The following is a 288,358-nucleotide window of genomic DNA, read 5'->3' as shown; positions in this document are numbered from 1 at the left end:
AACTGATATGCAATAACTTCCACAATCAATATGTCACGCAGCACATTGCTGCAAAACTTCACAACTGCTTTTTGAAGTGAAGCTCTCCGTTTTGAAAGTCAGCATTCGAGACTGGGAATGTGATGCCCACATTCATGATTCAAATTTCCTAATCTCACATGCTAACCTCCAAAACGCCACCCATACAACAATATGTTGCACTAATATGCAATAACTTCCACAATCAATATGTCAAGCAGGACAATGACTGCAAAACTTCAACTGATATGGAATAACTTCCACAATCAATATGTCAAGCAGGACAATGACTGCAAAACTTCAACTGATATGGAATAACTTCCACATTCAAAATGTCAAGCAACACAATGCCTGCAAAACTTCAACTGATATGCAATAACTTCCACAATCAATATGTCAAGCAACACAATGACTGCAAAACTTCAACTGATATGCAATAACTTCCACAATCAATGTGCAGCACAATGAATGCAAAACTTCAACTGATATACAATAACTTCCACAATCAATATATCAAACAGGACAATGACTGCAAAACTTCAACTGATATGCAATAACTTCCATAATCAATATGTCAAGCAACACAATGACTGCAAAACATCAACTGATGTGCAATAACTTCCACAATCAATATGTCAAGCAGGACAATGACAGCAAAACTTCAACTGATATGCAATAACTTCCACAATCAATATGTCAAGCAGGACAATGACTGCAAAACTTCAACTGATATGCAATAACTTCCACAATCAATATGTCAAGCAACACAATGACTGCAAAACTTCAACTTTTATGCAATAACTTCCACAATCAATATATCAAGCAGGACAATGACTGCAAAACTTCTACTGATATGAAATATCTTCCATATTCAATATGTCAAGCAACACAATGACTGCAAAACTTCAACTGATATGCAATAACTTCCACAATCAATATATCAAGCAGGACAATGATTGCAAAACTTCGACTGATATGCAATAACTTCCACAAGCAATATCTCAAGCAACAAAATGACTGCAAAACTTCAACTGATATGCAATAACTTCCACAATCAATATGTCAAGCAGGACAATGACTGCAAAACTTCAACTGATATGCAATAACTTCCACAATCACTATGTCAAGCAGGACAATGACTGCAAAACTTCAACTGATATGCAATAACTTCCATAATCAATGTGCAACACAATGAATGCAAAACTTCAACTGATATGCAATAACTTCCACAATCAATATGTCAAGCAGGACAATGACTGCAAAACTTCAACTGATATGCAATAACTTCCATAATCAATGTGCAACACAATGAATGCAAAACTTCAACTGATATGCAATAACTTCCACAATCACTATGTCAAGCAGGACAATGACTGCAAAACTTCAACTGATATGCAATAACTTCCACAATTAATGTGCAACACAATGAATGCAAAACTTCAACTGATATGCAATAACTTCCACATTCAATATGTCAAGCAGGACAATGACTGCAAAACTTCAACTGATATGCAATAACTTCTATATTCAATATGTCAAGCAACACAATGACTGCAAAACATTAACTGATATGCAATAACTTCCACAATCAATATGTCAAGCAGGACAATGACTGCAAAACTTAAACTGATATGCAATAACTTCCACAATCAATATGTCAAGCAACACAATGACTGCAAAACTTCAACTGATATGCAATAACTTCCACAATCAATATATCAAGCAGGACAATGACTGCAAAACTTCGACTGATATGCAATAACTTCCACAATCTATATATCAAGCAGGACAATGACTGCAAAACTTCAACTCATATGCAATAACTTCCACAATCAATATGTCAAGCAACACAATGACTGCAAAACTTCAACTGATATGCAATAACTTCCACAATCTATATATCAAGCAGGACAATGACTGCAAAACTTCAACTCATATGCAATAACTTCCACAATCAATGTGAGGCACAATGACTGCAAAATTTCAACTGATATGAAATAACTTCCATATTCAATATGTCAAGCAACACAATGACTGCAAAACTTCAACTGATATGCAATAACTTCCATATTCAATATGTCAAGCAGGACAATGACTGCAAAACTTCAACTGATATGCAATAACTTCCACAATCAATATATCAAGCAGGACAATGACTGCAAAACTTCTACTCATATGCAATAACTTCCACAATCAATGTGCAGCACAATGACTGCAAAACTTCAACTGATATGAAATATCTTCCATATTCAATATGTCAAGCAACACAATGACTGCAAAAGTTCAACTAATATGCAATAACTTCCACAATCAATATGTCAAGCAGGACAATGACTGCAAAACTTCAACTGATATGCAATAACTTCCACATTCAATATGTCAAGCAACAAAATGACTGCAAAACTTCAACTGATATGCAATAACTTCCACATTCAATATGTCAAGCAACACAATGACTGCAAAACATCGACTGATATGCAATAACTAACACAATCAATATGTCAAGCAACACAATGACTGCAAAACTTCAACTGATATGCAATAACTTCTACAATCAATATGTCAAGCAGGACAATGAATGCAAAACTTCAACTGATATGCAATAACTTCTACAATCAATATGTCAAGCAGGACAATGAATGCAAAACTTCAACTGATATGCAATAATTTCCACAATCAATATGTCAAGCAGGACAATGACTGCAAAACTTCAACTGATATGCAATAACTTCCACATTCAATATGTCAAGCAACACAATGACTGCAAAACTTCAACTGATATGCAATAACTTCCACAATCAATATGTCACGCAGCACATTGCTGCAAAACTTCACAACTGCTTTTTGAAGTGAAGCTCTCCGTTTTGAAAGTCAGCATTCGAGACTGGGAATGTGATGCCCACATTCATGATTCAAATTTCCTAATCTCACATGCTAACCTCCAAAACGCCACCCATACAACAATATGTTGCACTAATATGCAATAACTTCAACAATCAATATGTCAAGACGCACAATGACTGCAAAAGTTCAACTGATATGCAATTACTTCCACAATCAATATGTCAAGCAACACAATGACTGCAAAACTTCAACTGAAATGCAATAACTTCCACGATCAATATGTCACGCAGCACATTGCTGCAAAACTTCACAACTGCTTTTCGAAGTGAAGCTCTCCGTTTTGAAAGTCAGCATTCGAGACTGGGAATGTGATGCCCACATTCATGATTCAAATTTCCTAATCTCACATGCTAACCTCCAAAACGCCACCCATACAACAATATGTTGCACTAATATGCAACAACTTCCACGATCAATATGTCACGCAGCACATTGCTGCAAAACTTCACAACTGCTTTTCGAAGTGAAGCTCTCCGTTTTGAAAGTCAGCATTCGAGACTGGGAATGTGATGCCCACATTCATGATTCAAATTTCCTAATCTCACATGCTAACCTCCAAAACGCCACCCATACAACAATATGTTGCACTAATATGCAACAACTTCCACGATCAATATGTCACGCAGCACATTGCTGCAAAACTTCAACTGATATGCAATAACTTCCACAATCAATGTGCAGCACAATGAATGCAAAACTTCAAATGATATGCAATAATTTCCACAATCAATACGTCAGGCACCACAACGAATGTAAAATGTTCACACTTCATTTTAGGTTTTGGAATTCAGCCGAGTAGTTTGTCAAGGATAAAGTCCTTAAATCTTAACTTTCAAAGTCCTAATGCTAACCTTTTATACCAACATGCCACAATTCAAAACCAAAAGCGTATTGCCACTTAAATGCTGAAAGGTTTCCTGTCGATTACATTACACTGACAGGTAATTACTTCCACAATCTCTAATTGTATTGTACTTCCAACACAAGACTAACTAAGAAGTTGTAATTGTTATTCATAAGAACCATCATGGGAATACACACAATCTTGCTCCTCTAACGCCAAACTCAAGCAAATGCATAAAACTGAATGCTCTTAACACTAGCCAAACACAAACAGCTTGGTTACAGTTCTATCCAAGTTAAAGGATGCATTCACATCAAGTATATCTTAAAATAGTACTCACATTTCCATACGCGCCTTGAAAGAAGAGTTGGTCGCTTTAGTTGTTCCTCCTCTGCATATTGTCCGCCAAGTGATCCCTTCCCAAAGCAATTTCCTGGTGTTTCCTCTTGTCCATTCACTCAGCAGATGCTCCTCTCTTCCTTGAAAATCATCCTGCCGATCTGTCCTGGTCATTTTTTCCTCCTAAATGAAATCCACGTCCTGTCTCGTCCAGCTGCATTTCACTTCTGAAGCTGTGACTGACTGAGTGTCACTAAGGGCAACTTCTCCAAGGTTCTAGAATGGCGGTTGATGCAATAAGACATCAAAGCCGCTACAGAATTCTGTGACCGTCACAATGACACACGCAAACATACGCACACACACACACACACACACACACACACACACATTCATTTCATTGCCAGTAATGCTGATAATAAATTAAACAATCTAGCGACACGAAAACAATTAACATACTAACATCAACATGGACGTACACATACGGTGTCATAAGTACGAACAATAATCGAAAAATAAAATAAATGAACAGGCCAAAAAACATTGTAGTTAAATATTTGGACTACTTATTGACTGAAAATTAAGGTAAATGAAATTGAAAATATAAAACCAAGAGCAAGTATATTTAAGGTAAACAAACAAAGAAGTTTTGAAATCATGAAAAGAAGACTTTATAAATCCCACAGCGGGGAAATTCACAAGTCACAGCAGCACAGAAAGGTGCAGAAACACACAGCAGACAAGCACCGTGTCAATAAGAATTTCAAGTATTTTTTTTAAAAAGAAAAACAATATAAAAATAATAAATACAGATATAAAAAATATGGGGACAAAAATAAATATATCCACGGAAAATATAAAGTATGTACAAATTGTGCAGATTTCTGTGCAGTTAAACAGTCTTATAGCCGTAGGAATGAACGACCTGTGGTAGCGCTCCTTCTTACACCGTGGGTGTAACAGTCTGCTGCTGAAGGAGCTGCTCAGGGCCCCCACGGTCTCGTGCAGGGGGTGAGAGGTGTTGTCCATGATGGATGTCAGCTTGGCTAACATCCTCCTCTCCCCCACCTCCTCAATGGAGTCCAGCGGGAAGTCCAGAACAGAGCTGGCTCGCCTAATCAGTCTATTGAGCCTCCTCCTGTCCCTGTCTGTGCTGACCCCCCCCCCCCCCCCCCAGCAGACCACAGCTTAGAAGATAGCCGAAGCTACCACAGTGTCATAAAAAGTCCGGAGCAGTTTCCTGCACACACCGAAGGACCTCAGCCTCCTCAGCAGGTGGAGGTGGCTTTGACCCTTCTTGTACAGGGCCTGAGTGTGGTCAGACCAGTCCAGTTTATTGTTCAGGAGAACACCCAGGAATTTGTAGTTCTCCACCTCCTCAATGTCCAAATCGAATCTGATGAAAAACAGGTTCAGTTGGTTAGCCCAGTCCCTGTCTCCACTGTCCTGGTGTCTCCCCTCACCTTTTCCATGTCCAGAGATCTTCTTAAGTCCTCTCCAGACATTTCTGGTGTTATTTTGCCCCAGATGTTCAAACATTTGTCTATTAGAAATTAAGGAGGGCAGCGATGCTAGCTGGAAAAGTTATTGTCTCTCAACATATGTAAATATTAAATTCTGCCACCTCATAACACGTTTCCATGTATTTCCTCAGAGAGATGAGGACTCAGTGGCTTATTCTGCACCAACCTTCACCAAGAGGAGAGCTGGCAAAGCAGAGAGAAGGAATGTAAAGCCAGCAGAGGGAGAGACGATCTACTCTGATATCAGGGCTTTTTGATTAATTATCATTCCAAACAATGGATTTGCTGATTTACTAAATAAAAATGTTGTCTGGCACACTGTGAAAAATATACTGCTTCAAATCAATTTCACATCTGATATCAGTAACAATATTTTGATTGGGTAACCTGGAAAATGTTTAATGTTTTGTTTCAATATCATATTTTGTCTGTTTGCAATCTTTGTATGACTTTTTTATCCTGTTTTATCTTGTTATTATTGGCTGTGATTAATATCCTACAGCAACATGAATTGCATTAATATTAATTCTTGGCCTTTTTTTTATAATGCTAACACTCAAAACAGCTTTTTGACAGATTCAACTTGAAAGAGACGGAGGGTTGAGGACGGTTTTCTTTTGTGGCAGTTTTATGGCTGTTAACTTCTCCTATACGTATCAATGCAATGAAACAATCATTAGATAAACTGAGTGACTATGTGCATCCTATAAAAATGATTTCATGATTGTGGTGTAGCCTAAACGTTCAGGTGATATATATGGATCTGTGTAAACTTGATATTGAGTTCTAGTGAACAGCAGAGATTTGACAGTGACTGACGGTGGCTTGGTGACATTATTTGTATGAAGTTGGTTTCTGAGATGCTTTGGGGCTTATTTGGTTTGTGTGTGACTGTTACAGTTTGATGCAGAGAATAACAACAAAGTCAGAGGCAGACAAAGATGAAGGTAGACCTGGACAGAAGAACAGAGAGAGAGGCCAATAGCAGAACAAACTGGATTTATCCTTCAAATACACAATATGTCACTGAAAGCAATTCATATAATGTTATATATATTGTTAAATATCTATTTTCGCCACTATAGTTTTGTGGTTTTATGGCTTCTATTGTTGCTCTGTCGGTCGGTCCAACACTTTGATCTTGACTGACAAACCTCAACAAATGTTGGATGAACTGCAACGACATTTTGTATGGACAGTCAAGGTTTCCAGAGGATGTTTTTTGATCCCACACCTTTTCATGAAGTGCCATCAGCAGGCTGACATTTTTGGTGTTGAGTGGAAACACAAATGGACTGCAGTGAAATTTGGTACACAGTGACTCAAGAAATACATGGCAGAGGCAGCTACGTGGATCAGTGGTCAAGATGCTGAACCTGAACTGCAACATCCGGCCTGGGACCTTTGTTGCATCTCTCTCTCCCTCATTACCTTTCATCTCAGGTTTTCAAGCAGAAATCTATCAACTGTGTGGTTTTTATTCTGAAACCTTTTTTGAAATAACATTATCAAGAAAATGAACTGCATTTTTCTTTTCTCAAGTTTCGCGTTACTTTCTGATATCGTCATCCTATTAAACTAATGGCATAAGTCACTTTTTGAGCAAAATGATTTTTTGGCCTAAATCAGCTCTTTGTGATGCTGGCCACCTCTGGTAAAGTCACCTAAGCCCTTACTTGAAAGGATCATGCTCTTTTTACCCTGTAAGACAATGGCCTATGTCAAGAGTGTGACTTAGGCCATTTTACAATTTTGACTTAGGCCATTTAACAAGCTTTCATGATGGCAGCTGCCTCAAGAAAGAAGAAGATTTATGATGCAGAAGAAGCCCGAAACATGATTCTCGGATCATTTTCTACTGGTAAGTGATAAGGTTTACCATCACATAAGCTAGGCTAATGTTTTGTAGTAATCTAGTCTCAATTTCACAAGTTATAGGTAAATTACAAAGCTAGCAACGTATCCAACATCTAGCTAGCTACCTATTCCTAGCCAGCATACTTCTTTCTGTAATGTAGCCTTAAGGATGGTGGGGCAGGATTGGATAGGATTTGTGAAAAAAAAAATGTGCATTTTACAGAATGATCACACATTTATGACCACACACCTCAAAGGATTGAAATTAAAGAAATATTTTTCCTTTTTGGTAGGAGAAGTACTTGACTTATCTGACACTACCTTAAGAAATGAAAACGACAATGAGAAGAACATTTGTTTAATTTAGCTTGGAGTGATTTAAGTTTTGAGTTTGCTTTATCGAATAAAAGGGCAGTTAAGAGTCCAGTTTTAAAAAGCTGTCACAACAGTATGTTGGAAATGGGAAAGGTTAAATAAAAATCCAGCAAAGAAGAGCTGGAGAAGTGAGGAGAAGGACTGCCTCCTCAGCATTTGATTTATCAGACATTTGTTTAATTTAGTTAAGAGTGATTTAAGTTTTGAGTTTGCACTAGGGAATTAAAGGGCGGTTTAAGCCAGGTTTAAAATGGCCTAAGTCACAAAGGCATGTTCAGAAAATGGCCTAAGTCACTTTATTCTTTTATTTTACATAATTGACAAACAACGTTCATTGTATACCAACAGTCATCTACTGTCAAGACTGTTTTGTGTGAAATTATTAATAAACATCATATGTTCTGTATTTGGTGAAGTTTTTTGTGTTTTCCCAAAAACTAGAAAATATGACTTATGCCATTAGTTTAATAGGGTGACGATATATAAATGAAAAATGAAAGTTAAACTGCTCAAGTTTTTACACACAAAAGACACAAGGCTCAGAACCAGAATCAGAAACAGTTTATTGCCACATAACATACATTACAAGGAATTTGGTGGTCAATGTAAGTTTGTCAGGTTGACTGCAGAGGGGAAGAAACTGTTTTTGTGGCGGGAGGTTTTGGTCCTGATGGACCGCAGCCTCCTGCCAGAGGGGAGGGGGTCGAACAGATGGTGACCGGGGTGGGAGGGGTCGGCAGCGATCTTCCCTGCTCTCCTCAGGGTCCTGGAGGAGTAAAGGTCCTGAAGAGATGGGAGGTTGCAGCCGATCACCCTCTCTGCAGAGCGGATGATACGCTGCAGTCTGCGTCTGTCCTTGGTGGAGGCAGCAGCGTACCAGACGGTGATGGAGGAGGTGAGGATGGACTCTATGATGGCAGTGTAGAAGTGAACCAGCATTGTTTGTGGCAGGTTAAACTTCCTCAGCTGCCTCAGGAAGTACATCCTCTGTTGGGCTTTCTTGATGAGGGAGCTGATGTTCAGCTCCGACCGGAGGTCCTGGTTGATGATGGAGCCCAGGAAACGGAAGGACTCCACAGTGTCCACTGGAGAGTCACACAGGGTGATGGGGGCGGGTGGGGCTGCACTCTTCCTGAAGTCTACAACCATCTCCACTGTCTTTGAAGCGTTAAGCTCCAGGTTGTTGCTGTTGCACCAGGTCACCAGATGGTCAATCTCCCACCTGTAGGCAGACTCATCCTCTCCAGAGATGAGTCCAATGAGGGTGGTGTCGTGCGCAAACTTCAGGAGCTTGACGGACTGGTGACTGGAGGTGCAGCTGTTGGTGTACAGGGAGAAGAGTAGAGGAGAAAGAACACAGCCTTGAGGGGAGCCGGTGCTGATCTTCCGCAAGTCTGAGACGTGTTTCCCCAGCTTCACGTGCTGCTTCCTGTCAGACAGGAAATCTGTGATCCACCTGCAGGTGGGGTCAGGCACGTTCAGCTGGGAGAGCTTGTCCTGAAGAAGAGCCGGGACAATCGTGTTGAAGGCAGAGCTGAAGTCCACAAACAGGATCCTGGGATAGGATCCTGCGGAGTCCAGGTGCTGGGGGATGAAGTGTAGGGCCAAGTTGACGGCATCGTCTACAGACCTGTTGGCTCTGTAGGCGAACTGCAGGGGGTCCAGCAGAGGGTCGGTGATGGATTTGAGGTGGGACAGTACCAGGCGTTCAAATGATTTCATGACCACAGAGGTCAGGGCGACGGGTCTGTAGTCATTTAATCCTGTGGGCCCTGGTTTTTTGGGGACGGGGATGATGGTGGAGGCCTTGAAGCAGGCTGCCACGTGGCATGTCTCCAGCGAGGTGTTAAAGATGTCCGTGAACACCGGAGACAGCTAATCGGCGCAGCGCTTCAGGCAGGATGGGGAGATGGAGTCCGGTCCAGCAGCTTTCCGGGGGTTTTGTCTCTTGAAGAGTCTGTTCACATCTCTTTCAAGGACAGACAGAGGTGTCGATGCTGGAGGAGTGGGGGGCACTGTGGGGGGCAGCTGTGGTGGTAAGAGGTGTGAGAGTTCAGCCCCAGGTGTGATGAGGGGGTTGGGCTGTTGGGCTGGAGCTGGTGGGTGATGGTGTCAGGACTGTCCCATTGTCTTTCAAAGCAACAGTACAAGTTGTTGAGGCTGTTGGCGAGGCGTCAGTCATTAGCAGAGCCCCTGCTATATTGGCAGTGAACTCAAGAGCAACAATATTTTGGATTTTGCTGTCATGTTTACTTGATTAGCATCACCAGTTTTGCTTTTTTTCCCCTGACACAAGTCTGTCCATCTTTTATATTACATGTTTTGCTTTCTTAATAAATCTTGCTAACACTAAATCTTGAAACTCTTGCAGGCACTCTTGAGCGGGTTGTTTTCTTCATCAGGTTCATAGACCTTTTTCCACAACAGACATTTTGACTTGTCATAGCAGGAAAAGACAAACAACATTAAGGATGGGCCATTCTAGCAATGCAGCTATTTATAATGTTACTAGTTGCACATGTTTAACACGTCTAAATGTCTGCTGTGAAAAAAGTCAGCTTTGGTTTCACTATATTTTTGTCGCGTGTGCACAGAGACACAAAGTGGTAAAGAGAGGGAGAGACTAACAGACAGACAGTCAGTGGTTTTGACAGTGACCTGCTGTGTATCTGTCCACCACAACATCACTCAACTGTAGACAGAAGCATGGCAAACAAAAACACATATGTTGTAGACACAAATAATCTCTTTTTGTTAAAAATGTGTTGAGAAAATATACAGTATGAAAAAATATCAGGAGGCAAAAACTCAAATGAATGAACCGCCACCGTCTTTCTGGTCTCACAGCACTTTGTAAAGGCATTCTGCATGTCTGTCCTGAGAACAACAAGCAAAGCCACATGCAACAGCTACACTGACAGAAGCTGCGGTGGGCCGTTTCTCCACCCTTTTACCCACCATCAAGGCTGTTTACTCAGAACAGACCTGACTATGGGCTTCAACAGGATGTGTAGTGAGGGAAGAGCTACATGAGGCTTCAGCAGGCTAATTTTACTTGAACACATTGAAATCATTGTTTTACTTTCTTCTTCACATGCTCATTTAAAGTACAAATAATGTCTCTTCTGTTTTTAAAAATGCAATCATTACAACCGTATGCATTTGCAATCTTAAAATATGAAATCATCATGTTAGTTCATGTTTTGTTTTAATTTTAATGTAAATATTGATTAATTCAGCATTTATTTGGACATGCTGCAAGTCCATCACTGTGCCAAGTGACCTCAGAAAAGCTGTCAAACTTATTTGCAGATAATCAGGTCAATGTAACTTCAGATCACAGTTAAAAAGAACCAGGGTGGGACCAGTGAATGATTAGCACCTCCCCCCTCTGACAGCAACTACCAATGAAAAGCAGCAAACGGCAAGAAACTGGGATGAAACATGGTCATGGGTCGACTGGGTGGGTGTGTGTGTCCAACACCCTGCACCCTTTAACTACTCCTGTAAGTTGTTGTGATGTTGATATTAATCAATAATATAGTGTTATTCCACTTGCCTTTTTTAAAAAGGTAAAAGAGCAGCACAAGTACAGCTTCCTGAGGTTAAAACAGAGAGTGAGAAAGAGAGAAAAGGCCCTTCGTGTCCACACCTTAGTGTCAAGCCCAATCACAACAATGCTGAAGTTTCCATGCTTCATTTGTTTGTCAGCGGTGACTGTGAATGTGTGTTTATATGTGTCTATTTGTGTGTAAAGGTACAAAGCAGGACACAAAGTACATGAAAGTATTTACTGCTTTTGTTTTGTGTGTTATGTGTACACGGGCTGAACACAGCGTTGTGTCAGGGAAGCATTGATTTAAACTGCAACAATCCTGCTGCAACACTTCTAGTATTAAGAACATGTTGTTGTCAAACCAGCGTGTTTTGGGTTGTGGTCAGCAACATGTTGACCCTGATGAAGGCCACAAACCAGAAGGATAGATAGATAGATATAGAAAGATATGTTGTCTATCTATTTTCATTCTCTGTACATCTTTAAGTTGTTGAAGTTAGGCAACAAACTTCCACTCTGTTTTGGTAATGTACATTTGTGGTTTTCTCCCAGGTTGACATGAGTTCCCTCCCTCAGATAAAAATATGCAGGTCAGAAACTCTTCATGGCCTCCATGTGAATGTGTTCCTGTGATACTGTGAGAGAGGCGCTCTGCTGTCGCCTTTCACCAGCCCCCTGAGAAGAAGTGAAGCGAGTGCAGAGGATGGATGGTTTCACAGCCCTCCCCAACTCTGTATGCTGTGCTCTTCCTGCTGATGTGACAGGCAGTCAGAGAGGGCGGGTCATCATCGATGATGTGGCGCATCTGAATTGGCCGGCTCACACAATATTTAAGATGGCTCCTCTGCCCATGAGCATCACTGCAAATGGCTGAATAGACCTTTTTATTATCAATTATTAGTTATTTTATTTGAAATTTTGATTTGGAGACATAACATAGGCTCTTACACTGTATTTAGAGATGTATTACACACGAAACATTTATAATTAAAGGCTATTTCAATACATTCTGTAAAATGTATTGTATTGTATTGTAATATATTATGTAGTGAACAAAAGTGGCTTTATTGTAAAGCTCATGTTTTTGTCATCTGATTTTCATCAAAGGATGGGAGTGATGAAATGAGAGAGCAGATGATGTTTCGATCAAATCTTATTTAACCCCCAACCCTACAAGGGTTAAAGCCGTGCTCTAGCCACAAAGCTACAGGATAACCAGAAATGTCACTATTTTATGTTGAGTGTTACTTTAACAGTAACAATGGCTTGAGTTTCGATTTATACATCCTACTGTCATTAAATGTAAATGATTGAACAGAAATACGTAAAGTAGTCGTGAGTCCAGTCTCTCAAGGAATTACATGTACTTTTTTGCAGTGCATCATGCATCCAGTGCTAATGTTATTGCCAATGCAGGAACTACTGCAATGTGCAATTTAGCATGGTGAAGAGCCTGACCATGACTTTAAAGACCCTGCACACCCACACAGCTGTTGTGAATTACCCTGTCTGAGGTGGAAGTCGGGTGAAGTGATGCTTTGAATTACCTGTCATCAGAAGTTGATATACTACTGAGCATGATGAAGGTGTATGTTGTCCCACTCTAACAGGTGCAACAAAACCAACAGAAGGGTCAAGATATGTCAGTCAAGTGCAGTTTGAACACACACACACAGTTGTGAGAAGAGGTCTAATTAAACAACAGAAATGAAAATGTGGGTGGACTTTAATTTGCCGTTTTAATGACATTTTTCTAACCATAACCAAGTAGTTTAGTTGCCTAACCTTAACCAGGCTGTAAAACAAAATGGCATTGAACATTTGATCACCACTGGTCATGAGGTTTTGTTTGGAAAGACATCGTTTCACTTCTTCTGATTTGATTGTGAGTGTGATTGGATTAATGGAGCAAACAATGATTAGTTAGTCAGTCATGTTGGACAGGAACAATATCCATGGATCAATGAAAAGATAGCACCTGCTATCAGTTACTGAACACCTCTATTTACAGCAAAAAGTAAACCGACTGTACGCTACCTGCGCAGCACCAAACAGCAGACTGACAGAGTTAGCTGCCAGCTAGTGAGCATAGTGGAGCATTTAGCAGCAAGAGAGACGGATATTTCTGTCTGTCAGGAGTTGGTGGAGAACAAAAGCAGAGAGAAAACTTATATGAGTACAGAACTTACATTTGCCAGGTTACCAGAACATCTACTCTATCTATTTAAGGTTTTCTGGAAATCAGGCTACAATGCAAAAATATGGTAATACAGTCAATAAAAACAACAGATTAAAGATCTTCTTCCTGCCCCTGTTGTTCAGGGAAACTCTCTTAATTCATGATCCCCACAAGGTGAAATGACATGTCATTTTGAACAGTGTGAGCATATTGGTGAATATCAGCTGAAAAATCCATCAACATGAAGTGAAAATATAAAGGAAACCAGATTATTTTGGATTACAGTAGTTCACATCAAATCATCTGTTGTGTTTACGCTCAGTGTCAGTTATAGAAACCCAACATGAAACAAAAGCTTGCTGTTGCTGTTGTTTCATGTGTTTAGGTTGGAAAGATAGTTGAGATTATTTCCACTGTGGTGGTACAGTGACATTGGCCAACATAACAAGAGACCAATGAGATTGCTCTGAAATTGTTCCCTCCCACTTCATATGGTTACATTAAGGTGAATCATCTTCTAATACGGTCTAATTTAACTGTTGTCTCAAGTGGATTAACAAGAAAATGCTGATCGTATTTTATTTACTGCTGATGCTCAGAGTTGGGCGTAAGTATATAAAGTTTTTTCAATATATATTTCAAGTACATTGTCATCTTCTTGCATCAACTTAGCACAGTGCATATATGAATCTATCTCTGTTGTTAATCACTGCTTCATTTCATTTTATTTTTTAGGATGCACAGATGATCTGATCTTTAGGACGAAGACTGTTAGTGTTGGAGATGATGTGACTTTGTCGTGTACCCGCCAGACATCTCAGCATTCAGCAAAATTATTTTGGATCAGGCTTGTTTCTGGAAACTTCCCTGAATTCTTGGGAAGAACAGCTGCCTTTGATTATGCCGCCGTTAACAAGACTCCTCGAATTACAGCAAAACAAGAGCCTGGATCATTTGTTCTGCATATTAATAACACAAAGCTAAGCGATACTGGAGTTTATTACTGTATAAAAGTAGACAAGCTCAAAATGACATTTTTGAAAGGAACATTTCTGAGTATTAAAGGTAAATAAAATACCACAACCAGACATTTCACATTCCTTTAAAGATTTCATCATCATGCTTACATCAAACACCATTTATAACAGCAGGTCACACAGTTAAATTTTCCTACATGTATATATAAAGGAAGTACATGTTTCCATAATTTACAGGAAAGTAAGTTTATGTATATGAATATTTTTAACTACTTTTCCTTTCATTAAAGTGAATATCACGTTTATTTTTACATTTGTATTTCCCAGGACCAGAACCTGATATCACTGCCGTCATTCACGTCCCTCCATCTGATCCAGTCCGTCCAGGAGACTCAGTGACTCTGCAGTGTTCAGTCCTCTCTCACTCTGAGAACAAGACATGTCCAGGAGATCACAGTGTGTCCTGGTTCAGAGCCGGATCAGATGGATCTCATCCCAGTGTCATTTTGGCTCACGGAAACAGTGGTGATGAATGTGAGAAGAGTCCTGACGCTCGCTCTCCACAGAAATGTGTCTACAGCTTCTCTAAGAACGTCAGCTCCTCTGATGCTGGGACTTATTACTGCGCTGTGGCCGCATGTGGAGAGATATTATTTGGACATGGAACAAAACTGGACATTGAAGGTAACAGAGAAGCAGAACATGTCCATAAAACTCATTCATTTTGAATCTGGTAGAATCCATTAAGATCATGTATCACCAAACATTTGTTTCTAATGCATTCAAACATCAAAATAATAGTAAACTTTCATTATTTGCTCCTTTTCATATTGTTTCAGGACTCAATATGTGGGACAGTACAGTCCTGATTCTGCTCTGTGCTGCTTTGGCTATAAGCCTGATTGTTATTGCCCTCCTGATTCATACCGTCACAAAAGAAACGTGTGGTTGTTGCAACGGTAACAGAAGTTTCTCATACATCAATCCATCAAACAGTATTTTGCCAATGCTAACTTCACATGATTTACATTACTGCTTTGTGTAAATGAACCTACAGCATCTTTCATATCTTTGTGTTTATGTTATAACACAGCTGCCGTTGCTCTGCAAACAAACACTGCAACAGCCGGTGGTGATCAGCAAAGTCAGCAGGTAAGGTATATAAAGAAGAGATTCAGCTGGAAAAGTTACTGTCTCTCAACATATGTAAATATTAAATTCTGCCACCTCATTACATGTTTCCATGTATTTCCTCAGAGAGATGAGGACTCAGTGGCTTATTCTGCACCAACCTTCACCAAGAGGAGAGCTGGCAAAGCAGAGAGAAGGAATGTAAAGCCAGCAAAGGGAGAGACGATCTACTCTGATATCAGGGCTTTTTGATTAATTATCATTCCAAACAATGGATTTGCTGATTTACTAAATAAAAATGTTGTCTGGCACACTGTGAAAAATATACTGCTTCAAATCAATTTCACATCTGATATCAGTAACAATATTTTGATTGGGTAACCTTAAAAATGTTTAATGTATCGTTTCAGTATCATGTTTAGTCTGTTTGCAATCTTTGTGTGACTTTTTTATCCTGTTTTATCTTGTTATTTTATATAATGGCTTTGATTGATATCCTACAGCAATGTCAATTGCACTAATATTAATTCTTTTTTTTATAATGCTAACACTCAAAACAGCTTTTTGACAGATTCAACTTGAAAGAGACGGAGGGTTGAGGACGGTTTTCTTTCTGTCTCTCTTGTGGCAGTTTTATGGCTGTTAACTTCTCTTATACGTATCAATGCAATGCAACAATCATTAGATAAACTGAGTGCCTATGTGCATCCCTCAATATCAATAAACTTGATATTGAGTCGTAGTGAACAGCAGAGATTTGACAGTGACTGACGGTGGCTTGGTGACATTATTTATATGTAGTTGGTTTCTGAGATGCTTTGGGGCTTATTTGGTTTATGTGTGACTGTTACAGTTTGATGCAGAGAATAACAACAAAGTCAGAGGCAGACAAAGATGAAGGTAGACCTGGACAGAAGAACAGACCCTAACCCAAACCCAGGAAAAGACAAACAACATTAAGGATGGGCCATTCTAGCAATGCAGCTATTAATAATGTTACTAGTTGCACATGTTTAACACGTCTAAATGTCTGCTGTGAAAAAAGTCAGTTTTGGTTTCACTATATTTTTGTCACGTGTGCACAGAGACACAAAGTGGTAAAGAGAGGGAGAGACTAACAGACAGACAGTCAGTGGTTTTGACAGTGACCTGCTGTGTATCTGTCCACCACAACATCACTCAACTGTAGACAGAAGCATGACAAACAAAAACACATATGTTATACACACAAATAACCTGTTTTTGTTAAAAATGTGTTGAGAAAATAGACAGTATGAAAAAATATCAGGAGGCAACAACTCAAATGAATGAACCCCCGCCGTCTTTCTGGTCTCACAGCACTTTGTAAAGGCATTCTGCATGTCTGTCCTGAGAACAACAAGCAAAGCCACATGCAACAGCTACACTGACAGAAGCTGCGGTGGGCCGTTTCTCCGCCCTTTGACCCACCATCAAGGCTGTTTACTCAGAACAGACCTGACTATGGGCTTCAACAGGATGTGTAGTGAGGGAAGAGCTACATGAGGCTTCAGCAGGCTAATTTTAGTTGAACACATTGAAATCATTGTTTTACTTTCTTCTTAACATGCTCATTTAAAGTACAAATAATGTCTCTTGTGTTTTTAAAGATGCAACCATTACAACCGTATGCATTTGCAATCTTAAAATATAAAATCACCATGTTAGTTTTGTTTTAATTTTAATGTAAATATTGATTAATTCAGCATTTATTTGGACAGGCTGCAAGTCCATCACTGTGCCAAGTGACTTTAGCAAAGCTGTTAAACCTATTTGCAGATAATCAGGTCAATGTAACTTCAGATCACAGTTAAAACGAACCAGGGTGGGACCACTGAATGATGAGCACCTCCCCCCTCTGACAGCAACTACCAATGAAAAGCACCAAACGGCAAAAAAGTGGGATGAAAAATGGTCATGACTTGGCGTGACTGGGTGGGTGTGTGTGTGTGTCCAACACCCTGCACCCTTTAACTACTCCTGTAAGTTGTTGTGATGTTGATATTAATCAATAATTTAGTGTTATTCCACTTGTCGTTTTTAAAAAGGTAAAAGAGCAGCACAAGTACAGCTTCCTGAGGTTAAAACACAGAGTGAGAGAGAGAAAAGACCCTTCGTGTCCACACCTTAGTGTGAAGCCCAACCACAACAATGCTGAAGTTTCCATGCTTCATTTGTTTGTCAGCAGTGACTGTAAATGTGTGTTTATATGTGTCTGTTTGTGTGTAAAGGTACAAAGCAGGACACAAAGTACATGAAAGTATTTACTTGTGCACAAATATGTAAAGCCTGGAAGCAAGATCATCACAGACTGTTGGAGAGCTTATCAAAGACTGTCGCAAGATGGTTACATCCATTATCAAGTCAACCATAAGCGACACTTTGTGCATCCACAGACAGGGTCTCACACACAGCACATTGAGAGAGCCTGGCGCACTAATAAGGATGACATCTATAGCTTCAGGGGGAACCAAGCGCCCACTGCTCTGAAAATGAACCTCAGATTCGTCGAGTGGAACCACTGGTTGGCCAAAAAATCACTGTGATGGAATGGTTGGACGCCTTTTTAAAGACATCAGAGCATTATTCAAGATATAAAAGTATTAACATGAATGCTGTTTTCATTTCAAAAACTTTTGTTAAAGTTACTTTTTTTCCTGTTCCTGTTTGTTAAAGTATTGTTCTCTTCAAATATAAGTCTGTCTAAACTTGTTGAGTGGTGTGAAGACATTATGATGAGGCCTCAATAAGCAACGAATGAGACTGTAAATGGGCAATTAGTAACTAGATTCTTAATTATGAAGTTGTATTTGTCGGTAATTAGCAATTTATAGTTGACATTTAGGAAATTTGTTACAAAGTTGGACTGAAGTTAGACAGAAACTAGTTGAAAGTTAAACTGCAAAATCTCGCTTCAATTTAGTGGCCTGCTCAGCAGAAGTTAGACAGAAACTAGTTGGAAGTTTAGCAGTAACAATTCAGTTACACGCCTGCTGCAGAAGTTACATATAAGGTAAGTGGTGACAATTCATCGCCTGCTTCCCTGATGTAATGTTATCACTTAATCACTTTTAAATTACTGATCTGATTTTTGGAAAATATATGGAGATCAGTCTGAGTAAAGGGATTAAAACTTGGATAGAAAATATAAACAGAAAGGTACTTGGCAAGTTATTTCTCGGGGATCATGCATGTAAATGGGTGATGGGTCAGATATGTCAGACTGAACCCTCGGCAACTGAAGTCAAACACCAAGGCTAGACCTTCAACTATTCAGAATCAGAATCAGAATCAGAATCAGAAATACTTTATTGATCCCCGGGGGGAAATTGTACAAGGAGAGTTGTTAACCCCCAGATTCTGTTTTGCCATGGGCCTACACTCAGTGCCTATCACAAGCAGGTATGGACAGCTTAGAGCACGGCTCTCAGTGAATATCAAAACTGGCCTCTACGTTAAAATGTCCATGTAAAAGAATGTAGGCCTAATTCCTATCAATTAACTCAGTAGGACTATGTCAAATAAATTACCAGTGAATTATCAATTGGGAAACAATATAATTATACATTTATTTGGTGGTAACTTACAAGATATTTCAAAGGATCAATTAAGTTCGTATTACTTTATTGGAAATGTATTACAGAACTTACCAACTATTTATTGCTTGCTTATGGGAAATAGCGACAATATAATTAATAAATAATGTTGGGGTAATTTTCGATAAATTATGGGTAAATAAATAATTTCGATAAAAATAAATATGGGTAAATATCGGGGTAATTTGGGTGTAATTCCTAAGAAATTTCAAATATGTTACTTGCTAATTACCACCTACTTACCATGAAGTTTGCGGACCTGTAAAATGAAGCGTTATTGCTAATTTTGTACAGGAATGGCATTACGGTAAGAACGTGGAAGAAAAGATTTGAAAATAAAAGTAAGGCCACTGTGAATGTGATAAGCAATTACACATTCATTCAATAAATCAGTAAGTCAGTCTGTCAATAAATAAATGAAACAAAATCAAAATTAGTCAAACTTAATAATAAAGAATACATTCCCAGAGACCAACAGTTCACCACCTCAGAGTGTCATTGAGAAACTTCCTGTTTCCACAGACCAATTTCACGTCAAAAAAACAGACAATATCAGGACATTCTGGTGTGGCATTGAAAAGTTAAAGCCCTCTAAACTGTTATATATATGCTGTGTTCTGTTTCCACAGAACAATATCCCTTTAAAATGATAGCAAACCACGTCAGAGTGTAACTCAGACAGTATCAGGACATTCTGTGGAGTGGATGATGTGGAATTTCAAAATGAAGATTCAGATTGATATGAAAAGGAAACGTACAGTTTGCACAGACCAATTTCAGTTCATAATGATAGAGAGGCTGAGCACCTGTTAGTCTGGTGCAGTCACAACAATTTGGAGCAGAACACCTTCAAGATAGTGGAGATGACAGTGGGCTTCAGGAGGAACCGCCCAGCACTGCGTTGGTTGTGGAGTCCTTCAGGTTCCTGGGATGTACTATCTCTCATGACCTGAAGTGCGAGACTTGCATCCACTCCGTTGAGAAGAAGGCCCAGAGACTGTTGTTCCTATGCCCCTAGCCCTTATGTCCTACTCTACATGTAGATTTAGGGGACACATCTTTCTGATCTGTGATGTACAGTCTGTTCTTAAATGTCTTAGTTTGGCAGTATAAATGTAAATACCTCAGATATGCAATACTTCTTCTATACTTCTGTATCACTGATGATGAGTGTACATTCAACCTTTCAAGTATGTTACACTGATATGCAATAACTTCCACAATCAACATGTCCAACTGTACATTAAATGCAAAACTTCCATAGAAGTGAAATGATTGGTTTTGGAAGTTGGCATAGTAGACTGGGAATGTAACTTCAACATTCATAATGCAAACCTCCTGAAATAATATGTGAACTTAAAAAAACTATAAGGTTTATACTGCCACTTACGCACTAAGAGGTTTCCTTTCAAGTATGTTACACTGATATACAATGACGTCCATGATCAGTATGTCAAGCAGCACAATTCAATTTTCAATTCAATTTTATTTATACAGCACCAAATCAACTCAAATCAAGTCATCTCATATAGAGCAGGTCCAGACCATACTCTAGAATATTACTACAGAGACCCAACAGTTCCCACCATGAGCAAGCACTATGGCGACTGCGGCAAGGAAAAACTCCCTTTTAACAGGCAGAAACCTTGAACAGAACCGGACTCTAGGTGGGCGGTCATCTGCTTTGACCGGTTGGGTTGGAAAGAGAGACACAGAGAGAAAGAGACAGAGAGACAGACAGACAGAGATGCATAGCAACAACAGTGGTAGAAAAAACTACTAATAATAGAAATATGACTAATAATAGAAATTGCAGCAGTGAGAGTCAAGGAGGCCCAGGGCAAAAGCAGCCAGGCATACCAGGACAACGATCCTCAGTAAACTGTGAGACGAGAAAGCACAAGGAAGCTCTGGGGAAGATACAAAGTTAGTAACATACATTGGTGGGACATGAGGGTGTAAAAATGGAGAAGGAGAGGAGAAAAGAAGAGCTCAGTGCATCATGGGAAATCCCCCAGTAGTCTACTAGTCTAGGCATATAACAACACAACTAGGAGCTGGTCCAAGAAATTATTCGTGGTGAAAGTCAATATACGAGACTGGGAATGTGATGCCCACATTCATGATTCAAATTTCCTAATCTCACATGCTAACCTCCAAAACGCCACCCATATGCACTAATATGAAAAAACTTCCACAATCAATATGTCAAGCAGGACAATGACTGCAAAACTTCAACTGATATGCAATAACTTCCACAATCAATGTGCAGCACAATGAATGCAAAACTTCAACTGATGTGAAATAACTTCCACAATCAATATGTCAAGCAGGACAATGACTGCAAAACATCAACTGATATGCAACAACTTCCACAATCAATATGTCACGCAGCACATTGCTGCAAAACTTCACAACTGCTTTTCGAAGTGAAGCTCTCCGTTTTGAAAGTCAGCATTCGAGACTGGGAATGTGATGCCCACATTCATGATTCAAATTTCCTAATCTCACATGCTAACCTCCAAAACGCCACCCATACAACAATATGTTGCACTAATATGCAACAACTTCCACAATCAATATGTCACGCAGCACATTGCTGCAAAACTTCACAACTGCTTTTCGAAGTGAAGCTCTCCGTTTTGAAAGTCAGCATTCGAGACTGGGAATGTGATGCCCACATTCATGATTCAAATTTCCTAATCTCACATGCTAACCTCCAAAACGCCACCCATACAACAATATGTTGCACTAATATGCAACAACTTCCACGATCAATATGTCACGCAGCACATTGCTGCAAAACTTCACAACTGCTTTTCGAAGTGAAGCTCTCCATTTTGAAAGTCAGCATTCGAGACTGGGAATGTGATGCCCACATTCATGATTCAAATTTCCTAATCTCACATGCTAACCTCCAAAACGCCACCCATACAACAATATGTTGCACTAATATGCAACAACTTCCACGATCAATATGTCACGCAGCACATTGCTGCAAAACTTCACAACTGCTTTTCGAAGTGAAGCTCTCCGTTTTGAAAGTCAGCATTCGAGACTGGGAATGTGATGCCCACATTCATGATTCAAATTTCCTAATCTCACATGCTAACCTCCAAAACGCCACCCATACAACAATATGTTGCACTAATATGCAACAACTTCCACGATCAATATGTCACGCAGCACATTGCTGCAAAACTTCACAACTGCTTTTCGAAGTGAAGCTCTCCGTTTTGAAAGTCAGCATTCGAGACTGGGAATGTGATGCCCACATTCATGATTCAAATTTCCTAATCTCACATGCTAACCTCCAAAACGCCACCCATACAACAATATGTTGCACTAATATGCAACAACTTCCACGATCAATATGTCACGCAGCACATTGCTGCAAAACTTCACAACTGCTTTTCGAAGTGAAGCTCTCCGTTTTGAAAGTCAGCATTCGAGACTGGGAATGTGATGCCCACATTCATGATTCAAATTTCCTAATCTCACATGCTAACCTCCAAAACGCCACCCATACAACAATATGTTGCACTAATATGCAACAACTTCCACGATCAATATGTCACGCAGCACATTGCTGCAAAACTTCACAACTGCTTTTCGAAGTGAAGCTCTCCGTTTTGAAAGTCAGCATTCGAGACTGGGAATGTGATGCCCACATTCATGATTCAAATTTCCTAATCTCACATGCTAACCTCCAAAACGCCACCCATACAACAATATGTTGCACTAATATGCAACAACTTCCACGATCATTATGTCACGCAGCACATTGCTGCAAAACTTCACAACTGCTTTTCGAAGTGAAGCTCTCCGTTTTGAAAGTCAGCATTCGAGACTGGGAATGTGATGCCCACATTCATGATTCAAATTTCCTAATCTCACATGCTAACCTCCAAAACGCCACCCATACAACAATATGTTGCACTAATATGCAACAACTTCCACGATCAATATGTCACGCAGCACATTGCTGCAAAACTTCACAACTGCTTTTCGAAGTGAAGCTCTCCGTTTTGAAAGTCAGCATTCGAGACTGGGAATGTGATGCCCACATTCATGATTCAAATTTCCTAATCTCACATGCTAACCTCCAAAACGCCACCCATACAACAATATGTTGCACTAATATGCAACAACTTCCACGATCAATATGTCACGCAGCACATTGCTGCAAAACTTCACAACTGCTTTTCGAAGTGAAGCTCTCCGTTTTGAAAGTCAGCATTCGAGACTGGGAATGTGATGCCCACATTCATGATTCAAATTTCCTAATCTCACATGCTAACCTCCAAAACGCCACCCATACAACAATATGTTGCACTAATATGCAATAACTTCCACAATCAATATGTCACGCAGGACAATGACTGCAAAACTTCAACTGATATGCAATAACTTCCACAATCAATGTGCAGCACAATGAATGCAAACTTCAACTGATGTGAAATAACTTCCACAATCAATATGTCAAGCAGGACAATGACTGCAAAACATCAACTGATATGCAATAACTTCCACAATCAATATGTCACGCAGCACATTGCTGCAAAACTTCACAACTGCTTTTCGAAGTGAAGCTCTCCGTTTTGAAAGTCAGCATTCGAGACTGGGAATGTGATGCCCACATTCATGATTCAAATTTCCTAATCTCACATGCTAACCTCCAAAACGCCACCCATACAACAATATGTTGCACTAATATGCAACAACTTCCACGATCAATATGTCACGCAGCACATTGCTGCAAAACTTCACAACTGCTTTTCGAAGTGAAGCTCTCCGTTTTGAAAGTCAGCATTCGAGACTGGGAATGTGATGCCCACATTCATGATTCAAATTTCCTAATCTCACATGCTAACCTCCAAAACGCCACCCATACAACAATATGTTGCACTAATATGCAACAACTTCCACGATCAATATGTCACGCAGCACATTGCTGCAAAACTTCACAACTGCTTTTCGAAGTGAAGCTCTCCGTTTTGAAAGTCAGCATTCGAGACTGGGAATGTGATGCCCACATTCATGATTCAAATTTCCTAATCTCACATGCTAACCTCCAAAACGCCACCCATACAACAATATGTTGCACTAATATGCAACAACTTCCACGATCAATATGTCACGCAGCACATTGCTGCAAAACTTCACAACTGCTTTTCGAAGTGAAGCTCTCCGTTTTGAAAGTCAGCATTCGAGACTGGGAATGTGATGCCCACATTCATGATTCAAATTTCCTAATCTCACATGCTAACCTCCAAAACGCCACCCATACAACAATATGTTGCACTAATATGCAACAACTTCCACGATCAATATGTCACGCAGCACATTGCTGCAAAACTTCACAACTGCTTTTCGAAGTGAAGCTCTCCGTTTTGAAAGTCAGCATTCGAGACTGGGAATGTGATGCCCACATTCATGATTCAAATTTCCTAATCTCACATGCTAACCTCCAAAACGCCACCCATACAACAATATGTTGCACTAATATGCAACAACTTCCACGATCAATATGTCACGCAGCACATTGCTGCAAAACTTCACAACTGCTTTTCGAAGTGAAGCTCTCCGTTTTGAAAGTCAGCATTCGAGACTGGGAATGTGATGCCCACATTCATGATTCAAATTTCCTAATCTCACATGCTAACCTCCAAAACGCCACCCATACAACAATATGTTGCACTAATATGCAACAACTTCCACGATCAATATGTCACGCAGCACATTGCTGCAAAACTTCACAACTGCTTTTCGAAGTGAAGCTCTCCGTTTTGAAAGTCAGCATTCGAGACTGGGAATGTGATGCCCACATTCATGATTCAAATTTCCTAATCTCACATGCTAACCTCCAAAACGCCACCCATACAACAATATGTTGCACTAATATGCAACAACTTCCACGATCAATATGTCACGCAGCACATTGCTGCAAAACTTCACAACTGCTTTTCGAAGTGAAGCTCTCCGTTTTGAAAGTCAGCATTCGAGACTGGGAATGTGATGCCCACATTCATGATTCAAATTTCCTAATCTCACATGCTAACCTCCAAAACGCCACCCATACAACAATATGTTGCACTAATATGCAACAACTTCCACGATCAATATGTCACGCAGCACATTGCTGCAAAACTTCACAACTGCTTTTCGAAGTGAAGCTCTCCGTTTTGAAAGTCAGCATTCGAGACTGGGAATGTGATGCCCACATTCATGATTCAAATTTCCTAATCTCACATGCTAACCTCCAAAACGCCACCCATACAACAATATGTTGCACTAATATGCAACAACTTCCACGATCAATATGTCACGCAGCACATTGCTGCAAAACTTCACAACTGCTTTTCGAAGTGAAGCTCTCCGTTTTGAAAGTCAGCATTCGAGACTGGGAATGTGATGCCCACATTCATGATTCAAATTTCCTAATCTCACATGCTAACCTCCAAAACGCCACCCATACAACAATATGTTGCACTAATATGCAACAACTTCCACGATCAATATGTCACGCAGCACATTGCTGCAAAACTTCACAACTGCTTTTCGAAGTGAAGCTCTCCGTTTTGAAAGTCAGCATTCGAGACTGGGAATGTGATGCCCACATTCATGATTCAAATTTCCTAATCTCACATGCTAACCTCCAAAACGCCACCCATACAACAATATGTTGCACTAATATGCAACAACTTCCACGATCAATATGTCACGCAGCACATTGCTGCAAAACTTCACAACTGCTTTTCGAAGTGAAGCTCTCCGTTTTGAAAGTCAGCATTCGAGACTGGGAATGTGATGCCCACATTCATGATTCAAATTTCCTAATCTCACATGCTAACCTCCAAAACGCCACCCATACAACAATATGTTGCACTAATATGCAACAACTTCCACGATCAATATGTCACGCAGCACATTGCTGCAAAACTTCACAACTGCTTTTCGAAGTGAAGCTCTCCGTTTTGAAAGTCAGCATTCGAGACTGGGAATGTGATGCCCACATTCATGATTCAAATTTCCTAATCTCACATGCTAACCTCCAAAACGCCACCCATACAACAATATGTTGCACTAATATGCAACAACTTCCACGATCAATATGTCACGCAGCACATTGCTGCAAAACTTCACAACTGCTTTTCGAAGTGAAGCTCTCCGTTTTGAAAGTCAGCATTCGAGACTGGGAATGTGATGCCCACATTCATGATTCAAATTTCCTAATCTCACATGCTAACCTCCAAAACGCCACCCATACAACAATATGTTGCACTAATATGCAACAACTTCCACGATCAATATGTCACGCAGCACATTGCTGCAAAACTTCACAACTGCTTTTCGAAGTGAAGCTCTCCGTTTTGAAAGTCAGCATTCGAGACTGGGAATGTGATGCCCACATTCATGATTCAAATTTCCTAATCTCACATGCTAACCTCCAAAACGCCACCCATACAACAATATGTTGCACTAATATGCAACAACTTCCACGATCAATATGTCACGCAGCACATTGCTGCAAAACTTCACAACTGCTTTTCGAAGTGAAGCTCTCCGTTTTGAAAGTCAGCATTCGAGACTGGGAATGTGATGCCCACATTCATGATTCAAATTTCCTAATCTCACATGCTAACCTCCAAAACGCCACCCATACAACAATATGTTGCACTAATATGCAACAACTTCCACGATCAATATGTCACGCAGCACATTGCTGCAAAACTTCACAACTGCTTTTCGAAGTGAAGCTCTCCGTTTTGAAAGTCAGCATTCGAGACTGGGAATGTGATGCCCACATTCATGATTCAAATTTCCTAATCTCACATGCTAACCTCCAAAACGCCACCCATACAACAATATGTTGCACTAATATGCAACAACTTCCACGATCAATATGTCACGCAGCACATTGCTGCAAAACTTCACAACTGCTTTTCGAAGTGAAGCTCTCCGTTTTGAAAGTCAGCATTCGAGACTGGGAATGTGATGCCCACATTCATGATTCAAATTTCCTAATCTCACATGCTAACCTCCAAAACGCCACCCATACAACAATATGTTGCACTAATATGCAACAACTTCCACGATCAATATGTCACGCAGCACATTGCTGCAAAACTTCACAACTGCTTTTCGAAGTGAAGCTCTCCGTTTTAAAAGTCAGCATTCGAGACTGGGAATGTGATGCCCACATTCATGATTCAAATTTCCTAATCTCACATGCTAACCTCCAAAACGCCACCCATACAACAATATGTTGCACTAATATGCAACAACTTCCACGATCAATATGTCACGCAGGACAATGACTGCAAAACTTCAACTGATATGCAATAACTTCCACAATCAATGTGCAGCACAATGAATGCAAACTTCAACTGATGTGAAATAACTTCCACAATCAATATGTCAAGCAGGACAATGACTGCAAAACATCAACTGATATGCAATAACTTCCACAATCAATATGTCACGCAGCACATTGCTGCAAAACTTCACAACTGCTTTTCGAAGTGAAGCTCTCCGTTTTGAAAGTCAGCATTCGAGACTGGGAATGTGATGCCCACATTCATGATTCAAATTTCCTAATCTCACATGCTAACCTCCAAAACGCCACCCATACAACAATATGTTGCACTAATATGCAACAACTTCCACGATCAATATGTCACGCAGCACATTGCTGCAAAACTTCACAACTGCTTTTCGAAGTGAAGCTCTCCGTTTTGAAAGTCAGCATTCGAGACTGGGAATGTGATGCCCACATTCATGATTCAAATTTCCTAATCTCACATGCTAACCTCCAAAACGCCACCCATACAACAATATGTTGCACTAATATGCAACAACTTCCACGATCAATATGTCACGCAGCACATTGCTGCAAAACTTCACAACTGCTTTTCGAAGTGAAGCTCTCCGTTTTGAAAGTCAGCATTCGAGACTGGGAATGTGATGCCCACATTCATGATTCAAATTTCCTAATCTCACATGCTAACCTCCAAAACGCCACCCATACAACAATATGTTGCACTAATATGCAACAACTTCCACGATCAATATGTCACGCAGCACATTGCTGCAAAACTTCACAACTGCTTTTCGAAGTGAAGCTCTCCGTTTTGAAAGTCAGCATTCGAGACTGGGAATGTGATGCCCACATTCATGATTCAAATTTCCTAATCTCACATGCTAACCTCCAAAACGCCACCCATACAACAATATGTTGCACTAATATGCAACAACTTCCACGATCAATATGTCACGCAGCACATTGCTGCAAAACTTCACAACTGCTTTTCGAAGTGAAGCTCTCCGTTTTGAAAGTCAGCATTCGAGACTGGGAATGTGATGCCCACATTCATGATTCAAATTTCCTAATCTCACATGCTAACCTCCAAAACGCCACCCATACAACAATATGTTGCACTAATATGCAATAACTTCCACAATCAATATGTCACGCAGGACAATGACTGCAAAACTTCAACTGATATGCAATAACTTCCACAATCAATGTGCAGCACAATGAATGCAAACTTCAACTGATGTGAAATAACTTCCACAATCAATATGTCAAGCAGGACAATGACTGCAAAACATCAACTGATATGCAATAACTTCCACAATCAATATGTCACGCAGCACATTGCTGCAAAACTTCACAACTGCTTTTCGAAGTGAAGCTCTCCGTTTTGAAAGTCAGCATTCGAGACTGGGAATGTGATGCCCACATTCATGATTCAAATTTCCTAATCTCACATGCTAACCTCCAAAACGCCACCCATACAACAATATGTTGCACTAATATGCAACAACTTCCACGATCAATATGTCACGCAGCACATTGCTGCAAAACTTCACAACTGCTTTTCGAAGTGAAGCTCTCCGTTTTGAAAGTCAGCATTCGAGACTGGGAATGTGATGCCCACATTCATGATTCAAATTTCCTAATCTCACATGCTAACCTCCAAAACGCCACCCATACAACAATATGTTGCACTAATATGCAACAACTTCCACGATCAATATGTCACGCAGCACATTGCTGCAAAACTTCACAACTGCTTTTCGAAGTGAAGCTCTCCGTTTTGAAAGTCAGCATTCGAGACTGGGAATGTGATGCCCACATTCATGATTCAAATTTCCTAATCTCACATGCTAACCTCCAAAACGCCACCCATACAACAATATGTTGCACTAATATGCAACAACTTCCACGATCAATATGTCACGCAGCACATTGCTGCAAAACTTCACAACTGCTTTTCGAAGTGAAGCTCTCCGTTTTGAAAGTCAGCATTCGAGACTGGGAATGTGATGCCCACATTCATGATTCAAATTTCCTAATCTCACATGCTAACCTCCAAAACGCCACCCATACAACAATATGTTGCACTAATATGCAACAACTTCCACGATCAATATGTCACGCAGCACATTGCTGCAAAACTTCACAACTGCTTTTCGAAGTGAAGCTCTCCGTTTTGAAAGTCAGCATTCGAGACTGGGAATGTGATGCCCACATTCATGATTCAAATTTCCTAATCTCACATGCTAACCTCCAAAACGCCACCCATACAACAATATGTTGCACTAATATGCAACAACTTCCACGATCAATATGTCACGCAGCACATTGCTGCAAAACTTCACAACTGCTTTTCGAAGTGAAGCTCTCCGTTTTGAAAGTCAGCATTCGAGACTGGGAATGTGATGCCCACATTCATGATTCAAATTTCCTAATCTCACATGCTAACCTCCAAAACGCCACCCATACAACAATATGTTGCACTAATATGCAACAACTTCCACGATCAATATGTCACGCAGCACATTGCTGCAAAACTTCAACTGATATGCAATAACTTCCACAATCAATGTGCAGCACAATGAATGCAAAACTTCAAATGATATGCAATAATTTCCACAATCAATACGTCAGGCACCACAACGAATGTAAAATGTTCACACTTCATTTTAGGTTTTGGAATTCAGCCGAGTAGTTTGTCAAGGATAAAGTCCTTAAATCTTAACTTTCAAAGTCCTAATGCTAACCTTTTATACCAACATGCCACAATTCAAAACCAAAAGCGTATTGCCACTTAAATGCTGAAAGGTTTCCTGTCGATTACATTACACTGACAGGTAATTACTTCCACAATCTCTAATTGTATTGTACTTCCAACACAAGACTAACTAAGAAGTTGTAATTGTTATTCATAAGAACCATCATGGGAATACACACAATCTTGCTCCTCTAACGCCAAACTCAAGCAAATGCATAAAACTGAATGCTCTTAACACTAGCCAAACACAAACAGCTTGGTTACAGTTCTATCCAAGTTAAAGGATGCATTCACATCAAGTATATCTTAAAATAGTACTCACATTTCCATACGCGCCTTGAAAGAAGAGTTGGTCGCTTTAGTTGTTCCTCCTCTGCATATTGTCCGCCAAGTGATCCCTTCCCAAAGCAATTTCCTGGTGTTTCCTCTTGTCCATTCACTCAGCAGATGCTCCTCTCTCCCTTGAAAATCATCCTGCCGATCTGTCCTGGTCATTGTTTCCTCCTAAATGAAATCCACGTCCTGTCTCGTCCAGCTGCATTTCACTTCTGAAGCTGTGACTGACTGAGTGTCACTAAGGGCAACTTCTCCAAGGTTCTAGAATGGCGGTTGATGCAATAAGACATCAAAGCCGCTACAGAATTCTGTGACCGTCACAATGACACACGCAAACATACGCACACACACACACACACACACACATACACACACACACACACACACACACATTCATTTCATTGCCAGTAATGCTGATAATAAATTAAACAATCTAGCGACACGAAAACAATTAACATACTAACATCAACATGGACGTACACATACGGTGTCATAAGTACGAACAATAATCGAAAAATAAAATAAATGAACAGGCCAAAAAACATTGTCGTTAAATATTTGGACTACTTATTGACTGAAAATTAAGGTAAATGAAATAAAAAATAAAAAACCAAGAGCAAGTATATTTAAGGTAAACAAACAAAGAAGTTTTGAAATCATGAAAAGAAGACTTAGACTTAGACTGTATTAATCCCACAGCGGGGAAATTCACAAGTCACAGCAGCAAAGACAGAAAGGTGCAGAAACACACAGCAGACAAGCACCGTGTCAATAAGAATTGCAGTGGTTTTTTTTTTAAAGAAAAACAATATAAAAATAATAAATACAGATATAAAAAATATGGGGGACAAAAATAAATATATCCACGGAAAATATAAAGTATGTACAAATTGTGCAGATTTCTGTGCAGTTAAACAGTCTTATAGCCGTAGGAATGAACGACCTGCGGTAGCGCTCCTTCTTACACCGTGGGTGTAACAGTCTGCTGCTGAAGGAGCTGCTCAGGGCCCCCACAGTCTCGTGCAGGGGGTGAGAGGTGTTGTCCATGATGGATGTCAGCTTGGCTAACATCCTCCTCTCCCCCACCTCCTCAATGGAGTCCAGCGGGCAGTCCAGAACAGAGCTGGCTCGCCTAATCAGTCTATTGAGCCTCCTCCTGTCCCTGTCTGTGCTGCCCCCCCCCCAGCAGACCACAGCTTAGAAGATAGCTGAAGCTACCACAGTGTCATAAAAAGTCCGGAGCAGTTTCCTGCACACACCGAAGGACCTCAGCCTCCTCAGCAGGTGGAGGTGGCTTTGACCCTTCTTGTACAGGGCCTGAGTGTGGTCAGACCAGTCCAGTTTATTGTTCAGGAGAACACCCAGGAATTTGTAGTTCTCCACCTCCTCAATGTCCAAATCGAATCTGATGAAAAACAGGTTCAGTTGGTAAGCCCAGTCCTTGTCTCCACTGTCCTGGTGTCTCCCCTCACCTTTTCCATGTCCAGAGATCTTCTTAAGTCCTCTCCAGACATCCCTGGTGTTATTTTGTCCCAGATGTTCAAACATTTGTCTATTAGAAATTAAGGAGGGCAGCGATGCTAGCTGGAAAAGTTACTGTCTCTCAACATATGTAAATATTAAATTATGCCACCTCATAATATGTTTCCATGTATTTCCTCAGAGAGATGAGGACTCAGTGGCTTATTCTGCACCAACCTTCACCAAGAGGAGAGCTGGCAAAGCAGAGAGAAGGAATGTAAAGCCAGCAGAGGGAGAGACGATCTACTCTGATATCAGGACTTTTTGATCATCATTCCAAACAATGGATTTGCTGATTTACTAAATAAAAATGTTGTCTGGCACACTGTGAAAAATATACTGCTTCAAATCTATTTCACATCTGATATCAGTAACAATATTTTGATTGGGTAACCTTAAAAATGTTTAATGTATCGTTGCAACAGAGAGAGAGGCCAATAGCAGAATAAACTGGATTTATCCTTCAAATACACAATATGTCACTGATAGCAATTTATATAATGTTATATATATATTGTTAAATGTCTATTTTCGCCACAATAGTTTTGTGGCTCTATGGCTTCTATTGTTGCTCTGTCGGTCGGTCCAACACTTTGATCATGACTGACAAACCTCAACAAATGTTGATGACTGCAACGACATTTTGTATGGACAGTCAAGGTTTCCAGAGGATGTTTTTTGATCCCACAACGTTTCATGAAGTGCCATCAGCAGACTGACATTTTTACATTTTTGGTGTTGAGTGAAAACACAAATGGACTGCAGTGAAATTTGGTACACAGTGACTTAAGAAATACATGGCAGAGGCAGCTACATGGATCAGTGGTTAAGATGCTGAACCTGAACTGCAACATCCGGCCTGGGACCTTTGTTGCATCTCTCTCTCCTTCATCTTTTATACCTCTATTGTCTGAAATAACGGCCGGGCCACACATTCTTCCTCTCCCTGTGCGTGACGGCCACCTCACTGAACTGCTGCCAGACAGATCTTTCTTGATTTGATTTTGCCTTTGATAATGGACATCAATAATAGCATGTTTCATTTCATTATAAATTGAATTCTTATTTAGTTTAGACTGAAAAAGCTTGTGCTCAGTTGTAAGTGTAAGTTGTAATTTTTTCATGTCTGTGACATATTCTACAGATATAGACATTGAAACTGCAGTGAAATGTGTGTAATGTTGTGTGTCTGATGTCAATATGACTATCAAAAGATCATTTTCACTGTCTTTTTTGCTGAGAACCGCGCATGTCACGCCGTGCTGCTCACATAGGCTGTGTGCAGCTACACTGACAGAAGCTGCGGTGGGCCGTTTCTCCGCCCTTTGACCAATCATCAAGGCTGTTTGCTCAGAACAGACCTGACTATGGGCTTCAACAGGATGTGTAGTGAGGGAAGAGCTACATGAGGCTTCAGCAGGCTAATTTTAGTTGAACACATTGAAATCATTGTTTTACTTACTTGCACTTGCACTGTAGTGTTCGCCCACTTGCCTTTTCAAAACAGGTAAAACAGCAGTTCAAGCCCAACTTCCTGAGGCTAAAACAGAGAGCGAGAAAGAGAGAAAAGACCCGTTGTGTTCACACCTTAGTTTGAAGCCCAACCACGACAATGCTGAAGTTTCCATGCGTCATTTCTTTGTCAGCGGTGACTGTGAATGTGTGTCTGACTTTGTCTGTCTGTGTGGCAGGTGCAAGCAGTGCTGTGCACACAAAGAAAAAGCAGAACGTATAAAGCAGGACACAAAGTACATGAAAGTATTTACGGCAAGGCTTTTGTTTTAAATTACATTTTACTTTTCCTGTGTCCACCCTTCTGTATATTTAACTGTGTATGTGTATTATGTGTACAGGGGCTGGACACATCATTGTGACAGGGACTCATTAATTCAACCATATGGTCAAACCTCAAGCAACACTTTATTGTCCCAGCAGTGTGTGTTGGCTTGTGGTCAATAACATGTTGTCACCTGATGAAGGCCACAAACCACAATACGTCGGTCTAACAACATAACTTACATATGACGACTTTCAGTTGTCTATCTATTTCAGTCTCTATACATCTTGTAGTATCTGAAGATGTGTCAGACACCCCCCTAATGTTTTTTGATGCCAGAGTTTGTGGTGTACTGGACTCTGCTGTAATGGTTGTCCACTGTGAAAAGCTTCCTTTTTATTAAAAAGTAGTATTAAAAATTATTGTTATTATTGTGCTGCCTCACAACAAGGTCTTGGGTTAAAATCTATTTAATTATCTAATTTTATTTGTGGTTTTCTCCCAGGTTCACATGGATTTCCTCCTTCAGATCAAAACATACAAGTAAGTTGAATCAAAAACTCGAAATTACCCTTAGATTAATGAGTTTCTGTGATAAAGTGGTGCTATGCTCCCCCCTGACTAAGAACTTAGCAGGTAAGGTGGTAGGATGATATAACAGCCCTCCCTTACTCTGTCTGCTGCGCTCTTCCTTCCCTCCAGAGTGGGCGGGTCATCATTAATGATGTGGAACATCTGGATTGGCTGGCTCCCATTACATATTTACTGCACTATGGCTCCTCTTTCTTTATTCCTGTCAGTGCTGATATGGTCTGCCTTCAGTTCAGTAGTACATTAAGTCTGTTGCTAGTCCAAGCTGTTACATTCAGTTCAGTACAAAGCATATACAAGCACCTTATCTAAGGTCAGCTCAGCAACCTATTATTTTTAACAGAGATTCAGATTATGATTGTTTCTGTGGCTTTCCTTGTCTTTTAATAGGTCTTTAATGAGGAAGTAACATACTGTGTATCACGGCTGAGCTGATGATGGTGAGAGGAGCTCCACTGATAAAAGTTCTGATAAACTGACACTGCACTACCCGCGCAACAGCAGACTGACAAAGTTAGCTGCTAGCTGGAGGACATAGTGGAGCATTTAGCAGCTAGAGGGACAGATATTTCTCTGAGGGGTTGGTGGAGAACAAAAGCAGAGCTAAAAGGAGAGTGAGTATAGAACTTACATTTGCCAGGTTACCAGAACACCTATTCCAACTGGAACATCTATTCTGGAAATCAGGCTACAACCCATAAATGTGGTAACATTTGTGAATGAAAACAAACACACTAAAGATGGCCAACACAGAAATGTGCTGTATTGTGTCATGCAGTCTCTTCCTCCTCCCACTTGTGTTGTGTGGAAATTCATGATTCATTCATGGTAATATTATATTTAGGGTGACAGTTTAACCATATTAGTGAACATCAGCGGAAAAGCCCACCCACATATTGTGAAAATATAAAGGAAAATGTTGTGACCAGATTATTTTGGATTACTGTAGTTCACATCAAGATCAACTCATGTCTTGTGTTTCGTTTCAGTTATAGAAACCCACCATGAAACATGAAACAAAAGCTTGCTGTTGCTGTTGTTTCATGTGTTTTGGTTGGAAAGATAGTTGAGATTATTTCCACTGTGGTAGTACAGTGAAACGCAAACATAACGAGAGGCCAATCAGATTGCTCTGAAATAGTTCCCTCCCATTTGATATGGTTACATTAAGGTGGATCATCCTCTAATACGGTTTAATTTAACTGCAGTCTAAGTGGAATAACCAGAAAATGCTGATCATATTTTATATGTTGCTGATGCTCAGAGTGGGGCGTAAGTATATGTAGAAATGTCAGATTTAGTCCAGATATATATTTTAAGTACTTTCTTCCTCTTGCGGTAATTGAGGAGAGAGCATACACGATTCTTTCTCTGTTGTTAATGTAAATTTGTCTTTTCAGGATGTACAGATGATCAGATCATTGAGACAAAGAGTGTTGATGTTGGACATGATGTGAAACTGACATGTCCCCTCGAGTCTACGGGAAGCGTGTTTTGGATCAGGCTTGTTTCTGGAAACTTTCCTCGAGCATTAGGAAAAACATATGGCTTTGAGCGTGTCGAGCCTCACATTGCAACCAAAGAAGAGCCTGGAACATTTGTTCTGCATATCATGAAAGCAAAGCTAAGTGATGCTGCAGTTTACTTCTGTATGAAAATACTTCGACAAAAAGTTATATTTTTGAAAGGGACAGACCTGAGAGTTGAAGGTAAATACAGAAGAAATAGTAATAATTTTCAGATTCTTTAAAAGCTGTGATTGTGATTTCCAATCATAACTTGCATACCTTAATTTCATTACGTGTACATATAAAGTTACTGACTTAACGTGTTTACAAAAAACTGCTGAAAATAAATTTGTGAAGCTTTTAACTTTTTTCTATTTAGATTTCTCAGGACCAGAACCTGATATCACTGCAGTCCCTCCATCTGATCCAGTCCGTCCAGGAGACTCAGTGACTCTGCAGTGTTCAGTCTTCTCTGAGAACAGGACATGTCCAGGAGATCACAGTGTGTTCTGCTTTGGAGACGGATCAAGTTTTAAACATACCCGAGGAATCAGTGTTGAAGAATATGGAAAGAACCCTGAGGGACTCTCAAGAAAGAAATGTGTGTACAACTTCTTCAAGAACATCAGCTCCTCTGATGCTGGGACTTACTACTGTGCTGTCCTTCCTACATGTGGAGAAATATTACTTGGAAACAGATCAAAACTCAACACTGAAGGTAACTGAATCATATTTCTATGTAAAGAGAAAATTAACATATTGTATTAGCATCTTATTTACACTTTTACTGTTAACTTTCATTATTTGCTCCTTTTCATATAGTGTCAGCAGTCAACATGAGAGATTCGCAGAAGGACAATACAATTCTCTGTCTGTTATGTGCTGCTTTGGCTATAAGTCTCATTGTTATAGCCTTTCTCATTTACACAATCAAAAAACTCAAGAAGAATTCTTGTGGTTGTTGCAACGGTAAGTAAAGTCACTCATGCACAGATCTATCAAACAGTATTTGGCAAAACTGGATTCACATCAACGCTGTGGGTTTTATTCTATAACACAGCTGCTGTTGCTCTGCAAACAAAAACAAACAAAACGGCCGCCAGTGGCGATCAGCAAAGTCAGCAGGTAAGGTATATAAAGAAAAGATGTAGCGAGAAAGTTGTCAACATGTTTTTTCTGTCTAATTGTGTTAATGCTGTCACCTGCCATGTCATATATTGTCTCAGAAAGATGAGGACTCATTGGTTTATTCTGCACCAACCTTCACCGGTAAGAAATCTGGCAGATTAGAGAGAAGGGATGCAAAAACAGAGGAGGAAGAGAGTATCTACACTGACGTCAGGACTCTTGGGTTGGATTAACAGTCTGCACACTGGATTTGCTAATTAATCCTGATGTAATTTTTGTCTGCACACTGTGTCGGAAATGTACTGCTTAAGCAGCACTGGTAAGCTTACTATGTTTTGTAAAGAAAAGGAATCATCATTGCATAAAAATAATATAATATAATAGTTAAACTTTTGGCAATAGATCTCTACTGTAGGGATCCAATATCTATAAATGTTGTAAATTGTTATCAAAGTTGTGAACTCTGAGATTTTGAGATTTTCCTTTCTGTCCCTTTTATATCTATAATTTTCAAGTCACCATCTACATATGAGTCGTATTGTGCTAATTGGTGGTTGTGTAGATGTGTTGCTTCCTTCACAATAAATGATACTAAACCAATTAAATATAAAACTTTTAAACTTTATTGCTCTGTTTTCCAATGTGATCCACTGATTGAATGTGTTGTTTAATGAATGAGTGCAACTATTAAAAGTCATAAATCAGTAGACACAAATACCAACATACTCAAATATGTTACATTACTTTCATAGTTTTTTATTCATTTTAATGTGACTAAATAAACATGCTGATATGTTAACACACATACAATCCAGATCCTGCAAATGTAAAAAAATAATAATAATAATAATCCCCACCTGGGCATGACAAATAGATTTAAATAACTGAAACTAGCCCTGAAGTGGGGCCAGAAGGCGGACCGCGAGTTAAGATGAGTTACAACTCTATTTCAATAATATCAGGCTGATGAAACTTCACCAGATGATGGAATTTCCTCTGTGTCAGAGTCCTACTTTTTTTTTTCTGAATCCATCTCAACATGGATGTGTTCACCACTGTTTTAGTTTACACTTGGAGACTTGGACACAAGAAGTACAGATCAGTCAAAAGTCTTTGTTCTAGACTGAGATATCTCAACAACTATTGGTTGGATTGCCATGGAATTTCCTCTAGCTCCACCATGAGATTAAAATTTCAATTTGTCCAACAGTTAAGTTTAAGATACTTGCAACACAGTTCCCATCAGCCTCAGCTGTACTTTTTGTTTAGTGGTAATTGGGAAATGGTAGCATGCCAACATACTAGAGAACATGATACACCAACACATTATATGCTGCTTAACTTCAGCATGTTAGCATTGTCATTGTGAGCATGTTAGCATTCTGATGGTAGCATTTAGCTTCAAGTACCACAGTGCCTAAGTACACCTCACAGAGCCACGAGCATGACTGTAGACTCAGTCTTTTTTTTTGTAATAGCTGTAAATGTTATGTTTCTGTTTTAACAGAACAATATCCACACTGCCAGAAGACGAAAAGAGTATAACCAAATGTAAGTCAAATAAACTGCATGCTGTCCTGTGTGTTTGTTTGTGCTCAGGTGGTCAGAGGTCACTGGTAAATCTGACACATTAAGTGTACCAATGAAAACCTTTCGTAGGAAAATTTGAAACCAGACATAAACTTTGAAAAAATTAACAGCCGACTCCTAGAGTGTCTTTTAGGACAACCAAATGCCATGGTAGCGACTTATCAATCATATGGTGGTCCCGCCCTAAAGCATCCTGCACCCTGCTTTATCGTCTATTTTACTCTGAATGGGACCATAATTTACAAAATGTACATTATGCTGTATTGAGGAAGACTTGAAACTAGCGACCATAAACTCATTAGGAAAATGTTTACTGAAGTAATAAATCAAGTTAGAATTAGGGTCATTTTATCATAGACTTGTTACAGTCTGACTTCTTTTTCCAACCAGTGTTGTTCTAATAGCCAGCAGGTGAGTCCCCTGCTGGCTATTTGCAAGAATGCAGGCTTAAGGCACTTACACAAAGGCCTCACTTTTCAGGTTGGTGCTTGATAGGAACATGTTTGTGAGGGTTTGTGTCACAGTCCAGGCTCAGTGAGCTAGACAAAGCTGGGGACCACAGAGGATTTTAAGTAAATGAACAGTATTTTATTCAGAAATAAGACAAATCACACTTACTGAAGTCTATCAGTCAGCAGTGTTTGCAGCGTTTAATGGATGTGTAGTCTTGTGTAGCCAAATCAAAGAAGAGAAAACAAACCAAAAGTGTAGGCTTTGATGGTGAAACAGAATGAGGAGCTAGCTTAAATAGCCTGGCTTCAGCCAAACACAGTGCGTGACATCAGCACCACTCCAAGTCTAACCTGTAGGTAACCTGTAGGGAAAAATAACACTGAAAGAAAACAAAGTATGGGCTGCGTCCAAAATCACACCCTATTGACTTTATAGAGTTGGTGTGTGTATCCACTATAAAGTGCCCGGAAAAATTTCACAATGGAACAAAAGAAGTAGCATGGACAATTCCACAATGCAATGCTCCTCATTTGTACACATATGAAAATTACCATTGAGCAAACTTACCGCTGTCAATTATGATGCAAAATGATTAGTAAGATGAACAGCACTCCAAAATGAGAGCAGTTGTTGAAGAAGTCCCAAAATACATAAAAACAAAGGTCTCTGACATTATCATTAAACAGATTGAGAGGCTTCACAAAGACCAGAATGAGACAAGTGTGACAGGAAGTGAATGCTCTGTGATAGCCAATAAGATTCATTTGACAGTTGGACATACTCACTGAAATACCAACAAGTTTCCTAACAAGAGACAATCTCAAGATGATCCTGTTATGGGTTACATTACTTGTTCTTCATCGAGGATGTAAGTGCTGTCTAATTCTGTGCAAGTACTCAGAAAGAATAAGAATGTGCATGCCAACTAGACAATCTTTTTGAATGATACATTTTCTACATCATACACTAATAGTTATTTACTCTTTCATATATTGTATGTTTTCCTTTCATTCAGATGCGCTGATTCCAGTGACCACAGTTCAACTTGGTGAACCTGCGACCTTCACGTGCGCACTGCCTAATACTGAGATCGGCCACAGAAAACTCCACTGGTACAAGCAAAGTGTCGGGGATACTCTGAAATTGATTGTGACACTGCCGAAGTCTATGATACCCAAGTATGAACCAGAGTTTTCTGAATCAAGATTGGAGATAAACCGTGATAACAATTTTGGCAACCTGACCATTCTGCGGACAATCCAAGAAGATGAGGGAATGTATCATTGTGCAATAATGGAGTGGACTGCCAATCCTGAATGGAGCGTGACATGTTTGTTACTAAAAGGTAATCATGTGATCTACTTTCACAAAGTTTTGCAACGCTTCAGACACTGCTCTAAAGCTGCACTGTGTTAACGTTTAAGAAGCCTGTTAACATCACAAAACTTAAGGTAAAGTTCATCTATATCTTTCCAAATGTTTGCAATAACTTCAGCCACTTGTTGACTGACCACTAGCTGTGTTGTCTTCATTATTTGAGAAAATAACCCTTCAACCCCTTTTGTGTTAAGTTAAAATCATAAGTGACGTATATTTCTCTGCTTTGTCTTTATTGTAGCTCCATTCAATGTTCCAACAATCTCGTTTTATTCTGAGAACACTTGCACTGGATAAAACAGCTGTACATATTCTAAATTTCAGCAGAGTATCACCAGTACTATTAAAGTCACATTTGAGACATACTTAAATTCTTCTTCGGCTCTCAAAGTGTGCTTAGAAATGCCATCGTTTTAACACAGTTTTGTATTACACAGGAAACACTCAGAGGACATCAAACTATACTGTTGGAGCTAAACTACAAATCGGTATGATTCTCTTTTCAGTACTGGAGGTGATATTCATAACATGTTAATAACATCATTATTGATACTTTTTTTTTTCTTTGTTGTCTAGAGCAAAGAGCAAGTCTTGAATTTATTGCGCTGGTGATAGCAATACTCTGCTTGGTCATTTCTGTGATTGGAAATATTGTTTTCATCTGTAACCGAACTCCAAGAGCTGTTCGTGAACAATTTAAAGGTAAGTGTTGTTGACGGAATCAAAAATATTAATATTACTGTATTTTTACTTGAAAAGTTCATGTAGTGTAGAAAGTGTAACATCACACAGGACGAACCTGAACCTCACATTCTGGGATAAAATAATACATATCAAACATTTGTTGCACAATTTGAGTCTCCATATTCCTGTATGTTCCATGTGTGCCTCATTAAACTTTACCTTTACAGTGAACAATGTCAATAATTAAGGAAAAAAAGATTAAGTACATAATACTCTGTTTTCATTCATTGTTAGGAATAGAAAGCGCCTCTCTACAAGCAAGACATGACAACATGAGCCGACCAGTGCATGATATTGTAAGTGATGATGCCAAATTACATAATTTGTTTTTATTTACTTAACATAATCCCCAGCAGCACCACATGACAACATGAATAAATAACGTGCCTTTCATTTGCTGCACAGACTGAAGGTGGAGATGATCTGAACTATGCAGCGTTGCATCTCACTGGAAGGAAAGCTCCAACAGGAAGGAAGAAGAAGGAGTTAAAGACTGAAGAAAGTGTGTACTCTCAAATTAAATGCTGAATGTGAATGTGGTTTGGTTAATCGGACTGACCTCTGACAGTGTAAATATTGTTGGTTTCCTTCTAACTTGAATGTCAGTGAGGTGTTTCATGATAATAGCCAAATTCATAGCATACAGACAAGATCCATGTTTTACCATTATTTGATTACTTTATGTGTAAAACACACACATTGTGTGATGACTTCTTAGGGCTATTAAAGCCTAGAAGTTTTTTGTTAAATTTCTTTCAAACAATTACATCACTGCTTTTTGATCATATTAGGTCAAAATATTCATTGTCTTTATTTCATTTATCCTCATAAATCTGAGGATGTGGTTTGTAAAGAAAAATTCTGGAAATAAATGGCTATAATTCACTTAATTCTTCAAATTAAGTGAGTAGCTTCCAAAATTTTGTCTTTTTCTTATGTAAATTTCTCTTTCTGTTACCGTACTACTGAACCTATCCTTTAATGCTTCATGGTCCCAGTCATGTTGTGCTCTTTTCTTATTGACTCAACATGAATTACAATTACATTATAATAATTTTTGGAATTATAAATAAAGGTTTGAACAACACATCAGTCGGGTTTAGATATTCTGTTATATTCCAAACACTGACATCTGTAATAAAGACTCTATACCTTAGCTGTGTCCAGAATTCCTACTATGTCTATACTGTTTGTATACATACTAATCGTCATGGTTTACTTTTTAGCAGTTAGTACACAAAAATATAAACTTACTTTACTCTTTCAAACTAACAAGCAATAAAACAATACATGTGATGCAGGATGTGAATCAAACCGCTACTTTGGAAAGCTACCGCCAGTTAAACTTCACAAAGAGACATCAAAATGTAGTAAATCAGTATGTAATATGGATGTGGGACATTGTGATTTGAGATAGATCCATTGACACTAATGGTACAGTCAGACTGAAACTCGCTTCCCATTCATGTCTTTGTGGAACAGGGCGCAACACATTCGCTTCCCGTAGCAAATTGACCTGCCTCCTTCTCCTAGCGCAGAGTTTCATGTGACTGAACTTTGAGATGCGAAATCACGAGGCTCTCCTCTTTGTTTGTGTTCTTGTTTTATAACTGCATGGTGAAATAATACAAGCAGCAGAGAAGGAAGGATACTGTTAGGACATTCACAGAGGTTAATGACAGTAAAGTCTTTAATATAATGCTGTATAAATCACAATGTTGTTAGCCCGCTAGCCATGCTAGGGTTAGGGTTACCCCCATGGTGACACCATGCAGGTTTCAGTCTGACTGCACCATATTACATCCATCTATCCATCTGTTACATCCCTCCAAGGGCCCAGACTACAGTAGCTGAGAAAAGTGTTTACTCACACTTTTGTTTTAAAACTACAGCCCTGATTTAGTATTTCAGTATTTTGCCAAGTAGGATTTAAGTTCTGAGTTTTAAGTTCTGTCCAACCTTTAGACAGGGCCGTGGCAGTGAGGGGAACAGTGAAAGTACCCAGGGCCCCAATTTGTATATTATTAGCATCATAAGTTATTTTTGCTGTTGGTTGAATAAATAATTTGACAGACCTTTTCTTGTATCTAAAACAATATTAGAGCCTATCGGGGGTAATTTAGTTCAGTATTTTGATCAGTTTTAGTTCTGCGCAAACAAACATTTTTGATGCAAATAACCCTTCGGCAGTATAAGAAAACTCTTTTCTCTTTTTGTATATGTTTGAATTGTGCCTTTAAGTTTCTGAAGTTTAATTATGCTACTTCTTTGCAAGGACTGGGTTAGCAATTGTAAACAAATTCACCTTTTGCAAATAAAACATGATTCCCGTGATGTCTAAAATCATCATTTTTCAATGTCATAGTCAGAGTAAGATTGCTTTCCACCGTTGTCTTTTGCCCAGCATATAATAAAGACCTAAACAAAACATGAAGGAAATAATGTTCTATAATGCTGTAAAACCTCATAATGAAGGCTTTAAAGTAAATATTAATTCATTACATTACTTTTTAATCTAAGTTATTTGCATAAACAGCATAAACAAAGCTTCACAGCGAGGCACGGGCCGCCCTTAATTACATCCTCAGGAGCACATTGACCATACACAGTCCAGCTGTATACTAGGTTTCCATCTAGTCTTGTTTTTTTCTCTACATTTCAAATAAAGACAATGAATATTTTGAACTAATTGAAAGCAGAAATGTAATTTTTTGAAAGAAAGAAGCCAATAGCCTCATTAACGTTTTGTATGTGTTATTTTTTAATAAAGCCAGTTAGGGTTAATATTTCTAAGAGAATAACAAAAAGAATGCAAACACATGATGCAAGCATCAATGTAACAGTGTAAAATAATGTACAACATGGAACATAAAGAGCATGTCTGTATGCTATGATTTCAGCTTTCATCATGAAACCACTCACTCTCAACAGAGTTAGAAGGGACAAAACATTTAATTATTTATTAACACTGTCAGAGCTCAGTACTATAAACCAACCACATTCAGCATTTAATTTGAGAGTACACACTTTCTTCAGTCTTTAACTCCTTCTTCTTCCTTCCTGTTGGAGCTTTCCTTCCAGTGAGATGCAACGCCACATAGTTCAGCTCATCTACACCTTCAGTCTGTGCAGCAAATGAAAGGCTGATTATATATTCATGTTGTTATGTGGTAAATAAAAACAAATAATATAATTTGGTATCATCACTTACAATATTATGTACTGGTTGGCTCGCGTTGTCATGTCTTGCTTGTGAAGATGTGCTTTCTATTCCTAACAATGAATGAAAACGAGAATATTATGTAGATAAAACTTAATGAGACACACATGGAACAAACAGGATTCAAATTGTGCAACAAATATTTGCTGATACATTAATTAATTGATAATGTGAAAGATGGCAGACTTTACTGAGGTTCAGGTACACATTGTGTGATGTTACACTTCCCACAACACTTTACTTCTTTCCAAGTAAAAGAATAGAGGCATAAATATTTTTGATTCTGTCAACAACAGTTACCTCTTGCGGCTCTTGGAGTTCGGTTACACATGAAAACAATATTTCCAGTCACAGAAATGACCAAGCAGACTATTGCTATCACCAGCACAATAAATTCAAGACTTGCCGTTGGCTCTAGACAACAAAGAAAAAAAACATATCATTAATGATGTTTTTAACATGTTATGAATATCACCTCCAGTACTGAACACAAAATCATACCGATTTGCAATTTTATTCCATTTCCAAATAATATCTCTCCACACGCAGCCACAGCACAGTGGTAAGTCCTAGCATCAGAGGAGCTGACGTTCTTAGAGAAGCGATAAACACAACTTTTCCGAGAGGCAGATCTGAACCAGAACACACTGTGATCTCTCAAACACATTTTATTCTCAGAGTCAGAGAGGACTGAACACTGGAGAGTCACAGAGTCTCCTGGACGGACTGGATCAGATACTGTCAGCCACTGAACAACAGTATCGTTTGTCCTCTGAGTGTTTCTTATGAAATACGAAACTGTGTTAATAGTGGGATCACCACACATTTTGAAATATTAAAAGATTTAAGAATAGTTCAAACGTACAAACATACAAGGATTTTGCATGATACTCTGCAGAAATAAAAACAAACAAGTGTTCCAGGAGTAAAATGAGATCCTGAGTGAAACATCCACATTGACAAAACAGAGTAACCAAACATAGCATTTCAATTGGATATTTTAAGAGATATTGTACAATGAATTTGAAAATCTGCTCAAAAAATGCCCGGTGACACTAAGTCAAGATATTTTTCTTAACAATTGTTAAATACACATTAACACAGTGTAACTTTAAGTGATTAAGTGGTTAACATTATTAACAACGGATCACATTTACCTTTTAATGACAAATAGGTCCCACTCCAGCTAATCTTAATCCAATCCACGACTGCACAGTGATACATTCCCTCATCTTCTGGAATTATCCTCAAAATGGTCAGATTGCTAATATTTTTATAAACTTTTACATCCATTCTAGAGGTAGAAAACTCTGGCCCATACACTGGGTTTATATGTTCCCGCAATGTCACAATTAATCTCAGATTATCGCCGGCACTCTGCTTGTACCAGTAGAATCTGCCACTCGACGCGCCATCCGACAAAACGCATGTGAAGGTCGCAGCTTCACCAAGTTGAACTGTGGTCACTGGAGTCAGTGTATCTAGATTAGATTAAAATGTACAATATATGAAACAGTAAATAATAATTAGAGTAGTAACGATGTAAAAACATACTGTGTTCACATGAACCACCATACATCGGATACGTTAGAAAATATTTCGTCATTATTATGTATCACTTACATCCCTGATGAAGGAGAAGCAGCGTAACCCATAACATGACCATCTTGACACTGTCTCTTGTTAGGAAACTTGTTGGTTATTTAAGAATTCCTAATTCTGCTCCAGCACTGACAGATACCAACTCTTGCTGTCTTAAAAAAAGAAAACAAAACTAAAAGAGCTCTGTGTCTGCAGCTCTGTAAGGCTGTACTCTACGTGTAGACCACACAGTGAACCACCACCAATGGATTGCCATGAAGTTTGCTACACACATTCGTGCCCCCCTGAAGATGTAATCACTTTGGTCATCCCCTGACTTTTCCTATAGCACCATCATCAGGTAAAAAATGTAATTTGTCCAGTACTTTGGATTATGACCAAATACTTTCAAAATGAATGACATTCCCATCAGCCTCAGCTGTACATTGTGTTTTTTCAGAATCAGAATCAGAATCAGAAACTGTTTATTGCCAAGTAACATACATTACAAGGAATTTGCCGTGCTGACAACAAACGTAAAAATATAAAGGTAAAAGAATAAGATAAGATAGATAACAGTGCAGTGACCAAAATAAAGTGTCCAGATAAAGTGTCCAGAAGGGGGTGCGTGTGTTAATGTAACGCAGGGGGGACAGGGGCGGTGTACGTTAATATAACATATAACTTGTGTTTGTGTTTGGGGGGGGGGAGGTTGACTGCAGAGGGGAAGAAACTGTTTTTGTGGTTTTGGTCCGCAGCCTCCTGCTAGAGGGGAGGGGGTCAAACAGATGGTGACCGGGGTGGGAGGGGTCGGCAGCGATCTTCCCTGCTCTCCTCAGGGTCCTGGAGGAGTACAGGTCCTGAAGAGATGGGAGGTTGCAGCCAATCACCCTCTCTGCAGAACGGATGATATGCTGCAGCCTGCCCCTGTCCTTGGTGGAGGCAGCAGCGTACCAGACGGTGATGGAGGAGGTGAGGATGGACTCTATGATGGCAGTGTAGAAGTGAACCAGCATTGTTTGTGGCAGGTTAAACTTCATCAGCTGCCTCAGGAAGTACATCCTCTGCTGGGCTTTCTTGATGAGGGAGCTGATGTTCAGCTCCCACAGGAGGTCCTGGCTGATGATGGAGCCCAGGAAACAGAAGGACTCCACAGTGTCCACTGGAGAGTCACACAGGGTGATGGGGGCGGGTGGGGCTGCACTCTTCCTGAAGTCTACAACCATCTCCACTGTCTTTGAAGCGTTAAGCTCCAGGTTGTTGTTGTTGCACCAGGTCACCAGATGGTCAATCTCCCACCTGTAGGCAGACTCATCCTCTCCAGAGATGAGTCCGATGAGGGTGGTGTCGTCCGCGAACTTCAGGAGCTTGACGGACTGGTGACTGGAGGTGCAGCTGTTGGTGTACAGAGAGAAGAGTAGAGGAGAAAGAACACAGCCTTGAGGGGAGCCGGTGCTGATCGTCCACGAGTCTGAGACGTGTTTCCCCAGCTTCACGTGCTGCTTCCTGTCAGACAGGAAATCTGTGATCCACCTGCAGGTGGGGTCAGGCACGTTCAGCTGGGAGAGCTTGTCCTGAAGAAGAGCCGGGACGATCGTGTTGAAGGCAGAGCTGAAGTCCACGAACAGGATCCTGGCGTAGGATCCTGCGGAGTCCAGGAGTCCAGGTGGTGGGGGATGAAGTAACCCAAGTTAACAGCGTCGTCTACAGACCTGTTGGCTCTGTAGGCGAACTGCAGGGGGTCCAGCAGAGGGTCAGTGATGGACTTGAGGTGGGACAAAACCAGGCGTTCAAATGATTTCATGACCACAGAGGTCAGGGCGACGGGTCTGTAGTCATTTAATCCTGTGGGCCCTGGTTTTTTGGGGACGGGGATGATGGTGGAGGCCTTGAAGCAGGCTGGCACGTGGCATGTCTCCAGTGAGGTGTTGAAGATGTCCGTGAACACCGGAGACAGCTGATCGGCCCAGCGCTTCAGGCAGGATGGAGAAATGGAGTCTGGTCCAGCAGCTTTCTGGGGGTTTTGTCTCGAGGAGCCTGTTTACATCTCTTCCAAGGACAGACAGAGGTGTCGATGTTGGAGGAGGCGGGGGGGGCTACTGTTGATGTAGAAACAAATACCTCCACCCTTTGTTTTGCCGGAGAGGTGTGCGTCGCGGTCCGCTCGGAGTAGCTGGAATCCGTCCGGCTGCAGCGTCGCGTTGGGAGTGTTTTCCCCCAGCCATGTCTCCATGAAGCACAAAACAGCAGATGAATAAAAGTCCTTGTTTCTCCTCATCAGCAGCTGGAGTTCGTCCATCTTATTTTCCAGTGAGCACACGTTAGAGAGAAATATTCCGGGTAGCGGTGTGCGTTGTCCTCGCTGGCGAAGACGCACAAGCGCACCGGCACGTTTCCCTCTACGTCGACGTAGAGCTGCAAAGGTGAGAGCACCTTTGACCAGAATGTCCCACAAAACAGCTGAGGGTGCAAGAAATTCGGGAAATAAAATCCACTGGAGTTGTTCCCCTGATGTTCACGAGCTCTTCTCTGGTGAAAGAGCTCTGTAAACCAAAACAAAAAACACTGTTTACAGACAAAAGAAGGCAAAACAGTGCGCTCCAACAGACCGAGGCAGCCATCCGCGGCGCCATCTTGTACACAGACATGTTGACATTCAGACCCACGAGTACTGAGTACTGGTTTTTGGCTTATTAACAAATGTTGGCATGCTGACATGCTAAACTAAGATGGTGAACATGGTACAAACATTATACCTGCGATATCAGCATGTTAGCATTGTCATTGTGAGTATGTTAAACTGCTGATGTTAGCTTTTCACTCAGTGTACAGCCTTATAGTGCCGCTAGCATGGCTGTATACTCTTAGTCTTGTTCCAATGTGTGTACCTTTCTGCTTTTATTCTTAATTTGTCTGGTGAGGAGGGTTTTGTGAAACACCTCAGAGAAAGAAAAGTGTGTTCAAAAGCGTAAAGTGAGCAGTCGATATTGGCTACAAAGGATGAAAGAGAGGCAAAACGCTTCACAAAGACCAAGATGAGACCAATGTGACAGGAAATACAGTTTGTATATTCTGTGATAACCAATCACATGCATTTGATGGTGTGACCAATCAGGACCATGTCACCTCCTTCACTCACTGAAAAACCTATGCATTTCCTAACAAGAGACAATGTCAAGATGATCCTGTTATGGGTTACACTGCTTGTTCTTCATCGAGGATGTAAGTGCTATTTTATTTATTTCATTTAAGAATTTGCACGCCAACTGGATAATTTTGCATCATAACTTTTCCACATCATGCAATAATTGTTATTTTATATATTGTATGTCTCCATTTCATCCAGATACACTGGTTCCAGTGACCGTAGTTGAACTTGGTGAACCTGCTACCTTCACATGTGCTCTGCCTGAAGAGTTAAGCAGTAGACAACTCTACTGGTACAAGCAAAGTGCCGGGGATACGATGAAATTAATTTTGTCAATGTGGCAATCTGTGCTACCGAAGTATGAACCAGAGTTTTCTAAATCAAGATTGAAGATAAACAGTGATAACAATTTTTGCAACCTGACCATTCTGCAGACAATCCAAGAAGATGAGGGAATGTATCATTGTGCAATAAGGGAGTGGATCAGTTCTGAATGGAGTGGGACATATTTGTTAGTAAAAGGTAACAGTGTGATCTACTTTTACAAAATGTTAAAATGTCAGTAAGCATGTTAAATCTATATTTGAGATACACTGTACCTCAGTGCTTCTTAACCTTTCAAAATGTGCTTGGAAATCCCATCCTTTTAACACAGTTTTGTATTACACAGGATGGACGTCAAACTACACTGTGGTTCAGTGGCCAACAGTATCTGATCCAGTCCGTCCAGGAGACTCTGTGACTCTCCAGTGTTCAGTCTTCTCTGACTCTGAGAGCAAAATGTGTCCAGGAGATCACAGTGTGTTCTGGCTCAGAGCTGGGTCAGATAAATCTCATCCAGACATCATCTACACTGATGGAAATAGACATGATGAATGTGACAAGAGATCTGCCTCTCAGAAAAGTTGTGTTTATCGCTTCTCTAAGAACGTCAGCTCCTCTGATGCTGGGACTTACCACTGTGCTGTGGCTGCATGTGGAGAGATATTATTTGGAAATGGAACTCAAATAGAAATTGGTATGACTTGGTGTTCAGTAAGGGAAGCGGTTCTCAAAATATGTTGATAACATGATGATTGATGAGTCTCTTTGTTTTCTAGATCAAACAACACATTCAGTATTTATTGCAATTGGGGTATTAACCGTCTGCTTGGTCATTTCTGTTGTTGGAAATGTTGTCCTCATCTGCAACCGAGAAGTACATGAACAATATAAAGGTAAGTGTTGTGAACAAGGAAACGTTTATTTGTATTATTAATTATTATCTGCTGTTACATTAACATATAAGATTGAAGTATATTAAGCCTTTTTATATACAAAATCAGACAAACCTTTACAATGCAGGCTCCAGGGCAAAAGGAGTATCAGGAGTCATGCATATTCTTAATGAGCTGATAAACAATAGCAGCAACATACTTTCTAAAGAAAAAAAGTTTCCCTAGTGCTTCTTAGTCCTTTGTGTACCTCTTTAATCTCAGTCTATATTTTATCTGAATAGTTTAAGAAAATATCAACCCTTAGGATTTTTATTTTATAAATTTACAATTCCTGAAAAGTCAGATTAAGTGCATTTATCTATTATACATTTATTATCATGATGTCATTCATCTTTAGGAAAGGAAAGTGCTATTTCAGAAGCACGACATGACAACTTGTGCCAACCAGTACATGATATTGTAAGTGATAATACCAAATTAATCTTATTGCTATTCATTAAAATACTTTGTAATGGCACTATATATTTATATTACTAAATATATATTTACACATATTTATATATACACAACAGTACAATACTTATATATATATATATATATATATATATATACATACATATACATTGTTAATGTGTATATTTTTTACTTTTATTTTTCACTTAAATATTGTAAATGTGTATATTTTTATTTTCTATTTCTTATTTTTATATTTTGTACATACTTTTAGTTCTAAATTTATGCTACTTTCTACTCTTGAATGGGAGCACCGGCACTGTACAATTAAGTATTTCTGATTCTGATTCTGATTCTTTACTTTCTGCACAGACTGAAGCTGACGACAACATGGACTACGCTGCACTGAGTTTCTCTGAGAAAAAAAACACAAGAGGAAGAAAGAAGAGAGAGTTTGCTGACAACAGTGTGTACTCTCAAGTTAATCGTCACGTTGAACATTTAATCTGAACTTTACAACGACTAGATGATCATAGTTTATGTGCTTTCATTTGTTTTTGCTCACTTGCTATCAAAGCCGTTAATAGATTTTTGTTGCATTTCTTACATATAATTACATCTCAGGTTTTTAATTGTGTTAACCCAAAATGTACTGTTTCATCAAAATGCTGCAATAAAAAATGTAATTAAATGAAATGGCTCAAATGCTTTCCATGTGTGAATGCAAAAAAACAGAAAGAAGAGAAAGAAAAACAGACAAAAGAAGAAATCTGCTAAAATATTCACCTTAATTTATTTAATTAATTAATGTATTTATTGACACTCACTCATCATGGTCAACAGCTATGTTGTCTGTTAAACCTGCATTTGAATTATTCTTTCCTGTTTAAATCAGTCATGTAATGTAATATGAAATGGATGCATGTGTGCAAAGATAAACCTGTGAAAAATATAATCCAAAAGGCTAGCAGTGAAGAGCATTCTAGCCTATTTTAGCTAATTGTTTTAGTTTAGAGCCCACACATTTTCTGTACGGTTCAGTATCACTGCTCTCGTCAACATTAGCTACCTATCATCTGTACAGTAGCAGACAGAAGAAGTTAGCTAAAAGAAGAGTGAACGTTGAACTTACATTTACCACACTAATGCAAATGTTGCTGTGTTTCTGTTGGATGTGTGAAACTGCCAAAATCAAAACAATCAGTTATTGCAGCTTTAATGTGACTTCCATGGTGACTTATCTCCACACAGATGTTTTTCTTCCCTTAAACAATAAAAATGTTACAGGTGTTTGCGTTTTGTTTTGAGCAGACATCTTAATCATGATACTACTTTCAGTTCTGCTATTCTCTCTGATACACCCATTTCTTTAGATTAGTGTGCATAGTCCAGTCGGTCTATAGTCCATAGTCCAGTACCTCAGATAGGTATTGACTGTTTCCTCCCTCCGGTTCTTGCCCCGTATTCCTCCCATTAGTGATGTGTCGTTCGCAAACGAGCTGGCTCTATGAGCCGATTCTTTGTGGTGAACGAGTAGAGCCGACTCCCGTCGGGGAGAGTCGAATCTTCAGCCGCTCCTGCTCAGCTGTGCTGAGAATCCATTCAGGCAGGGGCGGGACTTTATTTTGATGGGCACACCATGCGGCCGATCACATGCGAGGACAGACTAGGATCATACCATTATGTGAAAGAAGGAAGGGGGGCAGACGCTTAAAAGACAGCGAGTGTAGTGGTACATTATGAGCTAGCATAAGCACATTTATTCCAAAGCAAATGACCCCAAAAAATGTTTGTCCAGGTCTTAAACCCCATGTATGTTCTCCCCAGTAGAAAAACCTTGTCCCAAACAATTATTCCATGACTATATAACACGGAGCGTGCATTGTGGCAAGACAGGGTCAAAAAAGCTTCAGCAGTTTGCCTGACAACTGACTGCTGGACATCCAGAACGACATGCTCATACATGTCCGTCACTTGTCACTTTATTGAAAACTTTAAAATGACATCCTGCCTTCTTAAAGTTTGTAAATCTTTGTAAAAACATTTTTGTAACGAAGAAAATGCATAAAAATAAGGCTTTTATGAAAACACTGACTGAAAAATTGCTTACCAACACACAAACCATTCATAATTGCTAAATTAGGCTAAAATAGAAGGCTCCGAGTGATACTAAATGAAGAGCCATTTGGGAGCCATAAGAGCTGGCTCTTCTAAGGGAGCCGAGCCAAAAGAGCCGAATCTTTGAAAAGAGCCGGACCTCCCATCACTACTTCCCATACGAACATGCTCGTGTACTGTTAAGATGTCTTCCTTTGTCCCAGTACAACTTTTGTGGGGTGTGATCTACTATGTCCTTGCAGATTAACTCAATACGCCAACATAAACTTGACCCTCCTGATCCGCTTTTGGCAGGTCAAGCAACTTTAAGCCACACACATTGTAAAACTGAAAACAATTCAGTTGAATTTTATACCAGGTGTCCTTATCAAACAAAATCATGAATAAATATTCACAAAACTGACTAATATCAAAATTTAAAGAACATGGAACATGGATTTTCTCTTTAATGGCAATAAATAGTTTTCTTACATTCATATTTAATTCACATTTTGAGTAATTATTCAAGATCAATCTGACAAGCAATAGTAATAATGATAAAACAAAAATAATAATAATTAAAATAATGATACATATATATATATTCTTGGTTCAATCAGGCAACATCAAGCGCTGTCTCTATCCTAACCTAATCTCTCTGATAATGAAATAACAATAACATTACTACAAAAAGCTCTCATGTCATTCACCTAAATAGCAATCACAGCTGCATGAACATTATTTTATGTGACAATGTACATTTTAGATGTCCATTCTTCACTGATATTCTCTCATGCCAGAGTACGTACAGTCCTGTGGTAACTCCCTGTTATTCGTCCATCTTTGAGCTTTTCTTGAGGGGAAATCTAACGCTACATAGTTCAGTGCCGACGATTCACCGTCCTGCAAATGATAATTCATGATTGTTAGATGTTAGAGCTGTAATACCACAACCAATCAATACTGGATTGTTTTCATATTAAACATTAAAAGCTATGGTGTCCAAATATTGCTGTTTTATATTCCAACCAAATTACGGACACAGAAGCAGGTTTTTACACAGTTAGTCTAGTGTTTTCTTATACTGCCAACTCCTACCACACTCAGCCGCTTGTAAGGAGATTCATCTAGCCGTCAATCCCAATACAGTCTAAGGTTAGCTTCCACTGTTACTGCTGCAGATCTTTTCCCTAACCAAAAGTGTAATGTCAAACTTTAACATGCTTTAGTTGGCTGAACCTAACCACAGACAGGACTCAAAAAAGCCTCCCTCTCCAAAACGTTGCCTCTGACCATAATCCAGTCAGCAATAACATTTGTCGTGACAACATAATTGGGAAACCATTTCATAAGTAATAAAATATATAAAAGTAAATTCTGCATCAGGAGCTGCATCTACATCTGAGGGTTATTTCAGGAGAAAAAATAACAAACTGCAATTTACATTCATTTATAATAAAGATGTGACGGATGGAGACCTCCCAAGAAAAGAGTATAAGACCTGTCAGCAAGTGCACTAAAACGGCATATGTTTACGTTCAAGTGGCAAAGCCCCCCAGCGGCTGTAGTATTTATAACTCTTTTCCATCAGGAGCAAAGGAGGACGTTTGTGATGTTATAGAGCCACAAAGTCTGCAGACAGAAGAGGTCGGGGTGGATGGATGGGCCAACAAAATGTCAGAGTAGACGGACAAGCAAGAACTCTTACTTTTTTTTATGACCAAGATCATTCCATAACCATAACCAGGTTTTTATTATCGTAACCATGACGACGAAGGTCCCCTAACCTTAACCCTTTTAATCCAAACCATGATGGATGTCTTTCTAGTCCTAACCAAGATGTTTAAGTGGCTAGACCTAAGCAAACCTTAACCACAGCTGTGTAAGATCAGAGAACACTGTTGATGTGTATGTCAGAAAATATGTCTCATTCTGGAGGGCCTGGACCAGCGACATATTTTGTTGTTTTATTTGGAGGACTTGTTGGATGGATGTCAAGTGTGATTGGTTCCTTGACCAAAATTGTACACCCCTTCCAGCTCAAAGGTCATTTATTTGAACTCTCTGCACCACCTGTCCGTCTCTCACCAGCAGTTATTTCTTTATGCTCCTTTTCGAGGGATTTCCTGCTTCTCATCCAAAATGAGTGGGAGCTGCCCAGCTTGCTATGTTCTGTGTGTTTTTATCCTGAACATCAGCATTGACTTTGTCATCCATGTTATGCATCCAATGTGGAATAACCATATATTGTGATTAAATTCTAGTCATACATTAGATGATATTTAAATTAAATTTACCACATTACTTGGTTGATTCTCAGCTGATCCGTCATGTTCAGCATGGTTGGAAGCAGTTACTCCTATTAATGAAAGCAAGTCATTAATGGCAATAAAGTTATTTCAAAAGTCACCTGATTTGGTTAATGTATCAAATAATACACACACACACACACACACACACACACACAAGATGAACCTACCTTTGCAATGTTCACAAACTGGCTTTAGATTTCTGGAGATAAGTAGAGCAACAATCACAATCACACATCCGGCCAACAGTGTCCACAGCACAATGACGACTGGGCACAGTTCTTGTCCAGGAATGAGAAAAAAAGAAAAGAGACACAAACTATTAATTTAATGTAACTGCTTTTACATGATTATTAATGACTAACAGTTGTCTACAGCTGTACAGATAGCATGCTAGTCGCTAATTGTGCCTATTTTGACCTTTAAGCATTAAAACTTGTTGCCTTACCCAACAATTAAAAACTGAAAGCGAAACCATGTTTTGAGCAGCAACCAATTGTTCCATAGCAACAGTGACCTATTCTCCAATTGACTAATGTTACTTTTAGCCATGGTCAATGTCAGTCTGTTGGGTCATTGGTTTACCACTTTGGTCCAGACTGAAACATCTCAAACTTTGTATAGACGATGTATCTGGGAACTGTGAAGTGGGTGGCTGTGTCTCAGGAGGTAGAGCTGGTCGTCCATTACTCACAGGGTTGGCAGGGTCAGGTCAAAATCTTAATTTGTCTCAAAACCAATGACATTCCCATCAACCTCGGCTGTACTTTGTGTCAAGTGCTCACAAGCAAATGTTAGTATTCTAACACGCTAAACTAAGATGGTGAACATGGTAAACATTATATCCACTAAACGTTGTCATCTTGAGCTTGTTAGCATGCTGATCTTGGCATTTAGCTCAAAGTATCACTGGTCAAGTACAGCCTCACAGAGCTGCTAGCATGGCTGTAAACTCGTACTGTGTTTCTTAAGGAGACTTAAGAAGGCAAAATTCCTGTGGCAAGTTCTTGTTAACTTTACAGAGGAGCAATATAAAGCATTCTGCCTGGAACCATTAGAAACTGGCATGGGATATATGCACGGGCCAGGACAGGAGGGCTCTGCAGCGGGTATACAGACAAACAATACCCTTTGTCCTCTCCACAATGAACATGCATGTACCCTCATGTTCTTTTTCACCAAACAACTTTTAAAAGGAATGATAAAACATAAAATATAAATAAATTGACGAGATCAAAAATTGAGACCTAATTGATCAAATATTTTCTGGCTGTTAGTGTTGAACACTGTTACGTCTCATTTTAACAACACAACTCCCATGTTAGATGGCCCACTCCCACAAAAAGTTTGTTTAAATTTCAGCCATTTCAAGAAAAACATACCACAGGGGCGAACACAAAACAGCAATACTTGGACAATTAAATGCAACTGCACCACAGGAAATGGAGAGAAAACACACGACAGAGAAAGCCCACAGAAAGAACAAAGAGAGGAAGTGTAGAGGAGGCAGTAAAGGACTGCACTATAGATGCACTACATAGGTGTTGCCATTACAAGTCCATCTCATTTAGCCTGTATATTGTATAAATTTCCCAACCTTTGTGGCTTGTGACCCTTTGAAACACAAGTCAACTCACCACCTCTTATCAAAGGTTACACACAGTATTTCTAACAGCGAGCATGTTAAGCAGGTCTAATTTGAATCCTTGGCCTGAAGAGGTAAAACTATCCAGTATTTTACAAGACAAAAAGCCAAAGATGAATGAAGATAAACATAATTTTATGGAGCAGTAGAATGTTTTTGTTCCAGTTTCCTATTATCAACACTGTACTTTCAAAGCAACAGAATAATAATCAATACAGATTCATTAAGATTTAAATAAGACTTTGAAACGTACTTGTCTCCACTTTGGTTCCTTCACCAAACAGGATCTCTCCACATGTGACCACAGCACAGTAGTAAGTCCCAGCATCAGACAAGTTCTGTATAGTTCTGGACAGACTGTAGACACAGCTCCTCCAGTCCTCATCTTCATCATTGCTGTTACAGCCAGTGTAAATAACACCTGGATGAGATTCTCCTGATCCAGCTCTGAACCAGTACACATTGTGTTCACGTGGACACTGGACTCTCTTTTCTTTGTTCTTGAAGAGAAGCGAACACTGGAGAGTCACTGAGTCGCCCAGTTGGACTGACGCCGTCTCCGGACTTTGTCTCACGTAGACAGATTTCTGCTGATTTCTATGATCTGTGTGGTCCACAAAGGCAGGAATTAACTAATGGTTTGTTTGGGTATTGACACAGACATAGCAAACAAAGACACTGAAATGATCATACTTTACCATTCACAGCCAAAAGTGTGCCATTGATAAATTTCATTTTGTATGCCGATCCTGCTTGACAGAAGTATGTTGCCTGATCTTCTTTGCTTACATTTGTGATGTGAAGAAAATACACCGCATCCCCTTTTGTGACTGCAAATCTTGAGTTGTCAAATTGTCCCGTAAGTGTTATTTTGTCAAAAGTTCCAGCTGCAACTGTTTGGACCATGTATCCAAAATTCAGCTTATACCAGTAAAACAACCCGGATTTAGATCCAGTGAGTGGACATGTCAGAGTCAAATTATTCCCAAGTTCAGCCACAGTCAAAGAGATCTGGGGAGGAACTTCTGCAGTTTGAGCTGAGGAAAAGAGAAAAACAATACCAGAGTTACTAGACAACAGAACACAATTCAAATGCTCTATACAAATATCATATATTATATGGCATAATATAAAACTATATTTTACAGTAGTTCCTAAAGTAGACAGTGCACTCACACAATGTACTTAGAAGAATCAAAGCAGCTAGTCTTCCGATCATCGTGACACAGCACCCTTCTCTTGCACAACTGAAGTCTTCCCACTCAAGTGGAAGATTTTGTCAGAAGGTTTACAAAATGGAAATCATAGTGATTGGCTGAAACATATAAAATGCACTTCCTGCTACATTTTGTAATCTCATGACCCATTTTCAGTTAATCTAAGCGGTTTGTTTGGTGTTTTACACTGACAGACTATAGCTAATTATTCTAAAGTGATGTTCTAACAACATAATCATGACTGAAACACTGAATTATATATGACTATATACAGTAATACATTTATATAATTATAACTCAACTTAATCAAGAACAGAACAGGGATATAACTGGGCAAAAGACAAATAGAGAGATTTGAGAGAGCATACCAGAGATCTCTGCTTATTGATCCTGTGCTATTAGTGCAAAACAATAATTCATTATTCCTACAAAGTCAAAGAGTAATATTTAAGCAAAGGCAGCAGAGGGTTAGATGGAAAATTAAAGGTAGATTATAGTTCAGGATATTTATTCATTATAATAATTATAGTGTTATGTTAAACAGTAATGTGGTGGACATTTGCACGCTGCTCAAGTGTTTTGAGTCAATTTGGACAGTTTTGTGATGGAGCTTGGTTCAGAGTAAAAAAAAGCTCAGAGCTGCCTGGAAGAAATGCATGTTTAATGTTTAGAGGGCTATATAATTTCATATTCCATCAAGGCCTAAAATACAGGTCACATGTCCCAGTTTACAGAGCCTGCAAGAGAAACCAACCCCTTTACATGTGCAGTATACTAACTTGACAGTGTCGGGATTCGTATTTGAAACTAAATTCAAAACCATTTATGAATTAAATATCCAATCAAATAAAGTCAGTAGCGCCAAAAATATGAAAACATAACAAGTCATAAGTTTTGGTGGGCAAATGCTTTTTCCTCAGCACCGCCCGAGCAACCTGAAAAGGCTGTTAACAAACATCTTGTATATTTAAGATGATTTGATTTGGTTCTTTGGTCATTATCTTGACGTGAATTTGATGCAATTTGTCAAAATCCTCTCAATGATAGTTACTAGAATTACTACTGTGCTGGGAACTATGTTACTTGTTAATCTTATTATTTAAGATTTTTAGAACAAATGCTGCAACACATGTTGTCTAAATAGAAATTTGTCCTTGTAGAGCTCAATCACCTTCCCCAGTAAATAAAGTTAAAATGATGTTTCAGTTGAGGCTTCCTTATGAGAGCATGCAACAAACACATAGACCTGTGATACTAGTCCCTCTTCACACCTAAAAGGTAGCCAACATTGTGCTGTGATGATAAAATCTCGCTGTGAACACGTCCGTTGGTTGGCTTTACCACTTCAGAGCAGACATGTCATCTTCTCATCTCAGGATGAAGTAATCTATTTAAATCTATTCTATTCAAAGTCTTTGCTTTGAAAATACAAATTCCACTGATTTATTTTGATTGAACTGATATTTTCCACGTACATGATCATCTATCCTGTAATAATGAATTCAGGAAGAATAACTAACTTTCCTTGATCTACAATGTAGGAAAGCATATGAGAGAGCAAGATCAGTGTGTGTGTTACTCTGATCTGTAATTTCAAATTACACTTATATATATAATCATATACGGCTGTATGAGGCAGAACTTTCGTTATGCCGTCAGCTGAGTGAAACAACAGTGCAGTACAGTTGAAAGATATTTAAATTAATGTAAAATAAATGAACATTATTTCATCACAACAGCACAAAATGCCAAACCTGGCATATTTCATCTTGTTCATCCTTGTGTGAGAAGTACCAATAAAAGGTCATTGGCTAAATAAGCAAATGTGACTGATTCATTCTTACTGAACATTTGAATACTGTATTTATTTTTAGCTGGAAAGGCCTTTCATCTTTTTAGCTTCGCAGCACTCTGGTATTTGCACGTCAGTGTCTACGAAACAACAAGCAAAGCCACATGCAGCAGCTGAGCTGTGAGATGTAGGCTGTGGCTGGCCATTTCTCTGCTTTTCACAGACCACCAAGCATGTTTACTCAGAACGTGCATGACTGTGGACATCAACAGGATATGTAGCAAGAGACATCCACAGGCTAAATTTAACAAAGACAGTTAACCTGATAGTTGTGAGTTCTGCCTTCCTGGATGTGCTCTCGTTTAGTTCAATCAGTGTCTAAGAAATGCATTGCTAACCACTCAAACCCATGGAACCACAATTGTTTTTAAATAGTAGGTTGTAAATCAGTTTATAACCTTGGTTGGTATTTAAAAAAAGTAATTTTAACCAAGTTCAGTATCACAACATTTTTCATGATATGCTTTTTTTTTGAACGAATATTTCATCATTTTGGGAAATATGCTTATTTGTGTTCTTGCTTGAAAGTTTAATGGGAAGATTGTAAAAATGAAGTAACAGCCAGCAGCCAGTCAGCTTCTGAGCCCAAAGATTAGTAATGGGGAAACAGCTGTCCAAAAGTAACTAAATCTGTCTACCAGCACCTCTGAAGCTTCTCAATTAACATGTTATATCTCATTGGTTTAATCAGTACAAAATACGTAGCGTTAAAACAATTCTAAATTTTACGGGTGGGATTATAAATAACTTCCTGGAGTCTCAACTGGTTGTCAAGTAAACCAGAAATATTCCAGCACATTACCCCCATAAAACCACATCATGTCGTTTTTACACTTTTTATACTGATTTAACAAACAAGATATAACGCGTTAATAGATAACTTTAGAGATGCTGGGAGGCCGATTTTATTATCTTTGAACAGAGCCAGTCTTCCTGTTTCCTGTTTCCAGTCATTGTGCTTTGCCAAGCTAACCTGCTGGCGGTCATATTTACAGTAGAGACTTGAGACTGTCATCAATCTTTTTATCTAACTCTCTGCAAGAAAGCAAATAAGCATATTTCTTAAACTGTCAAACTATATGTCTTTAACTTCTTCATATTATCACTGCAGGTTAAATACTAGTAATACCAGTAATAAGTAGTAGTGTAACAACTGTTACATTTAGTGAGATTCATTTCAACATACAAAATTAGTAAGGCTTGCAGGTGTAATGTTTGCAGACAAAAAGAGGAGGGAGGAGTAAAGGTAAACTTACAGGTCAGAGAAAAAGGCATGTGAGCAGAAGATCAGCAGTTTCACTTCCTTGAACCTGTCACAAAGATGCAGACGGGACCTGAGCAGCACTCTCTCTTCTCGAAACACACAGTGTGGTATTATTGCCCAGGTGTATACGTGTGTCTATTCCTGCACGCTGCTGTTGTCCAAAAAATGATAATATAGTTTTATTCCACTTGCCTCGTTCGAAAAGGCTTTATAAAGTGAAACTAAGAGCTAGACAAGAAAAAAAAAATAGCCCCTGTGGATTGACACCTTTCTGACCACACACCCACACTGCTGCTGTATTTTTCCGAGTATCATTGTTTGTTTGTCACTGTGTGTGAAAGCATCAAAGAATTTCATTCCATTTACTACACTATTTTAACTATTTTATTATAGTTATATTAGTCATATAGACAGTAAAACACTGTAGGCATGTGAGTCTGTTATCGGTTCATTCTGTCCTTTTTTTTCTTTTAAACATTACAGAGACATTACAAACATTACAGAGAGACAGGAAGTCGAACACAGAGTGGATGTGATGGAGCAGAAAGTATGAGCCAAACTCACACCAACAACGTCTTAGTATGTGTCATGAATCTTTTCCCTCCGATTCCATTGAACTTGTTTCTTTCCGAACTAACTCATTCATCATCTAGTTTCATTATAAATACCCTGTGTTGTGTTGGTTGTTAGGGTCGGCTGTATCAGTGAATCTGCAGTACCATAATACCACAACTACTAATACAAATAATACTACTATTACTACAAAAAGTATATGAATAATAGTAACGATGATTGCTGTGGATTAAAATTCATAAAAGTGTGGCTGTTATCTTTAGGCCTCACATATTGGAGCTTCTGGTAACAAATACTCTGGTGCCCCCTGGTGAAACAATACACTTTTACGCGGGGTTAGCTGGTCCACCTTAAAGGTCAGTCCACCTTAAGTCTGATTAGGCTCCCATAGGCACCAGGTGTAGCTCCTTATGTTCCCCTACTGTGTATATACAGTCATGGAAAAAATTATTAGACCACCCTTGTTTTCTTCAATTTCTTGTTCATTTTAATGCCTGGTACCACTAAAGGTACATTTGTTTGGACAAATATAATTATAACAACAAAAATAGCTCATAAGACTTTAATTTAAGAGCTGATATCTAGCCATTTTCCATGGTTTTCTTGATAATAACCAAAATCACTTAAGTTCTTGCATCAATAGCTATGGCATTGTACTGCCAAAAACAGTGCTTTTAGGCATTCCATGTTTTCTTTTCTGTCTGTTTTAGTCACATGATACACACAGGAGTTAGTACTTGATTGCATAACCATTGTTTTTGATGACTGCAGCCATGCGTCTTGGCATGCTCTCCACCAGCTTCTGACATTGTTCTGCTGTCACAGCAGCCCATTCCTGTTGCACAAATTCAAACAAATTTGCTTTGTTTTTGGGCTTGTGGTTCTCCATTTTGAGTTTGATGATTTTCCACAGGTTTTCCATTGGATTTAGATCTGGTGATTGAGCAGGCCAAGGCATGGTTTGAATGTTCTGGTTCTCCATCCAGGCTTTAACTGACCTTGCCGTGTGGCAAGGGGCATTGTCTTGTTGGAAAATCCAGTCATTCGAGGCAGGAAAGAGTTTTCCAGCTGATGGAAGAAGACTGTTTTCAAGAGTAGCCCTGTACATGACCTGGTTCATTCGCCCTTCACACAATTGCATTTGCCCTGTTCCACCCATACTGAAACAACCCCAGATCATCACTGATCCACCCCCATGTTTTACTGTAGGGGCAAGACAGTCTGGTTTGTAGGCTTCTCCAGGCTTCCTCCTAACCAGTAAGTTGGCTGGAGTGGGCATCAACTCAAAATTGGATTCATCACTGAAGAGAACCTTAGCCCAATCATCAACAGTCCAATCCTTGTGATCCCTAGCAAAGAGTAAACGGGCCTTCCTCTGCCTTTCGTTGATGCCCTGTGTGACTTCAGACCAGCTTCAAGAAGTCGGTTTCGAACTGTCCTTGCCGAACAAGTCACATTTCTCGACAGTGCCCACTCATTTTTAAGGTCCCTGGAGGTCTGACGACGATTCCTGACACAGGAACGGATGAGTGCACGGTCATCTCGTGGGGTAGAAAGACGTTTCCTGCTAGCAATTTGGTAGTACCATGTTCGGTTTGTTTTTTCTTGGTGTAATGAACGGCTGTCTTGGAGATCTTCAGTTTTTTGGCTACCTGTCTCTCACTCATGCCAATTTCCAGCAGTGCCAAGATGGCTGCCTTTGTGGCTTCACATAATTCTTTTGTTTTAGGCATTATGTGAAAGCTGACAACTTCTGAGTTGTGCTACGGCTTGAATGTAAGCAGGAAACCACTCCAGGCCTTTGCATGTGCAGTGCTGCTTATGACATGAAATGGCCTCTTATATACCCTGGGAATACAATTAAGCTTAAGCATGTCAAATAGGACATAAAGTATTATGTAATCAGCTGCATTTTTTGTCGTGTTCATTGTATTCTTCAGGTAATATACCTTTAGTGGTACCAGGCATTAAAATGAACAAGAAATTGAAGAAAACAAGGGTGGTCTAATAATTTTTTCCATGACTGTATATATCAGGCTGAAACTTACACTCCTCCTCTGAGCTACTTTTATTTTTTTAATGCATTGGTTGGTTGAAATTTGAATGTCTTCCCTTGGTTGTTTGTGACAGATGACAAAGGTATGTAGGAGATGCTGCATTTTGGCCCAGGTGAGAGCTGACCCTCACCCTGGTCAGCAGCTGCTGTACACACAATCTCTGCAGTTTACATATAAACCCACCAGCTCTTTAAAAGTCCATTTTCAATAGTGTTCTGTTTTTATCAATTTTAATCATTTAGTGTTTAGCATACTTTGAAACTTTCAGAAATACTTTATTGATCCCCGAGGGGAAATTATACAGCACCGGTGCTCCCATTCAAGAGTAGAAAGTAATATACATTTAGAAATGAGAGTATGTACAAAAATAAGAAAAAAAAAAATAGAAAATATACACATTTACAATATTTAAGTGAAAAATAAAAGTAAAAATATATATATAATAACAATGTATATGTATGTATGTATATATATATATATATGTATTGTACTGTTGCGTATGAGTATATATGTATTGCACTGACATTTAAAGAATAAATAGTGAGGTAGTATATGAACAGGTGAAGTAGGTCCAGATTTTCAGTCTGCTTCTTGTCTGACACTCAGAGGGAGGAGTTGAACAGTTTGACGGCCACAGGCAGGAATGATTTCCTGTGGCGCTCTGTTGTACATTTGGGTGGAATGAGTCTCCCACTGAAGGTGCTCTTGTGCCTGGCCACCACATTATGGAGAGGATGTGAGACATTGTCCAAGATGACCCATAGCTTGGACAGCATCTTCCTCTCTGACACCACCGTCTTTTTTAATAAACGTAATTGTTTTTACACTTGGAAACCTGGTCTTTGCTATTCCTTCAATGAACAGCAACACATCAAGTCAAAAACATGGTATTCGGGGCTCATTTAACCTTTTTTTTGTTCTTTTAAATATTGTTTGAAAATGCAATGAAGACTTTCGCTCAGTTAAAAAAAACAAGAAAATCCAGGCTAATGTATATTGTCTGCACGAGAAGCTGCAGAATTATTTTTTATAAATTGCAGTGACAAAATGAAACTATCAAAGTAACACTGAACATACTTCCAAGTATGTAAGGTATGGCATGCATGATCCCTGCGTTGGCAGGGAGGTATACGTCTTTAAATTAGACATGGAAAGTGACAATTTTTCTTACATACCTAAACTACTGAATTAATAAATTGACTGTTGTTTAATGGCAATGGGAGTGCTTTAAGGTAGTTCTCAGGTGTGAATGAATAGCCGTGTGTTGCTGAACAAGACGTCATGAGTAACCATAAATCTCACAGAGGAGAATGACGAGTAAATAACGAGGACAAGTTCTCTGTATATTCAGCCATGTGCATGTTGACTCTTTGGTGCTGCTTTTTGCAGAGCCAGCGAAAGTCACAACATGACCTCTTCTAACTTTCTATTATGGACTCTCAGGACACTCGACACGGGGTGTGTCTCACGTTTGATTCTCATTAAAGCAGAATTTGGTTAATATTAACTACAGTTATCAGCTCATAATGTTGAACAGTAGAGCTTTGTTACTATGAAGATAAATTTCTAATCACCACACCCTGTTTGTGAGCCAGTTAGCACCTGCTAGGGCCAATCCCTTTTCTGTAAGGGTTTACAACTCCCTCTGCGCTCTCAGAGAGTGCAGCCACTGCATGAGACAGAGCAGATTGTACATTTTTATCAACAAAATCATGATAAAGTATTGGCACATGGTGTATCTGTGGAGTGTCTTGCACCTCCAGACCCTTAATGTTGCAGCTTTCAATCTGGACACCCAGAATGTGCTGCAGAGAAATGGAGATCCAGGAAGCCTGTTTGGATTTTCTGTTGCCTTCCACCAGCAGCTGAACCCTGTCAGAAAGAACCTGTGAGTTTATTATTTATATATTATTTAAATTCAAGTTTGAGTAAATGAAATCAAATTGTCTGTGTCTTACCACGTGACGTTTTTTCCCCCAGACTGCTGGTAGGAGCACCACGATCAAAACATCAGAACCAAGTGAATGTTACAGGCGTTGTTTACCAGTGTGATCTGGCCACAACATCCGAGCGCTGTCAGCCCATTGAGTTTGATAATGAAGGTTTGTTTGCCTGTTTTGTCTCAGATTGTATGAGTGTAATGAGTTAATGCGACGTTATCAGTGGTGGAAAGTGGACTACAAGTTTGAGCTACATGCACTTTACTAAAGCATATTCATTTTATGCTATTTTACAATCATAATATAAAGGAAACATTGTTCTTTTTACTCAGAGATTAGAGAAAAATCTGAAAAATAAATACATTTTTGTGTGACAGCACACAACTAGCTCCACCTCGCCCACCTACTACAATAAAATGCTGTTTACACATTGATGCATCAGTGTTAACAATCCAACAAGGCCATATATCATATAATATAATATGATCAGTCCAGGGTACTTTTTGTAAAAGTAAAAGATCTGAGTACTTCTAATGAATGTAATTCTACTGACTACTTGTTTATTCTTCTAGAGTTCCTCGACAGTAAAGGCATAAACAACCAGTGGATGGGAGTCAGAGTGACGAGTCAAGGTCCTGGTAAAAATGTAATGGTAAGCCGAACACTCCACATTTAAAGCGTTTTTAAAAGAATCAGTCGAAAGTTATTTCATCATCCTTCCCTTTTAGACTTGTGCTCATCGATACCAGCACTGGAGCCCGAGCCCAAGTCTTAATGTCTCTCGCCTGGTGACGGGTCAGTGTTACCTCTTAGGAGATGACCTGCAGGTCGGGAAGGAAGAGAGGACGTGGAGGAGGGTAGTTTGTGACTTAGAACACCTAACCAGACGTCAAAAGGACCATGAGTGGTTCGCATACTGCCAACAGGGTCATGGAGCATCTTTTGCAAAGGACAACAAATCTCTGTTATTTGGAGCGCCAGGAGCGTACCTGTGGAAAGGTAAAATAAAACTTAGAGCGGCACATCATCATACCTTTGGTCATGACAGAAATGAGCTTCATTTTATATTTTACTCCATCTTTTATTGCATTTTAAGAAAGAAAATTTAAATCTGTTAAGGCTAAAAAAAATCCTAAAACTGCCGGGTACATAGTTTTTAACAAATGTGGCTAAAACAGTAGTAAATAGTAATTTGTCAGGTGTTTTTTGCCTGAAGTCTAAGCAATATTTTATTTAACATAACATTACAATATACTATAAATGCACTTATTTAGTCTACATTATTTCGATCATTTCTTGGTTGTTTTGGCCCACAATCACATGCTAAAGCAAACATTAAAATCCTGCATGTTTCCCAAGATAAAATGTTTATTCTTGTTTCGACATGATGCAGCATTTTAAGTTTTGTTATTCTGTTTTGTTTTCTCATGTGATGCTCTTTAAAGGAATCGTACGAATGGAGCTCTTGGACAACCTGGACGTCTACAGTGAAGGCCCTCGTGAGACCGGGGATATTGACCAATTTAACCCGAAACTCATTCCTCTGCAGAGGAACAGCTTCCTGGGTCAGTTTCTGGTCTGTTCTGAGTCAGTTAGGGTAGTAAGTTTCATGTATCCAATGATTAATGAAATACTAGAAATGGAAATGTGTTTGTCAGTAGTAAGAAATGCTCTTTTAAGTATTTAGAAATACTCTAAAAGTCGATCTTTATTCCTTTTATGAGGCGAAACTTCATTTTCTGTCCTCCAGGATTCTCCATTGACTCTGGTATGGCCCTCACCAGGAAGGGTGAGCTGACCATTGTATCAGGAGCCCCCAGAGGAGGTTACAGTGGCCAGGTGGCATTTCTGAAGGCAGACCCTGTGGCACAGAGAAATTTGTCTGTGGAGTTAGTCCTCTCTGGTCCGGGCCTGGCCTCCTCCTTTGGCTACGATGTGGCCGTGGTGGATCTCAATGGTGACGGGTAGGTTTATTTTAGAACTCAATGTCTAGAAATCTATTCAAATACTTAATTTGCATGACATAAACAGGTGCCATAATTAAGACAATCTTTAAATTGGTCAGTCCGTAATTGTTTCACTTTGGTTCAATATACAATCCAATGATAACAGCTGTCTAGAATGAGAATGTTTCCTCATGATTTATTTGCTTTGTGACCTTTTATCTGATGTAATGGTCTCTAATCCGGATGAATCATTAGTTTTGGTGACCCCATGACCTTCTACATAGCATTACCATATCAATACAATATCCACATCTACTTGGCAGCTTATCATGAAATTTACTGACCAGAGGATTCACCCTTTGGGCACTTTATTTTAGCACTGAACAAAATGTGAATTTTACGTCCCAAACATCTAACAATCAGTTTGCAGGTCATTCCATGACCTGTTCTTCTGTGTGGAGTGTCAAATTTATATTTTTAGCCATACTAGTAAGGCTAAAAAATTATACATGAAACATATAAAACTTATCTCTAATAATTTTGTTCATTCCTCTTTGGTATTGAGGAATAAACATTTCCTCCTTCATGACTTGTGGTCTTAAAAAACATGTGTAACTACCTTATTTGTCATGTTGGCATTGTGAATTGTACACACAGGCACACAATCTACATGACAGAACCTTTAGTACACAATTCATATCACTGCTTAATCATTCTGCCAAAGCAAACATGGCTCCCTGTTTGTGTTATATTCATTATGAGACTGTTGTAAGTGTTGTTCTTGTATTGGGTTCTTCTGGTATGAGCAGGTGGGAGGACCTTGCTGTCGGAGCACCGGAGTTCTTTGTTAAAGATGGTTTTGTTGGAGGAGCAGCCTACATCTATATCAACAACAAAGGCAAAAACTGGGAGGAGATTGTTCCAACACAACTTCTTGGACACAAAGAGTCCATGTTTGGCCTCGCTGTGGAAAACATAGGAGACGTCAATCAAGATGGTTATGGAGGTTGTGTCATTTTAATATCAAATATATCGTGCACTGTCAAAAGTGACGGTTAGAAAATATACTTGTTTTAATTTAAAAAACTCACTTTTTCTAGCAGACATTTTAAAGTGAGATCATGTAACCTTTGCTGAACAGCGGCCTCTGTGGCCACAAGTGGCAATTACAGGATAATGGTAAATACTAACTAACTAATACTAACTTAATGCAATAGTAGCACAAGTGGGCTGTACAGCCAGTATCCATATAAAGTTTGTTAACATCAGCTAGCATTACTCACCATAAGCTACTGGTCATATCAGACCAAGTTAAGGCTGCATTAGCAAAACTGTTAGTTTGTGTAGAGTGTACTGAGTTGAGCAAGTGAGCATTTTATTGTTTATGAATTTTTAAGAGCACGGATCTCTCATTTCTTCTATCAAAAGGTTCATAGTTTCACTTTAAAGCTTTAAAAACCTCACACAAATGTTAAGTATACTTTAGTGTAGTTACTTTATGAATTTGTGACTCAAAACAGACTTTAAGGAAATGTGAGATACACTGGTTTACAAATATCTTTGTCTCCAATTTATGTTGTTTCCCCACTTTGTCAAAATGGTTGACAGATATTGCAGTGGGGGCACCGTACGATGGTTCTGGTCGAGTATACCTTTACTATGGCTCATCAGAAGGCATCAACAAAAAGGCTGCGCAGGTGAGGTTGTGGGGCTCGTTATGAAAAAGTCAATATTCAGACAGCAAAGACAGACCTTGAAATTACATTCTCGTTGTTTTGGCTTCTTCAGGTTCTCTCATCCGGATCCAAAACAGTTACTCTGTTTGGATATTCTCTGTCTGGCAACTTGGACATGGATAACAATCAGTACCCTGATTTGGCTGTGGGATCTCTCTCGGATTCTGTCTTTGTTTACAGGTAATTTTACAGCTACAGAACAAACACTTGGAGATAAAGAGAAATCAGTTTGAATTGTTATCGTTATTCTTTCAGTGCAGCAGATGCCTATTTCAATCAAAATGTTTTATGAAATCTGTAGATATGTTGGTGTTGATTCAAACATAATGAAACTGTTAAACAGGTTAAATGTAGCCCAGAACAGATTTACAGACTTTTTTTTAATTCTTTTTTCTTTGCTTGTTTCTTGTTCAAATGTACTTTGACATCTTTTCCTTGAACTTTTTCCCAATATTTACTTGATTTTTAAGTTTTTTGAATTATTTATGTATCTTTTCTTGTATTAGGCCATCATGGTAGTAGCACTGTGTAGACTCTATCAAGCTATATGAATAAACATTATTGGCATCACTGCAATGCAATGTAATATCCACAAAGTTTCATTGTGTTGTATCAGAGCCAAAATACATTATTTTCACTATTTAACTCGTTTTCATGTTTCTTACAACTGTTACGTCTTATCATAACAAATCTCAAAGCAGTGAATGTATCTGTTGTCTCTGTTTCAGATCAAGGCCAGTGGTTAATGTCGGCAGCTCTCTGAAGGTTACACCAAATGAAATAAACATCACAAAGGAACAATGTGATAAACATACATGGTGAGATGTACAAAAACACAGACACCAACATGAAGCAACTGCAGGCTTATTGGCTTCTGATCCAGCGTGTCTTTTCACAAACTTCTGTTATTAAGTTATTTTGCAGTTCGGGCGTGCGCTACCTACACAGCACATCCAGCATCATTCAACCCTAAACTGAGTAAGTTTCTGTATTGTCAGATATTCTTCAAACTGAATGTAAGGTTTTTCACTCCTTATATTTTGTGGCATTTAATGTCTTTGTAACATATATAATGTATATGCTTTTGAAAGTACATTTATGGATATACCATGAAGTCAAAGCCTACAGCTAGTTGGATTCTTGGTTGACAAAGTGACACAGACTAGACCAGTGACGAAAAAAGATACTTTAGACATACTTGAATTTAGAATTAAAATACCTAAAATAGCATAAACATATAGTTATTAGTTGCACTAATATTAGCAGCCTACTGGCAGTAGATGCTGAAGTAGTGGCAGTAATAGTAGAAGCAGCTTTAATATTAGAAGAGTAGAAGAATAGAAGAGTAGTTTGTAGTAGTTGTGAGCAATCTCAACAGCGGGTACGTGGATCAGTGTAAGTATCAGTGGATGTAATCTTATTCCTTCACAGTGCTCAACTACACTTTTGAGGCTGATGCTGAGAGGAGAAAAGCGGGAAATCCTCCCAGAGTGGATTTTCTAGGTTCATCTCGAGGAAAGCTAGAGCTGCCTGGACAGAAGAGAGAAATCTGTACTGACATCAAACTCCGACTTCTGGTACCGCTTCATTGTGCAATGTTCCTTTTTTAGAGAGACCCATCAAACAACAGACTGCACACATTAAAACAAAATAACACTCTTCTTTTTCCAGCGTGATATCAAGGACAGGCTGCACAGCATCCCTGTCTCTTTCACTGTGTCTCTGTGGAGCTCCAGTCAGACAACGAGGACGAGTGCAGATCTGCCCGACGTTACTCCCGTCCTAAACCTGTTCCAGCAAAAGAGCACTTTCTCAGAGGTATAGTATGAGTGTGTATATATACATGTGTCTTTATCTGTCTGTATACCTCTTTGTCTTTGAATCTGTGAGCATGAAACTGTGTAAAAAATTGTGAGAGCTTCGAAGTTTTAAAAAGTTTGAGAAATGTTAAGAAACTATTTATACTCTGTTTTTCACAGATTATCTTGGTAAACAAGGGATGTGTCAGCGACAACATTTGCCAAAGTAACCTAGAGTTACAGTACAAGTTCTGTTCCAGAAAAACACAGAATAATCAGGATGTTTTCAAATCACTGGCCAGGTAAGGCAAAAAAGGTAAAACCAAACTCAAAAACAAAACTAGGTAACAATCTTGGGTCCATAGACAGAGTAATACATGTGATTAAACTCAGACTCATCTGTGGTTATGTCATGTCTTTAGAGAGGATGGCGTTGCAGTCATCACTCCTTCTGATGAAGGCATAGCTTTGGAGATCACTGTGACTAACAGGGACGGGGACGCCGCACACCAGAGCCACTCAGTCATCATGCTCCCAGATACTCTTCATTACTCTTCTATTGTCTACAGTGCAGCATCAGTAGGTATACAAGTACTCTGTGGTGGAAGAACAATATGTAAAAATGTTTATTAGTGTGACTACTGTGAAATATCAGCCAATAAGGAAAAGGTACTGTGGTGGATGCAGGAGGTTTTTGTCAAGATTACCGAAACACTATGTTTTTATTCCAATACGGACATATTTCTCTACAGGAAACGCAAGTGAGTTGTACAGCCAATGACAAAGGAACAGTAATAGACTGTGAACTGGGAAACCCACTCCGCAGAGATGCAGAAGTGAGTAGCACTGCTCAGTTTCCTCCATGTGTGTATCACCATATGCATCTATTGTATCATGACTTTTTGGTTCCCTTCAGGTAACGTTTTATGTCATACTCACAACGTCCGGCATCTCACTGAGTACAAAAGACGTCAACGTCACCCTGCAACTTGAAACGTAAGTAGGACTGAAAAGAGTGGAAACTGGCACCAGTTATTGATCACTGGACTGTACATGATTATGAATAAACATGTTCTGTTATTCCTGCGATGTAGGACAAGTGTACAGACCATACATCCAGTTGAGGCATTAGCCAAAGTGGTTTTTGTGCTGGAGCTGCAAGTATATGGGTAGGAACTGATTGTTCTTTTTATTGCCTTTTGAATTGTGTTATTTACTATTATTGTTTGTTGTTTTAATTGTCATTTTACCCAGCATTTATTTTTTCATCTATGTTATTTTTAAGTGGAGAATGCCACTTTTTTTTTGTTGCAATAAAATGAACAAAGTGATTTTTAAAAGGCCATTAGGAATAAATTCAGGCTGGAAAATAGTTTTGAATGCTTTGGGAAGATGCATGAAAAAGTCAAAGAAGGTCTATCTTTGTTTGTCAGACTAGCCAGGCCTTCTCAAGTGTCACTTGGTGAAAACTTGAGGGGTGAGAGCGCCATAAAGTCAGTGGATGAAATTGGAACTCCGGTTCAATATGAATTCAGGGTGAGCCATCATTTGTCACTTTCTTACTGTAAAAAGCATTAGATTGCTTTTTTAAACGGGTCAAAGGAAACTGTTCTGTCTTATTTTTCTAATAGATAACAAATTTGGGCAGACCACTGAAATCTTTCGCCAATGCATCACTAAACATCCTCTGGCCAAAGGAGAACTCTGTAGGAAAATGGCTTCTGTACTTGACCCAGATCAGCAGTAAAGGTGTACAGTCTGTACCCTGCTCACCTGAACACGAGGTCAACCCACTGAAACATGCAAAGGTAATAAATACCTGTACCTTTTCTGTTTTATTGTTCAGAATTTGAGCAATGCCTGTAATAAACACCTCTAACCTGATCATGTTTGGTATCAAGGGTTGGCATGACACCTCCAGGAAAAGACGTGAAGCCGAACATGAAGCCCTCTCTACTGATGGATTCCCATTTCTTCCAAAAAGAAGGAAATACAAAACCTTGGTAAGAAAAATGTGTCTGTTACGAGAGTTAGGAGGCTAGAGGAGGTCAGCACCTTCTCCTCTGTGAATCTGTTGGATGTGAAATGTCCCGTGTGAGCCTGTTGTCCTCCCTTTCAGACCTGCTCGGATGGACTGAAGTGTGTGGAGATACGCTGCCCTCTGCTGGGTTTGGACAGTACTGCAGTGATGGTTCTGCATTCTCGCCTCTGGAACACCACTTTTACGGAGGTGTTTAACTTCTGTAAAATGCTTTCCTCTCATATGTTTGGAGCATGTGATGAAAAATGCTTCAGTTTTGATGCTTTAAGATCTTGTTTTCCAATAATTATTAAAACTGTCTTTTAGCTTTGTGGCTCTTTTATTGCCTCTCCAACAAAGTGCACCACCACTCACTCGATTATTTTGCCTCTCCCCATTTAGGATTACAGCTCTTTGAACTACCTAGACGTTGTTGTGGATGCTACTCTCAGTTTAACACACTCTCCAGAGAACATTGGACTTAAACCGGAGAAGCCTGGGACAAAGGTAAAACCATAAGATTTTGTTAAATTGCTTGTTGGCAAACATATGTTGTGTTGGAGAACATATCTACCTTTTTTAATTATTTCAATTGTCAGTGTAATAACAGTAACAGTGGTCTTCTCATGCAGACTGAAATTTGGTAATTCTGAGTTTGTGGATTACTCACCTGTTGATAACCCCCCCCCCCCCCCCCTTATGAAATCATTGTCCACAGGTAAAACTGACAGTGTTCTTTGAGAGAAAGGCTGAATATTTCACCAAAGTTGCCTGGTGGATAATCTTGCTGACGGTCATTGCATTGCTCCTGTTGTTGGCAGTTCTTGGCTTCTTGTTGTGGAAGGTAACAAATAAAATCAATCTATTATGTGTTTGTTTTGTTTTTGAGAACTGATTGCTAAGATGATACTGCTATTCCATGTATCCAGGCACTAAAGATTGTTGTATTTCTTCTCTCATTTCATTGATCCAGATGTCTGTTTTGAATTAGCTGATTGTTCAATTATGATCTCATTTCTGCATCCATGCTAAAGTATGCAATCATAATATTACAAGGCCTTCAATAAAAGTGATACATTAGTCTGAAATTATACAGAACTCAATGCTTTATATTCACAATCTGTTTCTTCTGAGTCAACTGCAAAATAATAACATTGAATTTCACTAATGATACATACAAAACATTGTGAAATACATTGATTGCCTTGTAACATGAAAAGGATAAGAATTGTATACATGTATTGTATATTGAGAATGCATTATGAATTACTTGACTTTACCTTTCACTAACTTTTTTTTGTGCACTGCGTCAATAAATGTAGTCCGTCAATGTTTTGTATTGACTGTGTTGTCTTATGTTTTCTGTCCTTGTCAGCGTGGATGCATCAACTGTCTCGCTCAGACCAAGAAGCCCTCACATGGAGGAGATCCAAACACAGAGACTGCTCACCTTACAGGCTGAAAGGAAAACACAGGGGAGTCTGTGCCTCAGTGGTATGAGACACAAGATGTAAAGGGTTCGATTCTGGTATAAATATCTACTACTAGTGCAGAATTACCTGATGATAGGACAAGTTTTTTTTTCTTTATACTGTAGTGTATTTTAACTCAAATGAACTGAAATACAGATACTGTTTCTTTTTTAGTTGCTGCTTTTGTGAAAAATAAAAGAAAAAGAAACAACAAAGTTTTCTTGAGTTTTTTTTAATGAAGCAGAAAATATCACTCGTTTGATACCAAAAAAAACTGTTACAACAACATGAAAAAAGTTGTGCTATACTTTCACCATAAAGGAATGTGCGAGTAGTGGGAATGGATGGGAGGTTGCACTAAAGAACAATTCACCTGAAATTCAATGGAAATATTGCAGCCACCACATCCTAATCTGACTGCTGATCATCGAAAGCACATACGATTACAATACTGTTGCTTTAGAAATACTGTGAAATACTGTTTTTTCAGTCATAGTTGTGCAAGTTAATACTGTGTTTGTGGTGAAGTCTTGTGCATGGCCCCTATCAACTTTGAAGGGTTTCATTCAAAAATTTAATTTGACTAAAAAATCAATTAGACACCAAACTTTATACCTCTCTTTATAAAGGAGCGCCGCTTTAGAAGATGAAAACATCTTTGTCATAAGTGATTAAAGATAGTAAAGTAAATATTTTTGGCAAAATTTTAAAATGAAACCCTTCTCTTGCTATTTTTTTTTGTATTGTACAGGTACAATAGCCCATCTGACTAGAAGTGTACTTCTGTTACAACCAAGTGAAATTCACAAATCATTCAACAGAAAAATGTCCTTTCACAGCTTCTATACATTCTTTTTATATTCTCCATCTGCATCTCTGTTCTCTTTCAGGATCCCGTCCAAGTCCAATCGACTTCCATCGTCTTTAAGAAATAGTTCAACATTTTGAAAAATATGTTTATTTGCTTTCTGGCTGGTTAGCTTAGCTTACCAAAAAAAACAAACAGCTAGCCTGGTTAACCAGCACCTCTAAAGCTCACTAATTAACACGTATTGTATCTAGTTTGGTTCATTTGTACAAAAACCAAAGTACAAAATCAACAATTTGCAGTTTTATGGAAGTCAGACCAGTAATTTCCTGGAGTCTCCGCCGCTCGCAGCCAAGAAATAGTCCGGCACATAATCCACAATATCGTTTTTACACTTCTTCTTTTTTTTTTTACAGATTGAACTAATTAATACAATATATTAACTAGTGAGCTTTAAAAAGCAGCTGGTGGGCAAATTTTGTTATCTTTGGACAAATCCAGGCTAGCTGTTTACCCCTATTTCCAGTCTTGTTATGCTATGCTAAGCTAACCAGCTGCTGGCTGCAGCTTCACATTTGCCATACAAACATGTGAGTAGTATCAATCTTCTCATCTAACTGTGAATAAGCGCATTTCCCAAAATGTCAAACTAATCCTTTCAGTTCACTCTCCTCCTCCTCTCTGTCCATGGATGACCACTCCGAACAAGTTGTTGTTTTTCCTTCTTGAATATTCTTTGATTTTATCTTTGTCAAAACACATTCAGCGTATGAAAATTAAGAGCCATTGTCTCTCATTTCATGACGGAATTTGTCTTTCCGTCAACATTCAATCCGATTTTACATCACATCACAAGCTCGCTCACCGTTTCATCATCTTTTGTTGCTTTTTAGGAAAAATAAGTAGAAAAGCGAAGTATTAAAAAACATCCCAGCATCTTTTCAACATGACCTCAGAACCTCGAAACCAGAACATTCAACAAACAATATAAAACCATCATACAAACACACACACATTCACACACATTGCTCCTTAACAATCTCTGGTTAAGGCTAAAAACACCAGAAAAAAACTATAGCTGGTCTTCTGGCCCAATAGTATTCATGAATACAACTTGATTTTTCCTTTTTTATACCAGAGAAAGTTAAAGACGAACACCTCTTTTAAAAGATAGAAACTCTCAACCCTTGCCTTAAAAATCATAACAACAACAAGAACAATGAAATGTTATATTACAAATAAATTAAAAACATCAATATATTACATTAATTAACCCCTTGTCATCACAAGTAACCGCAAATTAATTTGAGCTTTTAGGTACATTCAAAATAAGCCCAAGAGTCATACTGTTGACTTTTTTCATCTCCAAGCCAAAACACGGAGGTTCAATTAAGCGAGTAAATTGAATCTTAATACAAATACAATACAAAATGAACCACAACTGGACTGAAACCAAGATCAATGAAATTAATTAACTTAATTTCACGAGAAAGGCAGCAAACAAACGCACTCGGATCAAATTGGCTGCTCACTGAGACTACGTGACAACTGGCTGCCACCATCTCACAGACCACGAGCTCCATCACCCAAACATGCTGCTAATTCATTTGCTGTTGTAGTACGTTTTGTTTCTCTTTCACCCCCAAGATTTAAATGCTCCAGCACCGCACACCATTCAGCATGAACACTCCAACAGGTCAAACATCTCACCAAGGGCACTAAAAAAAATGGCAGTACTTATTAATTAAGTATTCAGTAATCATCAATGCCTGGTAATGCCTCTTTTGTGGCTTGGGCAGTAGGAAAAATATTCACTTTAATTTATCTATTTTGTGCCATAAACAGGTTTTTGATTATTGCTAGCCTGTTTTATCTTTTTTTCTGCTGGTGTAACCAAATGGAATTACTTTTTTTTTCTTCATAATGTGCTTGAGACTCCAGCATGACAGAAAAACTCTACCTCCAGACTGTAGTAACCAGCTATCTCCACATGGGGGCAATAGTGACCATGAAAGGCAAAGACAACAAAGGAACCAGGGAGAAAGAGAGCTGGCTGGTCGCAGATCTGACCCGTCCGTGGCCGTTGTTTCTATTCCACTTGGACCCGTTTCTTTCTCGGACTCGAGGCGGCTTTGCTGGGTTGGCGGCGGGATTACGAGGGGGTTTGTTGTAGGGGGGAGAGTAAGGCCCATAGCCTGGCCAATCATCATTGTACCTTTCACCTTGATCTCCACCCCCTGAGCCACTGCCCTCCTCACCTGGAACAAAGAAAGGGAGATTTCTGTCTGATGAACGGAAATAAAGTGCATACAAATTAAGAGGATAAGTTTTATCGGTGGTGTTAAAAGTCCTACAAATCACACATATAGATAATACATCACTTAATACTCCCACAAATGTATAGACTGACTGTCCATGAAGTCCATGTCCTGTCCGCTCTGAGCGTGTTTCAGTTTGTTGGTCACCACCCTCAGCTCCATGATCAGCTGTCTGGTCCTCACATCTGGCTTGGCAATGTCCACTTCCACCTCGGGGTTGTTGATCTGGCTGACCAGCCCGTCGCCTGTCACATCCGGGAGGTACCTGTGTGTGCACACGCAGAGGCATTCATGTACCAAAACACACACCTGGATGCACACAAGCACAGATCTTTTCAAAGCTTGAAACTTCACAAAGTGTGGAATCAAATGGCAGCAGGGAGGTAAAACTAAATTAATGAGTATCACACAAGTGTACATAGTATATTTCTGCAATGACCATCTTCACTGCATTAATTGGCTATGTTCAGAAACTTGAACTGCATGTTATTCTTTCATAAGCTAACAGCTCAACTCTAGGGATGCCATGTCTTTGGCCCACAATGAAAGGTCTCAACTGTTTTGAGACAAATTTGAGTGAAATCTTTTAGCAGACATTCATGGTCCACAGACAATGAATCCTACTGACTTTTCCTTTAGCGCCACAATGAGGTTGACTGAATGAATGAGCCTGAATGAGCCATCCAGTAGTTGTCTAAACATTCATGTCCCCCTCAGGATGAATTGTAGCAGCCTCAGTTGTACTTTGTGTTCAGTGCGCTAGCAAATGTTAGCATGCTAACACACTAAACTAAGATTATGACAGTGACATCATAGACACAAAATCATCCATTATGCAGACTTGTTGTCCTCTCTGTGTGTGTCTCTCTCACAACACACACACTCACACACAGGACTGCACAGTGTCTCCAGATCACGCCGAGATACATGGTGTCAGGCCGTATCTGTGTACATAAAAGCAAGCAGACCCACGCAGAGAGCATGTGGGTGACTGGTGTTGGCTAAATTAAATAAACTCAGTTCCATCTGTTGCATCCTTCCACCGCTGCACCATCGCTCACTCCCTCTTCCTCTCCACCTCTACCGGACCCCTCCCTCCACACATCCACTCTGATCTCGCTCACCTCCCCCGGGTCTGCCCGTTCCAGCAGCGGTCCTCATTAGTGACGTCGGTAGCCATCTTCTCATCGTTGCAGATGGTGTGTGGGAGGGACACCCAGAAGCCACGCATGGGCCGCAGTCGCTCCTTCAGCTCGGTAACCTGCACGGGGGCGGAAAGAAATTGGTTATGACTCAGACCTGGTTTTAAAGCATCCTTGTTTGGTATGGCTGGCTGGAGGAAGCATATTGAAGCTGCAGTGCTGACGTTGGGCAATGTCAAAAACTGACATGACACTGTTTCTGGGTCAGTTCTCAAACCACGTCTTTCATGCTTTATAAATAAATGTGAATACCTACTATCCTCTTTCTCCCTCCTCTGCTCTTGGTTTCATTTATTTTCCAACACTTCTATTTTGCAAGACCAGAGGAATACTGTCTGGGCTCTGACCGCTGCACTCTGTATTATTAGTTTCTTGTGCCAAGCGTGGACTTATTTTGCTGCTGTTCATCCTCGCTTTGCTTTCTGCTCAGTTGCTGTCTGAATCCTGACGCATGCACAGTACAAACATTGACATTCTTAATTGCAGTTTCAACATAATATATTGAAATCACACTCAACCACAAATCAACATTTTATTTAACATGTATTTATGAATACTTTAAGCTGCACAAATTATTATTTCCATATAAACGATGGGTCAAATTACCATGTGGAATGTGAAAAGAGTCGCCTGGGGTGATGAACCCACAGATAATTATCACCTAACTACAGTTTCCCTCAACTTTATTGAGAGTTTCAGCGTCTTTCAGCTCATTGTTTTGGTTTTCTGGCCCGCAACTGTAATGTTTTGGTTCATTCTCATTGCCCTCACTAGTGTTGTTTTTACCCACTGTACGCTACCTGCCCAACACCAAACGGTTACATGGCGGTTTCAAATGAATGCTAATGTTGCTCTGTGTCTGCTGGATACGTAATAACCAATGTTTGCTAAGAGGTTCGCCTTTATAAGATGATATGTCAATGTTGTGTTTGGAGCTTGCTGTGCTGTTCCTACATGACCAAAACATCCATTAATGCAGGTGCAAACTGTTTTAAATTACCTATATTAATAAATATCAATGGATGAGTAGCTACTACACCAAGGTTACACAGGGTCTGTTTCTTCCTCACCAGTCGGTCCAGGTTAGTGCCTGCAGCAGTGGTGGGTTTCTCCTCAGGGCTGTAGGTGCGGAAGGGCCTCCTGTTGCCCCCTGACTCTTTGGGTGAGCGTTTGGACCGTCCTGGAGCTGGCCTGGGGCTTCCACAACCTTGGAACACCTGAGGTTAACAACAAAGCAATGCAGGTGTAAACAGCTGAGTAACGAGCATTTTCATAATCTTAATAAATCACCATTTTCATGACGTTTTCATTTCCACTGCTATGTGATAATTTAAGGAAATGTTCAACCTTGGATATTCTTGCACAAATAGTCTCTGGTCTCCAGGACATAGCTTGTGATAAAGTGTTGTAAATGTACTTTTTTTAATTGCACTCACTCTTCAAACTGCTTTGTAACCATCTAATTCATTTAGCAATAATTGACCTTTGTTGTTTCTCTCTCTCTCCTTTGTTGTTTCTCTCTCTCTCCTCATTTCCTGTCATCTCTCAACTGTCAAAATCTCTAAGAAAGGTATAAAAATAACCCCCCAAAAAATAGATGGAATTTTAACATTTCTCTGAATGGCCCTTGGCGACACCCCAAGAACGGGTCTACAGAGAAATCGTTGCATCAAAATGTTTTAATCTGGATGTTATATTACGCTCTCTGGGATACCACCCAGAAATGCAAGGGCCTGGGCTGTTTTCTAAACTAACCTCAGTGTTACTGTGGCAAATCAAAGCTGAGGAAGGGATTGAGTGAGGTTTCCAAATCATAACCTAGCAAAGAAAACCAGTGTCCACACAAAAATGTTGCAACTAAACTGGAAACTTGCAATATAAAGTTATTGAAATGGTTCTCCATAACCTCCACAATCACACTCTGTTAGTGAAAGACAGCAAACACATAAAGCTGCCTGTTCCTTAAAGCACTGCTACCACAACCCAGGAGCTTTTCGGTTTCTAACGAGATGTGGGTGTCTCTCTGGTGGATTAGCTGCTGGGACGCATGCCATGTTTTAATCATACTGTCAGGCTGTCGTGCTCTCTAATTCTAATTTCTGTCTTTTTTTACTGCATGCAGTCTCATTAGGAAGATTAAAATTGAACAACAATCAAGATTATAGCTTTGCCTTGTAAAAGTGTTTTTTTTAAGACTGTAGATTATCCATATGCACTCACAAAGGTCCCATAAATACTAGAAGTGCACTGTTTTTTTAGACAGCTAGTCTGCAAAATTCTGGGAAAGAATACAATGTCTATCTTATTTCCCCTTTCATTTCCCCCATCCTCGTGCCCTCTTCCTTGCCTTAGTGGAGATGCTGACACTGTTTTCCTGCATGTGCATGATGGCCTCCGACACTTTTACAGAGATGGAGTCGGCTGCAAGCTCCATGTTGAACGGCCCCTCCAGTTTGTCTGAAACCTGGTAAAGAGCATCTGATAGAGGACAGAGGGAGATACAGAAATAGAGATGGCAGGGTGATAAAGTTGGCTGTGACTACATTCACCCAAGTTCTCATTGTCTGGTATTACACGCAAAGAAAAAACTCTAGACTCTTATAAACATCAAGACAATGGTCCCCTGTATCTAGAATCTCTGACTGGCTCACCAGCTGAAAAGATTTGATTTAAATCTGTGTAGGAGGCGTTCAGGTTACAGGACTGTAAGATCAGGAAGAAAGCCAACATCATATAAAGACAACTGAAAAACAAGGAGAAGAATGGTGGTTGGAGAAAAGGGTACATGAGGGTAAAATGGGTTTGGGTGCATTACACATGAATTGAGTGATGAAAGGTAAGAGTAAGCACTGCACATGAAAAGAAAAAAAAGGAAGGAACATAGGGATGATTTGGATGAAAGGGGAAAGGAAATGTAGGAAGACAGATCAATTGTGAAGGAGCAGAGAAGCATGAATGATTAATGGCGGAGGAATTCATTGGGGGGGGGGGAGTGAAAGTAAATAAGTGACACAGGAGCAATAAAAGGAGTCTACTTTTAGGTATGCTCTATGCTAATAATGATAATAACTCAAAATGCTTTTAAATGTCATTGTCCAAGCATTAATATAATAGAAACTGAAGGTGTTGTGGCTCTTTGAAATACATAATATACCAAATCCAAACAATTATATAAGTGTCATGCACTGGACCCGGCAGCTACGTAAACAACAACAGTAAATTAGGATGTATTGTTCATCCTACCCTCACCCACCAATGAAATTGTTCCATTCCGTGTCCAGGTCGCCCTGATTGGCTAAGCAGCCCTTCATCACGTTAAGGCACAGGGAGTGGCAGGGCCGCAGGGAGGGCATGCCTCGGCACAGGGGGCAGTACCACTGACGCATCAGCCCACGCACACACTCTGAATCTGCAGTCAGCTGAGAGAAGAAACAGCGGGTCGAAGAGTTCAGGCGAGAAGAATAAATACAACGCTAACATTAACTCTAAAGATACATCAGGGAACTCCACATGTTGGCTGTTACGAGAGTCATCCACTGTTGGAGACCTTTGAGAGACAAAGGTAGAGCTGAAATGATTAGTTGATTCATAGATTAGTTGATCAACAGAAAATTAATCTGCAACTGCTTTGATAATTGATAAATCATTTTAGATATTTTTCAAGCAAAAATGCTACAGATTTCCTGTTTCCAGCTTCTCAAACGCGAGGATTTGATGCTTTTCTTTGTCATATATGATGATAAACTGAATATCCTTTGGGTTTGACTATTGGTCAGATTCAACAAGCAATATGTCACCTTGGCCTCTGGGAAATTATAAAGGATATTTGTCACTACTTTCTGGGCATTTTATGGACAAAACAATAAATCTGAAAAATAATCGATAATGAAAATCTTTAGATGCAGCCCTGCATAAATGATCTCATTTCATTGAGTCCAGAATAAAACGTTCACTCTGTGCTGGTTATAGACTTCCGTTTTTGGGGCTGTATAAATGAAGATATATATCATTATAAAGGAAAACTTTAGGCTAGAGAGGGTACAATTCTTTACATAAAAATCTTGCCAACAGCAGACCAGACACCAGTATAAAGGAGCAACTCACCTTAGTTGCTTTGTTAACAATATCCCGACCAGTAGCCAAGCCCTGAGATAGTGCTCGGGCTGCAATGAAAGCCCTTGACACCTGAATTTAAAAAGGAAAGAGAACATGCTAAGATTAGTCAATTGATCATAATCAATCTGCACAACTGGAAATCAAAGCATATGTTAATATGTTTCATCACAAGCCACTTACTTGTACGCGCAGTTTGCGAGGCACATCCCCAAACGGCTGCAGCTGTTCGGCATGTTTGCTGACACACTCCAGGTAGTCCTCACTAAACTGATACTGGGGGTTAACCAGAGAGAAGACTCGCTCCACCAGTCTGGACCAGAAGTCTGAGAGAACCTCTGACAGACTTACACTGCCCCCTGTGGACAAATGAGCAACTGTCGGCATACAGCATCTAAAAATCATGTTTCTGAAGGGGTTTCTGAAAAAAAGAGCATCGTATTAGGGGGCATTTCAGCAGAGTGGATGTATGTTGTTCCAGAGGCCCGAAGTGGGCTTTTAACAATGTTTTTTTGCTCCTTTGATGTCTATATCGTCTGCATTATCAGAATCAGAATCAGAAAATTATTGCCAAGTAACATACATTACAAGGAATTTGCCGTGGTCTGATGGTGCTACTTTTTTTATTTAACATATAACATATAATCTGACAGACAACAAGCATGTAAAAATATAAAGGTAACTATTTTTCCTCATTTATTTCTTCCTTTAAATTTGGGTGCTCGTCAGTCTCTGTGCATTAGTCAACTGGCAGACAGATTCTGAATATGCAACTCTCCAATCTGTAGTCTACTATACGGCCTCAAATTGGCCATACATGCTGTTTGGCAGACAAAGAGAGGTTGACTAAGCAGCAACAGCCTGCAGATAGACTCGCCAGCGAGCGTCATGCCAAAACGGTGCGATGCGGAACAGAAATAGAAACAGTCATCCGCGGGATTCCAATTCTCTCTCTCTATTTTTTGTCCAACTCTTCTTGACATTTCAGTTCTCCTCAAAAGACAATACTGCCTCTTTTCTGCTGTCCAGAGCAGCTGTAGATTTACCACAGCAGGGATGTGGACTGATAAAACTACACTAAACTAGTGCCAGTGCAACAAGAAATCATCATAGCTCTTAACCAGGCTACTTTACCATTTTTACCAACTTTAACCAGACTACTTCTCTGCATTTATTCATTCCTCGTGGTGGTGATGGAGGCACGTGTAGACTACAAAAGTAAGGTTGCTTGCCTGAATAATTTGGTTGTGTTAGGTTAATTAATTAATTTGGCTTAAAATGTGGTTGTCAGCATTTAATTTGAACAGAATGCAATAAAACATGGATGGGGTTTATTTTATCACGTCAATTCAGATCAGATTTTTTAGGCATTTTGCATTATTTGGTAGTTCAGAGTAGAGATAGAGAGGAAACATCAAGGCTATGATCATGGCTATTACATGGTATGCATCTTAGACCACTAAACCACCAGGACGCCCCTGATTTAACTGTTTTATGTGGCAAATTCAACCCGACTGGTATCACTTTGCAAAGACCATTAGACCACCTGAATACACAAGACTGAGGTGAGGTGGATAAAGTGCTTAAACTAACCAGAGTAATATCTGCGCAGCTCCACAAACAGCTCCTGGAAGACGTGTGCATTCTGGGTGAAGAGCCGGCCGTAGGTCTTGGTAAACATCTGGTTCATGGACTTCTCTGACAAGTCTATAAGCTCTCTGAAGAACTCTGCACAGAGACAGGAAACGATATTAGATATTAATCTGTCAAACACCTTCTTTTGCTCTGATATCTCAGCCAGGTTCCTACATACGTAGGTGCTCGGTCACCCCCTCCCCTCCACGATTAACAGCTCATTGGACAGTTATATCAGATCCTGCACACTGGTAAATGAGTGTAACAACATGTACTGTTTAGGACTCATATGCAGTCTCCCACTCCTTCAGCGTCTTTAAATGATTCATCACGTACATTATATAAAAGGGATGAGGAGGGGGAAAAAAGGTGATAGCAGTCCACAGCAGGTAGGAGGAGAACGTGTAAATTCAGCACTATGCTGTGGTTGCTACAAACCTGCAGCCATACATACAGATTTTGAGACAGCGTGGGCTGAATTCTCTGAAATACAGTCACTAAAGCTGTCTAGGAAGATTTCCCATACTGTTGTTTAAAGGGGCACTCCACCGATTTTTACACATGAAGGTCAGTTTACTGGCCATGTTTAGTCCTACTCAGCCTGTGAAAACTCTTTTATAATGTCGTCTGTGGCTCTGGGGGGGTGCTCAAAAGTCTGAGATGATAACATTGATGAAGTCATAGTGATGTCATCAGGGTTGCCTCAGCCAGGCTTGCGACTAGAAATTTTTAACAGAAGTTCTGCTTACAAAGGAGGTATGGAGTTTAAAAAATGTGGACATTTAGAAGGCAGAAAGGGTCCAATTAAAGATGCTATCAAGCTGCATTATGGGAAATGTAGGATCCATTGTTTCTGGAGCTTAAGCCATACCAGGGACTAAAAGTCAGGCTATATCTTCCTCTGCTGCTTCAATTGTGACCATTATCATTTTATTATTTTTATAATCTGTCTCTTGTGAGTCCCCTAACTTTAAAGTTGCTGAGGTACCTCTTTAATTTCAGCAGTTCTTGTGTGTTGATTAAACCATGCTAGGATCTCTGCAGTATGTACGCATTGCTGTGCTTTTAGCTTCCAAAGTCAAATTTTATGGCTCAGATATCTGACTATGTGAGAGGAACTGTGCAGGCGGAGATTCTAAATAAGTTTATAATCAGCTGTCACTCATCGCCTCTAACTCTGTAGATAGGGAGGGTGAGATGAGGAGAAGATGAGTGCAATCTTTTTCCTTCAAGTGCACCCACTGTGGCTACAAGAAGAGGGATTTTTAACCAATTTCAAACCAGATTATGTCCCCAAACATGATTAATAAATGTACAAGCCTCTGAGTCAGCCTCTCACCATCAAACCTGCGGTGTCTCTGGGTAAAAGTAGTCAAAAGGAACTGGCTGTTCTCTTCGACGGCTTTGAGGAAGTCCCTCTCGCTCTGGAGGGCCAGCGTCTCCTCCATCTGACTGGAGCAGCAGGTGTAGTCCTGAGGACAGAGCCGCAGGTGCTCACCTGGAAGACCAGAGGTAAAACCAGGCCAGAAAAGACAGAAAGGTCATCATCGATCACATGTTTATGTATAATGTGAAAGTATATGCTTTTGCTTTGCTTTAAAGTTATTATCAACACCTCAACAAAAACCAGAGCCTATTCTCGATAACATCAGTAGGTCTATTATCAGGTCAAAGCAGATGTTTTTGGTGAGAGAGTCAATTTCTCCACTCATCAGTCTGTTCAGTTACTATGGGGAAATCTTATCAAAGATAAGGGTGTGATAGAAAATTGTAATTTCCCTGCATGAATTATTCAGCTTCAATCTGTCTTTCTTTGTCAGCTCAGGTTGGGTCTTTGATATGTCAGAGGTAATGATATGCAAACGACAACCAGGGGAGAAGGAGAAAAAAAACAGCACTCTGAATGTGGAAAAGGTTTGAATTCTTTGTTTCTATAATTTTACATCCAACATGAATATTACTGCTGTTAATACAGTGGAAAGTCCCATTCCCAACTCCACCCTTGCTGATGTTCCCCTCTGCCTCTTTTGTTCTCTCTGTGTGTCTCACTATTAGCCCTCTCTCATCCCTCTATTTCCATTTCTAAACTGCCTCTCTTCATCCTTCGCTCTCCCTGCCATCTGCTCCCCTGGCCCACGGGACAGTGAGCCAAGAAGACTCAGGCAGTGATAGCCCAACACACACACACACAAAATCAATCAATATTGCAGTTCTCTCAGTGACTCACACACACAGAGCTGAATTGCCACAAAGTAAATCCTCACACACAAGATATCTGCATGGTCTGCAATTTTGCAAACATACATTTTACTCATACATTTTTTTTAGTGGATGCTCCAGGTCTGTCTGTATGGGGTTAACACACACACACACACACACACACACACACACACACACACACACACACACAGTCATTCTCTCACTGATTTACATGCAAAGCTGAACCTCTGAGAAGTAGGCTACATTTTCCAGACACTCAAGTGCTCCATCATTTGCTCCCAACACTTTGTCAGACATTCACATTTAAACAAATTTCCACCTAAAATCTCCTGCCCTCTCTCCTCCTCTCCTCTGTCCCACTCCCTCACCAAAACAAATTATCCAACTGTTTGTTATCCATATGATATCTTTTCATTCAGCAGATAAGATTATCACCAGTGAACAGAGCCTATGGGTATATGCAGGGATTTAACAGTGGGCCAGTAGGCAAAGACTAATTAGGGGCGAGGTTCTTTGTTGCACCGGTGTTGGCAATTTGCTCATCCCCTTAATCATCCTATTTAAACAGCACAGGGGGAGGAGGGGGCGGGTGTAATTTGTTTTAAACCACCCGGCGTTATTTCTCTTGAGGAAAACTCACCAATGATATTCGTACATTGTATCTCTGGTGTTTATTAGTGAGTTTTAGACATCACTTTCCTGCCGAGACCTGTAGTGTGTTTGTTATTGAAAGGTATTTTTGATATTCCTAATGTTACCTTAATGATTAGTGGTGTGTCTGCGGTGGTGATCAGAGGGTTTATAGTGACCTTAATGTAGTGGGTTTTTTTTTTTTTTTTTAATCCCTGTAGAGACAAACTAGAGCATGCTGACGCACCCACATGTCTGCTGCGACATGTAAATTTAATTTTAAACTTGAATTAAGCACACTTCTTAACAGATGACGGTGGGACTGTACTGCATAAGTCCCAAAACTGTATGATTGTGTAGTTTATCGCCACCGCAAGCAAGATGCAGAGTCTTACCGGAGATTTGAGTCAGCGGTGCGGTGCCTGTGCTGTACCCCTTCTCCGCGTACACCTGCCGGGTGTCGGCGCAGCTCCTCCCCGCAGCAGCCACGGGGCTCCGGGTCCCCGACAGTGCACAGACCGTGCAGAGCAGCACCAGCAGCGGGTACCTGGGGAAAGATAGCCGGGTATCCATCCTCTCAGAAAAAGACAGCAGGGGAGAGGGCTTGTTGATATAAAACCAGACGGGTGCAGCACTTTTTTTTTTTTTTTTATATATGAATGAATGGCCGGTTTAGATGCACGCAAAAGTAAAAAGAGTAACAGTATCCCAAATCGTCAGTCGTTTAAAACAGTCATAGTTTTCTCCGATATGAATAGATGCATCCGGGGTGGTTTTTATATCACGCATATGTTTCCATCGACCGTGTCCACTTAATTTGTCCTTCCTGGGAGATCCACTGTTGTACGTAGATGTTAAGGCTGTGTGAATGGGGCACTCCCGTCCCTCATCCTCATCCGAAAGCCAAACTGTGTCAAGCGTACATGAGTTGGCAGAAGAACACCGGAAATTTTACTTTTTTCAAAATAAAAGCAAGTTATTTCTATAGCTTTCTTTATTCGAACAAGGCAAGTCAAAGAGCTTTGTATTAGCCAGGAAAAGATGTTGAGACAAGATACAACACACTTATAAACAGGTTTTGTAAACATGAAAACTAAGTAACAAGAAAATTAAAAATTACAGTGCTGTATGATATTAATTAGTCGTCACAAATAATTTAATTTAATAAAAGGCTGCGGCAAACAAAGTTTTAAGCCTCTTTCATTTTTTATGTATTGTTCATTTCATTGTTTTTTATATTGGAGGATCAACCATGAAAAGATAACAAAATCATGTTCAGATAGTTTTGCATTTTAGTAGCCTAGAACAGATTTCATGTCTGTCATGGAGCTCGGTTGGATAACCTGTGTCGACCTATTAACACCAAACGCAAGCATGGGTTTTTCCTGGATTATTGCCTCGGTGTGAAAGGTATATGTATTATTTTTAAGTAAGACATTGACATATTTCCATTCAAGTTTCAGAAGATTGGTCTCTGTTTAAACGTGTTTTAAGCAAAAACTGGCAGGCTATTTGGAGCCATATGAGAATGTTTTAGTAATTAAGTCATTCTAGCAAGTACAGTATATGGTCTGTATAGAAAGGGTTTCTGATACTGTTGAGCAAAATATACAACTTGTTTGATCTTGCAGTTTGCATTATTTTTGTGTAATAATGCATGCTATTTTATTTTGAAGGTTTGGACCAGAAGTTGTGTGTTTCACGCTGGCTGGTTTGACTCTGGTCATAGCCTATCAAACACAGAACAATGGACCGTGCAGAGGCGCAGCAACAGGGGAGAGAAGGGTGAGGAGCCTGCGGTGGCGGGGCGGGGAGCAGCTGAGCCAACCACCTCAGGGTCCTAAAAACTGGACAGACGGACTGAAAGATTATACACTGAAACACAACAATATATGACAGTAAATATAGAAAATTATCCAAGAAATAGCCATAATGAGGGTAAAGCAAATTAACTGCAGATATTTTACAGGTGTATTGTCATATTCATATATTCAGCAATAGTTAAATTCATAATTTGACCTCATTCCCTCATTTTTCTGCCTACCCAAACTAGAACCACTTAACGACCAAGTATTGACCAATGGTCATTAAGTGACCTTCTGGAAGGACCAATCATCTTCTGATCTGAGCAGGCGCTGGCCAATCTGCAGCCAGAAACACTTTGGATACTTTGCGCGCCCTTGAATCTTACGGGTCATGAAGATAAAGAAAAAATCGCGATATGCCAAGATAGGAACATACAGATCAGTAATAATATTATCAGGTGGTAAAGTGATGTAATTTGTTTGCCAATGATGATTGATGATTATTGATTAATTTTCACTGTAGTAGGTAGCTAACTACTATGTTTTCTATATTCTCGGTACAGTCTGCTAATGGGTCTTGCCCCATTATCAAACCATGAGATTTCCTAAGCAAAGATTTCGTCCCTTTTGTTTAATATTTCAAAATGGTCTGTTGGTCAGAGTTGTAGGTTATTGTTGGTCGACACCGTTTAAAAAGTTAGAATCATGGTTTCAAGTCCGATAATGGACGTTTGAAATCAAGCGAGGTTGTGCTAGTAGCTAGCTAGCTAAAGCTAGGGTTTATCTAAAGAGCTAGCTAGGTTTGGTCTGTAAGTTAGCTAATTATGTCTCTTCCCCCACACAGTCTGTCTCTCCGCTGAAGAAGTGTGAGCAAAGACCAGCTATCCTGCAGTTCAAAATCATCTTACAATCTGTGGTGACTCTTGTTTCGAGAAAATGGCGAGTGAAGACTCAGTTTTGGACAGGTAAAGTTAGCAAAGATAAGCCTAACGTTAGCTAATCTTTTAAGTGGCCATCTGAATGTGTTTTATATTTATTTATTTTAACTTAAAAGACTGAAACGTTAGAGTTGTTGATCTCTACTAGTTGAATGAAGCCTGGCTTTTGTCAGGCGTTCATATTTTACACAATTTAACTGAAGATGAACAATGTGTTATGTTAAAATTCTCTAAAGAGATGACACCATGTTCTGTTTAACAGCAACAGTATACATCCACGTATCTCAGTCCAAAATAAATCTATATTAAATCCATGTGGCTCATTGAGATTGTCCATAATGACTCATATTTTGCACTGTTTATTTGCATTGCATTAGCAGTATGTGAGAATGTATAACAGCTAAAACTAACCAGCAAAATGTCAAGAAGGAGTGCTAAAGCAACATCCAATGTACAGTCAAAACTCTATGAAAAAGAGAGTTGAAGCGACAAGGCCAAATACAAATAGATACAATAATGATGATATGAGGGACACTGGGAGCTCCTCCCTAACTGATACAACTGTTTGTCACAACAACAAAATATAACTTGAGGGGTAGGAATTAGTACCTTGTGTGCTCAAATGAACATTTTTATCACTATACCTGCATCGCTCAGTGGTTTTGTTAGCCTTATTGATAATTGTTTGTTGATGCTTGGATTTGTTTTGATTCTGTTTTCTTAATTGTCTATTAGTCTTGAAGAGTTGGACATCACCGATTCTGGCAGTGACTATGAGGCCACGATGAAAGCCACAAAGCGGAGAAAACAGGCAGTGCCTGGACCCCTGGTAAACGATCTTTATCTCTCTCAAAATAGTTCACTCTCGTTTAGATACTATTCATTTAGATTATTCACGAAAGAGTAGATCAGGACTATGATCTTGTCTAAGCTGGCATTTCTTATGGTATTGAATCAAGTTGCATCATTGTCGATCATTTCTCAGTTCTTATAAATGATCAAAAAGGCTTAACTATAATAACTGCAACAGTGTGGTAAGCCTACGCCTTATCTTGCAATGGCTATCACTAATTCATTTGACAACATCAATTCATTTTAAATCCACTGCTGAGCTGCCCTCCCATCTCTCTTTCATCTCAAGCCACCCAAGAGACATAGGCGTAAAGCTGCTTTGAAGGTGACGTCCAGCCCCAATAGTAGCCCCATCCCCACTGCTCCAGACCCCTCCCTGCAGCAGCATTCCCAGGGGACATCCAAGCAGGCCTCTCTTAGACCTGTGACTAGAGTGAATGAAGGGAACCAGGGCATCAGTGCAGAGGATATCTATGATGCTGTCCGCTCTGGAAAGAGCGCCATGGTGGTGAGCAAACCCTCAGATGAAGAGGATAGGGGGAAGGGGGTGTAAACACATGAAGGGAGGGAGGTGCTGAAGGAGGCATGTGTAATGAGAAGAGAAACAAGCCTGTAAGAGCCGACAATGAGAGATTATCATCTGCTGTCAGTGGCTGACTGATGTGACCCTACAGAATTGCCTTTGATACGCAGAGAGGATTTTCACAGAGTTGTGTAGTCAATGATTGACAGCATGCGTCCATCCCAACAATTGTTGTGCTGTGCCCAGTCTCTTCTGGTTAAAGACTAGAAAGGAAGGACCACATAACAATAGAAAGACAAAAAAGTGTAGTGGGCAGTAATAAAAAGAGTCTGTCGCTACAGTATAGAGCAGCAACACAATGCAGATAGTGATTCTGGGTGAAGGCCCACTTTCATACAGCACATTCAGCAAATCTGGCAAACTGCAGTTCACGAAATTTGACTTTACTCGCGAAGGTTTCTTAGCCCTAGGCTAAATTTTACTCCATGCTTCTACTACATTTCCAATTTATTACACTTCACATGCATTACACTATTATTATCAACACAACAGATGTTCTAAAGTAGTATTTTTTTTATGTGTTGCCACGGTTGCCAAAAATGATTATGCAAAGGAGATGGTGAATAAAACTGGAATTTAAAATGGGCAGAAAATATAAGCAGAGGAGAAAGTTGGGGCATACAGACCCTCATATGTTACTGAGAAAAACATGGCCAATGGTAGGAAGACGGGTTAAAGCTGAAATCCATAATTTCATTGAAATTGTATTTTGTTGTCATATCCATCTGCCCTTTGATCTGAGCCCCGCATTCTCATTGGCTGCTATCTCCCTGTCAATCTTAAGACGGTGGTGGATGAGTGGCTGGATAGCTACAAGCGAAGCCGCGAGGCGGGGCTGCTGGTGCTCATCAACTTCATTGTTCAGTCCTGCGGATGCAAAGGTCAGAGGTCAAGAGGGAGCCCGTGAGATTAGGGGTGGGGATCAAAGTTCAAGAGATTATCTTTCCAATTTCAGCTCAGGCAATGATCAGCAGTCGACTATTGATCTCCAAGTATGGTAACGATGCAATGTGTAGGTGCTGTGTTCATCCTCTGTCTATTGACAACACATCGATATTTTGTGAGAGTGGAATAAAAAGGAAAAGAAATCATACCATGTGATTTTAATTTAAGAACCAAAATTATTATTACACTTATGTATGTCCAGGTGTTTTTTCCACTTTAATTCCTAATGTGGAACATTGCATTTATGTTTCATTCTTTTGTCCAGGTGTGGTGAGCAGAGAGATGTTTGACAGCAAGCAGAATGCTGAGATCATCAGCACACTAACCAAAGAGTTCAATGAGGTGAGAAAAGGACAACCCTAGTTTTAGGTTTGTTTAAATAAATCCTAAAAAAAGATTATTCTTACAGATCTGCATGTTTGAATCTAGTTTGTAGTCTTTGAAATCCCTTCTCACTTCTAATAATTCTGGAATTTGCAAAGAAAGTCAAACAACCTCCATTTCCCAGGAGATTATGATCCAAAAGAAGGAGTACAGCGTAATGAACACACTAATTTAAATCTAATGCTGATAAATGGACACATTAATGAGTTAATCACTTTGTTTTGCTGCTGATGTAATTGTCATTAGCAAAGCGAACCACAGGCTTCTGTATCTGTACTTCGCACAGTGTAAGATGTTTCTTCCATTTCTTTTGTTTCCTTTGGTCCTCCAGGATTCAGTGAACTACCCTCTGTGCACTCCAGGCCCCCAGCTGAAGCGTTTCAAAGCAGGCCTGTGCGAGTTTGCTCGGGTTCTGGTGAGCTCCTGTCGGAATAGCCTAATTTATGACGAGCACCTCTTCCCCTCCCTGCTGGCCCTGCTCACCGGCCTGTCTGACTCGCAGGTCCGAGCCTTCAGACACACCAGTACCCTGCTTGGTAAGCTCATTCTACAATACAGGTGCATAAAATAGAAAGGTAAACACGCGCTGAAAGCTGATTTCATAAGTGAGCTTTGATTATAGTATTGAGGCTACACATTTTGATTGGTCGCAATCAGTTTTGTCATTCCTTTAGTTTTTGATAGGGGTTAAAACCTGCTCTTCATGCCTGTGATACCAGAGGTTTTTCTCCTGCTTTTCTGGGAGGCAGAACAAACTGCTCCATTCAGCTGACATCTGTTTTAGTTGCTGGAGAGGTTCTTTTGTTTTTCAGAATACTCCTCCTGTATAGCTTGCTTTTGTTGTTTCTCATTGTTTTCTTTTGAAACCTCTGCTCATCCATGTGATTTATTCCCTCCATTCAACAAGACCACAAAATACAATGCAACAGCTTATCCATAATGTGGTCAGGTTGGTAAGTACTGTACATTATTGGCAAGGATTTACTTTTTATACTATAGGTAATTCAGGGACACGAGTCTTCAGTCAAGATGGTGCAGTTAATGTAACTATTGGACACATGTTGTTGAGGATTTCTATGGGACACCGTATATAACCTACTGTGTAAATGTGTAAACATTCTTCTGCATTAAAATTGTAAAATCAGATTTAAAAACATGTTTAGTGAAAAGGGGTGAAAGTGGCAGACTGGGGGCGGCTTTATCCAAAGGGCGAGAGATGATGTTTTTTCTTGTTTTTATAGGGATTAATTTAGAAACATCACCAGTCTTTCCCCCTCCGATCGACCCCTGGTTATACGTATCTGTCAGTGCTGTTTAGTCTTGTCAGTCTGCTTGTTTTTTCTCTATTAGCTATGAAGTTGATGACTGGGCTGGTGGAAGTAGCTGTGATAGTGTCTGTTCAGCTGCAGACCACCCAGCGGCGATACGACATGGAGAACAGCAAGAGGGCGCATGACAGAGCCTCTGACAGACTGGAGGAGCTGCAGGCCTCCATCAGTGAGGTGACACTTACACACAGAAACACTGGCATGAGTGCAGACACACACACACACACACACACACACACACACACACACAGCCACTTCCACCTACATTGGCTTTGTAAGAAACATCTTTTTCTTTTCTTTTCTTGGGAAAGGACACAATAGACAATGACAAGGGCCAGTGTTTTCTAAGTTCTCAGAGAGCTCAAACTGAAACATACATGTTTAAGGCATTTTTTTGCATGTAAGTATGTCCGACACCCTACATTTTCCTTGCTTTTGTGGAACATAGGTTGTTTATTTGCTGGTGGGTCTTTTTTTTTTTTTTACCACCTGAATAGATTTTCCAATATATAAGTCAAAACATGATGTTTTACTTGCCAGCCTGGGTGAGTAGAGAAGAGAAGGCGCAGCCAGAATACATAATGTGCTTGCTATAATTTCTCATTACAGAAATTCTGAAATATAAAGACAGGTGCCTTTTTATATTAGGGACAACTGGTAGTGTACGTGCTAAATTATATTATTAAGACTGGTAAAGTAACCGGTAATATAACAATAGTATCTCGCCTTCCCTCACTGATAGACATGGATTGTTAGATTGATATAGACTGATGTAGATATGGTGAAATTTAATCTTTGGTCACTATAAAATCTTGAAGATGTTGAATGTTTGGAACATTTTGTGAGAATTGGTTGCCCCCACTAAACCACAGACTGTATATAAAAGGGGTTTAACAAATGTACAGGAGTCTTGAGTAACTGGGCCACTGATCTGTTCACAGTCTTGGTTGTGTATGTTTATATGCAAGTGTTTCATATGTACAGTGCATCCGGAAAGTATTCACAGCGCTTCACTTTTTCCACATTTTGTTATGTTGCAGCCTTATACCAAAATGGATTAAATTCATTTTTTTCCTCAAAATTCTACACACACAACACCCCATAATGACAACGTGAAAAAAGTTTTGAGATTTTTGCAAATTTATTAAAAATAAAAAACCTGAGAAATCACATGTACATAAGTATTCACAGCCTTTGCTCAATACTTTGTTGATGCACCTTTGGCAGCAATTACAGCCTCAAGTCTTTTTGAATATGATGCCACAAGCTTGGCACACCTATCTTTGGGCAGTTTCACCCATTCCTCTTTGCAGCACCTCTCAAGCTCCATCAGGTTGGATGGGAAGCGTCGGTGCACAGCCATTTTCAGATCTCTCCAGAGATGTTCAGTCGGATTCAAGTCTGGGCTCTGGCTGGGCCACTCAAGGACATTCACAGAGTTGTCCTGAAGCCACTCCTTTGATATCTTGGCTGTGTGCTTAGGGTCGTTGTCCTGCTGAAAGATAAACCGTTGCCCCAGTCTGAGGTCAAGAGCGCTCTGGAGCAGGTTTTCATCCGGGATGTCTCTGTACTTTGCTGCATTCATCTTTCCCTCTATCCTGACTAGTCTCCCAGTTCCTGCCGCTGAAAAACATCCCCACAGCATGATGCTGCCACCACCATGCTTCACTGTAGGGATGGTATTGGCCTGGTGATGAGCGGTGCCTGGTTTCCTCCAAACGTGACGCCTGGCATTCACACCAAAGAGTTCAATCTTTGTCTCATCAGACCAGAGAATTTTGTTTCTCATGGTCTGAGAGTCCTTCAGGTGCCTTTTGGCAAACTCCAGGCGGGCTGCTATGTGCCTTTTACTAAGGAGTGGCTTCCGTCTGGCCACTCTACCATACAGGCCTGATTGGTGGATTGCTGCAGAGATGGTTGTCCTTCTGGAAGGTTCTCCTCTCTCCACAGAGGAACTCTGGAGCTCTGACAGAGTGACCATCGGGTTCTTGGTCACCTCCCTGACTAAGGCCCTTCTCCCCCGATTACTCAGTTTAGATGGCCGGCCAGCTCTAGGAAGAGTCCTGGTGGTTCCGAACTTCTTCCACTTACGGATGATGGAGGCCACTGTGCTCATTGGGACCTTCAAAGCAGCAGAATTTTTTCTGTAACCTTCCCCAGATTTGTGCCTCGAGACAATCCTGTCTCGGAGGTCTACAGATAATTCCTTTGACTTCATGCTTGGCTTGTGCTCTGACATGCACTGTCAACTGTGGGACCTTATATAGACAGGTGTGTGCCTTTCCAAATCATGTCCAATCAACTGAATTTACCACAGGTGGACTCCAATTAAGCTGCAGAAACATCTCAAGGATGATCAGTGGAAACAGGATGCACCTGAGCTCAATTTTGAGCTTCATGGCAAAGGCTGTGAATACTTATGTACATGTGATTTCTTAGTTTTTTATTTTTAATAAATTTGCAAAAATTTCGAAAAAACTTTTTTCACATTGTCATTATGGGGTGTTGTGTGTAGAATTTTGAGGAAAAAAATTAATTTAATCCATTTTGGAATAAGGGTGTAACATAACAAAATGTGGAAAAAGTGAAGCGCCGTGAATACTTTCCGGATGCACTGTATGTGTTGTAGCTGCGGGAGAACAGAGCGGAGATATCCTCCATGATGAACGGCACGTTCCGTGGTGTGTTTGTGCACCGTTACCGGGACCGGCTGCCTGAGATCCGGGCGGCTTGTATTGAGGAGTTGGGCGTGTGGCTGAAAACGGACCCTGAAGACTTCCTGAACGATGGATGTCTTAAATACCTGGGATGGACCCTGCATGACAAGGTAAACACATATATACAGGACTAGATGGAGTAAAGTGGCATGAAGTGTTACTATAATGCCATTCGCGGTTCCACTCTCCGCTGGCAGCACCATGTATCAAAGAGGTAGCAGCTGTCTGTCTGCAGCCGTCCGCAATGACAATGACAAGGACTGAAGTTTGTGGAAGTGGGCTTTCCAAATTGAGCAGCTTTTTTATTTTATATTCAACATTATTATAGGCTTTGACAGCCTCTCACACCAGACACATTCACACACTCACACAAAGAGAAATGTCCAGTATGAACAGACTTGGGCATCAGTCTGTATGCAGGTTATAGAGGGTGTGTTACTATACTTTCTCCTCTTTTCCCTCAGCAAAGTCCAGTGCGTCTGCAGTGTGTGCGTGCCCTGCAGGGTCTGTACCAGGAGAATGAATTCATTGGCCGCCTGGAGCTTTTCACCAGCAGATTTAAAGTGAGGAATCCCTCTGGATTGGACTCACACTTCATTTAATGCCTCTATTCTCCCTCCTTTTCCCCTCCTGTCTGTCTTTTGGTCTGTCTGCCTCAGCATCTCTCTTTAATCTATTGTCTCAGCTTATTGTATTGTTTCCATTTTGTTGCCTGTCTATCACTCCTCCCAGTAATTTCCTCCCCCTCCCCTTATTTCTTTGCCTTTTTTAGTTTTTTTTTTTCACCATTCCTGTTTGTTGTTATAGTCTCTTCCTTTGTCTGGGCGTGTGTCTGGGTGCATTAATTGCTGCCAATTACTGATGGTTAATAAGCTCTTCTCAAACACATAAAAACCCTCCTAAGCCACATGTGCTGCAGCAGATAAAAGGTTTTCATGCCATGGCTTAGCGCCTAATCAGTGGGTTTGTGTGTGTGCATGTATGTCTGTGGGTTTGGGTTCATTTATGCATGTCTGTGCGTGTCACTTTCATGCCTGTTCATCTGCTGGCATTATTTTTCATTTGTCGGTGTGTGTGTGTGTGTGTCACTGCATATCTGAGTGTGTGTGTGTGTGTTTAGGAGAGGATGCTCAGCATGGTGCTGGACAAGGACTCAGACGTGGCAGTGGAAGTGGTCAATCTGTTGCTGCTGATCCAACAGTGAGGGGTTTCTCTGTCTCTGGTGGTTTCTCAGTGCCACTATCTGCAACACAGAGTACAGGAATTTCTTTTATTGTAGTCAAAACATACGAAATATACATTTTACTGATTTTACTGAGTGCCTTTTCCTCTTTTTTCTGCATAGATCATTTTGAGCTGTATTTACAGAAAGGTTTGATTCAAATGCAGTTTAGAGCATCGGTAATAATGCTATGTAATTATTTTATTCATTTATTCTTTGGTCTTTGCACCATATTGCTTGTTATGGGTGTTTCATTTAAAGGTCAGATAAATTTGTGCCAAATCGCTCATTCAAAAACATTTTTCATCTGAAAAAGTGATGCACACACAGCCAAACAAAAACAAATATATCTTGGTTGCCCACAAGTAATTCCAAGTCCAGTTTCTCAACAATAGAAGTGTAATGGTTACTCATTACTGTGATAACACTCTTTGTCATTAATGCTGATGATTCACAGCATGAGTCGTGATCTCTCACTTTGGCCAACATCTCGCACCACTGACTCACGTCTTGTGTAAATGAGATGTTTTCAGGATTAATTAACAAGACAGATGACTATGTGGTAATGTTAGAAGAATTCAGTCAAATATCAATACAAATCACTTGACATGACAAAATACATATACATGCTTGATGACAAAGGGCTGTTTCACCTTGTGATTTTTCAGTAAGTAACTATATTGTCTATTGATATGTGTGCACATATGCAGGACGACAGAGGAAGGCCTGAGAGAAGAGGAGTGTGGCCACATTTATCCTCTGGTTTACGCTTCACACAGAGGCCTGGCGTCGGCAGCCGGCAGCTTTCTCCACAACAAGTACATTTTCCTCCTTACTTTCCGCACGCTGTCAGGCTAAGTGTTGTCGTAACGTTAAGGTGCAACTCATTATATGTGCCGTATTCGACAAACATGTTTCAATTTCTGTTTGTTGTATGATTTCTTCATCAAAGACATTCCACCTAAAAAGAAAACATTTAAACCTTTTTCATGAACTTGAGAAGATTTTAGTTAAATTTGTTGACAGCTTTTCTAATTCACACCAAAGCTTGGATGAATAACTGTTTTCACTTTGTGGTTAATATAATGCGGAAATTGTTTTTATGTGTGCATGTCAGGCTGAAAAGTGTGATTGGCAGTGAAAACCAGGAGAATGATAAAAGTGACAAAGCAGCCTTCTTTCAAATCTTCATCTCCTTCTACATCCAGAGTGAGGTAGTGTCTCTTTCCGTCCCCGTCTCCCCTTTATTCCTATCTTTCTCTCTCCATCTGACAACTTCATGAAAATGTATATGTATAATTTTCTTCTTTTATAATTTTCTTCACCGGCAGTGGGATTTGAAGAAGTACTGACTAATAGAGCTGAAATATTTGGTTTCAAAGTAAATTTCTTATTAATTTTGCTCATAGAGAATTTGATTATTTGCCATTCTGTTTTCATGATGAAAGGTAGACAAATATATATATATACTGTTCAAATCCTGTTTTATTTTGATTTCCCCATGAAGCATTGTAGCATACTATCCACAAGACAAAACAACATTGTGCACATCCTGGTTATGTTGTTTATTATTCATTTTGGCAGAGCTCCAAAAAGCACTAAGAACAATATTGCATTTTTCAGTATTCATGGTTAAGTTGGGTCTCACAGCAGACAAGTCCGAGTCTCAATTCTAACTCTACAGCTCTGGGTTGATACATATCACATCTTAAATTGCTGGAACTCTCTGATAGAGAACATGATTTGTAAGTTTTGTGCCAAAGACTTTTAGTTTCAACAGCTAGTTCAGAAAGACACTGGTGCTTGACAGCTGTGCAGTAAAGTGAAGTTGTAAAGTTAATTTAAATCAATTCATTCACTCTCTTGACAGTTCCATGAGCATGGGGCGTACCTGGTGGACAGTCTGTGGGGTGTGGCAGGATCCGAGCTGAGAGACTGGGAGACTATGACTACATTGCTGCTGCAGGAGGCTGGTGAGGAACAAGATGAGGCTTTGTACACACCACACGTGTGTACAAAGCCTCATCTTTTAGCTGAGTCGGCGCATAGAGTTCAGCTGAACACCAATACACCAAAATCATTTATATTACTCTCATGTTGCTCCCTTGCTGCCTTGTGTAGTCTCAACCTTCACCCACTCAGTTCTGCACCTGTCTGTACCTCTGTGTTGCTAGGTCTGATGTATGAGGAGGAGGGGGCTCTCATAGAGCTGATGATGTGTGCTATCAGACAGGCAGCACAGGCAACCCCACCTGTTGGGAGAACTCAGGGCAAGAAGGTGGTGACACACACAGACAAATACATGATGTTCCTCTGTAGTTTATGATTTATGGAACAGTGGAGCTTGGGGGCGAGAGACATGTCATTCTTTTTTTTTACTTCAAATGTATCTATCAAAAAGTCATAGTTTTAAAGTTGCAATATGCAACTTTGTGACACTAAATAGGAATAAATGAGATACACCACATTAGTGTGAAATGTGTGCAAATATTAGTATTCCTTTTTTCATTGTAGTCCTCACACTTGTTTTTGGTTACATCAGTCTCAGGCTTCATCCCATTTCAAGATAGACAGCTTATTACAATGAGCGACAAGTGCTTTATGTTGGTAATTTACTCACCTGTGGTCACTTTGAACATAGAGGAAACACACACACTCATGATATCTGAATGCTTTTTGTCCTCGCATGTGCTCGTCTGTGTGGTTGAACTGCTGTCCTGTGACTGTTCACTGAACATACGTGTGGGATTAGATCCTGAGCATGAAGGACAAGAAGATCCAGGAACAAGACAGGAGGCGTATCACCACACACTTCATCCCCTTACTGCCACAGCTGCTGGCCAAGGTACACAGCCAAGGTTCATAACACTGATATTACAAACATTATTAAAGTTAATGCATTGTACACAAAGGGTTAAAACTGTTGGCAAGGCATCATAAATATCGCCACCTTAAATTATACACTAAAGAGTCATACAGTATTACTTTCGATAGATATTGCTACCTCATATTACATTGAGAATGAAGGTAAACTTACTATGCCAACAGTATTTGTTATTTTCATTTCACGTGTTTTTCTCCTCCCCTCACTGACCTGCAGTACTCAGCAGATGCAGTGAAGGTGACCCTCCTTCTCAAAGCTCCTCTCTACTTTGACCTGGAGATGTACAACAGCGCTCCGCGGCTGGAGAAGGTAGGAGTGGAGGAAATGTGAAAGACCAGCTTCATTAATTACTCTGAATACATCATTTAAATCTCTTCAGACATTTACATAGTGTTCCTTCTAAATCATTACCTCCTGTACCCACTTTAACATGCTCCTATTCTAAAATATATTCCTGAGATGTCCTTATTCCTTTCTAAATTATAAAAGTCTCTCAGGTCAAAAAGAACAAAGGTGAACAATGACTAACCGGCTGGTCAGGGACTTGAGGTAATGAGCTCACCTGTGGCAGATATCCTCAGCCAGCAGACGCTGAACCAGTGGTGATGGGGAAGGCGCATAATGGGCAACCAGCAGAGGTGTAAATAAGATCAAGTAGGGAGGCACTTAAATCTGTCGTAAAGGGAAATTTATCACAACAAGAGACACAATATAAGTGACCTAGTGGTGTTCAAGTGGTCAGTTTGTACGCATTCCAACAGTGAAAATACATCACACATTCAATTTCAATTTAACACAAAACATGTATACCCTCATATCCCACTGACTTCACCTGCACCAAAATATGAGGAGCCCGGACTCTGTGTGGAGCATTTAATTACATTTCTAATTCAAATTATCCCCTTCTTCAAAAGTTGACATTGACACAGTCATCTTAATGAATGCTGGTGGCCCCGCTCACTCAAGTCAGTGTGCCTGAGTGAACAAACCAATAAACCTGTTCTACTTCCATCACAAAATCTGTTCCCCCCTTCGATCTTTCCTCCATCTCTCTTTGTCAGCATCTGGACCTGCTGCTGTCTCAGACATGTGGTATTGTAGAGAAGCACACAGAAGACACTGTGTTGGAGGCTTGTGCCCACCTGGCCAGCGCCCTTTGCTCCGACCGGTACACCTTCTCCTCCCGCGCACACCTGGCATTCAGCCAGCTGGTGGACGGCCTGACCGAGTGCTTCAGCACCTACTTGAGTGACCTGCTGCAGGTGAGTGTCGGTGAAGCTTGCCTACAGGGAAATATGGCATGTTATAAAAGGCATGCACATACTATTCCTCCACCCCATTAATATCGTTGAGGGTAGGCTAAATAACAGAAACACCTGTATAATGCAATGAAGTTGAACAGCAGCCCCCAAACAGGTAGGATTTATTGCAGGACTGTTGTTTTAGACTGCATTAGTTTTAGCTAGGTGTACCTAATAAACCAGCAACTATTATAACACAAATAGGTGTCTCCAGTGCACCATATTATTGATTTCAGTTGTAATCCGTAAGTAATAAGTTAAACTTAACTGTAGTACTGTAGTAAATAGATACATGCAGACCTACTATATATAATTTAACTGTGAAAACACAGGATTGTGCTCCAGATCACCAAAAGAAGACTATAACAAAGTTAAGAAGTGACAAAGACTTGGAAACAAATTATAAGTCAGAACTGTCAGGGTGTTTAACATAAGCACTTTTTAAAAAATTAATTAGTAGTTTTTAGCTGACATGTTTTTGTAGCAAAACAAACAAAATCAGTGACCATCTGTTCTCTCAAGAGTGTGAGTATGTTCGTGTTTGTGTACCCAGGCTACTGCAGATGACGATGACGTATACAGTGCAGCCACTGCCTTGAAAAGGATTGCGGCCTTGAGCAGGTAAGTGTGCGTTCTCATGTGAAACAGGGCAGAAGTACAGTTTCTTAAACAGAAGGTGTGTGTCTGTGTTTTCCAGTGCCAAGGACCCGACAGGTTGGAAGCTGTTCGACTCCTGTCTCAAGCTTCTAAAGAGCAGGATGGAGTCCAGAGAGCTCGACAAGGAGGTCTGTGATAAAGTCTCACATTGTGATATTTGACTGTTGTGTTGTGATAATAGAAGCCATAATTTAAGGTGGTTCAAACCCCTGGAAAATGTGAGTAGATTTATTTTTTGATGACAAACAAGGATGGGGGCTTGAATATCGCAGCATGTGAATTCAAGATTCTAAGACACCACAGTAAGCTTCATGGAGCTGAAAGGTTTATTGCAATATCATGTAAATTGTATTAATTGCCTTTCAAAAGAGGCATCATTTGACTGTGTCTGTTAATTGTAAAGTACATAAAATTTTAGTTAAATTATGTGTTTGCCGAATTGTAGATATGGATCTACTTGGAAAAATTCAGTGGAAGAGATTTTTTTATGTATTTTTCTTTCCTTTTTATATCCTTTCAGCTCATGGCCTCGGCTCTGAAGTGTGCAGCCTTTCACCTGATGTGGGCTAAAGTGAATGCAGTCAACTCCACACCAGCTGAGGTGTTCGTCTGACATTATAAAACAGCTATGTTCTTTTCTCCAACACTGCATTCGTCCTTTATTGGATGTTTAGAAATAGTTTGACCTTCTCTCAGTCTTTCACACACTAACTTGGCTCCTGCCTACCTGCACACGATAACATGACCTGCGTGATAAATACTTTCTTGATGGCTATCACATCACAGCCAACCCACGGTGGCCATGTTGGTGGCCTTCCTGTGTATTTCTGGAGCTCTTTTCGTCTGTGTTGTTCAACAATTCACCAGCTGCGCAGACAGCAGGCAATTAACACAACAATCTGTTATTGTACATCCAAGCCCTCAATGACACTCAGACATTTATTTCCCTCTGGTTCACACTTTTTCTTACTGCTTCTCTTAATGCTTTTGTTCTTCCGTTTCATTCTGTCTTCACTCTCATTTTCACTTTTTCTGCTGTTTTTCTCTGTTTCACACACACTGCGCATGTCATTATTACTCATTCAGCCATTTGTGTGTTTACCTAAACCAGAGTTCCAGAGAACACACATACAGATCCCTTCCTTGTGTCAAGTTATTTTCATCTCTTGCCTATTTGTATTAATAGCAGCAATCTGGCAGGTTCCTCCTGCATGCGTACTCACGCACAGACACACATTGAAACATCCACATGTAGGCTTTGCTACTGTCTATTTTGGCAACATGATGGCATAGTTAACAGGAAGAGAGCACTTTGATAGCAGTTTTACATCCCTTGAAAAGTGTCCACCATCAAGAATCCCTACAGGAGGTGGTGCAGGTCTTTAATTCCAGACTTTGACCATCTTGTTTGATGAGCAAATGTACAATTTTTATCAAACATTACGTGGATAAATGTAGGGATCATATTTGATGGGACCTGCCTTTGTTTCTTTCAAGTCTTGAATCCCAGTTGTTTGATAAATAACTTAAATTTGGAGGCTGAATTATAGTTATAATGTCCACATGATGACAATAACCTGCCTTGCACCTCATTCCTGTCCTACACACAAATATATGACATGTAATATATCAATACACATCAAAGATCGTATCTGAGATCTCCCTACCTCTGCTTCTTGTCCGTCCATCACCATCTGTTCCAGGCGGAACTGAAGCGTCTGAAGAAAGATGTGCGTTTGTTCTGCAGAGTGTCTCAGACCTGTTTGTCTCTGAACCAGGCTGAGATCAGAGATCAGGTAAGAACTTAGTTATAGTTCATATGTGAACTAACATTGTGGCCACATCATTTTGAACACTAAGGCTTTAGGTTAGAGTGGCTTAAGTTCAAAGGTTATTTTTCCTTTTATACACTTATAGTATATAGTAGGTGGAAGCTCGTGTCCTTGAGACTAGTTGCCCCCCTGTTACCCTATGACACCAAAAATACTTCTCAGACAAACTGACCAAGCTACAGGCAAGCTGATAACATTTTTATCAGCTTTTACAGCATTTGTAAAAGGTAACATATCTGAAATTTTTACATAGAAACATGGTAAATTCTAATAAAGTCTGTGTCCGTCCATCCACAGGCATTTGAGCTGCTCTGTGACTTGCTGCTCTTGTACAGTGTGAGTGCAGCTCGCTTTGAACCCGCCCTCCAAACGTTGGTCCACCTGCCGTCTGATTCCCTGCGTTCGGAGATGGCTGCTTTCCTCCTGGACTACGTCTTCTCTGACACTGAAGCCACTGAGCTCAACGGTATTTTGACACCAAATGAAAAACTAACATCTACTCTTAAAATAAATGTTTGCCTAAACTGTGGTACTTTCCAGAAGCACTTTCAGTCTTTGTTGACAAAGAGACAATGCTGTGGCAGACCTCTCCATCTTTTAAACCTCTGGATGATGATGCTCAGAAAAGGATTTTGTTTTCCTTGTGGATGTGTAGTGTTTTGGAAACAAACTGCTCAATTTTGACACTGCCAAAGCTCTCCCAGAGGAGCCTCCCATCATTTATGCCTGCAGACATGGTTTTTGATGTCTTGTTTTGAGAATCTGCTGCTATAACAAATCTATTTTTTTCTGTATTTCACAATGTGCTGCCAATTCCCAAGCCAGATACCCGTCTTTCATCACACGTGCTGTTGTTTGTTTGTGTCTTATCAATACCTCAAAGTTTGCTCATCTTTCACATTACTGTCCTGTCTCATGCTCTCCCTTCCCATTCCTCCACCCATGGCTCTCCTCTCTAGCTGAGGGTGAGGAGGAGATGAAGATAACTGTTCTCCAGAGGAAGCGCAACCAGCTGGCTGGCTACTGTAAGCTGGTCATCTACGGGGTGCTGGACCTCACCGCCGCCACCGACGTCTTCAAGCACTACAGCAAGGTCAAGATGGAGATGAGGGCTTTAAGGGATAGTTAAGTTTTATTAGCCGAGCATATTACATATACTTTATAAACACACATGGCTGTGTGTCACAATTGTGTGCACACGTGAGTGAGTTTATAAATTGTTAAATTAATAGTTAAGTTAGACATTCTTTGGAGAAATAATTTGGGTTAGGAATACAGGAAACGGGTCTACACAAAATTAATTGAGATGTGTAAGAGAGTGGAGGAGGGTGAGAAAATCTGTTTTAGAAGCAGCGAGGTGTAAAGAGTGAGTCAGAGGAAGAGTGGTAAAGGAAGTACAGATGACCAGAATGGAGTGGATTATTTTTACATTTTTAGATATTTAGACAGTCGTTAATTAAACAGCCTAATGATCATAACTGAAGTTTTGTTTTTTTTTCTTTTCCGGTTTTCTCCAGTACTTTAAAGACTTTGGTGACATCATCAAAGAGACTGTGAGCAAGAGCAAGCTTATCAGTCCCGTACAGAGCGCCAGGACTGTCTGTCTGAGTCTGCAGCAGGTCTGCACTTACATGTCTATTAGTTCTTTTTATTGTGTAGTGTGAGAGCAATGAACTTTTGATTAATACATGAAATACCGTTGAAAACTGCAATCTATGATGATGATGATGATAATCCTGCATCCTACTAAAATAGTATTACTAAATGTTGTTTTCTTGTCTTAAACACGTCTTTTGATAGTCAACATGTGGTATCTGTTAGTGTTTTTTAGTTTTATCAGCTCTCATCATTTTATGTTTATTCAGACATCATCGCTGCGATGGTCTGATGCTGTTTACAAATAAGATAAAATCTTTGCACTGAAAAACAACAGCTACCTAGAACTGACAGATGTTTATCAACGTGTGGCTGTATCTGAAAATATGTTTGGGATATGCCAGGATGAGTGTTACATACTAATATGTATAGAAGTAATATTAAGTTTTGCGGTATTGCTACATGCTGAAAACATCGAAAGATAAGCAGATCATATAATTTCATTGTGACAGTGTGTTATCTGCCCCAGATACATGTGCATCCTCAATTGTTTGTAAGTGGGAATCTATCTATTTACTATATGACTAACATTTGGATTGTGCCTGACAGATGGCCAATCACAGAAAATTATATAAAACGTATAAATCCATGAAATGTGTATATAAATGTTCTCCACTTGTTCAGTCAAGTCAGTGTTTCACGTGGCCAATCTCTCCTCGCCAAGCCAATTAAAACCAGCTCTTGAATTGTTTTTGAAGCGTTAGCCAACCAGCAAACAAGTGGAACAGCGTGTCCTCATCTATAGAAGGAGTTTGAATGGCATCCCTTTAGCATAACGTGTTTATGTAAAGTCATGTCTGTGTGTGTTCAGCTGTTCTCAGAGATGCTTACGGAGGACCACAGCAGGCAGGATCTCGGTGAGATTAGAGACTTAGCCAAGAGGCTTGCTATGAGCTTTGGCATCGATCTTCATCGTGTCCGCAAACCGCTGGTGGCCCTGCACACGTAAATAACACACCTGTCTCTGACAAACACATACACACCTGCCCTGTCAGGTTATCACTCAACTTATTCCATTTTGGTTTGACTATTTTACTTTCTTCTTTCTCTTTTCTTTCTTTTTTTGAGGGCAGTTTTCTGGCTCTAGGGGGCAGCCATAGCTCAGTGAATGTAAAAGACACGGACACTTTTCCTCTTACATGATAATCAACTCATTAGTACTAAATTGTCACACTTGAAGTGTGTAAATTAAACATAGTGCTTTTTACACTGTAGTTGTTCATTCGGTTTATAGATTTGGATTGCTATTGTGTGTATGTGTTGGTTGTGCGTGTGTGTGTGTTGTGTTTGTCGTGCACTTAGGGACGGTATACGTTTCGCGTTTCGGGACCCACAGGAGGGAGAAGAGCAGTACCCCAATATGGCCTTCTTGGAGATCCTCAGCGAGTTCAGTTTCAAGCTGCTGCAACCAGACCGCACCCAGCTGTGAGAAACTAAAATTTACAAGCTCAACCACACAAGCATTTTTTCACTGCATCTTACTACCTTAATACTCACTTGATATAAGCATTATATGCCATTTTATGAAAATAACAATGGTCATACCATCTCACTTACCTGAATCCAGTGCCAGTGTTTCAGAGGATTTCATGTTACATTTCAGTTCATTTGCTGGCATCATCACCTGGATAAAAAAGCTAAACATTTTTTCCCCTCAAAGAGGAAAGGTAGATTTTCTTGTCCAATGGCCACAAACTAATGGTAAAAGTAACTTTTAAGGACAAGCAATAGATTGAATCTGATGGTGGTGTGAAAAGTGGAATCACTGCCCTCCTTGTCCAAACTGTGGGCTTGAGCCTTTTAAATTAAGATTTGTGGGTATTAATAAGCTTTCCTGAGAAAAACAATTCTGAAACAAAAACTTAATTCCATGTACTTCTTCCTGAAATGTCACTTTGGTTTTTGTATTAATCCTTGTATGAATTTGATTCATCATATTTTACAGAAAATCTTAACAATGGTTTCTTTGTCCTCATCCCTCTGTCACTCTGTCTTCCTCTCCCAGGGCTGCGTTTCTGAAATCAGAGTGTCCCAGTGCTGCCCTCTCCTGGCCATCAGTCAGACTGTATCAGCGTTCCTTGGAGGTCCGCTCCTCTTCAAAACCCAGAGAGCAGGAGGAGGGAGGCGATGCTGTCTCCTCAAATGACACCCCTGTAGCGAAACGCAAGAGGACCGCTGCCCAGGGTGAGATGGACATGTGTATGGGTACGCAGCACATGTTAACAGTAAAAGCTGCTACATGAATGATTTGGGAACTATGTGGGACAATTCTGTCTTTGATTCCCTTCCTGAACGCGATGTCTTCAAATTGTCTGTTATGTCTGACCAACAGTACAAATTTGAAGATGTTCAATTTATAATGACATAAAACTGAGAAAAACTACAAATAGTCACATTTTATGGAACCAGAGAATATTTAGTATTTTTGCTTGAATGACTTAAATGATTCATCCCTTATAAAAATTGTAGTCAGTTTTCTGTTGGCTTACTAACTAAATGGCTCTTGGTGTTAATATCTGTGTGAAGCCATTGGACTGTGCAGGACGTTGTGACTATATCTTCTCTATAGTATGTAAAACACCTAACATTCACAAAGTGTCATAGTTAATAACCTTACATAGTTGACCTCTATCTCCTCCAGGTTCAGGGTCCAGCACAGTCAGAGGGTCCTGGTTGGACAGCAACAGTATCCACAGCAGCCTGCACACCCCAGCCCTCACCTCCACTGCCCAGAGACAGCCAGCCAAGCAGCTGGCCTTGAGGAAACCCAGAGCCACAGAGTCTGATATCGGCAGCGGCTTAACGGAGCCTGAGTCTGAGGATGAGTTCTCCTCAGGGTAAGATTAGCTTGCAGTATCTACACTCTCTATTATAGAGGTTCAGAGATTACTGCCAGGTCCCAGCCAAATGTTGGAAATTGCCACGGGTCAATTACTTTCTGTCTATCAGCCAGAAGTCAGAAACTCTCTGTTCTGTTCTAAATGAACACTTTGTGCAGTGTTACTGGTGTTACAACCAGCCACTGTGGTCAGTAGAGGAAGAAGCTTATTCCTCTGGGCACATGTTGCAGCTGCAGAAACATTTGTGACTTGACAGTTAATTTTCCTCATGTGTTGACTCAATAGATGCATTAGGTAGGTAGATATGTAGATGGAAAGAAGCATGGAAGATTCACCAGGTGCTTTGACCATCTTACCAGTCAGCCAGAATTTGTAATAGCCTGAGAAGAAGACTTCGTGGCTGCCAAAATGTACCTGCTGCTGTTCACCAGGTCCCAGATGCGAAAGGTGAAGCCCACCAAACGCCGCCAGCTTTCCTCCAGCCAGACTGGCCCCACTTCGGATCGGCAAGACCTGAACTCCCACCTCACCTTGTAAGACTGATCTTAGATACAAACTGTTTCACTGTTTTTATAATATTTAGAAAATTTGTCTGATTTCGGGATAGCTATTATCAGGTAGGAATAATTGCATTAGAATTAAACAATTTTACCTACTTTATGTATATAAAGCAACCTGGTACATTAAACATTCAATATTATTCCAGCATATTTACACTCTGCACTACTATTGTATTCTTGTTTACAATTTACAGAAACAGTCTGACTTGTATACAGGCATTGTATGTTGTTATTCATATTTGCATTGTTTATATAAATATACTTTTTCTAGATATTGTCACCTACTTGTTTGTACATAATAGCTAAATGTTTAATTTAGTTCAGCTTTGTCCTTGTTTTTTAGCTGTATTTCTATTTCTGTGTAAATGCATTGAGAACAACAAAAAAACACATTCCTTGTATGTGTGTGTGTAAGTATGTATGTATGTATGTATGTGTACACATACTCGGCCAATAATTCTTCTGATGAACTGTGTTTTCTCTCCAGGCTGTCTCTGATTGAGGACGACAACGAAGAAAGAGAAGAGATTGAGGATTATGAAAGTGACTCTGAACGGGATTCTACATATACACTGGTAAAAGACACCTTGGCCCATGTTGGTCATTTACAACAAATGACTCATTTGCATCAGATATACTGTACTTGAATCAGCTTGAAAGTTTGGCTATGATAAACAGATAACACTCAAGTCTATATAATCAGTCTGAGTAGCACCTTTATAATACAGTGCTGTGCCACTATTTGAACTGAGGTACAAATGAATTAATGCCTGTGAAAGTACATTATACTCTTTTCATTTTACAGACTCATTAATGGTACATTATGGCAGCAATTGTAGTACCAATAGAGTGTAATAAATAGAGTATAAATAAAGAGAGACATGACGTTGGGACAGTGCCTCTAGTGGTATATTAATGCACTTTGTATGGGTTTTCTGTTCTTGACATACATCTTTTTCTTTTACAAAAGAAGTAAATAAAGATTAAGGGCTGCATTCCTGGAAAGCTCAAACTTTTTTCATCCTGTTTTTGCTCTGCAGCCCTCCACGCGTCACACCTCAGCCAGTGTCCTTGATGAGCTCTTTGAGTGAGGGCACAGAGACCTGGACCGCCTTGGGAATAACAGTTCTTTTTGATTAGTACATCTCTTCAACACTGCTGCGTTTTGAGTGTACTAAGTATTAGGGCCATCTGTTCTTCTAATTGACCCGTTACTGAGTTCACCTATCAGATATTTCAGTCATTAATCTTGTTGGAGGGGAAGAGAAAGGCAAAACAATGACTATGAAGTCCGGGGACAAAAGTTGTTGCCATTCATGTTAGGAATGTTTATGTTTTGAATATGTATCAAATGTCCAAAAGAAATGTTGTGTTGCAGTTTGGTTACGTCCCTGTAGGCTGGCAGCAAGTCTCTCCTCCTGTGTTCCATGTTTTGAATTTGGTTTCATAATTGCAATGTTGTTGACGCCGCCTTTTTTTGAACACTTGTTAATTTAATGTTTATTAAAAGATGCTTAAGTGAGCAAAGTAACCCTGAAAGAGTCTTTTTAGTAGGATCAAAAGAAAAGGTGTTTGTGAGTGAGCAGATAAATAAACACTGACTCAACGCAATTTAGAGAACGCACATACTGTATGATTTATTAGTAAATGAATAAGAGCAGAACTTTATTTCACTTCATTTTTTTTAAGGACACACTGAGAACAATATGCCAGGGGGTTAGTAAATTGCAGAGTAGAGGACATTGAAAACATGCTTTAAAAATTAAAATACTTATATTATTGCAAGGATATTCAAGGACTGCTCACATTCATTATGGAATAAAGGCTTTTTGTTGGTGAATTTGCATATATGAAACTTATCTAAGATAAGTATAATGCTTGTTTTTCTGTTATCATTCAACAACTCAAATAGTTCAACAGTTTATCATAAAGTAAAGCTGAATCAGCCATTGCATTTTCAATAATGAACTTGGAAATACTGTATCTTGCCAAAGTCCAGAATAGTAACATGCCTAAAGAGATGAGGCACAGTTTAAATCAGTGCAGTGCAGAGGAGCAAACTAATCATTCGTGATTGTTTTCCATAAACAAATTTGTGTTTAAAGGACGCCTGCTTTATCTTATTTGTAATCAGGGATTTGTGAGGAAACTACCGACATGTCATTATAATGAGTCTATTGTATATGCTGTGTTATAGGGGAGGAAACCTTCAACTCCTGAGAGTTTTAATAGGTTTGTTTTGGCCACGATTTAGTGTTTATATCACTTGTACTGGAGCCTGAAGTGTTCCAGTTCACTCTGCGGTCACTCAGTTGTATGAAATCCAATCATCGCATTTCGCGCCATTCCTTACCAGAAGGGCGGAAGTTTGCGTAGTCACGTGACTTGCACTCGCCCGCAACTTTCGCGCCACCACGAAAGCCCGCCTCTCCCTACTGAAAGAAGCGATACGATTGGCTGCTGCAGACGTCAGACTCGCGCCACTTCTTGCACCGCGACTGGGGAGAACCGCAAGTTGCAAGTGAATGAATACTGGTCTCCGTAGTGAAGTGACCAAAGCGTGAATTTAAACGGCATTTTGGTTAGTTGTTACCTTTTAGGATTTTGGAATCAAGTTATCTCACTTGAGGGTCAACGTCTGCGGCCATGGCTCCTAAGGATTATGCGGCAGAGAAAGGTAATGGGTTAACTTTCACAATAACGGCATGGCAGCAACAGGTTGGCCTAAATGACCAAACGTCTAACTAAATGCGTTCTCAAAAAATAATGTTTGGAAACGTAAGTTACTGAATGTATATCATGTAGTACATTGGGTTAAAGTCAGCTAATCTAAACAATCTTAATTCATTGTGTTTGTGCAGCCGAAAACAGTGTTGTTCAATCACTCATCTGATAACATTAACGTTACCTCCTCGTTTTTCCCTCTACATTAACTCACTTTCCTTAGACCACAACCCTGGATTGCATGCATGTTAGTGTGAATGTGTATTGTAACGTCATAGTTAAAAAACACGGGACACGGGGGACCAATGTACACATTTAAAGTTACACAAACTTGTCGAACTTGTTAGTAACTAGTTCAGCCTTCTCTGCGAGCTTGTGACTACACGGTGACCCGGATGGATCCGCTTAAACAAAGGAGCAGGCGCCACTATGCAAGCACATGTCCAACAATAGCTTACACTTAGTAAGTTAATAATGGCCGGGCGAAATGTCTTAACAACAATATATAACTGTTATAAAGTTGACATCACATCACAGTTGGTTATTTAATGTGTAACATTACCATTTTAACTCCGAAAACGCGACCTCGCAGTAAAGCAGTTTAAAGTTGTAAAGTTAGGCACCCTTCTGGATGTTCAACACACCTTTTAAAGTTACTCATAACCTGATAGAGACGATTTTGGATAACTCAGACCGACATGATGGATATAACGCAAGCTAACTTTGTTGTTCTTAAATAATGACCATCTTGTTAACGTTACGTGATTCCCATATTTCTAAAAATGAAACGGCGCAACAATGCAAACAAACAAATAACATCAATAAGTTAAACAATGGCATTCAGCACCCTTTTAACTCATCAAGATCCACACGGCCAATGTTAAACACTTGTTTTGGCTGTCTTAACGTTAAGCGTCCTGAAACCAAGATAAGTCGTTCACTAACTGCTGCTAGCTGCCCCAACCTACGTCATGTTAGCATGCTAGCCAGTTAGCAAGCTCTCTTTAAGGTTAGCTGACTGTCAGTTACACAAGTTAACGTGATATTTTGAACGGTTTGAATAATATACCAGTTGGAAAGTCTTTTAGTGGCCTTGTGCCTTGCCAAAAGGCTGGTTTAAGTCGGGGGTTTGACTACATGATGTTTTGGACACAACCCCTATTTTGATGTTATACAAATAAACAAGCTGGTCGTCGAAAATTAGCTGTACGTTATAACGCAGATCCCCCAACGCAAATGGCTAATATCCAAAACTAATAGCATGGGTACGTTAGGGTTAGTGAACTCGAGCTCGACCATGCTTTAGCTTTCAATTTGTTACTTAACTATTATGGCTTTGTAACAATTTTATTTTTATTTATTTATTTTGCCTTTCCCTTAAAACCGAAACTTTGCATTGGCCTGAAGCCATCTTCCAATCTGTTAATTCAATCGCTGCATCACACTAACTGTTTAGTTAGAAGTTTGACTTGGAGTCTATTAACCGTTAACGTTAATCATTAAGTCGACGACCTCTTGACGTTTAGTGCAGTAGTGTTAGCCAATATTGAAGGGGCTGTCTTTACTCAACACAACTCAGCTAACCTAAGCTAGCGTTAGAAGATGGCTGGCCATGGTTTGAAAACAACAGCCAGGACTATTTTCGAGGGCGGAGGGGTCGCGGAGGGATATCCGAGTGACGAGGCACAAAAGCCATGTGCTGCTTTGTTTACAATAACATCCTCGAACACAGAAATAATAAACCAGAGCTGCAGATTTTCTGCTACGGCGCCAAAGTAAGTGGATTATTTTAATTATCGTGCTAGGAGTAGTTTCGTTTATTGTAACGTGGAATTGAATATTGTTAGTAGTTGTGGCTCTTTCGAGAAGTGAGGAATATTTTCTCAAAAAAAAAATGGACACTGAACTGAGCGCGCCTGTTGTTGTATTTACACTCTCACCCCTGAGCGATCTGCTGCGTAACGTTAGTTATTTCTCTCTCGAAAACTATGCTAGTAGGTGCACTCGATCGGAATTTGGTTCGTGTAGTACATCAGTGGCAGTTTGTGCTCTACTGTAGGCAATAGTGACTCATCGAGATTACAGGATGCCATGTTACTCAACAAAGGGGGTCGTCGCAGGACAACAAATTAGCTCCCAGTCTCTAGGCCCACTGGTGGCTGTTAATCAACATTTTCAACAGCTTGTAAACTTAGATAGCATCTGTATTATTTAAACAAATGAAAAGGTAACAACAATGATTTTTTTTTTGTGTATTTAGATAACAATCCACCTAGTGTCTGCTGGATGTGGCCTGTGTTTTTCTGCTGTGAAATCATGTTAAAGGTGTTTGTGTTTATTTTGCAGACAAATGCAAAAGGTTCCTGCAGGAGTTTTACACAGAGGATGATAATGGGAAGAAGGTGTTCAAATATGGAGCTCAACTTGTAAGTATAGTAAACAAATGGCTATTTTGGCCTTGATGGCCTTGAGGATTGTTGTTGACTGAGAGATATTGACATTCTCACTCAAAACTGAATAAAGAGGATGGAAAAATAAGTACTGATGAGTGATAGAATATTGAATTTAAAACCGATCAACCAGTTATCTTTTGTCCTAATAATAATTTTAGCCACTCTTTGTCTTCTTGGACTGTAATTTCAGTTAGTTCCTTACCTTGTTTTACAAGTAAATCAATTTTATGTGACAATTTGGGGCACCCCTGTGGCTTAAGGGTTAAGAAGCTACATTTGAACTATCATACCAGGGTTGCGTGAACCACAATGTCCGTGGTTCAATAAAGTCTGGCTGGAGACATTTACTGGACTTCCTCATTCATTTCCTGTCATCCTTTCACTACACTATCTAAGAACTGCATACAATGCCCAAAAAATCAATTATGAAAGTAACAACTTGAACTTTGCTCCTTTTACACAACTGGTATGTTTTTCAGATTTGTTAAATCTATCACAGCGGTAAAGCTAAGCTAAATATTGCCTCAATGGTCTTAGAATAATTGCTTAATTCAAGATAGAGAATGCCATCACTGTTTGTAAAATGCGTAGGCCTGTTTCTGTTTTACCACCTTTTTATAAACGTGTATATGGCTGCACTGTCACAGCTTCCTACATTTTTTTTTTTTAAAAGTGTAGAGGTGTCATTGTTGTTATTGAGCAGAGTCTGTGCAGACAAGGTCGTGTAATTAAGTGGCTTGCCTAATGACTTGTCTGCGTGTACAGGTGGCGCTGGCCCACAGGGAGCAGGTGTCTGTCTTTGTGGAACTGGACGATGTGGCTGAAGAATACCCCGAGCTGGTTGAGAGCATCTGTGAGAATGCAAAGCGCTACACCGGCCTTGTGGCTGACGCTGTCCACGAGTTGCTGCCAGAGTATAAAGAAAGAGATGTATGTATATTTGCACAGATGATTCTGTTTTTAAACGGTTAAAGCATTTTCAGTAGTATAACTACTGTATTAAATTGACAGTACAATAATAAGTCCATATCACAGTATCTTTAACAATGAGCTTAGCGCTTTCCCTTTCAGTTTTCCAATTTTTGTGGGTCTACCAAAAACTGCAATTGAGTTTCCAGCACTAATGCATTCGCTACATACCTGTTTGTTAAAATAAAAATGCTTTTGTTATATCCAGATTGTGGCCAGGGATTCTTTGGACGTGTACATTGAGCACAGGCTGATGATGGAACAGAGGGGTCGCGACCCTGCAGACACTCGGGACCCTCGTAACCAATACCCACCTGAACTCATGAGGAGATTGTAAGTTGAAATCAGATTCAGGGTTAAAGTTTTATTCATCTATTTTAGTTGTTTGATAAAGCCATTTGGGGAGCTTAATCTTTTTTTTTCTGTGTTGGTTGTACTAGAGTAAAATTTGCATTAGAGTACTTTTTTCATGAACTTATCGTCCATCCACAGTGAGCTGTACTTCAAGTCTCCCAGCACTACTAAACCCAAAGTTGTGCGTGATGTACGAGCAGACAGCATCGGGCATCTGGTGACGGTTCGAGGCATAGTGACGCGTGCCACCGAGGTCAAACCAATGATGGCTGTCGCTACATACACGTGTGACCAGTGTGGTGCTGAGACCTATCAGCCAGTAAGATTGGTTTTAGTCCTGTAACCATTTACATCCTCTGACAGCGCAGTCATTTATCAGGTATCCCTCAAAGTCTCTTTGTCCTTCAGATCCAGTCTCCCTCCTTCATGCCCCTCATCATGTGTCCCAGCCAAGAGTGTGTCACCAACAAATCTGGAGGTCGACTCTACTTGCAGACCAGAGGCTCCAAATTTGTGAAGTTTCAGGAGCTGCGTATACAGGAACATGTAAGGAACTAAATACAATAAAATGCTCACTTACGGTTGCCTTACATTGTATTCTGATTTTAGCACGTTTCTATTTTCTTATGAGTTTCTTCTGTTGTCTCTCAGAGCGACCAGGTGCCAGTCGGTAATATTCCAAGGAGCATGACTGTGTATGCCCGCGGAGAAAACACTCGTCTTGCTCAGCCAGGAGACCATGTAGCCATCACTGGAGTCTTCCTCCCTCTTCTGCGCTCAGGCTTCAAGCAGGCTGTTCAGGTATGTGGCTTAATTCACGATGTGTCTGTTTTAATCCACATAGCGCACAACCCTGAGCTCAAACCTATCTGAAGAAATCTTAATCTATAGCAGGAAGGTTTTTCTTCAGTGTTGGTGTGTAAGATGTGTTGACAATTTTGTTGCTGTTTTTTCTGTACATAAACTGTCCAAAATATATATCTCTATTCTATCCTGATTTGGTTTTGGTCATTTCAGGGTCTTCTGTCAGAAACGTACATGGAGGCCCATAGCATCACACTCATGAACAAGACGGAGGACGATGAGCTCGGCAACGAGGAACTGACTGATGAGGAGCTGCGCAGCATCACAGGTGCCAGTCTGTGTGTGTGTCATGGACGTACTTCCAATAAGATATATTAACTGAAAACCTGACTATACTGATAAATTTCATTCTTTTGGCAACTGGCAAAAGTGATTTGTATTATCTGTTTACAGATGAAGGATTTTATGAGAAACTAGCCGGCTCAATAGCACCAGAGATCTACGGACATGAAGATGTAAAAAAGGCTCTGCTCCTGCTGCTGGTTGGAGGAGTGCAACAGGCGCCCAAAGGCATGAAAATCAGAGGTGAGCCCCATAGTCCCTAATCGATTGTCTACTGTTTAGAAAGAGATTGTGTTCGTCTGAGTGAAATAAAAGTAGTAAACCATAACCCAACAATACAAAAAGACGTAATGCTGTTGATTGCATCCCTTGGAATATACCTTGTTTAAAGTTGCTGTTAATCATATGGCCAAATTCTCATAATATAAGTGGAGACATGGATAATTACAGTAAGTAGATTTTAAAATATTTGCCAAAAGCACATCACCTTAAATGTCTGAATTCTTAAATGTTATGTTGAGGTTTGGATGACCACATTACTCATTTTATGCATATCACCAATCCTTGTCTCCTGTCAATATATGCGGAGCATTTCTCAAAGACAAAGCAATTGCCTTAATGAAATCTTGTAATAATTGCAACACTCATCTTGTTTTGCCTCTTTCCCCTTAAGGAAACATAAATATCTGCCTGATGGGAGACCCAGGAGTCGCCAAGTCCCAGCTGCTGTCCTACATTGACCGTCTGGCTCCTCGAAGTGAGTACAGGCCCGTTTGTTGGAGTAAAAGTCCTGTATCTGGTTTAATATTTTATCCAGTCAGGCATTTTCTTTCCATTAGGGCTGACATGGTAAAATATTAACCTTTTGATATGATGGTCTGACTAGAGAAGAGGAAAGGCTGTTTTTTTTGTGTCTTTTTATATATATAGATAGATAGATAGATAGATAGATGCAATGCTATAGTTCCTACTTTGACAGCCTTTGTCTTTAGTTTGAAGAAACAAAATATTTAAAATAATAAAACTATTAGGCATTGTATGCAATTTTTAAAAACAAAATGTATGCCTCTGCCGTTCCACCCAGGTCTCATTTGATCACTTTCTCCCCTCTCTGGTCTTCAGGCCAGTACACAACAGGTCGCGGTTCGTCTGGTGTCGGTCTTACTGCGGCCGTAATGCGTGACCCCCTAACCGGAGAAATGACCCTGGAAGGTGGAGCTTTGGTGCTGGCTGACCAGGGCATCTGCTGCATTGATGAGTTTGACAAGATGGCTGACGCCGACCGCACAGCCATCCACGAGGTGATGGAACAGCAGACCATCTCTATCGCTAAGGTAAAGAGAATCACACTTGTTAATAACTGGTAGCTTAATTAGGCTACTTTCTTGAGCTATTAGAATCTAATGCCCATCACATCTCCACTAATGTTTTCCACTCATCTCCAGGCCGGCATCATGACCTCCCTCAATGCCCGTTGCTCTATTCTAGCAGCAGCCAACCCCGCTTATGGCCGCTACAATCCCCGGAAGAGCATTGAGCAGAACATTCAGCTGCCAGCTGCTCTGCTCTCCCGTTTCGACCTGCTCTGGCTGATCCAGGACAAGCCGGACGCTGACGCTGACCTGCGTCTGGCCCAGCACATCACATATGTCCACCAGCACTGCCGCCAGCCACCCACTCACTTCACCCCCATCGACATGAAGCTGATGAGGTGAGGAAAAATAGTTACAAATGTACTGCTACATGAATGCAGATAATTATACTACACAATATTGTGTTAACAAAAATATGAAATGTGAATCCCTTCAGGCGTTACATCGCTCTGTGTAAGAAGCGGCAGCCTGTGGTGCCCGAGTCGCTGGCTGATTACATCACTGCTGCTTATGTAGAGATGAGGAAAGAGGCCAGAGTCAGCAAAGACACCACCTTCACCTCTGCCCGTACCCTCCTCTCCGTCCTCCGCCTGTCCACTGCCCTGGTGAGAACTACGCCTCTAGTGAACTGTGGGTGGCTGGAAACTTTAACAGGCCGGTTGCAATAATTGAAACCACCGCAGCACTACTATTAATTATTTTGTCCGAAATAAGAAAATCTTGATTGAACTGATTTGGCTTCTCTTATCTAACCTGTTAAAATATGCATATGATTTTATTGCTTAGATTTAAGTACTTATTGAACATGAAATTTGAATATTTTACTTTGTAAACCTACTAAGTACTGTTACATTTGAAATTTGCCAAAATATTGATTATGTAGTTATTGGAGTTGAAGCATGATGATCATCCTTGTGTCTTCATCAACTGCCCAGTGTGCGATAAAGTGCTTACAGTGCAGGTAGTGATGATAACCTGGCCTACTGCAGTGTGAGCACTTCTTTCTCACGCTGGACAAAAGATCTCCAGTCTGCCGAATTCATACAGTCATCATTCTTCATCATGACTCAGCAATAGCAAATCAGATGGACTAATGTACTGTATTTTGTTATTAAAAAGCCATTAATGCAAGAAAATTAACATTTCTTGAATTGAGTGTTTAATGGTCTGGTGTCATCTCAGCTTCTGGCTGTCAAAAGTGCTGTTTGTGCAGGTAGCAGTCATCCACCTACTGCAAAACCAGCACTTCAGGCAGACAGAAGGCAGTGTGCTGCACACAGATGTCCACAAGGGGGCAGACGACCACATCCCTGTGTGAAAGAAACCACTTGAGTTGAAGTGCTGAAGATGATCAATAATGTATTTATTTGCACCACTCGGCATTTGCTCAGATGCTACACATGGTATATCTTTAACCACGTGAGTGAGCTGTCTGGTCCCGGCCAGCTTTGCAGGGTGGGCAGTCAGCCTCTGTGCGTTAGGAGCAGCTGTGCAAACCCATGCAAAACTGACCATGGCCAGAATCGTCATCAATATGTGCTGCATAAAAAGTTGATCTTCAGAGTATTCAGGTTCTACTTTAGCATTTCTGGTGTTTTAATTTCAACCTGTGAGAGATTAGCTGGTGTTGAGAGGCGGAGACTTGGGCAATTGCCGGCCATCCCAGAGGGCATTGCACTTGTCTCGGTCTGACAGTGCCGGCACAACGCAGCCTTCGCAATCAAGACAGATCTGATGCTAAACAAAATTTTCACCGTGATGCACATCTACTTAAAACATTTCCATCACAATCTCCACTGTTTCCTTTCGTTGCTTTTCTACAGGCTCGTCTGCGCATGATGGAGACTGTGGAGAAGGAAGACGTCAACGAGGCAATGAGACTGATGGAGATGTCAAAGGATTCACTACAAGCTGACAAGTCCAGCACCACAAGGTTAGCGTTAACACTGGAACCTCAGACTTGTCTTTTAATAAAAGCATTTGTTCAGCCGAACATAACAGGAGTGACCGGATGTCATCGGACCTTTTTCTTTTTTTTTTTTATGAGTTTCTCGTCTGGCCGTAAGACGAGCTGCATAACCTGGAGGAAGCTGTAAAACGTCTCTGGGTTTTTATGGCGCTCTGTTCACACGGTAGCATGTTCAGAGGCAGGCGTCAAGACTAGTGACGTGTTCACACCTCTCACATATACTGTTCTCTAGTCACTGCCAAGACTTTTTTTTTTTTTAACAGTGGGATCAATAACATGTTTCTACATTTAAACAGCATCCGATAGAGAAATAAGTAATTTTAACATCTGTAGCAAATAAAATCTTGTGTCCCTTTTTTCCATTAAAGGAGTAGTTAAACAAATTACTGAAGGTTAGATATGATTGATATCACACTCATGTCTTCATGTTGAGATTGAAGTAGGGGGCAGGAGATAGTTAGCTTAGCATAAAGACTGAAATCTGGGAAATGGCTCGCCAAGAAACTGAATAAGTATTTCCTAAAGTGTCAAACTATTACACACTTTCTACAGGTTCCATTTTAAGCTTTTAATTAACCTTCAATTCAATCAATGCAACAAAAGGAAAACAAGGTGTTTTAAAAGTCTCACCAACCCCTAATTCCTTCTGTTCAGGACTCAGCGTCCGGCCGACGCCATCTTCTCTCTGGTGCGTGAGCTTGCCACAGAGGGCGTGGCGGGCCGCGGTGGAGCCGGTGGGGTGGTTCGCATGTCTGAAGCGGAGCAGCGCTGCATCACTCGTGGTTTCACCCCCGCCCAGTTCCAAGAGGCCTTGGAGGAGTACGAGGAGCTGAATGTGTGGCAGCTTAACCAGGCCCGCAGCCGCATCACCTTCGTCTGAAGAACCTGGGACGCATCTTCAGGCACGCTGTGTTTCAGCCACCTGCGATGAAAACTCTTTATTGTGGGCTTTCTACAGACTTCTGTTGGGGCTTCATTTTTCCTCCTCCAGCATTTTGTAACAGAAGTCAAGCAGAACCTGGACATTTTTTAAGCATGACTATTTTGCAAGAATTCCTGCTGTTGGAGATCCATAGCTTTTTATATTCCTGTTCACCAGTAAATCGCTTGTAAATATGTATGTCAAAACATGTGTAGCATCTGCAGTTTAGAGCTTAAAGCTTCCAGTTTCTTTGACACGAAGCATTTCTGTACATTTTATATGCTGTAATGCAAATCGGGCAAGATAAATTAATGTTGAGCCTTGTATTGTGACAAATAGTTATAATAAATTGATGGTTCAATACTTTGCTTTATGTGGTTCCTTTGGACTCCAGTGTGCACATGAAACGGGATAAAAAAAGTTAAGTGTGCCACAATCATCCCTGAACACCTGGTTTGTTGCTGGAGTCGCCTTGTTTACGTAATTGCTGCTTTCAGTAACATGTCTTGCTCGTAAAACATGCTAACGTACACGGCTGCTGTGCTATTATTTTCATTATCGTTGGGTCTATAAAATGTCTACCATTTCCTACAAGCTCAAGGCTATGTCTTCAAATATTAATAGTGGTTGTAGTTGATGGCTGCAATGATTTTTCTTTTTTTCTTTTTTTTTTTGGTTATTAATTTATCTGGATGTTATTTTTCCTGATTAAACTATTAATAATTTAGTCTAAAAGTCTTGCCTGTTTCCAGTTTTCAGAGCACAGGTTTTTGGCTTCACATATCTTGTATTGTCCTGCCAACAGTTTAAAACCCAAAGACATTTAGTTTATCATAAGACAAAGAAACGCTTCGCAATTAAGGTGCAGGAACTTATTTGTTGTGCTTAATAAATAACTAATTGATCAGTACATGATTCATTTTCTGACTATCAACTGATGAAGGTGATCAACCAGCCAACTAAAATTGGTTTACTGTAATTATGCTTGTTGCATATTAAGGCCATAGATCGTGTATAATATGCATTAAGTCCATGTACCATCGCTTGAACACTACCTGTTGTTTGTCATGGGTGAAACAGTTTAAAGGTTGGATGAGAGCTCAGGAACTCAAACACATGCATTAAGCTTATGACATGTATGAAGTGTAGTATGTTAGTATGACAGCATCCTTTAAGAATGCAGCCTCAGTCTGATTTGAAGTACTTTGAATGTGATCATGAACATGCCAAGACAAAACAGAAGCCTGTTTGTTGCTCAGCGAGTTGATAATCAGCTTTCCAGTCACTCAACTGTTGGAAAAGCAGATGTTCTGTGGGTAAAAAATAGTGTTTTAGAAATCTCTTACAACTCATAAATGTACATTTAAGGCCGTCCACGTTGTCATCTATGATCTCTAACTGCTTTTGGCTGAGGTATTGTGTTAGTAGGCAGCATTTTCCCCACAGTTGCAGTTGTCCCAGCAGGTGATGCTTTCCTTCCAGACTTAATGGGGATTTTCCATTTGAAGTCTGTTCTCTTTATGGCTTTGCTGCTAAAAGTGCAGGGGGCTTTTTATTCTTAATTGGCGCCAAAGGCCCCTTATTAAATGGTATTAAAAGAGAGGTGGAGACGAGATTTTGGTCTCAGAGTTGGTGGAGTCCTATTGGACAGGAGATAATGTTTCAGGGGGTTTGACACACAGATCTGTATTTAACCCACTCGGCCCTGTGAGTTTGAAGAAGAGAGCCTCCTGAGCCAGGTGAGTCAAACATTGTCGTATGATTTTGGTCATTAGGTGTTGGCACTTTTGGTTAATTTAATTAAAAACTGCATTTAATTCAGTAAAATGTTACTTGTAACACCTGTAGCTGCTTTGTGTTATACTTCATACGGAGAGTGAACTTTTTTGCTATTCTATTATACATTTTCAAGTTTCTTCAGTAAGAAAATCTAATATGAAAAGAAACAAGAAGTTATCCACAAACCCTTTAAAATGAGTTTTTCTTTGTGAGTAGTGTAGTATAAATATTGTGAAAATGTTTTGAACATTACAAGTTAGATTAGATTTTGTGAGAAGTGTCTTTTTTTCCCCCGAAATGATACAAATCTATTTTTTGCCATAAAATGCTTCCACTCTGGGCTACAGGGGTTCAACATGATTTCCTCATTATGGTCGGCGGGGGCACTCTGCTGTCTGATGCTGGTCCCAGGTGAGTTATGATTCCTTATTGTACAACTGCTTAAACAAAAATGTGGCAAAAACATGGTAATCAACGTCCATGAAATGATTTGTCTCCTCTTTCAGGCCTGCTGGAGGCCAAGTCTTTGTTGAACGCCATCAAGCAGGAAGGTAACTGCAGATCTTCAGCATAAACTTCAATAACTGTTGAGTTAAGGGACTGAGCTTCATCTCTTCTCTTAACAGAGATGGTCCCCGTCAGTGATTTGAATATTGACTCAGTGAAAGCAAACAGCTTTCTGACTCACTCCAGACCAAAGCGTAATGTGGACCCCAGGTGGTACAGAGGAAACCCAGACTTCCAGGCTTACTACCGCTACTACAGCAGCATCGGACACACTGAGGGGGTAAGACACTATATTATAAATCTATATAACCTATAAATGTGTGATCCTTTGTGAATGGATACATGTACACATTCTTATTGTGGGAGACTCCAATGAGAATCAAATGCCTTAATCTCAGAATAATGATGAAAGCAGAAATGTACCCTGAAACAGAGTTCACACTGTGTTAATCGAGTGATTCTGGACAGTAAAGTCTACAGACAGATGACTGGGTGCCTAAATTGTTTCTTGAAATATTACAATCACAGGGAATTTATTTGATTTGTGCTTCCTGCAGTGAAGCAAAAATTCCTGTAAATAAACAAATTGATTATATATATTATTCACTGTCTGTGGCACCCCCTCCAAACTCTTTTGTCTTGATGACCCCATCACTTCACTTTCAACTTTCTGCTGTATAATCCTTAAATCATATTGTGTGTTGTTGGCGTTCAGGGCAAATTCAAAAATGGAAATTAAGCTGTAAAATATAGGTACAATATGTATATTCCAGATATATAGAAATCATCGTCATTAAAGGCCTCTATGAATTGAAAATCTGTTATGTTTTAGCAGATTGGTGTGTTTTGTTTTTCAGCTCTATGAGATCGACAAGCTGCGGATGCTCTACCAGCAGATGAGGTTCCTGGAGCACACCTATGGCCCTGACGCTTCCTATTTCCAGAGCAAACTGGGAGTGCCGATGATCATGTGTGACCCAGCTACAGACAAGAAGTGCAAAGTCGCTCCTCCGCCTCCACCTCCAATGAAAGGGGTCCCAAAGCCCACAGTGCTCCCAACAACCCCTCCTCCTCTTCCTGCTGCTCCATCCATTTCCCAGGCGGACGTTCTCTACCTGTGCAACAGCAAGGACCCCCTCTGTAAGCCCCACATCGTCTACCTGCCCACCGGCTCCGTGCCTGTGCTCTGTGACCCCCGCTACCACCCCCACTGCACCCCCCAGAAAGCCCCTCCAGCTCCAGTTGCAGTGCCCCAACCTCCTCCTCCTCCACCAAAGAAGTCCGCCCCACCTCCACCTCCACCAATCCTCGTCAAGAAGTCTCCCCCAGCCCCCATCCGCACCTTCAAGGGCATGGAGTACGACTGTGACCCCTACTGGGACCCTGACTGCCTGATTGACCACCCACCCAGGCCCATGAAGGGGAAGATCGTGGTCCCCCCGCCGCCTCCCCCTCCTGTGGAGGAGGAAGTGAAAGAGAAACCGGTGGAGGTGCCAGCTCCCCCTGCTCCCATCGAGAAGAAAGTGCCACTCTACCCTTACTACTACCCAAAGCCCTACGACCCCAGGGATGATCTGTACGACCCGGCCCGCTTCCAGTACCCAGTGCCTGCTGCTGCTGCCGATGAGCCTGCAGAGTCAGGCCACAGTCAGTAAAACATCCAGGATGTGTTGGAGGAAAGGTGTTTTTACTTTCAATGAAACAGACTTTGATTGAAAACACCCAAGCTGAACATATTTTGAGGGATTTTAACATCTTGCGAACGTACTAGAACCTGTACAACCTGTACTAAAATTGCAGTACTTGTTTAAACCTTATTAAACTGACAACTGTTAGTGTATTTACCATCACTGTCCGCAGGTAAAAAAGCAGTTCTCAGTCAACACAAGCATGTAATGCAAATTATTTTTGAGTAACGAGATAATAAAATGTCACAAAACAGTTCCTGAGTTGTATTCTGCTTCAAATATACTGATATGGATATCTGATAAAGAAAAGGAAAGAAAGAGTTTGCTGCTCCAGCACCACATGGCAGGTAAAAGCAGACTAGTAAAGTAGAGGTGCCAACTCGCAGGCTGGGGGTCATTATGTCTACTTCCGCTGTGCATTTCATACCCATTAAAATGCTGACTCCTGTTAGACCTCGGACTCTGGCCCCCCTTTTCCTGCAGCGTATACCTGCCTGTTCAAACCTCCAAAGGCGAACAGCAGGAACACAACTTCAAAAGACGAGCTAACTGCAAACACTCCTGACAATAAACCTGCAGCTCCACAAAGCTGACTTTCATAGGCTCATTTCAGAGCGCATTTTTATGAGCTGTGTGTTGTATATAGTTACTATAAGGTCTACCCTACTATAATCATTTAAAGAAGAAGAGAAGAAGTCCCATGAAAAAAAATCAGCAGATCATTTATTACATACAGAAACATGAAACAATAAAACACGGGGTAAAACAATATAATGTTCATGTACAGTGGATTCATTTCTGTGCATACCCAAGAAAGAGTTAAGCGATTTTGTACATATCTCCTACTGATGGTGAAATTAAGTGCTTTTAGATACACTTGTGGCTGAAAATGGTAAACTGGTTTGAAAAGCTACTGTTGGTTTAAGAATTTGTTTTAGCTGACCAAAATACAAACGAACCAAAAAAAACAGAGAAAAAGAAACTGCAGTGCTTGTTTGTCTTCGGCTCAAAAGAAGAGTCCTCTCATCCTCCGGCCGATGCCCTGTCTGTCGTACAGGACGTTGAACTTGTTGATGAACTGGTTCATACTGTTGCAGGTCTTAGTGATGGTGCCTAAGTAGGCCATGAGGCCCACGTCATTACATTGCTGCGGGGGGGAAAGACACAGTTATAGAAAGCAGTCGCTTGGCAGAGAGACTGTCTGAGCTTTGCTAAAAAACTGTGATCATAACAGTCTAATCTTTCATTTTTATACATTTCTATCTGAAGTATATATAACATATATAATTAAAGAATTCACAGTGAAAACAATCTGCATTGTTCAATCTAGTTTCCTGCTAAGTTAAACATTGTATTATATAGAATATTCTATATTCTTCTTATTGTCAATAAATCCTATGAAAAATACCCAAACCAACAATGAATAAATCCTACTAACAAATATTGTATGTGTATCAAAGCCTGATATATTTCAGTCATCTGTGCCGTAGCGAAGGTGACTTGTTCCTTGTCCATTAAAATAGACGTTGCAAGGACCATCTTTATCCTCAACTGTACTGTCACCCCTGTTATCTCCTCCTGTCTGTCTGTTGTTATGATTTTGTTAAATATTGGTATATTAAAAAAACAAATAATCAGAGTCTTTAGAGAAAAAGAAACACAGATTTGTCATCCATTTTCAGTAGGAATGAATGGGCTTGGAGCCGAGAACCACAGACAGGCTGGTGAATTTAGAGATGTACTAATGATTTGTTGGTTTTAGCCTTTTCATGGGATTTCTTGACCTTTAACTGACATTATGATGAAAACATGCGTTAGGGGTATATAATATTTTTTTGTACGTGAAGGTACGCAAGTAAGTTTGCTTACATCATAGAAGTCAGTTTTGAATTTTGTGGTGCTGAGGACTGGCAGTCTGTGGCACAGGGCGTTCGCTTCTCGAAGGATCTCGTGGTTAAATGGCACCTCTCCTGCAGTACAGGAAGACCGACAGGAAAGAGAAAAAAAACAGTTAAAGCACTGTATACCAAATAGTGAGATAAGATGATGCTGTCAGGACAGCATCAAACAGGGGCTTGTAATTATGGAGGTGTGTTCGAGGGGCCTCCATTAATGGTGTAAAAGTGAGTGACGGAAACATCTTGTTCAAGAACAGCTGTTTTCCAGACTTATTTTCACATTCTTTGCTCTCACGGCCTCATTAAAAATATGCCCTGTCGTCGTCTCACCTGTTTCCACGGCTTTGACGTACTCTAGAATGATCTTCACCCGGCTGTGGAGCATCTTTATCGCACTGTGCTGGGCTATAAGGTGTTCAGCAACTAACAGAGAAGACAGAGAGAATATTGGAGTTGAAACCTTTTCAGACAGAATTCATTTTTAATGACGGTGTCTAATAATAGTCAGGTCACAGGACAGCCGCTTCCTCCACATTTCTAGAGTTCATTCACAATCTGGAGAAAGAGAATTCAGCCTGCCTGCTGTTTTGCACTTTTTTAAAGAACAAATGAAAGACATTTTAGTTTAGTTTAGCATTTGACCCCCCCATTGTTTTGAGTATGTATGCTGTTTGTATCAATTTATTTTTCACAGTTTTATTGCTCTGTAAGGAATTGAACTGCTTTTATAAAGAGACATCTCTACAAATAATATTGACTTTAATATGTGGCAGCAATCACAACACATCTGTAATTCTAATGACTAACGTACGAGAGACAGAAGAGCCTGTGATCTGCTTCAAAATTATGAAATTGAAAAGAAGCCTTCCTTCCACTTGTAACACATCAACATCACAAACTTTTGTATTTTTTCTCTAATATCTTTACACTATAAAGAACTGATCTCAGTATATGGCAGAAATGTAAAGACTTCATATAACCAAAGTTAAGAGCTTGGACTAATGTACTGCTGCTCTACCAAGTCTGTCTTTTTTAATCTTTCATTTTGAATGCAGAGCCTCTTCATATTCTACTCACAAATATACAGTACAAAGTAGTCAGTGTCAGTAGTCATTTCTACTGTGAGAAACTCCATCAGTATCTTAGCTAGTACAAGCTGGAAAAGCCATTTAATTTGGGCTTATCATAAGTTTGAGATAAGAGCTGAGATAACAGCTTTTATGGGTTAAACAATGCTTATAAAAGCAATCTTAAAAACAATACATGAGTGCAAATGGTTTACAGCTAACAGGTCACTGGTGTGCATGTAAACTCACTCACTGTGTTTAACCGTCAAAAGGTAAGGACATTAACGACGGCCTCTCTTACCTGTTGAGTTTTCTCCAGTGCCGGTGGCTGTCATTCGCGCCACGTGGTCAACACCGATTCTCTCTGCTTCCTCTGTGGCCAGAGTGTACGTCAGCTCAGCAAACAACATGGTAGCCTAGATTAAATTAAAAAAAAACTTAAACATCTCTCTATGGGAAACTATTTCACTGCTGCAGGACAGGATATGTAGATAATATGAAATATAAAGAGTACCTCGCCACTGATGATGTCAATCACGGATTCATAAACACTAACAGGAAGCTGAAGGAGAAAACGACACGTTGTTTAAAGCAGCTGTATCCAAATACACAACTGTGGAAATTCAAAGTGTCTTAAAGTGAAAATGCAGAGAAACTCACATCGGTGTGTTTGGTCATTGGGTTGAGCTTGAGGAAGAGAGGGCTCTCAATAATCTCACATACCTGGCAGAGAAGAGGGACATAACAGTAAGAAAATGTACCGTACACGATCTGAAAAACTATCAGACTTTAAGATTATGTTTTATTACCAACAACAAAATGAAAGTCTAAATCATCTGCTTGAAATATAATGATGGCACTACATGTAGTTTTTTTTTTTTTTTTTAGGTAAAAGTTGTAGGTCAGGAATCTGACTAATCAAGGTCAATGCTGCAGCAGGACAGCCTTGCTTTGAGTTTTAAAGTAGCTGTGCACAGTTACCACTTGCCACCAACTTAGTGAGTGACAATCTGATCATATTGCACCTTTAACTTGTGCCTACCTGTTTGTGAATATGGATATCTGATTGGTCAGGGGGGCCGCCTGTGGTGTACCAGCCCAAGAACTCCATGTCTTTGAAGACCTGTTTGACTGAGAGACAAAAGAAAATCTTACAGGAAAACTACAGCAAGCACCTGACTTTTTCCATTAACCACCTTTGACTAACGAGTAATCATTTATCAATAACTGCACATAAAGTTGCTGATGAAACAATCTGACAAAGGTTTGTTTCTCAAATACTGACTTAGACACTTATCATCACACGTTTTATTAATTTCAGCATGTCACCTCTGGATCGTTATACAATAAACAATAAACTTGTGTATGCATCTAGAAGTTTCACATTCATTTCTATTATTCCCATTATTACATACAAAAAATGTGGAAAAGCTTATCTGTGAAAATGTATTTTAGGAATTGATCTTTTAATTAAGTCACTTCCTGAAACACACGCAGAAGGCAAGTAACTTTTCCTCTGTATTCTTACACCAACACATACAAACCACTTACATTGTTCTTCCTTGGTGTAGTAGTACTCCTTGTCAATATGCACACGGTCGTCTATGGTGTGAGACAGCAACTCAAAGGAGTTCATCACCTCGATGTTTCTCCCTTCCTGCTTCCCAATCAAAGCTCCAATCACTGAGCAGTAGAAAAAAAACACATATAATAATCTGTTTCATTACATTCAGTTACAGAACAACTGAACATGAGACACATTGTACATTACGTTACCGGTTACATGCCGTTTTTCTTGTATAGCGCTGTCATACATACCCTGCATTGGTCGTCCCTCTTGTGAGCGGATGCGTATCCAGTGGTCGGAGATGTTGAGGATAACCAGAGGGTGTAAGGCCACAGAAACACTCCCGGTGACCCCTGAGGCCATAACACTGGGGCTGGCTACAGTCACACAGAGACACAAACAACAGGGACTTTAACACTACAGCAACTACAATAGTGCTGAAACATGTAGTTGATTCATTCATCAGATGCTTTACATAAAAATGTATCAGTTTTATATCATTGTAAATAGAATAACTTTGGGTTTTGGACTATAAGTCTAACAAAACAAGCAATTTGAGTACATCACCTTGGGTTCTGGGAACTTGTAAAGCACATTTTTCACTATTTTCTGATACTTTATAGATGACTAATCAGTCAATCAAGAAATATAATCAGATTCATCAATAATAAAACAATGTAGGTAACTGTCACAAATTACAACCACAAACATTTGCCAATATGACAACAACAGTAGAGCCTCAAAAATCCAGCATCAGTTGGGGTCAATTTACAACCACAAGCATGTGATAATACGCAAAGCAGAGCAGTCAGTGATGTGTTCAAAGCCAATAACTTATTATTACTTATAATACTAATACTTATTAATAAAACACGATATTTTCCCTTAATTAGTATTCTGTTGCTATATTTGACAGTTATTCAATGCCATACGGCTGGAATAATGTATCCTTAACACAATTATCAGCGTAATCCTAGATTAAAATAGCAGTTTAAACTCTAAATACTGAACGGTACAGATAGGCCGGTATATGGGTTCATCTCACGGACAGCAGACGTCCACGATCAGCCCTGATTTGAGACTGGGTTGTTGTTACAGGTAGTCATTTGGGTTTTTCTCAAACCCGCCTGAGTTGATAGACTTCGGTTTACATTCCTAACGCAAACTCCAGAAAGAGAGCGGAGGAGAATACTGACTCAAAGACCCACAGTGATGAATTTGTTGACAGCTTTACAGCAGAGCCGTGTACGTAAACCCGCTTATGTCAGCAAGCTCGCTACTTACCACCTGTAACACCACAAATCCATCACTTACGGCCACTCACAACACGAATGTATAACACATGCGACAATCTTCATACAGGTTCATGTTGATATCAGGCAGAAAATTACAAGATAAGTGAGAAATACTCGCCTGCCCCATCCACTTCCATTCCTCCACCATTGCTGGTCGCCATCTTGTCCGGTAAACCGCGCAGGCGCACTGGACTGTTAACCTAACGAACGTTAGGTGGCAATATCGCTTCATCAGCAACGCTTCATCTACCGCATATTTGCTGTCCTAAATCTTCCAAGTGTTTACAGAAAGCAAGTCTGCTTTTAACCGAAACACTCTATGCTGTGCACAAATAAGCATATTTGAGTTAATCGGCAAATATCGGCTAGGTCCTACAGTCAATGGGCAGCTGTTTCCTGGGGATTGCTGATGTGAGCGCAACCTCTGTGCGTCGGGATACTAGTCCGTGTCGAAGGTTTAAAGAGTTTTGTTTACAAAATGGATGAATTTAAAGCCTGTAACCTGGACTACTTTCCCGAAAACATTTTAATTGACGTGTTGTCGTACTTGAGCGTACGAGAGCTCGTCAGAGCTGGAAGGTAAGGGAAATCTAACTTTGCTGACAGTATTTGACCAGTTATTTGTCTTGCGAAACAAAAGTCAGTGCCAGGTTTGCCTTTGTTGTGACTCATGTCACATGATTAAGTTATTTGTTGTATTTTACGGTGTTTTTTTAGAGTGTGTAAGAGATGGAAACGCCTTGTTAAAGACCAGAGACTGTGGAGATTTGTCGATCTGACTGCATGGAAAGGGGTAAGAATGTTACTGGCAATGTGGCTTGAAGTTACCCTTTTTCTTTTAATTTGCCTTTTCATACAGACTTACGTTAGTGTTTCGTCACATGTCTACAATAATGATGATCATATGTACCAAAAATACTTGTTCCAAAAGCAATAACGTTACTACTTTCTTTGGCGATAAAGAAGAAAGGTTGAGAGTCATGAGCGCTGACTCTACTCAGCTCTGTCTTTGAAAACCCCAAACCAAGTCAGGTATATTGGTGTACGTTAAACAGGAACTCACGGTTAAACGCTGAGAATTTGAAAATGATCATAGAGTGAACAATACAAGAGTCCTTACAAAAACGTGCAGTACTGAACACATTACTCCAATACTCGGCACTTCCAGTGTGTCATAGAATACAAGTACTGATACACATAGACTGTCTTTTACCAGGTGAACCCTCTTGGCCTCTCAGGTCATCTGGTACCAGTCTACTGACTGTTCCTGGAGTGCAGACTAAACATGGAGAAGCAGCATTTAGTTACTACCCTTCACAGAGCCGGAACAACCGTCCAGAAGAAACAAGACTTGCCCTGAGTTTGACCACCTAGAAAATTCAGATGAAAAACGTTTATGTTCTCCACCACCTTTGACTGAACCTTTAGCACTCATCATTATCCACCTTGCAATTTGTTTTTTACCCATCTACTATGTAATTCTCTAAATTCATATTTTGAATATTTAAAATGGTTTGTAACATTTTGATTTGTATGGTTTTTAATTCATTATGTGAAGCACTTTGAATTGCCTTTGTGTATGAAACTTATCTTTCCTTAAGCCTGTGCAGTTATTGACAGAAACCACCTCTCTTTTGCCTCCCACCCCCCCACCCCCCCAACACACACGTCATGGACTGTCTATTGTGTGTTAGGTGACATCCCGCATACTTTGGCTCCTGCTGCGTCAGTATCTGGGTTGCGGACTAAGGTGTCTACGGTTGCGTGGTTTGCTGCTTTCTGCTCGAGGGGGCACCTTCCTCTCTGAGTCTTGGCTCAAAGCTTTGTCCACAAAGTGTCCTCGCCTGAGCAAGCTCTATCTTCTGCATGCAGACCTGAGAAGCCTGCCCAGTTGCCAGCTCCTACCTCCTTCTTTGCAGATGCTGGAGCTACGTGGTTGTGAGCTGCCTCGCGAATTTTTCAACCAGACTCCCACTTCACCTGCTGGTTCCCAAGAAAGAGGAGAAGCCTCATCCAGTGTTGGTGCTCAACAGCAAAGAAGGGATCAGAAAGGAAAAGGGCTTGGCTCTCCAACAGGGATTGGTATTGAGAGGTTAGTCCTCAACAACGTGCCCTCTTTCACAGACCAGCATCTGCAGAGTCTGACATCATGGGAGAGGCTCAGTCGATTGGAGCTGCGCGACAGCTTTCGTGTGACGGCTAACGGGCTCAGGAGCTGTGCTACCAAGGACGGCCTCTGTGGTGTGGAAGGGCTTTCCAGGCTCAAGTTTTTGGAAATAGGCATCACTGGGCGGCAAGGCTACCAGTTACAGATGGCCTCTCTCGGGCTGGGGGCAGGATGGCTCGGACTGGAGGAGCTGAGTCTGGGTGGTAAGGAGGTGGGGCCAGGCTTGCTCTGTGCCAGCCGTCTGAAGGACCTGAAGTGTCTGTGCCTGTGGGCCTGCACGCTCAGTGAGATGCAGATAGTGCGGAGCTGCAGGATGCTCCGTGGTCTCCGCCGGCTGGAGTTTTTGGATGTGATCTTCCAGCCTCGACAGTGTCCACCAGTGGTGGAGGGGGAGGGTGGTGGCGGAGAAGAGCAGGACAGTGAGGAAGCTGCAGGAGGCGATAACAGCAACGATGAGAACAAGACATTAGATCTGAACGATCCCATTCCAAGTTTGCGTCGCTCACTGGCTGTCCTGTTGCCATCCTGCATACTAGTTTTCACCAACTGCTCTGTTCAGATCAATGCAGACTAAATGAGGTCTCCAGTACTGCTGGATACAAGTGATAAAATTCTCTTTCATGCAGGCATTTTATCATTTTATGTAGCGTTGTGGATATAATGAATTCGTTTTTTTATTATTGTGTCATGCATATAACTAGGCTAGGCTGGTTTAAAACCATTTTTCTTCAAACTTGAATAAAAACTTACTTTTAGTGGAGCTATATATTGTGATATAGTAAAAGTATCAATTGAGAAAGTCTTCATGGATAAAATAACCAAACAGCAATATCTCTTGGCTAATCCAGAAAATACCTGACATATTAAGGTACATCATCACATTGATGAAAAAATCACGTCGCCACAAAGCAGTCTTCCTCGTTGATTTGCAACATTGCCTCTGTGACCCAGACATATTAAAGTTAAAGCTACAACATTATAAGTGGTTTGGAAAAATCTTTGACGGTAGACAAATCTATATCGTCTCATGCTTTAGGCAGGTCTCCCCTCCAAATTCCTTGCTCACATGGGGAAAAAAATACAAGGGTGGCACATGCGGACAATTCTATTTTTATTTGGCATAATCTTTTTAACTCGGTCACAATATAAAACAAAATATGGAACTGCCACTGCTAGACCATAAAGACAAGTAGGTGTCAGCTACAATGGCAGAGGACTGAAGCTTAATACTGCTGACAATGATCCACCTGTTTCCTGTTTCTTCACTCATTTTCAACAATGTGTACATTCAGACAATACATCTGTTACAAGCAGGTGTATTTTTTTTTTTTGGTGTAACAGAAGAAGAGCACAACATATTTAAATGAAACTTCATCAAGTCCCAAATGCCTGTTACTTTCCCAGTTTTTTCGTATATGGTTTTTAGAAATTAAATAAGAAATGGTAATTATAGATGTATGTTTATTGTATTAATGTGGGAAAACATGGAAGTCATTGGTGTTGACATGAATTGTATTGCATTTAAAGCAACCATTTAAAGGTTAGAATTATAAATAAGAAATTGTTTTGAATAAATCTATTTTGAACAAATAAATCCTGAAGTGTCATTTGTCTTTGTATTCTGTTAGTTAATTGCATCATTCTCTAAACAGCATCATTCTCTAAACAACATCATTAAAGATCTTTGTTTTGACTGATAAACCAACTTCTCATGAAATCTAGTGGTTGATCCACAAGCCTGCATGAACTTGAAAAAAACAACATGCAGCATGTGCTGCTTCTAAATGGGGAAATATATATTTCACTATGTTAAGCTGCCATGAAGCTTAATCGTATTCATGTCTATGATCTGCATCAAGAGGAAGTAGTGGGCACTGAAACAATTAGTCGGTTAATCAAATAGTTGATTAGGAGAAAATTAATCACTGCCAAATTGGATAGTTAATTAACTGTTTCAGTCATTTTTCAAGGACAAACACCATGCTTTCTCTTATTCTAGCTTCTCTAAGGTGATAATTTCCTGCATTTCTTCATTTTACATAATTGTAAATGGAATATCTTTGGATATTGGACAGTTTATTGGACAAAACAAGCGATTTGAAGGGTTAGGGTTAAGTCACCTTGGGCTCTGAAAAATTGTTAGGGTCATTTTTTCATTTTTTCATTTTTTTCATTTTTTTCTGACATTTAATTTAGACAATTGATTAATCGTGAGCAAAACTGGCAGACATTTCATAATGATAATGATTAAAAGTTACTTTCAACACTAGATGTTGTCTAATTACCAATTAAAACATCACCTCTTACTGAGAAACACCATTTTTGAGACTACAGCATTCGGGAAGAGGTGTCAATTGAACATACAGTCAACAGGAACAAGAGACAAAGGGGGTCATGATGGAGGAGCTCATATTTAAGTGAGACTTAAGAACCTGCCTTATGTTCTATAAGGCTATAAAGATAGTTGATGACATCACGGGCATAAACACATTTATTCAGTTTTATTATGTAAACTTACATGACAATATGATTTTAATAATTTGGCCAGGTTTATAAAGAAAACAACAGTAACGTACCAAGAACACAGTAAATTAGAATAGATAGGAAGTGGGGGCGGGTCGACGTCTGACAAGCGTCGGTGTACACCAATCACACTCCTTGTCTTGCAACAATACAGGCCAATGGGAGCCTTCGGTGTGTAGCATACCGACCAATCGGCTTCGTGAAGGGCAGCTTTTTGAAAACGTTGGCGGCTGAAGGAGTTCAAAATATTACGACTGGGCTTTCTTCGCTAAAACGTTCATACTACAATTCGTCACTACGATGCAGGTACGTTTTATTTTTTTAATGTTCGATAGCGAAATAAGACTGAGCCACAGATGAGTACAACGGATGATTAACAGACGCGCAAATTGTATTGTTTAAGTTGACACAGATTTTAGCTAACTAACTAGCTAACGTTAGCGTTGGGTTTGCTGCCTTCTTCAGCTAACTTAGCATAACGACGTTATTTTGTGTTAAAATAATAACACACTGTATACAACGTACATACACAGCAAATTATATTTAAATGTTATTTGAACTAAATTAACCCGTAGAGTAATAGGTACTCCCTGCATTACACCCAACATGAGGCAAAGGTGCCTACGTTAAGCTGCCCAAACAGTGGCCTACTGAGCCTTTATCATTTTTAAATGGAGCATAAGTTAAGCTAAACTTACTTACTGAACCCACAGGAAGCACTGGCAGCTAATTAGATAATACAAGTTTGTAACTGAAAACATGACAATCCTTTGGCATTAAAGTATAGTTTATTTAAATAAGTGGTCTTTTGTTACCTCCATTACAAGGTAGTAAGTTAAAACCATTACAACGACACATTTTTAACGTTACAGACCACCAATGTTCCCTCTAATTTTTCATGTGTCAGAGCAAACACACAAACTCGGTGAGCAGTCCCTTGGACCACTGTGAGCAACATCAGACGTGTGCACTGTGGTCACGCCAGCATCGCATCCATCCAAGTTACATGGTTTATAAAAAGAATCAAATTACAGCATTTACATTTCTGTTATAATACTTTTAATTAAGTGCTTTATCCCACTTACAATGAAAATGATAAAAATCTTGTTCATGACTTGTGTAGTATGTTAACGCTATTGGAAGTATAAATATTTAATTTTAGCTATGGCAAAACATGCCCACCAAACCAAGCCAACTGTAAACTCCAGTTTTGAAAATACACTTAACATTTTTATTATAAAGCTTAGACTTGTATTATAAGTATGAGCCAGTGTGTGAAGCTCCTGCTGTGCACTGGGTGAGATTGTTCTACTGTGATCTGAGAGACAGTCCTGCAACTCTGTCTACAAAACACAGCATATAATGACACAATTATTTGCATTTCTACTAGTCATACACTAGGGCCAGTATTTAATGATCAATATCCATGAATGAAAATTGTAAATAAATGACATTAGATTAACACAAATCTGATTGAGGACATAGATTTCCCCTTATTTTTCTTGTGTGGCCTTCTCACTTCTCAAATGGTTTCACACTTTGTCCCAGTTTTAAACCCCTGCCTGCTTCTTTCACAATGGGTGAGAAAGTCCTTCTTCTGGGGTCAGGGTGGGGCTCCTGCTCTGGAAGAATTGAGACATGTTCACCTTTTAGTGACAAACATTTTTTCACATTAAAACTTTCACATTTTGCACAATGACATGTGTGCTGTAGCACAAGCATGTGATACTGTAAAATTTCATTAACTCTGTAAAATATATAATTAAAAAGTTTTTATTAGCATTTCTACTACTCATGTTAATAGCATTTAATGATTATTAGCCATTATAGATGAAAATTCTTAATACATGACACTAGAATAAGTACAAAAGACTGAGAAAAAAAATTCACCTTCATTTTCCCGTCTGTCCTTGTCACATCTCCAATGGTTGTACACGTTGTCCAGGTTGATGGCCTCGCCTGCTTGCAGCTTTGACTTTATGCGCATCAGCTGGTCCAAATGGTCTTTGGCGCTCTCCCCCAGCAATGTACCGATCCCCATTCCCATATTACATCTTCTTACAATTCTTTCAAATGGCTTTTGTGCTGAATGTGTCGCTTGAGGTAGTCCAGCTTCCATTCTGTCCACATTTTTCCCTCCGAAAACTCGCTTGCTATTTTGGCTTCGCAACATGTTTTGCAGAGCAGTCCTTTCTCGCTCGAAAAAGAAAAAATCTCCCCCAGTTTCACAGTTTTTTCTTCTGTTTGGACATATTCCGACAGCCATTCCATCTTAAAAGAACCACATTTCTTTTTTACTTTGGCATGGTGAGGGGATGTGCCGCTGCCCGTTCGTTTTGCCATTATTAGAAAGGGTCGACATAAGCAGAACTTAGCATCATTAGCGTGTCTTCCGTCCACATCGGCTACACCGCTTTGCTAGCTAAAACACCGGTGGCTGCACATGAGAACGCCTGTCAATGACGTTGATTAGCTGCGACTGCTGCGTAAATACCTACAGTATGTGAATCGCATCATTCGCTGGAGCAGCCAGTCAACGGCCACTCACTGACTCACATTGAAAAATAGCACAGAATGAATTGTTATATTTTTATTTTATTTTCAGTTCAGTTTGGAGTTTTATTTTGTGCGCAGTGTAGATTTTCTGTGCGCGGAGACCGTGTCAGCAGTGCGCAATTGCGCAGGCGCGCAGCTTAGAGGGAACAGTGCAGACCACCCCATGTGTTTCGTTAATACCATACATAGCAGATATTTTCTCAATAGGGTGCAAAAGATGTACAGTCTAATGCAATCCAGTACAACAGTGTAGATCTAAATAAAAAATACACAGATGCTAAAATGTACTGTAAGTTAATGTGAGCTGTGTATTTATTTATTTATTTATTTATTCATTTATTTACAGAATAAGGAAAACTATGAGCCCAGGGGTTTCCAGCGACCGGTAAGATTTGTAAAAACGTGTAGATTTGCCCACTGCAAGATTACCAGTTATTGTACTACCACAGACAAATTATACTATCAGAATGTCAGTATTGGCTGATATGGGCATGAAAATATTGGAAACTAGTATTTGCTAAAACTAAATAATCTCAATGCATTCCTAATTTTACATGTTTGCTTCTGAATATCAGTTCACAACCCCTAACATGGTGGCAGGCCCACAGCGTGTTCAGGTGAAGCCACGACCAGAGATGGATAGACATGCCATCACAGGTACCATTACCCTCCTCACATACAGACAACATTCAGACACCAGGATATGTACGTATTTTGATTGTATCATCATTTTTAGGCCCTGGGAGAGAGTGTGTTGGCTCATCCTCCAGTTCAGCCTCAAAGTAAGTGTTTTCTCTTGTACTTGAGTTGTGTCTTTGCTGTTTCATTTTTTTTGTAATGCTTTCAAACATCGCATGATGGCCCTTAGCATTTGAATGGTTAATGAGAATATCCATCTTTGTGTTTTCCATCAGGAAAATCTCCATTGATGACTTTGACATCGGTCGACCGCTAGGGAAGGGCAAATTTGGTAATGTCTATCTTGCGAGGGTGAAGAAGCTGCAATCCATTGTGGCGCTGAAGGTGTTGTTCAAGTCACAGATGGAAAAGGAGGGCGTGGAGCATCAACTCAGGAGGGAGATTGAGATTCAGGCACATCTCAAGTGAGTATCCTGAAAAACATTTTCATAATCTCAACAATATATTGGCCTTCCTCAAACTGACTGGAAAGTAAGGTGTACTTGATGGGCTTTATTCTGGGCAAAATGTCCCTCAGTACCACTTTGCTACCATCTACTGACGAATACAGGAACACTTTTCAAACGCTCACAAGAATTAACTATAGCTACAGTAGTACACTTTATCTTTGGTGTCATATAGTGATTATCTAAAGAACACTATCTGCACTAAAACTTTAGAAGATTTAAGTTTTTATTCTTCCTAGAAACTTTATATTATTGTTATTGGATAAAACACACTGCATGTTTTTGGCGGAACGAGTAATGTTATAAATGTTTACTACACGTTATTGCAATACTAAAACAACCCTGTAAAATCCTGATGGCAGTGCACAAGTTCAGTAACCTGAGATGCAGCTGGTGTCATTTGTGATTACTTCTCAGTTTTTTAGAGAAACTAATTTAAGTGGTCATGTTTTCATTGGAGTTTTAATTAATTAATTAATTAATTTCAGTATTGATTAGTGATCTAGTAAAGGCTAATCTAGATTTAATGGTGATGCATTTTCCACAAACATTTTCTGTGTGTTTGCATTTTCTCCTCAGGCACCCCAACATCTTGCGCTTCTATAATTACTTCCATGACCGAAAGAGGGTGTTCTTGGTTCTCGAGTATGCCCCACGTGGTGAAATGTACAAGGAGCTACAGAGATGTGGACGATTTGATGACCAGCGCACTGCCACAGTAAGAGTTGCTTTTGAAAGGCAGAACTTTTCATTTGTTCTGTTATTGTTTTGGTCAGTGAACGTAGTTTTTAAATCCTCACTGTATCCTGTGTTTGAAGGGCATTTTGACCACTGGACTTGATTACATCTACAATCTCATTTTAAGTTGTCTTGAATAGTTAGCATTATTTAAGTGTAAAAATCCTATTGTGATGCAAACCACTTTACATTTCCAGTACATGGAGGAGATATCCGATGCACTGATGTACTGCCATGAGAAGAAAGTGATTCATCGTGACATCAAGCCAGAGAATCTGCTTCTCGGCTACCGTGGAGAACTGAAAATTGCAGATTTTGGTTGGTCTGTCCATGCACCTTCTCTAAGGTGAGGAACCACAGTGCCATTGAGGTTCCATAATGTCAACACACCATTGTGTTCGGTCATAAACTGTTTGATGCTGCTGTATCATGTCTCACGAATCTGCTTGTTGCTGCTTCTCTGCTTTCCCTGCTCACCTCTGTGTTTAACACCTAACCAGACGTCGTACAATGTGCGGGACACTGGACTACCTCCCTCCAGAGATGATTGAGGGCCACACCCACAGTGAGAAGGTGGACCTGTGGTGCATCGGGGTCCTCTGCTATGAATGCTTGGTCGGCAACCCACCTTTTGAAACTGCCAGCCATTCAGAAACATACAAAAGAATTATGAAGGTTGGTCTCAGGTGTCTAATATACCCAATTAGACAAATGTGATTATGTTATGTAAGCTTTCCAAAGGAAAGTTTGGGGAAAAATATCAGGCAGAGCCCACTTTCATTCTGCAGTACATGAGGAACCTTTTGGATTCCTTAAATTGTACTTGAATTGGTTTTCACAGACTTTGTTGTAGTGATGTTGACGTGATCTCAGTTACTTAAAGTATAATGTTATAACATTAGAAAAGATGGCCAGAACTACGAAGTAAAACCCAAGTTGCAATGAACTGGAATTTTCCTTTAAATTAGCCATGTGCAAAATAACAGTAATTGATCAATGTTGAGCTGCTCCTGGTGGTCCACATCTGTTAAGTTGAGTCATAGTCTTGGCTATGATTAACTAATAATTAATTCTTTAAAACCATATTTTTGCTACCAAGCTGTCTGGAGAATTCAAACAAGAGCAAACATTTGGTCTTCATGATATTTTTTATTTTACAGGTTTTTATTTTTCACTGATTTCAGGAAACTTTTGTGAAAAAGAAGTGTTATAATTTGTGAACCCTAAAGCATACCAAACCAATTAATGAATAAATCCAAAGGTGTTAAAAAAACAAAACGTCAGGATTGTGCTTCCCTAGTGAATAAGTGTCATAGTTTGCACTAGTCATTGTTCAGATTTAATGAATAAATGCTATGTTTATGTTTACAGGTGGATTTGAAGTTCCCAAAAAACATCTCGGATGGTGCACGGGACCTGATCTCGAAGCTGCTCCGCCACAACCCCATCGATCGTCTCTCACTACAGAGTGTCATTGACAACCCATGGGTGCGCGCCAACTCCCGCCGAGTCCTACCCCCCATCTGCCCCGCCAAGAAATCCTGAGTCCACCTGGTGCTTACTTCCCCACTGAGGGGTGTTTTTATCTGTCCTTCACAACAGACTCTGGGCCAGCATGTTTTGGTTTCACTGCCATGGGCTTTAAACTGCCATTATTCTGGCACATTTTATGATGGGTATAAATGCATACCCACTATTTTATATTGTACAGTGTGATGTCACTATCTATGTCTAGTATGTTGTCTAGAGGTGTTTTTATTGTCATTTCTTTTCTGAAACTTTTAAAAATGAACACAGCTCTATTTTGGATTTCTGTGTCTGATGGTGTTGACACCAAAGTACTACTGTTAGACTGCATCAAGCTGAGTATGTTATCAAATTAAGATGAGGTGTTTGAGGGTTGGGGTGGAAAGCATGTTTTATTTTCCCTCATGCTATACTTTAAATTTCTAATAAATATTATAAAAGGATTTGTGGACATCTAATGAATGATTTACTGTGTAACAGTATCATAACATAAGGTTAGGACCTAATGACCATCATATACACTCAGTTTGCCAGCTTATTAAGTACACCCAGCTAAAACTATTGCAGTCTAATGCAACAATAAATCCTACCTTTTCTAAAGGTTATATTGTTCACTCTTTGATGGAACTGTTTTAGAAAGGTGTTGATTGATCATTGTGGTCATTTTGGAGGCTGTAGTTTGTGATTAATCATAGAGAGGCGTTTTTAATATTTTATCCACCCTGTCAATGAGGGTAAACAAAATAATTACGTTTAACCAAAAGCTGACCATTATTACCTTCATAGGATTTAGGAAGTAGGATTTATTGCAGGGCTGCGGCATTATTTATTTTTTTTATACCGTAAAATGTAATAAAACGGTGAACGTTGACTGAAGAATGAAAAATGTTCTAAAAGGTACTTGACTCCCTCACGCTCTCATGGTAGCGTGGCCGAGCGGTCTAAGGCGCTGGATTAAGGCTCCAGTCTCTTCGGGGGCGTGGGTTCGAATCCCACCGCTGCCAGTAGTTTTTTTTTTTTTTTACTCCAGATCATTGGTCGTCTACCGCTTAAAGTTTGTGTCAGCTAAATTCTGACAGGTTAAACGAGACGCTAACATCCTGTAACTGAAAGCACACGGCAGTTCAAAATCTGGTAACTTTACGTTAACCGTTAGAATAGATAGAAAATAATTACGCCGAATAGCTTGATATCATGTCATGGAAGTGAGGATGTTTCTTGTTGCATTCAAGCCGCTAGAGGTCGCTAAATGAACATACTGTTACACTGAGTTTTCCTTTAATATCAACGAGGGTGGACCATGATGTTGAATCAACAGCTCTCTTCGGTTTTCACAAAAACTAACTATTAAAAACCTTTTTAGCCAGATACTGTTTCTGATTTTAAATCTTATTTTGCCTTTGCCTTGCATTAGGTATCGTTTTGTGACAACGTTAACGTTATGTTGTTTGTTTCTTTGTATAACTAAACCTAGCACAACATGTTGTTTTTGTCGACAGTTGGTCTTCATGATTGCCTCGCATACATTAACATAGCTTAGCTGTTTTAGCCATTTATCCCGACCTACCTAGCGGATGTTTCGAAACTTTTACTTTGGCGCCGAAGACCTCTCTTTCAAAGCTCTTCCGGTTCAGTGGACTAGTTTTCTTTCACAGGATAAACTGTCCTTCCGGGTCAAACCTGCTTCGAACTTCATAAACCATAACAGAAGCCCGGTGCGCTAAAGTCGGATATTACCCGATGTACTGTCAGTATTAACCATTTTAATTAACCGAATCTAAGCTAACGCTAACTACATTCAAAGATGGCAGGTTTACCGCCCGGAGACCCACAGCTGGTCTCAATGATCGTCAGTCATTTAAAAACTCAGGGTCTCTTCGACCAGTTCAGGAGGGACTGCCTTGCAGACGTTGATACAAAGGTAACGGTTGAAAACATCTTCATAACTTGAAATGTTGAATGTTTAGTGAGTTTCGGTATGTCGTACCATTAAGTACCATTAAGAGTTATGGGTGAGTCTATTTTAGGGAACATTGAAAGCAGGTGTCTGTGTTGGACTACCAAAGCTACGTCCCACTGTAAACACATCCCATAACGTTAACTCAGTCGCTCATTATCACCGTGGGGCCAGAAAATTAACGTTAGCTATCTTCTGTTGTAGGAGAAAGGTTACTGAAGATTTAGTTAGCTTAGAGTCAATTTTTCCTAAATTCGAGGAAGCCATTGATTTTCATTCGTTTCCATTTATTTTTGTACAGCATACAATTCAATTTAGCGACTTGGTAAGGACGGACAGGTGATGTTAATCCATCACGTTGAACAATTAATCACTTTTAGGGCCTTTTTTGGTTGGCATACTTGTATTATATAGAATGATAATTGCAAAACCAGCCAAAAACCTTGTCTTCTGACCTTATTAAAACCCCAAATGTTGAAGAGTATTGAAGTGGTAACCCTGCCCTTTCCTACAAACTGGGTTTGTACACTAGATGAAGGTGACAAAATCCAGAAATTACCATAAAGCATTGTTATTACACCAAATAAGGAAATAATCATGTTTTACATGTTAAATGGGCTACACATGAATGCTCATGTACTCCTTTGGTTTGCCAAAAAGTCAAGAAATGTAATCTTCTATTGTGTTACTTATGTTTGAGGTCAGTTAAACTCCAGAGACATGAACTCCCTGTAGACCTCTCTTATGAACAAACTGATATAAACCCCCAATAAAAGAAATTCGTAATGGCCAATCAACTGTGGTCATTTCATTGTTTTCTCTCTTACAGCCAGCTTACTTGAACCTGAAACAAAGAGTGGACAACTTTGTCTCCAATCACCTTTCTAACCACACATGGAGCCCTCATTTGAACAAGAACCAGCTGAGAAACAACATCAGACAACTCGTGCTGCAGTAAGTGACAATGGAACAATATCTCTCTTTTCCATTTCTCTTTTGATCAGCATCAGACAGTATTCTGTACTTTTTCAAGCTAAAAAAACCTTGCTGTGTTTGTTTTCTTTGGGATGTTTTATAACTAATTTTATGTGCAAGAAACCCAGAGTTAAATCACACTGTTCCTCTTAGATCTGGGATGCTGGAGCAAGGAGTGGACAGGATTGTGGCCCAGGTGGTGGATCCCAAAATCAACCATATCTTCAGGCCGCAGGTGGAGAGGGTGGTCCGTGAATTTCTGTCACCTGGCAGCTGCTCCGAGGAGCCACCGGCCCCACTGCCTTCAGCAGAGATCAAACCAGACAGCAGCATTCCTGAGCAAGGTACATAGCATTTCATCCCTTTATCAAACATGACTGCCATGTTTGGTGTTGTGATGTTTGTGAAAATGATTTTGACCACTGAAGGAGAAGAATTCTTTTCTCTCTTCGGTCCCTTCATATGGAGGTTACACACTGTTGAAATGAGATTTCGAACCTATCAGTAAGCATTTAGTAAAAGCATACAAGAACAACACAGATAAAGCCAAACAAGCAATAATCAAGTGAAAAACAAGAGTCATAAAAACATCATATAGTCAAACTTCCAAGAGGAATGAGATAATTAAGTTTGAGGGCTGTTTGCAGTTAATTCAGTTCAACAAAAGTTAAGTATCTGAAACTACTTCTGCCTGGCTGAAGTAACCTAGCGCAAGATGCTAAAAGCTCATGAGCAAAGCTGCATTGTAGCTGACCTTGCACCATGTGTTTCATTTGAAGGAGGTGCAAACTGAAGTGTCTTTCATTTTTACAGCCTTGTTGTCCACTCCAGCTACCACGTCAGCCAGTGACGCCATGTCCATCCTGGACACCATAACCTCTCTCAACCAGGAGGCCAGCGTCAGGGCCAGTTCAAGCACAGATAAAGGACGTAAGGGCCAAGCTTCAGACGAGCTCATGCAGCTGGTGGAGGAGGACGAGCAGGACATGAGTGTTGTTTACGAAGGAGACAGCCACCATGACGGGAAGGCACTGGAGGAGGCCGAGGAGCTGGCATCAGAGGTCCAGGCGCTAGAAGTGAAGACAGAGGACACTCAGGAACAGGTGGATCTGTCAAAAGAGGGGTTAATAGAGGAGGTGAAGATGGAGGAGGAGGAGTCAGGAGCTCAGGAGCAGACAGAGGAGGAGAAAGATAAAGCTGCTGGAAAAACAAGTGGAAAACCCATAGAGGAGAAGCAGGATGATGATCTGCTGAAATCTACAAGTCAGGCCAAGCAGAAAGCCAGAGAGAGGATAAAGGAAGGTGAGCCGGTGTACCTCTGCATGTGTTTTCACTTTTAGAGCGTGCACAAAACACCTGACTGGCTGATTTTGTAGAATACATAAAGAAAATGAATGTCTTGTTGCATAACTAAAAATGATTAATGCCATGGATTGTGACCGTATGCAGGATTTGTATGCAGAAAATATTGGTATACCTAATGTCGTACATATTCAGGTTACTGTACTTCAGTCACATTACAGTTAAAGGTGGATTTGTCAACGGTGATATCAAATTACAATATTTGCTTTTGTGCATATTTGATCCACTGTTTCTGTAATCTTAACAGTTTATCTTGGTTATTACCACAGAATAGGTGTGTAAGACACATGTTTGAAAACCACAGTGCTGACTTTTAAGTGGTAATTTTAAATAGAGTAAAAAGAAAAATTGTCTTTGCCCTGCAGAGTACTTTTTGGAGGACTCCGACCTGGACGGCCTGAGCGACATCACGGTGAGCTCTGTCCACACCAGCGACCTGTCATCATTCGAGGGAGAAAGTGAAGACGAGGAGCTGCTGTCTGATTCTTCTGAAGAGGGGGAGCTTCCACCAGATGGTGTCCACTTTTTATTCCTGCCTGAGTTTTCAAACAAATGTTGAATAGTTTACTGTGTCACAAAGTGATGAATATGGTCTCTACCGCCACGGATATTTCATTTTAAACTCTACTCTGTGTTGGATTGTAATGTTTTCCCGTGTGTGTTTTTTCTGTCACCAGATCAAGATGAGATGGCAGAAAAGAAACAAGCGAGTGGAGACACGGGAGAAGAAGATCGTAAACCTCGCCGCAAGGCCTACGTTCACAAGCCCTTCCTCTACTCCCGTTACTATAGCGACTCGGATGATGAAGTCACTGTGGAGGAACGTCGGAGATCTGCGGTGAGTTGTGGTAATGTTAACATTAAAAGGTACAGCAAGAGCATCTTTGCTTTAATTCTACTTCTAGCTAAATCAAAGGCTTTACTTGGCAAATGAGTTGATCACAAACTTTAAAACCACTGATTTTTATGGTCCGTTGTTTTAATTATTGGTTTCTGTCTCGCTGTCTCTCTCTGATCTCTTTTTTCATAGGCAAAGGACAAAGAGGAAAGGCTGCACAATAGACAACAGAACAGAGAGCGAATGGAAGAGAAGCGTAAACAAAAAGCAGCGCAGGCTGAAGAACAAGGTATTTCTGTCTAAATATTATATATTATAAATATAATATATAACTGCGTACTACATAAGAGTGTGGACATGTAACATGATTTTTTTGCAGCGTACAAATCTATAAATGATAGTGTGTGATTTCCTGGTTGTTTAGTCACGCTGCATGTTCTCATTGTTCCTATCTTAACAATCTAACTTCCTCAAATTAGCTTTGTGTGCTCACAACTGCCCCTTTTATTTACCGACTTTATTTCCTACGCAGATTATAAAAAAACAAAGAGCGGAGACTCTGCTGGGCTGGAGGGCCCCAGAGCCAAAGAGGCTCGCAAAGAAAGGAAAGTTCTGGAGAAAAAAATGGCTCTCAACAGGAAGAGGAAGCTAGACTCGAGGTATGTCTTAAAAATCTCAGAGGCATGTTCATATAGCAGCTACTGAACACACTCAAATGTTTAGATATGTTTGCGATGTTCACTAAATGCATTCATCAATTTCACCCTTCAGGAAAGAGGGAAATGTTTTGAGTAAAAAGAAAGGAGATGCAGAAGGATCCAAGAAAGCGGTATGTGAAAGGCATCATAAATAAAACAGATTTCATCAACAGATAACAGGTTTGTCCTTGGATTGATGAGTTGTAAGAAGCATTTTTGTGTTTTGTTGTTTCAAAATTAGGAAGTGAAATCCACAGCCTCAAAGACTCCACAACCGAAACTGATAAGAAATCTGTCAGAATCTGCATCATCTGATGAGAGGCACAGAAGGATGAGCGGCAGCGTCTCAGAAGATTCCATTGAAGCCAAAAAGCTTTCTGACAAAGGCCGGACTCACTCCTTCATCCTGGAGTTAGAGCAGGGTTCCCAAGAGGCTCTCAAACAACGTTCAGTTGGGAAGTTTGATAGGTTGTCCCGTAAGGAACTTCACTCTAAAGAACGCAAAGAGAAAGAACGCAGCTTGTCAGATGAACGCGCCAAGCTGAAACAAAAGCAGGAGAAGAAATCAGAGCATCAGGCAGATGAATCTCAGCAGAAGGAAGCTGCTGCTGTTAAAGTGTCCTCTGAAGAGAAAGCTGAGAAGAAGCCCAAGATTAAAAGTGAGAAGAAGATGGCAGGAACCACAAGAGAAGGAAAGTCGTCCGTGTCAGAAGGTGTGGCAGATGAGGGTCCTAAAGATGCTACTGTCAAGAAGGCGAAAGCTCCATCTATGGAGACTGTCAAAGCAGAGAAGGACAAGGAGAAAGAGAAGGACAAAATTAGGGAAAAGGAGAAAGATTCAGATAAGAGCAAAGAAAAGGAAAAGGCCAAAGGAGAGAAAACGTTAGCTAAAAGTGATTTCAAGCAGCTGCTCCGTCCTGATTCTGCCGGCTCCTCTGAGGATCGGTCTGACATGGAGCCCGGGTCCGAGGGCAGCAAGAAGAAAGATAAACACTCCAAGGAAGTCCTGAAAAGGTCAAGGAGCCACACTGAGGACAGGCCAGGAGACAAACCCAAATCTAAAACAGATAGTAAAGACAGCGAGAAGGAAAAGACTAAAGCAGATCAGGACAGCCAGAAATCAAACAAGTCCAGCTCTGAAACTGACAAAGATCCCAAAAGGCTCAAGACAGCAGAAAAAGGGAGAATCGTGGAAAAATCTAAATCAAAATCCAAAGAGGAAACAAAGACTCTATTGTTATCAAAGACTGATAGTAAAGTTCAGAGTACAGGAGGTGCACCTGTCAGCAAACCTGAGACAACAAAAGAGAAGAAAAAAGAGGGAAATGCAAAGGAACAGCGGAAAGTCTCAGACGAATCTCTCCACGAGAAATCAGAAATTAAGAGTGCAAAGAAAAAACTGGAGAAGAAGGATAAAGTCCCAGAAAAGACAGATGACAGCCAAGAAGAGAAGAAAGCACCCAGAGAAGACAAATTGGAAATGTCTGATAAATCTTCAAAGTCTTCAGTTTCCTCACTGAGTCTCGACGCAGAGGAGCTGCCGAAGAAGTGCTCTCTTCTCCAAGACATGAGCACAGATTCTGATCCCGTCACCACCACCGTCACCACCTCCTTCTCAGACGACACCTGCGATGCTTTAAGCGACATCACCCCTGAGCCCCCCGAGAGCGAAACAGAGTCGCGGCTAAGTGAGATGCCAGCCGTGCCGGCCGAGGCCGACGCTCTGCTGACTCTCATGGACGTTTGCACCTCAGCAGAGGCGAGACTTCCGACTGAGAGCAGTCAAGAGGAGGCGACTCTTCAGGACGCCGATATGAAGATGAAAGAAGCAGCTCTGACTCTGCTCTCCATGGACCCTGACAGTACAGTGTCCTCCACCTTAATTTGCCAAGATACCAGGGAAGAGCCAGAGATGAATCAGACTGCCCCACCACAGCATCCTCCAGCTGCTGAGGAAACAGCTGCTGAAACTGAGTTCACAGCCACTGAGTCGTCACCTGCTGCATCTCAACAAACTGTTGAGCTTGTTGATGAAAAGCCAAACACTGCAGGTAAATGAAACACAATGATGCAGAACAATGTATTATTGGCTACCTAAACATGTCAGAATGTTTCCCTAAATATAAACATGTATCTCTCTTATAGATGTGTCTAAAAATTCAGAGAAAGAAATGGATGTGACAAGGGATGAAATGTCAGTGTCGGTTGCTCCACAGGTAAAAAACACGTCACATTAGTAAATTAAATTGCCTTTGTCCTGTTTGTCCTGTTTACACATAAAGACATCCCGCCTTTTGCTTTTCTGTAGCCTTTTGGACACTTTTCACTACTCCATGCAAGCTTCTGTTGGATCAAAAATATACTTCAAGTGGGAAAACTTCTTAGTAGTAGTAGCATTTTCTAAGGCGTTCTGCTGTGGAAAATCATTCTTCTGTCTTCTACACAGGAGGATGACACTACATCAAGTGAATGTCAGGCTCCTTCAAATGAGGATGAAGCCAAAGGTGTAGAAATTGCTCCTGAAACACAGCCAGATGAAAAAATGGCAGCAGCAGCAGCAGCAGCAGCAGCAGCAGCAGCAGCAGCTGGCATAGACGGTAAAGTTTCTTATCTCTTCCTTTTAGTTTACGTCCAAATCTTGCATCTTGCAACTATTATTTCTCGTGATTTCCAATATGAAGTTTGTGGTTTGATGAAAGACTTTTTTTTTTTATTGACCAGGCATTGTCTCATGGTGCTCATTTACCTTTTTTTTTTTTTTTTTTTACTTTCTACAATATTTCAGCTGCTGATGCTGTTGTGTTTGAAACAGAAGAGGTCAGAGAAACCACAGAGGGAAGCACAGTTGTTTCTGATACCACTGAACAAACCTCAGAAACTTCCAGTAAACAAGGTGAGTGGTTGAACATTCTGGTTGAAAAGAACAAGATGGTTTTCTTTGGCTGGCTATTAACTTTAGCATCTTGTCGTTACTTTAGAGCAAACTGAGCCAGATGTTGCCGACACAAAGGCAAGCCCCAAGGTGAAGTACCAATCATGGTTTACACATTTTAATTGTTCTTGAAATGCTCATTTGAAACTAAAATTCAAAGTCATCTCTCTTAAACAGCAGGCAGAAGAAGTGGTAGCTGAAGACAAGCAGGCCAAGATGGACATATATAGTAAGTCTTCATATATGGTGGATATTTTAAGTGAGTTCATCAAAAGCTGTAAAATAGGCATAATTTTTTACCCTACTGCTTTTCACCACTAGGTGAAGCTGAGAGTAAGACAGTGGAGGAAGAAACTGCTGCAACAGAGAAAAGTGATCCACAAACTGTAAGTGTTCAGCCTCCGTCATGCTCACTTTCACTGTTAAGACATAAACAACCTGTAACATTTGCACCCTGTGTTATTTAATGTTTTTATCTGATCTATATCTCCTGCCTGCTGACTGTACATGCATTCTACTCCTTGTGTTGATCTAAATTATGTTCAGATGGAATACAACGTCCCAGAGACGACTGAGAAGATCAGTGCGAGTGAACCTGAGAGTCCGTCCAAACTGGTCAAACAAATCAGTGAGTCATGGGACTTTTTAAAATATATATATATATATATTGTCATATTATGATTTTCCTCAGTTGTTGCTTCTATATTGTTAGAGTTCTTTTCTTGAATAGCTTACTGCACCTTTAGGAAGCTGAAACTGGGACTGAATATTGATTTTCATGTTATTTTTTTCTCTTATTCCTGCACTATAGACATCTTTCCTTTCACAGTTAATCCTATTTGTTTATTTTTTAGGTAATGTCTCCAGCACAGACAGCCAGGAAGATGAGAAGGGATCAGACCTGTTAGAAAAGGTAATGCCAAATAGAGAAATTCAGCTCTTACATATAAAAATAAATATAGATGACGATATGGTAAGCTACCCTCTGTGCTAACACTTTTTCTTTGTCACGTAGGAAGAGAAGACGGAGGGAAGAGGAAGTCGTAAACGAAAGCTGTCCATTCACAGAGTTGCAGCAGTGAAAGAATCTGGTACAGTAGCTGAGGTTTTCTTTCCACACCAAATTTTAAGATTATAAGAATTTTATTTGTCCAAGTTTGGGACATTTAGATTTAAAACATTTAAAATTGTCATTAAATTTAACACATATGGTTCTATTTATTAATTTTATGAAATGATGTGTTCACCTATGTTCTTGTAACTGATCAGGTGATGAGAAGGATGAAAAGGAAAGTAAAGAGCAACCGTCTGCTGAGGTAAATACAGCCTTTTCGATTTCTCTCTCACAGAATAACCATGTAATTGCAAAATTGGTGCTTTGTGTGATCATGTTTTGGCTTTTGGAACCTTTTAAAATACATAAACAACAGCGGGGAAGCGACAATTCTTATCTGTGTATTCCTCATGATTGATTTGCTCATGGACTGTTTTATCTTCAGACAGATGAGGAGAAGATTGTGGAAGTGAAAACACCACGCAGGGGTCGATCATCCAAAACCACAGAGGAGGAAACTAAAGAACCTGAGAAACTGGGGGAGACTCCGAGCCGCGGGGGCAGACGTTCAGGAGCTGCAGCCAAAGAAGCCGCTGCTGGTAAGATTGTCGCTTTAAACCTTCCAATTCTGAAAGGTTTTTGATTTGCAGAGGTATATATTGTGGAGATGGATGATTGTTTAGGCCTGAAACACATGTTGTGTGCTCTATTTTTCAGCTATTTTGAAGTGTTCATGTCATCCTAGTTGTAATAATGGCCTGATATCAGTCATAGTATGTTGTGCACCAGCCAAAATATTCCAATTAAGTCAAGATATTAAGATCTGACAAATGGAATTGACAAATTGTTTTCAAAATAGAAATAGTTGTGCAGCTTTGTATGAACGTTTGAGGCTGCAATTAATTCCTCCAATATTTGACTGATTATTACAGAAGTTATTCCTCAGTTTCATAATGTTGATGCAAATATTCTATTATAATAAAGTCTATAAAAATTCAGTTTTATTTTACTTTATAATGTTCACGTTGTGCCAGTTAGACAGAGTAGTTTGAGTGTTGCATAGTATGGAATAAGAGAAGAGTCTTGACTGCTGCTATTATTTATTTTTAACCTCAGATACTCAGAAGAAGGATGAGAATAAAGACGAGGAGAGCACCGATAAAACTTCATCAAGAACACCAGCTGAGAGAGAAGAGGTACGTTCACATTATCAGGTTTATTATCATTATGTGACCTTGTGAGTTAGCTGGTTAACATCAGTCACATGATTATTGAACCCCGTCAGCAGACAATTAATAATATTTTGTAGAGGACATTAGCATTGAGTGCATTTCACTGTACCCTATCTTTAATAATGTTTTTTTAACAATCTGTAGATAACTGAAGAGGAAAGTGGATCAAAGAAACCTGGAGGACGAGGAAGTCAAGTCAGTCTGCCGTCTCCTGTCCCAGAAGACTCTGAAGCTGCAGGAAGCGGCGACTCCAAAGAGACCACTGACACGCGTACGTTTGTTTTTAACTCAAGTCATATGTTTGCACTTTCCTTCTTGTTTTTTGGTCTCATCTTTAAATGACTGAAAGAACAGTGCAAGTATTCCAGTGCCTTTGTTTTTATGTATACAAGCACACTTTAAATGGCAAATAACATACTAGAACTGTAATGAGAAGTGTGGCTACATGTCTGCCAGAGCATTACCAACTCAGAGAATAAGTGAGCCAAACCTCAACAGCTAATTTGTGCATTTCATAGCGTGATGTTGTGAGTTAAACACATTTTATTTTGCTGTCATCACTGTTAACAAGCTGTAAAATAGTATGAATGAGTAATTTGGCAGTGATAGCTGACATGAGGGGAGGCTGGCATCTTTGCTACGAGTTAAACTTTACACTACACTTTCCGGCTGGTCCTTGCATGTAAAAGAGATGATGGGATACATTTTTTTATCAGTTTTGACCCATCATCATATTTCCATTCCAGGTAAACCGGCAGTGAAGAGGAAGAGGTCAGAGGAAATGGAGGAATCTGTGGAGGTGAGATTTCTACAATTCCTCCATCTGAATCTGTATTCACTTCTCTGTTGATGTGTCTTAATGTGTATTCAAATTATAATTCTACAGGAAACCCCGGCTAAAGAGGTAAAGAAGGACAACAGTCAACAAGAACAAAGTGAGCAACAACCTGAAAAAGACAGTGGTGAGAAATTACATTTTTATATTTATATAACTGCAATTATAGCAGAGGTTCTTGCATATTGTATGTAAAACACACAGCCTATTGCCTGGATATCTGCTGTAGAGACAAAACATCATTAGGAGTAAAATTATTGGATAAATTAATTATCAATAATAAATTGATCTTTTTCCAGGTTGTTCCCCGTCAGTGAGACATGCAGAGGGTCAAGAGGAGGTCAAAGACGAACTCTGCAGCGAGACGAAACCAGACGATGTATGTTGGCATTAAAATTAAGAAACAACAGTTGTTCTGTATGTTGTAAACACTGTTTGTGCATCCATCACTTTTGCCATTGCTGTCTCTATTGTCTGTGTAGAGACTTAAAACACGTTTAACCTCAGTCTTAAACTCTTAAACTCTAAACTCAGATTTAGAGACTTATATATTTGTTGTTATTTCTCCAGGTTGAGGAGGAGGAACCCCAAGACGACCAAGAGACGACTCCAAAGAGACCCGGTCGGAGGGGAAGGCCATCGAGGGCAGCAGCAGCCACAGAGGATGCAGGTAAGGACATTTAAAGCTTGATCTAAATCAAACCAGAAACGTTCTGGTACAAAGCGTCTAACTTCAGCAAAGTTCACTGACAAATTAGTGCAAAATGGATGAAACTTTGTATTGATTGTTGACCCAAGATGACATTTTTATTTTCAAGCTTTAAACTGCTGTTTGGATAGTATGTAGGTAAGGTTTAAGATAAGACCTTTTCCCATCTCACTGATTAAGATTTGGCCATTTGACTGGATAAGTAATTTTTTTAATGTTTTTAAAATACTTTTTTCGTGGGGTTTTTACATCAAATAATAATAATAATTAAAAATATATAGCTCCAGTGAAGTCTTAGGGATCCATAGAGTTTAAATATCAAACCCATGACGACCTTTTATCATCTATCCTACAGATAAAAAGGACAAAAAGGCAGAAGAAAGTGAGCAGAATGATGAAGAGGAGGAGGAGGATGGTGAGAAAGACGAGGAAGAAAAAGGAACTGCCACCAGAGCGACCACGCGGTCAGCATCTCGCCTGGAGGCTGAGCGGTAACGTTACCTAATAGTAATATATAAGGGTCATCACTCCAGTAACGGGACTGTACACAATTATGGAGCCACAATTCAAATTTATTATTTGTTAACAGGATTTACGGTAAAAAAAACCTGCAGTAAAAACAAGTAATTAAAATGTAATGAAACCAATTAAATCTGAAAAACAAACCACCAGAACACCTGCAGATAAAACCAGACAACAGCTCAGTCATCAGTGCAGTCGCTGTAAAATCATCTGCAGTCAGTGGTGATGAATGAGCCTCTGATTGTTTTAGTGCTGAATGTTTGCACTCTGAAGCACCCAGCAGGCATCATCACTGTCACATCCTATTAAATTAAAGCACGGGAAGATTTAGTACTAAAGCAACAACTGTTGTTTCACATTTGTTTTTATTGCTCCTCAGAAACAAGCCAAGTAAACCATCCACCCGGGCAAGTCGACAGAACGGTAAAGAGGAGACCGCAGCTGGCACACGGTGAGTTTGTCTCATTGAGGTTCAGCAGCAGAACGAACAAAACTGACCTCTCTGTGAAAGAGAACATTTTACCAAAGGTTTTCCCGGAATTTCAAAATGTTTTCGAGTTCCCAAAATAAAAAATAACAAATAATTTTGCACGGCCTAAGCTGTTTTTAAAGGAATGTATATTACACATCTGGAGTTGCACTACAGGTACAGGATCACTGTACAATACATGCGAAAACTTGAGAGTAATGTGATAATGTAATGTTTGTCTTTATTTTGAGAGTATTTTAGGTGAGAGACATTGAGTACACAGAGTATCCACAGGTCCATAATAGTCAAATGGATTTAAATGATGATGATGATGATGATGATGATGATGATGATCAAAATTTGCTACATTTAATTAAGTAGTCTCACTTTTTCCATCATGCTGTCCACTCTGGGTTAACTACTACAATATCAGTCTATCCAAGTTAAAACATGTCACACAACTCTTCTCCAGCACATCCTGTTTAATTGCCCTCACCAAACGTTTTCGACTATCTTGCCTTCTTCAAGGTGGTGAGTTTTTTTCTTGTGTAAACTTTATATACTCTGTACATGAAAAGATCGTCATTATCTTTATTTTCTTAAATACTTTTTAAATTCTTAAATGCAGTATTTATTCTCAGGGGAAACAGAAATGTACAAGTGAAATAATCATAAATACATTACACATTACAAACTAATACTTATAATATTTTTTAGCAAATACAATTCTTTACAAAAATACAACTTTTATCTGAACCCATCACTGAGTTTGAAAAATGAATATTTAACCTTTTAACTATTTTTCAAAATAGAGCAGCTTTTTAAATCTCCCCCTCTTCAACAAACATGCCTTATCAAGTCCTGTATGTTTAAGGGAAGCGACTAGATGATTACTTTACGTTTCTACAGTATGCAAATGTTTTTTTTTTTTAAACATGTGTTTGGATTGTCTCTCTTAACACTTTTCTGTGGTTTAATTTGTATCTTTTAATTTTGCCCATTTGTTTCCAAGCAGATTTGTTTTTGAACTCAAATTACATTCAAGTTAATATTACAAAAGTCTTAAATGGGTCTTTTAGAAATCTGTCTCACGCACACTTTTCTCTACTCAAAGGGAGTGTGATAAAGGAGCGCTGGTTATTGCAACACTTCTCATGAGTAACTCTTGAATTAACATTGTATATAATTACAGCACCTAAACATGACACTTAAGACAAACGGACTGACACTTGCTCCTTGTTTCCCTCCTGCAGCGGGACGAGGGGCCAGGCAGCGGCGGCGAAGGGGGGCCGCAAGCGGGAGGCCAGCCCCCCTGCGGTGCGAACGCGGGGAGGACAGAAATCAGAGGAGCCCCCTTCCAAGAGAGCCAAGCGCTAAAACCTCTGACAGCAGTGGACTGGTTTGCCCCAGCAGTGTTTTCTCTTCACTCCAAATCCAAGTCAGTTTTGTTGTCGGGGGTCAAAGAGCCTCTGCAGTCAGTTAGCACGTAAAGCTGTTTCTGCTTCATTGACTGTAGATATTAAAAAGCTCTGGATAGTATTATACAGTCTCCTCTGATAGTGGAGTGTAAACCTGAGGATCTGTGTAGGAATCCCCTAGAATACCTTCTACTGCACTACGCCCATATGGTTTGCATCAGACTTCATCATTCCTCCGTTTATTCAGTAATGCCCAGTGAACCAGAGTGTTTCAGGCCAATCAAAGGCCTAATGTGCAGCCGAGCCGCGCTTTGAGATAAAGAGGCTGAATTGAAATTAGCTGTCAGTCAGCTCCACAGACGTCACTGTTACACATTCACACATGTACATAGAAATCACTGTGAAGCGTCCAGCCTTCATTGTGAAGTTTATCTTTTAATATTCATTCTGTGAATGAAAGGAGATGTTTTTCTCCCACTTTTTAAGTTTTTCTTTTTATACTTAATATCCAGAAGGTAAGGGAAGTTTTTTTTTTTGTATTTCTCGTTTGAAATAACAACAGTATTACTCACAGACGGGAAAAACATGACAGTACATGAACAGCTTCTCTATAAACTGAATCCTCTTCATCACAACACCCGCTGCAGACAAAGAACTTACTTACTGAATGGAGGTAATGTAGTTATTTGTATTGTTTAAGAGTTAACTGTATATCAATACAATGCTGTTGCATATCTTGCCTACCTGTCAATGTAAAGACATTTGTTTCATAAATGTAAAAACAATGAATATTGCTTCCTTGTTGTCATCGTTTCAAAGCAAGTATAAATCACTTCAGGTTCTTACTTTCTGTTTTTTAACAAGGCACTCGCAGCACTTGAAGCAAATGAAAGCACTGCAAATTAGTCTATTATTATTTTTAAGTTAGGTCTGACTTTATCATTTTTAGACAGTTTTTGACTAGTGTTAAAAGAGATATACACATTTTTATCTCCAGAATATACTTGAATGGCAGTTTTCATAGATTTTCACTTTTCCAAAAAAACAGCTTTACAACTTCTGAAGAAAACCTAAACTGTGCTGCTTCAGTTTTTTCAATGGAAGAATCTGAAATCTTTGTTTATGAAAAGATGAAATAGTGCACAGAGCAGAATATACAGATTTTTATTAATTGACCCCTATTATGTCTCAAACGTTATCTCCTCTGTGCTTCCTAAATGGATGTGCTGTCTGTAATGTGTAAATAGCCAAAGACATTAACCAATCACCTGGGAGCAGAGAAGAGGAGAGGACATTCCTGCCTGCTAATGGGGGATAAAACTGACAAACTCAGAATGAAATATTCCACCATCATTAACACGTTAGGGGGCTTTAATCGCTGCACCTGAACTTACGGGATCCAAAAAGCGTGGAGGCAGGTTACGGAAAGCCTGAGTCCTCTGGTTAAAGTTTTCCAACCATTCCTGTGGATTGCTAAATTTGATTCCTTAAAGGTGCACCTCTCCCAGGTATTTCCTGGTGCTGCTATCCAAGCCTTAAAATATTAGCCCAGCAGCTCTCATTTAAAGGTTTGGATCAGTTTTCATTTAGCCACCAGGTCTGGCAGACAAACAGCGCTCCTTTCACTCACTGATGCCATTGGAGCGACTTGAGACGTCATTTTATTATAGTCGTTTGCATTGTAGTGCAAAATGATTTTTGAATTTGCCAAGCAGGTTTCTACTGCCGAGTATCAGCAGTTTGAGGCACAATAGGCTGATTTATTGCCTAACCCTATGTATGAGATGGAGGACTGCTTAGCTGCTGAACTGGTTTCAGCTCAGCAGGGACCTCACAGAGATGATAATCTAAATCTATTGGGTTAACTGCTGCTGCACTAATCTGGGCAGATGCTGACCTGCTTTTAGGTGCTTTGAATCTTCTGTTCCTGGAAGTATTTTTCCACATACAGTACGATATAATCACAAACAAGTCACAATTTTCCTCCGACGGATTCTATAATGTAACAGATGCTCAGTTTCTGACTTTGAGATTGCACGTGCAGCGAGGTGAAGGCCAGCGTGAGTTTAAATGCAAGTCCAAACACATCGTACAACTCCGGCACACCAAGCTTTAGTCACCAAACGTTTCAGGGTGGTGTCAGAGGTTGTTTCTAGTTTACTTATATACAGTCCAGTCATCAGTCATGTTACTTATAGATCCATAAACCATCATGTTTTTATAATAGTGTTTACAAAATACGATATTTACTCAGAGTGGATATAAAAATCTGCAAGAGAGAAATATAAATGACCATAAATACAAAACATACCAATACTACTAGAGCTGAAGCGATTAGTCATTAGTGGATATACAGAAAATGAATCGGAAACTATTTTGAGAATCGATTATTCGTTTCAGTACATTTTTAAGCAAAAATACCAAAAAAAAAGTTTTTTCACTGTATCCAAAAGCTATTTTGAAAAGAAGATAGTTTTTATTATTAGCATCAAAATATACTCAAAGTACCAAAAGTACAAGTGCAGAAGGAATCATATATTTTATATTATTGGATTATAACTATGGATGTGTTTATGTGTACATCAGTTTCATAACTAACTACTTTACATACTGCTGGGTAACTTCATAATTTATGAGTAGATTATATTTTGTATTAATAATAATAGTAATAATAAATCTGCAAAGTAACTAAAGCTGTAAAATATATGTCAGATAAACTACATTTGTATCTATGTAGATAAATATTTGATGCAAAATGTAGAAGAGTGGAAGCAGAAAGTAGCATAAAATGGAATTACCTCAAAACGTACAGTACTTAATAAGTAAGTTAAGTAATTAAGTAAATATACTTTCCACCACTGATGGACTGTACATAAAGAAACTGGAAACATGTACTGGAGAAGAGTCGTTACAACAAATAAACTACACTGAACACTTATTAGGTAATCTTGCATTTACAGCCTTAAAGTCCACTTTGGGTGTTGCAGGTTATTTGGACACCGGCCTCACTTCAGCACTGGCATGTAAATGTGCAAAAAAGGATATAAGACACCAACAGCATAAGCTGCCTGAAACCTCCTCACATCTCTTTACTCTGCCTCTTAAGGCGGTCTGCTGGTGGGTATCAGTGCAGTTTATCCAGAAGAGAGCTTGTGGAAAGATGGTGGTTTCGCACAGCTGTCAATTGGAATAGAGGTAACTGTTGGTTTTGAGCGGAGGGGATCCTCGCAGGCTGCGGGGATAAGGGGGCTCACTCACTGCTGCTGCCTCTTTGCACTGGGAGTGGTCTTTCCTCTACTGGGGATTTGGCCAGGCCGACTAGCACTGAACATAATGCTCCCTCATTCAGCCACTCCTCTCACAAGACATAAAAGTTAACAGGTGTTTAACGTCAGAAGTATTTCATACGAGAGTCGTAGAAATAGCCAGCGACAGGCAGCAGGGAGGGGTGGTGGCTTACAGTCTTAAAGGTTTGGGTTTTTTTTCATTCTTTTGCGGTATTGAAATAGTTCTGCAGTTGAGTTGAGATTTGGATCGACTTCTGGCATCTGAGGCTGCAACAAATACACACCAGAGTGCTGGAACATTTCTAATATGTGTTTATTCAATGACATTTTGCCGTCAAATTGAGCGGTTGCAGTATGTCAGCATTGTGTGAAGTTAAAAAGGCATCATATGTTTGCTCTCTTGTAATACAGAATCTTTTAACGTTGATTCTTATCTTAATGCAAAGCTCATAATTTGTAGGCTGTTGCAATGTTTGAGATGTGAACCTCAATTTACTTTTTTAAATTACAATAATCTATTGCTGGTAGCGGTTTACTTCCAAAATGCAACTCTTAAAAAGAAATAAGAAAAAGAAAGAAGAAATGGGTTATAACAATTACAAAGTTGTGGTTATTCTTCTGCTCTATTTTCAAACTGAGTAATCTAAAACCCTGAAAGTCTCAAGTATTCCTCTACAACATTCAATACTTATCAATACTCATTTAAAGCAATAAAAAATACCAAATATTCACTGACTCTTATTTGAGTAAGTCAAGCAATATGAAGACGTCACCTTGGGTTGTCGAAAATTATAATCTGCTTTTTTCACTATTTTCTGACATTAAACGAAAAAAGAAGCGATTACAAGAAAATAATGGGCAGATGAATTGACAGTAGTTGGTGTGGTTTGACAGATTTGACAAACAACATAACCATTGTCACCACTTTGATTCAAATGTTGCTAAAAACCCAAAACCACAAAGAACCAAAACTGTGGAACTTTGGAAGAAAATTGTGTGTTTATGTACCCCAGGACCCAATTAGGTTTTTTTTAAAGAATAAGTCTGGGGATATTCTATATTCGTCTTATTATCAATGAATACCATGAAAAGACCAAAACCAACAACTAACTGTCAAGTATTGTCTGTGTAGTCAAAGCCTGACACATCTTAGTCCTGCGTGTCGTCGACCTCCATTGTTGTCAAACACTGTTTAAAACACATCAATGAGCCAAACTGTTGCACCAACATGTTGCTTCATTACCACCAACACACACACACACACACACTGTAGAGTGTTTAGAGTCGACTGTCCCGCTGCCGTGAATGTTCATGATGCACAAAATGTGTATTAATCCACTTCTGAAATTAGTCCCTTAACAAATGCGCTATTTTGATAAAAACTACAGTGTTTTTAAAGTTTTATGTTTTCAGCGAATGGGCTAAATGATTAGTCGATTTAATTGATTAGTTAGTGGACACCAACAATGTTGATAATGGCCAAACAATTTGCTGGTTCCGGCTTCTCACATGTGAGGACTTTCTGCTTTTTCTCTGTTTTATATCATCAAAACTGAACTGTCTTTGTGTTTTGGACTGTTAAATGATTCGTCAATTCATCCAAAACATAATCCATAGATTAACAGAACTTCCGCACTCTGAACTGTAAACACCTGAGAGGTAAATCTGTCATCTGCAAACATTGAAAAAGCAGCGTTTGTCTTCGTGAAGCTGCAGCTGCAGCCTGACGCCCACTTCAACCGTCTGAAAAGAAAAGGGCCCAGAATATCTCAAGAATTTCTAAATGGTCCTTGAAGTTTTCATAACTACATCAACTCGGTACGGTCAAAAGTGGTGTTTTACATGTGACATGAAACCAGTGAAAGGGGTCCGCTGCTTTGAAGGACGTCTTTATTTAGGCGTGAGCGGAGGAGAAAAGAGGCGGCCACAGAGCCCTGAGCAGGCAGCGAAAGGCCCTTCAGACCTGAGAAGCCTTTCATGATGTGCTTGAGCTGCATGCATTATCTGTTGCGTGCCAGAGGCGGATGGGAGCTCGTTTGTCAGCACAGCAGAGCCGAAAATAAACTATAAATCACGTCTGCACTATCTACACACATTAATTGGAGTGTAACAGTGGGTTACCCCCCCACCCCCACACCACCCCACTTCTGCTCCTGTGTCTGCAGTAATGCAGCCATTGCTGAGATGTTTTGAATAGCTTCCAGGAGACGGAGGAACTTCTCTCTGCTCGTCTCTTGGTTCCATTTACTGTATTAAGTGTTCTGTCCCAAGGGCTCCTCCATTTAGTGCTCCATTGCATGCAAGGATAATTTTTCTTTGGGAAAGAGGGTTCGATCGTAACTTAGGCGACTAAAAGCATACTTAAAGATGGCAGTAACCCCCCCTTCCCTTCCCTCTCCTTCCACTTTCCAATGTTGAGGTTGATTAAGGGTGCTATCATGGTGGATCTGATATTTGGTGAGAAATCTAGAGGGCATTTGGGGAGCGTTTACTGCAAATGACTCTTGGCAGTGCCCTCTCATGTATTACTCCATCTGAATACAATTTGGCTATTCGCACATAAGACGGGGAGGGGGATTGTGTGTGTGTGTGGGGGGGGGGGTATGGCGTGCTGTGAGCCTCCTTCTTCATACCAGCACGGAAGAAAAAAAATTCATGACCTGTCATAAACACCCTGGAGAGGAGGGGAAACAGAGACGTTGCCACGGCGACTGGCATGTTGCTGCATCAAGCGAGATTTCTGTTTAAAACACGAGATTAAAGTAACAAGAAGAGACAGGCAGAAAAAAGAGTTGGGGGGCTGGTGCGTGGAAAGCAAATGTAATGGTCTAATATGCCATTAAAGTTCATTTCTTTACTGGAAAGGTGGTGGGAGTTTCACCCCGGTGTTAAATTGGAGGAGAGCAGACAAAGAGTCTGGAGGTATTAAGGAATCGTGTCATTGAAGATAGAAAAAGACGACAAAATATAGCCTACCTTTTCCCGGCATGGCTATTATGTAGTGATCATCTCATCTTTCCATATCAGCTTTTAACATGAGGGCAGGTTCTCGCCCTCACCAGCAGAGGGAGCCATACCGTCCAGAAACAGCACACCCGCTTTATGTCGACTATAAACAGACAAAAAGGGTTTATATAAACAGCAAAGTGACCTCATGTTGATTTTTCATTTTTATCATCAGTGCCGAAACAAGTCATAGATTAGTCCTCAACAATTTCCATAAATATTTGATAATTTATGTCATTTATCGAGCAAAGATACCACAAAATTCAGTGATTCCATGATTACATTTGCTGCTTTTCTCTGTTTGTATCTTTGTATTGTAAATCGTAAAAAATATTTGCTGGTCAGACAAAGACATCTGAAGGCACCACCGAAGGCTTTAAGGTCATGTAATGCGAATTCTATTTTGTGACATTTTTATCGACTAAATGACAATAACAAAAATAATCGAAAGATTAATCAATAGTGAAAATAATCATTAGTTGCAGCCCTATACCTTATGACTCTTTCCAATAATATATATGCTGTATATTATTTAACATTTTGCCAAAAGTTATTTGACATTAACAAACATCACAAGAGTAGAAATATGGGTTTTGCTGCAATAAAACAACAATTTTCTACCTTTAAAAGTACCATTATTAAGTCTCCTCCTCCTATATATAATGACATCATTTATAATAATAGAAATGCACTATATCCAGAATGATACAGCTCATGTTATATTACTCCAGCTCGAAATCTCCTACAGTGATGGAATGTAACTAAATCAAGTTCTGTATTTAAGTACAGTTTTGAGATATTTGCTCTTGACTTGAGTATTTCTATTTTATGCTACAAAAAAACGAGACAAAATTATAGATTAAACTACTAACAGTATATTATGAAGTAGTTCAAATGAAAGTACCTTTGACATGTTAATAGCTCTGCAACAATGACCCAGTAATATAATAATACACTGACGGGGGCCATTCGGCATAATAAGTATGATTTAAGTATATTTTGTTGCTAATACTTCTGTACTTTCACTTGTAATAGAGTATTTTTATTGGTCTCTGGTCCTCTCTCCCTTCAATGTACCTTCCATTCATTGATGCTCGTCTCTTGCAGAATTAAATGAGAAATATTGGGTGCAGGCGATTCTTAATTTACTTTATTTAGAGTTGTTACATATCAGTTGTTATATAGCAACGATATTTATTTGTTGTTTCCTCATAAACTTTGGAGTTTTTTCAGATACATGCAATTAGATTCAGTTTCACAACAATATTTAAATAAAGCATATGAATAAATAAATGTTCAGTCGTCTAGATGATAAATTGAACTGTACTCTAAGCGTGAGGCGGTGTATCTATTTTAAATGCCCCTGCAGTTGTCTGAATGAAAACCAAGCGGCCGTCGGTGCTGCTGTTTACATTTCCTGCCACTTACAGCTACTTACTGCTTATTACTCTTCCTCGCAGTGTGGTTACCAAAACACAGAGTAACCCGTGGAGCTCTGCTTGACATCACATTGATAGGCACACACTGACTCACTTTGTTGGAGAACTGGCAGACAGTTTTATTTATTTTCCATTTTTCCCAGGCTAAAGCCCTGTGTGCGGGTCAGTTAGGCTGCTTTTAGGACAAAAGACAACAGTATGCATGAAGGACACAGAGAAAAAACTTGTAGTTCTACAATACCAGGGAAAAAAACAACAATGTGATGTACCACTTGTGTATTGGCCTTGGGTGGAATGAGCAGTTTCTAAAAGAACAAGGGCAGGGTGTGTGAAAATATCCAGACGTGTCAGTGGTTTGTGCTTTTCCCTTTTCCAGTTGTGTTTTCATTGCTTGTGGTGATACAGACTTTCATCCCCAAGGTCACATCCAGCACCGAGACAATGCCGCATAATTACATTTTCACAGAGCAGGAGGATGCAGTTAAACCAAGTCAGAGCGTTAAAGTCATTTACAGAAGCGATTTTAAAAGAAGCATCTGTCTCTGCAGCAGTAAATCATTCAAATAATGTCCTAATATCTAACAGTGCCGTTATTAATGGTGCTGTAGCTTATAGTGTATTACACAGAGTGAAGCTGAGAGTGTTTTCTGAGCTGACCCCAAGATGTCAAAGAGTCAAGATGGAGAGGTATTTTCAGTGGCCACTAGATGGTATAATGTATGCACGCAACGGGTTTGCACAAGGTGACACTGAACTTAGATGAATGTTAAGACTTTAGATTTTATTTTCTTTATTTTATTCTCATGATGTTCATGGTATCTAACAAAGATCTCTAATGATTTATAGACCACGTGTTTTTTTAAGCCTAAAATATTACAAATTAAGTGACATGAGAGAAATTATTTATCATTTGTTTTTTTTTGTTTTTTTTTCAGTATTTCAAGCACGCAATGACTCAGTCCACGCCACATGAATTAGACCTCTGGGAGCTTTGAATGATGACGAAGCTTCAGAGATTTCAAATAAAATATTTCCAGAGTGACTGAAGCTGAAAGCCAGTGAGTGTCTTGTCTCTCAGGTGCTGCGCGCTCAGCCCGGCTGTTTACTCACAGACGGGTCACGTGCAGAAAACACGCCAAAACCCCCAAAAGACTCGTGCAAATTAAAATGAGCAAAACAGCAAAAGGAAAATCAGTTTCACTGTTTTCAGCAGCTGATCTGCGGTCAGCGTCATCATTCATCCTCTGCACTGACGGCGTTTGAGCTTTTCTTCACTTTTCGATTTTAATCATTTTTTTCTGATCATCTGTAACGTGTTTAGTTTAAAAATCAAGTAGCGAACAGTTTAACAGCAATACGATTATTATTATTATTATTATTAGGCCAATTATTATTACACTTATATGACGAGTCTAATTAATCAGGCCTACTTAATGCCTCGTTTTATTAAACAATACATTTTTCTCGATGCAGCACTGAAGTCATCAGGACACGTTGATTCATATTATTTATTATAGCCTGATCAATTTTATTTCATTCTTGTTTCATACATGAAATAATTAAGAGTCTGAAGATTTCAGGGTTATTAATTAAGGCTGCTTAAATTAATGAAGACTGATGACCCAGATGGAGCAATGCCACAGAAACACCTAATTATAAGGAATAAAAAAATAAAGCTTATTAGCCTGCAGGTTATAATATTAATATATGGATGCCTCCACACCCTTTTAAAATCTATTAAATAATAGCTGCGTTATGTCAACTTAATACAATATCCCACCTCGCGCGGTTATCTGAGAAAACTCTAATGGTTTCTGTTATTTACCAAAATATAATCTTAAGAAACATTTGAGTTTTTATTGGTTGGTAAACGCTGTGAGAGCTACGACGTGAAAACCGACAGAGGTCACGATCCGGATCTGCAGCGACAGATGTTTGTCCACTGAAGCCCTGAGACAGAGCTGCTTCACTTCATTATTAATAGACATGCTAATACTTAATAATAATGCTCATTTAGAGCTAAACGGAGGAGCGACATCAGCTTAAAGAAAACAAACATGCTTTCCTTTTACGCACTGAGAATGAAGTCTCGCATACAGATCGACTTTTGTAACGAGTCAAATATTCTGCTCATAAAACGAGATTGGTTCAGTTGTTGTTTCCTGTGTTACTTATTTTATTTCTTCCAGAAATAGACGTCAGTGTTTATGGCACGTTGCACAAGCTGACTGGTACTGAAACGGATATAAAAGTATCCTGTAACCTATTATCACATATTTAGTTTAATGAAACACTGTTTACAGTGATGTGTGTATATATAAAGACTCTACAGAGTCAACAGTACGTCAAGTTACGTGTTTTTAACTCACATGTATGAATACAAGAATGTGGTTTGCGCACAAGCTGAGGCCTACCTGGTCATGGCGATTCATGATGCCAACAAGTGGCAGAAATGAGCACCTCGAGGACTTTAAAGGTTTAATAAAACGCAGACAGTGAATCGGTAACAACCGGACACAAGTTGGTCGGTGCCCGAAATGTTTTAAAGATAAAACCCGTCACATTACGCGTTACGCACCGGACTCCAAACAGACCTGTTTCGGAGGATGAAGGGTTAAATTAAAAAAAAGATGACAAATCCTACGAATTTATTGTCCAGATGCTGCATTCAGGTGATGCAGGGAAAGTGGGAGACAAACCTTTCCCGTTTATTTTCATCTGGTGTTGCTGCTAAACTCTGCTTTCTCGTGATCTCAGACTTTTACGCACCGGACTTCGCTTTTTCTGGCTGCATGATCAGCACAGAAACTTCTGACTTTAGCTAAATGAATCCTAAACCATTCATCAAATGAGAAATGTTGTTATCAGAAGCCATACAGAAAAACAGCTTGCTCTCCTGTTTTGGAGGAAGTTTCAGTTGAACCAAATGTGTGTGGTTGTAACCTGCATGTCAGTTTAGCCTCTTGTGAAAAGCGGCGACCAAACTTGTCTTGAACTTTTTTCCCACCCGGTTGAAAGCAGCATGACGTCGTTTACAGTGGCCAATCGTGAAACGGCTTTCCTCCTCTTCGGGCCAATAGGAGGCGACGAGGAGTGCCTGTCAGTCACAGGTGAGGGTGGATGGTAAAAAAATTGGGTGAAAAGGGCCGGAGTCTGGAGTGAGCCCGGGCTGATGGCAGAGCTATGCGGAGGAGAAGCATCGTGCCTGCGGATGTAGCAGAAACTTTCCACGGCTTCTCCCGCGGGGATGCGACCAGGAACCAACACGGGAGGGAAGAAAGTTAAGCGACAGCAGTGCTCCACGGAGGGAGTAGCCTAAAATGTGGATGAACTGACATTTGCTGCACTAATTACCCAACTTGAAGAAGCAAACTTCGCTTTCTTTTAAAAAAATGGCCGTTCGTGGCAACTCGCTGATGCCTTTCTCAATCCAAGCCATACTGAACAAAAAGGACGACAGCCGACACTTGCCAGATTTGGACATGTGCTTCTCCAAGACGGCGTGCTGGAAAATATTTGGAGAGATGAACGGCGGGTCTCGGGGAGACGGCGGGGAGGCTTGTGAGCCGACGGACCAGAAAAGCTACGACTCGGACTCGGGACTCAGCGATGACAACGACAGCAAGACTCCGGCCGTGTGCAAGTCGGAGAAGGACGGAGACCCTGCGTCTGATGTGCAGGAGGAGACGGACCACGAGTCTGCGGCTGCGGAAAACACAAAGAGTGACAGTGAGCCCAACAATGCTACGGGTGAGTAGGACAGAAAGACTGAAATGTACACAAATCAAATTAACGTGTGGCTCTTTGATTTTAATAAAACCACGACGACTCAGTGACACTTCAGGCTTTAAAACAGACGAGTCTTACTTAAAGAGCCTCGAACCCTTTTAATACTGCACTTTAATAGTGCTGGTACAGTTTTACAGAATTAAAACCAGCGCTCTGGTTGTGTTATTGTAGGATATCAGGCCTATCTCTCCGCATCCTGCTAACTTTTACGCACGAATTGTCCTAGTTTTACGCACGATTATTAGTGGATACTCTGACTCATAGTCACACTTTGTCACTATAGCACTAATTATTATGGATTTATTGGAGCCCTCGGGGCTTTGAGTTAAGTTATTCAACTTTGGACAAACTTTATAAACTACCAGAAACAGGCGGTTAATTGAAGTCTATTTTAAGGAGATAAACTCCATCTGGTACTAAATAAACATTCGCACACAAGCTGCGATGTTAAGGTCTGAATGAAAAAAGACATTTTCCACTTTAATTTGAAAACTACAGCATCCGGCGACCTTAGATAAATTCATGGCAGTTCATTTCTAACAACTTGCTGAAGCAGAAACAGAAACACTTTCTGTATATAAGTGTGCACACTTGTTTTAATCTGTCACGTCCAAATGCAGTCTCACCTGTAATCAGCATACGTGATTCCGGCTGTGTTAACATAACAAACTAATACAGGAATTCACTTGCATGTTGCATCTGCGTGTCTCCCTCTCCCAGACTCCAGCACCCTGGACGAGAAGAGTCCGGACCAGCCCAAACAGCGGAAAAAGCGCTCCAGGGCCGCCTTCTCTCATGCGCAGGTCTTCGAGCTGGAGCGCCGCTTCAACCACCAGCGGTACCTGTCCGGGCCGGAGCGGGCGGACCTGGCGGCCTCCTTGAAGCTCACAGAGACTCAGGTCAAGATCTGGTTCCAGAACCGCCGGTACAAGACGAAACGCCGCCAGATGGCCGCCGACCTGATGGCGTCGACCCCGGCTGCCAAGAAGGTGGCGGTGAAAGTTTTAGTGCGGGACGACCAGAGACAGTACAGCCCGGGAGAGATCCTGCGGCCCCCGCTGCTCTCCCTGCAGCCGTCCTACTATTACCCCTACGCCTACTGCCTCCCTGCATGGACACTCTCTGCATGTGCGGGGAATCAGTGAGAACTCGGTGACTGTATTTATTCATTTTTGTTTTATTATTTTGCTCCCAGGAAATCAAACTAACTAGGCCTGTATATATCCTCTGACAAGAGGAGAGGAGGAGAGACCTGAGGGGACTGTTCATCTGCTCAGCGTCTCTGATTGAGCTGCCTCATCGTGTTGTGCAGGCCAGACCAGGGCTTCCCACACCTTTTCATGTTTTTTTTCACGTCCTCAAACACTTAAAAACGACTCCATCTTTCATTCAGTGAGAGTGTGTCCTGAGGAACCCCGTTAAAGAAGACATTTCTCCTGATTTAGGCTGTGCAGTCATAACTGTCTGAACTGTAGGTGAGCGGGGAGACTGGACCTCATATACAATGTCAGTATGTTAACTTCTGAGGAGTGACACAATAATAACATTAAAGTATTCCTCTCTTTGCTCGGGAGCCCCTCAAGGACCTCTGAAGCCCCCTGGACCCCACTTTGGGAACTGGAGGCTTGAATAGACTGAAAATGTCACCTTATGTTGGTTTATATTTTACATGCGCCTTCCTACCTCTGCAGTGATTGGAAATAGGCATATTCCATTGACTTTTCACTTTTCAACTGTCTCTGTTACAGGTGTGTTTTTTTTTTTTTGCTGTGTTTGTAAAGGTAAGATATTTCAGCACTTTTGAGCATATACGTTACATTATTTCAATGTAAAGATGCATTATAGTGAGTGTCAGACTTGTGTCATTGGCCTGAAAGTGATCGTGTGGCAGGAAGCAGGCTAAAACACACCAACTTCTAATTGAAATGTACATGTGTTATGTGTGTTAAATGACTGTTTAGACCGAAAAACATTAAAACATATCAGGCATTATGATCATTTGGATGCAAACTTATTTAAAGGTTTTTATATTAAGTATAATTTTGGGACAGAGACATTTTTATATTAGAGTGACAATAACAGAGCAGATTGTTACTAATAATTATAAGAATTAACAACAACTTTACCATTTATGGACGCACAGGTTTACAAATTAACTTTAATTTCATAGTCAGTCACTGACTGGCTTGGAAAAAACATGAAAATACACATTCACTATTACTTACTTACTTACAATTATAACACTGCTACAACCTGGATTTCTACAAGCCTTGCTTTCTACATAATACAAACATGATGTTTTGCGCTCTTCTTTTCTGACCAAAAGGCTTCTCAAACTTTAAATAAATTCAAAGACTGTAATGGCTTATAAATACATTAATTGTCATTATTCCATTAGCAGAGTGGTTTAGGACAGCTTTTTGTCTTTTGCAAACCCAAGCAAATATGCAATAAATAGAAACGTGTTTATCCATCCATTAGTTTTCTATACCAACTTCTTCCTGCATATTATTTTTTTTAATCAAAACTGCCTTCATCTTTTTCTTCATAAAGACCCAAACTTCCTCATGATGTTCCTGCTGCACACTCAGACCTATAGATGTCATCTGGGCCCACTATGACTTTCTTCCCAAACCCACCTGTCAAACAATGATGAATAGCTCTGTGATTCCCGGACAGGGCAAACTGACAGCTACCTTTAGGGCTGCATGTCAACACAAGGAGAGGAGTATTCCGGGGTTAAGGAGGCCCATGTCACTGCGCCTAAATTTAAGTCAAAGAAGGAAAAAAGTGTTCTCATTTGGGTTGTTGGAAGATAGCAAACAGTATTTTTTCCAAACGGGAACACTTTAGGTCTGATACTGGAATTGAAATATTACAGGAGTAGTATTAGCAGTTATTCTGTCTCCAGTAAGAGCCTGGATGTTAAGTCGGGGTCAGTAGGGAGCTGCCGAACTTCAGCCATCCATCTCTGGTCTTATAAAATACCTACATCCCTTGCAGACACTTGCACAGTCTGTGGGATGCTGTATATCAGGAATAAAAAAAAAGGCATTATGTGTAGTTGAGACTGACAACTGAGACTCACAGATGAAAAAAAAGAGGACACGATTGTTACAGCACAGGTGTCGCTTCTACAAGCTGGACAATGATCCAAAGTAACAGAAATGGACACATGAGGGAATATCTGTATTTTAGCACTGTGAAGTGACTCTGCGCTTTTACGCGCCTGTACGCACCAACAGCCGGGTATATGTAGGGTTTTGGTTGAGCAGTGCACCATCTTCTTTAACCCTATAAGGTAAAAACAAAACGGCGCCTACATGTCCTAAAATCTGATCTCCTTGATGCAGGTATACACGCCACCCGAGGCCACCTCCAGCGGCAATGATGCTCCTCATTGGCTGCTGTGAGGCTTTAAGGACACAGAGGGATACCGAAGAGTGGACCTTCCCACATAACTCCCTTTCATACCTGCATGTGGAGATATCTGATATAGAGGGACATATTGCGGCTGTTTTTCCTTTCAACTTGCGATCGTTGAAATGCAAACACCCCCATCGGTGCACATGAACCCCATTCCAGCGTCTCCCCGTTATTTTTGTTTTTATAATTTACATTTAATGGGTTGGAAATATGCTTATTGTATTTCTTAATTAGGCTGTGACTGTAAACCACATGTTGGCTGAGTTTTTCACAGTGTAAAACCCTATTACATCTACAACTAGTTACGCACGTTAAAGAAGTTTACGCACAAGTAACCGATAGTTGTCCATATTACTGAGCAGAAAGTAACCCTTTCTAGATTATTTTTACGCAGTCTTTTCTGTACTTGGAGCAAAGCGTGGACTTTGGGAATTTTGATTTCGAAAAAAGAAACTCTGGATTTGCAGTAGCTGGAATTATAATTTTACCAACAGAAATTTCATATTCATGTGAGTTATTTGATTTCAGTCAAATTTCAGTCTGTTGAAATTACACGCCACGAGCTCTTCTTTTCTGGCCTAAACTGATCTAAACATGAACAGCCAATGCTTCCTGCCGGGGTCCTTTTAACATAACTGGTTGTATTTGCGTCGTTTTGTGGCGGAGCGACAGCAGAGAGACGAAGACCTTGAGAAAGTTGATGGAATTGAAAATGTCTCAGTAGTTAACGGTTTACCACCAAATTACACTGCAAAAAATGTCAATTTAAATCGAAATCCTACTTCCTCAAATAAGCAGAACACAGTTGGTTTCAATTGTCTAACTATTTCTGATTTAACCTTTGTTTCTATTTTTTTTTTTTTTTTAACTGAAGTGTGACTTTCAAGATTCACACTTGAGAACACACGAGGCTGGAAATTCACGAAACAAGTTCAACTGTAAACAAGTGACACGATCAGCCGCAAAGTCTTTTTATTTGTTAGTCTATAACCAATTAAATACACGTTTTTTTTTATTATTTCAGATGATATAAGATAATAAACCTTTATAATCTATACAGGCCTAAGTAGCAACGTTTCATCCACCTGCTTGTATGCAATAAAGTAACGAATCAAACAAGATTTTTACGTTAAAAATAGAAATAGACACATAAGTAAAATGTGTATAAATTCGTGCCCACAGGTCGGTTTTCATGTATTTGAACAATATTGTGAATATATATATACATTTTACATTGTCTGTTGAATAGTGCTTAACAAATAAGCTTTTATGGTATTTATTTAAGTGCTATTCATCAATATTTTAAGGACAAACGCTATGTTGACTGAAAAAAATCTGTTTCAATGGCATTGTCTCAAATATTCTAATTTACAGTGAACATGATCACAATCAACTGTAGACTTTCCATTAATCGCCCCGAATCACAAATTGATGACGAATTGAAGGATTTTTGTATTTTGTCAGTTTCGGTGCATTTTCGTGGAACAATGGATCCTGATATATAATACAGTTAATTATGAGGGTAAAAGGTGCGACACTTCCTTCCTTCCGTCCTTGTGAATTCATTAATGTGCGTTTGGTCCTATAGCTTTCAAACTCGTCGCTCCTGAAGGGATCAAATAGTAGCTACACTCTCCATTTAGGCGACAAGGTTACTCTAACAAGCAGCTGCAGAATAAACCAGCGAAATGAAAAAGAAAGTAATTGACAGACTTTTTCTTGGCCTTTATCGTTTCTGCCCTCAACCTTTTAGAAACAATTAGCCTTAATTTTCCCTCCAAAGCTTTCTGTCCGGATGGGAAGCTGTCAGTCACACACCCTCATGAGCAGTCTGCAGTATACTGACCTGACACCTGCTTCAAAGTGGCCCAGGTGCAAATTCCTCTTCGTCCCTCATGTTGCAGCGACATCCTTCCCCTGCAGAGAAAAGCAAGTGTGAAAGACGAGGACCGAGATTCAACCTTTTACCTGTAAAAGAAATTAAAAAAACATATAAGATGAACACGGAAATTAGAGACGTATTTTTAAACACTATCACCAAACACAGTCCCATGACACAGTGGACACAAGATAACGTTTTATATGTTTTGTCAGTAAATATATCTTGTTTGATATTGTGTTTATAATTTCCTCAACACACAGCAAGATATTCTTCTTGGGAATACCTTGAGTTCAGTTCCACAGGTTGTAGATAATAATTTTTAATCGTAAAATTATTGCACAAAATCCTTTTTGTGTCTTAATCCTGGTCTTTGACAGATACAAAGACTGTAAGTATAGAGTTCAAGGTCGCTGACACAGATTTATCCTTGTAATTCCTATGAATTATTATTTGTTTTGGTGTATATTTTAAATACTTTTTGTATGTTTAATCTTCTGGACTTCAAACTGAAAAATACTCAAAAACATGCACAAAGATTTAAAACATTTTGACGAAGGTTTGGCAACAGAAACAAAACTAATTCTTGAATCATGATTCTACATTTTGCCCAGTGGGACTACACTTTGTTTATGTTTATATGAAGCATTGAGTCTTGAAATCATTTACAAATACACTAGAGAGAAATGCCACACATTTTCTTAAAATGTTCTATTTTGTCACTTTATCCAAGGCTGAAGTTAAAATTGCCAATAATAGTCATACTTCATTTGGTAAATACATCAGTGTGTCATAGTCACATTACACAGCTGGTAAGATATTCCTCTAAACTGTGGCAAACTGGGAGACAGTGAATTTAGCAGTGGAAAAGTTAAATAGGTCTGTCTATCTATGAACAGGATGCCCCAAGAATAACATCAACCTTTGAAAAGTTGATTAGCACTGCAGAGCCTTTGACATTTTAAGGGCAAAAACTTAAAGCCACCTTTAAACTCTTAAAGGTGTTTGTTGGCCCTCTTTAGCCTTTTCACTGTTCAACAGATGAGATCTGTGTTTTCATTCAGGTGGACCTCTGCTAAATCATAATCAGAACAATTTTGATACAGTTTGACATGACCTATAGTGCCTGTTTGTGTGTGTGTGTGTGTGTGTGTGTGTGTGTGTGTGGGGGGGGGGGGGTTCCAGACAACAGCCATAATTGGATACACTTATATGGACAATAAGCTATTATACAGAGTAATATTGATATATTATTAATATATTTAGTAAATAGATTTATGTCTACAAGTCTACAAGAATTTTAATGTTGTGTGTGGTCGAGGTGGAGCCTTTAATTACTTGATATACTGTTTGGTAGTTTATTGTGTAGCAATGCATCATATTCAATAAGCTGATCATATGTTTTGTGTGTAAACTCTGAGTCCTGCAAAGTAACTCGTAACTACAACTGTCAAAGTGGATTGAGTCAAAAGTACAATATTTCAGGTAATCTTAAACTTATTTATTTGTGTTTTCAACATTTTTGTACTATCACTTTGACCCTTGTTACCATGGCAACGGCAACGCGTCACACACAGGACGCAACCACAACGCCGGTGATTGGGTTTCCGTTTCTGATCGTTTCCCGTGAAGGCAAAGGGCTTCATGGCGATAATGAAAATATTTGTAAACTGAAATGCCAAGTCGTGGCCTCCGGCTTGTTTTTCGGTGGATGTTAACCCCCGTTTTGACCGAAAACCAGTGTGCGTCGAGTTGGCAGTGTGTGAGTGGATCATGCCGAGCAGAGCAGCGGCGTTAGTAGAGTCAAAATGGCGTCTGTTTGCCCAGTCCACAGTCGTTTAATCCATCTGTGATTAGCTTGACATCTACATTCAGCAGCCTGTGACTATTTTCTAGTGTTTCGGTTTTCCACAGATACAGTCGGAACACATTTTAGCGTCATGTCGGACTCGGAGGAGGACAGCCAGGACAGGCAGCTTAAAATTGTAGTGATTGGAGACGGTGCGTGTGGGAAGGTGAGACCATCACAGACACACATATGAACTTAGACGTGCTCAACGTTACCGACAAAGATAGATTTCCAGGTCTAAATGTTCCACACCGACAGTGTCTTATTGTCTGTTACAGGTTAGTCAGTATCCTGCTGTTTACGTTGCTCATCCTGACGCTGCACCGTCTTCACAGTCACCATGGCGACCGACGCTAATGTAGCTAAGTTGGCTATTAGCTAACACCACCCATAGCTAACAATAACAACAAGACAACATAACGGGATATAAATAATGTCATAGTTGACATTTAGGATTATAACTATAGTCTAGACACTCTTACCTTCTACGTTCTTGCTTTGTTTAGTGTTTTACATGTTTAAAGGAAAAAAACATACTAAAATAGAGCTCATATACGTTGTCTCGAAAGTGCAAAAGAAAATTAAATGAAAAAAACGAGTCAGTCACTAATTCAGTGCCAGTGGACAAAAATACTACTAGATGATAATGAATAGATAGACAGATATCCAGCTTTGGGACTGACTTTACTGTAAAAGGGACTGGCCATAGCACACTATAGCATGCATTATATAGTAAATGTCCCCTTTTAGGACGCCAGGTTTATCAAAGTCAGCAGTTCAGCATAATTGAATTGTGATGCTTACCTAGCACATAAACACTGTATTGTTATTTGTTTATTTTTTAACTGAATATCCGCACTTCATTCATTGTTCCTCAGCAAGTTACTCCAACTTAAAACGTTACTCATTAGCATTGGAGACCGTATATGGAATAGTATTAGTACTAATAGTATATCCCTTGTGCTAGTACTAATGGCACAAGGGATAGGCAGGGACAGGTGGACACAATTTTCTTTTTATAATTACCATATTTAAAAAAAAAAAAAAAGAGGAGTAATGATAGAACTTTTTGTTAAAATGGTCAGTTACTGATGATTTCAGTCACCAGTCATACATAAAACCTATGTTTGTACAGATAGATGTAAAGAATTGTTTGAAGGGCTAACTATGTTAAAGTTAAAGTTACCTTATATAATTCAGCAGGTTGGTTTGGTTATTTCAGATGTAATCTACATGAGGAGACGCTCAGACTCAAGAAACTAGATTGTGAGGAAAAAGTCCATACGGTGGATGGAGGTTGATAAGATTTCATCTGGGATGTTGTGGCTCACTTGATGTCAGTATAGTTTGCAGTGAGAGACATGGAGGGGTAGAGATGCTTGAAGTGGGCAGCAAACTGTATTCTTTTTATTATCTAACCTTACCTTTACTGTAGTTACGTAGCCATATTGTTTATATAAGATTAAGGAATGTAACAAAACTAGTTAACAACTAGATTAGAAAATCTTTGGCATCCAGTGTTACTACTAACAACAGGTTGCCCATCCACACTGATCTCGGCTTGAGGATGACGGTGTTCATCCCAGTCAGAGCTTGAGATGGTTGAATTATTGATAGAGGAGAGTACTGTATGAGAAAATACTGAAAAATCTAAACCTAAATACAAGATAATGGACATGGAGGAATAACGTTTCTAACATCGCAAGGTGGACTGAAAATAGCAACTTACAGTAACTCAGTATTAATCACACATTGTAATGACTGCATGGAAAAGTAAAGATAAATGTTAGGATTAGTAGACAAACAAACAGCGGTGCAAGAACTGCTCTCTGTTTCTGTAGTGTGAACTGTAAAAGTCACAACTTTAAAAACATTTTCTTGGAAATCTATTGGCTTGTTTTACAAAGTTGATGGACATCTGTAGTTTTTATTCTGTCTTAAAGATACTATAGCATTATGGATTTGAATCTGGCACAAATCTGTTGTTCTAAACCTATTAAGTCTACCCAGCCCTTAATCCACACTCCATGTGCCTTTGAATGTAGTTGCAGGCTATGTGTCTGTGGTGCTGTGTTTTATAGTAACTGAGCCTATAGGCTTACACTCTGAACACATTATATGTTATTGTTTTGTTATGCTTTCATCTGCCATTCTAATTTTGGCAACTCACCAAGTTAATTATTGGTGTGGAGCCTTTGTAAGCTTAGGGCTAAGGCTTATCATAATGTATAATATAATGTATATATATATAATTATAAGGTAGTCATACCTGTTGACCATTGTATAGCCTGTTTCTATGTTTTATGAGACGTATGTGCGCAAATTAAACAGACAATAAGTAACACACGAGTAACACCTTTCAGATAACATCAACTTAAATTGTCCCTTTTATAATAGTTTGTTTAAAGAAAATGTTTCTCATAATTGTTTTGAATAGGAAGTATATCTAGATGATCATTTTTTACAGTTCTTACATTTGTCATACACTTTAGGGCTGCAGCTATAGCTCAGTGAACTTGGGGTAAAACACTGCACTGTACAGTATTATACAGTGTATGACAGTTGCTTATCCTGGCTGTTGCAGCTGGTGGTTGTTTTCCGTCAGTGTACCTCTCTTCTCCTGGCCAAGGACCCCCATATGCATTTGGCACCAGAGTGAGGCCCCATTTAAGAAAATTATGTCTGGACAGCCCCTGTGAGAAATATTTATGTTTTCTCATTTGATAGAATAAAATAACAATGGGAAGTCATGAGAGTCATGTGTGAAGACTTTGTTTGATGAATCTCTGAACTGTGAACAAATATACCTCTTGTCAGTGCATTATCTCTCTCGCTAAATCTACACAAGCTTTAGGACTTCTGTTAGTCTGGGTTTCCTTTCAAAACTACTGGACCGAATAATTCAGTGTGTTAATTAAAGTAATTTCAAAGATATAGATTAGAAGGCCTCACTTACATCCGTAACAGGAGGATTTTTTCTTGTCACACCAAACAGTTATTTGCAGCAAAGCACAGAGGTTGTCATGACAATTCAGCTGTGTTTCCTCTTCACTGCATCTCGAATCCCCGAATGAATGAGAGTAAATGTAAGGCAGGGACGTCAAGTGCTTTTCAGCTACACATCCCCTTTCGTAACTAATCTCTCCTTCCTCTGGGAGAAAGAAAATGAATGTAGCAGTAATGGTGAGACCCAATGAGAAAAATGAATGTTCTCATTCTGGAAAGTAGACATTTTCTTTTGGGGGAGGAGGGGCAGAGAACACACACAACTCAGTTCCCAGTAGATACGCTACATTAATAACCCTCCTCACACTGCTGCCAGGTGTCAGCTCGTCACTGTCTGAATGACTTACCTGCTTGTCTGTTTTGGGCAGAAAACAGGAGCCCTGCCCCCCATTTTGAGCAGGCACCACTGACTGACATCTTGAATGCCGTTTCCCCCCTTATTAATGTCAATTTGCTCAGCAAATTGCAATCGGATCAGTTTTTCTTGGACAGCTTTTTCGGCGGTATTTTTGCTTGTGGTTGGTTGTCCATTCAGAAATATAGGGAGATGTGGGAAGGCTTGTCCACCTGAGCAAGATGTTTTTAAAATATGGAGTCTCACATTTAGCCAGGCTCTTAAGGTGCTGGGCCTAACTTGCACACAGGTCTATTTTTCAACCTGAGTTAAAAGCCACTCAGTTTTTGTGAATATATGCTATATCTTACCCATATGGGAAAAAATTAGCTTTAGGTACAGGTCCTGTATACTGCATCCCAGCAATGGTACTTACAGTCAAACTCTTCAACAGAACACCAACATTTATATCTGTCTTAGCTGTTTAAGGAGAATTAAGAGCCACTTTTGATACAATGCTGCAAGAATGCACTGCATCTCTCATATGAGTTGCATCACATGGACAAAGTCAGCTTGCCATATTTTTTTCCCTCTCTCCCAGTTTCTTGTTTCAGTAGAACTTCCCCCATTTCCCGGCATTGGTATCATTGGTGACCCTGTGCTGTTCTCTGTTGGAGTGTCAGGATTACGCCAGCTTTTACATTCGCTGGTTAGTTCCAATTGTACGTTGGAAAAAAAGGACTACGTTGAGGGAGGAGAGCCAAGCTACTGGAATGCCAAGACAAATGGCCGACTAGGCCAACGTGAGCATGTGGAATAAATTTTTGCTGTCCGAGCTTGTTATTCCTGTGTTGTCAGTGATTGTTTGGGCTACTTAAATGGCCGATTTTCTCCTTGTTGCGTAAGTCACCTCTAGTAATCTTTCAGTCACTCTTGAGCCTGTGACATGCTCCACAGGCTGAGATTAAAAAAGTCTGTAGGTTAGTGAACTTTTAAAAGAAATAGGTGGATACAAGTTTATTCTGCACCTCCAAGGAAATGCTAATCAAGAAAGCCATTGGCAGAGGTCAGGATTACACATTCATTGGGTTTAATTAAAATATCTTTTCAAATCCAAGCTGGAATAAACATAAAGGTTTGACATCCGCAATGACAAATCAGTACCTAGAGAAAGCCAAATAGACGCTTGTTTACTTGAAGAACATTTGAGTAAACCACGATGAGGGTTTTCCTAATTATATTACATTGTGTCTTCCCTCAAGCCATTTTAAAGAAATCCAGTCTTATTTGAAACATTATTTGGCTAAACCTAAAGCTTTTGAGCATGAATGGAGGTAGATAAGGGCAGAGGCTCAAGTGAAAGCTTAGTGGATTGAAAGAAAGAATTTAGTTTGAAATCCTCTAAACCTCAGTGATTGTCAAGTACCACATTAAAATGCATTTGCTGCCACATGAACACTCAGGGAATCCCATTGCTTCACTTCTCTGTTGTGTTTATGTAAGCACACTGCTCTAAAGATAGCTAATAGACATTCAGCACTTTATGTTTTTCCCTATCCTCATCCATCAAAATGAATTAAACTTGGCATGTCAAGCCTGTGCTATGGATTCCCATGGATTTCAGGAGAGCCCCTAACATGCTATTTTTTTCCCTCCTCAAACACAACAGTGACAGTGATGGAGGTTTTATAATTTGTGGCAATTATTAGGTCTACAGTCTCTAGACATGACACATACTCTGACACCTGTTTTTGTAATTCACGTTGATTTTCACTGTCAGAACCGCGGCCGAGTGGTGAGACAGCAGAGGTGGAGGCAGACAATTACATCAGCGTACCTTTCAGTCAATCACAAAGTTTTTGAAGGTGCTTATAATGGATTCGTAATAATGAAATGAATGTCCGCATACTTCACGGTTGCATCGCCTAAGAATTATGGCTGCACGCTATAGTGGAAAAGAATCACAAGTGCTGTGATATGATAAATTATACCTTTGTATTTTTTAGAAGTATTAGAAAATGAAATATTGTAAAAAGCTTACTTTGGCATTTGGTCAGTGTGAATGAAATCAAAGTTTTTTTCTACATCTCACCACCAAAATATCACCTTTTCAGGAAGTTCTTTAATATACTGTATATTTTCTCTGGAAGGAGTTTTGCAGTATCTTGCATTTTGCCCTGAGCCACGCTGTGATTTTGACTTGGTTTTTATGTTATGCATATATATATGTGAATATTGTTTATTAGGCAGATGACATGCATAGAATCAAGGTTTCAGCTTTATCCTCAAGGCGTTTTCTTTTTAAAACACTTTAATGCTTTAAATGACATATTGTTAGTCCTGTTGATTGCTGCAGAGGTGTTCTGGCACTCATTCTTTGTGTCTCTCCCTTTGTCTCTCTGTTTCAGACATCACTCACCACCAGGTTTGCGCAGGAGGCCTTCGGGAAACAGTACAAACAAACCATCGGCCTGGATTTCTTTCTGAAGAGAATAAGCCTTCCAGGTGAGACACCTTCATAATCTTTTGGGAGTGCTCGCTTGTTCGGAGACTCAGCTCAGACTCTCATGTTGCACAAGCACACAGTGGCAGACTGCAGACCTGTTAATTTAATAAAATACTAAGGCTTTACTGAGTGGTTGTTTCTAATACTGTAGTACCGACCTTAAGGTTTTGGATGTTTTGTGTGTATTTAACATTGTCAGTCTTAAAAAGATCCAGAATATTAATTGAAAGTCCAACAAAGAGGCCCGTTGTTCCACCATCACTTTCTGCCATATTTTTATTTCTCATATTTTCTTGTCCTACCATTTCCAGGCAGAGTATGTTCTTCAGGTTAACTCAGGAGCTGAATGTGTCTTTTCTGGTAGCTCCTCATTGTAGAGTGTCTGCCACTTCTCAGGCTTATTCACTCTGAAGGCTCTTCTCTCCAGAGCAAACAGCACACTTTTTCTTTTTTTGCCTCCACAAGGCCAATGGACAGCTTATGTCCAAACGGGCGAGCCTTGCTCATAATTCTGTGGGCACAGTACAGAGTAAATACATTAACATTTTATATCCATATCGCTGATCCCCAAGTTCAACTGATCTTTGTCCTGCACCACATAAAACATTCATGTTCTTGTTTGTTTATGTTGAACCCGCAGAAATAAAGCCACACTCTGTGTCCCCCTTAGATCTGTAAAATAAATGTTTATTGACTAATGCTATATTTAGACGAAAGCACTCCATTTTTACTTCCTACCATGTGAAATGGGGATTTTCAGCATTTTAAATGACAAACTCTGCCAAGACCTAAGCTCCAGAAATCTGCAAAGTGCCTCCATTCTTTCATTACTAATAAAACAGCATTAAGCGAGGGCAAATTAAGTGCTAAAAGTAAAAGTTATGCTGATTTGTGAGTTGGCCGAAGGATTCTATTTTGATTTTGTGTCAGTTTCAGCTTATGAGACTTAGGAGAACTAAACCCCCAAAAATGTTGTGGTGGAGTCGGGATGAAAAGAGCCAACCATAAGCACAGGCTGGGCTCAACTCCTTAATGCGAACTCGAACAAATGCTGTTAATCGTCGACTTCTCTTTCCAGTAAGCTTCTTTCCTGAAACAATCAATGATCTCTGGAGTGTAAAACTGTTACCTTTGTTTAAATATAGTGTTCATACTGTACGTCTGTATCACGGGGACAGCAACAACACTGGCTTCAACACCGGAGTTGTTAAATGACCCATTTTCTGGGGAATTGGGTGTTGATGAGCTGATGAAGAGGAGGGTGGCTCTGCGAGCTGGGTGGTCCCAAACGTCGTTAGGACCCCCACCCTGCCTTGTATTGGAGAGGTTGTGTGGCTGTCCGGGTCTCTGTGGGGCTGTAAGCGTCTTTTGCAGCAGGGGGGAGAGTAGCCTATAGCCAGCGTTGGCCCCTCTCACCATGAAGGCCCAGCTTGTCAAACTTAATGTACATTTTCCAACGCAGGGAGAGGTGAGGCGAGGCCGACTGGCACACAACAGCCTCCTCTGTGTGTGCTTTTTATAACAATACCTCTTCCAGATGTCTCTGCCAAACCAATGAGGTACAGGCGGTGAAGGGGATTGACTAGAGGTGAAACTCTTGCTTGATAAATTCTGTCAAACTCTAACTTTGGAAAGCTGCTTTGTCTGCGTCCTCTTCATGTCACACTAAGAAGATAATTATCTTATCAAATTGCCTTTTTTTCCTGACCTCGTTATCAGTTTTAAGGTCTGTCGGGTTCACAATCGCAGTTTCTACTTCTTGCAAAGCCTAAGCAGAAAAATGTCAGCTCTGTTGAGTCAGCGTGAATCTTTGAAACATAAATAAATCTAGTGTCCAAGCATGGTGGATGGGTGGGGATGGCTCTTTATAACACCAAGCAACCGCTATTCATTGCACTCCTCAATGTAGCTTTACATTGACACTGTATAGTCTAGATGTAGTGACTGTGAACCTCAGCGTTTCCTTCCCTTGCTTTAAAAAGGGGACTTATGAAGGGGTTGAGTCGTCCAGCCGTGTCCACAGTGTACGCTCTGCTCCCCATCGCCGCTCCAGCCCAGCGCAGGGCCCTCATCACACCAACATAAACTCCTCGCTGTCTGGTCCTCCCTCCTCCTTTCTTTTTGACTTTTTTTTCAACCACCCCTTTCATTTTCCAGAGGAAGAAAATATTCATTTGGATTTGGTTTTTGTGCCCTTCTTTCTCTCTCTCTCCCTCTCATTCACTCCTTCTTTCTCTTTCCACAGGCATACGGACAAGAGTCTTCTTTTCCTCTTATTTTGTGTTTAATTATTGCTATTTTCCTTAACAGCACATAATTCACCTCACTTTCCTAACTTGGCAGGATATGGCACAATGCAAACAGCTCTTCACAGGCTAATAAGAAGTCTTTTTTTTACTGCCAGGGTATTGAGAATGTTTAAATTAGAGGGTAAGCGTACCTATTCCTCCCCCTCAATCTCTGGGCTGGATATTCTTGGATGTGAGGTGTGGGTGACCTGCCAGGCAAGAGCGCTTAGCATGAAAGATTAATCACTGATTTATTGTTTCCATTATGTACATCAACAACATTCACTTTTATTATAGAAATCGCTCACCCAAAATGCAGGTTCCAGTTACAGCTGACTCGTTATTTCCTGAGAATTACGAGCTTTGTTAAAACAAACAAGTTAATGATTAAAAAGGATAAAAACATCCGATATGGAAACCCACAAATTGCAGCATTATCACTCTTTTGCTCTATTTAATTGATTAGCAGACAAAAGCATTTTTAAGAAAAGAAAATGGGAATCTAAACTCTGAAACATCTATGGCCCCTTTTATAAAGCTGATTTGTACACATTTAAATGTCAGCCCTTTTTGATATTGGAGGTATTTCTGTCTCTTTTCTCCGCTGCAGGCAATTTGAACGTGACCCTGCAGGTGTGGGACATTGGAGGCCAAACGTTAGGAGGGAAGATGCTGGATAAATATGTATACGGAGCTCATGTAAGGTCACACACAAAGACACACCAAATCCTGTGCTGCCACTTTCTTCTGCCTAACAATCTTATTGTAGCATTTGTGATTTGTGCTGCAGCTTCCTCTTCTGCTCTCTTTTATTCCTCCAACATGAAGCAAAAATACTTTGACTCCAGTAGACTCAGGAGGGATAGTCAATGTGTAAATGTACAAACCAACTGCGGTAGATATTTGTGAAATGGCAATTGAAAGCACAGGAAGAGTTAGTTAGTTTCCAATTCCTGTATTGGTGACTCTGCTCAGGCTTATTATTACAGCCTTGGTAGCTTCATTCAGAGCCTGCCACTCCTTCCTTTTGGAGCCAAATCATAATAAACTGTCATTTGGATTCACAGTGAGCGTAATAGAGCTTTAAAAATCAGCGTGTCTTTTGACATTTTGATGTTTTGTGTCAGACTGAACAAATGTTGATAATACTGCACACTGTAGGTCGATACTGTGAGCAATACAAATATTTAAGAAACTATATTCTTAAACATGTAAATGTGTCCTAGTTTGATTGAACTTAGGAGTGGAGGGAAAAATAGGCCACTAATTGATCTATTTACTCTCATTTAATGCTTGTCCTGTGGAAAACTCAACAATGTGTTCATTAAAATGACAGAAGTCTCTGCAAACACCGTACTTTGTGTCTGTGTGCACTAGTTTGTACATCTGCCAGCAACATCAGCGTCCACAGGTAGCCGTGTTACTACAGATGAGTGCTATATGTCACCTCCAGAGTGTCTCTTGTTTGAAGAGGCCTACTTAAAGACAATGGTTTGTCTAATCCGAGATCCAGACTGTAGCGAAAGATCGACAATTTGTCACCGCTATACGCAACACACTTTTGTCATGTTTGTCTATAGACGCTAAACAAACATTAGTTGGAGATTCTTTTCTGTTCCTTGAATGTACCTGGCTTTAAAAATATATATATATTTGCATTTTCTGTGCCCTAATAGTGTGAACTGTCTGCAGCACTTCCTTTACTGTCTCTCTCCTTCACAAGCAAAATGTCGTACATCATAGCCACATAACGACACTTTGCTTAGGGAGTTTCTCGTCAGCGCTGTATGCAACTTTCACACCTATTGTTCAGCACTGCACGTCCTGTAATCAATCATGGCTGTTCGGAGAGACTCGCAGTAATTGTCAGAGGCCTAAGCTTTCGTCACTGACTTTGCGTGTTGTGACAGTGCGTGTCTGCCGAACAAAAAGCAACAGACACCCCTTCAGTCGTGTTGTATCCTGCAGTAACAGTAGAGACATTTACCTTGGCTCACGTTAATTTCCAGCAAAAGTTTAAGTAGTGATAGCGGATAGTTGAGCTATGTGATTATTTGTCAGCTCTCGTATCTGCGTTTACTCTTTGATTAATTCATGCGTTCATGTAAGCAGCAGCCCCTTCTGTTTGCTCAAACATGGCTCTGGTGTTGTTGCATACGGTGGTGAGGAAAATGTTTTTAGGCAGACAGCTTTCAGTCATTGGCTCAGATAGTAGGTAACCAAACCTCACCTCTATTCTGCACTGTCCTTACAAAACTGGGAACTGTTTAATGTACAAACCCCAACTTTAAGTTTAAAACAGATCCATGTGAATTCACACAGTCTTACTTAGATCATAATAGTAGTGAACCTACCTCAGATTGTGTGGTAGTGAGTGTGTCCCCTTCGGTGTGAGTCTGTCCCCTACTCTAAGAAGAGGAGCAGTGCCACCTACTGTTCCCTTGCTCCCTCAGTATTACTCGTGTTAATATGAATGAATATGAGGTGAATGAATATGAAATGAAGCTGTGTACTCACATCCTGTATCTCCAAGCGAGGGGTTGTAGAGGTGAGCTGCTCAAATCAAAGTCTGAGGACCGTGTCAACATTGTTCCTGTATGTTTTTCCAACACAGGGGCTTCTCCTGGTTTACGATATCACCAACTACCAGAGCTTTGAGAATCTGGAGGATTGGTTCAGCATGGTGAAGAAGGCCAATGAGGAATCTGATATCCAGCCTGTTGTCTCCCTGGTTGGGAACAAAAGTGAGAATTACACACACATAAATGCACAAACACACATTAACTCCTTGTTTTTCAGCAGGGAGAAAACATAGCTGTGTAGTCTATCAAGTTTGGAAATTGCTTTATTTTCATTTCTATTAAGTAGCTGCAAATTAAATTAGGTTATCTTAGATTTATTGGACTGAGTTTTTCTCTATTCATTTCACCCCAACGCATTTTTCATTTAGCGTGTCTGTGTTTGTGCGTGGAGGAGTGAGTGTTTGATGGTAGCAGACGTGTTTGTTAGAGCACCAGATAACTGATCGGCGCGATAAGCCAGTTGATAAGAGAGTGAGGTTTTGGAGCGATGGGAATGCTGATGTTTGTGAACTCTGGGGAGTGACTGACGATGATTTAAGATCCCCGGGCCAATGGACCTAGGGCACCGCTTATCTGTGCCCCCCCACCCTCCCTCCCAGTCAGTACCCGTCTGCCCCCCCCCATCCCCAGCCAGAGCCTGCGCTCCTGTCCTAAGTCATTGGTTAAGGAGAGGAACTCGACGTTAACCAGACGGCTCTCCTCCTATCAGCCTGCACCCATCCACCTATCTCCAAAAATAAAGAGTAATAATGATGACTCTTTTTAAACATCCCCTTGACAGATGTGGAGTCATGGCTGCCGCCGTGTTATTGTAAAGTGGGGCGTCAGTGTGTGTGTGTGTAATGGTGACTGTCCACCTTCCCGGGTGATGATGAACGGTCAACAGAGTGGTGCCTGCTCACAGGAAGCTCTCGCTAATGTTACTCAACGTGGGACCACAGGTCATGGTTTAATTCGCCTGTCTGGAGCAGATTCTCTTGTCTTCGCATCCGTTGCATCTCCTAATGCCCCGGCTTTAACGGTGGGCGCCTCTGTATTTAGGCTAGGTTTTGGGTTGTGTGGGTGAGTGTGTGTACTGTAATATTTAAGTAGTGTTCATCCCGCTGTCAGGCTCCTCACCCCCACTCTCGCACAGTCATTCTCCCCCTAATGGCTCTATTGCTGAGAATGGCCCATGTGTGTTTTTTTTGCTCCAACAGGCTGAAAAAAAGAAAAAGAAAATCCCACACAGATTGCCCCGCTAGGAGCAATCAATTACCATGTGAGACTTTATGAATCCCTGAACCTTCCCATGGACTCCTCTTTTTTCGGGGAGCTTGAAGAGAGTTAGTCTAGCTATCTAGCTGGAAATATGCACACCTACATTTTTGTTTTACTTTTTTTTGCTGAAGAGCTTCTAACCTTTTATTGTATTGTAGCATATTTGTTTTTTTCTACAACTTACATATACTTAGCACATACCAACAACATATGAATACACAGCATTCTTTTGGGAGAGGAGTTTAGATTTATTTTAAATGGTTCCCATGATGTCTGACTGAGTGAGGCAACATGTTTGTGACAACCGAAATAGAAGTACAGACATAACAAGGAGCTTATAAAAACACTACAGATGTATGTCTCTGCGAGGGCTTGTCTTAGGGGAGATTGTGGTGTTTCACCACTCTTTTTTTTAATGTTTCCACTTAGATAAACCTAAGGTGAACGCTGGCTGTAGATGTCATGTGCATAGTAGCTGTAGTTGCTGGTTAGAGCAGAAAGAGTTATACATATGCAGCTTTTTTTTTTTTACATCTACTAAAAGACCTGTTACAGTATTATAAAAGTGTTGTTTTTAACATAGAGTCAACATGGAGGCTACAATCAAATGCGACTCTGTTTGGCTTACTAACAGTACCTGTGCTACCACATACATTGAGCTTAAACTTCCTGAATTACCCTGAATTACCCCGTGCCTGCCTTCTAGTTTAATTTGAACACTGTCTTCTTTACCCAGTGTACGGTAATTGAGCCTATGGACCAGACTGGTTCATTAATGATGCTGTCCCCTCCTCTCCTTACCCTGGCCTGACTACCCTCCTGTGCCATGTCACTGCTGGGGAACAACCTTTCCTTTCTTCGGCTTAGCATGGCCGGCTGGGGTTAAGTGTGCTTGTTAAGCACCAGTATGCTGCACCCCCATGCCCTCTACATGCTGCCCAGAGCCTTGTGTTAAATAATGGCACTACTTGTAACAATTCAGAGAGGAAGCCAATGAAATGTTTTATTGAGGGCACACATATGCACACACAATTATTTATGCAACTGCATGTACACGCACACGCAGACACTCACAGAGAAACGTGCGCTGAGGTGAAGCGACACACTTGTGGAGTTTCTGGGAACACATGGGTAATGGAAGAATGCTAAGCTCTTGGTCTGTCTAAACATACTATAACTGTTTATTACAGCGCAGCCCAGTGTAACACCGTATGGTACACAGGAACCTCTCAAGAGAAATGTTGGCTTGTTGCGCAGTCATCTCCTCCACCACTCAAGTGTTTCATTTTTAGTAGACTAATAAGTGCTGTGTGTTTTGAAAGAGCTCCACACGATAAATTCTGTTGCTCTTTGCTTAACAACAGCTGCATTTGGCCTGTTTCTGTTTGTCAGAGACTGTCTGAAAGTCACTGATATAGAAAATATGGCACACTGTTAGTAGCCCTAATCCATATTTTGCATGTTTTTGTGTCATATTATCATTGAATGGGACCATCACCATTTTAAAATGGCTTATGTTACTGTTCAAAATTAGAACACATATTTCTTTGCAGACATTAAGCTTGTGTCGTTTATCAAACCAATTTGTTTTTATTAAGTGGGGATCGCAGGACCCCTGCTCGCTCCCCACCCATCACCCTTCCCATTGCTAGCGCTCTCTCCCTCAGGAACTCCAGAGCATCCATCATGGGCTTGTACAGCCCTTATTTGGGTGACTTAAATGGGTTCAGTTCTCTTAACCCCTCCTCATCACTCATGGCTTTTTGCTCAGAGGTTCTAACACTGTTCACTGCCGATCCACTCAGGCCTGCCATGGGAAACGTTCCCTTCTGTAGGGAGATAAGGTCCCCGCATGAAGAGAATTTGTACACTCAATTACGTCTTACCTGTCTTTCTCTTCTGCTCTGTTTCCCTTTCCCCTTTCTTTCTTCTCTAAGTCCCTATCTTGCACCATCTCTCAAACACACTTGCACATTCATTTTCATCCCTGTGCAAACATTAACTCTTTCAATCACACACTTAGACCTACTCTTAACGCTTATCTCTCACATGTGTAGACTAACACTTCTGCTGTAGCTGCTTTTACTTACAGTAATGTCTTTTCATTGGCTCCATGTCTCTGTTGTGTTAAACAACATGCATATGTTTGCTTTCTGCACGCTACGGCAGATCTCACCGCATACCGTTACCCGTCGCACTTCTCTCTCCCCAGTTTTCCATCCAGCCATGTGAAAGTTAAAGGGAAACATGGATCTCCCCTAACTCTTGATTCTCGTGAAGCATGACCTTGCCACCAACATTGTTGGTCTTGAGTTGTTTGGCGTCTTGGCAAGGCCTCAGGTGCAGTTGAAGCCTTCCCCCTCCCCAGCTCTCTCACCCCCGTCACCTCCCTGCCCCTGTAAAGCTGCCACAGTTCCTGTCTGTTCAGTGCAGGCCTGCACATTTCTTAATAGAGAGATGCTCAGAAGTCCAGGAGCGCAGAGGAGCTCAATGCGCTTCTGTTTTTGGTTTAGCTCAAAAATGTTTTTCCTGGCTCAACCCACTCGTACTTAGGTCCTCTTACAACAAACTAAAAGGTCCTAATTGCCCCCAAGGGAAAGGTTTAGCCACAATAGACATGTGGTGGGACAAAAGCCCAGTACTCTTACCCGGCACCCTCACCCCTCCCCAGATAGAGGGGATGAACACGTCAGCAGTGTCTGTTTTGCACTGTGGGTAGTGCGACCACAGGTTCGACACTGTAAAACATTATATATACAGTATATAGACGTAGTAAGGCACGGTGTATGGTTGGGTAAAGATCTGGAATGTTTACAGTTTACAGAAAATCCAGTGTTTCCTGTTTCTCTTCCCTTTTTATTAAAGGTAAAGGGTCAGAGCAGACGTGTGTATCAAATTGTCTCAGTAACCGCACTGACTGTAGGCTGCTGTCTTTCTGTAAGTCTGGAAAAGATGGGAAATAGAGAGTCAGGTTACAACGAGGATACAGAGGGATGATTAAAGAATTAAAGCTGTATTACACAGCGGCTGATAAGTCAGTGTAGAATAACAGCGGCAGATGCTGAGACGTGTGTCCAGCAGTGATGAAGAAATACTTTCTAGGGTTTGTTTAAGCCTACTCAGGTGGCTGATAGGTGGTCGTTCCCACACAGAGCACTGCAGCCAGTGCCAATCAGCTCTGATACTAAATGAACTCAATGCTAAGATTTAATTGTAATAACTGCTGCGAGACCCAGCTCTCGTCCCTACACTCATCTCTCTTGACTCTCATGCCTGTCGAAACATGGAAAGTCCTCATTCATTTTAGCCATCCATAAAGCAAATATTGTTGCACATGCAGTAGATGATCAGTCTTCGCATACCTTCTTGTGTGGCAAGTCATGGGCCATTTGAGTTGCACAGCACAGCTTAGCCACCTGACCTGAGTGCAGCCTGGAACCCTCATCACGCTCAGGCTGTACTTTATTTCTCCGTTGCTCCACAACATTGATATGGAGGAATTCCTGGAAGGGGCCTTGCTGACACAGCGTTGGGTAAATAACCGATTGATCTGGATCCACAGGCATATATTATAAATGTATGTGAAATATCAACATACATTTTCCCCTCCGTTTTTGCTAAATCTACTTTTTAGTGGTGTGAGATATTACATCACTGTCTTTGCACCCTGCTCCTGCTTCAGGTTTGAAGTTGGTCGATATTTGCTCAGGCAGTCGTGAGCAGAACACACTTTTCCGTGTAACAGTTCACTGCTGTGGCCCGTCCAACGCATCACTGCTCATAGGAAGACTTTATAATTATGAATAGACTTATAGTGATGCTATGCGTACAATTACGAAGGCTCCCCTGTGCTCTGTATAATTATTATAGCTCATAGTTAGCCTGCCGGCTCACAGAGGCATGTGTTACTGCTTGCCCATAAAAGACCACTTAGTTTAACAGCGACAGGAGAGCTTGGAGGACATGGCCAGTGAAACCCTGGGTAGCGTCTTGTGCGGTCAGCTCAGAACTGGGCCTTTTGTTCACTTTTCACGAGTCCTGGGAGCCTGTTAACCCAGCCTGCAAGGCCCTCGGCCCCATGTTTTACTGTAGCAGTGACAGCTCGGCACTCCAGCTCTCTCCCTGCCTGTAGAGCTACTGCTGGACACTCTCTGTTTTACATTCCCTGACCGGGGAGGAAGACCACATTGTTTTACTAGCCGCTGTGGAGTATCTGATTATGTTTGAAAGTGTGAATGCGCGTGTGTGTATATGAGCATGTGTGTCTGCACGTGTGTGTGTCTGCACATCGTTTCATGAAGAACGATCAAATGACAAGATGAGCTGTGATCAATGAGCTGTCGACAGAACACTTCTGACCTAGTGGAAAGCGAGTCCCCTGACGGTCCCGGCCCGTTTCAGGCCACCGGGGCAGGGGCGCCGCAGCACAAAGAGCGCTCTGTCTCTGTCAGGATCCCCCTGAGGACTCCTGCACGGGCCCCGCTCACCTCGACAACACCAGGCTACTAACAGCACTTCATCTGTCTGTACTCACTCAGAAAAGCCATGATAATATTATTTACTTGTATTCAAACTTTAATATGCAGAATATTTCTAATTATTCCAGCACAAGTTAAATTCTCATAGATCCAGTTATACAATGTCCAATGTCATCAATAGCAGTATAGAATTGGCTGCAGACTGCCAGAATATTTTGCAGCTGTACTGTTGCACGAATTATGATTTCCTCAATTGTAAGTCTGTTAAAGCGAAAGTTAATATTAAAATCATTTTCAGTTTCAGGTACGTTTGCATTCAATTTAGATGTTCCAGTCCTCCAAAAATAAACATTGCCTCGTGTAAACAATACCTACACTGTTAAGGTCTAATGAAATGTGCCGTTTGCATAGTTACTTGACTTCTGAATGACTGCATAGTGTCTGAAGAGTAAAGAAAATACAACTTTTTCTCTGACACTTCTGTATGATACTGTATTTCTGAAAAAAACAATTAAACTGGGAACTAGCCAGTACTTTTTTGAAGGAGAAAAGTAGTTGTTCACATTTACATTGTGTTATCCATATTTTAATATAGGTAGAGACTTATCACATCGTTCATATTTCAAAACGTGCCGTTTTTATGAGCTCTCTCCATGTCATGTAAACCAGTTGGACCCAATCATTTAAATGCGTCACATAAACTCCACTAGTCATTTCGTTTTACTAGGCACTTGTGCTGTGAAAGCTAAATCAATGTCTAATTCAATCAGGCATCACACAGAATAATTCTTTATACTTTTATGGACTTTTTAAGCTAGTAAAGGTTTCCCTGTATCTTGTACTGGAAAATTTAAGGGTAAATAAAATGTCACTTGCAATTAATCTTTTCCTGTTCGCTATCAGGCTTTGAGGGAAAATTATTCTGCTGCTTTTCAGACTCTTGCAGTTTAATATTAACTTAAAGTGTTTTTTAAGTGTATTTTTTTGTCCATCTTCCAGGATGAACTCTAAGCTAAGTTTGCAGAGATGTGACAGATGTTTGCTCAGAATGGATTCAGAGATAAAAATATACCAATGACTCTGTCAGTGTATGGACAGAGATGGTTCGCCAAGTCTGGAATAAAAAGCACAATTATGAGCGAAATCTCAACACGCTATGATAAATAAAGTCCAACATGTGAGGACATTGTCCTGATGCAGTCATGTAAAAGGCCGCTGTGAGTAGAAGCACTTTTTCTGCTTCAGAACTGAGAACACTGTTCATTTGACTTTTAAAGCAGAGTGTAGCAGCAGAGAAAGTTCTGTTTTTAAACTTAGTGGTTCCTGGTGAACAATGTGCTCAGACAGTTGTAAGTCATTCCATTAGGAGTTGGATTTGGTTTTGATAATCCTTTCCCTCACTATATAGTCTGAATTGGTTCACGGTCGTCATTGAGGGGAAACTGAGGCAAACCCTCTTAACAGGGTCTTAAAGGCGTAGTGTGAGGTAATGTTGGAAGTGATAGGCTCTCCCCTGGGGTTGATTAGGCTCAACCCTGTAACTTTCACTTAATGTGATATGACCCCTCAGAGCCCCAAAGTCTCTGACAACACACACACACGTCCCACCATTACTACCACATACAGACACACACACACACACACACACACACACACACACACACACACACACACACACACACACAGTTCACACATTCCACCCTCAGCCCTCAAACTCCCCACTGCACCAACTGCTGTTTAGTTTAAAACGAGGCTGCCGGCAATTAACTGTGTTATGTCAAGCTTATTCTCTGGCTGTTGCTCGCTGGATAAACTGTTCCAATTGGTCCCCAGCAGCCGACCCGGTAGAACAGTAAGTAGGTGTCTCTGTTATCACAGCATGGTTTTAAAAAGCCCACTGAGGATCACACAGCGCAGTGTAGGATTTCGGGCTGGTTAGCCAACGTAGAGCTGTTGTTTCGTCTGTGTCTTTGTATGTATTGGTGATCTCTAAAGGAAAAATCCATCCTCGAATTTGTACATTATCCACATTTGGCCTGTTACTGTATCAGTGAGAATAACAATAACATAATGTGTCTGGAAATGCAAAAGGTACATTGCCAGTTTTTGGTCCTGGTGTGAATTTTCCCCTTTAAAGCGAGAGTATGTAACTTTTTAAAGAAGAAATAACACAAATCTTGAAATTAAATCTTGTTTTCATCAATAAAAGTAGCTTATGGTGGCCAATGTAAGCTAATGTTAACAAACCTTAGGTAGACACTGCCCTATAATGGACATTTCTGATGTCTGCTGATTTTATTAATTTCTTCTACTTGTGCCACTGTTTCACTATGTTTTAGCATTAGCATTATCCAGTAATTGTCACTTGTGGCCACAGTTGCAGTTGTTTAGCCGAAGTTATGAAACAGGCCTGTTACATTACTTTTTCCATTTTTAAGAGGAAGAATGTTATTTCTTCCTTCAAAGGTTACAAAGAGTACGTTTACATGCACAAGTCTTACCCTGGTTTTGATTTTACTTGGGATATGACTTTCACATGGAAAATGAGAAAACTGGTATCCGGGTTTCTGATCATGTTTGTGCAGGGGTGTCTTGATTCCTCAACATCTCAGCCACTGATGTCTCTATCAACAGAGAATGTTCAGAAACTTGGATAAGGTGTTGACTTGCCACAGTATCCCAGTTTCTATCGGAGTACTCCAGCTGGCATAACCAGGTTTCTCAAAACCAGGATAAGGACATATCCAGGTTTCTGAAGCCAGGATATGATGTTTGTGCAACTGGGATACTTTCCATTATTTAATTTCAGTCATTGGCAGTTGGTGCACTATCTGCTTTACAGGGAAGGTAAGGGTATTGGTTTAAAAGCATGCTCTAGGCAGATCCATCCAACCAAAATCCAACCTCCTTACTAATTTCAAGTTTTTTAGTGACATAAAAAACCTCTCCAAGTCTGTCTGGCTTCAGGATAATCAGGTCTGCCAGTGAGAGGATTCTTTCCATGAAGGAACTTAGCTGACATCCCCACAGACACTAACTTGTGGAGAAGAACATCCATATTTTCTTCTCATTTGGTTGTGGTCCCATTTATGTAATAGGTCACCGCAATAACAAACCAGTTATTTACGGTAAAAGCCTAATTTATCCGCCAGATATTAATCTCTAACTGTTGTCTTGTAATTCACTGCAATGACAGGCAGACCTTTTAAACAAACACTGATGGTGACCAGAGCGAGGGAGGGCCATCGCTCTTGACGAGTGATGATCCCCTCCACTATCTCCATGCGCTCGGAGGCCTAAACAGTTTATTTCGTGTTTGCAGTCACTTCCTAGGGGTTGTTAAGCTGATGTACAGTTTGACAGAAATGGAGGGAAACCAGATCATCGGAGGAAGATTGTTTTGACCTGATAAGTAGAAATGGGTACATTAGGGAGAAAAATGGAGCAAAACACTAAAACTGTGGGATTAGTCTTGTGTTCAGTTTACACAGACAGATGCCACATGCTGCAAAGTTCTTTTATGTGAGAATGTGGGCCCACCTACAGTATTATGTTGTGACTAAAAGGAGCTGCGCACTTGTTCACAAACCATGAACTGCACCAAAAACATGCAGTCTTTTTATGCATATTGGTGTAGGTATCCATTATAATATATGTTGATTCTAACCATGAGGTCCATTTAGCAGATGTTCTGGGGCTTTCATTCCTATCATATGATCTTAACCTTTTCCCAGTTGTCATGGAATTGTAGAAGTTATTTTTAGCACTTTAATCTTAAAATGTTCAGAAGAAAATGGAAATTTTAACATCCATAATTCCATGACAACTGGACAAAACCTAATGTGCAAACCAACCTTCCCAGGGGCTGCAGATGGAAAGCAGCTAGTAACTAAAACTGCAGCTGCTAAACATCAACTGACACTTCAATTCATAGTTCAACTGCTGTCACTGCTCACTTAACAACCAACCAGGGTTTACAGCGCATACACTAATACACAACTATCTCTGAAACTATCTCCCTCAACTTTAACTGAAATATCAAATGCGTGCATGCGCCGACCGTGCATGCAGCCTGTTACAATCTAATCCTTGGGGACCAATAAAGTATTTCTGATTCTGATTGTTTCATCGTTTACAGTTTGACATTTCAACTGCTTTTATTTCTTGCACTTTAACTGCCAACTCAACTGCTTTCAGTGCTTACTCTTCAACTGTTAGATAGTCTACATTCAGGACTTTTAAACTGAAAAGCTGCTATGCAGTGTTTAAACTTGAAACAAAACTTTCAAATGCCTTCAGCGATTACACTTCAACAGACACCTCATACTCCGTCAGTGCTTCAACTTCAACTGACACTTCAACTGCTTTAAGTGTCGACTTACCATCCATACTTAACATCTCGTATGCAAACAATTAACATTAATACTATGAACTTGTTTAGAGGGTTTGCACCTGCATTTTTCAGCGTAAGCGAGCACACTTCAGGAATTTTGCCTCTTCTAGTTTTGTTGCTGTTTTCTGGATTTGTCTCTGTGGCTTACTTCTAAACTTCCCCTCCCCTTGATGCTCATACCCACCACAGGCAGGATTCAGAAACCTCACTCACTTGTACATCTTTTTTACTTACAGTAACGTGCCTTCCTCAGCTCCTGAGCCACTATGTTAACGTTGGCTAATCTGACTGTGACACATGATTGATAACCTTTCCCAAGTGTGCAGGATCCAAAGGATTAGCAGTGTTTACTTCTAGTAGCATGCTGGGTACCTCCGCTGTTAATGACTGGAATTAATAACCTGCTGACGCCTATGAGACAGCTATGTTTATGCACGGGCAGAAACATGACAGTCTGCCCTGGACATTGAGTAGTTGTGAAAGTGTCTGCCCTTGCCCAGAAAGGTTTGTGTTTATATGTCACTTATGATGATGGTAATATTCGTTTTAGTCTAAAATGATTCTTTCCAAATGTATTTTTTTTGTGGCTGTGGATTGGCCTTTAACATTTTTGGGTCATATGACTTAGTGAGATATTAATAATACAGGATTAGTGCACTGTTTACATTTCTTCCTCGTAATGTATCTGTCTCTCTCTCTTTCTCTGCTTCTAGCTTTATCCCCCACCCTCCCTCACACACACACACACACACACACTAAGGGGCATGAGAACGGGGTAAATCCTTGACAACTTCAATGAAACCTCACACAATGAATAAAACTCGGGGGGAAGAGAGAAATGCAACACCGTACAGTAGCCTGACCTCCTCCAGCTACCATAGACATGTATGCACCAGATACCGGGCGTGGCCGTCTTTCCGCACAAAGCCAGAAATAAAGAGCGAAGCTATTGCTTTCAGCAGCAAGACCCCCAGGTGACCTTCCTCATCGACCCCAGCATGACCCCATAGTGAGGAAGGAGAGAAGCAAAGCGCCCGGTATCACTGCACTGGAGTCAAATGCACATCACAATAGCTAAAAAGGAAGGTGCTGTCATTGTGTGCTCACAGTAAATCAGCATGAAGGTGACAGTCCCAGTTCTTGGGCTTGTGTGCCCACCTTAAAGGGCGGCACACTCATAAGTCAAACTGTTTTCTCCATCTACACTCTCACTGTGAGTGTAGCCTGAAGACTTCGGTCATCCACGTATTGTTTCTTAAGCATTTCTCCACAGCTGGGCTGGTTTGTCTGTTTCGGGTCAAATAGAGGTTCATGGCTTCAGGGTTCAACTGTACTAGGTTTACACTGAGGAATGTGTCGCATCAAGCTTTAATACCAGCTGGGAATGGAAGCTCGGGGCTACTGAATTTATCATGTCCACAATCAAACCCCCTGAAATGACTCCCTCCATGAATTAGAAAATGCAACAATCAGTAGACTCTGCAGCTGGGTTTGAAAGCAACATAACAATTGAATTATGCTTTGTTTTCACATGCCTTTATGTGCACTACGCTTGTACACTAGGCAGATCCCCTTCCATCTTAATTCAAGTGTAAACAGTTATCCTTTTCTGTTTATGTTCAGATACGTGACAGTTAACCCCGCGAGAGTGCAGTATAACCACCGTATAAATCTATCTACCTATCTTTCGTAAGTTTTCTCACATGCCATGCTGTGTTTCGTCCACAGTCGACCTGGAGCACATGAGGACAGTGAAGGCTGACAAGCACCAGCGTTTCTGCCAAGAGAACGGCCTCATCAGTCAGTTTGTGTCGGCCAAGACGGGGGACTCGGTTAGTACCAGCTGATTCAATAAGTCACAATTAAAATGTGGAGGACAGAGGGACTTTGATAAGACTAACCATGTCCTGTTTTTCTTGTTATCTCTTTCTCCAGGTGTACCTTTGTTTCCAGAGAGTGGCTGCCGAGATTCTTGGTGTAAAGCTTAACAAAGCAGAAATAGAGCAGTCCCAGGTGAGCCATAATGGCATCAAGGTCTTTCTCTCAAATTTCACCTCTTAAGCCACATTTAAATGGCTTATTTGCTCCTAACTAGGATAGAAAATGTACACTTTTTATCTCTGCTTTGCATTTAACCAGTCACTGTTGAGAGATCTCACTGCTCTTAAATGTATAATTGAATGGTAAAAGAGTGAAAGTAGCTGGTGATTTTTCCGGGTTCCTCTCTCCAGGCATTAAGTGTAATGTTATGCCGGAACTTAAGGGAGGTCACCGTGAGTGTGTTAGGTCAAAGGAGGTCACCACACACTGTAAAGGACCTTTTGTTGTGTAAACATGGGTTTGTTACGTCTGCCTCCTGTGATGGTCTACCTGCCACTGACACTGCCCATCTGTAAATAGACCCACATTGACCACATTAACGCGTGAAGTCAGAGGTTAAAGGTAGGCAGTTGTAGGGGTGAGGAGGTTAGGATTGGCTGTCTGATTTATTTGGTTTATCTCCCACTGTTTTGGGTCCAAACAGGATCTCAGCTTGGCAGCCAGACTAAGGTGCCCAATGGTGGCAGCTGTAGGATTTACAAGGTCACCTCCCCCAGAGGCATTAATCCTGGGTCTGATATGACCGGTTGGAGCCACACTGGCTGGGTAGTGGTTGATGATCCTGGGGGCCACAGAGAGGTCAGGACCCTCAGAGAAGGGAGAGTATGTAAGGGAAGGACTGGCCAAATTCTCAAGCCCGTCTCCCATCACCAACACTGCTGCTGACTAACTGAAAACGACCATCGACTAATGGAGCTGTCCATCCACTTTCTTCTTCCTCCTCCCCTCCCTTGATAGCTCTGTCAATAAAGCAAAGTGCTTTAATCCAGGCTAATCAAGCAGGGTGAGTGGATGGATCCACTTTGCTCCTCATGGAAAAAGGCTAAGACTAGTTGACAGAAACACACCAGACTTGACAGTGTGATGCAGTTTCATAAGTAAATACTATTGTTACAGTAAAGTGACCTCATTATGGTGGCCATAGCTCATAGAGACATATGACTTCAAGACTGTACAGGACTGTACAATACAGAATCTCATTTCACGGCTGTGTGAGAGTGATTGCTTTCTTTTCCTCATCAATATATTTGTGTCAACAGTAGTTCAAACTTTAAATCAAGAAAAGTTAAATTCTGAGGATATGCCACGTTCTGAACACATTCAATACATACTGACTGTCTACTGGTTTGGTCTATCATTTCCATTATTGATTAATCAGATAATTTTTTTCTCAATCAATTGAGAGAGTCAAGTCGGAGTCCAAGTGATATCTTGTTTGTGTTAAAAATCCAAAGATATTCAGTTTAAAATGATATAAAACAGGAAAACATTTGGGAAGCTGGAACTTTGACATTAAAATAGTTGCAGACCAAAATTCAGTTCAATTCAATTGTTTCATTTCCAGTTTGCTCTACAGATCTACAGCTCTATGTTGTCAATTGTCCATCTAGAAAGAAAGACACTGTATACAAATTCTTAAAAAGACAATATATTATAATGTTGGAGATGTGAAGGAATGACACACTGAGTTTGTGTCATGGATATAGAGATGAGGCTTTGAGCAGGTCATGGCTCTGGGTCTAGCCGTGGGGCCAGCGAAGCCTCATTATCAGCTGTCAGCTCTAGAGAGCTGAACATGAGGGTCATAACCCCTGACAGTATTATATCTGCCTGGCAGCCCTCTCCGTCATGGTCCTCTGTCTGTTGGATCAGATAGCAGGCCGCGGATCACTCAGTGACTCCGACACCAGGCTTCGGCAGCTTGTTAATCAGACAGCCAACCAGGGCCTGCTATTCAGCCATGTGGTCTGTTCCTCTGTGGTTATGCTGCAAGAGTCCAGCAGCCTGTTGCACCGCTAAGATCAAATGTAGGCTAATCTGAACTTGAATTCACGGTTAAGTCCAAGCATATGTGTTCCTAAAATTTAACAGCTGCCCCGGTAGACTGTAGGGAAAAGTCAAAACGTACAAAGTATAGCTTCAAAATGCTCTAAAAGGTGTAAAAGATTTCCATAAAATAGCTAGAGACTTTGCACATTAGTCAGAAATATGGGATAAAGTGTCTAAAAGACCCAGAAGAACAAATACTGCTTGGTTTATATTGCTACATCAGGCATAACTTCACTTTTATTTAATATTTGGCTTTATCAATGATTATTTATTCATGGTTATTAGTAGTAAAACTATCTACTATCACATGGACAATTTACAGTATTACCAAAACAATTATTTCATTAATGGTAGTAGTAGATTAATAGAAAGTGTATCTAATAATCGTTTAAAAGATGTACCAAGCATTGTCTGGCTTCTGCTTGTCAAAAGTGATTTTTTTATTTTTTATTTGTATGATAAACGTATTATCTTTTAACCTTTTAACCATCACAACAGGCTACTGGAAATTGTGATGGGCATATTTTCTGAATTTCGTCATTTTATCGACTAAACGATGAATAATAAAGAGATTAAACGATAATGAAAATAATTGTTAGTTACAGCTTCAATTCACAGTGTTTGAAGTGTATTCCTTTGTTTCTCGAGTTCGACGGGAGATTTTTGGGTCATAGTTAAAATAATTAAAGTCAGTAATTCTGGTTTAAAGTTGGATTTTCCACAACATGCACTGTTGGGTTGGTTGTGATATCTATCTGTACACATTGATGTCATGCTTCACTTGTTTTTGTCTGTTTCTTACATTTCTCATTTCTGTCACTCTGTGACGCCTTCCTCATCCTTTCCTACTCATTGTCCTCACCCTACTTGTCTCTGGTCTCCATTCTTCTCACTCTTCATCCTCTCATCATCCTCTCCCACGCCTCGGTCCTTGTCCTTTTGCTTTCCTCAATCTCTCTCCGCTGCTCCGCCGTGTTGAACCTGCTCAGAGGATTGTGAAGGCTGAGCTGGTGGACTACCCGCAGGACGAAGGCCCAATTAGACAAGAGAACAACCAGCAAAGCAAAATATGTTCTGTTCAGTAGCTGGAAGTATGTCTCCACAGTTACACAGATATAATAACAGTTGCTTTGTAGTTGTAGTGAATATCGCAGTCATGGTAGATGTACCTGGTGCCTGTGGTAGAAAATGTAGAGAAACCCATCCGGCGAATAGAGTCAAGTTGTTGCGTTGTGTTATCATAGAGTTGACAGTATTTTGCTAAAGTCTTAGGAATCTAAGCTATGTGTGTTTCGCTGAGTTGGCTGAGAGTGATGTAGTGAGAAAAACCTTCATGATGGCAACAGACATGACTCCAGTTTGACCTCCAACTGCCTCCTGACCGGTTTGGGGGCGGGGGTGGCCAAAAATACTGACCAGTGTCTGAAATCATTGCATGCATTTTGAGCCATGTACAAAAAAATGTTAGAGGAATGGTTGTGGGAGATATGTTTATTGCTGTCTTGCCACAACCATATGAGAAGAAGGATCTCACTCTCATGTGTGTACATGACATATGAAGCTACAGCCAGCCGCCGGTTAGCTTAGCTTAGCATAAAGACTTCCTGGAGTCTCCGCTAGTTGTCTGGCAAGTTCATCCACCTGGCCAAGAAATAGTCTGGCTCATAACCCCCTGTAAGACTGCAACTTAACAAACAAGGTATAACATGTCAATCAGTAAACTTTAGAAGTGCTGGTAGGCGTTACCGTGGGAGAGAGCCATGCTAGCTCTTTCCCCCTGCTTCCAGTCTTTATGCCAAACTAAGCTAATCAGCTGCTGCTTGTAGCTTCATACTTACCATAAATACATGAGAGTGACATCGATCTTCTCATCTAACGCTCGGCAAGAAAGTAAAGAAGTGTCTTTCCAAAGACGTCTATTCCTGAACTATTGATTTAATAAAGTACATAGGCTTTATTTCACTGTAATGAACAGTTAATCTCATTTATAGTATAGATTCTCGCTCTCTAGAAGTCTTTGTGAAGTTGTAAAATATGGGGGACTTCATTTTTTCTGTGGCTGGGTGGATGTACTTTGACATTTAACCTTGAGATCATTTACATCTTTGTTTGTATTGTTGTGGCAGCTTTTTAACTCCATGTGTGTTTATCTGTTTATCTTTCCACCTTTCCAGCGTGTGGTGAAGGCAGACATTGTGAACTACAGTCAGGACACCGTGGCCAGGACAGTCAACCCCCCTCGCAGCTCCATGTGTGTGGTGCAGTGACCCCTCTCCAACACACACACACACACACACAAAAACACACACACACACACACACACACACACACACACACACTTAAAGATGTAAAATGGTCTTCAGTCAGTATTCCTCAGTATTCAGGATCTTTGGGGTGACTGGATGAAATGTGTTCGGAGTGTGTTCTCTGTATTCCTGTGTGTCAGTTGTACGAGTGAGATGAAGAACAGACCGCGTGGTTTTGAGGCCTTGGCCTGTAGTTTGGATATTTAGCAGGAATGATTTCTTGGGTGGTTCACCAAAAAGGAAATGGGACCCTCCGTTTTTTTAAGTTTACACGCAGCTATCATTTTATTTCTATGACTCATCTTAGATAAATATAAAAAAAGAGTCTTTGAGCGATTTCTATGTTAGTATGAAGCTGGCTGTTTAAAGGAGAAAGGCAACTACTGTAATCAGTCACTCTGGTAATTGAAAATATTTTTATATATAAGTACATTTTCCTCTGCTTAGGGACATTTGTTTCAGTGATTAGATATAAAGCAGTGTATTTCTAAACACCATCATAACCAGAAATCCGCCTCCGTCCTTACGACTGCAAAGTAGATACGGTTTATGGGACATAAGCAGCGAGTGTAAAACCAAATGCTCTCTCATAGGATTATTTGTGGTGTTCTTTTATGTCTGTGGTGCTCCTCAGTTGAACAGGAGGGAAATAGGTGTTAAAATGCTGTAGTGGACTGAAATGAATCTCTGTTTTCAATTTGCCAATTAGGGGCTTGCACTAGCAGTGCTGTGACGTGAACTGTGTTATTTTACATAGAGATATTTCAATTTTACAATCTTAAATCAACATTTACATTTTATATTCTTCATTCTTCAGATTATATCCACATAATGTACACTTCTTAAATAGTATCTCTGTTCTCCAGATGTTTCTTGTAGACTCTACGTTGCATTTTGATAATTTAGCTTTACATTTCCACAGGATGTGACATTCCCGGGTTCATCCTGTTAGAGGACAATTCAGATGCTGTGTTGATAAAGTGTTGATTATGACTCAGGAAGTACCCGAGTGTGACATTTTAGTAGAGGTCTCTACATAGCCTTATTCAACTGTCCGTTATAGAACAGAAGTTTGCATTGAAGAATGGCAATGAGGCATGAAATGCTTCATAGGATCTTCATTTTAACCACATTTTAATAGCCTGTTTGACAGAATGTGTATTGTTAGAGACAGCTATAATCATAATGTATGTTTAACATTAAGTCAGAATAGTTTCTACATGATAGTATACGTTGTTATTATGGGATTTGTTGGAGGTGTCCACCCACTGAAATATCCGCCATATGTGTAAAGTATGTGTTTGTACAATAAAAGCAACCTCAGCTCCATTTCTAAGCTCCTTTCCTTTAACTAGAAATCATGTGAACGCATCCTGTAAATTCTGATTATGTAAACAAAATGTACGCTTTAAAAAAAAAAAATTAAGAATGTACAGTTCAATGTGAATGTTTCGTGTTTCTAAATAAAAATGCTACATGGAAAACAAGAAGTGATTTGTGCAGTGCATCTGTGAATACATTGTTTGTGATTGTTTATGAATTATCTGCAGGTCTTCAAATTAGTTTCCTCAAAAAAGGTCTTAAATTTAATATAAATAAATTTTTTTGTCTGCTGTAGGCAGTAACGTTAGTTATAAAAAAATGTTTTTGTATCCAATTGCAGGCTGGCGAGGGACGTTATCCAACTATAAACTAAGTGGAAGGAGTTTCAGACAGCACCATCAGACCTGTAGCAAACTCTGCAGTGGTTAATCCATCTATCCATTGTGTGGCTCTTATACATGTCCAGGTCGCATCAGGGAATTATTGTTCTATACTGTAGGGAAGTACTGACTGAAGAAGGTGATGTAATAATAAATCATTCTAGGCTGGTTTTCCATCAGACTTTGGCTGGTATTAACTAATTAATTCTGTGTGGTATTAAAATGTGCTTTGATGAATCCTTCAGAAACCTGAATTATAGTTTTACTAAAATACGATCTCTATGAACGAGTGCCGACTTTCTCATTACTCAAACAGGAACAGGCCCCGGAGGTGCTCACGTGAGCGGCAGAGGATGGGAACTGGACTATAGCTGATGAGGGCATTACAGATTAAGGATCCATGTGTTGAAATTTAAGCATAAGGACTGAAACTTGACCACCACCAGAGATCCCCCTCTATACAGACCAACCTAAGTCTCTGGTAGCTAATGAGCCACCTGGTCTTTGTTCAGTAAATCTTCACTGAAACAGCCCCTAAATCCACTCTGGACAGATGATACAAACGGCTTTATAAATGGTTGTAAGCTGTATTAATTAATCACTTAAATAGTCCAGCCTTTTGTGGCTGTCACACAACTGTAAGAGGGTTCTGGTTTTGGGTTTAGCCTTTTTTTTTTTTTTTGCTGAGTCAATGTCACTGAAACCGCCGGCGTATTTAGAAGGATTAAGTGCATTTGAAACCACAGAGACAAAGGAAACAAAGACTGTATCTTTTACGGGAATATCTTGCATTTTATCTTCTTCTAGGCGTTGTTAAATGTCACCGTCTGCCTGTTGTGGAGCTACTACAAACAACACTGAAGCTTAATGGAGAGTGAGGCAGCTGGGGTCATTCCAGCACACGTGCATTGTTGCGCTTCAGTGGACGTCTTAGGAATTGTCTCTGCTGAATTTTTGTCAAGAGCTGTCACAAACGCTGACAGGCGAGACTTGCCCTTGGCTTTGCGACTGTTTAGACAGGTGTTTTTGCAAAGAAAACAACTGCAGCGCGTTTCCAGCTTAGACGCTCACAACACTAACGTTCCTCCAAAGACGGAAGGAAAGAATATCACAGTGCGGATAAAGCCTGGGAAGGGTGAGGCTTTTGACAGATTGGCAAAAGTCAAGGGTGATTTGCGTCAAAATGAATTTGTCTACCTGTTTCCTCGGCAGCTTCGTGTGAATCATTTTGTGTGTTAGTCGGTTTCGGTGTTTGCTCACTCTCCATTTGGGTACACATACCAGCGAGGATGCAGAGGTAAACAGACAAACTGTACGATGTATTTGTTCATATTTAGTCAACCACAGTGACACATTAAATTTGCTCACTACTTTGTAGTCTCGGAATAAGTTTTGGTCCACCGTGAAACCAAAACACTTCTTCCTTCTGAAGGTCTTTGCCTCTTCTCTGAGCGTTCAGCCTGTATTTACTTAAATTCAGTGGGCACAAGCCCTGCTTTTTTGTATTTCTCTTTCCTCTTCTTCCCCGTCTGTGTTTCTCATTGCTGAAACTCTGTGATGACAGTCTCAAAAAACCACACACGACAAGCTGGTAAGAGGGCCATAGTTGTGGGTTGTGCTTTTTTTTTGTGTGTGGGCAGAACGGGGCCAACACCCTCATGATTACCCACTCACCCTCTTCCGTTTTCCACCTGTGCAGAGTGCCAGACCCACAGCGTTGAGGGAGTAGGCAGGACTGAGTCAACCCCTCTGATGAGCTCCAGTCCCCCTGGTCCCCACACTGGCTCCTATTCTCTGTTACAGCGCTTTGGGCCAGCCAGCAGCAAGAGGAGTGACAGGCGAGGCAATGCAAGGCAGGGCCTGAGCTGGGCCAGATCTGGCATCCAGTTATTCAGAGCCCTGAGGTGAGCCAGCAGTGCTTAGTTCCCAGGGTACTTCAGAGGATTGCTGTCCCCTGTTGTCTGTGGGTGTCCCTAAGTGTGTGTGTGTGTGTGTGTTGGTATAGACTGCGATCCGAGAACTCTGCTCGTCTCATTTGCAGCTTGTGTAGACAGACGGGACTGTCCTGGTAGGTGCCGTGTGTCTGCTCCAGCTGAAAGGCACATGATTTATTTTAGGGGCAAAGGATGTGGGCATTCAGAGGGGTCATATTTATAGTCCGCTGGTCTGGTGAGAAGACCTGCCAGTAAAAGCACAGATTCTGAAAAAGAGGCACGGGGACAGAAAACTGAAAGTCTTTCTCTCTTTAGAGGCCATGGATGAATGCTATTTTCAGTGGGCTGTAATGAATAGCACTTCAAACTGAATAGCTCTTGTATCAGATTTTAGATGCAGAGCGGAGGGGAGCAATGAGAGAGCAATAACAAAGCAAGAGCCTCTTTACAGGGCACGCGCTTTTCTTTTAATCTAACAGAAAACCACAAAAATCAGGTGGTGTTGAGGTTAGAAATTACTTACATTAAAAAAATCTTGCAATACCAGAGTGATTACCCTTGATCCCCAGTTAAAGGAACAGGCCACTGAAAATCTTTTGATTATCAAGTACTCACTGCTTTTAGGTTTGGAAGGTGCCTCTGAAGAGTTTGCAGCCTGCTAAATTCAGCGACAATCAATGTTACTTTTGACCCAAAGTCAAGGCAAAAATAAAAATAAGTCAAAACATTAAACACTGAAACGTCCATAGAAACATATTCTCAGTCTGTTTCAGAAATTCAGAAAATTAATCTGCAATTATTTGATAATCGATTCATTTTAATGTTTGTGTGAGGATTTTCTGCTTTTCTTTGTCATGCATGCTAGTAAACGGAATATCTTTGTGTTTTGAACTGATGGTCGGATAAAACAAAGAATGTGAAGATGCCAACTTTCCAATGTTCACTTATTTTCTGATATTTTACTGACTTTTATATTAATTTACATTAAGCTTCTGCGGATTTTCTAATTGTAACTGCTGCAACTTTACTACATCTGCCGTCCTCTGTGAAGGAGCAAGCTGCAAACTTTTGAGGGCTCCTTTCAAGCCTGCAGCTGTCGAGTATTTGATACTCAAATGACAGATTTGTGGTGGGGTATTGTATGTGTCACAATTGTTATGACCCTCCCTCTTTGCCTGCAGCGTTTCATCTACTTTAACCTACTGTACCAACAATAACAATTGCTAATGAGTTAACGACAGCACTTACATTTTGTGTCTTAAACAGAGAAACAGGAAAGATTACTGGAAAGATAATCTTAATGTTTTCTAATCTGTGATACAAGATTATTTTCAAATTTTGTGGCTTGTGTCTTTGAGATTATGTGTCCTGTGAAATGTGAGAGATATAACCCAATCTGAGCTCAGGCTTCCTGAGATACCGCGTCATGCTACGTCGTGTACACGTCATAATGAACGGTCGATTCACTCCTGAGAAGCAGATGATGAATGAACTTGGCCTTTTCAGAGCTGATAATTGACACCTCTTCTGACTTGCAGGCCTGTATGGATCATGTGTTTGATAAAGGATCTGCTCTGTCAGAAGAAGACACAATGATCTCATCATGTAAAAATGACAGTAACGATCCAACGCTTACCCTCCTCTCCAGCACCTGAAGTCAGCCTGTGCCATCCTCCAACAAAGAGACGGTTACTGGGTGGGACCAGAGTTGGGTGTCACTGCTTACAGCATCTGTTGGAAGATAAATTCACATAAAAGAGTTGATAACACAGTGAAAATATAAGCAGTGAGGCAGATTACAAGGTCATTACTCAACCCTGCTCCTCTCCGTCTCTTTTGCTTTGTGATTCCTCCCTCATTGTTCCCCAAAATGCTTTGGATACAAAACCTGATACGAGAGCCATTCAGTTTTTTAAGTGCTATTCATTACAGCCCACTGAAAATAGCATTTATCCAAAGATGACACTTTGAGGCTTTTCAAAAGACTACTTAAGAGATGCTACAGCGCTTTGAGACACTGAAAAGTGTGAATATGGATGTAGATGTTCCACTGTGGCATTTCTTGAGGTGGGAAAGTATGGCTCTGGGATTAAGTAAGTGCCTCTGTGGAGAAAAAATGGTCATAGCCAAAATGAATTGAGCATTATTGCTAATTACAGGGGGCATATCCCTTCTGGATTTGTGGAAGTATGTTAATTCCATGTTGATCTGCACCTCAAATTATGTGCCATTTAACGTGCGACAGACTGGAACTTTCACTCCATATTTGACTGGAAAATTCATTCAGTGAGGAGCCTCAAAAATGAGTCAGGCCTCAGTGGCCTCTGGAGAAACAATAGTGTGTGAAGATGGCATGTTACACAGTACTAGTCCGTGTTTATTGACATCCATGAGTGACTGCTTCAGGTGTTCGTTTCTCTCCAGGGACGGCTGCTCAAAAAGAAAAAAAATCTGTTGAAATGTGTTGAAAATATGTGGCCTCTCTATTCTCTCTCTGTCAGAAGAACAAAAGGCACAGGAATATGAATTGTTCCACCAGGTGTCTTTGGAAATGGTGTGCTTCATGATGTGTGCAGAGGGTACATGTCATCAGTGAACCACCACAATGTCAACTGTTCAGGAATCAAGAAAAACGGCTTTTATTTTTAGCTTGACGGCAATGCAATTCACGTATTATCCAAAAGGGATTAGAAAGTGATTCAACGGGCCGAGAAGAAAAAAGAACAATAAATGAAACGCTGCATTTATCTGAAGTGAACCTGAAAATCACCAAAAGTTGAAGGTGATGAGATTTTTACTCAATATTTGATGGATGAAGCAAATATTTTTAGGAACAAAAAAAAACTCTTTTTGACAGTTAGTAAGGCCAAGAGATGAGGCAGATTACACGCTGGACGAGACCCATCAGCTTGTGGACCATACATCCATAACCCATGATCCATAAGGTGTCAGGGATCAACTTCACTGTCCCACTTGACAACGAATGTTTACATAATGTAATCATGGTTTTATGAATGACGACTAACCTGGAACGATTCATCGTCGCTCAACAGTGAAGGTGGATTTCTATGTGCTCCTTTGGATCAGTGTCACTGAAACATGTCGGAGAAGTTGTCAAATAGTAAATAGTCTGACATCTTTTTGATGGGACGTTGTGAGGCGTCCCAGATGCTGCGTCGGTTGACTTCCATTGTCACGCTGAATGGGATAAAAATGGGATGAAGCGAGCAATTGTGGCACCCAACGCTCATTTTTGTCCCCAACGCCCCACGTCTGTTGGACGTGGACATTATCGTGCTGATATCTAGTAGTCTGATCTCAGCATAAGACAGCATTAAGAAATTCAAGGGGCTACATTGGTGGCTGTGGTGTTGCCTCAGACAATGAATCACGATATAGGAAGTCCAGTTTGTTTGTTAGATTTGTGAGTTTGAAGGCTTATCAGCTGCCAAAACACTGCATGGTGGTTTATAATACTCTGAGACAGCGACCATTTTATCTTTTGTTTTTTATCAGTGGAAATACGGTGTTAATGTTACAAAGTCAACTATCAGGACTGTGTGTTGGGTGTATTTGATTGACCAACCCGAGTCTTGTGCGTAGGCACCCCCACTACCTCAATGTAGTGGTCCCATTCACATGAATGAGGGGCTGCGTTTTTCCACGCAGGGCTAATGTCAGTCTGCATCTCTTCAGAGCTGCATCCCTGCAGCTGGTAGGAATTCCATATCTTGCTGAAGGGCACCTCTGCAGGGTGGATTTTGGCTGTCAAGGGGAATTGAGCCCAGGCCCTCTGGCTGAAGGGCCGTGACACCAATCACAACACCACCCTGCTGGTCCAGCCAACAACAATATATAGTCAAATGTGGGACTGGCACGATACAGAACAGCACCGAAATGTTTAAATCAAGGGATTTTTTTTGAAGTGTTTGAAAGAAATGTGCTGAGACAGTGCTTGGGTCATTTCTTGGTGGTAACAGACAATGTTCTCTCACTGGACTGCCAGTAACAAAAACTGTATGCTGGAAAAAGTAGCTGCCTCATATTGAGAAGCACGAAAGCTTTGATATAATGCGAGGTGACGTTAGAATTCCTTTCTCTGTCCAACACAATGCGGGCAGTGTGGAAAACCTGGATGGTGTGATTTTTTTCAGAGTATCCATCACAGCGTCACAAACCCTGCAGGTCTCACTTATAGTACACAGCACTGTTAATCAAAACCAGCCCGTTCTAGGGGCTCAAAGGTCATCAGCCAAGGAGAGGAAATTATTGATGGAAATAAAGGTGCTGGACTGCTCCGAAACATGCTCGATGTGGAGTTTCTAGACAGGCTGTGTTATGAACAAGGCAGAGTTGTTCACATCTGATTTAAGGGCTGCTTTTGTCATGACTTACGCCAAAGATGGGCTCATGCTTTTATTGGCTGTTTAGTCTGTTTCCATTTCTTGACCTGCATTGAAAGTCCACTAAAAGTTAATAAGTCTTTAATGTTTTCTTACTTTGAAAATTGCCTATGGACAGAGTGGAGCCTGTGATTTACTGACTTCAACCGCTTGAGCTGCACATCAAGAACATTTTTTTTTCTGTCCCGTATTATAACATATGAAATCACTTACAAGTAGCTACTAATTCACAGCGGTCTGTCAAACCGTTTTAATCGAGACATGCAGTCATTACAGAATGTGATGACATTGCGTGTGTGCGAGGTATGGCAGGCCGCCATAATTTGGAAAGAGAAGTGCCGCAGAGAAAAGTGTCACAAAAGAAGAAAGGGACCCATGAGGGTCAAGTTCCCGTGTGCAGGCTGTTGTGTGAAGTGTCTGGTGATTGCCAGGCTGTTCTGAGGACGCTGCTGGACAGGGAGGTGAGAGGCAGGTTAATTACTATACTGAGAGGGAAGGGTGAGGTGCTTTACATAGCCCTTTGTGGCCCGCGGTCTTGGGTTTCCAGCACAGAGAGGTTTGAGCAAAGGGTGCTGGTGAAGATGGCACTGCACGGGCCAAGTCCGTCCTAAAGTCGGCACATCGATCACTGATGACAGGAGCTGTGAGTCCCGTGTGAAAGACATTCCCAGTCATACTCTTACACCATGTGTGTGCAAACCTAGAGGCTCAGAACGGGACAGTGCAGGTAGCCTCATAGTCAGACTGAAGGATCGGTTAACTTGACGTTCGTCATCTCAATCGAAGAAACGTGATTAATTTAAGAGTTGTTATTTCCGTAAAACAACTTGTATAACTGTGTCAGTTTCATCCACGCTTGTTGACATTTTTGTGGCAATTTTTCTGGCTCGGGCACAAGAAGATACCGCCTACAAAGATGTGATTGGCGCAGGTGTCTTTCAAACTAGGGAAACGTCCATCAGTGAGCAGCTATTTCACTATTATCACTTAAATACAATTTGAGATGTGATTCAAAGGTCTTGAGGTCAGGCTACAATGCAAAGGGAGTCTTTGCAAACAGTAAAGGATCCTTGACTGGTGTCCATATGGTCTGTGTTATAGTTGTGGAACAAGTGGTTCAGTATACATGGCTTGTTTTCAAATGTGAATCATATATCCACATAATTTTAATGATCTGAATTTATTTTTTACAGGACCAGACAAAAAGTCTTGTGCTGTTTAGTTGCCTGAAATGTTTGGAACATGGCCAGCTTGTTAAATAGTAAATCTATTATAAGTTGTGAGAGAACTGTTGTTGTATGTGAAATGTTGCTTGGATCTAATGTTTTTATTAAGTTATAAGTCATTAAGTAACTATACTCAACTTCAACACTACTACGATCTGACCTTAAAGGCAGGATTAGTAATATACTAACTAACTAACAAGGTTGAAGCTTTAAGATCAAAATCAGTCGTTAATCAGCTTAGAAATTATATAATCATGATATAAAATTCGAAATAAAATGCTGTTAACTTGCTATAATTGATTTGTTGGGGCCATTTGGGGGAAACACTGAACTCAACATTGACATATTATCGCCTTTTAAGTGAATTTGACTTGTTAGCAAACAGTTGCTTATTGGAACATCCAGCATTTAGCATTAGCATTTATTTGGAGTAAATAACAGGGATATTAAATATGAGGTTCTGTGTTAGATAATATATAAGTAACTGTATATATTGTTTTTATTGTTTATTCTAATTTTAAATATTTGTGTATACCTTCTGTGTGTGTAGCGTGAAGGGGGATTTCATGACATTGTGCAGCCCTCTGTTGAACCTTGAGCCGTGTAAGTCCAATATTCACTTCACTATAACTCCTGAAGGAAATATCTGGCTCTTCAGCTGCTAAATGCTCCACTATGTTAACCAGTTGGTCACTGACTTTGTCTGTCTGCTGTTTGGTGCTGAGCAGGTTGTGTGTTGAGCTTTTTCGTTGAAAACGGCTGCTATGAGAGCGGTGACAGTGACCCGAAACAGTAAAGTTGTGGCTCTAAAAGCAAATCAATGAGCTGAAACTCACTATAAGCTCGCCCTGTAGTCCTGTGATCCATTGCCAACATAAAAATATTGATTATAGCAGCTTTAATGTAACCTTTCAAGAATAGATTACAGTAAATATTCCATTAATATGTTGTAGTTTTTGAATTCTACACAGCAGAGGACAAAGACCTTGTGGAGCTCGTCTTTAACCGTCTGTATGGCCACATGACTACCGCGGTAGGTGATCACAGTTGATAGGAGCTTGTCTGTTTGTGAATGTGACTTCACAAGCTTTCGTCTACTCTGACTAAGAGCACCTGCCCATTCTGCACTAAGGACCCATGGCGACACTCCTTCCCTTTCAATTTTTCAGTTTTTGCTCCACTTGCACAAATTGTCATTTTCCTCACCAGCTCTGTGTCTCACTCACTTGCGTGCACACATGGAAATATCATTAATACAATCCAAATGGTTTCTTTTGGATGTTTACTTTATTCCTTATTTTTGCCCCAGGCCTCATGAATCCCTTCATTATTTTTCCAGTGGACGGCCAAAGGGAGGAAACACTTGATTTACAGTCCCAGAAAGCAGCTCCAGCCTGTCTCTACAGGTAGATTAACAAAAGCATAAATGCTGATATTTACTTTTTACTATTGGAGTTCCATTAAAGGTTTGTATGTCTTGAGACCACTATGTTATGTCCCGGTTTATTTTCTTGCCCCTGAACACTGCAGCGTTTTTTGGAGTTCATTAAGTAAATGAACAGGTGTTTCCACCCTTAAGTCTTCATACACAGCTAATGAGCCAACTTAAGTGTGTTTAAATTATTAGGCAATTAGGGACAGGAAATGTAGAAAACGCTGAACACAGGAAGACATTAGGAGTGTGTACATGCACGGCTAACTCGTACAATGTGGAGGTTTCATGTGAGATTCAGGAGAAAGTCAGCAAGCTGTTTTGTGTGTGTTTTCAATACTAAATGCATCATTAGTGATTATACACTTGTGAAAAATGGCAAAGTTGAAAATGATGTTTGTTCTGCTCAAAATTGACCACAGCCTCACTCATGTTAATTAACGTCTTTATTAATGTAGAGCTAATGAATAAAAATAAGCTCTCTGGGAGGGTTTTGGTAATTTGTGGGGCAAAAGTTGAGGAAAAATAAATACATTTGTGGGGAAACTTAATTTTAGTTTTGTCTTTAGGTTAAATACTGCTATTTGTCAATGGAGTTTGGAGCCACAGAGGATTATTGTTGCAGTGATTTAAAACTTGTTATGGATAGGCTGCTGTGTCAAATGTAACTTGTTATGTCGAATTATTCTACTAGTAATATTAGATATGAGGGTCTGTGTTAGAAACCAGTTTGAGAGTAACATCCTTTTAGTACCTAAACTATATATAAATAAACACGACATAAAGTAAATAATCACATGAAGAAATAAAAATAACCATGAACCTTTGAAATAAGCCAATACCTTTTTAACAGTGTAGCTCTAGGAAGAGCAATGTGTGTGACTGAAATATGAATGGATTAGTGTTAAATGTTATAGAAACATTCATTGTCCCTTTAGGATGAATCCAAATGACTTGACCACTGTTTTTTCATCAGGTCAAAAATGTAATTTGTCCAGTACTTTGGTTGATGACCTACAACCTGGAAAACAAATGACTAATGACATTCAGCTGTAATTTATGTTTAGTGCTGATTAACAAATGTTAGCATGCTAACATGCTAAACTAAGATGGTGAGCATGGTAAACATCATACCTGCTGAACATCAGCATGTTAGCATTGTCATTGTGAGTATATTAGCATGCTAACGTGGTAACGTGACCGCTTTGCTTAAGTACAGTCTTTTAAAAAAAGATATTTTTAAATAAAAACAGCTGGAATTAAATAACAATGACCTGCATTTCATCTGCTGTTCTATCTATTTATTTAATATTAAACACTTTGGGTTTCCGTATGTTTCTATCTCTGCCTACCTTTGTTTTATGGTTACATTTTGACAAAATAACATTAAAGCTTTTCTCTCACACAACTAATACCTGAAGCTCTAATGAAACCTTGTGCAGCCTAAAATTTTACCCCAAAAATGTCCCGCTTTCAGTTCAGCCTGTAACACGAGACATTTTCCGTGAAGTACTTAATTAAGCTGATTTAGTTCAAAGAAACACAAACAAAACGTGTGACGTGCACGCTGACAGCGGAGCGCTGGTTGGCACTTCATCAGCTTGCTGTGTCTCAATAATTCACCGCGACCACAGTTGCCGTATGAAAAAGAGAAACTGTGTAGCGCTCTGGGAGGAAAAACCTGATCTGTCTCCTAACAAGGGGGAAGTGTGAATATGACAAAGCCTTCCCATCTGACACCAAACCCAACAAACAGCCATCTGTCATCATTATAAGTGGCGCCTGATGTGCTACACTTAAGAGACACCTTGAATCTTTTATGCTCCACCACCAATTAAGTTGGGCCAATTATCTTCTGAATTATTGAGTCACATTTAGAAACCCAATCACTTATTCATAAACGGACCAGTTTCATGGTCAAAGGTGGCTCTGATAAAGAATCCGCAGAGTACCATCCAAAGTGTCCTCACTGTGTTACTAATTCATACATTTTGATGAGCTAATCTTGTCTTCGTGTCAGCTCACTGCCAACGTCTTCCCCCTTCAACGACGCCAACTCTTTGGTTATTCATATTCCTGGCCTAGGACAATAGGAACCTCTTCAAACTCCATAACAGATAATCCTCTCCCTGCAAAAGTCACCTGTCTCAGGTGTATCGAGGGAGAATGTCAGCTGAAACATTATCGCCACGATGGACCCTGCGAAAAATATTTTCTTCCTTTTTGTTTGTTTGACAGGACTTAACACCACTTACAGGCTTTCTGACAGGTCCAGGAGTTATATTTTCCACCATTATGTTCAGGGGTGTGGAAATTAAATCAGGCAACAGGGGATTTGATGACACGTAATATTCATTTTAACAGGAGTCATTAATATCTGTGGTATCCTGTGACTAATCCCAAAACTGGCACAAAGAAGCGGGGCGGACGGGAGCTGTAAGAGGAGGTTTCTGTGTCCATCTCATCGTCTGCCTTCCTTCACCACAACAAACTCACAAGAGAGCCGTCTGAAAGAAATTAATCCCCACTGGGAGGAATGTGAATGAAACAAGTTCACTATGTTCTGCAGCAAATTTCATTTTCATAGGTTTAGAGATGTAAAAGAAACCTCTTTTGTTTGCTCTGGCAGATGAGCACTGATTTACCGTCACTGTAAACTCTGTATTGGTCATTGCTGTTCATGAATTTCCACCATGATGGTGAAACTGTTTCTCAGCATCTTTACTACAACTACTGCTCCTTGACATGTCTTGTCTTCATCTAATCGTCATTTATACAACTTTCTTTAAATATCACACCGTGTAAAAAACATAAAATCATGAGCAAAATTAAAAAGAAAAAAAGGAAGAGGTGTCAAAAACAATAATTTACAGCCATTCATTACATTACAGCTGAACAAACAAATAATAAAAATATCAGCGCAATGGTGCAAAGTAAAAAATACCAGAGTAGAATAATGTCTTATTTTATGTACATTACGAGCATTTAATGCCTCTATTAGAGATCACACAGTTGAGAACTGACAGGAAATGAAGGGAAAGACAGATGCTCACATTTCTCCAGCTGGAATCGAACCATCGTTGATCAGCATCTTAAACCCCTCGGCCACCAGGACGCAGCCCCATTATTTAGCTTCTCATTTCTTTCTCTTGTGTTTCAGTTATTTGAAATCTACTACCGAAAAAGAAGGTGCTACATGAGCAATTCAATCACAGAATTAAAGCAATAATTATATATCTATACGTGAAACTGTGGTCATTTATTTCCTGTAGCAGTAGGCTGGATATTGTTCAGTGGGATTTATGACTTTACATTATTTTTGCTGAATCTTGCTCTACTTTTTTTAATCTACTATTTTGCAGGTAGAGCAATATCTGGAAAACCTTATGCTGTGTGAAACATGCACAAAACGTTTCTTTCTCGCATGCTGTATTTACAGTTGCAGCAGCATCCACCAACTCCACCAAACACCGCAGAGTTTTACTGCCTGCACCGCCAGCCGATCCAACACCAGCCAACCCACCAGCTGTGAAAAGTGTTACCCGTCCAGGTCTGGCTGTGCTGCTGCTGCCGATGACTGACAGCAGGTTTAATATTTGATGAGGGACTTGGGATGAACCAAAGGCTGGTTTCTCGGAGTGTGTGATGCAGGGAACACCCAAACCTCCGCTATTGTTACCCCTCCCTCCTCCGTCCTCCCCTGCTTTTCATAGAGCGGAGGATAGGGTTCTGCTCTCCCACTCTGAGAGTTTCAACGAAGAGAGAAACACAATGAAGTCAGAGTAACAAAGGTTGCTGTGCCCTTCTCATCACTATCATGTGAGCTCCTCCATAACGGGACTGCAGAGTGATGGACAGTTTAAATGGAGGAGAGGGCTCGGCTACGTTTTCTGCAGATCCTCATAAAGCTGCAATTTACATTAATCTAATGCACACACACCTTACACTTACTTAGATCATATTTTTATCTCTGTGTGCTAATAATCAAACATCAACACTGACAGAAAGCAGGCTGCATGTGGACAAAATGTGCAGACTGGTGGGTGAAATGATGCACCTCAAATCAATTAAATTGAGACACATCAAGGTCTTATAAGTTGACATAATGTCACATCAATATATGAAAACATTTTGGGAAAAACACACACTTACTGTATTTGTGTGAGTTGTGTACATGAGGACCAATAATATTACTGACGTTTTTCTGTTGTTTTCCCCCCAAATTGAATGGCATGACTTTCAGGTGTCCAAAGTTGAGGTAAAAAACAAAGTTCTGGGGGAGTAAACCTGCGGTTTGGTCCAGCAGTTTACAGTCTACATGTACTAAACTGTTGGCTACTTGACAGACTGTAGTCCTACCAAATATGTTGTTTTTCATGAATGTCTCAACTTGATATTTTAATACACGCATCGTGTTTTTACTTTAAGGTCGATGTAACTTCCTGGTGAAATAACAGACTTGAGACAGACTTTAGATTTGAGTTGATCTGTAGCTTAATTTTTCTGTGTTCATTTGTTTTATGACATGTTTCCTGTCTTCAACTAGAACTCAGCTAATTCCAGATTTGTTCCACCAACTTCACAGTGTTGTCTCAACCCCCTTTAACCACCACCCACCTCGGGGACCCCCGACCTCTGACACGGTGCTAACAACACCACCATCACTCTCTGCTGCTGCAGGTATAACTCACAGCTCAATGTAACAAGCTCACGCTCTTCTTTAAAGGGTGTTGAAAGGCAATTTGGCAAAAGGTGGAAATTGACAAACTGAGAGGCAAGTTTAGGGTTAGGGTTAGGGTGAATAAGTTACAAGATTTCATCATGAACTTGAAGATACATCTGAGGAAATCTGTCTTTCAGCTACATTTTTGGAGTGATTTGAGTTTCTAGAAAGTAATAATTAAACAATCCGTTCACTAGGTAGAATGTAAAGAACTGGATCTTTGCTTTTGCTGTAAGATATGACGTAAGTATAAAATTGAATTCATTACCAACAGTTGAGTTGATCCCTCATGAATGAGCCAGAGTTAAAATTTTCTGGATTTCATAGATAAATTGGGGCTTTGAACAGAAATAATAATTAAAACCCACAGCTGAGATTCACAATTCAGAATTCAGAATGGCATATGATACAAAATCAGGCAATTTTGCAGAATAAAATATCTATAATGCTTGTATTCCGCTTTGTTTTTCATTATTTTATGATTTAAGAACATGAAAAGTTGTACATAGTATTTCTAAAGTTTTGATGGTTTATTTCAGTGTTCTTCCTGAGACATGAAGCATTTTGTGAAGGAGTGACGTTATAGAAGAGAGTGATGATAAAGTCTTTCTCTGAGGTAAAGCTGAGCTAATGCGTAGTGATGGTGATGTACCTGAGCTCAAAGGCTGAGATGAAATATACAGTATCGTATATCCTGCAGGTGTCTCTCCGTGGCTCGGCGGGAATCCGTGGGATTTACTGCTGGATTTAGAGGTGCACTCTCTTCATACCACCTCTGGCAGCGAGCCTGAAGGAATCAACTCCAGCTTTTTTTTTTTTTTTTTTTTTTTAAATGACTGTCAGGACGTCCATGAGGGAATTTTGGCAGGTTGGAAAGAAACATTGAAACCGATCCTCCTCTTTTTGCCTTTTTCTGCTCAGCTCTTAATCCATAAACCATCCCTGAACAGGCCCATCTGGCATCTGGTGGCCTCCTCACCGACTCTGTCAACTGACAGGACGGCAGCGAACAGACTCGGGGCTTTTCTTTTCTTTTCTTTTCTTTGTGCCTGTGATTTCACTCTGCTTGTTTCATTTCCTCACCTCCGTATTCTCTGTTTCACTGTCATTCAAGCACAGCGGCTAAATAATGAGTTTATTCATCAACGGTTAATGATGATTCCAATATCTGCTCAACTTGAGCTGCAGTGATTAGTCGATCGTATCAAACCTTTTTTTTTAATAGTAATTGTTTTAATAATTATTGTTCTGGGAAAAATGCCAAACGTTCACTGCTTCCAGCTTCTAAAATGTGAGGATTTGATGATTTTCTTTGTCATATATGAAAGTAAACTGAATATCTTTGGGTTTTGGACTGTTGGAAGAAACAAACAAGACATTTGAATACATCTCCATGGGCTCTGAGAAATCACGACAGACACAAAGTAAACCTGCTCTGTGTCTTTGTGTCTGTCGTGAATTAATTGAAAAACTGAGAGAATGATCAGCAAAATAATTGATAATGAAAATAATTGTTTGTTGCAGCCCTAAATTCATGCAAAAATCCTAAACTTTCTGCATGTTCTCAATCTCAAAAATCAATGCAGTGGTTATGTTTTGAATGAACTTTATTACCATTGTCAACCACAACTAGAGCCTTAAGAAATGGTCTAAAATGGGCAAAATCTAGATTTAAATCAATTCAATTTAAATTTGATTTTGCAGTACTTCACACATACATTTCAGTCCGCACCAAAGACTTATTGAGGTTCAATATCCAGCCGTATTCACGACAGGTGTGACCGACACGCTACGAGTCAACGGACATTTCACAATAACAGAGTTTCGTGTGTGTTCTGTCATAAAACACCACCGAAGGGATTTTTCCATGATTAAAAAACACACAGCAGCTTGAAATTACATAAAATATGGGACCAATCCACATTTTCTTCTTCAATCTTGATACAGTGATGAATGGCTTTCTAAATTTACATTACATTACAAAACTGGAGATTATGAAGAAGGTGAGAACTGCAAGTATCATCCTAAATATGACATAACCCTGACATAACTATCATATGAATTTTACCAGACAGACGTCAGGTATTTGCCAAGAATGCAGATTCTTCGTTGCAGGCACATTGTCATAATCAAAATCTTTAACAATAAAAAGGAAAACCATTAACAGCCAACTCTGGGGTGAAAGGTGAATCTATGACAGCTGCATGCATGTGATGACCATCAGTGTTCGTGAGCTCCCCACGCACACACAGCAGCTCACGGCACGTCTTCAGGTGCCACTTATTTTCCTCATGAGGTTTTATTTTTCCCCTCCTTCTCCCAGGAAACACGCTACAGTCCCGCTGCTTTCTCCTCAGCGCCCTCGCAAAGCCACAACACAAACAGCGGCGGCCATATCGGGCCCCAGCTGCCGACATGTCTGCTCAGCAGCGTATTTATTTAAACCTGCCGCTGGCCCTGGCGGTCCTGCGCGGGCCTCGCCGGGGGCCTCCCCGGCTTGTTTGAGAATCCATTCACACCTGCGCATTAAATTACTGACACTAATGTTACTAGTAATGCTTGGACTGGCTCCCATTTTTGAACCCATAAACCTGCAGGAGAAATATTGGACATGTTGCTGAGAAAAAAAGGCGACAGATTCAGACATGATACAGGGGGTGTTTTGTTAGATAAGCACGAGCCCGTCTGTCCTGTGTTTTTATACTCGAGCTTCACAAATGTTTGTGTCTGGCTGCGTTTTTGTCGCTTTGGTGTGACTGAATAATATCACATGATGTCATACATGCATGGTTGTTGGCAGTTGGGTTAATATGTATATTTTCATTGTCGGCGGGCGAGGATGACGTGAATATGAGGCGTTTGGATTGGGCTCTTTAAAGCCCAGCGCTCTGACAGTAAAACAGAAGACACTGTCGCCTCAGGGTGGGGGTGGGTGACACATTGTTTGACTGTTACCTGGTTGCTAAGGGCTCAATGTGGCTTTTGAACTTGAGAGGTGTGGAGGCATGAACACCTGCGTGGCCCCCCCTCTCAGAAAACGCCTGGATACCTTTCACCTTGTCTCAGTCTGCGGCACTCAGCGAGGGGCCGAGAAGAAAAGAGCTGTGCAGCGGAGAAAGGAAAGTATCCGAGAGACGTCGCCCGGGTTGTCAGTCTGGGGTCAGGGGTCAAAGGTCGGCACGGAGGGGGTATGTCAGGTGTTAAGTGGAGCAGACAAGCCAATGTAGGCTTGTTAAATGCTTACCTGGCGACCTGCTAACCTGCGGCCAGGTGGGAACACAAAGCACCGGGCTTTAGTACAAGATTATCCAAACAGGATGGAGATCAGAGGAGGCAGGCCTGATATGGTGAAAGATGTTATTAAGAAATAATATCTTTAAACTGGAGCTGAAACAATTAGGCCATTGATACTATTTTGATTTTGATAATAACATTTAAGTCTTTATAAGCATAAGATGCCAAAAATTTGCAGGTTCCAGCTTCTGCTTTTTCTTGTCTTGTATGATAGAAAACTGGTTTTCTTAAAGGAAACTGTACTTTACTCGAGTATTTCCATTTTCTGCTATTCTCTACTTCTATTCCACTACATTTCAAAGGTAAGTATTCTACTTTTTTTTACTTTGCTTCATTTATCTGACAGCTACAATTACTTTTAACTTTTCAGACAGTTAAAAGTTTACGTACATAACAGGCTTATAAAATACGATGCATTATCAGAGATTATGCTGTGTCACGTTTAAGATGAAGAGTTGTTAGCAATTTCACCAAAGAATGACTCCTCTTTTAAACTTCTCAGATGGTTTCATTTGAACTCTCCAATATTAAAAATAAAACTCAAAAATATAAATACAAATCTGTGATTCCTGCCTCATTAATCATCTCACGACCCTTCAGATTTAGCTTGTGACCCTGTGGAGGGACCTGACCCCCTAGGTTGGGAACCACTAGCTAACCATATATAAAATATTTAAAATCAGCTCAACATTGAGCAGCTACAACATTTAAATGCTGCTTGTGCACTGATGCATATAAACAGTCTAATAATGTCAAATATAATCATATATCGACCACTTTTCTGCCGAAAAAATACTTTTACTGTTTATACTTTAACATTTTGCAATAATACTTACTTACATTTAGCAGTCAAATCATCTTAAATAGCACTTTTTGAAGGATTAAAGCAGCTAATAATCATGATATTTATTAATTCTTCTGATTATTTTTACAAAAACAACCTTTTGGGGATGTATGTAAAGTAGTTTTCAGGTTTGTGATGCTAAAAGTCTCAAAACTCCTGACAGAAACAGTCTTCTTATTCTAAATCCAAGTTCACAAAACTGTAAAATAAAAAGTAAACTGGGTGTCCTTGTGGACTAGAGGGTGAGGACGCTAACCTTATAATTGCAATGTCCCTGGACCAAATTAAAATTTCTTTCTTTCTGATTTTCTGTCTCTAAACTGAAAAAAAATAGAGAAAAAATACTTGTAAAATGTATAAAATAAAACAAACGTGTGTAAAATGTTTGCAGCAAAGTTTGTCAGTCACATGGGACAGGTCACTCTCCAGTGTCCGTGTACACGCTGTACTGTGAGCAGTTTAAATCACAAAGGAATCACATTTAAAGGTTAAACGTGGCGTCTCTGCACGTCAATGACATGCGATCATCTGAGCAAACAGTCTGGGTTAAATTTAATTAGAATGCAGATTACCACAGCGTGATACTGGCCACACACAACACACACAACGTCCCACACTGGGACGTTCATAACCGAGAATCTGGCCGCGGTCGATGAAAAGGCTTATTTGCTTTAGTGCTGTGTGTGTCTCTGTAAGCCGAAGGACAAGGCGAGACAACGTTAATGATGATCTGTGACAGACGGTGAGGAGGGTGGAGGGTGGGGGGGGTCCTCTTCAGTGAGGTGAGCATTATGTGGGGTTGGCATTCAGCCGTCTATTATTTATTGATGCCTATTCATGATGTCTATTGTCCAGCGGGGACAGCACGGAAACATGAAGTGAGAAGGTAACACTTCAGGCTGCGTGAAACTACAAAGAGAAAATGTCAACCTGCCTTCAAAACTTGACAGAGAAGCTGTCGTGTTTGCTAGAAATCAAAACATCAATATTCCAAATGAATCCACATAAAGTAGATCTAAAAATATGGATTCAGCTTGAATACACAGAGCAAGGAATCGACTCAGCAAACCAGTTGGTTCAGTCTCTTCACCACTTATTAAAAACACGTTTCACCGCCGGCTCAAATAATATGTGCAAACACTTTCATATGCTTTATTATTTTAAGTTCTTCGGGTACCTGACGGGAAGGTTTTCAACAACGCGGTGTCAATGTGCACCTGGAGATAATCCCACAAAGGGACATTTAATATTCAATAGAAATGCTTTTCCTTTTCTTCCAGAGCTACATCCAATTATGTATGAAAACACTTTAATATGGTTTGTTTTTAGGGACCAAGTACAAGGAGAGGACATAGTATTATAAACAACTGTGCAGCAAATTGCAATATAACGCAGTAACTCTATAATAAACACCATCTGTGTGAATGTTTTCACTGTCAGGATAATAAATATAGCTGGTTGTTTTGTTCTAATTATTATTTGTTGTTGTTTGTTTGGTGCACTCCTTGTCTCAATTGTGTTAATATTAGGCCTGTATGCTGTAATTTGAACCAGTTGTTGATATTATTGGCGGATGGTTGTTGCATTAGGATCAACTGCTTTGTTTTTTATCTCTTTTAAATGTATTTATTGTTTTTTTTTTGGTTTGTTTGGGCAATTGTTTAATGTGTGGCCCCCGAGGAGATTAGCAGGTGCTCCAGCATAAGCTATATGGGATTCAATAAAGTGAACAAATATAAAAATGATGTTGATATAATCTCTATGGTCATTTTTGGGGTCATAGTTGGAGAGGGTTTCTATTTATGTGTTAGAGGACATTAGAAGTTTCACAGATTTTAAGTCGTGTTAACTGAGACAGTTGCAGCTTGTGATCTCCCTACCTGCATAAAACACACAAAAGTAAATGTACAGTTACATAAAAGTAAAGTAAAACAAAAAAAAAAAATACAAGAGAGACTGAGAACGTATTGGACAAAAGATGAGCAACAAATAAATAAAATACAGCAATAGCTTGATTAATTAAAGTAGAATCAGGATTCATGAGCACCTAATTTACTCTCCTGCAGGACGGTCGGGTTGGTATCTATCATCATGTCTCCTCATATATTTGTCATATTATAAAATAATCAGGATACAAACACTAAACAGCTGTTTTCTCATTCATCTGATTAGAAATGTCGTCTCTTCAGAGGGCCGCAGGTGATCTGCAGGTCATCTGGTTCAGTTTTGATCCCGTTCCCCTAAATGTTACCAACCGTCTGATCCATACTCAGGGGGGTTTCACTAAGTGAGCGGCTATTGTTCGCGTGATTGTGGCCCCCGCTCTTTAAGTTCTTCAAACCAGGAAATGTTTAAACGGGGCTAATTAGCCGTTATTCCCTGCAGTGCGCGGCTCTGGCAGTTCTTCTCTGTGGCTGATCTGACAGGAGTCGTGCCCTCTGGGGTCCTGCGGATCAATTATGGGGCCTTTCACAGTTTGCCGTTTTGGAAACATTAGACAAGCTCAATCCCAGGTTTTGCCCTTCACTGCTTTTGTGCATGACTTCGGCTTTGAAATCAGGCCGTGCCGTCTTTAGGAAGGTATTACACTTCGGCAGAAATGACGTTTCCTGAGAACACAAAGGATGATGGGAAAAAGAGGCGCAGGTGAGTTTTAAACTGCAGGCCTGTACAGAGACCGTTACAGCTCGTTTTGGTTCACTTAGAGATGACACCAACTACCGAGACTCAATGCAAACATGACCATACGCACAAGCACACACACACACACACACACACACACACACACACACACACACACACACACACACACACGCACGCACACACACAATTCCCCACAGACAGTGCTATACTCCCTCTGCTGCCTCTCCTCTGTAAACACAGCTCCCCCTGCCTGTTTTTCACCTCATTGTACACCCAGCAGTCTTAAATCAATCCACTGTTTTAAAGTGAAAATTAAAGCACTAATTAATGTTTAATTTTAAATGTCAACATTTTAATAAACGAGTGGGAATTTGGGCCAATAACTGATGTTACCGTGGACATTTTGGGCATCTAAAGGATACTAAATTCAAAATATATCCCCATTACTCTCTATATAAAAGTCAATACATTTATCTTTCAGCAACTAGGAACCTCATTCTTTGATCAAATTATATGAACCTGAGATATCGCAATACTGAAAAAATACATTTAAATATTCTAAAACAAACATCAAATCCTTTTAGGTATTAGTGAATATATATATAATTATTATTATTTTAATTTTATTTATTTTTTCTTCTTTGGATCATCCTGCTGGCTTAGGGGTTTAATATATGTGGCTTTTAGCTATCTAAAAGTACTAAGCTGTATTAGTACTATAATTTGTGATAGAGTATATAACATGAACCGCTGCTACACACTGTATCACAGCATTTGTAGCCTAAGCTAGTTTGTCCTGAGATGGAAAACTCCACAATAATATACAAACAAAAAGCAGCACAAGACACAACCAATAAAATAAAAGTCGGATCATTCATGACGACATGACTGGTCGCTCTTTAAAAGCTGTTTAGTAGCACTAGTTCAGTAGTTTGATGTAGCAGCACCTGGATCAGCTCCAACGTTGAACAGGTTTATGTATCTCTAATTTATAGCTCTCTGAAGAGGGCATTCTACATCATGAGTACTTTTAAAGAATATTTTGCTGATGACATTTTGGTACTTACTTTTACTTAACAGGATTTTTACTTGTAATGAAGTAACAATTGAAGTTTTGAGAGCAATTGAGAACAATTTAAAATCCTTATTAATGAGACATTTGGTCTGAGCAGATAAATGCACCCTTTTAAAGAACTTAAGTGTCTTTGAATTATAACTCTGGACTGTTATTTAAAAAAAAAAAAAAGTTAACTGGAACGATCAATTAGCTCCTTATTGTACTGCAGGGCCCTCTTGATGCATCATTCCCTGTCGCTTTCTCCACTTAATTCCTGTCATCTCTTTACTACCGACTCTGTAATAAAGCTATAAAATGTATTCATATATTTAAAGTTTTCAGTTTTGAAGTAAAAACTGAGATACCAACCTGCTTGAGAGTGAAATAAAACCAGCCCTGGTATGAATAATCTGGTTATTTTTTGCATGAAAAAAGACATTGTGCTGGGACTTTTTCCAATTTTAATTTGTCCTTGTGAAAAAAAAGTGCGCCTCAAATTATCTAAAATGTAAGATAAACAAGAGTCAGACATGTGTCACCTTTTCACCAATTATCATTAATAAGGGCCGTATTTTGAGGGAGAGGCTCGAACAAAAACACTCCGCGCTGCTCCTCAGTGATGAAATTAAGTTGTCATTGGAGCGTCTGCCTAAATCCTGCACGCTTACGGGAAAAATAAAGACCATTCTGAGTTCAGAGTGCCATGTAACATTCAATTACAATTTAACAGACGGGTCTCTATTAGTCGGTGTCCATTTCAGGGTTGGAGGCTCGAGGTCACGACCCGCTCCTCTGTGAGTCTCAGGCAGGTGCTTATGTTAGACTCGATTTTAAAACAGTACGACCAAACAGAAAGATTAAGTCCAATACAAAACACACCTGGCCGACACAATCTCCACATCATCCTTTACTGGAGTTTGTCCGTCTCACACATACACACACACACACACACTGGAGTGGAAATTCAAGCTGACAGTCAACATCTCAAATAAATATATTTCTCCGTCTTTTTGTTTTAAGATATTAAAGTAATTTCTATAATTGTTTGAAACAAGTCCACTTTTCCTAATTCCCATCTGTGTCCTTGACAACGGGGTCACAGCCGAGTCCTCTCCTGGCAGCTGCACCAGATGTTGAAGAAGGAAAAGAGAGGCGAAAGAAAGAAAGAGAGTTGGGGAAAAAAAGAATAGAGAGGGGACTTCTGTCAATGTCACATAGAGTTATTTCGGCCTTTTGAGCCGGCTTTACTCGTCCACTGCCCTCAAAATGACAAACTGATACCCTCAGGCAATAAAAGTCAGCAGTGGAGGCCGAGTGAAGGGCTGGAAAAATCCCTACCTGTCAAAGAAGTGTTTGAACTCCTAATTGTGCAGAGCCCTTGGCAAATCAGGGGGCGTGAGGGAGGAGAAGAATACAACAACTATCCTCGCTGGCTTCGCAGGAACACGAGTCAAGACAAATAACAGTGATGAAGAGGCTGATGGAAGACGGACAGAGGGAGTTGTTTGGTCTAGTTTGTCCTTCATTGACACTAAACAATATAAGATTTAGATCGACTACAATACATGACAGTCCCACACTTAACGGGCTTCAACATAAGCTTTGGTGTGAACAGCTGCATTTGCAAAGTCAACTGTCACTTTTAAGATGTTTATGATTTAAGGGAACAACCTTCTCTACAGGCTTTCATATGCAAACTGAAATCTAGACACTGCTACTCACTGACTGTTACGTGTGTTCGACTGTTTCATTGTTTGTTTTTAAGGTTTTCATGGGAAGCAGAGTGGATTATCCAGCTGAGATAAAGTGAACTGAGAGCACCATGAAGTGGCTGCTCTATTCTGCACATCATTTCTGCAATTGTTCAATCAATGTGCATCTTCACCATCAGGAAAGAGCAAATGTACAAATGAGAGTTATACGTGACACTTTATCATTTATCATTCATGAACTGTAAATAAGTGGCCTAATGCATTTCAAAAAGATAAACTTTTTTTTGAGGCAACGTGATGTGATCTCCTGTGTGACGCTACACTGATTTTTTATTACTGCAGCAACGACAGCGGAAATATTCTCCTCTGCAACGTATTCAAGGTGCTCAATGTTGAATCAATCAATTATATTTGCAATACATTCAGCTAAATAATACAGTAACTGTCACATGATGCAGTTTTGAATAATTAGCTGTAGATTATTTTGGTTGTGGAAAAGTCTGTCGAGGAAATTTGTGAAAATAATTCAGCAAATTTATTTTGTTTGTGGTGAATCAATACATGACAGGAAAATGTAGCCACCTAATAATAATAGATGCTACTTTATGACTTTAAGAAAAACATTGATTTAAAAATAGCCGTAGTGGAATATCCTTTTGTTTTAGGAGGCTAATTCTCCATTTTGTTATTAGCTTGTCCGTCCTAACTGCACTGGATACACGAGGTCTTCGTGAAGCAGGCACCTTCAGAGGCAGCACTTGGGGACTTTACAAGAAAAGGGGATGATAATGGTGTAAGTAGGTGTCAGAAAATATTCCATAAATAAACAGTGTGTGGCTAACTGGAAACATTCTGCACACACACACACTCGTTAAAATAAGGCTCTTAAAACAACACAGGGGCTGTTTGAGTCGGCCCACAGGAGAAGCTAACCAGAGTAGCTCGCCCTCTCTCTCCTGTGACAAAGCACTTGAAAGGTAACATTATAGGGGCGAGCTCGCAGAGATAGAGCAGACTACACGGTAAGACGTTTTTCAACCACTCTCTCTGTCAGCGTCCTCTCGCGCGGTTGCCGCTCGGCGCTACAAGACTTAAATCTGGTTCTTATCTCGCAGAAAGTCAAATGTAACCAAACAAGTGCAGGAAAAAAAATAAGAGTGGGCACCGGTCTGCACGTGTTCGGTCCCAATAGAAGCATGAAAAATAAGCAGGCGGTGGACTGACGACATCCTGAGCTCCACTGGGGATCCCTGAAAAGGTCTAACCACTCCTGCCGGGGCGTCGGTGTCAAACTTAGGAAGAGGAGCTTTGAGAAATCACTTTGCTTTCTTTTACTTGGTCTGAATTCAACCAGGTCAACCTTTATGAAAAGAAACTTGCTGTGCAGCCCATTCACACTGTCGACATTTCTAATGCATTTAGTTGAATTACTTTGCATGCTGTTCGTAACTCAGATGTATACATTTATTTTTGTAGTTTTTATAGAATGAATACGACAATGAAGTAGGACTGCAACTAATAATTGTTTTCAGTATCGATTCATCTGCAGATTATTTCGATCAATTATTTGTTTTGTCTATAAAATGAAGGAATTGAATTGGCCCAAGGTAATGTCTTGTTTTGTCCAACCAACACTCTAAAACCCAAAGATAGTTGTTTAATATCAATCTAATCACATAGGATAGGAAGAAAAGTACAATAAAGTTTGTAAAATCAAACTATGTTCTTGTGGAGACCTTTATTATTATCCTCTGCTGTACTTTACAGAACCTAAATGTACACATAAATCTGGTGTTATTCTGTATTTTACTAATTGTCAACAAATCCAATAAAAAAGTGAGCCTCACTGTTGCACTTGGTGTCATGTTCCTTCATTGCCATGAACACACAGACTGTAGTTTATTTTGAGTTGATACCACACACACACCGTCCTGCTGATGTAACTAAACTAGAGCATCAAATGTGTATTAATCCGCAGCTGAAAATAGTCCCTAACAAATGCACTATTTACTCCTGTTTGAGTAATGATTGCTAAAAACTGCAGTGCCCAGCTGTTCAAGGAAATGATTTAGCTTTTTAAAAAATGATATGATACAATATTTATGAGATGTTTTTAAAGATCTACATCTTCAGTAGGAACAAATGTGATCGGGGCTGACTGCCACAGACAGGTAGGGAAGAGACGGACAAATGCATTGCTGGCTTTTGTGTTTTCATGGGATTTGTTGACAAAATAACGTCTTGTCCTTTATATATTTTATAAAGTAAAATATATACATACATTTTAATCTTTTCTTCGTGTGAAGGAAAACAAAAACGAGTCCTGAGATTTCAAACTGCACCAATTGTGAGCAGACAAAGAAGTGACAAGAACCAAAACAACTGGCACAGACTTGAAAAGCACACCTGTAATAAACAGTATTAATCCACTTTATTTTCCCGATTAATCGATTAGGTCAGAAATGCCCATCACAATTCACTAAAGCCTCGGGTGACGTCTTCAAATTGCTTGGTTTGTCTGACCAACTGTCCAAAACATAAAGACACTGAACACATGAGACAAAGAAAATCAGCACATCCTACAGACGACTGAGAAACTGGTACTCGACAATTATCTGTATTTGGGCTTGAAACATTAACCGATGATCAAAACAGTTGCCGATTAATTTTTTGATGATTGACTGATTGTTTCAGCTCTAAATGTATCTATGTACAAGATGTGTCAAAATAAAATATGCAGGAATTCAGATGGGCTTCGATTTTCCACTCTCTGTCTCTCTCTCTCTCTCAAACGCACACACACACACACACACACACACACACACACACACACACTCACACACCAACAGGCGTCACCCCTGCGACTTGTCATACTCCATTACAGATGCAATCAGCCAACGTCTCCTCCTCAGCAGCTGGCAAAAGTCTCCTCCATTCATCACTGCATCTCCTCTACTTGTGGACCTTTCCCTATTATTAGTGTTAATACAAGGCCAGAGGACATGGAGGGAAACAGGCCTGGCAGCGCTTAAAAAGCCCAAATGTCAGACTATGACATGCTGCCAGCTGCCGGCGGCTTTGATATGCCGGGGCTGGATGATGCTTATTTGATCATTTCATTAGAAAATTTGGTCTAGGTGTCAAAGAGGTTCCCTATGTCTGTGCTGCAGCTATTAGGCTCAATTATAGCTGCCAGAAAGAGGGAGAACTGAGCTGGCTCTGTGCGCCGCCTTCAGAGTGGCCTTAAAGAGCCACTGAGAGAGTCACAGAAATTGCTATTCATAACACTTAATGGCTTATGAATTAAGTTTTCCCTCTAATTATTCATAATCATACATACTCAACAACAACAAAAAAGGCAATCACATGTTCGGCTTCGGGAAGTTCAGCAGTTAAGCCTCTTTTTACTTACAAATAATACAAATAATAGTTAGATTAGATAAATCTAAGGAGTCGCGAGATGATTAACAGGTAGGACTGGATAATAAAACGTTTAATGTCTACACTGTGAAGTTATTATAATGTGCACAAAAAGGTTACTTGTAAGGTAGAAGACAGCTGGCTACATTAGCAGGCCTGTAAACTGTGACGTGAACGGTTACACTACACGTGACTACCTCGAAGTGAATTAATCGTCTCGTCATCTACGAGAGAGACAGACTGAAACAAGATGCTGCACCCTGATCTGAGCTCTCGGTTTGTGTTTGTGGACGAGGCGACAGATGAAGCCACGAGAGTCGACTGAACAGTGTGGAGAGACTAATTTCTTCGGTTCGTCTCCACCTGCTGGACGTTAGCTTGCCAGGTGTCTGCAGACATCAGGCTGTTCTGGTCAACACAGACACAAACAGCAGGAGCAGATGAATTAGTGAACAGACTTAAACAAACTGATTATTAAATTGGACGCTCGTGATCTATTCAGTTGCAGCATCAGTGCTGACAGTCCCTAGCTGTGTGGGATATTATTGCAGGTTATTGCAGGTATTTTATCATGAAAATAAATAAATACATATTTTATTTTTCGTCATATCTCCGAGGGCTATTGATGGGATAGAAAAGCAGAAAAAAATAAATAGATAAATATAAAATAATATTAATCTGAGAAGACAAAATCACTCTTTGGTTGAGTTGGTGATGATGAAGGTCACAGTTAGACACTGCTTTGTTTTAAGGGGTCACAGGTCGAACAGGCTGGGAAGCACTGGATTAGTTGATTAAACAATAAACAACATCACCAGGCAACAAATTTCAAAAGCATTTAATCATTTTTTGTCATTTTCTCGAGCAAAAATGCCAAAAACATTTGCTGGTTTCGGCTTCTCAAATGTTATGATGCTTTTCTTAACTTAAGACTGCTGCTACAGTACTTGAAGCTATTTGAATAAATAACTTTGGGCTCTGGGGAATAATAATTTTTCATAATTTTGTAATACGAGCCGGACAAAATGATTATTTGACAAAATAATTGGCAAACTGATCAATAATGACAATAGCTGCAGCCCTATTTATGATTAATTACAAGTAAACATAAACAATACACAATGATATATTGCATCTATTATAAAGAAATGTTGAATAATGTCTCCGCTGAGTTTACACTACTTACTATCTGTGCACGCCTGAGGGATAACAGTCAGAACCATATTAACATTTCATATGTCGATTTTTAAAATTGCCTATATGACGTGTGTGCACATACATGCAGCTCTTTTTCATTTTTTTGGAACCACTTACAGATTATATGTAATAGACGTGCCGGGAAATGTGCCGCTGAAGGAATGTCGACCACATGTTCAAAAATAAATAGACCTGTGAGAATTGAAACAAGCACTCATAAGGTTAATCAAACCTAATTTCTTCATGGTTTCTCTGCTTTGGTCCGCCAGCATTTTCCCTGTCATTTTATTATTTCTAGATTTCTTTCTGGGCAACAGTAATCCAGGCATAACTAGACCCTGCCACACTAAATTAGCTGCAAACAGACGTAGAACAGAGTGAGAGTGTGCGTTTCCCACCTTTTGCATAACACTTTGGAAAAAAGGCTGCATACCAGCAACGCGTGGGGAAATTAACTAATTAGAAAATGGAGGGGCCGGCCTCGAATTACACAAAATACTTTTCTCCTCATGCTGTGTTTCTGTGGTCGCTGTGGCGGCAGGGAGAAGCCCCTCTTCATCCGGAGCAACTCTCAACCTCTGAATTGATTAACTGGCTGGTCAGAACAAAAGAAATGAAAGGTTAAGAGAGGAGGAAGAAGAAGAAGTGAGGTCTGAGCCTTTTCTTCTTCTTCACTCGGGGTGGCGTCTCTGGCATGGCGCAGGCCCAGACTGAAGGAGTGTTAAACCTCTCAGGCTGCGGGGAGAAGAAATGACAGGACTCCCTCAAGCTCCCCTCTGTTCTTCTAATGGACTCCTCCGCTTAGAAACATCATAAGTTCATATTCCCCACATGAGACTTTTTTTTTTTTTTTGCCTTTCCCCCATTTAGCGGTGTTGCCTTTCAGATTCCTCAATGGCTCCATCTCTTTTACCCAAAGAATCAGAGTCCTATCAGTGAAATCAAAGGCGATTACACAGCTCACTAGTCATTTAGGATCTCTGTGGCTGTGGTGAGTATGTAATGCAGGCCGCAGCCCCAAAGTCTCTGTTTATTCAGTGAAAGTGCTCTGTAATTTATTTAAAATAATCTATTTTAACAAATAAAGAGGTCATTGAGTGAGTGCATTGCTGCAGGCGCACATTTAAATACCTCTTTAAGAGTCTGACTGGCTGACAGGCTGCCGAGCTGGCTGGACCCAGAGGACGCAGAGGCAGGCCTCCTGCTCTGAACAAAGTGATTCACCAAAATCTGAAGAGCAACATCACATGGTTAGTGAGGGACTACTTGCCCTCTGTTGATCTCTGAGTACTGATCAGCACCTTTTTTTGTAATGCCCCCCCCCCCCCCCCCCGTCCTTCTTATTAAGATGTTTGATTCTGATCCAGAGGGCTTGTTTGAAGAGGGGGTGGGCTCTGGCCCTCGTGGATGTTTTGGAGGGGTGGGGGGGCTGGAGTAAATATGACGGATGGGATTACAAGGAAACCCTCTCTGCGATTTCGAAGGGCTTGAAATAGAGCTGGTTTTTCCTGCATACCAGTACATCTCCCCACTTGCTCTCTGTGGTGGCTCAAGCAGCTCAGGTGCACTGTATCTCCGTTATGTCTGCCTGTCTGATGGGATCTGACTGCACCACAGAGCTGGACGCATCAAAGGAAGTCAAAGAGAGGAGGCCAGTCCAACTGTAAGAGGCCCAGTTATATAAATGGAGCCAAAGTACTTTGCTTTATTTGGACTTGTTTGGGCTTATTTGTTTGTACACCACACAGCTTCATACTTGGCGAGATGCAGAGCACAGTTTTTCCTCCCACTTTAAATACCTACGGTATGCAACTTGTTGATGCTGGGTTATAAAACAACTTATTTCCATCATTAAATCTTATACATTATGGTTTTCTGCTATTTTAGCCAACAATAGCTTCATCAAAGACTACATTAAAGTTTTTCCACGCCATATTTTGGCAAGGCTGACCTGGACTGTGAATGCAGCACACTGGCGGACTTACCCACCTATGAATCACATACATTCAGTAGACGTGTGAGGTTCAAGGGCTAACAAAGTGGCTAATTTTTGAGCATATATATACGCTGGGGGGTGGGTGGGTGGAGGGGGTGTATGAAGAAGACTGACATTTCACCAAACTTCTCTACAAAAACATCAGCGGACCATGACTGGCATCTGGTGCAATAAGTGGTCGGTGTGTAGCGAGCCTCTTCTGTTCTGGCCAAAGAAAACCCGGTTTAGTGTAACCGCCGTTTCCTCGAGGAGCCCGGCGTCGAGAGGAGAAGCAGGAGAAAGGGTTTGGGAGGTTTGCAAGATGTTGGCATTCCAGTATGTAGCTTTATCCTCACGTACCACGTCTTTTTGTCTGAGAAAAGATGGAGGTACTAGACTTTGTTTTCTTGCGATTCCTTCCGTTGTCAGTCATTTTCTGCTATCTGCGAGTTCATCCTCTCCTGATCCCGACAGATAAGGTCTGTGTTACCTTCTGAACAGTGAATAGCTCCGTCTGTGTTGGCTGACATTGTGGTTTGGGTCAGCGAGCGAGGGTTAGGCTGATGGATTACTTTACTAATGATTTTGGCCCGCGAGTGAGCTTGTTTTAAAAGGCAGACATTCGGCGAGTCAGTTTGAGTTTCATACGATGTTATGGATTGGTGGAGTTGTGTGCAGAGCTCTTCGTCAACGGCCAAAATCGACGCTTGATTATTTAATGTTCTTGTTTTACAAACCGGGCTTAATCTGCAGAGCAAAGAAACAAGAAATTAAATTGGCACGGCTAATTTAAAAAACTTTGAGTAGGTTAGATTTTTTTTCACAAACAAAACCTGCAGGCGCTTTCACCGTAACATAATATACTGATTCACATTTGAGATGTTTGCATGTACTGTACCACCAGCGGAAGATGTCCTCCGCGATCGAGCCCACCCAGACTGCAGTGTTGTGAGGGAGCGTGCCCCTTACCTCCCATTGGGGGCAACAAGGTCCTGTGTCCACATTTCAAGCAGGGCTGTCACTCACAGTAGGGGAGAAAGGGTTCTGTCTTGGGGTCAACACTTATGTTCTCCAGCTAAGAAAGCAAGGCTGGCTCTCAGAGGACAGGCAGCAGTTCAACACAGCAGGCTTTGTGCTGCATCTATACAGGCGAGAGCGGAGGAGCTCAGAGATGAGCAGAGGGGAAACTGACAGTGAAGAGAGTGAAAAGGACTCTGTGACTTTGAAGTAAAACCATAATAAGGTGAATTATCGGCACAATGTGTGGATACATTTGGGCAAAAATACCAGCAGATGTCTATTTCATTCCCAATTCTTCTTTTATTCTACATGGACATGACAATGTTTTGACAACAAACGATCCTCCTGAGGAAAGGGTGAAGGGTTCAGTGTGCTCAAACAAACCAATTAATTGTTGAGAGAAAAATCTTGAGAGAGTATAAGTTTTTATACCCGTTCTGAATGGCCACACTCACAAACCCTGTTGTCATAAAGACACATCTGGACAGTCTGATTATGTCGATGTCCTGTAACAATTTCATCCAAATGATGTGATTGCAAGCTAAAATAATGAATTTGGGTTTTCTGAAAAGGTATTCTTTATAAAGGGTTTATAAGCTGTAACTAATAGTTTTATTAATGGTTAATAAAAGAGAAACAGAAATAAGCCATTTTTATAACTACTGTGTTGCCAGGTTGTGAAACATTCCTTTGGCTGGTATACATCCTCCTCCAATATGACTTGCTTTTTCCTTAGAAGACAGTTTTGAACACTTTCCTACCGGAAAGGATTCCACTTTTTTTTTTTTACAACTCCAAGCTTGATGGATCATAGTCATAAAACACTTAAACCTGCATTCATTGATTTTTCTGGCCACTTGGGGGCAGCGCAGCAAGCTGTAAACACAACATGGCTAACGTATTAGCAAACAGTTGCCAGAAGGAGGAACATTAGTGTTCATTTAAAGTCTAATGTTAACTCTCCTTTTAAGCTCTGTTTTGGCCTCCACCAACTCCTGGGGAGAATATCTGTCTTTTTCAAGCTAAATGCTCCACTATGCTGACCAGCTAGTTGCTAACTTTGTCTGTCTGCCGTTTGGTGCTGGGCAGGTAGCTTACGATGGCCTTTTAGAGCTCTCATTAAAAACAGCAGTCTTGTGTGGAAATGACGTTGTGAGAGGGAACTAAAACAGTAAAGTTGCGGACCGTTAAACCAAAACAGTGAGCTGAAAGATGCTAATATGCTCCATAAAGCGGAGGAACTGCAGAGTCAGGTGGTAATATTTTGTGGATTCGTTCCTACGAGCAACATCTTTAACATTACGCTTACTAATTGTGTCCATTTTTAATATAAGAATATTGATATGAGCAGCTTTAATTAATGACTTGCTAACATTTAAAGCTGCAGACCAGATGTGGTGGTTCTAACAAATGGCTTATCAATGATTTGTAATGCATTAAAAATGGTTTATTAACCATTAACAAAGCCATTAATTACAACCTTCCTTTAAGTATGCCTTATTATTAAAGAGTGTTACCTGTCTTGGATAATTTCAGGCAGGTTGCAGCTTTTATCTGCACTTGCACTGATGATGTCATATCTGTGTGACTGAGTGTCTGGTGCTGATTTGTCCATCTTTGAAGCTGTAATTGAGTTAGCCAGGATTAGCATGTATAACAGTCCTTCTATGAGCCTCAAGGAGATAAAAGAAGAGGGGAAGAGTGAGAGACGGAGGGTGGCGGATCGACACATGTCTGGGCCGGTGTCACCTCTTAATGTAATTTGGCACATGGTGCTGTGTGCTTCTTCTGGTGTAGAGTTTCTTTTAAGTGGCTAATGTCTGCGGTGGGTGAGCACCCACGGGGGACAAGAGAGGTCAGTGTTTTGGGAGGAACGTGTGGAGAAGGCGTGGGGGATCTTCCTGTCATTCACCGCTCATTCCTCTGAGCCGTGTGACCTTTGACCCCCCCATGCAGACAAGCCAACAACCTCAACCTCACCGACTGAGCACAGCGGCAGGCTGTGGAAGAAAATGCTCATCTTTAAACGACGCGTTGGATGTTATCTGCCAGTGGAGTGACACAGTTTAACTTTTCAAGATGTTGTATGATCAGATTTATGTTTCATATCACTGAAGATGAAGACATTTCAACTTAGGAGAAGGAAGAATGTAAAATTGAGATATTTTAATGATGTTTATTTGGATGACTGACATGATTTAATTAATGGAAAGTCCATATTTTATAGTTTAAAATGTCCTTATGTTTGTGTCGATGGGGAATAACATAACTGTGCACATTGCCTATAGTGTTAGTAATTGTTTGGCTTAGCAGAGCGATACGCCGTAAGACAGTGAAGTAATGTCTTCAACAGTCATTAAAGTGGACCAAGTTGTCCCGAAGAAGCTGTCCCCTTATCCAACACCTGAAAGTAGTTGTAATGCAGTAACTGCACTAAGAGAGAATAATATCAAAAATACAATACAAGTTGATCTGTTACGCTGGACATCATTTGATCTCTGTGTGTCTCTCTTTTCTGGAGGTGAAGAATCCACGTCACCCAGACAGACGGATCACATTAGTCATCCGAGGTACACAGGAAAGGTTAAGATAATGTCCAAAGTGGAAAAAATTGAGTCGCTAACGTCAGACATATCCCAAGCTGGACGGCCAACTATTGGTCACCTGGGGCGTCCAATGGCTGCCACTGAAACTTTCTGTCTCATTTATTCCTCCTCTTTCTCTCTTCTCATAAGTACAGTTGTAGTGGGAACCTTCAATCAGCTTCCTGATGACACAACCTCTCCATTTTAATGCTCCTCATCCTCTGTCCAATGTGCCACCACACGCACGCACGCACGCACGCACGCACGCACGCACGCACACACACACACACACACACACACACACACACACACACACACACACACACACACACACACACACACACACACACACACACACACACACACACACACACACGCACACACACGTGCACACACACTTAAATGCACTTTGCCCAACTGGCAGACATCTGTTGATAATCACTGCCCAGTCTCAGCAGAGAACTTGTGATATTTAATATTTCCTCACCACTTGAACAAATAAGCTCTAATAACTGCAAGGTACTTGACCACAGGAGTAGAGGAGATGTGCAGCATGAAAGGAACTGTGTGCACTTTGGTTGAATCTGCGTTGTTAAACTTTCCATAGTATTTCACCCTCGGCGTATATCTTGAAAAAAAAAAAAATCTACTTGAAAACCCACCACCCGCCAACCCCCATACACCCCCAAAACCACAAAGACTTAAACAGTGAACAAACATTATAAATCACTGCTTAAAAGAAGGTAGAAATAGTTATAAATACTCACACATACTGTACACATACACACACGTGCACTCGCATACACACACACACACACACACACTTAAAGCTGATGCGCTGCAGAGGTGTTGCAGAGCTGCAGAGCATCGAGAGACATTCACAAAACACTCATTAACTTCCTTTACAAAGCCGCCTTTGTGACCTGCCAGACCCTTGGCTACTCTCCCCTGCTCTCTCTCTCTAACACACACACACACACACACACACACACACACACACACACACACACAGCTTTGTGCACACACGGATAGTTTCTAGCCCAATGAGAAAGTACATAAACACTAAATGGGATTAAAGTTTAAAGTGTTACAGCTACCTGGATATTTTTTCAGGTAGGCTCCCGTGGAATATGAAGGGCTCCATGCAGCCTTTTAAGAAAAGAAATAAACTACTTTTGCAGCAAATACACCAACTGGTGTTTGACCTCTGTCCAAGCCCACCACATAGAAGTCTGAAAAGACATATTATTTTTAGGCCATTTCTTTAATATTTAATTGGTTTCTGTGGAGACAGTCGATGGCAAATAACAAGGACTTGGATTCACACCTCAGCCCTCAGAGAAAGCCGTGTCCCCTGAATCAACTGAACATGTTAGTTTTTATTTCCTCCTAAATTACATATTACACTAATCTAATACAAATTGTGCTCTCAGTGCAAGATTCCCTTTGCAGTGGATGACAAAGAAAATAATATCCCAGTCAAGGTTGAATGTAAAATTGAGTAATAAAAAGAAAAAGAACAATTAGCACCCTGAGGTGCTCCAGTGTCTCAAAATGTGGTCAAAGTGAAATATATTATATTAAAGTCAATGTGAGAGTCATAGTATGAAATGCCTCTCTGCCTCCTCAGATGTTTCCGCCAAGTTTCAACACTCCATGGTGGTTACATCAGTTCCTGTAGGCAGAGAACAAGGCGGCTCATTTACGAATAGTTTTGGTTTGTAACAACTTGGGTCTTATTTTTTGTACTTTTGGCCATTATTTCAATGGTTGACCAGAACATTGTACTGACCAAAGTACTTACTGAGATCTGGGAAGGCAGCAACATTGTTACACTGACGTCAAACAAGGCAAGAAGCACAAACAGTCAGACAGGTTGTAAACAAGCCACCTGGAGACGATCGAAACCGCTGAATTAGGAAGTCTATAAACTCCTGATGGATCAGTTTGGGTGATAGTTTTACTGTTATTATTATTTTCTCTTTCAGGTAAGGTGGTTAACCTTGCAGTTCATCTAACATCTTGTATGCTTTATTGCTGCAGTTCCAGTGATGTATATTCCTGCAGCCGGTTTCACGCTGATTGACAGTTGGCAGGTAATGGACGTAAACAACGCACGATTTAAAATATTCCAAAAACTAACTTTGCAAATGTTTTACGTAGAATGAAATGCATTCAACATGTTTGTTAGAGCTCAAGGACACACACAATGTGTTTTAGTTTGTTTACAAGAAAACTCCACCTTTAATTTACAGGTTGTTTGTACTTTTTTAAGCAAAAATGCCAAAAATTCTGTGAATATTTGCTGCTTATTTAAAGTCTTCTACTATAGTAAATTTAATATGGTTGGGTTTGGGATTGTTGGTCAGACAGCTTTAAGAAATCTGACACTTTATACACAAAACAAAGATTCGACTCATCAAGAAATCAATAATGAAGATAATCGTTAGTTGCAGAGCCTAGTACAGTATTATTATAGCCAGGAATGAAGGTGAAAACTATGAAAACAAGATCAAAGTTGAAATAAACCACAATAAAATCATAATTTAAAGATGGAATTGTTTGGTTTAACAACATTTTAATCAGCACATTTTCCAGCAGCAGCAGCAGCAGCAGCGTGACAAAGCTGCTTTTCCACAGTAATGAATTTACCACAAGGCACTTCTTCCTGCCTGCCCTCAGATCAAAGTGAGCAACCTGCTCAGGTTACATGGGCCAGGAGGAGCAGCCGAGTCCTGGTTCACTTCCAGCAGATGAGTGGAGAGGTTTGGGGAAGAGGTCAGCCACACACCGGGGGATTCCCTGACAGCAGCTTTGCCAAAGACCACCAAGGTGATCGGTAGATGAAATGACAGGCCGCATTCTTATCCTCGCTCCCCGAGGGCACAGAGACCGAGAGGGTGCAGGGTGGAGGAGGATATAGGTGGCATGTTTCCCTTTGAATTTGTTCTGTTTGTCTGTGTGAAGGTGTGGGGAGACATCTTCATGCACTCCGCCATTTACATTCAATACGCTCACTGTACTGAAATGAGCTGAAGAGAGGTTGGCGTCGGAGCGCTAAATATTCTATAAAGGCATACTTGTTCTGTCCAGCACATACTTGTTAAGTACGACTTGAGGAAAAGTGCCGCGGAGTCAAGAGCGCAAAGAAGTAGGGAAACAACCTCCATGATGGATGATAGAGAAATAAGTATCTGGGCTGGGGGGGAAACTTCTAATTATGAGGAGGGAGGCACATGCTCATTCATCCCGAGGGGGGCTCTCAGAGCCTCGGCCTCATGAATTGAATAGTGTGGTGAGGAGTTTAGGGATGGACCAGAAGTGGCACCTTTGCCAACCACAGCGCACAAGCCACCTCGACTCCTTTTACCGCATGCAATTGCTCCCCTCCACGTGCCACGAACCATCACATAATCAAGCCCTTCTGACTGCCTCACACCAAAAAAGACACGAATCTGAATACAGCCCCCCCTCTCATTTATTGCCGTATAAAAAGACTTTTGGTCAGTTTTTGCATCTCTAAAACGAGCACGCTGGTTTTCCCTCCACATAGTGCTCCATTCATCATAGGCTGGTGTAGGGAGACCTACTGCTCTTACATTTCCTGTAATTGGAGTGGCGGAGGTCCAAAGGTTGGCATTAATATTAAAAGAAAGTAGCAAAAATGAATTATTTCCTGACAGTTTCTCGCCTTGGCCAACTGGTATTTGTGTAATCAGTTATGTTCCAGCATGGGGGTGTCTGCATATGTCTTTGTTTGGTTACAAACCAATTTGTCACCTTTTATACTCCTGACTTCCTCTTAGGTCAAGAGGCCCCTGTGGCGCCCTAAATGCTCTCCACAAGCTTATGAGGCTTGGTGGTGAATCTGGTGCCTGTGAGGCATAACTCTCCCTGTCAAAACAGAGAGGGAAACCATGATTCTTCGCCGTGGAGTCCCACGCTGCTCAACTCTAATAAGCCTACAGGCATGAGGTCATCTTTTACGTTCACTTGTTAGCGTTTATTGAACTGCGTTGTTGGTTTGAATAACTTCACATAAATGGTAAAGAATGTGATATTTCAAAGATCAGATTAGCTTTAAGTTTGTGTGCACGTTCAGTTTACAGTTTACGTGATCTGTAAGTGCTAAATCCTGAGGAGAAAGTTATCTCATTATCACCACAGGGCAACTTTGTTTTGCAAGAATTTGATGTTGAACTTAAAAATGAAAACTTGGAAATGCTCCTTCCCTGCTCGACCGCTTTCTCAAAGTGGGCTGTTGTCCAGCAGCTACATGTAGTCACTTCACGGTTTGTGTTACAGTACATATTGACATGTGAAGCTAATGCTTTGAAATATCGGCCAGTCATATATTTTGACAAGACAAATGTGAACCTCAGTGAGTGTTTCTGTTTTTGGGTGAAATGAAAACACGATCTGATGGTCATTTACAGTAATGTTTTCTTCCAATGTGCATTGCTGAGTGTACACACTGCAGACGTGAAAATGAACTTGAAAAAAAGACGGAAAAGGGAGCTTTTGATAGAAAGAAATGCACCCAGCTGTGAGCTGGACCCGACACATGTGATGTATAAATAAACGTGTATCTCACGCCAGGTTTTCAACAAACCACCGGCTAAATGGAAGATTTTATTTCAAATTAGAATTTCATCGTAGATCTTGAGATATCAGACTTAATGATAACAAGAAGTGATGGGTCTTAAAATACTGTGGGTTTGATTTGATGTAGGAGTTGAATTGATTTGCTATGAACAGGCTGCTGCTTTATTAAGTGACCTGCACCTGCTGAGTGGGAGTCAACTGGTCACGATAAATATTTCATTAAATTATATGTCAAATTATATATCAGTTATTTCTATAATGTCAAGAATGAAATGTACATTTTAATGAGCATCCTGTTTTGATTTGAGACTTTAAGGAGTTCGGTTTTTGCTTCTTCTGTAGTAATACACTGCTGATTAATGTATCTGCAGCAGCTGAAATCATTTAAATAATTGAAGTTGTTTATATTTCTCTTACACTCTAATTATGCACTTATGCATTTACATATTTGCACAAAAAGTTCAGCAGGCAAGATAAAAGTCACATTCAGGCCTTTTTTATTGGCAAATTGGAATAAATACCTTAACTCTTGACCATCACACGCATTAAGATGTTTTCTTTTTCTGCGCAGTCAATCATGTGCTTTGACATACAAAAATAGACCGGGGACACTTAGCAAAGAAAACCTCATTTATAACACGCTTCAGTGCATATATTACACATATTTAAGAAACACTCGTGCATGTTGTGGGACTGTTTCAAGAGGCACTTGAGGCAATGTTTGCTTTAATTAATGAAATGGAAATGGCTATTAAAATTAACACTTCAATTATCTTTGGAAACAGAGCCGGCCTCATGTGGGTGAAGTTCAACCGCTTGAAAAAAAGGAGAAAAAAAGAAAAAGAAGAAGTGGACAGCCGAGTGAAGAAATACTCCTCCGACATGAAAGGGCGTTAAGAGCATTACCCTTCGTGGTGGGGTGCGTCAAGAGACCTTTTCTCGTTTACTTTTAGCCGGCCGCTTTTTAAGAGTGATAGAACGCAGGTTTCCTCTTCCATTCATACACTGTGAGTCTTGGATGCTGCGTACAACATGAAATATTTGTGTGGGAACATCATCATGGTTCGAAATATATTGGCAATGGCAATGGGGCATAAGGGCTTCCCTATTTGTGCCACAAGATGAGAGGGTGTTTCTTTCGCTGGCGCCAGAGGCCCTGTGAACCATGAGCTGATTAAAATGTGCGACCTCGTGTTCGTGCTGACAGTGGCCATGTTTGAATAACGCTCTCAGTGTCGGAGACAATGAGAGCTGGTTGGATTAAGCGAGAGGAAAGGATGAGACGTTCGTGTGGAGAGAGTGGGAGAGATGTCAATTTACTTACTGTATGTCAAAGACCTCGTCGCTGGTTTGGTGAATGTTAAATGGAACTGTTTATAAAAAGACTCTGGCACGCTGTGAGGAAACTTTAAAGGGTCAGTTCAATCAAATTACAAAAAAACACATTTTCTCATTTTGGGTTTTTTTTCCCCCGGTCTCTGAGACTTCAGCCGCTACTCTGATACAATGGAGAACATAATGTCACGTTTTCACAGTTTTCAGTGGGACTACAACAATCCATACAGATTCTGATACGTCAACTCAGGGTTTCTACCGATACCAGCCCTATTTATCCGATACCAGTGCTCTCCTTTCCCACATTTAAAATCTGTGAGCGTCACAGCGTGGAAGTCATTGTAATTATATTTATTTAGCATGAAGCCAGGGATTGTTGTCAGCAGCCTGCCATCACTTAGCGAATGTAACTGATAGACTGATCTTTATAATGACGATTGATGAAGAATCTGTGTTTAATGTGGATCATTCATGTCGGGCCAAACGCTTGATCCGCCTAACAAGCTCAGAGTCGTCCCAGAGACTCATCTGGTGGATCAAAATGGTGCATCCCCACTTTCACTGGTAGAAATCTCTTTTGAATCTTTGAATGTTTGAAGTTCACTCAATAAAAACTGCTCAGTCTGTAAACCAAACTTTAAAGTTGCCAAACAACAGCACAATGTTGATGAAGAAGAAGAATATATTTATAGAAATGTATTTCTCTGATGTGAATCCCTTCAAATGTTACTCGTTGAACAGAAACACTGCTGCGTTTCTTTCTATCGTATCACATGGTCTTAGTCTCTTAGTTTGTCCATTCGTCGTTCAAATTTTCTTTTTTCTCTTATAGAGCACTTACAGGACTTTTTGGTTTGAGTTTCAAAGCTCAATCAACAGTTGACAAAATAATGTCACCACAAGATCCATTTAGCAGCAGTTCTGTGTTCTGTTCTGCTTGTAATTGAGCAAATAGTGACTGTCCTCTCTTAGTAACAAACATGGAAGCAGAGTGACGTTAATTTGCAGCCACAAAAAAAAGTGAAGGACAAGGTTGGGGTGGATGATTGGGCGTACAAAGCGTGTGACTACGACACTGGAGACTGTGGTTCCACCAACAGTCAACATTGGTTTCTTTTAACCATGAGGGTGATCTTTTTCCTGACCTTAACCAAGTAGATTTTATTGCCTAAACTTAACCAAACCTTGACCGTAGGAGAGGCAGATCAGAAAACTCTCATGAGTCATTCTGGAAGGGACTGAATAACTGTTTTGTTGTTGTAGAGTGAAATATTTGAGGGTAAATCTTCAAAAATACGTCACATTCATATCTTCTGTGTCCAGCGGAACATGATTTTAATCAAGACAAATGTAGGACACGATTCGAATATTTTAAAACATTCTGACATTGTGCAGAGTTGCATAAATCCCAATAAATCCTGATGACTCATTACACATGACAATAAATATCATGTCCTAAAGCCCTGCCGACAACCGCAGTCGTCTTCAGTCTGAAGGCGGCGTATGATATTTATTAACCGGCATCATGTTTTCCATATGCAGCGTTCAACTCTGATTCCACATCAAGAGAGCCTGTTTTTAGCGTGAGACGTCATTATAGTAACAACGTAGTCATCGTGATTTAAATCCGAGGAGCGGTCACGGTAGTTATAACAAAGCAGAACTGACAAAACATTCCAATTGTTCTTTAAAAGGGCTGATTATCTCCTACATTAACCCTCCGTGTAACACTGAAACGTTTATGATGTCGAGCATGCTGAAAAAAAAGAAAAGGCATTCCTCTTTTGGGTGTACATCGGAGTGGGAATTCAGCTTTTCCCCACTCCATTCTGCGGTTATTTATCACCCCTGACGGCCGGGCCCTGGCCCACAGGAAGTGAAGCGTAAGTGCAACAGGAAGAGGAGAAGGTGGACGGTCTGATCCCCAGCATGTAAATCAAGCTTTTTTTTATGAGGCCCGGCCACCCTGGAAGATGAAGTGCTCTTGTTGTGAGAGAAAACAGTGGAGCGGTACACATGTCATAACATTGACACCTAGGAGGGGGTCGGCTGGGATCCATCCTCAGGCCACGGCTCCCATGTGTCCTCTTGGCCTGAAACACCACCGACCCCCCAACCTCTGAAAACCCCTAAAAGTCTCTCGCTGTCTCCTGCCTCTCTCACTCCAGATCTGCCTCAATCGGTTACTTACGACATCTTTAAGAGCAGAGCCCGGCTTCTGTCCACCAAAACACTTTCTCAAACAATAAACAGAGGGCCTAGGTGGTCCTGTCAGAGCTGCTGTCTTTATAGAATAACCAGCTACCACAAGAATCTCCTCCTCTGCTCTCCGTGGACGTCCTGCACACTCGTACATGCACTCACACCGTGTACTTGATTGTCAAAACCTCCTTAGATTGTTTGGCCACAAATGTCACAGTGCAAATGACTGCTAATTGGATTTAGTCCACACATTTGAGGACGACACATTTACAAAATGTTACCCAGTATTAATTGTTAGGCACATTGCCAGAGGTCAGCCTCCGTCTCCTGTAAATGATGTTAACATAATGTGTTTTACCAGTTATGTCACGAGCAGGGCTGGATTAACCCGCTAGCCGGCCCTGGAGCAAAAAAAGTGAACGGTGGGCTCCTATTGAGCGCAATGTAAGCATAAAATCAACTGAAATATTAAAACTACATTATGACACAGGGCTCATCTTCTAGACACCACCTCAAGATTAGGTACGAATGCATGAATTACCATGAAGTTTCTATTAATCAATGAACTAATTGCCACACAGTGAACCGCAGGACTTTGGGGCTCCTGAGGGTCTGAAGTCGCTTTGCCCGGTTGGTAATCCATCCCTGGTTATGAGGGAAACAGTGTAGATTATGTTAGGTGGGAACTTTTTTTCCAGGCAAGGAAGTGCTACGTTCTTGTAGAGCACAAAAGGTTTTTGGATGGTGGGCGTTCTACTTTGGCTACATTTAGGGAAAGATCAGGGTTTCAGTTAAATGTTAATAAAGTAAACTTGTCATGCAAGTCACTGTAAACTTTTAAATTATTAAACCAAGACCACGATCATAAAAATGTTGAATCATTAGCTACTACAAGCAGATGTTGTAGGGAAAACAAATGAACATTTTACTCATACATTCATTATCATTTCGCGACTTGTGAGATTTGTTAATTAACATTTCCTCATTACGTTGGTAAAAAACATAATCTGAGTGGCATTACGTCTCCTTCATAATGTATTAGCTGTTGCAAATTAGTTGCATAAAAACATCATTTGTAGGGGACAGGGTTTCAGTTTGGAAAGGCGCTGAAAGGTTATTTTTATTTTTGGTATTTTGTGTGTGAAGATTGTTTTTGTCCCCCTCACAGAAATCCACTCAGCTCCATACTGGTGTGCTGAATGACCCAATGGTCACGTCAATAACATGCGTGTGTGTTGTGGGAACACCTCTGTGTTTGTGTGGAAACAGTTTGTCACATTTCATTAGTTCACGTCGACCACTTTGCAAGGTGCTTACCCAGATTACATCTACTCTCAGTGTGGCTCTGTTGGTAAATATTACAGACCTACTTCCATTAACCGACCTTTTGACTATGGATTACTCAGCATCATGCGATTGGACATCTTTGTTTTCATCGCCATTTGCTACGGAGCTGGTGACATTTAGTGCTGTTGTGGCTGATCTAATTGCAAGAGCACCAGAAGTATTTTGCAGGAAGCTCTGTGTTTACCTCGTGTGTGTGACAGGAGCCGAGGAGATGGCTGGTATAATGGGGTTTATTTACGTTCACACTCACTTACACTGCCCAGTGTCTGGCACTCTAACTAGGGGGACACATTCCTGCTGACAGACGTCATCGGTGCCGCTACACATAGAAACTGTGTTCACGAGCCGTGGGGTCAGTCAGAGGGATTATTCAAATTGAAGGACCAGGTCTTGTGAGACTGCGGTGCAACAGTTCAGATATGGCCGTCACAAAATGAACATCCTCGCTTCGAAGCTGTTTGCCTACTTTATATGCAGGAGCAAGCGCAGTGTGTCACTTTACATCAGGTTATATTAAAACTTCAGGATCAAAGCAGCCGCACATTCAGACTGAAAACACATCATTGACAGTCACATTTGTGATAGTTTTATATAATAATAAATAATAATTTATATAAGTATTTCTGATTCTGATAATAATTGACCGTACTGCATTTTATTATTGATTAATATGCCAATTCTTTTCTCGATGAATTGACCAATTGTTTTACTTTATCTGTAAAATGTCAACAGTTTCCCAGATCCCAAAGTGGTGTCTTCTAATTGCTTGGTTTGCCAACTATCCAACCAACAAAAACATTCAGTTTATTTTCATAAAAGACTAATTCTTATCACTAAGCTGGAACCGGAAAAAACGATGATCAAAATTAATTTTATTCTAATTGATTGAAATTGATTAATCGTTTCAGCTTTAGTCGTTCTGTTGAATAAAATTGAGAAAACACATTAAAAGTCAGAATCTGTAGAAGCTGTTAGAAGTATAAGATATACTATTACAACTAAGCTACAACAGGATAAAAACAGTAACGTAAATGTGAAGACAAAAAGGGCTGAGCAGCAAAACTGTTACACATCACAACCATTCTGTTAAATTCAAATTTCAAGTTCGATGACAATGTTGAAATGAGCAAAACTAATATTTCAAAGTAAAATTAAAAACTAATTAGTGAAATCAAATGACTGATTGCCATGTTATTTGTATTTATTTGTATGTCCAAATGAATATGCGTCGTTTTAAGAACATTCAAAGACGTCACAGTAGTTTGAAATAGACCTGCACAGACGAACAGTATTTGAATTTGAAGCGACAGTATATTTGGAGTCACTGTATATTTATGCTGGACTGTTTAGCTTGGCATCTCCCTGCTGATAATTTATGACACATCTGGTGTCAATCTGCCATCACCTTCCTCATAAAAGGTCCCCAAATCATGAATATATTCTTTAGATGGCAAGAAATGCTCGTTATGAGCCGGGGCTTGATTTGTGGAGTCTATCTTTTTCACAGTTGACTGGATATTTGGGTACGAATCAATGTGTCTCAGAGCGAGTAAGTGAATTTATATACTTGGGAGTGTCTCCACGGCCAGCGCTGTGGCCAAGTGTGGGACACATGCAGCACCACAACGGAAACCAGGGGAACGGCATTAATTGAGGAGGAGGGGGGAAAAAAAGGAAAAACATCACATGTGAACTTCTTCTCCTGCAGTAATTCAGCATCATGAAATTCTATACTTCCCCTTTCCATGCAAAAATATGCCGAAGCAAGTGCTGACCAACTCAGAGGCCACAAAACAGAAAATGAAATACTCATTCTGCTGCGTTTTTGATCAACTTCAATGCACATTATCTCTGTCTGTGTTGTCAAAAAAGGTTTTAATCTATACTCAACATGTATGATGTTATTTTAGTTTCTTTAGCTCTCTGTTTGTTTTCCTTTTGGGGGCACTTCAAGTCTCAACACCTGAAAAATGACCATTACAGCAGGAGAGATAATGGTGAATCATGCAGAAAGGGCAGTTTTCGCAGTACTGTGGCAGACATGGTTAGTGTCACCACACTTCAAGGAAAAAGACCAAATTTACAGGATTTTTCTTCACTGCTTTAAAACCTTTTCTTTTATTCACAGTCGCAAACACATTTAGACAAATTTGGACAACCACTCCTCTACGTGTAACACAATAACAAAGAAAAAGAGTGATCGAGTCAAGTGTTTTCCTTCTCATATCTTGCCGTGTTGCTCTGGCGTGGTCTGAGCTGGACATTATAACAACTTGTAGAAAGGTTTCAGTCAGAATATGCTCCGTGGAAGCGAACGAGAGAGGAGGCTGGAAGGAGGGCCGGTCAGTGAATGTTTCATTATATCTAATGTTGCCTTCCCTGAAGCGCTCTCCAAAGTAAGCGAGCTGCGTGAGCCGGGGCTCGAAACGCTCAACCCCCTTGTGACCACTTGGAGCAAAGCAACTCTCCACTTTCTTATTTTCGCCCTCAAACGAGAGCCTCTGCATGGATTATGTGTTTGAACACAGTGGTGCTTTTTATTTAACTCGATTTTCGCTCGCATGTCTGAAAGCGTAGGGTTTCGCTCCCTGAGAAGGGGGCTTGACATGATGAGAACTGGGGCAATATTTTTAGGACGATAAACAGGCAAAGTGTAACAAATATTTTCATAAGGGACACTGCCATCTCAAACATATTTAAAGTGAATGTTTTGGAGATGACCTGATAAGATTTTTCAAGGTCGTTTTCATGGAAGTAGTCACTCAAACTGCTATTAGAAACTTATCTGCCCATGAAATTAAGCAACATCTCAATAAATGTTGTTAAAACAGAACTAGAATTCACATGGATGTGGAAAAAAACCATTGTTGACTATTAAATACATGCAGCTACAGCTTAGAAGTGAATTAATCTTCCACTATAAATGTGTATAGACATAAACAGTTGTGTTTTGTACAAGTCAGAGTGCCACTGCTTACTGATCCTCCCTCCAAAAATCAAGACTGATCTTAATTGCCTCTATCATTTCACTAAATGGTTAATGACAGTGATTTAATACACACAGAGCTGTTTGAGTGTGTGCACCCTCTCACAGCTGTGTGTGTATGTGTGTGTGTGTGTGTCTAAGTCGTGGTGCTCAGCCGGCTGCTGGGTCTTTGCTTTGATTTCCCTGCTCCGGCATGTGCGAGGGCTTAGCGGGCCGAGCTCCCAAACATCTGTTGAGTATTAGGGGCAATAACAGCTGGGCGGACCTCAAACATGGTCACCCACTTCACCTCACCGTGTCTCTGAGGATAACCCCAGCTGCCTCACACTCCAGATGACAAGTGCCCGTTCACCGGCCCGCTGAGTTCGGGAACCTGCCGACGAGCCAAGCACCCTCGCTTCCAAACAATCCATCAGAAAGAATCTCCTCCTTCTGTTTCTTTCTCTCTCCGACTTTCTCCTGCTGTGCATGGGAACAAAGTGGGTGGTATACAGTGATTTCACCGCGATAACATCCCAGCGTGTTTGATTTCCCATAATGTGTCAGCTTGTTGTTGAAATAAATTTTGGCTCCACGGCGGTTGTCCGTCAACCGCTCTCCCGTGGCTTTTCTCCTTTGAAAGATTGAGAAAAAGAAAGAGGTTCGGCCGTACAGGCAGATGTTGAGGTCACGCTTTTACACATTTCCTAGAAATATTCCTTCTAACTCCAGTAGCGCTTGTTTCACTATTTCAACATATTGCTCAAACGAGAGTATGTCACAAATAATAACACATTCTTCCTCTTACACATGAAAAGTTTGATTCATTAGCAATAAAAGGCACCCTCGCTCACTTCAATACACTCAGTGGTTTTGCTGCTGCAGCCTCACTTGGCTATGGTATGACCATTAGCTTAAGGTGGCTAATGTTAGCAAACTTTAGACACTGCAGAAAACTTTGCTGTCTTTATGACTTTTCTTCATTTGTGCTACTGATTTATGTGGATTTTGGGTAAATTTGGGGCAATTATTATCACCACAGACTGAAAACTTTAAATTCATTAGCAATATAACGCAGGATGACTACCACTCCACCCAGCTAAATCTTTGCTAACGTGCTGGAAGCATTAATGAGATAGAAGATTTCATACGTGGTCTGTATGCTCTGATGAAGGTCTGATCGAACGAAAGCTCAAAATAAAGCAAAACACGGCATAGATCTTTGGCACTTTGTTTTAGCATTTCCCATTGTCGCTTGTTAGCTTTACATAGTTAGCTTTAAGGCTGCACAGGCAACTACGAGGAAGATACACATGTCATCACTTTCCTTCTAAAGGAAACCGTTAGCTTGCTAATATATTAGCCGTTTAGAGTGAGGAGTTAAAGATATATACGACATATCTGACTTAATCAAAGTGTCGCTTTATAATGAAATAAATTGAGAACATTTCCCAAAGAAACCTTCAAATTACTAAACTTTATGCCAATAAGCCTCATTCTGAACTAAATAAATACTATTATCTCTGAAACACACATATTTCTGTGTTTGCATATGTGAAGTCATACCTACATTTAAAAAAGATTGACAGTTAAGTTGAAGTTTAAGTTAAAACTGTATTTTGGAAGCTATGTTACGTCTTGTGATGCTACAGCAACTTAATGTTTACACAATATCGATACTGATGTTTTCTAGCTACCAATTTTACTGAAACCTTTACTAGCTAAGTCATTCCAGTAAATCACTAGTTTGAAACTAGCTAGTAGTTACTGATAACTTGGGAGTGAATTAAACACAAAATTAGTCACGGATTCAAGAGTAGCTGTTGCAACTCAACTCCGACCTGCAGGTATTCAAGTTCAAACCAGTTACATCTCACCACTTTGCAAGAAGCAGCTTTAAAACTGATAATAATAACTAAATCAATAACTACATTCATGTATAACTACAGTCAGTTGCTGGCGTACTGCTACTCTTGGTCCAACATTTTAAGACGTACCCTCGCTGCATTCTGGGTGTCGTTATGGAGTCACATTTTATGACCTTGTGATTAGTGTTTTTATGGCGGTAGGGAGGTCTGCAGATGGTCTGTGTAAACTTGTCACACTGAGGGGCTCTTGTCAGGCGGAGAAGGAGAGAAGGAGAGCTCTGTTAAACCTACAGGAGTATAAACAGAGATGGAGTGCCCTCTCCTGGAGGCTTTTACATTTTACACCGTTGAGGATAACCAGCGCAGTGGCTGATGAGCTTGTTCGGGAGGGATTTTAATGAGAGTGAGCGTTACTGAAGTGCGTCAGGGTTAAAGATGTGGACAAAACATACATTTGTGACAAACACTTCTTTTCTGTAGTTAACATGAATATTAGGGCATAACTCGCTGTAGTTTGGCAGAAATGTAAATGTGCCACAGCCTCTAATGACTTACCTGTAATGGAATCCAGCCATGCAGATAGTTTTAGTTTTATTATCTAGTTATAGTTAGAGATATTGATTCTGAGATTTTCAATAAAATTTCAAAAGAGAAACATCTATTTCCAGAAGTAACAGAGTCCCTGTTACTTTGGATAATTCACAGAACTATTTCTTTAAGGCTGCAACTAATGGTTGTCTTCATTAGATTTTAAATGGCCAATTATTTTCTCAGTCAATTATTTGGTTACAAAAATAAAACTACAAACTGTCAGAAAAAAATCCCATCACAATTCACCAAAGCCCAAGTTGACATATTAGAAATCTCTGTTGTTTTACCAACAGTTCAAAACCCAAATGTATTCAGTTCACTCTATAGAAGAAAACAAGAAAATATTTATATTTGCGAAGCTATAACCAGTGAATTTTTGGCATTTCATGCATAAAAAAAAATAAAAAACTGACTAGCTGACTATGAAAATTGTTAATTCATTGACTACTCATTTAAACATAAAACTTACAATGAAAACTGTGGTATTTTGGGTGAACTGACCCTTTAAGATTAACTACTGACATGTAACCACTTTCTTTTGGATAGATAGAAATGGATAATTTAGCTTTTCCAGTAACTACATAAGTCATTGAAGCTGTGATTATGTCAGGTGAATCCTTTAATTAAAATCCGTCAGTGAGTAAAAAAACACAAGACTCCTGTGAAGTGTGTGTTCTCAGACCTGAAGACTAGTTTTAAACAATGCTGCTGCCCCTGGTATGACAGAGGTCCTGTCGTCTTGGAAACACTGATGACCCCTCACATCCTGCACAGCACGTGTTGAGCGTTTTTCACATTATGTGCTAAGCGTTTTACGCATTCTTCAACTTTCAGGCTCTAGTTTCACCCATTTGGTCTCCGTGTCACACGTGTACCGAGGCACCGCAGTGAGAAGGTGGTGAAGAGGAACAAAGGAGACGCTTTAGAGGTGAAGTCAGAAACGAGCACCAGAGTGTCTGCTTTACAATCACTGTTTGAACTGTCAATTGCTTTTTAAGGAATATTAATACACACTAATTTATGACCTCATATCTGTGTGGAAGTCTTGAATGTGATTCGAGTGCAGTTCTCTGTTTGTTGTGTTTATTTGACTGTTACTGTTTTTAAATTTAACTGAAATCTGGAGACAAGATGCATAATTATTTGTCCATCCTCTCTTCTCACCTCGTCTCGTCTCAGTCCTGTTGATCTGCGATGCAGACAAGTTCTCGCCACAATCCCTGCGTCTCTTAAACTTTCTGTTGTTTTTAAGGCATCTGTCCCCACTAGATAGAGAATATGATTTCTGCAAATGGGTTTTAAGTGGCAACACACAGGTGAGCAGAGAAGAGTCACGAAGACATTATATTCCCACAGAATGTATTTTACTTTCTACTTTACTTTATATTTTATAATTTAAGAACTACATTATTTATATGTATTTTTCAAGCTTGGTTTCTTTTGTGCTCTCACAGGCAAAAATACAAGAACATTTCTCTTCTGATTATCAAAGACATTTTTAGGTTATTGCCACTGTCAATGAAAACCTTGTTTTATTTTGGTTAACAAATACTGTTCCATTAAAGTCAACCCGTAAAGGAACACTTATATCTGAAAAACATAAAGTCACTGGTATTCAATGGAAATGATTATACAGGTTAATTGCAAATGCTTTTCCTATCGATGACTATTACTACCGTTCGCTGCATTCATAAATGTAATTTATTTCTACTCTGTTCTGTGACAATCAGACATGTCTTGTTTTTACGACTGCTGCTCTGCTTCATTTTAGAAACACAGTGGTTGTATGAGTTCATAAAACTATTAAAGCAGCGATTTGTTGAATCAGATTTCATTTCACAAATCATTACTCTCTGGCTCCCGCTGTTTCATTTGCAGCCTGAGCAAAACATGTCGATGAAGATGTAATGAAGTTTGAGAAACGGACGGGACATGTAAAATGGAAAATATGTAACAAGTACCATGAAACTGCTCCGCTGCGAGCTATATTGGGAGTGAAATACATTTCTGGATGGGGGTTTTTCTAAATGACGCACGCAGACGTGGAGGATTAATGGAACTTCAAACGTGTTTTTCTTTGTAATGCATCATTATGAAGCAGTGAATCTGTCAGCGAGGGGAATCTGTGCGCTTTGGTCACCCGGCTGGTCCCGCAATTATAACAGAAGCACTTCGAGCTCTTTTACTGCGGGTGGAGGGACATATGGAGAAAAGATTGACCAAATAAAACTCAAGCAACAGGTGTTTCACTGCAGTTTTTACAGCATGTTTACGTTTTTTGGTTGATGAAAATTTTGGTTACCATGTCGAAAATAATAATTATATAGATTTGTTTTAGCTTCGTTTTTTATGCCGTACTTTAATTGCTAACCATGAGATTTAGAAAATAATATGATCAATCAGTTCTGCAATAGCAAGCACTTTAAAGGAACAATTCAACATTTTGGGAAATCTGCTTATTCGCTTTTTGCTGAGAGTTAGATAAGGAGATCGACATCACTCTCGTGTCTGTATGACGCTATAACCACCAGCCAGTTAGCTTAAATGGTAAATGGTAAATGATCTCACTTATATAGCGCCTTTCAACCTTCACGGTTCCCAAAGCGCTTTACAGCTAAGTCTCATTCACCCATTCACTCACACATTCACACACCAATGGTGACCGAGCTGCCATGCAAGGTGCTGGTCTCCATCGGGAGCAACTTAGGGTTCAGTGTCTTGCTCAAGGACACTTCGACATGACGGGGGCAGCCGGGGATCGAACCCCCAACCCGCTCTAACCAGCTTTACCTCCCGTGCGACAGTGCTAACCACTGCGCCACCATGCCGCTTAGCATAAAGACCGGAAACAGGGGGAACCAGCTAGCCTGGCTCTGTCCAAGGGCAACAAAATCCATCTCCATGGCTCCTCTAAAGCTCACTTATTAACATGTTGTATCTCGTTTCTTGCGGTTTTACAGATGTTATTTGTTGGACTATTTCTTGACTGGGACCAGTAACTTCCTAGAGTCTGCAAACGTTTTTACACTTCAGTATTTGCACAGATTAACAAACAAGATATAATATGTTATTTAGTGAGCTTTAGAGGTGCTTGTGGGTGGATTTTGTGACTTTTGGACAGAGCCAGGCTGACTGTTTCCACTTCACTGTAAAAATGAAGAAGCTAGTTGTGTCAATCAGTTTAATAAGTTTGTTTAATCAGATTTCTATGTTCAAATGACTAGTCCTGTCAACAAATAAGTTTCTGTTATGATAACTTGAAAGTTTTAGAGTAGACAAACTACAAAAACTTAAGTCAAGCAATAAATGTTTAATTATATTGTCAAGAGTTGTTAGACATGATTTCCAGTTGTATTTACTTTTCACTAGTAAAGCTGTTACAGGTTTGATTCGCCCGTGCAACACAGTATTTCATCACAGCCACATTGAAACATGAATCAATGAAACAAGTGTGTTTCAAAGCCGTTTCCAGTCTTTATGTTAAACTAAGCTAACTGGCTGTAGCTTCATATTTAATGTACAGATATGAGAATAGAATTGATTTTCTCTTGGCAAGAAAGGCAATCACCGTATTTCCCAAAAATGTCAAACTTTTACATTAAGTTGTAGGAATAATTATAGTAGTTTGCGTGCTGAGGATGATTTCTGCCTGACAGGAAAACAAAGATCCAGGTTTCTGCACAACCACAGTGCACACCATAATGTCTCTGTATTTAGAGAAAGTCAGATTATTCAGAAATCCGTCCGTGTGCTTCTGTTTTCTGTTCGTTTATTGAGCCACTGTGGGATTTTCCTGAACTCACCAGCACTCCACTTTGCCCATTTTGGCCACATCTGAGGCCGGCTCCCTCCGTTACCCACTAAGTGCTTAAAAGAAACCTGCTCTGCTTGTCCAGCAGCTTTCAGACTGCCAATCACAGCAGCAGCTCTCAATGTGCCCAAACTAATTAATGACAGGATTAATCTCTCAGAGGAGCGCCATTAAGGGCTTTGTTTCAAATGTCGCTGTCATGCCACATCCTGCATATTCACCCCCCCCTCCCCCCTTTTTTAACGATCACTCTCTGTGGTAACCATCCTGTAAGAAAGACATCTTTAATTTGTTTGGATTCAGCTGAAAGGGAGGGATATTACATCTATATTTAACTCCGCGGTGCCTCCATTTGGACAAGTCGGCGGAGGCTAGCTTATTTTTTCAGGTGCTTGTACTTTGGAGAACGGTGAGCCACAACCTTGGAGATTTCCACTCCAGAGCACACTGACTTCTGGGAAGGCAGTGTGTGTCTGCAGGGTTTTGGCGATGGATGGTGGATAATGATGCAACAATTAATCATGACATGGTCCATTAATGCTGCAGGGCAGAAGGGAGCGTAGGACATGGAAGATGGCAGTATTCATAGAAACATGGACACATAAGGACTCCTAATTTACAGTGGCCCATTAACACCTGTGAGGTCATCAAGTGGGAAGTTAATCATGCTGTGGATCTACTTCCTGTTCCTGCAGGCACCCTGTCATTCACTCTTACTTTCTCTAATTAATATTCATTTATTACGCACACTTTTTTTGCTTCTACTCCAAAACCGGCTGTTGCACCAATTAAAACCTGTGATCTCTCAGGATGCCACAGGACGGTCTCGGTAAACACTGAATGAAATGAAATTATATGAAGATTCTTCACAATTCTTCTGCATACCACATACGCTTTATGAAGATAATGACACTATATGAACATGTACAGACCACATATGAAGGGCTCGTTTGCAAAAACAGATATCTCAGTTTTTAATTATTTTCCTAAATCGTATTTCTTTTGTGCACTCCAGGGAATATCAATCAAACTGGTGTCGCTTTATTCATTTTAAGAATGGCTTTTTAATCTTTTTTTTCAAATGTACTCTACACACTGGCATTACCACACTTGAAAATAAACATGCAAGCTCAGAAGACAAACAAATAAACAAGACTAGAAGTCAAAAGCTCTAGTAGTGGCTCCAAAAGTGTGCTATTCATAGAGATTCCAGTAGTTTGTCTGTAATGTAACATTTTGTTCTGGTATGATTAACCATGGTCATGGTCATGAGTCAAGTCAAACCCTTTGGACATCTACAGCATCCATCACGCCTTCATCACCAGATTTAGCAAAGAAGTTAGTGACTAAAATGTTATGACCAAAATATACTGTGAAAATAAGATCTAGGTTGCTGAAAAAATGCTAAATGCTCCACTATGTTGACCAGCTAGTCTCTAACTGTGTCTGTCTGCTGTTTGGTGCTCAGCAGGTCCGGTGTACAGTCAGGTGTACAGTGGGTTTTTAGAGCAACAACACTATGAGAGTAAACCAGCAGCTAAATGAGCTGAAACTCACTATAAACTTCTGTAAAGCCGAGGGGGGCTTCACATTCAGGTGATAATTCTCTGTCGGTTCATCACTACGAGCGACCTCTTTCACATTGTCATTTGATGCATAGTTTTGATAAAAATATCGATTATAGTCGCTTTAAAGGTCAGAGAAGCAGGTTTGTGACCAGAAGTTAGTCAGTTAACTTTTTATTATAATAAACAATAGTAATCATTAATAGACTAATCAGTAAATCAATCAACAAATCAACAATAGATTGCAGCCATACTTTTATTATTTCCTCACAATACATCCTTCCAAACAAACAGAGGTGCCACCCGACCCTCAACTACTTTAACTTCAACTTTACTTTGGAAACATCTCCACACCCATAAGAGCTGCAAGAGAAAAGCCAGAGTAGTTTTCATGCTACTTTTTTGGTTGGCAGGGAGGAAAGGAAGAAAGGAAAGGAAAGGGAGGAAGGAAGGAAGGAGAGAAGGGAGGAAGGAAAGGAAAGGACAGAGGTAGGGAGGGAAGGAAATGAGGGAGAAATGGAGGGAAAGGAAAGATGGAAAGACAGTGATGTGACAGATAGTGAATGGAGCAGACAGACAGACAGACAGACAGACAGACAGACAGACAGACAGACAGAAAGGTGAAACAGTGATTCAGGCACAGAAAGAGAGAGCGAGAGCCGCGGTGTGGCAGCATGTTTGTACAGCTGAACACAAGCTGAAGAAGCCCAGGCCTCTCTCACACTCCATTAGGCCCTAAGCTCCACGGAGTGCTGCACTCAACACATAAACAGCCTCCTGGAAAAGCTCCGGGATGTATGGGAGAGGCAGGGGGACGCCAGGCTGGACAGAGAGAAACAACAACTGCCTTTTCACATCAGAACAATGCCTCCAAATTACAGACAGAGACCGCAGAGACAGGAGCTGGAGACAGAGAGGCCTGGCAAGAGACCAGAGGCTTCATTTGCAAAGTTTCTTGAGCTTAGACTTCACACTTACAGTGTGAACAGAGCCAAAGACGAAGATTAGATAGAAAGGTTTAGTTAAAGTCGATGTTCCTCTAATTTTCTCTAATTATATCTAAATCATAGCCTTAACTCAAGACTTCCCTGTATTTCGTGTTTTCCTTTTCATGTGACTGGTTGATAAAACTCATGTAAATTTCTAAATGTCACGTTTCCAAGAAAAAGACGTTGACATTTTCCATTAAACAATGAAGTTAAACAATATTTCTGAGGCCCTGCTCCTCTGCTCTGTGACGGAGAAAGAGCTGCATGTTGCAGGTATATGCATGTGTGCATCCACATATTTACGTGCAATCCACTTTGCCTTCTTGTGAATGACGGCTTTCAATCATTAGATCTTGTCACAACATTTACACAACAATTATAATCTTGATTCCCAAGTTTGATCACCTGCTGATGTGTCTACAGATTGTACAGATGACTTGTTTAGTGTTCATACTTTACTATTTAATTTAAACCAAACAAATGAAGAGGAAGACAGTTTGTTGGTAAAGTCAGTAATTCATTTTTAGTACTTAAACCTGCAATAATCTATATTAACAATGCTAATATATAATAATAATGCTATTATTTCAAGTCTCTTTGGGACATTTTACGCATTTATTTGATAGTTCACAGTGAAAAGATGATAGAGGATAAAGAGAGGAATGACGTACAACACGAACCATCGGCCCGGCCACCAGCTCGCCGCTTAGTACTTAACTTTTAACAGTTTTTGTAGAACAAAAACCATTTGTGTGTGTGATAATACATAATGGATTCTCTGTCATGTTCAAACACACACATAAACACAGTTAAGACATGCATACATCCTCCTGTTGCGCGCACACACACACACACACACACACACACACACACACACACACACACACACACACACACACACACACACACACACACACCATAGGGCTCCTGTCAAAGTGGCAGGCCATATAAACAATGTGAGTTGATGTAAACAAGCAGCGTGTTGCACAAGATGTAGATGACCCTCCGTGCAGTCGGGCCTTTGGCCATTCTCGGAGCTGTGAAGTTTCAAAATCAAGTCCAACATGGAAACAAATTCCAGGTTTTCAACATTACATCCATGACTTTTCTTTTACGCCTGAAGAATGATTATGTTTACTGTTTGTTTTAAATGGCTGAACACATGAACAAAACAATAACAAAGCTTGGATATAAGAAGAGGACAAAGTCAACTTGGTATGGTAGCTTTTTTTCCTCAGACAGGGTTTCTGTTTGGCTGCAAGACAACAACCTGAAGACTTTTCAAATCAATTTATGCTTTCAACAAAATTGTTCACCAGTGGAGAAGATCGGAGGGTTCACCAGATGATTACAGGGATAAGAAAGAGAAAATATATTTCTGTTACACAAAATCATGTACATACACATAGGTTGGGTGAAGGGTCACCCTTTTTAAAGAAAAATAAGTTTCAACACTTTGCAAGTTGATATTCAAAAGTACAGAAATTAATAGAAGCCAATGGCTGCCTGGAATGTAGAAGAAACACATTCAAAAATCTAAAAGACTGGAATTCTTTGGAAAACGGTCAGCAATAATATAAATTTATGTGATTTCTAGTAAATGACCTAAAACATGCAAAAACCCAGATGATCCCTTTTACTGTACGTGTAATATTTCATGATCAGGTGCATTAATTCTTGGCCTGGTTGTTCTCGACCTACAGGAGCCGTGTTACAACTCAACCAACCAAACGGCCTGCACCTCCGCCCTCCTCGCTGACACCCAGATGAGCTCCCCTGCTTCAGGGTCAAGTGCTGCGAGGGAGCAGATAAGTTTGGGCCGGTGCCGGGAAAGACTAAACACTCGCCGAGGGGAATGTCATTGTTTTGGAGATCTTCAGGAGGGTTTTTATGTACTCAGCTGCTCTCTGGCTGCTGCGCAGCATCAGTGCTGGATCCCAGTTCCACGTCGTTTACTGCTTTTCTGCACGATCAGGTCTACGCCACACACGCCGAAACTGAAACTTTTTATTTTTTCTGGGACTTGGATGGATGGATGTCAGTCAGTCTTACTCTGTTGCACTTACAGTAGACTCTCATGGCCTTTTTCTTTGTTATTATTCTAGCTGTATTCCTGTGTTACCCTTATGAGTAGTTTGACAACTTTGGTTATTTCTGTTTTCAGAAATTGACAAAGACATTCAAAGTAGAACAGAAAAAGTTAATTGTTCATACACAATGGACATTTGACCTCAACAAGAAAAACGACATAAACTAAAAAGAAAAGTCATGTTGAAATGATAATCAGTAGACAGAAAATTAACATGCAGCTATGTTAACAATAGATTATTCGCTTTGTCACTCCAGTCCACCACTTTGGTCCAGACTGAAATATTTTATGACTACATGAAATTTTGTACAGACATCTTTGGTCTCCACAGGACGAGTCCTAATTACTTTGGTCAGAGAATCACCAAAGTAATTTGCCAAGAAATGTTGTTCATATGTTCACGCCCTCTTCAGGATGAATTGTAACAACTTTGTGTTCAATGCTAATTAGCAAATGTTAGCATCTTAACAGGCTAAACTAATATAATGAACATGGTAGACGTTATACCTGTTAAACATTAGCATGTTATGTCACTGTGGCTGTAGACTCTTTTCACTGGTTTTAGCCTTAAACATTAATAATGGAGAGTAATTGTTAGTGGCAGAACAAACTGGACTGAAAATATGGTGGTACAGAATAGAAAATGGTGATACATTCTAGTTAGTGCAAGTGCTTGAAATAAAGAGCTCCTTTCCTTGGTGCCTCAAATGCTGTTAGTCTTTTTTTCATATGACCAACGCGTATCAAGGTACCATCTTCTTTTTCCTACAAGCAGTGCAGGAGCCTTCAGAGGAACAGGGCGACAATGGTCAGTTGTTAAAAACCATAAACAGACCAAGTGCTTCTTTCACCACACTGGGTATCATATTTTAAGGCATTCCATTAGGAACTGGCACCCTCTCAATCTTTACTCCCATGTCACTTCTGCTAAAAAACACAGATCTATCACTGGATGGAGGCGTTCTGGATACGGGACCCGTATTAACACGCCCAAAAAATTGGCTGATTTGTTATGGGTGTACGTGCAAGCGAAGGCAGTTGTATTTTGCAGTTTGAGTCAAACAACACCTCCTTCAGACTTTTCTCATATTGTGGCTGGTTTGATGAATGTTGACCCTTTGGCACGGCAAATACATATATGTTCTAAATGCGTGCTTAGCATGCAAGGTATGTGTACAGGAGCTCCTCCATTTGTAGTTTAAAGGCACCTGAAACACACCTGCAGACGTTTTAGCCAATAAATCTGAAATCCAACAGAGTCAAAGAGATGTTTCTACTTCAGAGAGTCCTAGAGTTTCACTCATTCAGGCAAGAGAAAGGTGTCCTGATTGAAGCTATATGATGAAGATGTCATTGACCCAACAGCTGACCCCACACCCGCTCCTCAGGACGCCTCCACAACTCAAGTCCGGCACTTCCAACGCCAGAGCCAGACATGTGATGTGCCGCAGCGCTGTGACGAGGAGGGCGTCGCTCAAGTGTGACGGCCAAAGAGATGACTGTTTTCCAGCGGCGTTGGTGGAGTTTTTTAGACGCTTGCAGTGAGGACCACACAGAAGAAATGGCTCCTCTCCACCCGGCTGACTGATGATTAAGCGAGACGTAGTGTATTTTCTTATGGCTCCATAAAGACACAAGCTGGGAGAGCCGTAAAAGACGGTGCAGAAAGACAATCGTCTGGAAATAAATAAAGCAGAGTGGGAAAAGAGGGGCTAACATGGGCGAACACTTTGCTTCTCACCAATAAAATCCAAAAACTGGCCACTGTCTGCATTTTTCTTTGTGCGCTTATTTGTTCAAACGTCTAAGCATGTTTGCCATCCTTTGTTAGCTGGAACTGAGTGTGTTTCTTTTAAGTAACGAATTTAGAAACTGAACCACAAATCACTGAATTTACCCCCCCCCCCTCCCAGCCCCAGTGCTTGTGACTGAAATAAATGCATAAAAAGGTAAAATAAGGAAAAAATAAAGGATAATGTTTAAAGGATTATGAACTTTCCTTTACATATTCCAGCGATGATTAAGTGTTGTGAGATATAATGCGCCCCTATGAGCCAGCTCCTTCCAGTTCTTCTTCAGATTAATGGGCCGTGTTGGGAAAAGTGTGCAGCGAGGCATAGAGCATAAATAAGGTCTTTAAGTAGGCAGCTATGGCGGCTGTGGGCTCAGTGGACGCCTCGGTCTACTCACAGACAAAGACCGAGCTGTGATTTACTGGTCCTCATCATACAGATAAAAGGGAGACGCGAAGAATGTGGTCCGTGACTGCATGTGATCTTCCAAAGTTACATAAACCCAGAGCGGTGTCAATGGAAAAGTTTCACCTCAAAGTCACTTGAGCACTTGGGAGAACTTTTGATGCTTGCCCAGACAGTGTTTTCTTTTTGTTTTCTGAAGCTAACAACTAGAAACAAGGTCATGAATCCTGTAAAGTGGCTTCTTTGTTGGTTGGATGATGTAGACTGTCTGGGTCAGAGCTTGGCCTCAGATGTAACCCAATCTTAACTCGTATTTTTACTTTCAATTTCAGTGCAGCTGTGCAACTTAAGCCAGCTGTAACATAAAAACAAGATCGTCACACAACTCTCCCCTATACAACTTATATAAACTCTGCAACACCAGCTTATGATCTTACAGTGCCAGTCGCTAAGGTAGAAGTGATTTCTTGATAATATTATTATTTACTATTTTTGGTTCTTTTGGGGCTTGGAAACAGAAGGATATAAAGGTCTTTCTAAAATGAATAGCTGGCCTTAAAATAACCTTTTTTTGTAAATTGACCTCTGATGCATCCACATCTCCTAGAAATTATATTTATACACTACCAATTTGGAATGGCATATATGTTTTGAAGGAAACGTACTGCTGCCTGGATTATGTTTTTGTTTTTTAATCAACATAATGAGGAAACGTATCTGGCAAATCACAAAATGTTGGCACTGAATGTATTAGTAAAATGTTGAAGTCGTTTTCTAACTTATTGTGTTGTTTTCTGTCTTGGTATTGTAAAGTATTATTGTCAAAGAACTAACAGCAACTACAATTACTACTATAAATGTATAAAGCAAAGGCCAAAATACATTTCTGATGCCACATTATGAACCGTTCAGACAGATCGTCTGGGACAGGTTTGCTACTCTTCCAGGGTCAAAACTAAATTATTAAACTATTTCAGGATTCAGTATTTATGCACCAAATACCTGGAACAAACTCACAGAAAACCTGAGGCCTGCTCCAACTCTTAACTTTAGCTCATTTTCATCTTGTTCTACTCCTTTTAAATACCTTTTTCATGTCTTTTCATATCACCTTGTGTTTCTTTTATATCTTGTTTTAATGCCTTTTTGTCTTATGTAAAACACTTTGAATTGGCTTGTGGTTGAAAGGAGCTGTACAAATAAACATGGCTTGCCACATTATGATTATGGATGTTGAACAGTGTCTAAAGTACACATTAACAGCATGTGGACCCCAAGAGATATTGTTATTAAAACACTCATGAGCTAATAAGTGTTACATCATGACCTGGAAAGTTAACGAAATGCAAGTTTACTGTCTAAGTGAATGTGTGAAGCCTGAGGAAATGTTTCTGTGCCAACACCAGCTGCAACATTACAAAACTCCTCTGGAAAATACATTTATTCTGCAGCTTTGTTGATGACTGTAGCAAGTCCTGTCCACACGAGATACACAAGTGTTTCAGATTCCTCTGTGGATTCCTTGAGAAGTTAATTTAGCATTAAGAGCAGGTCTCATTTTAAGTAACCCTGAAACAGTGAGAGCAGATGTTTACAGCCTCAGCAGCTGGGTGCTGCAGAGATGTTAAGGGGCGGAGGGCTGACTATATTGTAACATACCACAGTGGACAGGAGTCAGCGCACTTGATCCATAAATTTAAGGGCTGAACGGTGAATACCACCCACTGAATACCACACACAGCTGTCCTGCTGCTGCTGCTGGGGAAGGCTGACGCACCAACATGCCTTCACCAGCAGAGTGATAACAGATGGAGATACGGGGGTCGGAGCTCCTAATCCAGAGGTGTTATGTGCTGGTGTTGAACTTGTGTAACCCTTCACACAGAAGAAGAGGGGAGATGTTAAGTGGTCTTATCCCCCCTTCCTATGGTAAATACATTACAGCCCAGATAGGAAGGCCTCAGCTGGTTTCTCAGCACGTACATTATGATCAGTGCAGGGCTGTGATGGCACTTAAACAGCCAGTCCTTCCATCACTTCGAGTATAAGATTACTTAAAATGTTTGTCTCTCTATTTACGTTTTATATTTCAAGGAATAGTTCAAGATCTCGGGATGTTTGCTTATTTGCTTTCTTCCCGAGAGTTAGATTAGAAGATTAACACCATTTTCACGTCTGCATGGTAAATAGGAAACTACCACCAGCAGCCGGTTAGCTTAGCGTAGCACAAAGAAGGAAGTCACTGCTTCAAGAAAATAATCAACTGTAAAATCACAACATGTCTATTTTACAGTTTGTTTTTTGTATGAATTAAACAAACAAGATATAACGTGTTCATTACTGAGCTTTAGAGGTGTTGGTAGGCAGCTTTTGTTACCTTCGGACGGAACCTGGTTAGCTGCTAAGCTGCTAAGCTGCTAGCTCCCCCCATTTTCAGTCTTTGTGGTAAGCTAAGCTAACTGGCAGTTGCTTCATGAGAGTGGTATCAATCTTCTCATCTAACTCTCGGCAAGAAAGCAAATTTGTCAAAATGTCAAACTATTCCTTTAAACAACTGGAGACTACTTCTACGCTTTTACTGAAGTAGACCTTTAAATAAAGTACCAAAAGCTCCTCCAGAGTGATATCATATAACAGGGTATATCTGCTCCTATTTAAGTAAAACATTGCTGTAATTCTTGGCAGTAAAAACACTGCAAATGAACCTGCTCTCCTACTCTGATTCCTTTTTTGAGCCATGTCAAAGAATCAGTCATCAGCACCACAGAAGAAGAGATCTGCCAACTGAAGGAGGTCTTGATTTAGTAATCAACTGAAATAACAGTGGAGAGGCAAACAGATCATTGTGTTGATGGATCACTTTGGCGAGTGCCATGATAAATGAATACGGTGGTGAATGTTGTTAAACGTCACTGTGATCGGTCGCAGATCGGCTCTGCTGTTATGAATGACCTCACTTTTTCGAGGGACAAATATTATGTTTTCAAAGTGGAATTCTTACAGTGCAGCAGAGGAGAGTCTCTCCTGACAGTATTTTCTTTAGAAAAGTCTTTGTTAGCAGAGCAAGTTGAGGCGAATGCGGACTGATTTTATGTTGACAAAACTCTGAAACAGTTCTTTGTAGATATGGAGAGACTGTACTGAATGGTTTGAATGCTGATGTTCAGTTGAAAGCAGACATGGTGAAGGCCTTGACATTTGGCGAAATAAGATACAGAAGATGAAGAAGCTCAAGATCTGCTGAAGGAAACAGCCTTAAAATATTCATATTGCCGCACCATCTCCCTTTGTTTTGTACCATCTTATCACAGTTACATATTATTTCTTTATATGTTTACTTGACAGAAACAGTTCACAGCTTCTCAGGTGTATCAGAGTTAGCTATAAGCTAATTTACATCTGCATTATCTTATCCTTATAATAAAAATGTATGTTTTACATCTATTCTACAGCTGCTCTCTGATGAAGAATCTAAATAACGTCTGTAAAGTTGTATAAAATAAACACTGAAAGGACATTAGGTAAGAATCAAAGTACTCATTTTGCACAATGGCCCCATTCAGGGTGTTATATTATCATATAGGCTAATAGGAATATTATTAGCATTAATGTCTAAGCAGCATTTTAATGCTGTAGCTGGTTGAGGTGGATATACTTCATAGTATGCTGTACTTGTTATACCATATACTGTTAGGTAATAACAGTATCATATTTTATAAGTATTTTGTATGTAAAACATGAATTGGCAGAGTAGCTAGTAACCATAGCGCGTACATAAAGGGAATAAAAGTGCAATATTTCTCTCTGAAAAAAGGTATAAAGTTCGGTGAAATGAAAATGTTCAAGTAAAGTACAAGTACCTCAGATCTGTACTTAAGAACAGTACTAATGAACGTACTTTATACTACTGCATTTGGAGCAGAGGTGTCCTCTCTTCGTCCCCTGTAATCACTGTGATGTTTTTTTATTATCTGTTCACTCTTCTGTATTCAGTCAGTGAGGATTGTTGCCAATAGTCCACATTACAGAGGGTACTTTGGTAAATATGGTCATTAAATTATCTTTTATGTCATATGTGAGAAGCACAAGATGCATACTGTATGAAAAAAGCACATTAGCCAGAAAAACACAGAAGTGAAGCTTGTCTCATTCAGCAGACATTTATATTATGCAGTCATACGGAGCAGAAACTCTTCCAACTGCTTTCAAGTGTCTTTATGTATTTTTATGTGGGGGCCTCTTTGGAAGCCTTACTTTCCCATTTCACGTGGATAATGTAATTTTAGAAAATGACATAATAATAGCAACATTAACTGAACAGAAATGAGTGGGTTAATGGCCGGTAACTTTTATTACTTTAAAAGGAAAATTAAGAAAATTGCACAAGTTGGTATTTCCTTAATGGCTCATTCCCTAATTAGGTTTTTTATAATTGCATAGAGTTCAGCACTGTGGCCTCCCTGCTGTTCACATCTAAAACTAAATCCCATCACTGGTTGTTCTAACTTGTAATTGCCTTGTAATTCAGTTCTCTGGATTCAAAGAGACACTATAGAGTTATATAAACTGTAAAAGAAGAATATTTTGCTGTGAGGGATTCATTCTAAGAGGATACTGCAATGCAAGACTCTATGAGGTTCAAGGCACATACAGTATGTTATAAAAGACTCAGAGGGAGATTGTACTATAATCTTGTGGGCACAATATGCAGTGAGCCACAAGAGGGGGCCAAAATACAGTTTAGCTCTTGTTCTCACATGAAACACAGAAATGCCCTTCATCAATAGTTATGTTTTATTCAGTTGGAATATTTAGTTATTTAGAAATGGTTTTACATGTTCAGTACTAAGTAGGAAGCTGCTCAAGTACTAGCTTAATTGTTGGGGATTCACCTGATTTAACAGTGTGTTTTGTGCTCATAGTGTTGGCCATGTATGTCATTTTCTACTTAACCTTCATAGAAAAAGATAAGATAAGATAAGATAAGATAAAATAGTGAGAAGATTTATTGATGCCCAGTGGGGAAATTCTGTTGTTGCAGCAGCACAAGGACAGAAATAAGTACAGTTAAATAGAGAAAAGTAAAAAATAAGTAATCAGAAGTATAAAAATAAAAAATAGTAACTATACAAACGGAGCAATTAAACTCAAAATTACAAGGCAAGCTGTAAAGTATAGTCCATGTAAGAGTAGTGTGATGCCGTCTACTATAACAGCACACAACAGAATAACCTATACTATGTTTAATTAACTTAGTGTTTGTCTGTATTAATAAAGATATATAATATAGTATATAATGTAATAACACAGTATAACATATTGTATAGTATACAAAAGAAATACCATAAAGAACAAAGACATGAGTATGACTGCATTAGTTTGACGATTCAATATACAATATCAGTTAGACTGCCTACAGTAAACTGGGAGGAGGGTTTTTATCCGACGGTAGAGGGAGACATCAGCTGACAGCAGGTTCAGTCAGTCCAGAGCAGAAGATCAAGAGAACAGCAAAACTGAGAAGCTGATTATTCTGCATTCAATGGTCTTTGAAATTAAAATATAATCACAATAATATATATATCATATATCAGTAATATATATCATAATATAAGATTTTCAAACTCAAGCCTTCAGCATACCACTTGTAATGGTTTTCTTCAATGTGAAACTAATGTGTATTATGCACATTGAACAAAGGTCTCTCTTGACGCACTACTTGTTTCAATTAAAAATGACCAGCTAACTAACTTCTGAAAGATTAATGACAACTCATGACAACAATGTCTCCACCTACTGCTGCTACAAACAGTACAACAATTATTGTGCTGTACTTCCAGCACTACATTATTACTGCCATTAAGACAATTAAGGGTGTATTTTGAGCTACAACTGAACAGCAACTACTACTACTGTACATCTACAACTACAACAACTAATACTAGTAGTGTGCTAGTACAACTACTGCTGTTACTACAACTAAAAATATTTCTATTAACACCACAGTGCATTGTTAGAAATAACACTGATATCCCTTCAACTACTTGCAATACTATCACTGCAACATTAGCACCATTTAACTGCTGCTACCGCTAACACTTTAGGTTGGATGATTAAAAAAAATCTTGGGGTGTTTTTTTTTAGGGAGGGAGCCTTTTTGTGACAGATTTTAAGTTATGCTTGTGTTTCACCACTGCAACTGTATCTTTGGTGATTTACATGTGGCACAATAAATAACACAACTAGCTAATTAGCAATACTGCTATCGCTACTACTATTACTACAAATATCACAGCTGTTATGGCGCTACAAATACTGCTATACCATCATTCATTAGCACAGTACTCCTACCACCAACACTGCCAGTACATCTACTACTACTGTCACTACTACAGTTATTGATTCTACTTTAAATTACGAAGTAAAAGGTTCAATTTATTCATCCATAAAATCATGTAAATTCCTAAACTAATCAATCAGTGCTGATTGTAGATAATCAGATGTAAATAAAACTATGGATAAAAAACTAAACTATAATCCATCCACAATAAAACTTAAATCTGGAGTCTGGACAGCAATAATGATTTAAATAATACAATATGCTTTTTTTTTTTTAAATTTAAGAACCGGCTGTTTCAGATAATCAGAGAATAGAGATAAGAGAGGAAGAGTATTTTAATAGAAGATTAAATATGAATCATGAAATGTGTTGCACGTCATCTCCGCCATCTCTCTGCACAGTACCATTACACTATCTAATCACGCAGAAACACCAGAACAATAATCTAAAAACCTACAATTGCTGCGAGGAATGATATCAAAGTGCACAGAAACACTTGCCTTGTACACACAGACAGAAGTCCCCGTTTTGCATACAAATAGATCTGATCTAGACACGAGCGCTCAGATAAATCAGTGATCTGCAGATTAAGACAAAGAGTTTCAGAACTAAACCCAAATGAGACCGTTTCAAAGCTTCCATATCACAGGACGCCTCGGGCAAAGAGTTGCCTGCAGTGGAGGGAGACGCTGAGGAAAGTGCAACAAAGATTTATACAAAAATATAACAGATTACATCTTTATCTTTGTTTTCATCATTGCCCAAGGCGGTTAACACTTTAACGCCTCCTGTCCAGCGTTTATAAACACTTTTACATTTTACATTATAAATAATACACTATAATTTAGTTGTAGCACACATGTATTTTTAAAAGGAATAGTCTGACATTTTGGAAAATATGGTTATTCATTTTCTTCCCAAGAGTTAGATGAGAAGATCTTTACCACTCTCATATGTTAAATATGAAGGTACAGGCAGGAGGCGGTTAGCTTAGCACAAAGACTGAAAACCAGGGGAAACAGTTAGCCTGGTTCTGTCCAAAGGCAACAAAATGTGCCCATAGCACACCACTGTATCTCGTTTCTTTGATGTGTAAAAACAGCAATTCACTGATTTACATGGGGGTTATGCGCTTGACTATTTCTTGGCTGGGATCAGTTCCCAGGCAAACAGCGGATACACAAAACCCCTGTAAAATGGCAAATTGTCATTTTCACTTGTTTTAAACAAACAAGATATAATGTGTTAATTAGTAAACTTAAGACAGAGTCAAGCTTGCCGTTTCCGGTATTTATGCTAAACTAAGCTAACCAGCTGCTGGTGGTGGTTTCATATTTAGTATACAGAAACAAGAGTAGTATCAGTGTTCTAATATAAATGTCACACTAGTATTTATTAATGTATTTGTCAACAATTATACTGTTTATAACTTCTCCTATGAAACATCCTTAAATGGTGTATGAACAGATAATGAACGATTGACAACACAATATAAAATAGCTGTAATCATAAACACTGATATATGATTACACACATGAGCAACAAATCCTTTTAATACATTACAGTAGCATAGTAAATATATAGTATTATTAACGGTTTATAAACATGTACAAATCATTCACAGGTGGGTTTAAACTATTTATAAATGTGTTGAAAACTCACAGAGACATGTTGAGCTTGAAGGCTCGATCTTGACATTGGAAATAGTTTGACCTCTGAAATTTGATCGGAAATTGTGATGATTACTTTTTTCACTATTATTTAACATTTCATAGACCAAACGGTTAATCGATTAATTGATAAAAGATTCGGCTGATTAATAGATAATGAAATCATTAGTTGCAGCCCTAAATGCTCGGCTTACAGTTGCATTAGAGCGTGCTATAAATAATTGAATAATTATTTGTATAAAGCTTACAGGTGCGGAACAGGACGGGGAAAAGTATTACCCTGACGGCTAATCGCACGTGACTTCTCCCAATCGTCAAGGTCTGAATGGCTGAGGAGTGACTCACCTCAGTGTATCACAGTGTGAAGAGATGTTAGACATGAGGGGAGAGGCACATTGGACCGCAGTGTCTTTGATATTAAAATCCTGTTCTTTGGAAACCGGCAAAACCCTCTTAACATGACAGTAATAATATCTGACTGTTATCCTGAAATGAAAAACTGCTTTCAGTTGCTTTCGAGAGACTGCTGTAAAAGAAACACACCGACTCTCTGAGTACCCATTGACGTACAGCTGCCAAGTCTATGTCCTTTGAAATGAAAAGACTGTAATTATTGTCCATTTTAAAAGCAGCCTGGAAACACTATCTTCATTCATTTTAAATGTTAGGCGCACAATGATTTTTCTGACCTCAACACTGGCTCGTGTGCCAAAAAAGGCTTGTAAGCTGTGTGCAAAAGCACCATTTTAGCTCATTTGATCATTTAAATTTTACAGCCTCATCTTCTATACATCAGATATTTGTTGAAATATGCAGCACAGCGTCAGATTTTAGACAGGGTGTTAATGTAACCAATGTAATAATTACTGTATTTGCTGCTAAAAGATCAACACAGGTACTTGTCATTGTTTTGTGGAATCAGCTTAGATGCTTGTGGTTGATTTTGGTTGTTGGTTGCCAATTTCATCAATAAAAAAACACATTTCTCTGCTTTTTTCCACAGCTTTACTAGTACCCAGCTCTGTACTACCTGCAGTGGCTGGACTCAATAAAAAATATACAGAGCTTATCAGCACGTTCCTCCAGCTGCCTTCCAGTAAATACACTCTGTAAGATACACTCGTGTGTATTAACGCGCACTTTCAAGATATTTGTCAGCCCAACAAGCTATTCAGTTCTTTACCCCGGTGATAGTATTTTTCTTCCCTCTGAGCCTCCATTGTTGTGATATGCAGCAAACAGATAAGTGAAACTTATTTGCATCAACACACATGATATTTTGATAGAGGGCCATTTTTCTTTTGTCTTCCCACTCCAGGAGGATTACGTTTCAAGGAATTTTCATGAAACACCATTTAAGCGGGGCTGATAAGGCCTCCTTTGGACAGAGATAAGAGCCTATCCACACACATTATTGATCTTCCTCTGACCTGTTTGTGGAAGAAAAGCTGGAAGGGGTACAGCACTTGTCAGACAGAGAGCTGTACCCAAGAGAAAAGAGGTGGAGATAGAGCTGCAAAGAATATATGAAAATGAAGGAGAGACAATAGAAGGATTTTTATTTGTATCAAATTATTAATTTCCCGTGAACCACTTTGTGATGTGTGTGTCGACAAGATGCTTTGTTTGATGCTTTAAGTGTGAGTTACGTTTTTCTTTTCTCTGTCATTGTGAATACGAATGACATGACTGAAAGTGTAGAGCTACCACTATCCATTATTTTCATTATTTACTAATCAGCAGATTATTTTATTGTAATTATTATAATTTTTGTTCATAAAATATCAGAAAATAGTGAAAAAAGGCCAGTTACAAATTCAAATAGCCCAAGGTGACTTACTTAAATCGCTCGTTTCACTCAACAAACCTAAAGATATTTAGTTTACGATCAGTTTACGACAAACAAAAGCATCAAATCTTCACATTTGAGAAGCAGTGGAACCAGTGATCAATTAATCGACTAATTATTGCAGCTCTACTCTGGTAAGAGGATGGTTAATTCATTTATTTATACATATTCACTCATTCAATTAATTCAAATCACTTAACAGTATTTTCAACGTGATGCCTACAATCCAGGTTTAAGAAGTGAGAAAGTGCACCTAGCACCCTGCAATCTCTTATTATGTTAATGTGGTTATTTTCAGTGCCATCTGTACATAATACTTAATTATACATCACATTTTTTGATCAGTCTGTGTCTCCACCAAAACATCTTTGGTTTGATCCTCGTAGCTAGCAGTGTGTCTCCACCAGAAAGCTTTTCTCCTTAAGCAACACACTCAGTCCTGCTTTCATTCTATAAATCAAAAAAGAAATATAATAATCCAACATCTGCAGGACAAGTTAAGCTAAATTGCCTGTGTCCCGAGCCCATCCTAAGCGTGCCTCAAGCTCGATGCACAAAACAATGAAATTGGCCCGTGGCGATTGCTGAAGCTGAGAAAAAAGCCTTGTCGTGTCGTGGCATGCCAACAGTGCACCCTTGCTGCGTGCTAGATGGCAGACGCACACTGGGGGCCGATGCACATGACCTTCTGCTATCAGAGCAGACACGCTCATTTATCACCCGCAACCTTGAATCATTGTTTTACTCAGCTTGAGCCTTTATGCTTCTGCTCACGCAAAAAATAGAATAAGTCCATTTTGGTTTGAGGCAAGAGCAGAGGCGGGCAGCAGGACCTCTGTTACTGAAACTCTCTCCATCCCATGGCCACAAAATGTGCTTTTTTTTTCCTTCTCCTGCATCCTTTTTTTAACGAGGCTCTCTCTATCTGGAACCAGGAACCATTACACCTAGCAGGCTCCTCTTTGCATTGTTTTGAGGAGATTGGATTATTTATGATGCAGCAGGGTTACAGCTCATAAACCTAATGAGGATTCTTGGGTTGTGTGTGTGTGTGAATGTTTGACTGTCTGCCTGTGAGCTGCATCCCAGAGAAAAGACTTGGAAGGCCCTTTAGAGGTACGAGCTGGCAGATCACCCACTGTTTTACAGATCTGCTATGGAGTGGCAGAGCAGAGAGGAACAAAACAGAGCTGGTAGTGAGGACAGGCCAGTGACGTTCTGTATGAAGCAGATGGAGACAAGGCTTTGTGTGTAGCTTGTAAAAAGTCCTTAATGTGCAGGAAGGGAGCTCTATCCTTGTCAAAGTGCACATAAGCAAAACACTAGTTGTGTGTCCCCATTCCATACTACATACAAAACAGTGTTTATGTATGTGTATACCATCAATTAGTGGCCTTTATTAACTGCAAAAAGAACCAGGCCTTCATTTGAAGCAAGTAAAAGACCTATGTCTAATTGCCCCCAGCGGAATACTTTATGATGTAATCGAGTAATAAGAAAGACTTTCCTCTCATCTGCTCTCGTTCTAATCTGCGATTAATGGAAACTCAAACCTTCCTTCATGTTTGCTAGTTGTCTTGATACATTTGCATGTAAATTCCACCTGCACTCATTCAATCAGTACAACAACTGTCACAGAATCCAGAGTCTCTTCAGCTGTAGCTGAAACTGCCTTTTAGCATCACTGAAAACAAAATGATCCAGGCTAGAATGGTGATCAATAATAACATGGCTCTACATAACATCAACTGTGTTTCTGTCCCGTTTTAATTCACGGCCTGTGAGCAGTCTGACAAGCAGAATGAAGCAAAGTTTAACAGCTCAATGATTAATAGTGTCGCCTGTGAAGAGGTATTACAGTGTCAGCCGAGCGGACGTAAAATGATTGCGTTGCCTTACCCGGTCTTTCAGAGTGACTGACAAACAGCCCATTTCAGCCAATCACACCCACTTCCTGTAAAACGCTCCAATTTGCGCACATGATTCACTCAACCCATCAGTGCAGGAAAATGCAGAAATTATATTCAAGGCTGCAGTTGGGCATGTAAAATGAAAAGGTTTAGTGCCTGGTGGGACAGCAGAGGTAGCAGAGGGGGTGGAGAGAGAGAGAGAGAGAGAGAGAGCGAGCGAGGTGATGGATAGTCCAACTTCCTGCAGCAGAAAGGTTTGATTAATGGCCGTCCACTCGGCAAAACACACCAGCTGTGAGGGGAGATAAGTACCAATACAAAGAGCAAATTACTGTCTGTACTGTAATAATTAACCTCAGAGACCAGAACACACAGGAAGTACAGGTTTCCTTTGAAACAGCCTCACTTCCTCTATCTCACAATAAACCGTCCCCAGGAACAACAACAACAACAACAACAATAAAAGTATCTTCTTTAGCGTTGAAGCCTTGTTTTAGCTCCAGGATTTAAGGCTTTTTTATGGCTGGGTGAGCTGTTCCCAAAGATGTATGGGCAAATTACTGGCTGGAGTTATTTGAAAAGAGGGAGTCCATTGAGGAAATGACTGTCAACACACTGCTGCCAAGCTCATCCCCCGGTGCAGAATGGGCATCCAAACAGTCTTCAGTGAGATATATGGAGTGGAATAATTGCTTGTCGCACGGCAGGCAGGAATGGAAACAAATAAACTAACTTTTTAGGTTTTGGACTCGTAGTTGTGGTTGGCTTAAGTGTTTGAAAGAGTTTCGATCCAGCTGGAAGGAGCACCAGAGCGAGATGTTTGCGAGAGGGGGAGGGTGAGAACTGGCTTCAAAATGTTTCCCTGTGTGGGGTGACGTTTCAACTAAAATATTTGGATCAGCCCGTAGACAACACGAGCAAGCTTGAGCAGAAAAGCGGAAAGCATTCCACCTGCCTGAACCACTCACAGAGAACGCACATAATTACTCTTCATGCCTCCAGATCCTGGTGGTTTTAAACCTATAAGCCCCCTGAGTCTCGCCACACTAAAGTTAGTCTTTGATAACGGCTAATGACTGCAGCGGTGAATTCTTCAACCATAATATTATTTGAACCCGCGCTGATTAGAAACATGTGCCTGAGCGTTTGAGTGTCAGAACGATTTATGGGTCTCTCACTGATGACCTTTCCACTCACTGTATACACCCGTGTGTCTTACATCACTCCGGTGGACTCCCCGCTGAGAGCTCGCCTTTACACAACAAACTCAGAAGCTCAGTTATTTCCAGCACGGCTTGCTTGCTCAGTTGTTGTGGGGTGGAGGTGAGTTAAGAAGAATTTGTTGTATGTTAATTGGGGTTAAATGGATGTATTGCTCTGTAAAACGTGTAATTAAACGGCAATAAACTTTCCTTGAGGAAAGCAGAACTTCTATGGAGAGCAAAACATGGAAATTCCTTCCATTAAATCCACGTGTGATAGTAAGTATCCTGTACTGTTTATCAATCCCTTCCTTGTATATACAGTGCAATAGTGTGTACAAAGGACATACTGAATCATGGACTGCACAATCATTTCAATAAAGGTAAATAATGTACATTCATCTCCTCTCAAGGTCTTATTAGACAGAGAGGAAATACCACAGCAGGCTGGATGATAAGAATGAAGTGCTGCAATCTGCTTTATCAAATGCTCTCTGTTCAAATCATTACTGCACATTTATATTTAGTACGGAGAGAATGTTTAGATCAGATTTCATCATATCAGAGGCCGACTGAAAAACTATTATAACTATATATTAAACGAGTTGTGACAAACACAGGACAAATGACATTTCAATGACAGTCCTTACAAAGATGGCAGTAACAGTTAAAGCTGTCCTGTAGGGTTTTTAATCACTAGGAGTGCTACGGAGTAATGCAATGTTTTTACGAGTGTTTGTATCGTGCATGCATATGAGAATATGGGCGACGCCACACAGTTGGTGGTAACGCTCACAAACATGTGCCAACAATTTAAGGTGTTTGTTAGACCTCAAGGATTCACACAATGTGTTTTGGTGAATAACACTGAATGTAAACATATTTTGTGAACTCCTCTTGTGATTTTGGGAGTTTTTCGTCATTTGTTGGATTTGCTGCTGTTCTCTTGTTTCTATAATTACACGTTGAATAACGTTTTGTGCTGCTGGTTGGACAAAATAAGCAACTTGAAGATGTTACCTCTGCAATTGATAATTCATAATGAGAGTAATCAAAAATGTTTGCAGCCCTGATGTATTATAATTTCTATTTGCAGATCTGGCAACATGCTGATAATCACTGGCCCACAGTATCGGCTCCAGACAGTATCTGTAATAAAAAGTAGTAAAACAAATCATCATGTTGCGTCTGACATTTTAAGTGTAAATTTTGCCATTTTAAGTCAGTCCTGTTATATTAATAATTTACAGTATGCAAGACACTTTAAACAATAACAAACTGGAGAAAAAACAATAATTAAAGCAACAGATGTTTGATTAGATTTTCCTACAGGAACATACTGTAGCTTTGGTGATTTAAAAAACAACAAAAACAACCCAGTTCATCAAAAATACTTTCATATGGTAACAACATGGCTCCACCGAAGGCATATTTCTGATATGAGATTGTTCAGAGTGGTCAGTAGAGAGGAAGAAAAACGATGATTGCGGTCTTTGTATTTGAGGCTATCTGGCACTAACATATGCCAGCTGAACCGCCGGGAGATACGGACGTAAAACAGAACCGTGTGCATATTGTGAAGTCGGACGTTTGAAGTGGCAAAGAGCTCTCGCACTCACTCTTAAAGCCTGACCTTTACTGCAGCCCACCAACTGCTCCGTGCACACTCGCTTCTTTCTGCGTTTATAGATAATCACCTCACACATAAGTGTCCGGCCCTCCACACACGGCTTCTTTTGGATCGCACCGGTGGCACACACATGTGATAAATGATAGGCCTCATTTCACTTTAAGAGACTGGGGGGGGGTGTGAAGACTATTTTTCCCCCTTATTCTTGTGTTTACTGTGGTTTCACTTGCCTCAGATTAGGCGGTGGGTGTTATTGTGGGATCAGGGAGAGGTAGGCCGCCCTGCCTCTTCATGCTGGTTTCCTTACAGTCCTGTCTTATTAATGAGAGCCTCTAAACTTCTGCCTTAGCAGGAGGGGAATAGAGGAGTTTGGCAATGCCCCAACAACTCTCAGGAAAAAAGACATGAGGCAAATGGAGATAGAGGAAAGGCATTAAAGCTAAAAATAGTGTCGCGTTTTTCTCCCAAAGTGAGGCAAAACTGGGTTTCAGCTCTGCATGGAGCGCGGTGACAATGCAAAAATACTGACATATATAAAAAAGAAACATAGTTGTTATTTAACCACGTTCGCAGCTGAACACTGAGCTGTATGTTGATGTGAGGAGTTATTTCGGAGGGGCTGGAAGAAGTCGGAGCCTATAACAGCACAGCAGAGGCTCGGCGCAGAGATGTCCCTTTGTTTGTTTAAAGGGCAGGAGAATCGATGGCCCCGTTTTTTGAGGCATGGCTCTGACCTCTCGCAGTGGCACCTGTATCAATCACGGGCCGGCTTCGTTCTCTGCCTCGCTGCTCGTCACATTTGTCTCTCGTGCTCGCGACCGTGGACGGAGGCTGTCCATCTACTCTCAAATGTCAGTCTGCACTTCATGCCGGCTGTCAGCTGACACCGAGTAATACATAAACAGCTTTAAAATGTGATGAGAGCAACTCTTGAGGAGAAATCTATTGAAGGAAAGAAATTGATTTTGGAGAAAGATTTAAGTGTTTGCTGTGGGGTTGTAAGGCCAGCGCAGGAAAAATGAGAAGCCAAGCCTCTCATTGCTGAATAAATATGAAGTAATTTAACAATATTCTGACAGCTGGACAGCTCTTTGTGCTGAAATTCAAAGAATCTCAAAAAGGTAAATTTATTCAGATGTGGTATTGTTTGGTGTTGTTTCTGTTATCTTGGGAAATGCAGGCTGAAATTCATTGACTATACAGAATGAAAATCCAATTTCCACAAGAATGCGCTTGTTTTCATTGATCTGCCTTCTCAGGTAGGAACACCTGCATATTATCCAGCTGATGTGACTGTCTGACAGATGTTTCTATAAATGTTCCAGTCAACTAAACTTGATTATACTCCAAAGATTTCGATGTTTTTTTGACACATTAATTCAACTCATTCAGAAGTCACCCGAAAGCCAATTAAAGTAGCTGCATGCTACACTGACAATGTCTTTTGTATATTTTGAATTACAACAGAACAAAGAACATCAAACTGATTTCACTTACCATCTTGCATGTCATTCTACATTTTAATGCGGCTGAACAGAAGGCAAGTTCCTCTTGGATGAGACAAGAGATGCAGACAAACCTACTGTACATGTAAATGAACACATCAGAGAGTGAAAGTTCCCCCAAACTTTCTCATCGCGCTTTCAGACCGCAGACGATTTAAAAGGCTGTTGAATATGTATCACCATATGTAGGCGCCCGTTTCACACCCCCTCAAGAAAACAAAGTCAGACCAGACAAAAATGTCCAAGGGGGGCATTTGGATGGAACCGCATGCTAACTCGCCGTGATAACAACCAGCTCTCTGTTTTGATGGATTGGACCACAGTTAATCTGTATGTATGGCCGATCCTTATGAGGCCACATTGTAATCACCCAGCCAGTTCTCAGCGATCCAGGACTCCTGTCTGGGGCTGAAAGAGAGGGATGATTCCCATTATGGAGTAATTAGTCTTGTTGTCACCGCCGGACCTTGACAGTGAATCCACTTGCCGGGGCTGTAAAGGGATTTGGGTGTTTGCTACTGCTGAATCATAATCCGTACCGCCTTTACTCGCCAAGGACGACGCCCTCAAACTTAACTTGGTGAACAGCAGCAGACGTCATGGCTGTCAGCTGTGACAAGCACTGTGGGCCAAAGTTTCTGCTGTAGTGTCATTCTATTTTCTCTCTAGTGGTAACTTTCTTGGCATACCAGTTCTACAATATTCCAGTGCGAGAAGTGTTGGCTGATCAAAACTTAAAGTTTGCAGCAGGTTGATAGAGCTGGCAATTTAAAAACAGCTTTAATTTAGCTTGTCTTGTTATTATATTGTTGACAGGATGCATCTGCTTTCATATATTACTGCTAGGAACTGAATGTGCTCTCCTGTATGGTCCATCAGTTATGATGGTCTCAATATGTTTGACTGAATCTTCATTATGCCTGGCAGAGGCGCAGTCATCACTTCAGCAGGGACAGGGACACAACTAGTCTAAGACAGTTTTGTTCCTCCGCCGTTTAAAGATATTAAAGACACAGTGAGATTAATAAAAAAAAATAGTTCCCTTTCCCTGCTTTAATGGGTCTGCCATTTCTTAGTCTATATGTAAAAAAAGCATTTACTAGTATTTATATGTCTACAATCTATTTCCTGTTCCTGTATATTCCTGCACTCGGCGTGTACATACATTTATCCAGTTAAAAGTTATAACTAGATAACCTCTCGCATTATATAAAAACACTGTTGACCTCTAGTTCGTAGCTAGCTACTCCATAAGGTTGTCGTTGTTGCGATCTATTTTTTCTTTGCTCCCACTTTCTCTGCCTCCCGATCTAACACCGACCACTCCTCTACTACAGCTCCATAGTATTATATGAATAGTGTAATAAGTTGCCCCTCCTGTAAACTAGAGTTCTACAAGTTCTATAAGCTAGAAAAGCCTATAAAACTTAAACCTGCAATAACTAATATTTTTGGCCACTTGGGGGCAGCAGAAACAAGCTGTGAACACAACATTGACGTATCACCTTTTAAGTTCATTTGGCAACTTGTTAGCAAACAGTTGCCAATTTACACATCCAGCAGTTACGGAGCAACATTATAATTTGGTTGAATAGGTGATTCATTCACTCTGTAGCTGCTAAATGCGCCACTATGTTCACCAGATAGTCGCTGTCTGCTGGTTGGTGCTGAGCAGGAAGTGTACAGTACACAGCAGCCTGCTGCGGCAAAAAAAACGGCGTGATGAGAGCGGTGAGGGCGAACTAAAACTGTAAATTTGAGGCCCGACAGCTAAACAATGAGCCGAGACTCACAGTAATACTCGATAAAGCTGAGAGGAACTGCAGGTGATAATTCTCTGTAGGTTCATCACTGTTAGCGACCCCTTTCACATTCCCATTTGATGCATTAAGATAATCCTTTATTAATCCCTCAGCGGGGAAATTTTGTTATTATTAAAATACCCTAACCCTAACCCTAACCCAATTATAGCCACTTTCATTTGCTCATTCAGTATATCTCAGTTATCTGCTTCAAATCAGAAAAACTGGGAGTAACATATTATTTCGTATCAGATTCATGTGAGATACACATGAGAGGCAGATGGGACTGAAAGGCTGTGGTCAAAGATATTAATCATATCATATATACTACAAAAATCTTACGAAGGTGACTGTAGCTCTTGAGATCATATTTTCTCTTATAACAAGCTTTAAAAAGGCTGAAGCTCATCCTTCAATCTCCAGGGATCAAATCAGTCTGAGACCTTTGTCTTTTTCTCCCAACCTCTCCAGTCTCTTTGTTCTGTCTGTCAAGTGACGGGCAAATGCCAAAAACTGACTTCTTTGTTTCACTACTGTAGATGTATAATTCATATGAAACTTTTACTTTTCTTTTCGCGATTGGCAAAGTCCTATAAGAAACCTCAAAATGACATCTTGATTAAATGGCGTGGCTACTTTAAAATGTTAAAATCTCTAAATCATCCCAAATGTTTTTGCCTTTATTTCAAGTTTTAACTTGTTGCAGTTATTTCTGCAGTGTCAGTATAACATCTGACGGCGATTTAGCCTCTGAGGACAGCAGCCAGTGTTGCGGGGCTTCTGGTGTAGCCAGGCTAAGACTTTGAATGCAAATACATTTAATAAAGCTAATACAAAGCTAATCTAGGGTTCCAAGATTGATAAAAAAGCAAAATCATCGCCAGATAATAGCTGCTGGATTCCAAGATTGCATTTTGGCCAATGCGCTCTGCCTCTTTCGCTCTCCGCACGGACTGTTTACCTTTGCTTGCTCAAACGTGATTGATCGATACTACTTGGACTACAAACAGACTACAATAGGAAACCAGAACGCTTCCGATACTAAAATACTGTCCCTTCCCAACAGATTCTGCATTCATATGCAGATATCTGTATCTCTGAAGTTGCAGAATATCAGAGACTCGGGTCAATTATCCTCACAGCTCTTATTGAAAACTGCAGCTCTCGCCTGTAAATGGCTGTAATTGCCACAATTAAGGTGGAGAGTTATATTTGAGATTATGCCTCTCTGAGGATGAAGTCAATTTCCCTACAGGGTCGTCAGAGTGCGGATAAGGATTTTTGCAGTGGGAATACTTTACAGCTAATGTACTGTAGGTTCTAGTTTCACCTCTGTAATTCTCGTATTGATTTCAACTTAATTATTCCTCTCCTATGAGACAAAATCCATCTGGTGCTTAATGAGAGCGCTTCATGTGCAAATGGGTTCGTTCTTACTCAGACATCCATGTGAGTAATGATGTCGCCTTAAAACTGTGAATGTCTATAGACAGGTTTCCAACAATGTGATCATGGGGTAGAAAACAAACCAGAATTAGAGAGAGTTTAGGCAAAAATCAACACGAGAAGTTGTTTTAGTGATAAAAAACTGCCCAAAGCGCAAAGAGAATTCATGGAAAATGTTAAATACCCCAGGAAGGAAACCTCCTCGTTAGCTCAGAGTGCTTAATTAGCTATTAGCGTCAAGCAATCTGGTCAGAATCCAGGATTTTAATAAGGTGTTGGATAGTTCTGCACAGAAACTGGTGATGGAGTGACCCTGGTTTTAAGGTAAGACAGCTATTACTGCTAATGAATACTTCAAAAGTTTGTCATGCTCTCTGATCAATGTTTTGGTGATCAGTTTGACTTGATGACAGCTGATAGATGATTTGAGATGTAAAATGCATCACATTTACACCTTTCAGAGAAATTAATTGCAAATAAAGTGTGCAGAGACCCGTTTCATGATCTCCTTCTGCTGATAAATAAATCAGCTAGCTTGCCTGTAAAAAGGCGTCTGATTTGAGTTAATATAATATTCAGAATTAGGAGGCTTCTGTGTTCATAACTTGTGCAGGAAATCAGCAGGAAATGTTAGCTAGATGAAGATGACAGATGTTAATCAAAATGTTCTACCTTTCTACCTCTACCTCTCCACAGTAATTTGATTTGGTTTCCAGCAAGTTGCTTTATTTATAAGTAGTGAAAATGTCCATTTATAAGCCATCGTGACATTGTAGCATTGAGATCTCTACTGTACATCCTCAATTGTTTGTAAACGGAAGCAGGTGAGTCCTACCAGCTGTGTACTGCTGTTAGGTATTACTTCCCCCATGAGATTGAATCCAGGAGACAAAGTGAGATGCTCTAACTAGATCTGAAATATCCCTGGGAGGCTTTGGCTTGATACGAACACTGCTGTCTTCATGCCTGCCTGACAGTAACGATCTGCTGTGACGGAAGGTGAGCGATGAAGAAATGAGCCTCCAGTCAAAACACAGAGCGTTTCATAATTGTTCTGTCAGGGCTACAGTAAATGTAAACAAAAGTGTTTCAAAAAGCTTTTGTTTAACATATGTGGCAGAGCGTTGCTGCAAATCAAAGCTGTAGCATGCAGCTGTAATTGTAACTGAATGGCACCGCAGCATAAAAAGCCTCCTTTGAGCTGATGTATTATATTTCAACATATCACTCATTGTCGCAGCAGTTCTTTCTGCTGAAGCTGCTCGCACTGGGAGGCGTGGCGGCCTTGAGGTGACAGAAAGTGCTGAGTTACTTTTCCAGGCTTTCATTATGTTTACTTGATCCCCTTCAAAACTCGGGACGCACTGGATAAAGTCCAGCGTACCCTTCTGACAGATATTTCATGCCCACGTCGACAGCAAGTCTCAAGCACAGATTTATGACTCTCCTTAAGCGTCTTAATGTCTCCGAAAGAGAAAATAATTTCGAGATAACAAAACAATGGAGCCTGCTGGATGTCAAGAATCAATACAGTTTGTTACGACAAGTTGAAATCATTGTGTGGGGGTCATTGATTCCCAATAGGTGCAGGACTCGCTACAGTAGCTCCTGCATGTAGCCCTCACGTCTCTCTCTAATTGTCTCTCTAGATGCTACTTAATAAGCATAGCCATCTGTCTTTTTAAATTAGTTTGGAAGTGAGTGGAGAAAAATAAAACAAAAACATGAGCGTGTCACCCCAGAGGCCGTCCACATTAACACATCAACATGACCATCAATAGTCCATTGGCAAGCTGTAATGTCCTCTTACATCACCGACTGGTACGACGCAGCTGACGAAGACTGACAGTGACTCCACACATCAATAGTTTTTTACCGCCTGTCAGCTCCACTCAGTTGAATTTAGAAAGTGGGAAGACGTATTGTTGAGCAAATATGCTGTGAAAGGGACATTAACAATAGAGCTGTTGGTTGGTGAAACTTTCATGTCTCCAAAATGTCAACTTTTTAAGGACTAAGATTATTTTTGAGTTTGTTCAATGGAGCTTTGAGATGGTTTCATCAGCTTGAGATCAAATCATTTTCTCAGCCCGCGGAGAACAAAGTGAAACGTTACACAGCTGTCACATACAAGAGCATGTCATAGCCTGAATATGTGTTTCGGCTGTAAACTGAGATGTATTACACATGTAGCTAAAGGAAATATTTGGGGAAATAGGCGAAGGTTGATGTCACTCTCTTTTATGTGTGTTAAATATGGAGCTGGAGACAATTAGCTTAGTTTACTATAAAGACTGGAAGAAGCAGCAAACCGGGCTCAGTCCACCTACCAGCACCTCTAAAGCTTTCTTAAGGTAGTATCTCTCTTTTTCAGTTCCTACACAAACAGAAATCAAATATCTCTGGTTACACATGGAGCACAGCGATTCGGTGCAGTGACCTCCTGTGAGGTTGCCGATGAATGTTTAACTTTGTGTTAAAAGTGTGAAAAGGGGCAGGATTTGGTGGTTTGTGTTATTATTTTGTATTATATAAAGGGCAGTGTGGGAGAGATAATGAGCAATGCAAAAACTAAAAAAGGTTGTCCATGCAAAATCAGCAAAAATTATAATGAAACAGACAAAAAGGGAACAAAACAACCTTAAAGCTGAAGTAAAATCAGCAAGTAAAACCCACAATCCCACAGAAATCTGACAGATCAGTGACTGGCATTTAACCTTCTCCGATTCACCTAAATTGGACTCTACAAATCTGCTCAGGTGATCACAGGGGTGTGTTTAACAGCTGCGAGCATTCAAGGACTACAAACAAAATAGTTGTTTCAGATACTTGTATTACTTATGATATCCAAAGTTAGCTTTGAACACACAAGCTTTAATAATAATACCAGCTGCTGTACAACAGTCTGACCCTTCCCTTAAACACTTGACAGAGCCCACTCACTAATTAGAAGACACAACAATGCACATCTGTTTCTACTTTCACTGAACGAACAGTCTGCAACACAAAGGCTAACACACAGAAATAAAAACGCCTCGTGAACATCCAATTTTTGTCGCTGGGCTGAAGTGAATGATTTAACTTCAACATGATACAGGGTCTTATTAAAAGGCAAGGAAGCAGCTCTTTCACATGTACAGTGTATGAAATATGCTCTGTATATTGGCATGTTGTAAATTAACCAGGCAAAATTCAATTAAAATAACAGCGGCAGCAAGAGAGGATTTACCCGATCATTTTTCTTTCCCTCTCAAACATTTCTGCAGTTTGTTGCCTTTTAGTTTTTTTTCCTCTCTTCTTCAAAGCAGCTGCTTTCTTCTATCATTAATTGTGTCCCTTGCGTCTTACCGAGCCGTCTTCCTCTTGATCTCAGTGTTTGTGTGTGTTGTTTGCCAAATGCTTCTTTCAATTATTGATGGTTCCTCTGGATTTTAATCTTTTATATATTAAAAGTCAATTTACAGGGAACACAAATGCATTAAACATCCACAACTATTCATTTCCTCACATTAAAAAGAAGAGCAGGGAGCAAAGGCAAAGCTCTTTCACTGGAATGAAGTGTACATACAAAAGCAAGACTCTATTATCTTAAGATTAATGTGCAGCAGCCGTTTCACCACTGAAAACATTACAGCATTACGGCAGCATCCTGGTAGAGTGAGCCCAGTATGGAAACAATAAAATAAGCTTCCAGTTTTATTTGTGATTGTAGGGTGCAGTTCAGTACAGTATTTATTATGTACAGTATTTCTGAAGACACTGGAACAGCCTGTTGGCTCTTTATTAATAGAACAAACCTCACCTGATCACAGCTATTTCATCTTTAATAAGACAGAAGAACAGTGACACACTGCCACGACGGAAGATAAAAGACAAAGGAGAAAATGGCCCTTATCGCAGCAGGAGGCACAGGAAAGTTTCTCAGGGTGTGTTAGTGGAAAATGTCATGAGCCATTTTCAGTACAGAACAGTCTGTATTTGAAGACTTTCATTATTAGAGTTTGAGGAATTCTTCAGTTTTTAACCTGCAACATTTGTCCACTTTGCTGCTTGTGAAACGATTCGACCTGCAGCCAGTTTATGGAAGCTTTTACTGTACAGTTGTTGTTCCACGGAGACGCCTCGGTGGCCGCTTGGTTTTTCTACGGAAAACTGTTGGACGAACAGGAAACGAAGCGTGTTGCGTCTTTGGCAGAGCATGCGAGGAACAAACTGATCTCAAAGCATCAAAGATGTTGCCAAAAAAAATCATAACACAATGGTCTCACTGATAACCAATTTAAAGGCACAATCTGTGATCTGAACAAACATAAATGGTCACCGCACGACTAAAAAACAAAAGGACTGGAACCTGATTTTTGATATGACTCTATGATGATGATATATTGATGTATAATTTCAATTACTATCAGCTGAAAAACTCGCTGAAACGAGTCTACAGCCACGGCGGCGTCTCTGTGAGGCTGTCTGGAGGCACAGCAGTGCTTTGAGCTAATGTCAGCATGCTAACAGGCTGATGTTTAGCAGATATAACGTTTACCATCTTAACCCTCTTGTGTGTAGTGTGTTAGCATGCTAACACTTACTAATTAGCACTAAACACAATGTACAGCTGATGCTGATGGGAGTTTCATTCATTTTGCTTTATTTGCATGACTTTATTTTGTTATTAATGAATCATAGTCAAGTCAATTTTATTTATTGAGCCCAATATCACAAATATGTCATCAAAGTTTTTAAAAGATG

General features: G+C 40.2%; 18 protein-coding genes, 1 long non-coding RNA gene and 1 other non-coding gene across 22 annotated transcripts in view; 16 read left to right on the top strand and 4 right to left on the bottom strand.

Moving 5' to 3' along the window:
• The window catches only part of LOC139290956 (uncharacterized), a 247,986-nt gene extending 206,035 nt beyond the window's left edge, over window positions 1-41,951 (top strand). The window contains exons 3-5 of the mRNA XM_070912797.1: window positions 41,256-41,381; window positions 41,658-41,719; window positions 41,829-41,951. Of these exons, the coding sequence (XP_070768898.1) occupies window positions 41,256-41,381; window positions 41,658-41,719; window positions 41,829-41,951 (311 nt within the window). The remainder of the gene's footprint in view (window positions 1-41,255; window positions 41,382-41,657; window positions 41,720-41,828) is intronic.
• Window positions 8,864-16,005, top strand: LOC139291653 (signal-regulatory protein beta-2-like). The gene is made up of 6 exons (XM_070913753.1): window positions 8,864-8,975; window positions 14,331-14,660; window positions 14,900-15,256; window positions 15,412-15,531; window positions 15,666-15,724; window positions 15,830-16,005. The coding sequence occupies exons 1-6, from the start codon at window positions 8,864-8,866 to the stop codon at window positions 15,953-15,955; spliced, it is 1,104 nt and encodes a 367-aa protein (XP_070769854.1). The 3' UTR covers window positions 15,956-16,005.
• LOC139291652 (uncharacterized) lies at window positions 36,236-37,903 on the top strand. The gene is made up of 5 exons (XM_070913752.1): window positions 36,236-36,332; window positions 36,511-36,849; window positions 36,954-37,100; window positions 37,192-37,256; window positions 37,358-37,903. Exons 1-5 carry the CDS (start codon window positions 36,236-36,238, stop codon window positions 37,490-37,492), a joined length of 783 nt encoding a protein of 260 aa, XP_070769853.1. The 3' UTR covers window positions 37,493-37,903.
• A 2,473-nt stretch (window positions 41,952-44,424) lies between the features above and the next one.
• LOC139291862 (uncharacterized) lies at window positions 44,425-46,309 on the bottom strand. The gene is made up of 6 exons (XM_070913981.1): window positions 46,267-46,309; window positions 45,788-46,124; window positions 45,145-45,425; window positions 44,944-45,057; window positions 44,635-44,696; window positions 44,425-44,547 (listed from the first exon to the last, which is right to left on the bottom strand). Exons 1-6 carry the CDS (start codon window positions 46,307-46,309, stop codon window positions 44,425-44,427), a joined length of 960 nt encoding a protein of 319 aa, XP_070770082.1.
• A 3,094-nt stretch (window positions 46,310-49,403) lies between these two features.
• On the top strand, window positions 49,404-51,630 carry LOC139290955 (signal-regulatory protein beta-2-like). The gene is made up of 6 exons (XM_070912796.1): window positions 49,404-49,446; window positions 49,571-49,900; window positions 50,043-50,390; window positions 50,473-50,589; window positions 50,987-51,048; window positions 51,415-51,630. Exons 1-6 carry the CDS (start codon window positions 49,404-49,406, stop codon window positions 51,550-51,552), a joined length of 1,038 nt encoding a protein of 345 aa, XP_070768897.1. The 3' UTR covers window positions 51,553-51,630.
• Window positions 51,631-53,737: 2,107 nt separating this feature from the next.
• Window positions 53,738-57,883, bottom strand: LOC139291470 (uncharacterized). The gene is made up of 5 exons (XM_070913501.1): window positions 57,792-57,883; window positions 57,347-57,697; window positions 55,619-55,729; window positions 55,437-55,498; window positions 53,738-54,042 (listed from the first exon to the last, which is right to left on the bottom strand). The coding sequence occupies exons 1-5, from the start codon at window positions 57,826-57,828 to the stop codon at window positions 53,917-53,919; spliced, it is 687 nt and encodes a 228-aa protein (XP_070769602.1). The 5' UTR covers window positions 57,829-57,883; the 3' UTR covers window positions 53,738-53,916.
• A 7,846-nt stretch (window positions 57,884-65,729) lies between these two features.
• Window positions 65,730-74,959, top strand: LOC139291527 (integrin alpha-6-like). The gene is made up of 25 exons (XM_070913583.1): window positions 65,730-65,944; window positions 66,037-66,158; window positions 66,569-66,648; window positions 66,725-66,995; window positions 67,442-67,561; window positions 67,747-67,960; window positions 68,752-68,948; window positions 69,551-69,639; window positions 69,731-69,858; window positions 70,407-70,496; window positions 70,592-70,656; window positions 71,110-71,255; window positions 71,350-71,496; window positions 71,658-71,779; window positions 71,900-72,056; window positions 72,230-72,313; window positions 72,394-72,473; window positions 72,572-72,646; window positions 72,911-73,013; window positions 73,109-73,285; window positions 73,379-73,480; window positions 73,597-73,707; window positions 73,900-74,004; window positions 74,216-74,341; window positions 74,873-74,959. Exons 1-25 carry the CDS (start codon window positions 65,730-65,732, stop codon window positions 74,957-74,959), a joined length of 3,213 nt encoding a protein of 1,070 aa, XP_070769684.1.
• A 2,798-nt stretch (window positions 74,960-77,757) lies between these two features.
• gpc2 (glypican 2) lies at window positions 77,758-88,468 on the bottom strand. The gene is made up of 11 exons (XM_070913584.1): window positions 88,291-88,468; window positions 86,385-86,543; window positions 85,004-85,138; window positions 83,594-83,769; window positions 83,402-83,482; window positions 82,551-82,716; window positions 81,645-81,775; window positions 80,368-80,514; window positions 79,220-79,356; window positions 78,188-78,360; window positions 77,758-78,035 (listed from the first exon to the last, which is right to left on the bottom strand). Exons 1-11 carry the CDS (start codon window positions 88,466-88,468, stop codon window positions 77,758-77,760), a joined length of 1,761 nt encoding a protein of 586 aa, XP_070769685.1.
• A 2,168-nt stretch (window positions 88,469-90,636) lies between these two features.
• Window positions 90,637-111,490, top strand: LOC139291519 (cohesin subunit SA-1-like). Its single transcript, XM_070913571.1, has 31 exons — window positions 90,637-90,665; window positions 91,374-91,467; window positions 91,780-91,998; window positions 92,858-92,954; window positions 93,284-93,360; window positions 93,734-93,938; window positions 94,753-94,904; window positions 97,360-97,557; window positions 97,912-98,010; window positions 98,568-98,647; window positions 99,380-99,487; window positions 99,787-99,883; window positions 100,540-100,642; window positions 100,844-100,947; window positions 101,422-101,514; window positions 101,770-101,862; window positions 102,615-102,815; window positions 103,408-103,475; window positions 103,552-103,639; window positions 104,032-104,112; window positions 105,215-105,307; window positions 105,641-105,809; window positions 106,303-106,436; window positions 106,861-106,962; window positions 107,811-107,944; window positions 108,302-108,424; window positions 109,005-109,183; window positions 109,641-109,836; window positions 110,271-110,372; window positions 110,887-110,974; window positions 111,440-111,490. The coding sequence occupies exons 1-31, from the start codon at window positions 90,637-90,639 to the stop codon at window positions 111,488-111,490; spliced, it is 3,657 nt and encodes a 1,218-aa protein (XP_070769672.1).
• Window positions 111,491-112,924: 1,434 nt separating this feature from the next.
• Window positions 112,925-122,655, top strand: mcm7 (minichromosome maintenance complex component 7). The gene is made up of 15 exons (XM_070913376.1): window positions 112,925-113,076; window positions 115,470-115,549; window positions 116,342-116,506; window positions 116,754-116,878; window positions 117,038-117,218; window positions 117,308-117,445; window positions 117,551-117,700; window positions 117,917-118,031; window positions 118,157-118,288; window positions 118,719-118,802; window positions 119,168-119,379; window positions 119,491-119,756; window positions 119,855-120,023; window positions 121,242-121,351; window positions 122,042-122,655. The coding sequence occupies exons 1-15, from the start codon at window positions 113,046-113,048 to the stop codon at window positions 122,265-122,267; spliced, it is 2,184 nt and encodes a 727-aa protein (XP_070769477.1). The 5' UTR covers window positions 112,925-113,045; the 3' UTR covers window positions 122,268-122,655.
• A 1,789-nt stretch (window positions 122,656-124,444) lies between these two features.
• On the top strand, window positions 124,445-126,250 carry LOC139291835 (uncharacterized). Its single transcript, XM_070913941.1, has 4 exons — window positions 124,445-124,499; window positions 124,595-124,639; window positions 124,715-124,875; window positions 125,453-126,250. Exons 1-4 carry the CDS (start codon window positions 124,445-124,447, stop codon window positions 126,248-126,250), a joined length of 1,059 nt encoding a protein of 352 aa, XP_070770042.1.
• Window positions 126,251-127,005: 755 nt separating this feature from the next.
• cops6 (COP9 signalosome subunit 6) lies at window positions 127,006-132,271 on the bottom strand. Its single transcript, XM_070913417.1, has 10 exons — window positions 132,229-132,271; window positions 131,067-131,192; window positions 130,800-130,931; window positions 130,291-130,379; window positions 129,909-129,971; window positions 129,763-129,810; window positions 129,550-129,664; window positions 128,512-128,604; window positions 128,153-128,253; window positions 127,006-127,430 (listed from the first exon to the last, which is right to left on the bottom strand). The coding sequence occupies exons 1-10, from the start codon at window positions 132,269-132,271 to the stop codon at window positions 127,290-127,292; spliced, it is 951 nt and encodes a 316-aa protein (XP_070769518.1). The 3' UTR covers window positions 127,006-127,289.
• Window positions 132,272-132,573: 302 nt separating this feature from the next.
• Window positions 132,574-134,851, top strand: LOC139291644 (F-box/LRR-repeat protein 12-like). The gene is made up of 3 exons (XM_070913744.1): window positions 132,574-132,689; window positions 132,828-132,903; window positions 133,805-134,851. The coding sequence occupies exons 1-3, from the start codon at window positions 132,589-132,591 to the stop codon at window positions 134,849-134,851; spliced, it is 1,224 nt and encodes a 407-aa protein (XP_070769845.1). The 5' UTR covers window positions 132,574-132,588.
• Window positions 134,852-137,027: 2,176 nt separating this feature from the next.
• On the top strand, window positions 137,028-143,163 carry aurkb (aurora kinase B). The gene is made up of 9 exons (XM_070913329.1): window positions 137,028-137,106; window positions 139,703-139,741; window positions 139,932-140,013; window positions 140,093-140,138; window positions 140,271-140,459; window positions 141,081-141,219; window positions 141,437-141,585; window positions 141,740-141,914; window positions 142,611-143,163. Exons 1-9 carry the CDS (start codon window positions 137,101-137,103, stop codon window positions 142,782-142,784), a joined length of 999 nt encoding a protein of 332 aa, XP_070769430.1. The 5' UTR covers window positions 137,028-137,100; the 3' UTR covers window positions 142,785-143,163.
• A 525-nt stretch (window positions 143,164-143,688) lies between these two features.
• trnal-aag (transfer RNA leucine (anticodon AAG)) lies at window positions 143,689-143,770 on the top strand. Its single transcript has one exon. It is a non-coding gene; the product is annotated as a tRNA-Leu (tRNA).
• An 800-nt stretch (window positions 143,771-144,570) lies between these two features.
• On the top strand, window positions 144,571-150,413 carry bod1l1 (biorientation of chromosomes in cell division 1-like 1). The gene is made up of 11 exons (XM_070913940.1): window positions 144,571-144,687; window positions 145,553-145,677; window positions 145,852-146,042; window positions 146,512-147,000; window positions 147,426-147,575; window positions 147,738-147,898; window positions 148,091-148,187; window positions 148,431-148,557; window positions 148,670-148,727; window positions 148,838-150,310; window positions 150,354-150,413. Exons 1-11 carry the CDS (start codon window positions 144,571-144,573, stop codon window positions 150,411-150,413), a joined length of 3,048 nt encoding a protein of 1,015 aa, XP_070770041.1.
• Window positions 150,414-150,428: 15 nt separating this feature from the next.
• On the top strand, window positions 150,429-151,160 carry LOC139290935 (uncharacterized). The gene is made up of 3 exons (XR_011597553.1): window positions 150,429-150,647; window positions 150,742-150,812; window positions 151,043-151,160. It is a non-coding gene; the product is annotated as an uncharacterized lncRNA (long non-coding RNA).
• A 305-nt stretch (window positions 151,161-151,465) lies between these two features.
• On the top strand, window positions 151,466-158,561 carry LOC139291538 (neurofilament heavy polypeptide-like). The gene is made up of 18 exons (XM_070913599.1): window positions 151,466-151,489; window positions 151,575-151,618; window positions 151,706-151,757; window positions 151,850-151,914; window positions 152,075-152,156; window positions 152,383-152,441; window positions 152,544-152,619; window positions 152,798-152,844; window positions 153,028-153,181; window positions 153,699-153,778; window positions 153,959-154,085; window positions 154,561-154,613; window positions 154,701-154,776; window positions 154,949-155,028; window positions 155,220-155,319; window positions 155,714-155,849; window positions 156,260-156,331; window positions 157,603-158,561. The coding sequence occupies exons 3-18, from the start codon at window positions 151,745-151,747 to the stop codon at window positions 157,724-157,726; spliced, it is 1,344 nt and encodes a 447-aa protein (XP_070769700.1). The 5' UTR covers window positions 151,466-151,489; window positions 151,575-151,618; window positions 151,706-151,744; the 3' UTR covers window positions 157,727-158,561.
• Window positions 158,562-168,891: 10,330 nt separating this feature from the next.
• Window positions 168,892-170,433, top strand: nkx3-2 (NK3 homeobox 2). Its single transcript, XM_070913653.1, has 2 exons — window positions 168,892-169,249; window positions 170,009-170,433. Exons 1-2 carry the CDS (start codon window positions 168,892-168,894, stop codon window positions 170,431-170,433), a joined length of 783 nt encoding a protein of 260 aa, XP_070769754.1.
• A 6,022-nt stretch (window positions 170,434-176,455) lies between these two features.
• Window positions 176,456-203,678, top strand: rab28 (RAB28, member RAS oncogene family). Of its 3 annotated transcripts, XM_070913497.1 has the most exons (8): window positions 176,456-176,608; window positions 182,191-182,287; window positions 185,187-185,275; window positions 187,191-187,320; window positions 199,018-199,121; window positions 199,225-199,302; window positions 203,394-203,470; window positions 203,604-203,625. In XM_070913497.1, the coding sequence occupies exons 1-8, from the start codon at window positions 176,534-176,536 to the stop codon at window positions 203,623-203,625; spliced, it is 672 nt and encodes a 223-aa protein (XP_070769598.1). In that variant the 5' UTR covers window positions 176,456-176,533. The 3 variants fall into 3 exon arrangements, with proteins under 3 accessions (XP_070769598.1, XP_070769597.1, XP_070769599.1); XM_070913496.1 differs by having other exon boundaries at window positions 203,394-203,678; XM_070913498.1 differs by lacking the exons at window positions 203,394-203,470; window positions 203,604-203,625 and adding an exon at window positions 202,209-202,304.
• The last annotated feature ends 84,680 nt before the right edge of the window (window positions 203,679-288,358 follow it).

Source organism: Enoplosus armatus, chromosome 10 (genome assembly GCF_043641665.1).
Source record: "Enoplosus armatus isolate fEnoArm2 chromosome 10, fEnoArm2.hap1, whole genome shotgun sequence".
Taxonomy (NCBI): Eukaryota; Metazoa; Chordata; class Actinopteri; order Centrarchiformes; family Enoplosidae; genus Enoplosus; species Enoplosus armatus.
This window is presented reverse-complemented; position numbering and strand designations above follow the sequence as displayed.

Coding starts and splice junctions, on each gene's coding strand:
- LOC139291653 (XM_070913753.1), top strand. CDS start 8,864: ATGAGGGAGCTGATGTTCAGCTCCGACCGGAGGTCCTGGTTGATGATG. Junction 8,976..14,330: donor ACACAGGGTGATGGGGGCGG/GTGGGGCTGCAC, acceptor TTTATTTTTTAG/GATGCACAGATGATCTGATC. Junction 15,257..15,411: donor AACAAAACTGGACATTGAAG/GTAACAGAGAAG, acceptor ATATTGTTTCAG/GACTCAATATGTGGGACAGT.
- LOC139291652 (XM_070913752.1), top strand. CDS start 36,236: ATGAAAGCAAAGCTAAGTGATGCTGCAGTTTACTTCTGTATGAAAATA. Junction 36,333..36,510: donor GACAGACCTGAGAGTTGAAG/GTAAATACAGAA, acceptor TTTTCTATTTAG/ATTTCTCAGGACCAGAACCT. Junction 36,850..36,953: donor ATCAAAACTCAACACTGAAG/GTAACTGAATCA, acceptor CTTTTCATATAG/TGTCAGCAGTCAACATGAGA.
- LOC139291862 (XM_070913981.1), bottom strand. CDS start 46,309: ATGGTCATGTTATGGGTTACGCTGCTTCTCCTTCATCAGGGAT. Junction 45,058..45,144: donor TGGAATAAAATTGCAAATCG/GTATGATTTTGT, acceptor TTTGTTGTCTAG/AGCCAACGGCAAGTCTTGAA. Junction 44,697..44,943: donor AACTCCAAGAGCCGCAAGAG/GTAACTGTTGTT, acceptor ATTCATTGTTAG/GAATAGAAAGCACATCTTCA.
- LOC139290955 (XM_070912796.1), top strand. CDS start 49,404: ATGATCCTGTTATGGGTTACACTGCTTGTTCTTCATCGAGGAT. Junction 50,391..50,472: donor TGGAACTCAAATAGAAATTG/GTATGACTTGGT, acceptor TTTGTTTTCTAG/ATCAAACAACACATTCAGTA. Junction 51,049..51,414: donor GCCAACCAGTACATGATATT/GTAAGTGATAAT, acceptor CTTTCTGCACAG/ACTGAAGCTGACGACAACAT.
- LOC139291470 (XM_070913501.1), bottom strand. CDS start 57,828: ATGAAATTTATCAATGGCACACTTTTGGCTGTGAATG. Junction 57,698..57,791: donor CACACTTTTGGCTGTGAATG/GTAAAGTATGAT, acceptor TGGACCACACAG/ATCATAGAAATCAGCAGAAA. Junction 54,043..55,436: donor AGAATCAACCAAGTAATGTG/GTAAATTTAATT, acceptor TATCATTTGCAG/GACGGTGAATCGTCGGCACT.
- LOC139291527 (XM_070913583.1), top strand. CDS start 65,730: ATGAGACAGAGCAGATTGTACATTTTTATCAACAAAATCATGATAAAG. Junction 69,859..70,406: donor GATTCTGTCTTTGTTTACAG/GTAATTTTACAG, acceptor TCTCTGTTTCAG/ATCAAGGCCAGTGGTTAATG. Junction 72,647..72,910: donor CTGGAGCTGCAAGTATATGG/GTAGGAACTGAT, acceptor TTTGTTTGTCAG/ACTAGCCAGGCCTTCTCAAG.
- gpc2 (XM_070913584.1), bottom strand. CDS start 88,468: ATGGATACCCGGCTATCTTTCCCCAGGTACCCGCTGCTGGTGCTGCTC. Junction 79,357..80,367: donor GCACTAACCTGGACCGACTG/GTGAGGAAGAAA, acceptor GCCCCCGTGCAG/GTTACCGAGCTGAAGGAGCG. Junction 78,361..79,219: donor AACGGGCAGACCCGGGGGAG/GTGAGCGAGATC, acceptor GTGCACACACAG/GTACCTCCCGGATGTGACAG.
- LOC139291519 (XM_070913571.1), top strand. CDS start 90,637: ATGGCGAGTGAAGACTCAGTTTTGGACAG. Junction 97,558..97,911: donor GATGGACCCTGCATGACAAG/GTAAACACATAT, acceptor CTTTTCCCTCAG/CAAAGTCCAGTGCGTCTGCA. Junction 98,011..98,567: donor TTTTCACCAGCAGATTTAAA/GTGAGGAATCCC, acceptor GTGTGTGTTTAG/GAGAGGATGCTCAGCATGGT.
- mcm7 (XM_070913376.1), top strand. CDS start 113,046: ATGGCTCCTAAGGATTATGCGGCAGAGAAAG. Junction 120,024..121,241: donor TCCGCCTGTCCACTGCCCTG/GTGAGAACTACG, acceptor GCTTTTCTACAG/GCTCGTCTGCGCATGATGGA. Junction 121,352..122,041: donor GACAAGTCCAGCACCACAAG/GTTAGCGTTAAC, acceptor CCTTCTGTTCAG/GACTCAGCGTCCGGCCGACG.
- LOC139291835 (XM_070913941.1), top strand. CDS start 124,445: ATGATTTCCTCATTATGGTCGGCGGGGGCACTCTGCTGTCTGATGCTG. Junction 124,500..124,594: donor CTGTCTGATGCTGGTCCCAG/GTGAGTTATGAT, acceptor CTCCTCTTTCAG/GCCTGCTGGAGGCCAAGTCT. Junction 124,640..124,714: donor GAACGCCATCAAGCAGGAAG/GTAACTGCAGAT, acceptor TTCTCTTAACAG/AGATGGTCCCCGTCAGTGAT.
- cops6 (XM_070913417.1), bottom strand. CDS start 132,271: ATGGCGACCAGCAATGGTGGAGGAATGGAAGTGGATGGGGCAG. Junction 129,811..129,908: donor CAATGACCAAACACACCGAT/GTGAGTTTCTCT, acceptor TTTCTCCTTCAG/CTTCCTGTTAGTGTTTATGA. Junction 129,665..129,762: donor TTGACATCATCAGTGGCGAG/GTACTCTTTATA, acceptor AATTTAATCTAG/GCTACCATGTTGTTTGCTGA.
- LOC139291644 (XM_070913744.1), top strand. CDS start 132,589: ATGGATGAATTTAAAGCCTGTAACCTGGACTACTTTCCCGAAAACATT. Junction 132,690..132,827: donor GAGCTCGTCAGAGCTGGAAG/GTAAGGGAAATC, acceptor GTGTTTTTTTAG/AGTGTGTAAGAGATGGAAAC. Junction 132,904..133,804: donor ATCTGACTGCATGGAAAGGG/GTAAGAATGTTA, acceptor ATTGTGTGTTAG/GTGACATCCCGCATACTTTG.
- aurkb (XM_070913329.1), top strand. Junction 141,586..141,739: donor GTCCATGCACCTTCTCTAAG/GTGAGGAACCAC, acceptor ACACCTAACCAG/ACGTCGTACAATGTGCGGGA. Junction 141,915..142,610: donor CATACAAAAGAATTATGAAG/GTTGGTCTCAGG, acceptor TTATGTTTACAG/GTGGATTTGAAGTTCCCAAA.
- bod1l1 (XM_070913940.1), top strand. CDS start 144,571: ATGGCAGGTTTACCGCCCGGAGACCCACAGCTGGTCTCAATGATCGTC. Junction 148,558..148,669: donor AAGAGGAAGCTAGACTCGAG/GTATGTCTTAAA, acceptor TTCACCCTTCAG/GAAAGAGGGAAATGTTTTGA. Junction 148,728..148,837: donor CAGAAGGATCCAAGAAAGCG/GTATGTGAAAGG, acceptor TTTCAAAATTAG/GAAGTGAAATCCACAGCCTC.
- LOC139291538 (XM_070913599.1), top strand. Junction 153,182..153,698: donor AGCCAAAGAAGCCGCTGCTG/GTAAGATTGTCG, acceptor TTTTAACCTCAG/ATACTCAGAAGAAGGATGAG. Junction 153,779..153,958: donor CACCAGCTGAGAGAGAAGAG/GTACGTTCACAT, acceptor AACAATCTGTAG/ATAACTGAAGAGGAAAGTGG.
- nkx3-2 (XM_070913653.1), top strand. CDS start 168,892: ATGGCCGTTCGTGGCAACTCGCTGATGCCTTTCTCAATCCAAGCCATA. Junction 169,250..170,008: donor TGAGCCCAACAATGCTACGG/GTGAGTAGGACA, acceptor TCCCTCTCCCAG/ACTCCAGCACCCTGGACGAG.
- rab28 (XM_070913497.1), top strand. CDS start 176,534: ATGTCGGACTCGGAGGAGGACAGCCAGGACAGGCAGCTTAAAATTGTA. Junction 176,609..182,190: donor GAGACGGTGCGTGTGGGAAG/GTGAGACCATCA, acceptor TCTCTGTTTCAG/ACATCACTCACCACCAGGTT. Junction 199,303..203,393: donor CAGAAATAGAGCAGTCCCAG/GTGAGCCATAAT, acceptor CCACCTTTCCAG/CGTGTGGTGAAGGCAGACAT.